The 288358-nt window shown below is 50.9% G+C and overlaps 2 protein-coding genes across 5 annotated transcripts in view; both read right to left on the bottom strand.

The window, feature by feature from the left end:
- Positions 1-130343: 130343 nt before the first annotated feature.
- DAPK2 (death associated protein kinase 2) lies at positions 130344-258596 on the bottom strand. Of its 4 annotated transcripts, XR_012788971.1 has the most exons (12): positions 258493-258596; positions 215175-215396; positions 200033-200171; positions 199246-199375; positions 189820-189868; positions 184237-184263; positions 182550-182702; positions 179746-179791; positions 158123-158212; positions 148880-148963; positions 130907-131395; positions 130344-130832 (listed from the first exon to the last, which is right to left on the bottom strand). XR_012788971.1 is itself a non-coding variant. In XM_075576092.1 (11 exons), exons 1-11 carry the CDS (start codon positions 258567-258569, stop codon positions 131312-131314), a joined length of 1101 nt encoding a protein of 366 aa, XP_075432207.1. In that variant the 5' UTR covers positions 258570-258596; the 3' UTR covers positions 130344-131311. The 4 variants fall into 4 exon arrangements, 3 of the variants coding, with proteins under 3 accessions (XP_075432207.1, XP_075432206.1, XP_075432205.1); XM_075576092.1 differs by having other exon boundaries at positions 130344-131395; XM_075576091.1 differs by lacking the exons at positions 130344-130832; positions 130907-131395; positions 148880-148963; positions 158123-158212 and adding exons at positions 176808-177603; positions 248917-249005 and having other exon boundaries at positions 258493-258590.
- A 24781-nt stretch (positions 258597-283377) lies between these two features.
- The window catches only part of TBC1D2B (TBC1 domain family member 2B), a 31948-nt gene continuing 26967 nt past the window's right edge, over positions 283378-288358 (bottom strand). Inside the window, exons 11-12 of the mRNA XM_075576166.1 lie at positions 287136-287257; positions 283378-285186 (exon numbers count right to left, since the gene is read on the bottom strand). Coding sequence (XP_075432281.1) covers positions 284994-285186; positions 287136-287257 — 315 coding nt within the window. The 3' untranslated portion in view covers positions 283378-284993. The remainder of the gene's footprint in view (positions 285187-287135; positions 287258-288358) is intronic.

Below are 288358 nucleotides of genomic sequence, written 5' to 3'. Positions count from 1 at the left end.
CATATGTAGACTGAAGACATGACAAACAGTATATGTAGACTGAAGACATGACAAAAAGCATATGTAGACTGAAGACATGACAAACAGTATATGTAGACTGAAGACATGACAAACAGTATATGTAGACTGAAGACATGACAAACAGCATATGTAGACTGAAGACATGACAAACAGTATATGTAGACTGAAGACATGACAAACAGCATATGTAGACTGAAGACATGACAAACAGTATATGTAGACTGAAGACATGACAAACAGCATATGTAGACTGAAGACATGACAAACAGCATATGTAGACTGAAGACATGACAAACAGTATATGTAGACTGAAGACATGACAAAAAGCATATGTAGACTGAAGACATGACAAACAGTATATGTAGACTGAAGACATGACAAACAGTATATGTAGACTGAAGACATGACAAACAGCATATGTAGACTGAAGACATGACAAACAGTATATGTAGACTGAAGACATGACAAACAGCATATGTAGACTGAAGACATGACAAACAGTACCGGTATATGTAGACTGTGTCTGAATTCTGTTTGAGTGTTTATCCATGAAAAGTATAGCAGACGAGGCCTATGTAAGGAGTACGATAGATAGAGAGTTGGGGTGCTCAAACCCGCAGCAACTACATCCAATAACAAAATAATGTCGCCCCTGGAGACACCAGTGGGAGTGGGCAGGCAAATGAAGACTTGTAAGTATCGCTTAAATGACAACAGTCAGACTTAACTTTAACAGTTTAAACCAAAAGCCCCACTCACGTCATCTCCAGGGTTTCTCTGCCGGCGTGCAAGCCAAGAAGGATCCAGAATCCAAATAAGTCCAGTAGAAAAAACGAATGGCGCGCAGCCAGGGAGTCAGGTGTGGAATAAAAAAAACTTTTCCTTTATTGCAGCATGGTAGGAGACAAATTCACCCCCTTGGGGGACACAGACAGGGACCTACTACGCGTTTCGGACCAACGGGTCCTTTATCAAGGAGTACTCCTGATCAGAGAACTGGATGAGCCATGGAGTCGATCGGAGACACGGCTGGCGGGATTTCTGCACGTGCTATCGCTCGAAGAGCACTGGGAAGCCGGGGAAGAAGACACTCAGGGCAAGGCTACTAAAGCCAGACCCTGCTCCTAGTTGAGGCTGTTTTCTTGCTCCAGTTGGTGCGTGGTACACTGTGATTGTGTATTTTGTGTGTTTGCTGGCTTGCCAGAATAAACTTTTGTTTATTCAATGATTGTGTCCTGTCCGGTGATGGTGATCCCGGTGGTTTCGGTGTTAAACGTTCTGGTCCCCCGTGACAGGGATAACTTTAGGGGATTTTGCAGTTAGGGTAGGGGGATAACATTAGGAGTTTAGTGGTTAGGGTGAGGGGATAACTTTAGTGATTTTAGTGGTTAGGGTAGGGGGATAACTTATGGGGGTTTCCGCGGTTACGGGAAGGGGTTTTAGACTAACAGACTAAGGTTTTTAGGCTAGGGAGTAGCGTTAGTATTAGGGGTTACGATTAGGGATTTTTTAGGGTAAGGGCTAAGGTTAGGGACTTACCTTGGCGGCAGTCAACAGCCACTACCGAATGTCCTATACCGTCCATTTCGGTATACGTTTCCCATATTCTCTGGCTAGAGATATCCGTAATCATTGGTTAGAACGCTTTAGTCAACATTACCTTACTTACGTGGTCATCTTCGCCAATCTAGGTAAGCCATCGGTTAGAAGCCTCCAATCCTCCATGCACCCAAACGGGTAACCTCAGGTGACGTAACCTACTCAAGTAATTTAGTGTTTCATTTCCAGAACCTCCTGATCTTCCCACAATACCAGTGGACCGTTGCGGCATCTCTGCCCCCGCCCTTCACGCAAACATGTCTACCATTTCGATGATACATTTATTTAGTGGTCTGGGCCTAAACATGGCGCGATTTATTTGTTTAAATGGCAATTTGCGCCAATTAGCATCTAGCGTGATTGTGTGACCCTCTTTCTATCCAAGCTTAAGAATGTCTAAATCTGGGAGGTCACTTTACAGGGGTATATAGGAGCATTGACGTAAAGCCCGGCTGCAAAGAGGACGATTAATTGGACTCCGAGTGATTACCACCTAGCGCAGGGGCGGCTAACTCCAGTCCTTAAGGGCCACCAACAGGTCAGCTTTAAAGGATATCCCTGCTTCAGCACAGGTGGCTCAATCAGTGGCTCCGTCAAAGACTGGGCCACTGATTGAGCCACCTGTGCTGAAGCTGGGACTGATTGAGCCACCTGTGCTGAAGCTGGGCCTGATTGAGCCACCTGTGCTGAAGCTGAGACTGATTGAGCCACCTGTGCTGAAGCTGGAGCTGATTTAACCACCTGTGTCGACGCAGGGATATTCCCAATACCTGGCCTGTTGGTGGCCCTCGAGGACTGGAGTTCTGTGGGAAGTAGCAGCGGTTGTCGATCGTGTTGGGGTTTAAGAAAAGCAAAACAAAAGGGGGGTAGATTAAGTTTTAAGTCGGTCAAATGTAGGAAAAAGATGGTGATCTGCTATGAGACAATCCTCCCCAGTGTGAATACCCCTCTGGGTCCAGAAGTCAAAAACTGCTTCTGCGTCAAAAATCGAGATTACCCATTATAGGAAGGTGTCTGAAAATGGCAGGTGGGAGTTTAAACATTTTCCTCCATTTTTTCCAGGCCCGAATTGGGTCCCTGAATAGAAGACTCTCCCCTTCAGCACGCGGGGGACCGGAGGACGCAGCGAATGGAAGAAAGTTGATGGCGCACGTCCTGATCAGCTGACTCTCAATTTCCAAACTCCGATTTTCCAAATATCCAGTCCTTGACATATCGCACTAGGCCAGGGCGACAAGATTAAATACTCCACCACATCCAGGAGGCTAACACCTCCTTCCTTCCTATTAGATTTTATTCTGGTGGCATGAGCTTTGTGTTTTCTATTATGCCAAAAAAAATATATGTAAAGTATCTATGTATTTTGGAGGTATCTTATTTCCGTATAGACAGAGGTAGTGTTTGTATTAAATAAAGAAGTCTGGGGAAATTAATCATTTTAATTAAAGCAACTCTTCCCGATAATGATGGTAATTTCATCCATTCAGATGATTCTCTCAATTTTAGCTATTATTGGAATATACAGTAGTTTGAATTTACACAAATTATGCAAAGGAAAATGAATACCTAGATATTTAAAATTGTCTTTAGCTATTTTAAAAGGAAGATCAACCCAGTAAGTGTTATATTGTTCTACATTTAACCATAAAATCTCAGATTATGTCAAGTTAATCTTGTATCCAGCAGGATTGGAAATCTGTCAGAGACTGCACGATGAGGGAACTTGTCTGTATGGGTAGTGGCAGAATAACAACAAATCATCTGTATATAAAACTAGTTTAAGTTCTCTATTTCCAACCCTCTGACCTTCATATCTCACGTAATCAAATAAGCTTTGGTTCTATAGTCAGATCAAAGAGCAATGGTGATAGTAGGCACCCCTGTCTAGTGCCCCTGTTCAGCGTGAAGGGTGTAGAGTAAACCCAGTTGGAAGGAACAGGCTGTAAATTTAGGATACATTACCTTAAGCCAGCGGTGCGCAAACTGGGGGGATTATTTAGGGGGGGCACGGGCTGCGTGCGGGTAAACCTGGGGGCGGGCAGAGCTGTGCACGGGCGGCCAAGCTCCGTGCTGAGGCTGCTTCTCTGCTCTGTGTCTTGCAGAGGGGGCGGGGCTTCTCTCTGCACACAGACAGACCCTCCTTCTCTTCCTGTCTGCTTCCCACACCAGTTTTCAGCAGCATGGGGGATCGGAGCATGAACCCCCCAGGTGAAAGTGTGTGACTTATGATTATGATTGTGTGTTGTGTCTGTGTTGGTTGTGATTGAGTGTGTGTGTTGTGATTGAGTGCGTGTGTTGTGTTGGTTGTGATTGAGTGTGTGTTGTGTGTGTGTGTTGTGATTGAGTGTGTGTGTGTGGATGTTGTGATTGAGTATGTGTGTGTGTTGTGTCTGTGTTGGTTGTGATCGAGTATGTGTGTTGTTGTGTGCTGTGTCTGTGTTGGTTGTGATTTAGTGGCTGTGTTGTGTCTGTGTTGGTTGTGATTGTGTGTGTGTTGTGATTGAGTGTGTATGTTGTCTGTGTTGATTGTGATTGTGTGTTGTGATTGATTGAGTGTGTGTTGTGATTGTGTGTGTGTTGTGATTGTGTTGGTTATGATTGGGTGTGTGTGTTGTGATTGAGTATGTGTGTTGTGATTGAGTATGTGTGTTGTGATTGAGTATGTGTGTGTGTGTGTTGTGATTGAATGTAGTGGTGCGCAAACTGAGGGTGCAAGGGGGCGCAAGAGTATTTAGAGGGGTGCAGGCGGCGTGCGGCGAAACCTGGGTGCGCGGGCCGGCCAAGAAGATGTGTGCGGGCGGCCGAACAGAATAGTGCAGGTGGCGGCCATGTGATGGTGTGTGCGCACGTGCGGGGGCTTCGGAGGTACGGGGGAGGAGCAGGCCCGAGCGCGGTGAAGTCAAACGCCCCTCCTTCTGGTGTCTGCCCTGTAATAGTGCTGTGTTCCTGCTCTCCTCCGCTGGCAGCCTGCTTCGCTGCGATCCTCTGCCAGTGAGAGGGACGCTGCCACTGTGTCACTCATACTATGAATGTACAGAAATAATGTAAAAAAACTGTGAAAACACAACATTGAAAACGGAAATAAATAAATAATACTGTAGGAAGGAGTTTGGATGACACTGGGGATAGCAAGCCAACGAGCAGGGAGGGGAAGGGGAAAAAAAAGGGGGGGGGGGAGAGAGGGAAGGGAGGTAGCAAAGAGGTGGATAAATGCCCCCCCATAAGTATTGCCTTTGTACACGTACGCTCTCCCAAGCTTGGCGCTTGGGGAGACAAACAAAATTGACTTTGAAGCGCGCTCAGCAGCAAATGCACACAGCACACAAAAATAGCCCCGATCCCCGCTTGCAAAATGATGCAGGACACTCTGCGCTCATGCTTGGAGAGTTGGTGATGTCACCGCTCTCAGCGGCAGCGTGGACGCAGCCTAATTTTGCAAGCGCGAGCTGTTGAAATAAGTATTTAGACATATTTGTATTTACATTGTATACCGTTTAATAAAGGTTTTTTTTTCATGTGCTTTTGATTACATCAGGCAGGGGGGGGCCGAGAAACTTCATGGATGAAAGGAGGGGCTCGGCATAAAAAGTTTGCTCACCCCTGCGCTTAAGCGACTACATCACATTTCTTCCCAACCCAAACCTAGACAATGCCTAAAACATATTAGGCCATGCAATCACATCAAAAGCTTTTTCCGCGCCCAAGCTTGGGATGCAGGTTGGGATATGAGCATTAGTTGCTGAAAATTGGCCACTGAGTCAAACACAGTATTGAATTGCAGTGAGAAGTTATGTATCAAAAGAGCAAAACAGAGCACTGCCAGGGAGCCAGGTGGTGTAAAAAAAAGGTCTATTTATTCAGCGTTACTTCACAAAACACATACCCCCCAGGGGGAGAAAGCAGTACCTCCTACGCGTTTATACTCCTTGATAAAGGACCCCCATGGTCCGAAATGCGTAGGAGGTACTGCTTTCTCCCCCTGGGGGGTATGTGTTTTGTGAAGTAACGCTGAATAAATAGACCTTTTTTTACACCACCTGGCTCCCTGGCAGTGCTCTGCTTTGCTCTTTTTCTACATAACTGGACTTTAATCGACGGATTTGCCCACCTGGATAAGGACTATGACGGATTCTGCTTTACAGTTGGAGTGGGTAAGAGTTCAATACTATTCATTTGTGATTATTATAGATGAGTACAATTTTGGCACTGTCGGTCTCCAATGAGGGGTCACTAGAGTATCTGATAGGTACAATAGTTGGTCCCCTTCAGGAGACTCATGTGTTTAATAGGTCTCTCACATATCGCATCTCTCTGTTAACCCACTCCACGTCTGAGTCCGCCCACCAGTCCTGTTTATTATTTAGTTTGATCTTTTGGAAATTTCCACTGACTTTGGAGCACCCATTCCTGCCCATATCTCCATGCAGTGAGAAGTTTCCTAATATTGGCGACAGAGAGTCTACCCACAACAAAACCCGTTGGATCTGGATGAACCACACCCGGAACCAGGAGATCCAATCTGTCCGCAAGAATGTCAGTGAAGATTTTGTAGTCTTAATTTAGTAAAGAGATCTGGCGATAAGAAGCTGGATCATCGGGTTACTTATCTTTCTTGAAAATCAGCTTGATACTAGATGATCCAAAGCCAGATGAGCACAGATTTTTGGTTAATATGAGATTATTTACTTTTACTAGGTATGGGGTCATTTCTGAGACCATATGTTTATAGTAATGTTTATAGTATTCGGCAGAATGTCTGACGTGTTTAATGGGTTAAAGGGTCAGTCCCACATAGGAGCAAAGTGACCTAATGACAGGGACGTGTTTAATGGGTTAAAGGGTCAGTCCCACATAGGAGCAAAGTGACCTAATGACAGGGACGTGTTTAATGGGTTAAAGGGTCAGTCCCACGTAGGGGCAAAGTGACCCAATGACAGGGACGTGTTTAATGGGTTAAAGGGTCAGTCCCACGTAGGGGCAAAGTGACCTAATGACAGGGACGTGTTTAATGGGTTAAAGGGACATTCTCACGTAGGGGAAAAGTGACCTAATGACAGGGACATGTTTAATGGGTTAAAGGGTCAGTCCCACATAGGGGCAAAGTGACCCAATGACAGGGACGTGTTTAATGGGTTAAAGGGTCAGTCTCACGTAGGAGCAAAGTGACCTAATGACAGGGACGTGTTTAATGGGTTAAAGGGTCGGTCCCACATAGGGGCAAAGTGAACTAATGACAGGTATGTGTTTAATGGGTTAAAGGGTCAGTCCCACATAGGGGCAAAGTGACCTAATGACAGGGACGTGTTTAATGGGTTAAAGGGTCAGTGCCACGTAGGAGCAAAGTGACCTAATGACAGGGACGTGTTTAATGGGTTAAAGGGACATTCTCACGTAGGGGCAGAGTGACCTAATCACAGGGACGTGTTTAATGGGTTAAAGGGTCAGTCCCACGTAGGGGCAGAGTGTAGGATCTGAGTACAGTTACTGTAGACTGTAAAAGGGATTTAGGAGTCCAGGCTATTTTGATGTTAATTTGATACCTCAAGAGGTGGTTTTGATCCTGCATCTCTGAGTGACAATGTTTTTTTTTTTGGAGGGAGGGGGGGGCTCTGCTGCTACAATATGTTGTCCCAATGTACATCTGTGATCAAGTGGAATGGGCTTAAATCCGCCGTAGCAAGGAGAAGACGGCTTGAGAGCAGATTGTGTCACCATGAAGTGAATGCCCCTGAGCTGGGAGTCAGAACAGCAGAGCCCTGGCTCAGGGACATTCACTTCACGATAACACAATCTGCTCTCAAGCCGTCTTCTCCGTGCTAGGGAGGATTTAACCCCATTCTACATGAATGGAGACGCACATTGAGACAACACTCATCTTATCTCCAACTGCCCTGCACACTACTCTGCTAATAGGTACAAGGAAAGAACAGCTCTTATCTGATTCAAGGGCTTTCTGATAACATCTCAACTCTTACTTATCCTTCATCGGTATGAGGGGATGGCAACTCCATGGATTTTTTTAAAAATAAAGGTTGGGAGGTTTAAAATGGCTGCCATTTCAAAGGAAGTGGTTTTCCTGGATTATTTATAAAAAATATCGTATTGGATTTTTATAGAGGTTAAAAAACATTGTTAATGCAAAGAGAATGGTTGCATTAGAGACGCCTGGAGCAATTTATAAAAATATTCAAATGATCATTATATTGTTTTTATCTCTGCGTGTTATTACATATCTCTCTGCGTGTTATTACATTTCTCTGCGTGTTATTATATCTCTGCGTGTTATTATATCGCTCTGCGTGTTATTATATCTCTCTGCGTGTTATTATATCTCTCTGCGTGTTATTATATCGCTCTGCGTGTTATTATATCTCTCTGCGTGTTATTATATCTCTCTGCGTGTTATTACATATCTCTGTGTGTTATTATATCTCTCTGCGTGTTATTATATCTCTCTGCGTGTTATTACATATCTCTGTGTGTTATTACATATCTCTACGTGTTATTACATATCTCTGCGTGTTATTACATATCTCTGCATGTTATTACATTTCTCTGCGTGTTATTACATATCTCTGCGTGTTATTACATATCTCTGCGTGTTATTACATATCTCTGCATGTTATTACATATCTCTGTGGGTTATTACATATCTCTGCGTGTTATTACATATCTCTGCATGTTATTACATTTCTCTGCGTGTTATTACATTTCTCTGCGTGTTATTACATATCTCTGCGTGTTATTACATATCTCTGCGTGTTATTACATATCTCTGCATCTTATTACATATCTCTGCGTGTTATTACATATCTCTGCGTGTTATTACATATCTCTGCGTGTTATTACATATCTCTGCATGTTATTACATATCTCTGCATGTTAGTACATATCTCTGCATGTTATTACATATCTCTGCATGTTATTACATATCTCTGCGTGTTATTACATATCTCTGCATGTTATTACATATCTCTGCATGTTATTACATATCTCTGCATGTTAGTACATATCTCTGCATGTTATTACATATCTCTGCATGTTAGTACATATCTCTGCATGTTATTACATATCTCTGCATGTTATTACATATCTCTGCGTGTTATTACATATCTCTGCATGTTAGTACATATCTCTGCATGTTATTACATATCTCTGTGTGTTATATCGCTCGGTTTGTTAATATATCTCTCTGCATGTTATTACATATCTCTGGGGGGGACATGTATATGTGCGGGGGGGACATGTATGTGTGCGGGGGGGAACATGTATGTGTGCGGGGGGGAACATGTATGTGTGGGGGGGACATGTATGTGTGTGGAGTGACATGTATGTGTGCGGGGGGACATGTATGTGTGCAGGGGGGGTAGATGGGACATGTATGTGTGTGGAGGGGTACATGTATGTGTGCAAGGGAGATATGTATGTGTGCGGGGGGACATGTATGTGTTCAGGGGGAACATGTATGTGTGCAGGGGGACATGTATGTGTGCGGGGGAACAGGACATGTATGTGTGCGGGGGGACGGGACATGTATGTGTGCGGGGGGACGGGACATGTATGTGTGTGGAGGGGTACATGTATGTGTGCAAGGGAGATATGTATGTGTGCGGGGGGACATGTATGTGTGCGGGGGGGAACATGTATGTGTGCAGGGGGACATGTATGTGTGCGGGGGGAAACAAGTATGTGTGCAGGGGGACATGTATGTGTGTAGGAGGGGGACATGTATGTGTGCGGGGGGGGAACATGTATGTGTGTGGGGGGGACATGTATGTGTGCGGGGGGACATGTATGTGTGCGGAGGGACATGTATGTGTGCGGGGGGACATGTATGTGTGCGGGGGAACAGGACATGTATGTGTGCGGGGGGACGGGACATGTATGTGTGCGGGGGGACGGGACATGTATGTGTGCGGGGGGGACATGTATGTGTGTGTGCGGGAGGGGGACATGTATGTGTGCGGGGGAGGGGGTGAGAGGATGAAGGGAGGGGGGTGAGAGAGGATGAAGGGAGGGGGCGGTGAGAGGATGAAGGAAGGGGGGGTGACAGAGGATGAAGGAAGGGGGGTGAGAGAGGATGAAGGAAGGGGGTGAGAGAGGATGAAGGGGGGAGGGGGTGAGAGGATGAAGGAAGGGGGGTGAGAGAGGATGAAGGGAGGGGGTATGAGAGAGGATGAAGGAAGGGGGTGAGAGAGGATGATGGGAGGGGGGGATGAGAGGATGAAGGAAGGGGGGTGAGAGAGGATGATGGGAGGGGGGCATGAGAGAGGATGAAGGGAGGGAGAGTGGTATAATAGCAGTATATAGTATATATGCAGTGCGATATAATAACAAGCAGAGAAATATAATATCACACTGTGTGTTATTATATGCATATTATTTTATCTGCATATTATTATATCTCTCTGCATGTTATATAACTCTGCGTGTTATTAAAGCGCTCTGCGTGTTATTATATCACTCATCGTGCGATTATATCTCTCAACATGTTATTATATCTCTGTGTGTTATTATATTGCTCTGCATGTTATTATATCTCTCTGCGTGTTATTATATCTCTCTGCGTGTTATTATATCTCTCTGCGTGTTATTATATCTCTCTGCGTGTTATTATATCGCTCTGCGGGTTATTATATCGCTCTGCATGTTATTATATCTCTCTGCGTGTTATTATATCTCTCTGTGTGTTATTATATCTCTGCGTGTTATTATATCTCTATGCGTGCTATTATATCTCTGCGTGTTATTATATCTCTCTGCGTGTTATTATATCTCTTTGCGTGTTATTATATCGTTCTGCGTGTTATTATATCGTTCTGCGTTTTATTATATCGCTCTGCGTGTTATTATATCTCTCTGCGTGTTATTATATATCTGCGTGTTATTATATCGCTCTGCGTGTTATTATATCTCTATTCGTGTTATTATATCACTCTGCGTGTTATTATATCTCTGCTTGTTATTATATCACTCTGCATGTTATTATATCACTCTGTGTGTTATTATATCTCTATGCGTGTTATTATATCTCTCTGCGTGTTATTATCTATCTCTGCATGTTATTATATCTCTCTGTGTGTTATTATATCTCTCTGCATGTTATTATATCTCTCTGCTTGTTATTATATCGCTCTGCGTGTTATTATATCACTCTGCGTGTTATTATATCTCTCTGCATGTTATTATATCACTCTGTGTTATTATATCTCTATGCGTGTTATTATATCTCTCTGCGTGTTATTATCTATCTCTGCATGTTATTATATCTCTCTGCGTGTTATTATATCTCTGCGTGTTATTATATCTCTCTGCGTGTTATTATATCGCTCTGCGTGTTATTATATCGCTCTGCGTGTTATTATATCGCTCTGCGTGTTATTATATCACTCTGCGTGTTATTATATCGCTCTGCGTGTTATTATATCACTCTGCGTGCTATTATTTCGCTCTGCGTGTTATTATATCGCTCTGTATGTTATTATATCTCTCTGTGTGTTATTATATCTCTCTGCATGTTATTATATCTCTCTGCATGTTATTATATCACTCTGTGTTATTATATCTCTATGCGTGTTATTATATATCTCTGCGTGTTATTATATCTCTCTGCGTGTTATTATATCTCTCTGCGTGTTATTATATCTCTGCGTGTTATTATATATCTCTGCTTGTTATTATATCTCTCTGCTTGTTATTATATCTCTCTGCGTGTTATTATATCTCTGCGTGTTATTATCTATCTCTGCATGTTATTATATCTCTCTGCGTGTTATTATATCTCTGCGTGTTATTATCTATCTCTGCATGTTATTATATCTCTCTGCGTGTTATTATATCACTCTGCGTGTTATTATATCGCTCTGCGTGTTATTATATCACTCTGCATGTTATTATATCACTCTGCGTGTTATTATATCTCTCTGTGTGTTATTATATCTCTGCATGTTATTATATCTCTCTGCGTGTTATTATATCACTCTGCGTGTTATTATATCGCTCTGCGTGTTATTATATCACTCTGCGTGTTATTAAATCGCTCTGCGTGTTATTATATCTCTCTGCGTGTTATTATTTCGCTCTGCGTGTTATTATTTCGCTCTGCGTGTTATTATATCACTCTGCGTGTTATTATATCACTCTGCGTGTTATTATATCTCTCTGCATGTTATTATATCACTCTGCGTGTTATTATTTCGCTCTGCATGTCATTACATCATGGAAGCTATTGCAGTACTGTATGCAACGTAGCCAGGTGGGTGAAGTGTTTATCCAAGAGTGTTTACTCTGCGGGGTCCATAGCGTATGGCCTGTGCAACGTGTTTCGGTCGCGTACGTCGCTGTGTACTGTCCAGGAGACAGACCCGCTAGGCAGAGGTGGAGAGTAGAGACCGGCCCGTACCTGGGATCAGAATCCTGATGAGTAGAATCATGAGGTCCAGGTCCGAGGTCAGGGCAGGAGAAGTTAGGATGGTCAAGGGGAGCAGACAGGTGCAGGCAATTGTTTCAGAAGCTGACATCCTGCCTCATGGCCATATTGGGAGATCATTATAGAATCCCCCCTTTTAGGACAGACTCCGAATGCCCAGGAGCGGTTTGGCAGGAAAACCCCTGTGGAATCTCTTGACCAAGGCCAGAGGGTGGACATAGGACTCCCTGACCCAGATCCTCCTCCGGACCGTACCCCTTCCATTCAATAAGGTACTGAAGGGACCCTCTCGAGACACGGGAGTCCAAAATCTTCTGGACTACATATTCGTGCTGACCATCCATGGAAATAGGATTGAGTGGGGGGAGAGTCCTGGAAAACCGATTCCGGATGGCCGGTTTGAGCAAGGATACGTGAAAGGGGGAGGGAACCTTGAGTGATGCAGGGAGCTCCGGCTGGAAGGATACCTCGTTCACTCTCCGGGAAATCCTGTAAGGACCGATAAAACGCGGTCCCAATTTCGCGGAGATCCAGACCTCATCCCCAACTTGGTATTCAGGTGACTGCCTCCTACGTTTGTCTGCGTTTCTCCTCTGTGTCTCTGCTGCCATACGAAGAGTCACTTGAATGCCTTTCCAAAGCTCCTGTAAGTCATCGGCCCTGGTACGCATTGCCGGAACCCTTACAGTGGGGGAGTCGCGGGGAAAGCTAGTCTGGTTATACCCTTAAGCCACAATTAACGGAGAGCACTTCAAGGACTCTTGGGACAAAGAGTTCCTGGTGAATTCTGCCAAGGGCAGCAGGTCCACCCAATCGTCCTCGTCACGGGAGACCAGTGCTTTTAACACTTTTTACCATTTGGGATCAATTCACTAGGCAAAACAAGGTAGTGCAATAAAATGAGGTTTAGTCGGGTGAAACCCGCAGACATACAAATGATACACAAAATACAGATAAATCACACTTAACTGGGGGTCTGGGGTGAATTTCTAGCCTCAACTAGGTACAGGGTGCCCACTTTGGGAAGGCTTACCCTGTCCGACTCACGTCCAGCAACACACGGTACTCTTTTCGGGAGAGCCGCAGTGCTTTCCCCACTTCATTCTCTGCTCAGAACATGGCCGCATCTTTAAAACGTGGTCTTGGCTAGGCAGGCTTCTCCGGCTAAAAGTGAAGCCAGTTGCTCTGCTATTCACAACAGAGCAACTTTGAGAAGCCCGCCAGCGCCTCAGCGACCCAAGCCTCAAGATCGTCTGGTTGTCTGATCGGCCAGTCCCCTTACTCGCTATTCTATGTTCAACATGGAGGAGAAGCTGGCGACCAATCAGAGAACGGATCGTAACTCCACCAGCCAATCAGAATGGGGGATCGTATGGCTGGTTACGTCAGAGGAGAGGGCGTGTCAAGCCGGCTCGAGAACGGGCGAGCGGAAAATATGAACTGACCAATGGGAACAGTGCCCACGAGCAGCAGCTTCCCCCAGCCAGCCCATTGCCTCCCGCTGGGCAGGCTCCACTAGGTCTGGCAAACCAAGTGTCTCCCCTGCGGGGAGTCCTTGTTCTCCGGACCTAGTACTCCGCCCTTCCCCGCTCACCAAATTGTTTCAACACCTCTCGACTTCCCTTCTCCTCTTTGATCCCCGATCTCCATGCAGACATCCAGGCTTCTACTTAGATTGCCAGGACTGTCTGTATAGAGATTAATACATACTTTATAAAACATATTAAATTCTTTATAAACCTATTAACCTTATGGGAACATCATACATGTGGGAGAAATGGGACTGGGATACTTGGGACCAAAAACCAGGATTCTGGGGGACACTGTGTAGCCCGGTGTAATTCACTTTGCATACCCGCAGAGCCTGCCTGCTCATCGGGTAGGTTTTAAAACACAGATTTTAAATGCATTTTCACCCAAATATCCCCCTTGGAACTCCCACGTTTATTGCATAACAGGAAAGGTTAAAACACAACAGGGCAGGTTTTAGGATATACACACAGTGTCCCACGGCTTGTGGTGCTTCTAAACTACCAGGGACCCACGGTTTTCAGGGGTAACCAGTCGGGCTTCACCTTTATTATGAAGACTGGCTACTCCTACCGTCCCAGTCCTGCTGCCTCGGAGACGTAGTGTGGCAGGACGGCCTGTAGCCGAGGTCAGGGAACAGTCCACACGTGTAGTTTCAGGATAAATGAAAACGTTCAGTGGCTTTATTTCTCCACAGTAACATAACATGCGGGTACACTGTCCCTTTAAGCAAATAAATCCTGCTCCACGTTGGGAGAAAACTGACTAACACAGCAGTCCTAGCTAGCAGGCTGACTGGCTAAACCATAACCAAACCTTCAGAGTCTTTTTAAGCAGTCATGCAAACAAATGAAAGAAATCTTACTTTGGCTGCAGTAAGTAGTGTGCTGTATCCTTCTGGCTAGCAGCACATCTATCCATGTGCTCTCATCTGAGACAGGCAGCTACTGCTGGTAACAAGATCCTTATCGACCTTGCTGGCTCTCAGGTGTCAGCTTACATCATGATTAGCTAGCTTCCACCTGAGTTAACCCTTATGAGTGCTGGATGAAGCACTCAGACATATGTTTCCCAGGCATAACTGATAGGGGTTGACTTCACCCTGTCACATACCTCCCCTGTTTGTGTGTGGCTAGTGTCCCACACGGCTGAAGCCCGACCCTCCACTCCTTCTCCTGACATGGTCTTTTCCAGGTCTATGCTGAATATCAAAAGAGAAGGGTTGGAGGGCCATATACCACCTGGTCAACCTTGGATTTGTGTCCTTCATGGTGTTTAACCACTTCAAGGGCGCATGGTCAGTGACCAGGGTGAAGTGTACTCCGGCGACATAATGTCTCAAGGCCTCAATTGCCCATTTTACAGCGAGGCATTCCTTCTCAATAACGGAATACCTCACTTCCCTTGGCAACAGCTTCCGGCTGATGAACAGTATGGGGTGTTCAATGCCATCAAATTGCTGGGACAGCACTGCTCCCAGTCCTACCTCTGAGGCATCCATCTGGATGATGAAGGGCTCTTTAAAATCTGGGCTCCGAAGAGCGGGGCCCTCTGACAGGCACTTTTTTAGCATGTCAAAGGCGTCTTGGCACTCCCAAGACCATTTAACTTGGGTCGCGGCACTCTTTTTTGTCAGATCTGTTAGGGGTGCAGATATTTCTGAAAAATTGGGGATAAACCGCCGGTAATACCCTGCTAACCCCAAAAGGGAGCGGACCTGTGTCTTTGTCTGTGGGGTGGGGACTTCCTTTATGGTGGCCACCTTGCTAGCTAGTGGCCTTACTATCCCTCCCCCAAAGGCATAGCCCAAGTAATTTGTAGTGGATTTACCCAGGGCACATTTTTTTGGATTTGCAGTGAGCCCTGCTTCTCTTAAGGACGTTAGGACTGCCCTTAACCTTTTTATATGAGACTGCCAGTGTCTGCTATAGATGACAATGTCATCAAAGTAGGCCGCGGCATATGCCCTATGGGGTCGTAGTACCTTGTCCATTAACCTTTGGAATGTGGCTGGAGCCCCATGTAACCCAAATGGCATAGTGATGAATTGGTATAAACCAAGAGGGGTGGCGAAGGCAGTTTTGCATTTGGATTCTTCCGCTAGAGGTATCTGCCAATATCCTTTCGTGAGATCTAGGGTAGAGATATACTCTGCTTTCCCAAGCGAGTCAAGCAATTCATCCACCCTAGGCATTGGATATGCATCAAATCTGGATACAGCATTTACCTTTCGCAGATCCACGCAAAACCTCACCTTCCCATCTGGTTTAGGGACCAACACGATAGGGCTACACCATTCGCTGTGGGACTCCTCGATCATGCCCAATTCCAACATGTCTATTATCTCCCTCTCTACCAGGTCTTTTCGGCCCTCTGGCAATCTATAGGGACGGGACCGTACTTTTATGCCAGGTTCTGTCTCAATCCTATGGGACACTAAATCAGTCTGCCCTGGCAGCTCCGAAAAAACATCTGGGAACTGGTCACATAATTCTAGTAGGTCTGACCTTTGTTCCGTTGTTAACTGCCCTCCCATGGGATGCAGGCAAAGATGATTGGTATGAGACTGCCGCGTCCCAAAATAAAGCAACCGCAGCTCACCAGGATAGGAAAGTATAAAAAATGTTTATTAGACTACATAAAAACGAAAAAAAAGGACAAACAGATACAAAAAAAAAACACCTCCTACGCGTTTCAGGCTACAGCAGCCCTTTCTCAAGGAGTATAGTTTGGTCTGTGAGGTAAGCTCCTTAATATAGCCCCTCCTGTGAACTGAACAGCAGCTGTGGATTGTAATATAATCAGACAGAATCACATTGGTTGTTATGACGATTGAAATGGCTTGCATGTTAAAAGACACACTTTGGTTCCTGAAATTACTTTTAAACCAATAAGATATATATAATATATAGAGTATATTGTATCTATATTATGTCTCTTCATGGTAGAAAGAGCATCAAGTAACAAGTTTTAGCCAAAGTAAAAAACTGCTTAGTAATACATTGCACAATACAACATATACCTAAAAATAAAAAGCAGTTAATTATTCTGTCTGATACAACAAATATGAACATAGGAACTGCTATAAGAGCAATAAAAAAGAACTTGATAATCATAATATAGTAAATATGTTAAGGAAAAAAGAAACACAAGGATTTTGGACACAAATCATATGTATCAACTGTACCATGAATATATTATTTCTCAGTATGAGAGGATGATATCAAAACATAGCAGATTCATCACAATTAAAGAATTTATCTTAAAGAAAATATTTCAGGTCCCACTCCGTATTAAGTCCCTTTGGGATCAATGTATCCAGTGTGAAAATCCAGTGGGCCTCTCTGCGATAGAGTGTATTAACTCTATCACCTCCTCTGTAGTGGATTTGTATATGTTCTATGCCAATACATTTGAAATTATTAAGAGACCCATTTTGGCATGTACTAAACTGTTTGGACACTGGGTGCAATTGATCTTGTTCAAAATTAGTCTCATATGTTCAAGAATTCTTATTTTGAACTTACGTGTAGTGAGACCTATATATTTCTTTTTACATCCACAGATCACCATATAAATCACATATTCGGAATTGCAATTTATGAAACAAGGGATTTTGTAAGATTTAGTATCATCTATGTTGTTAAAAATTTTGGACCGTAGAACATATTTGCAGATTTTACATTTTCCACAAGCAAAGCATCCTACTAAATTAGGAAAGAATTCCTTCTTGGTGCCTAATCTATCTTTCCTGATGACACTAGGAGAGACCATGTTGCCCAACGTTTGAGCTTTTTGAAACACAAACTTTGGTTTGATTGTGGTCATCCCTCTGAGTAGGGGATCTATCGTCAAGATAGACCAATGTTTGTTTACAATATATTTTATTGCATCTGCTTGTTTGCTAAATACGGTAATAAAATACGGTGTATCTACTGCAGAACCTCCGAGTTTACTTGTGTCATTTTTATTCATCTTTGATTTGTTCTTCTCCAGGGATCTGTATATGAGATCGTCTCGGTTTAGTTGTAATGCATTGTGATATGCTTCAGATACAGTATCTTTTTTGTACCCTCTGGATAGGAACCGATCTGTTAGTTCAATAGATCTCAACTGGAAGTCTTCCATGTTTGAACAATTCCTCCTAAGGCGTATGAATTGGCCATAGGGAATACCTTTGAAAAGACTCTGACTATGTCCACTGCTTGCATGTAGTAGAGTATTTTTTGCGTTCTCTTTACGGAAAATGTCCGTATGTACCTGTTGATCAAGACCTACATAAAGTCTCAAATCAAGAAAATGTATAGAGGTGGAGTGACATTGTGAAGTGAAAATCAAATTTAGTGTATTAGAGTTGATATATTCAATAAACAAATTTAATTCTTCTACTGTGCCGTTCCAAATAAGTAGGAGATCGTCAATATAGCGACGATAAAAGTGAATGTGGTGACGAAAGGGGTTCCTATCTCCAAACACGTGGGTTGCTTCCCACCAACCCATGAAAAGATTCGCATAGGATGGTGCGAAGCATGTGCCCATTGCAGTCCCACGCGTCTGGAGGTAGAAAGACCCTGAGAATAAAAAAATAATTGTGAGTGAGTAAAAAGTGAATAAAATCTAATAAAAAGGCTATGTGTAGTGGTGATAGTGATGTGTCTAATTCCAAGAAATGTCTAGTGGCTTGAAGGCCATGTGTATGTGCAATGATAGAATATAAAGAAGAAACATCCAGGGTGACCCAGAGAAAATCCGAGGACCAAGGGTAGTGTTGAAAAAGTGTGAGGAGGTGAGAAGTGTCCAATAGGTGAGAAGGAAGGGTGTGTACAATAGGCTGTAAATAGTAATCAATGTAAATAGATAAGTGTTCACCCAGTGCTCCTATACTCGAAACTATTGGACGTCCCGGTGGTGCATCAAGAGATTTGTGTACCTTAGGCAGGTGATGAAAAACAGGAATTATTGGATGCAAGCAATGTAGATAGTCACACTCCTTCTGAGATAAAATGTAAAGATCTTTACCTATTTCTATTAGGTCATTAAGTTCAATTTGGAACCTTTTCGTTGGGTCTATGGACAGGATCTGATAGGAGGCTTGATCATTTAATTGTCTAAATGCTTCTATTTGATAATATGCATAGTCCAGAACTACGACTGCGCCTCCCTTATCTGCATTTTTAACTACAATTCTGTCATTGTTTTTTAAGGAAGAGATCGCATGTCTCAGTTCTGGGTGCATATTCTCTCGGTTCAATGGTTGTTTGGTAAATTGTATACCTTTTGATAACAGAAGTAAGTCTCTTTGTACAGCTTGACTGAATAAATCTATTGCTGTGCCTCCCATTTTGTCTGGACAAAATTTTGATTTGTTATGTAGTCCCGAAGGTTTGCATCCCAAAAAATTAACACTAGGATCTATTAGTGGTTTGTGTTCATCTAATAGTTCCATCATATCGTTAAAAAAACAATGATCTCTAAATGTGAGTTGATTCTGCATGTCAAATATCTTCGCCTCTGTATCTCCTATGTCATCATTGTTGGTTAAAACTGCTTGTGTAGAATGATCTATATTAGTTTCCTTTAATTTGAAAAATCGTTTTAGGGAAAGTTTCCTCACAAATTTAAATAAATCTACTGTTGTATTAAATAGATCAAAATTCCTATCAGGAGCAAATGATAAACCAAGGTCTAAGACTCTTAATTCAGATGTTGTTAATGTATGATGTGACAAATTGGTAACATTAGTATCCTCAATATTTATTGGCGTCTCTTTTTCGAAGGATTTCCCCCTATATTTGGTTTTGGATTGGTGTCCTTTCTTTCTCCGTTTTTTGACAAGGTTTGGCGTTTAGAAATAAGATTAGGACTATACCCCGTGTGTCCAAACGTAGTATTTTCCTCAGTAGCGGACGCTAATGAATCATATTCTGAGAAAGATACCCCATGTGCATTTGATTCATTATCTGTGGTTTCTGCATCAGTTGTATCTCTGTTTTGTTGTCTCATTTTTTGGGCTTTCTTCAGAATAGATTTAGTGGGTTTATTATAACCTTGAGTTTTATTTTCGTTAGAGTGTTTTTTCTGAGCTTTTTGAGTTGGCTGTGTCTTTTGCCATAGATAGACTTGATTGCGTTCGTAATCAAGTCTATCTCGGTCATATTTTATTTGTTTTGCTTGCATCAGATTTTTCTCAAATTTGCTAATATTCACAGCCAGTTTCTCGTCAAGCTCATTAAATTCACTCATGTGGGTAAATTCTTGTAATTTATCTTGTAATTTTTGTACATCTTTTTTAGCCAGATTTTTCTCCTTCTGTCTGTGGGTGATAATCAAATCAATGAGTCTGAGAGAACAGTCATCCAATATTAGTCTCCACTGTCTCTCAAACTCATCATTCTCAAAACCAAAAGTAGGGGTCTTTTTCATTCTTAGCCCTCTAGGAATCCTCTTATTCATTAGGTAATTTTCAAGTGTAGTGATTTCCCACCAAACCCTTCGATCATGTGAGATTAATTTCTCCAATTGTTGAAAATAACAACCAATGTGATTCTGTCTGATTATATTACAATCCACAGCTGCTGTTCAGTTCACATGAGGGGCTATATTAAGGAGCTTACCTCACAGACCAAACTATACTCCTTGAGAAAGGGCTGCTGTAGCCTGAAATGCGTAGGAGGTGTTTTTTTTTTTGTGTATCTGTTTGTCCTTTTTTTTCGTTTTTAATTAGTCTAATAAACATTTTGTATACTTTCCTATCCTGGTGAGCTGCGGTTGCTTTATTTTGGGACGCGGCAGTCTCATACCAATCATCTTTGCCTGCATGCTGTTTTTCGGATTGGAGAGACGCGCCATATGGGATTTGTTGCTGCACGGAGCGAGGGGAGCGTTCCCGGACGGACCGGAAGTAGGTGTACACACCACCGGCACTCGGGAGCTCCAGCAACTTGAGTAAGAAGCAGACAGCAGCAGGTTGGAGAGATTCGTGGGGTCTGCACCAGGACCGGATCAGACGGACCTGTGGAGGTAACGGAGGCTACACTGAGGGATCCCAAAGAGAGGTAACATTACTTTCCTCCAACGGTGTATATATCCCATGTAGCGATTTCTAAAGGAACTCCCACTCCACATACTCCTTTCTCTGGTCCCATCTCCAATCAACTTATTCTACATCCCACGTTCTTCATTCAACCTCGTATGTTTATTATTATTTATACACAGTTTATTATTTTTAAGCTCTCCGTTTTAGAGCTTTGGGTAGCCCCTTTTTTTGATTTCTGCATTATCATTGCTACTTGTTTGCTCACGGAGAGAGAGCACCACTACAATTTATGCCACAATACGGACTTTGTAGTTCAGCAGCTCACCAGTGTGTTCTTCATTTTTTCCTTTTTTCTTTTGTGTGTGCATATTACACTGTTTTTAAAAGGATTTTTTTTCATTAAATATTTTTTGTTTTTGACCACATAGTATTACATATATTTTTCTGCCACGAAATCACTGACTTTCATTTACTGGCTGTTTCTGGACTGCAGATCTGTTGGATTGACTATCTGTTTGAACATAGACTGTAACAGGAACATTTGTTGATTGTTTAAAAAAAACTTTCCATCGCCCTACAAGATGGACTCAGAGATTGAAGTTGATACAGATAAAGAACTAATAGGACACATTTTGCATTTAATTGCTTTGACCTTACTGATAGATTAAAAAAGGCCAACTCTGTATTTGACAAAGACCATGATTTAGTATGTGAAGATGCACAAGATCTTAAAAAATATTTTCAACAATTGGAGAAATTAATCTCACATGATCGAAGGGTTTGGTGGGAAATCACTACACTTGAAAATTACCTAATGAATAAGAGGATTCCTAGAGGGCTAAGAATGAAAAAGACCCCTACTTTTGGTTTTGAGAATGATGAGTTTGAGAGACAGTGGAGACTAATATTGGATGACTGTTCTCTCAGACTCATTGATTTGATTATCACCCACAGACAGAAGGAGAAAAATCTGGCTAAAAAAGAAATACAAAAATTACAAGATAAATTACAAGAATTTACCCACATGAGTGAATTTAATGAGCTTGACGAGAAACTGGCTGTGAATATTAGCAAATTTGAGAAAAATCTGATGCAAGCAAAACAAATAAAATATGACCGAGATAGACTTGATTACGAACGCAATCAAGTCTATCTATGGCAAAAGACACAGCCAACTCAAAAAGCTCAGAAAAAACACTCTAACGAAAATAAAACTCAAGGTTATAATAAACCCACTAAATCTATTCTGAAGAAAGCCCAAAAAATGAGACAACAAAACAGAGATACAACTGATGCAGAAACCACAGATAATGAATCAAATGCACATGGGGTATCTTTCTCAGAATATGATTCATTAGCGTCCTCTACTGAGGAAAATACTACGTTTGGACACACGGGGTATAGTCCTAATCTTATTTCTAAACGCCAAACCTTGTCAAAAAACGGAGAAAGAAAGGACACCAATCCAAAACCAAATATAGGGGGAAATCCTTCGAAAAAGAGACGCCAATAAATATTGAGGATACTAATGTTACCAATTTGTCACATCATACATTAACAACATCTGAATTAAGAGTCTTAGACCTTGGTTTATCATTTGCTCCTGATAGGAATTTCGATCTATTTAATACAACAGTAGATTTATTTAAATTTGTGAGGAAACTTTCCCTAAAACGATTTTTCAAATTAAAGGAAACTAATATAGATCATTCTACACAAGCAGTTTTAACCAACAATGATGACATAGGAGATACAGAGGCGAAGATATTTGACATGCAGAATCAACTCACATTTAGAGATCATTGTTTTTTTAACGATATGATGGAACTATTAGATGAACACAAACCACTAATAGATCCTAGTGTTAATTTTTTGGGATGCAAACCTTCGGGACTACATAACAAATCAAAATTTTGTCCAGACAAAATGGGAGGCACAGCAATAGATTTATTCAGTCAAGCTGTACAAAGAGACTTACTTCTGTTATCAAAAGGTATACAATTTACCAAACAACCATTGAACCGAGAGAATATGCACCCAGAACTGAGACATGCGATCTCTTCCTTAAAAAAACAATGACAGAATTGTAGTTAAAAATGCAGATAAGGGAGGCGCAGTCGTAGTTCTGGACTATGCATATTATCAAATAGAAGCATTAAGACAATTAAATGATCAAGCCTCCTATCAGATCCTGTCCATAGACCCAACGAAAAGGTTCCAAATTGAACTTAATGACCTAATAGAAATAGGTAAAGATCTTTACATTTTATCTCAGAAGGAGTGTGACTATCTACATTGCTTGCATCCAATAATTCCTGTTTTTCATCACCTGCCTAAGGTACACAAATCTCTTGATGCACCACCGGGACGTCCAATAGTTTCGAGTATAGGAGCACTGGGTGAACACTTATCTATTTACATTGATTACTATTTACAGCCTATTGTACACACCCTTCCTTCTCACCTATTGGACACTTCTCACCTCCTCACACTTTTTCAACACTACCCTTGGTCCTCGGATTTTCTCTGGGTCACCCTGGATGTTTCTTCTTTATATTCTATCATTGCACATACACATGGCCTTCAAGCCACTAGACATTTCTTGGAATTAGACACATCACTATCACCACTACACATAGCCTTTTTATTAGATTGTATTCACTTTTTACTCACTCACAATTATTTTTTTATTCTCAGGGTCTTTCTACCTCCAGACGCGTGGGACTGCAATGGGCACATGCTTCGCACCATCCTATGCGAATCTTTTCATGGGTTGGTGGGAAGCAACCCACGTGTTTGGAGATAGGAACCCCTTTCGTCACCACATTCACTTTTATCGTCGCTATATTGACGATCTCCTACTTATTTGGAACGGCACAGTAGAAGAATTAAATTTGTTTATTGAATATATCAACTCTAATACACTAAATTTGATTTTCACTTCACAATGTCACTCCACCTCTATACATTTTCTTGATTTGAGACTTTATGTAGGTCTTGATCAACAGGTACATACGGACATTTTCCGTAAAGAGAACGCAAAAAATACTCTACTACATGCAAGCAGTGGACATAGTCAGAGTCTTTTCAAAGGTATTCCCTATGGCCAATTCATACGCCTTAGGAGGAATTGTTCAAACATGGAAGACTTCCAGTTGAGATCTATTGAACTAACAGATCGGTTCCTATCCAGAGGGTACAAAAAAGATACTGTATCTGAAGCATATCACAATGCATTACAACTAAACCGAGACGATCTCATATACAGATCCCTGGAGAAGAACAAATCAAAGATGAATAAAAATGACACAAGTAAACTCGGAGGTTCTGCAGTAGATACACCGTATTTTATTACCGTATTTAGCAAACAAGCAGATGCAATAAAATATATTGTAAACAAACATTGGTCTATCTTGACGATAGATCCCCTACTCAGAGGGATGACCACAATCAAACCAAAGTTTGTGTTTCAAAAAGCTCAAACGTTGGGCAACATGGTCTCTCCTAGTGTCATCAGGAAAGATAGATTAGGCACCAAGAAGGAATTCTTTCCTAATTTAGTAGGATGCTTTGCTTGTGGAAAATGTAAAATCTGCAAATATGTTCTACGGTCCAAAATTTTTAACAACATAGATGATACTAAATCTTACAAAATCCCTTGTTTCATAAATTGCAATTCCGAATATGTGATTTATATGGTGATCTGTGGATGTAAAAAGAAATATATAGGTCTCACTACACGTAAGTTCAAAATAAGAATTCTTGAACATATGAGACTTATTTTGAAACAAGATCAATTGCACCCAGTGTCCAAACACTTTAGTACATGCCAAAATGGGTCTCTTAATAATTTCAAATGTATTGGCATAGAACATATACAAATCCACTACAGAGGAGGTGATAGAGTTAATACACTCTATCGCAGAGAGGCCCACTGGATTTTCACACTGGATACATTGATCCCAAAGGGACTTAATACGGAGTGGGACCTGAAATATTTTCTTTAAGATAAATTCTTTAATTGTGATGAATCTGCTATGTTTTGATATCATCCTCTCATACTGAGAAATAATATATTCATGGTACAGTTGATACATATGATTTGTGTCCAATATCCTTGTGTTTCTTTTTTCCTTAACATATTTACTATATTATGATTATCAAGTTCTTTTTTATTGCTCTTATAGCAGTTCCTATGTTCATATTTGTTGAATCAGACAAAATAATTAACTGTTTTTTATTTTTAGGTATATGTTGTATTGTGCAATGTATTACTAAGCAGTTTTTTACTTTGGCTAAAACTTGTTACTTGATGCTCTTTCTACCATGAAGAGACATAATATAGATACAATATACTCTATATATTATATATATCTTATTGGTTTAAAAGTAATTTCAGGAACCAAAGTGTGTCTTTTAACATGCAAGCCATTTCAATCGTCATAACAACCAATGTGATTCTGTCTGATTATATTACAATCCACAGCTGCTGTTCAGTTCACAGGAGGGGCTATATTAAGGAGCTTACCTCACAGACCAAACTATACTCCTTGAGAAAGGGCTGCTGTAGCCTGAAACGCGTAGGAGGTGGTTTTTTTTTTTATCTGTTTGTCCTTTTTTTTCGTTTTTATGTAGTCTAATAAACATTTTTTATACTTTCCTATCCTGGTGAGCTGCGGTTGCTTTATTTTGGGACGCGGCAGTCTCATACCAATCATCTTTGCCTGCATCCCATGGGAGGGCAGTTAACAACGGAACAAAGGTCAGACCTACTAGAATTATGTGACCAGTTCCCAGATGTTTTTTCGGAGCTGCCAGGGCAGACTGATTTAGTGTCCCATAGGATTGAGACAGAACCTGGCGTAAAAGTACGGTCCCGTCCCTATAGATTGCCAGAGGGCCGAAAAGACCTGGTAGAGAGGGAGATAATAGACATGTTGGAATTGGGCGTGATCGAGGAGTCCCACAGCGAATGGTGTAGCCCTATCGTGTTGGTCCCTAAACCAGATGGGAAGGTGAGGTTTTGCGTGGATCTGCGAAAGGTAAATGCTGTATCCAGATTTGATGCATATCCAATGCCTAGGGTGGATGAATTGCTTGACTCGCTTGGGAAAGCAGAGTATATCTCCACCCTAGATCTCATGAAAGGATATTGGCAGATACCTCTAGCGGAAGAATCCAAATGCAAAACTGCCTTCGCCACCCCTCTTGGTTTATACCAATTCATCACTATGCCATTTGGGTTACATGGGGCTCCAGCCACATTCCAAAGGTTAATGGACAAGGTACTACGACCCCATAGGGCATATGCCGCGGCCTACTTGGATGACATTGTCATCTATAGCAGATACCGGCAGTCTCATATAAAAAGGTTAAGGGCAGTCCTAACGTCCTTAAGAGAAGCAGGGCTCACTGTAAATCCAAAAAAATGTGCCCTGGGTAAATCCACTACAAAGTACTTGGGCTATACTTTCCTATCCTGGTGAGCTGCGGTCGCTTTATTTTGGGACGCGGCAGTCTCATACCAATCATCTTTGCCTGCATGCTGTTTTTCGGATTGGAGAGACGCACTGTGACCTGGAGGACGCGCCATATGGGATTTGTTCCCGGACGGACCGGAAGTAGGTGTACACGCCACCGGCACTCGGGAGCTCCAGCAACTTGAATAAGAAGCAGACGGCAGCAGGTTGGAGAGATTCGTGGGGTCTGCACCAGGACCGGATCAGACGGACCTGTGGAGGTAACGGAGGCTACACTGAAGGATCCCAAAGAGAGGTAACATTACTTTCCTCCAACGGTGTATATATCCCATGTAGCGATTTCCAAAGGAACTCCCACTCCACATACTCCTTTCTCTGGTCCCATCTCCAATCAACTTATTCTACATCCCACGTTCTTCATTCAACCTCGTAACACAGACCACAGTTGTCCCATACACTATTGCCTATTATTTATTATTTTTAAGCTCTCCGTTTTAGAGCTTTGGGTAGCCCCTTTTTTTTTATTTCTGCCCTCCCATGGGAACCTGATGGTCATTGCACGTACTACCCTTTGGAAGCTGCGGACCCAAATCCGTCTCTCCTTCCCGCGGGTGGATGAACAGCGATCTCATCGTTTTCCAGGGTTTCAGGAGGTTCACGTGGTAGATTTGTTTACCCTTCCTGGACCCTGGTTGAGAGATCTCATAGTTCACCTCCCCGGTGCGGCGGAGAACTTGGAAAGGACCCTGCCACTTCGCAAGGAGTTTACTCTCTGATGTCGGTAGTAGTAGCATCACTTGGTCCCCAGGTTGGAAGACCCTCAAGCGAGCATTTTGGTTGTACTGCCTCTCTTGACGTTCTTGGGCAGATTTGAGGTTTTCCTTCGCGAACAGACCTATCATGTCTAGGCGGTTTCTAAGGTCTATGACATACTGAAGGGTATTCTTGGAGGGGGAGGGCTCCTCCTCCCAGGATTCCTTCAGTAGGTCGAGAATACCCTGAGGTTGGCGTCCATATAGGAGCTCAAACGGGGAGAAGCCTGTGGATGATTGGGGAATTTCTCGTACCGCAAACAACAGGAAAGGGAGAAGTTCATCCCAAGCTCGCTTTTCAGTGTCCACAAACTTCCTAAGCATGGTTTTTAAAGTACGGTTAAACCTCTCTACCAATCCATCAGTCTGAGGATGGTAGACTGAGGTCCGGATGGATTTTACCTCCAATAACTTTAGGATATCCTGCATTAACTTTGCCATGAAATTTGTTCCCTGGTCAGTTAACATTACTTGGGGAAGTCCTACCCTAGAGAACAGTTCTAACAGCCTGTGAGCAACCTGTTTAGCAGTGGCTGATCTCAGAGGGAAGGCCTCAGGATATCTGGTGGCATAATCTACCACAACGAGTATAAATTTATGTCCCTTCGCAGAGGGTTCTAAAGGTCCGACCAGATCTACCCCAATTCTCTCGAATGGGACGGCTACCAAGGGCAGAGGAACCAAGGGAGCCGGCTTCTGTCCTTTTTGGCTAGTTAACTGGCATTCAGGACATGTCTCACATAGTTTCATGATGTCACTATGTATGCCTGGCCAGTAAAACCGGGACGAGATGCGGTCCGTGGTTTTATCTCTGCCCAAATGACCACCCCATGGGAGAGTATGGGCTAGGGTGAACACCGTTTTAATCAACCCTTTAGGGACTAGCATCTGTCGAATGACCTCCCCTGTTTGTGTAACCTTATTCACACGATATAGAATGTCATTCAACAGTTCAAAATGTGGAAACACTTTTACACCCTGTTCATCCATTATCTTGTTGTTGACCTGTACCACCTTCTCATATTGTCTAGCCAGAGCTGGGTCCTCCCTGTGCCTCTGACGGAAGTCAGGAAGATCCAGGTCTGGCAAAATTCCCGTATCTATCTGTTCCCCACCCTGGTCATCCCCGGCCATGACCTGCAGTCCTTTGGGCTGACTAATGTTACCAAGAGTCCCAGCCTTTCTTAACCAGTCCTCTTTTTCCGCACGTCTCTGTTTACGTGTCTTTGGGACATGGTGTCTACGGGGAAAAATCTCTGGGGAAAAAGGGAACAAGTCTCCGGGCTTCTCCGGTACCAGAGAAGTAGGCTCCGTAGGAGTAGGGGCCAACAATGTTTTGAGGTAGGGCCAGTCTCGGCCAAGTAGAACAGGAGCAGGTAGCCAGGGAGCAACTCCCACTAGTAGGCTAGCCTCTTGATCCTGGATACGCAGTCGAACGTTCGCCGTAGGGTATCTCTTTGTATCCCCATGGATACACTCGATATTCCAAGGAGAGTCATAAGAAAGTCTATTGCTTGGAATTAGGCCCTCTAGGATCAGGGTTTTTCCAGAGCCCGAGTCCAGCATGGCGTTTACTTTTGTCCCCTCCAGAGATGCTGCGACTAACCACGGATTGTGGTCCCCTCGGAGACAAGCTGTGGCAGTGGTTCTGCCATATGAACAGTCCATCTCATCATCTCCTGAATCCGCAACCTCGGTCGTCAGCGGAAGCTCTCGACGGGGCTCGGTGTTTGGACCTCTCCGCTGTTGGATGGGGTCCTCCCTTCTGGTTGGTGGGGTTATCCTCTCCACCGGGTGGGTGACAGGAGTCCAGGTTCTCGGGGAATACTGTGGGTGGCGGCCTCCCTTGAGTGATCCAGTGGCCTCGGACCCAGGATGGACGTCTCTGCGGGAGTTTGTACCAGGAACCCTCCGAGATGGGAAAGGGTCTTCCGATCGGGTTGACTGGATCTCCCGAGCTGGCGGGTTGTAGACCCCTCGATTGTCGGCTCTCCTGCCTCTAGCATCACCGGAAGCAACTGGTGTTTGCACCAGCAGTTTTCAGCTATCCTGTTGGGTGTCGTCGCCCAGGAAGTTTTCCACCAAGCGGACCGCTGAGTCCAGGGAAAATGCAGCGTGTCTTTTTACCCAGTAGCGGGAGGAGGGGGGCAGTATCTGTATGAACTGCTCGAGCACAAACTGTTCAAGGATCTCTGCCTTGTCATGTTTTTCCGGTTGTATCCACCTGGTACATAAGTCTACTAAGCGGTGGGCTACGACCCGGGGTCTGTCTCTGTTTGTATATTTGACTGTCCGGAACCGCCGTCGGTAGGTCTCTGGAGTGAGGCCTAGGCGATCCAGAATAGCAGCCTTTAGTTGCTGATAGTCCATGGCCTCGTCTGCTGGAAGAGCCTGGTAGGCTGCCTGAGCTTCCCCTATGAGGAGTGGAGCCAGAGTCGTTACCCAGCGATCAACTGTCCAGCCGTGGGCCGTGGCTACCCTTTCAAAAGTGAGGAGAAATGCCTCTGGGTCTTCGTTTGGCTTCATTTTAGGCAGCATCACCGGTGGGTTATTTGGAATCCCTGGTCTGCCTGGGGCTGGGCCTTCGGCCAGCAATTGGAGTAGCTTTTCCTCTCGCCGGGCCTGTCGCTCATCTTGCTGGGCCTGTCGCTCATCTTGCTGGGTCTGTCGCTCAGATTGCTGGGCCTGTTGCTCAGCTTGTTTCTCTGCTAGCTGGAGCTATTGCTCAAGGAACTGAGAAAAAATTGTCTCCATTTTTTTTCCCGTCTGTGTGTGTGTGTGTGTGGCCCTTCAGATACAGGGCCCGTCCAACATCCCACTTCTGACACCACCTGTGGCAGGACGGCCTGTAGCCGAGGTCAGGGAACAGTCCACACGTGTAGTTTCAGGATAAATGGAAACGTTCAGTGGCTTTATTTCTCCACAGCAACATAACATGCGGGTACACTGTCCCTTTAAGCAAATAAATCCTGCTCCACGTTGGGAGAAAACTGACTAACACAGCAGTCCTAGCTAGCAGGCTGGCTGGCTAAACCATACCCAAACCGTAAGAGTCTTTTTAAGCAGTCATGCAAACAAATGAAAGAAATCTTACTTTGGCTGCAGTAAGTAGTGTGCTGTATCCTTCTGGCTAGCAGCACATCTATCCATGTGCTCTCATCTGAGACAGGCAGCTACTGCTGGTAACAAGATCCTTATCTACCTTGCTGGCTCTCAGGTGTCAGCTTACATCATGATTAGCTAGCTTCCACCTGAGTTAACCCTTATGAGTGCTGGATGAAGCACTCAGACATATGTTTCCCAGGCATAACTGATAGGGGTTGACTTCACCCTGTCACACTTAGCAACAGAGGAACTGTTCCAACGTTTGATTGGTCCTCTCCGTCTCACCATTGGACTGTGGGTGGTAGGCAGATGAAAAATAAAGGTCAATGTCCAACCGGTGACAAAAGGCCTTTCAGAATCTCACAATGAATTATGAACCCGTCGGAGACAATCTTGGTAGGCAAGCCATGCAGGCGGAATAGCTCTCTGATGCAAATGTCTGCCAGCTCAGGAGCAGAAGGAAGTTTCTTCAGAGGGATGAAATGTGCCTGTTTGGAGAAGTGGTCAACCGCGACCAGGATTACCGTCATGCCCAGGGAGGGGGGAAGCTCCACTATGAAATCCATGGACAAGTGTAACCAAGGGCGGGATGGGACAGGAAGGGGATGAAGTAACCCGCATGGGAGATAGTGCAGCACCTTGGTTCGTGTGCATACCGTGCCGGCTAAGACAAAGTCCTTGACGTCGTTCCTGATCTACAGCCACCAGAAGGTCCGCTCAAGAAACTCAGCAGTTTTCTTAATACTTGGGTGACCCACAAATCTGGATTTTTGACCTCATTGGAGAACTTGAAGAGGAGGGGGGGAACACGAAAAGCCAACGAGGAGGAACAGAGAGACCAGGGAGGAGCTCCGACTGGACTTTACGAATGTGGTCCATGACAGTGGGAGTGATTGCAGCGACAATCCTTGAATGGGGAATAATGGGGACCTCGTCAGTCTTCAGCAGCAAACTGGCGGGAAAGGGCATCAACTTTAACATTCTTGGATTCCGGTCTGAAAGAAAGAATGTAGTTGAAGCGGGTGAAAAAGAGAGCCCATCTTGTTTGGCGGGTGTTCATACTACGGGCCGCCCCGAGGCACTCCAGGTTATGGTGATCCGTTCATATGGTCACAGGTACTGAAGTTCCCTCGAAGAGATGTCTCCATTCCTCCAGTGCCATCTTTACTGCCAAGAGCTCCCAATTCCCGGCATCGTAATTACGCTCCGCTGCAAATAATTTCTTAGCGAAGAAGCAACAAGGATGCAGACGTGACTGGAAATCCATTCTCTGTGAAAGTACTGCACCGGCACCAATATCGGAAGCGTCGACCTCGAGGATGAAGGGACGGAGAGGGTCCGGGTGAACAAGAATAGGAGCTGTGGAAAAAAATCAATTAGAGAAAGGCAGCTTGTGCCTCCGGAGACAAAGAAACATGCTCTGCACCCTTTGTGTTCATGGCCATTATAGGTGCGACTATTTTTGAGAAATCTCGAATGAAACTACAGTAATAGTTCGCGAATCTGAAGAATCTCTGGATGGGTTTAAGTCCCTTGATCAGTGGCAATCTAGGATGGCAGAGACCTTAGCAGGATCCATCTGTAAGCCTTGAGCGGATATGATATATCCAAGGAGAGCAAGACTAGATTTCTCGAATTCACATTTTTCAAGCTTGGCGAACAGTTGATTCTCACAAAGGCGTTGAAGCACCATCTTTACCTGCTCACGATGTTGCTCCAAAGTTTTAGAAAAAATAAGGATGTCGTTGAGATAGGCAACAATACAAGAACCCAGCAAGTCTCTGAAGATCTCATTGACAAAAAATTGGAAAACTGCTTGGGCATTACATAACCCAAAAGGCATGACAAGATACTCATATTGGCCATCTCTAGTGTTAAACTCAGTCTTCCACTCATCCCCCTGCCTGATTCGGACCAAGTTATAGGCTCCTCTTAGATTGAGTATGGAGAAGATGTTTGCGCCACAAAGGTGACCGAGGAGTTCCGGAATCAGAGGGAGCGGTATCGATTTTTAATCATAATGTTTTAAGACCCCTGTAGTCAATACAGGGTTTTAAGGTCCCATCTTTTTTCTGGACGAAAAAGAAGCCTGCTCCTGCGGGGGAACTGGACTTTTGAATAGATCCGCGAGACAGATTCTCTTCAATATACGTCTTAATGGCTGCAGTCTCTGGTTCCGACAAAGGGTTCCCGGGGAGGAACCGTACCAAAGAGCAGATCGATGGGACAGTCAAAAGGATGATGAGGGGGTAGTTCCTCTGCCTGATATTTACTGAAGATTTCCTGAAAAGCCTGGTAGGCGGGAGGAAGATTTGCCACTGCCTCTGGTTTGGAGCAAAGAAGGTTCCCCAAGGAGTGTGGGATAACCAGACACTTGGACTCACAGGAGGGAGCCCATGCTGTCACCTGGCCCGATGACCAGTCGATCCGTGGGGTATGGACTCCTTAAGAATCCCAGAATAATGTCTGTGCCTGTGGAGTGAATCACGTCCAGCTGTATGGACTCGGGATGAAGTATGCCGATGGTAGCCGTGAGGCAAAGAGTATCCTGGAGGATTATCACAGGCCCCAGCGGTCTGCCATCCAGAGTCACGATAGTCATAGGGGAAGATTTATTTTTAAGAAGAATGCCGACACGAAGAACGAAAGCCTGGTCCATGAAGGATTCCAAGTAGCAGTAGATGTAGATAGAGCACAACCAACGAAATCCTGCTTCTAATATCCAGAAGAAGAAAAAATATCCAGGCAACTCCAAACGAAGAATAAGTGATCAAATTTATTGCAGGCTAGAAAACAATAAAAACGGACTTATAGCATAGCCCAGATTATTAGTTTGGGTATTAATACACCCGAACTCAATACCTAGTCGAGAATATCAATATCCTCCACAATCCCTTTACCTGTGCTCCCCTTTCTTTTTTGTGTTCCAATTACCACCAAGGATCCTGGATAGATCCTGTTGGGGTCTGAGTCATAGGAGGGCACCACGAACCTAAGGGGAAACCAAAAACCCCAGTAAGGTCAAAAATATCTATATACATTTGTTTTCCCCAACACTCTGTTTTTAGGTAGCGCCCGGGCACTTTTCCATTATATCTCTCTGCGTGTTATTATATCTCTCTGCGTGTTATTATATCTCTCTACGTGTTATTATATCTCTCTGCGTGCTATTATATCTCTCTGCGTGTTATTATATCTCTCTGCGTGTTATTATATCTCTGCGCGTTGTTATATCTCTCTGCATGTTATTATATCTCTGCGTGTTATTATATCGCTCTGCGTGTTATTATATCTCTCTGCGTGTAATTATATCGCTCTGTGCGTTATTATATATCTCTGCGTGTTATTATATCTCTCTGCATGCTATTATATCTCTCTGCGTGTAATTGTATCTCTCTGCGCGTTATTATATCTCTCTGCGCGTTATTATATCTCTCTGTGTGTTATTATATCTCTCTGCGCGTTATTATATCTCTCTGCGTGTTATTATATCTCTGCATGTTATTATATCTCTCTGCGTGTTATTATATCTCTCTGCGTGTTATATCTCTCTGCGTGTTATTATATCTCTCTGCGTGTTATTATATCTCTCTGCATGTTATTATATCTCTCTGCATGTTATTATATCTCTCTGCGTGTTATTATATCTCTCTGCATGTTATTATATCTCTCTGCATGTTATTATATCTCTCTGCGTGTTATTATATCTCGCTGCGTGTTATATATCTCTGCGTGTTATTATATCTCTCTGCGTGTTATTATATCTCTGCGTGTTATTATATCTCTGCGCGTTATTATATCTCTCTGTGTGTTATAATATCGCTCTGCGTGTTATTATCTCTCTGCGTGTTATTATATCTCTCTGCGTGTTATTATAACTCTCTGCGTATTATTATATCTCTGCATGTTATTATATCTCTGTGTGTTATTATATCTCTTTGCGTGTTATTATATCTCTCTGCATATTATATCTCTACGTGTTATTATATCTCTCTGCATGTTATTATATCTCTCTGCGTGTTATTATATATCTCTGCATGTTATTATATCTCTGTGTGTTATTATATCTCTTTGCGTGTTATTATATCTCTCTGCATATTATATCTCTACGTGTTATTATATCTCTCTGCATGTTATTATATCTCTCTGCGTGTTATTATATCACTCTGCATGTTATTATATCGCTCTGCGTGTTATATCTCTGTGTTATTATATCTCTCTGCGTGTTATTGTATCACTGCATGTTATTATATCTCTCTGCGTGTTATTATATCTCTCTGCGTGTTATTATATCTCTCTGCGTGTTATTATATAATTGCATGTTATTATATCTCTCTGCGTGTTATTATATCTCTCTGCGTGTTATTACATAATTGCATGTTATTATATCTCTCTGCGTGTTATTATATAATTGCATGTTATTATATCTCTCTGTGTGTTATTGTATCACTGCATGTTATTATATCGCTCTGCAATATGTTGCAGGTTCCTATGGCAGGGAAGAGTTAAGAGTTTTTCATTTTTAAAGAACTGTTATATTTCTAATAAACACCAGAGGGAGCCAAAGCACTGAAAGAAACAGCAATATCGTCCTATATCTAAAAAAGCTGTAATCCTATTAATGTGATATGTATCTTGCTTTTAATGGCATTTCTTATATGTAAAATGCTTTTTTGCACCAGCACTAATAATCCAAACTCACTACATACTGTAACTCCCCCATATAACCCCATATAACCGAGCCCTACAACTTCTCCTAGTATCCCATATTGTATTGTTTGTCTTTATTTATATAGCGCCATTAATGTACATAGCGCTTCACAGTAGTAATACACGTGGTAATCAAATAAATAACAGATAATATAAATAACAGATCATGGGAATAAGTGCTTCAGACATAAAAGTAACATTAAGGAAGAGGAGTCCCTGCTCCGAGGAGCTTACAATCTAATTGGTAGGTAAGGAGAACGTACAGAGACAGTAGGAGGGCATTCTGGGAAGTGCGTCTGCAGGGGGCCAAGCTTTATGTATCATATATCTAGTATTATCCACAGTGCTATTCATATGCTTCTTTAAGCAAGTGTGTCTTAAGGTGGGTCTTAAAGGTGGATAGAGAGGGTGCTAGTCGGGTATTGAGGAGAAGGGCATTCCAGAGGTGCGGGCAGTAAGTGAGAAAGGTTTAAGGTGGGAGAGGGCTTTAGATACAAAGGGGGTAGAAAGAAGACATCCTTGAGAGGAACGCAAGAGTCGGGATGGTGCATAGCGAGAAATTAGGGCTGAGATGTAAGGAGGGGCAGAAGAGTGTAAAGATTTAAAAGTGAGCAGGAGAATTGAGTGTGAGATGCGGGATTTGATAGGAAGGCAGAAGAGGGATTTCAGCAGGGGAGACGTGGAGACAGATTTAGGAAAGAGTAGAGTGATTCCGGCAGCAGCGTTTAGGATAGATTGTAGAGGAGACAGGTGAGAGGCAGGAAGGCCGGACAGCAGGAGGTTACAGTAATCGAGACGTGAGAGAATGAAGGCCTGAGTCAGAGTTTTAGCAGTCGAGCAACAGAGGAATGGGCGTATCTTTGTGATATTGCAGAGGAAAAAGCAACAGGTTCTAGAAACGTTTTGAATGTGAGAGGAGAATGTGAGAGAGGAATCAAGTGTAACCCCTAGGCAGCGTGCTTGGGCTACTGGGTGAATGATCGTAGTTCCAAAAGTGATGTGGAAGGAGGCAGTAGGGCCAGGTTTGGGAGGAAGTATGAGGAGCTCTGTTTTTACCATGTTGAGTTTAAGGCGTCGGAGGGCCATCCAGGATGATATCACAGAGAAACATTCAGAAACTTTGGTTTGTACAGCAAAGGTCGGGGGTTGAAAAGTAAATTTGTGTGTCGTCAACATAGAGGTGATATTTAAATCCAAGAGATGTTATTAGGTCACCTAGAGAGAGTGTGTACAGAAAAAAGAGAAGAGGTCCCAGGACAGAGCCCTGGGATACCCCTACAGAGAGATCGATAGAGGAGGTGTTAGCAGAAGAGACACTGAAAGTACGATGGGAGAGGTAAGAGGAGATCACGGATAGAGCTTGTTCCGAATACCAAGAGTATGGAGAATGTGAAGGAGAAGAGGGTGGTCCACGGTGTCAAACGCTGCAGAGAGGTCGAGCAATATGAGCAGAGTGTAATGACCTCTGTCTTTAGCAGCATGGAGGTCGTCAGTTATTTTAGTGAGGGCTGTTTCAGTGGAGTGAGCAGTGCGGAAGCCAGATTGTAGAGGGTCTAGGAGAGAATAGGTGTTGAGAAAATGGAGCAAGTGAGAGAATACAAGACGTTCAAGGAGTTTAGAGTCAAAAGGCGGGAGGGAGACAGGTCGATAGTTAGAAAGACAAGTAGGGCCAAGCTTGCTGTTTTTGAGTAATGGTATAACTATTGCTTGGTTGAAAGATGGAAAGGTACCAGAGTAGAGGGAGGAGTTAAAAATGTGTGTGAGCGTAGGGATTATAGGACCAAGAGGTTTTAGGAGATGGGAGGGAATGGGGTTGTAGAGGGAGAGGGGGATTGGCCCGGTATTAAAGGGGATGCACCCCATATGGCCACCCCCTGACCTCACCAGGAAGGCAAGGGGTTAACTGGACTGCGGTCCAGGAATGTGGTTTTTACCTTGCTGCAACATCCAAATGTGTATTCCCCTGTTATAATGTATTGTCACCATTTCAGTGTCTGCACCACACACACACACTGGGATCCGTTCGGGAGGAGAAGGGTTAATAGTTAGGAAGTGATTATAGCCCTTTGTTCTATGTTCCCGCCTTTTCAGGCTTCATTTTTGCAGTTTCCCATAGGTCGCCATTGCAGCTCCATTGAAACCTATGGCGAATCCGGTGGTTTGGGCTCGTTTCCATCGAAGACCAGCAGGTGGCGTCCGAGAGGAGGAGCGGCGGTTCCCCATTGTAAGTCAATGGAGCCATTGATTTCAATGGGGATTCCTCAACGCCGACCTCCAGGAACGGGTTGGCAGCCATCCAAACCGCAAACTGCAGAAGCGGATACAATGTCTGAAAAAGAGCTTTTATCACTACTAGTTCAAGGTCAACTACAATTGGCGTGGGAAACTTAGGTTCTAGGGCACCCAGAAATAAAATTCTTTTTGCCCCTAGATCCTAGGAACCCCCACACTCGACCACCACCGGGTCCGAGGATTAAGGACCCACGTAAAGGGTTGCGCTCACCAAGAGGATCGCGCCATTGACTCCAATGGCGCAGGGAAGAGCAGTGCGAGAAAACGGCTAAGTCCGAAAGCCTAAAAGGTGGAAGCCCATATCTCCGGTTCTGAGAAGACCAGAGGGCTGGGATTTGGGTCACATGTAGTCACTGTTCCGGCATGACTGCATGGTCATTTCCAGCCCTCTCCAACCAACCAGAGGAGTATGGGCCAATGTAAAGAATGGTGATTTTCCCCATAGACTTCAATGGCGTCGTTACTCCATTGAAAGACTATGGCGGAGGAGCCCTATAGACTTCAATGGCGGAGTTGCCCCATTGAAAGACTATAGCGGCAGAGCCCATTGACTTCAACAGTGGAGTTGCTCTATTGGAAGCCTATAGCGGCGGAGCCCGTTGATTTCAATGGAGAAGAGTGAAAAGCAGAGATTCATTTTTAGAGCGGAGAATCCTGCATTAAAGTAATAAGGGTTTTAAATTGTATTTGTGTATCTCCGGCTTGGAAGGTCGCAGCGAGCTGAAACTTGGCCACCATGGAGAGTCACCTCCGGCATGAGGGACTGGCATGTTTCAGCCCGCTCGGCCCAGCCGAACGGATTACTTTAATATATCTTAATATTAAAAACTGTATTAGATTTCGAAGCGGGGACAAAAGTCCGCAAAGGTTTCCGAATCTGGTTAATGTAAATGCTCAGGGGGGCGACCTATTGTCTACAACAGACCCCCTGATCAAAGGCTCAGCCACCCTAGCTGTATACATTAGGTCGGAGAAATGCAGGGCTTGAGTGGTCTGTAAGTGCTATAATTCACACCTACAGACAAAGGGTTTCCTGACCAGATCCAGGTCTGGTAGACATGTCGGCGCCCTGACTTTTGTGTGGGGTTAAAGAAATGAGACCCCCAGGGCCAGAAGTAAGCATGTGCCAACTAGCTGGGGGGCATGGGTTATCAATGTTCCCACGTTAGAGATTGGGTGCAGATAATTGTTCTCCAATGGCCTGCACTTAATGATAAGGTATAGGACTGGAATTACATATAAACTGGTATCAGCCCTATACCCTTGGTCTTCATTTTACCAACTACTTGATGCCTGATTGCTATTGAATTGCTAATCCTGTTTTCCTGATTACTTCATCATTCCAATCCCTAAGTAAGTGTATTTCTTGTCTGTTATTTGTACTATGCTGTGTGTTCACTTTCTTTAAGGAATAAATTCTCTTTATTATATCGAAGTCGTGTTCAGTTCAACCCAGTTATTTGGTGTATATTATATCCTATCACAAGTTACCGTGACAGGGGTCAAGAGAGCAAAAGGTAGAGGGAGAAGAGGAGATCAACAGTGACACATCCTCCTCTGAGACAGTTGAAAAAGAGAGTCAAGGAAGGCAGGAGCAGAGTTAGGAAGAGGTGTAGGATTGGAGGAAGAAACAGAGGGGATGTTCTGGCATATGGATTCCACCTTCTCCTTAAAATAGTCAGCAAAGTCCTGAGCTGAGATGGAGGAAGATTAGGCAGCTGAGGGTGGTTTGCGTAGAGAGTCAAAGACAGAGAACAGTCGGCGTGGGTTAGACATGTGCGTGTTGATTAGAGAAGAAAAGTAGGCTTGTTTAGCTTGCGAGAGGGAACAGTTGAAACAGGATAGCATAAATTTGTAGTGAAGGAAGTCTGCGAGAGTGTGAGATTTCCTTCAGAGGCGTTCAGAAGAACGAGTGGAGGAACGCAGCATGCGGGTGTGGGAATTTAGCCAGGGTCGAGGTTAGAAGGGCAAGGACGGCAGACTGAAAGCGGGGCATGAAGATCAAGAGAAAAGGATAAGGCAGAGTTGTAGTTCCTGACAAGGTTATCAGGGTCTGTAGCAGAGCTGAGAGAGGAGAAGGAGGAGCGTAAAGTGGTCTCAAAGTCTGGTAGGTTAATAGAGCGCAGGGGTAGATGGGGGTGGAGAAGGGAAAAAGCGAGATAGAGAGAATGAGATGAGATGATGGTCCGAGAGAGGAAAACGGGAAATGGAGAAATCAGAGAGAGGGAAGATTTTAGTGAAAACCAGGTCTAGGTAGTGGCCATCCTTGTGGGTGCTGGCTGCAGTCCACTGTTGAAGGCCAAAAGAATAGGTTAGAGAGAGTAAGTGGGAAGCCCATGGGAGAGAAGTGTCAATGTGGCAGTTGAAGTCCCCAAGGATAAGAACAGGGGAGTCTGAGGAGAGAAAGAAAGAGAGCCAGGATTCCAAGTGAGAGAGAATGGCAGAAGGGGGATGAGTTGAGGTAGGTGGGCAATAGATGACAGCCACGTGGACAGGGAGAGGAGAGAAGATCTGGACAGTGTGAGCCTCAAAAAGGAGGGAAAAGCAAGAGAGGGAGGAATAGGAATAGGAAGGGTTCGGTTCGGCAGAGAGAGGAGAGAAGGAGCTCCACGTCTCCCCCCCTGCCATCAGGGCGCGTAATGTGGGAGAAAGAAAGGCCACCATAAGAGAGGGCAGCTTCCAGAGCAGAGTCAGACTGAGTGAGCCAGGTCTCAGTTATAGCAAATAGGAGCAGAGAGTGAGAGAGAAAGAAGTCCTGTACAGAGAGGAACTTGTTAGAGAGGGAGCGAGCATTCCAAAGGGCACAGGAGAGAGGGAGAGAGGAGGGAGGGTGGCAGGGGATGGGGAGAGAGGAGGGAGGGTGGCAGGGGATGGGTATGAGGTTGGAGGGGTTGACACCAGAAGGAGTATAAGTTGCATTTGGCTGGCGAGGACGAGCGCATGTAGGAATAAGACAGGGACCAGGATTGGGAGAGATATCCCCAGACGCAAGGAGGAGAAGCATGGATAGAAAGAGGATGTGTGAGGATGATTTGTAGGGAGTGATTTAGTGCAGGGGGTATAGCTGTGTAGTGACAGAGGGCGCAGGTAAGAAAGGAGTTCATGTGAGCTGAGAAGTGGTGAAGGAAGGAGAGATGGAGATATATGAATAGAGTTGGAGACATAAGGAGGCTGGTGGAAGGAAGTGCATAATTTGAGAAGTGAGGTCACAGCAAATATAAATAGTAAAGGCGGCATCACAGCGATAGTAAAATGCTGAGATGTGCAGTCTGGGATAGATGATATCCTCCTTTCCAGCGTAGTTGAAATGCAGGAATCAGGGCCAGTAGGCGTTGTCAACTTCTTCACAACTTCCTTTTAAACTTCAGTTGTCCTGCTACTTACAATGTGCTACTTAGAACAGCTTTAGTCTGCCTGCAGCACATCTCCATCTGGGGTTATATGGGCCTAACAAGTCTCCTGACAATTAAATTCAGCCTGCTTAATTAGCACATGTGAGGCCATTCAAACAGATGTTTATCTTACACAGGGTGTTCCCTGCCTAGGTGTGAAAGCTTAATTTAATTAATGGTTGAATGAGACAGGATTCAAATATGGAGCAACATACTCACTGCGCCATGCCAGCAACATACTCACTGCGCCATGCCAACAACATACTCACTGCACCATGCCAGCAACATACTCACTGCGCCATGCCAACAACATACTCACTGCACCATGCCAGCAACATACTCACTGCGCCATGCCAACAACATACTCACTGCGCCATGCCAACAACATACTCACTGCGCCATGCCAACGACGTACTTACTGCACCATGCCAGAAACATACTCACTGCGCCATGCCAGAAACATACTCACTGCACCATGCCAGAAACATACTCACTGCACCATGCCAACAACATACTCACTGCACCATGCCAACAACATACTCACTGCACCATGCCAACAACATACTCACTGCACCATGCCAGCAACATACTCACTGCACCATGCCAGCAACATACTCACTGCACCATGCCAACAACATACTCACTGCGCCATGCCAACGATGTACTTACTGCACCATGCCAGCAACATACTCACTGCTCCATGCCAGCAACATACTCACTGCTCCATGCCAGCAACATACTCACTGCACCATGCCAGCAACATACTCACTGCACCATGCCAGCAACATACTCACTGCGCCATGCCAGCAACATACTCACTGCGCCATGCCAGCAACATACTCACTGCACCATGCCAGCAACATACTCACTGCTCCATGCCAGCAACATACTCACTGCACCATGCCAGCAACATACTCACTGCGCCATGCCAGCAACATACTCACTGCACCATGCCAGCAACATACTCACTGCACCATGCCAACAACATACTCACTGCGCCATGCCAACGATGTACTTACTGCACCATGCCAGCAACATACTCACTGCTCCATGCCAGCAACATACTCACTGCACCATGCCAGCAACATACTCACTGCACCATGCCAGCAACATACTCACTGCGCCATGCCAGCAACATACTCACTGCTCCATGCCAGCAACATACTCACTGCACCATGCCAGCAACATACTCACTGCGCCATGCCAACGACGTACTTACTGCACCATGCCAGCAACATACTCACTGCACCATGCCAGCAACATACTCACTGCTCCATGCCAGCAACATACTCACTGCGCCATGCCAGCAACATACTCACTGCACCATGCCAGCAACATACTCACTGCACCATGCCAGCGACATACTCACTGCTCCATGCCAGCAACATACTCACTGCACCATGCCAGCAACATACTCACTGCACCATGCCAACAACATACTCACTGCACCATGCCAGCAACATACTCACTGCTCCATGCCAGCAACATACTCACTGCACCATGCCAGCAACATACTCACTGCACCATGCCAGCAACATACTCACTGCACCATGCCAACAACATACTCACTGCGCCATGCCAGCAACATACTCACTGCACCATGCCAACAACATACTCACTGCGCCATGCCAACGACGTACTTACTGCACCATGCCAGCAACATACTCACTGCTCCATGCCAGCAACATACTCACTGCGCCATGCCAGCAACATACTCACTGCACCATGCCAGCGACATACTCACTGCACCATGCCAGCAACATACTCACTGCACCATGCCAGCAACATACTCACTGCGCCATGCCAGCAACATACTCACTGCACCATGCCAGCAACATACTCACTGCGCCATGCCAGCAACATACTCACTGCGCCATGCCAGCAACATACTCACTGCGCCATGCCAGCAACATACTCACTGCGCCATGCCAGCAACATACTCACTGCGCCATGCCAGCAACATACTCACTGCGCCATGCCAGCAACATACTCACTGCGCCATGCCAGCAACATACTCACTGCGCCATGCCAGCAACATACTCACTGCTCCATGCCAGCAACATACTCACTGCGCCATGCCAGCAACATACTCACTGCTCCATGCCAGCAACATACTCACTGCACCATGCCAGCAACATACTCACTGCACCATGCCAGCAACATACTCACTGCGCCATGCCAGCAACATACTCACTGCGCCATGCCAGCAACATACTCACTGCTCCATGCCAGCAACATACTCACTGCGCCATGCCAGCAACATACTCACTGCGCCATGCCAGCGACATACTCACTGCACCATGCCAACAACATACTCACTGCTCCATGCCAACAACATACTCACTGCACCATGCCAACAACATACTCACTGCTCCATGCCAACAACATACTCACTGCACCATGCCAGCAACATACTCACTGCACCATGCCAACAACATACTCACTGCGCCATGCCAGCAACATACTCACTGCTCCATGCCAGCAACATACTCACTGCGCCATGCCAGCAACATACTCACTGCACCATGCCAGCGACATACTCACTTATCCATGCCAGCAACATACTCACTGCACCATGCCAGCAACATACTCACTGCACCATGCCAGCAACATACTCACTGCACCATGCCAGCAACATACTCACTGCGTCATGCCAGCAACATACTCACTGCACCATGCCAGCAACATACTCACTGCTCCATGCCAGCAACATACTCACTGCACCATGCCAGCAACATACTCACTGCACCATGCCAACAACATACTCACTACACCATGCCAACAACATACTCACTGCACCATGCCAGCAACATACTCACTACACCATGCCAACAACATACTCACTGCACCATGCCAGCAACATACTCACTGCACCATGCCAGCAACATACTCACTGCGCCATGCCAGCAACATACTCACTGCGCCATGCCAGCAACATACTCACTGCGCCATGCCAGCAACATACTCACTGCACCATGCCAGCAACATACTCACTGCGCCATGCCAGCAACATACTCACTGCGCCATGCCAGCAACATACTCACTGCACCATGCCAGCAACATACTCACTACACCATGCCAGCAACATACTCACTACACCATGCCAACAACATACTCACTGCACCATGCCAGCAACATACTCACTGCACCATGCCAGCAACATACTCACTGCACCATGCCAGCAACATACTCACTGCACCATGCCAGCAACATACTCACTGCACCATGCCAGCAACATACTCACTGCACCATGCCAACAACATACTCACTGCACCATGCCAGCAACATACTCACTACACCATGCCAACAACATACTCACTGCACCATGCCAGCAACATACTCACTGCACCATGCCAGCAACATACTCACTGCGCCATGCCAGCAACATACTCACTGCGCCATGCCAGCAACATACTCACTGCGCCATGCCAGCAACATACTCACTGCGCCATGCCAGCAACATACTCACTGCACCATGCCAGCAACATACTCACTGCGCCATGCCAGCAACATACTCACTGCTCCATGCCAGCAACATACTCACTGCGCCATGCCAGCAACATACTCACTGCTCCATGCCAGCAACATACTCACTGCACCATGCCAGCAACATACTCACTGCACCATGCCAGCAACATACTCACTGCGCCATGCCAGCAACATACTCACTGCGCCATGCCAGCGACATACTCACTGCACCATGCCAACAACATACTCACTGCTCCATGCCAACAACATACTCACTGCACCATGCCAACAACATACTCACTGCTCCATGCCAACAACATACTCACTGCACCATGCCAGCAACATACTCACTGCACCATGCCAACAACATACTCACTGCGCCATGCCAGCAACATACTCACTGCTCCATGCCAGCAACATACTCACTGCGCCATGCCAGCAACATACTCACTGCACCATGCCAACGACATACTCACTGCACCATGCCAGCGACATACTCAATGCACCATGCCAGCAACATACTCACTGCACCATGCCAGCAACATACTCACTGCGCCATGCCAGCGACATACTCACTGCACCATGCCAGCGACATACTCACTGCACCATGCCAGCAACATACTCACTGCGCCATGCCAGCAACATACTCACTGCGCCATGCCAGCAACATACTCACTGCGCCATGCCAGCAACATACTCACTGCACCATGCCAGCAACATACTCACTGCGCCATGCCAGCAACATACTCACTGCACCATGCCAGCAACATACTCACTGCTCCATGCCAGCAACATACTCACTTATCCATGCCAGCAACATACTCACTGCACCATGCCAGCAACATACTCACTGCTCCATGCCAGCAACATACTCACTGCACCATGCCAGCAACATACTCACTGCGCCATGCCAACAACATACTCACTGCGCCATGCCAGCAACATACTCACTGCGCCATGCCAGCAACATACTCACTGCGCCATGCCAGCAACATACTCACTGCGCCATGCCAGCGACATACTCACTTATCCATGCCAGCAACATACTCACTGCGTCATGCCAGCAACATACTCACTGCACCATGTCAGCAACATACTCACTGCGCCATGCCAGCAACATACTCACTGCGCCATGCCAACAACATACTCACTGCACCATGCCAGCAACATACTCACTGCTCCATGCCAGCAACATACTCACTGCGCCATGCCAGCGACATACTCAATGCACCATGCCAGCAACATACTCACTGCACCATGCCAGCAACATACTCACTGCGCCATGCCAGCAACATACTCACTGCACCATGCCAGCAACATACTCACTGCGCCATGCCAACAACATACTCACTGCACCATGCCAGCAACATACTCACTGCTCCATGCCAGCAACATACTCACTGCACCATGCCAGCAACATACTCACTGCGCCATGCCAGCAACATACTCACTGCGCCATGCCAGCAACATACTCACTGCACCATGCCAGCAACATACTCACTTATCCATGCCAGCAACATACTCACTGCACCATGCCAGCAACATACTCACTGCGCCATGCCAGCAACATACTCACTGCACCATGCCAGCAACATACTCACTGCACCATGCCAGCAACATACTCACTGCGCCATGCCAGCAACATACTCACTGCACCATGCCAGCGACATACTCAATGCACCATGCCAGCGACATACTCACTGCACCATGCCAGCAACATACTCACTGCGCCATGCCAGCAACATACTCACTGCGCCATGCCAGCAACATACTCACTGCGCCATGCCAGCAACATACTCACTGCACCATGCCAGCAACATACTCACTTATCCATGCCAGCAACATACTCACTGCACCATGCCAGCAACATACTCACTGCGCCATGCCAGCAACATACTCACTGCACCATGCCAGCAACATACTCACTGCTCCATGCCAGCAACATACTCACTTATCCATGCCAGCAACATACTCACTGCACCATGCCAGCAACATACTCACTGCTCCATGCCAGCAACATACTCACTGCACCATGCCAGCAACATACTCACTGCGCCATGCCAACAACATACTCACTGCGCCATGCCAGCAACATACTCACTGCGCCATGCCAGCAACATACTCACTGCGCCATGCCAGCAACATACTCACTGCGCCATGCCAGCGACATACTCACTTATCCATGCCAGCAACATACTCACTGCGTCATGCCAGCAACATACTCACTGCACCATGTCAGCAACATACTCACTGCGCCATGCCAGCAACATACTCACTGCGCCATGCCAACAACATACTCACTGCACCATGCCAGCAACATACTCACTGCTCCATGCCAGCAACATACTCACTGCGCCATGCCAGCGACATACTCACTTATCCATGCCAGCAACATACTCACTGCGTCATGCCAACAACATACTCACTGCACCATGCCAGCAACATACTCACTGCACCATGCCAACAACATACTCACTGCACCATGCCAGCAACATACTCACTGCACCATGCCAGCAACATACTCACTGCGCCATGCCAGCAACATACTCACTGCACCATGCCAACAACATTCTCACTGCACCATGCCAGCAACATACTCACTGCACCATGCCAGCAACATACTCACTGCGCCATGCCAGCAACATACTCACTGCACCATGCCAACAACATACTCACTGCACCATGCCAGCAACATACTCACTGCACCATGCCAGCAACATACTCACTGCGCCATGCCAGCAACATACTCACTGCACCATGCCAGCAACATACTCACTGCACCATGCCAGCAACATACTCACTGCACCATGCCAACAACATACTCACTGCACCATGCCAGCAACATACTCACTGCACCATGCCAGCAACATACTCACTGCACCATGCCAGCAACATACTCACTGCACCATGCCAGCAACATACTCACTGCGCCATGCCAGCAACATACTCACTGCGCCATGCAAGCAACATACTCACTGCGCCATGCCAGCAACATACTCACTGCACCATGCCAGCAACATACTCACTGCGCCATGCCAGCAACATACTCACTGCGCCATGCCAGCAACATACTCACTGCTCCATGCCAGCAACATACTCACTGCGCCATGCCAGCAACATACTCACTGCGCCATGCCAGCGACATACTCACTGCACCATGCCAACAACATACTCACTGCTCCATGCCAACAACATACTCACTGCACCATGCCAACAACATACTCACTGCTCCATGCCAACAACATACTCACTGCACCATGCCAGCAACATACTCACTGCTCCATGCCAACAACATACTCACTGCACCATGCCAACAACATACTCACTGCTCCATGCCAACAACATACTCACTGCACCATGCCAACAACATACTCACTGCGCCATGCCAGCAACATACTCACTGCTCCATGCCAGCAACATACTCACTGCGCCATGCCAGCAACATACTCACTGCACCATGCCAGCAACATACTCACTGCTCCATGCCAGCAACATACTCACTTATCCATGCCAGCAACATACTCACTGCACCATGCCAGCAACATACTCACTGCGCCATGCCAGCAACATACTCACTGCACCATGCCAGCAACATACTCACTGCTCCATGCCAGCAACATACTCACTTATCCATGCCAGCAACATACTCACTGCACCATGCCAGCAACATACTCACTGCTCCATGCCAGCAACATACTCACTGCACCATGCCAGCAACATACTCACTGCGCCATGCCAACAACATACTCACTGCGCCATGCCAGCAACATACTCACTGCGCCATGCCAGCAACATACTCACTGCGCCATGCCAGCAACATACTCACTGCACCATGCCAGCAACATACTCACTTATCCATGCCAGCAACATACTCACTGCACCATGCCAGCAACATACTCACTGCGCCATGCCAGCAACATACTCACTGCACCATGCCAGCAACATACTCACTGCTCCATGCCAGCAACATACTCACTTATCCATGCCAGCAACATACTCACTGCACCATGCCAGCAACATACTCACTGCTCCATGCCAGCAACATACTCACTGCACCATGCCAGCAACATACTCACTGCGCCATGCCAACAACATACTCACTGCGCCATGCCAGCAACATACTCACTGCGCCATGCCAGCAACATACTCACTGCGCCATGCCAGCAACATACTCACTGCGCCATGCCAGCGACATACTCACTTATCCATGCCAGCAACATACTCACTGCGTCATGCCAGCAACATACTCACTGCACCATGTCAGCAACATACTCACTGCGCCATGCCAGCAACATACTCACTGCGCCATGCCAACAACATACTCACTGCACCATGCCAGCAACATACTCACTGCTCCATGCCAGCAACATACTCACTGCGCCATGCCAGCGACATACTCACTTATCCATGCCAGCAACATACTCACTGCGTCATGCCAACAACATACTCACTGCACCATGCCAGCAACATACTCACTGCACCATGCCAACAACATACTCACTGCACCATGCCAGCAACATACTCACTGCACCATGCCAGCAACATACTCACTGCGCCATGCCAGCAACATACTCATTGCACCATGCCAACAACATTCTCACTGCACCATGCCAGCAACATACTCACTGCACCATGCCAGCAACATACTCACTGCGCCATGCCAGCAACATACTCACTGCACCATGCCAACAACATACTCACTGCACCATGCCAGCAACATACTCACTGCACCATGCCAGCAACATACTCACTGCGCCATGCCAGCAACATACTCACTGCACCATGCCAGCAACATACTCACTGCACCATGCCAGCAACATACTCACTGCACCATGCCAACAACATACTCACTGCACCATGCCAGCAACATACTCACTGCACCATGCCAGCAACATACTCACTGCACCATGCCAGCAACATACTCACTGCACCATGCCAGCAACATACTCACTGCGCCATGCCAGCAACATACTCACTTATCCATGCCAGCAACATACTCACTGCACCATGCCAGCAACATACTCACTGCACCATGCCAGCAACATACTCACTGCACCATGCCAGCAACATACTCACTGCGTCATGCCAGCAACATACTCACTGCACCATGCCAGCAACATACTCACTGCTCCATGCCAGCAACATACTCACTGCACCATGCCAGCAACATACTCACTGCACCATGCCAACAACATACTCACTACACCATGCCAACAACATACTCACTGCACCATGCCAGCAACATACTCACTACACCATGCCAACAACATACTCACTGCACCATGCCAGCAACATACTCACTGCACCATGCCAACAACATACTCACTGCGCCATGCCAGCAACATACTCACTGCGCCATGCCAGCAACATACTCACTGCGCCATGCCAGCAACATACTCACTGCACCATGCCAGCAACATACTCACTGCACCATGCCAGCAACATACTCACTGCACCATGCCAGCAACATACTCACTACACCATGCCAACAACATACTCACTGCACCATGCCAGCAACATACTCACTACACCATGCCAACAACATACTCACTGCACCATGCCAGCAACATACTCACTGCACCATGCCAGCAACATACTCACTGCGCCATGCCAGCAACATACTCACTGCGCCATGCAAGCAACATACTCACTGCGCCATGCCAGCAACATACTCACTGCACCATGCCAGCAACATACTCACTGCGCCATGCCAGCAACATACTCACTGCGCCATGCCAGCAACATACTCACTGCTCCATGCCAGCAACATACTCACTGCGCCATGCCAGCAACATACTCACTGCGCCATGCCAGCGACATACTCACTGCACCATGCCAACAACATACTCACTGCTCCATGCCAACAACATACTCACTGCACCATGCCAACAACATACTCACTGCTCCATGCCAACAACATACTCACTGCACCATGCCAGCAACATACTCACTGCACCATGCCAACAACATACTCACTGCGCCATGCCAGCAACATACTCACTGCTCCATGCCAGCAACATACTCACTGCGCCATGCCAGCAACATACTCACTGCACCATGCCAGCGACATACTCACTGCACCATGCCAGCGACATACTCACTGCACCATGCCAACAACATACTCACTGCACCATGCCAGCGACATACTCAATGCACCATGCCAGCAACATACTCACTGCACCATGCCAGCAACATACTCACTGCGCCATGCCAGCGACATACTCACTGCACCATGCCAGCGACATACTCACTGCACCATGCCAGCAACATACTCACTGCACCATGCCAGCAACATACTCACTGCGCCATGCCAGCAACATACTCACTGCGCCATGCCAGCAACATACTCACTGCACCATGCCAGCAACATACTCACTGCTCCATGCCAGCAACATACTCACTTATCCATGCCAGCAACATACTCACTGCACCATGCCAGCAACATACTCACTGCGCCATGCCAGCAACATACTCACTGCACCATGCCAGCAACATACTCACTGCTCCATGCCAGCAACATACTCACTTATCCATGCCAGCAACATACTCACTGCACCATGCCAGCAACATATTCACTGCTCCATGCCAGCAACATACTCACTGCACCATGCCAGCAACATACTCACTGCGCCATGCCAACAACATACTCACTGCGCCATGCCAGCAACATACTCACTGCGCCATGCAAGCAACATACTCACTGCGCCATGCCAGCAACATACTCACTGCGCCATGCCAGCAACATACTCACTGCGTCATGCCAGCAACATACTCACTGCACCATGTCAGCAACATACTCACTGCGCCATGCCAGCAACATACTCACTGCGCCATGCCAACAACATACTCACTGCACCATGCCAGCAACATACTCACTGCTCCATGCCAGCAACATACTCACTGCGCCATGCCAGCGACATACTCACTTATCCATGCCAGCAACATACTCACTGCGTCATGCCAACAACATACTCACTGCACCATGCCAGCAACATACTCACTGCACCATGCCAACAACATACTCACTGCACCATGCCAGCAACATACTCACTGCACCATGCCAGCAACATACTCACTGCGCCATGCCAGCAACATACTCACTGCACCATGCCAACAACATACTCACTGCACCATGCCAGCAACATACTCACTGCACCATGCCAGCAACATACTCACTGCGCCATGCCAGCAACATACTCACTGCACCATGCCAACAACATACTCACTGCACCATGCCAGCAACATACTCACTGCACCATGCCAGCAACATACTCACTGCGCCATGCCAGCAACATACTCACTGCACCATGCCAGCAACATACTCACTGCACCATGCCAGCAACATACTCACTGCACCATGCCAACAACATACTCACTGCACCATGCCAGCAACATACTCACTGCACCATGCCAGCAACATACTCACTGCACCATGCCAGCAACATACTCACTGCACCATGCCAGCAACATACTCACTGCGCCATGCCAGCAACATACTCACTTATCCATGCCAGCAACATACTCACTGCACCATGCCAGCAACATACTCACTGCACCATGCCAGCAACATACTCACTGCACCATGCCAGCAACATACTCACTGCGTCATGCCAGCAACATACTCACTGCACCATGCCAGCAACATACTCACTGCACCATGCCAGCAACATACTCACTGCTCCATGCCAGCAACATACTCACTGCACCATGCCAGCAACATACTCACTGCACCATGCCAACAACATACTCACTACACCATGCCAACAACATACTCACTGCGCCATGCCAGCAACATACTCACTGCACCATGCCAGCAACATACTCACTGCACCATGCCAGCAACATACTCCCTGCACCATGCCAGCAACATACTCACTGCGCCATGCCAGCAACATACTCACTGCACCATGCCAACAACATACTCACTGCACCATGCCAGCAACATACTCACTACACCATGCCAACAACATACTCACTGCACCATGCCAGCAACATACTCACTGCACCATGCCAGCAACATACTCACTGCGCCATGCCAGCAACATACTCACTGCGCCATGCCAGCAACATACTCACTGCGCCATGCCAGCAACATACTCACTGCGCCATGCCAGCAACATACTCACTGCGCCATGCCAGCAACATACTCACTGCACCATGCCAGCAACATACTCACTGCACCATGCCAGCAACATACTCACTACACCATGCCAACAACATACTCACTGCACCATGCCAGCAACATACTCACTACACCATGCCAACAACATACTCACTGCACCATGCCAGCAACATACTCACTGCACCATGCCAGCAACATACTCACTGCGCCATGCCAGCAACATACTCACTGCGCCATGCAAGCAACATACTCACTGCGCCATGCCAGCAACATACTCACTGCACCATGCCAGCAACATACTCACTGCGCCATGCCAGCAACATACTCACTGCTCCATGCCAGCAACATACTCACTGCGCCATGCCAGCAACATACTCACTGCTCCATGCCAGCAACATACTCACTGCACCATGCCAGCAACATACTCACTGCGCCATGCCAGCAACATACTCACTGCGCCATGCCAGCAACATACTCACTGCGCCATGCCAGCAACATACTCACTGCGCCATGCCAGCGACATACTCACTGCGCCATGCCAGCGACATACTCACTGCACCATGCCAACAACATACTCACTGCTCCATGCCAACAACATACTCACTGCACCATGCCAACAACATACTCACTGCTCCATGCCAACAACATACTCACTGCACCATGCCAGCAACATACTCACTGCACCATGCCAACAACATACTCACTGCGCCATGCCAGCAACATACTCACTGCTCCATGCCAGCAACATACTCACTGCGCCATGCCAGCAACATACTCACTGCACCATGCCAGCGACATACTCACTGCACCATGCCAACAACATACTCACTGCACCATGCCAGCGACATACTCAATGCACCATGCCAGCAACATACTCACTGCACCATGCCAGCAACATACTCACTGCGCCATGCCAGCGACCTACTCACTGCACCATGCCAGCGACATACTCACTGCACCATGCCAGCAACATACTCACTGCACCATGCCAGCAACATACTCACTGCACCATGCCAGCAACATACTCACTGCACCATGCCAGCAACATACTCACTGCGTCATGCCAGCAACATACTCACTGCACCATGCCAGCAACATACTCACTACACCATGCCAACAACATACTCACTGCACCATGCCAGCAACATACTCACTGCACCATGCCAGCAACATACTCACTGCGCCATGCCAGCAACATACTCACTGCGCCATGCCAGCAACATACTCACTGCGCCATGCCAGCAACATACTCACTGCACCATGCCAGCAACATACTCACTGCGCCATGCCAGCAACATACTCACTGCGCCATGCCAGCAACATACTCACTGCACCATGCCAGCAACATACTCACTACACCATGCCAGCAACATACTCACTACACCATGCCAACAACATACTCACTGCACCATGCCAGCAACATACTCACTGCACCATGCCAGCAACATACTCACTGCACCATGCCAGCAACATACTCACTGCACCATGCCAGCAACATACTCACTGCACCATGCCAGCAACATACTCACTGCACCATGCCAACAACATACTCACTGCACCATGCCAGCAACATACTCACTACACCATGCCAACAACATACTCACTGCACCATGCCAGCAACATACTCACTGCACCATGCCAGCAACATACTCACTGCGCCATGCCAGCAACATACTCACTGCGCCATGCCAGCAACATACTCACTGCGCCATGCCAGCAACATACTCACTGCACCATGCCAGCAACATACTCACTGCGCCATGCCAGCAACATACTCACTGCTCCATGCCAGCAACATACTCACTGCGCCATGCCAGCAACATACTCACTGCTCCATGCCAGCAACATACTCACTGCACCATGCCAGCAACATACTCACTGCACCATGCCAGCAACATACTCACTGCGCCATGCCAGCAACATACTCACTGCGCCATGCCAGCAACATACTCACTGCTCCATGCCAGCAACATACTCACTGCGCCATGCCAGCAACATACTCACTGCGCCATGCCAGCGACATACTCACTGCACCATGCCAACGACATACTTACTGCTCCATGCCAACAACATACTCACTGCACCATGCCAACAACATACTCACTGCTCCATGCCAACAACATACTCACTGCACCATGCCAGCAACATACTCACTGCACCATGCCAACAACATACTCACTGCGCCATGCCAGCAACATACTCACTGCTCCATGCCAGCAACATACTCACTGCGCCATGCCAGCAACATACTCACTGCACCATGCCAGCGACATACTCACTGCACCATGCCAACAACATACTCACTGCACCATGCCAGCGACATACTCAATGCACCATGCCAGCAACATACTCACTGCACCATGCCAGCAACATACTCACTGCGCCATGCCAGCGACATACTCACTGCACCATGCCAGCGACATACTCACTGCACCATGCCAGCAACATACTCACTGCGCCATGCCAGCAACATACTCACTGCGCCATGCCAGCAACATACTCACTGCGCCATGCCAGCAACATACTCACTGCACCATGCCAGCAACATACTCACTTATCCATGCCAGCAACATACTCACTGCACCATGCCAGCAACATACTCACTGCGCCATGCCAGCAACATACTCACTGCACCATGCCAGCAACATACTCACTGCTCCATGCCAGCAACATACTCACTTATCCATGCCAGCAACATACTCACTGCACCATGCCAGCAACATACTCACTGCTCCATGCCAGCAACATACTCACTGCACCATGCCAGCAACATACTCACTGCGCCATGCCAACAACATACTCACTGCGCCATGCCAGCAACATACTCACTGCACCATGCCAGCAACATACTCACTGCGCCATGCCAGCAACATACTCACTGCGCCATGCCAGCAACATACTCACTGCGCCATGCCAGCAACATACTCACTGCTCCATGCCAGCAACATACTCACTTATCCATGCCAGCAACATACTCACTGCACCATGCCAGCAACATACTCACTGCACCATGCCAGCAACATACTCACTGCACCATGCCAGCAACATACTCACTGCGCCATGCCAGCAACATACTCACTGCACCATGCCAGCAACATACTCACTGCACCATGCCAGCAACATACTCACTGCACCATGCCAACAACATACTCACTGCACCATGCCAGCAACATACTCACTGCACCATGCCAGCAACATACTCACTGCACCATGCCAGCAACATACTCACTGCACCATGCCAGCAACATACTCACTGCGCCATGCCAGCAACATACTCACTTATCCATGCCAGCAACATACTCACTGCACCATGCCAGCAACATACTCACTGCACCATGCCAGCAACATACTCACTGCACCATGCCAGCAACATACTCACTGCGTCATGCCAGCAACATACTCACTGCACCATGCCAGCAACATACTCACTGCTCCATGCCAGCAACATACTCACTGCACCATGCCAGCAACATACTCACTGCACCATGCCAACAACATACTCACTGCACCATGCCAACAACATACTCACTACACCATGCCAACAACATACTCACTGCACCATGCCAGCAACATACTCACTGCACCATGCCAGCAACATACTCACTGCTCCATGCCAGCAACATACTCACTTATCCATGCCAGCAACATACTCACTGCACCATGCCAGCAACATACTCACTGCACCATGCCAGCAACATACTCACTGCACCATGCCAGCAACATACTCACTGCGCCATGCCAGCAACATACTCACTGCACCATGCCAGCAACATACTCACTGCACCATGCCAGCAACATACTCACTGCACCATGCCAACAACATACTTACTGCACCATGCCAGCAACATACTCACTGCACCATGCCAGCAACATACTCACTGCACCATGCCAGCAACATACTCACTGCACCATGCCAGCAACATACTCACTGCGCCATGCCAGCAACATACTCACTTATCCATGCCAGCAACATACTCACTGCACCATGCCAGCAACATACTCACTGCACCATGCCAGCAACATACTCACTGCACCATGCCAGCAACATACTCACTGCGTCATGCCAGCAACATACTCACTGCACCATGCCAGCAACATACTCACTGCTCCATGCCAGCAACATACTCACTGCACCATGCCAGCAACATACTCACTGCACCATGCCAACAACATACTCACTGCACCATGCCAACAACATACTCACTACACCATGCCAACAACATACTCACTGCACCATGCCAGCAACATACTCACTACACCATGCCAACAACATACTCACTGCACCATGCCAGCAACATACTCACTGCACCATGCCAACAACATACTCACTGCGCCATGCCAGCAACATACTCACTGCGCCATGCCAGCAACATACTCACTGCGCCATGCCAGCAACATACTCACTGCACCATGCCAGCAACATACTCACTGCGCCATGCCAGCAACATACTCACTGCACCATGCCAGCAACATACTCACTGCACCATGCCAGCAACATACTCACTACACCATGCCAACAACATACTCACTGCACCATGCCAGCAACATACTCACTACACCATGCCAACAACATACTCACTGCACCATGCCAGCAACATACTCACTACACCATGCCAACAACATACTCACTGCACCATGCCAGCAACATACTCACTGCACCATGCCAGCAACATACTCACTGCGCCATGCCAGCAACATACTCACTGCGCCATGCAAGCAACATACTCACTGCGCCATGCCAGCAACATACTCACTGCACCATGCCAGCAACATACTCACTGCGCCATGCCAGCAACATACTCACTGCGCCATGCCAGCAACATACTCACTGCTCCATGCCAGCAACATACTCACTGCGCCATGCCAGCAACATACTCACTGCGCCATGCCAGCGACATACTCACTGCACCATGCCAACAACATACTCACTGCTCCATGCCAACAACATACTCACTGCACCATGCCAACAACATACTCACTGCTCCATGCCAACAACATACTCACTGCACCATGCCAGCAACATACTCACTGCACCATGCCAACAACATACTCACTGCGCCATGCCAGCAACATACTCACTGCTCCATGCCAGCAACATACTCACTGCGCCATGCCAGCAACATACTCACTGCACCATGCCAGCGACATACTCACTGCACCATGCCAACAACATACTCACTGCACCATGCCAGCAACATACTCACTGCACCATGCCAGCAACATACTCACTGCACCATGCCAGCAACATACTCACTGCGCCATGCCAGCAACATACTCACTTATCCATGCCAGCAACATACTCACTGCACCATGCCAGCAACATACTCACTGCACCATGCCAGCAACATACTCACTGCACCATGCCAGCAACATACTCACTGCGTCATGCCAGCAACATACTCACTGCACCATGCCAGCAACATACTCACTGCACCATGCCAGCAACATACTCACTGCTCCATGCCAGCAACATACTCACTGCACCATGCCAGCAACATACTCACTGCACCATGCCAACAACATACTCACTACACCATGCCAACAACATACTCACTGCACCATGCCAGCAACATAATCACTACACCATGCCAACAACATACTCACTGCACCATGCCAGCAACATACTCACTGCACCATGCCAGCAACATACTCACTGCGCCATGCCAGCAACATACTCACTGCGCCATGCCAGCAACATACTCACTGCGCCATGCCAGCAACATACTCACTGCACCATGCCAGCAACATACTCACTGCGCCATGCCAGCAACATACTCACTGCACCATGCCAGCAACATACTCACTGCACCATGCCAGCAACATACTCACTACACCATGCCAACAACATACTCACTGCACCATGCCAGCAACATACTCACTACACCATGCCAACAACATACTCACTGCACCATGCCAGCAACATACTCACTGCACCATGCCAGCAACATACTCACTGCGCCATGCCAGCAACATACTCACTGCGCCATGCAAGCAACATACTCACTGCGCCATGCCAGCAACATACTCACTGCACCATGCCAGCAACATACTCACTGCGCCATGCCAGCAACATACTCACTGCTCCATGCCAGCAACATACTCACTGCGCCATGCCAGCAACATACTCACTGCTCCATGCCAGCAACATACTCACTGCACCATGCCAGCAACATACTCACTGCGCCATGCCAGCAACATACTCACTGCGCCATGCCAGCAACATACTCACTGCGCCATGCCAGCAACATACTCACTGCGCCATGCCAGCGACATACTCACTGCGCCATGCCAGCGACATACTCACTGCACCATGCCAACAACATACTCACTGCTCCATGCCAACAACATACTCACTGCACCATGCCAACAACATACTCACTGCTCCATTCCAACAACATACTCACTGCACCATGCCAGCAACATACTCACTGCACCATGCCAACAACATACTCACTGCGCCATGCCAGCAACATACTCACTGCTCCATGCCAGCAACATACTCACTGCGCCATGCCAGCAACATACTCACTGCACCATGCCAGCGACATACTCACTGCACCATGCCAACAACATACTCACTGCACCATGCCAGCGACATACTCAATGCACCATGCCAGCAACATACTCACTGCACCATGCCAGCAACATACTCACTGCGCCATGCCAGCGACATACTCACTGCACCATGCCAGCGACATACTCACTGCACCATGCCAGCAACATACTCACTGCACCATGCCAGCAACATACTCACTGCGCCATGCCAGCAACATACTCACTGCGCCATGCCAGCAACATACTCACTGCACCATGCCAGCAACATACTCACTGCTCCATGCCAGCAACATACTCACTTATCCATGCCAGCAACATACTCACTGCACCATGCCAGCAACATACTCACTGCACCATGCCAGCAACATACTCACTGCACCATGCCAGCAACATACTCACTGCTCCATGCCAGCAACATACTCACTTATCCATGCCAGCAACATACTCACTGCACCATGCCAGCAACATACTCACTGCGCCATGCCAGCAACATACTCACTGCACCATGCCAGCAACATACTCACTGCTCCATGCCAGCAACATACTCACTTATCCATGCCAGCAACATACTCACTGCACCATGCCAGCAACATACTCACTGCTCCATGCCAGCAACATACTCACTTATCCATGCCAGCAACATACTCACTGCACCATGCCAGCAACATACTCACTGCGCCATGCCAACAACATACTCACTGCGCCATGCCAGCAACATACTCACTGCGCCATGCCAGCAACATACTCACTGCGCCATGCCAGCAACATACTCACTGCTCCATGCCAGCAACATACTCACTGCACCATGCCAGCGACATACTCACTGCTCCATGCCAGCAACATACTCACTGCACCATGCCAGCAACATACTCACTGCACCATGCCAACAACATACTCACTGCTCCATGCCAGCGACATACTCACTGCGCCATGCCAGCAACATACTCACTGCACCATGCCAGCAACATACTCACTGCGCCATGCCAGCAACATACTCACTGCGCCATGCCAGCAACATACTCACTGCGCCATGCCAGCAACATACTCACTGCTCCATGCCAGCAACATACTCACTGCGCCATGCCAGCAACATACTCACTGCACCATGCCAGCAACATACTCACTGCGCCATGCCAGCAACATACTCACTGCGCCATGCCAGCAACATACTCACTGCTCCATGCCAGCAACATACTCACTGCGCCATGCCAGCAACATACTCACTGCACCATGCCAGCAACATACTCACTGCACCATGCCAGCAACATACTCACTGCGCCATGCCAGCAACATACTCACTGCGCCATGCCAGCAACATACTCACTGCACCATGCCAACAACATACTCACTGCTCCATGCCAGCAACATACTCACTGCTCCATGCCAGCAACATACTCACTGCGCCATGCCAGCAACATACTCACTGCAACATACTCACTGCGCCATGCCAGCAACATACTCACTGCGCCATGCCAGCAACATACTCACTGCTCCATGCCAACAACATACTCACTGCTCCATGCCAACAACATACTCACTGCGCCATGCCAGCAACATACTCACTGCGCCATGCCAGCAACATACTCACTGCACCATGCCAACAACATACTCACTGCGCCATGCCAGCAACATACTCACTGCGTCATGCCAGCAACATACTCACTGCGCCATGCCAGCAACATACTCACTGCACCATGCCAACAACATACTCACTGCGCCATGCCAGCGACATACTCACTGCGCCATGCCAGCAACATACTCACTGCATCATGCCAGCAACATACTCACTGCACCATGCCAACAACATACTCACTGCACCATGCCAGCAACATACTCACTACACCATGCCAGCAACATACTCACTGCACCATGCCAGCAACATACTCACTGCTCCATGCCAGCAACATACTCACTGCGCCATGCCAGCAACATACTCACTGCGTCATGCCAGCAACATACTCACTGCACCATGCCAGCAACATACTCACTGCTCCATGCCAGCAACATACTCACTGCTCCATGCCAGCAACATACTCACTGCTCCATGCCAGCAACATACTCACTGCACCATGCCAGCAACATACTCACTGCTCCATGCCAGCAACATACTCACTGCGCCATGCCAGCAACATACTCACTGCGCGATGCCAGCAACATACTCACTGCTCCATGCCAGCAACATACTCACTGCGCCATGCCAGCAACATACTCACTGCGCCATGCCAGCGACATACTCACTGCACCATGCCAGCAACATACTCACTGCACCATGCCAGCAACATACTCACTGCTCCATGCCAACAACATACTCACTGCTCCATGCCAGCAACATACTCACTGCACCATGCCAGCAACATACTCACTGCACCATGCCAGCAACATACTCACTGCGCCATGCCAGCAACATACTCACTGCACCATGCCAGCAACATACTCACTGCTCCATGCCAGCAACATACTCACTGCGTCATGCCAACAACATACTCACTGCTCCATGCCAACAACACTCACTGCACCATGCCAGCAACATACTCACTGCACCATGCCAGCAACATACTCACTGCGCCATGCCAGCAACATACTCACTGCGCCATGCCAGCAACATACTCACTGCACCATGCCAGCAACATACTCACTGCTCCATGCCAGCAACATACTCACTGCGTCATGCCAACAACATACTCACTGCGCCATGCCAGCAACATACTCACTGCTCCATGCCAACAACATACTCACTGCTCCATGCCAGCAACATACTCACTGCGCCATGCCAACAACATACTCACTGCTCCATGCCAGCAACATACTCACTGCACCATGCCAACAACATACTCACTGCTCCATGCCAGCAACATACTCACTGCGCCATGCCAGCAACATACTCACTGCGCCATGCCAGCGACATACTCACTGCGCCATGCCAGCAACATACTCACTGCTCCATGCCAGCAACATACTCACTGCACCATGCCAGCAACATACTCACTGCACCATGCCAGCAACATACTCACTGCGCCATGCCAGCAACATACTCACTGCACCATGCCAGCAACATACTCACTGCACCATGCCAGCAACATACTCACTGCGCCATGCCAGCAACATACTCACTGCGCCATGCCAGCAACATAATCACTGCGCCATGCCAGCAACATACTCACTGCGCCATGCCAGCAACATACTCACTGCACCATGCCAGCAACATACTCACTGCGCCATGCCAGCAACATACTCACTGCGCCATGCCAGCAACATACTCACTGCACCATGCCAGCAACATACTCACTGCACCATGCCAGCAACATACTCACTGCTCCATGCCAGCAACATACTCACTGCTCCATGCCAGCAACATACTCACTGCTCCATGCCAGCAACATACTCACTGCACCATGCCAGCAACATACTCACTGCACCATGCCAGCAACATACTCACTGCACCATGCCAGCAACATACTCACTGCGCCATGCCAGCAACATACTCACTGCGCCATGCCAGCAACATACTCACTGCGCCATGCCAGCAACATACTCACTGCGCCATGCCAGCAACATACTCACTGCGCCATGCCAGCAACATACTCACTGCTCCATGCCAGCAACATACTCACTGCGCCATGCCAGCAACATACTCACTGCTCCATGCCAGCAACATACTCACTGCACCATGCCAGCAACATACTCACTGCACCATGCCAGCAACATACTCACTGCGCCATGCCAGCAACATACTCACTGCGCCATGCCAGCAACATACTCACTGCTCCATGCCAGCAACATACTCACTGCGCCATGCCAGCAACATACTCACTGCGCCATGCCAGCGACATACTCACTGCACCATGCCAACAACATACTCACTGCTCCATGCCAACAACATACTCACTGCACCATGCCAACAACATACTCACTGCTCCATGCCAACAACATACTCACTGCACCATGCCAACAACATACTCACTGCGCCATGCCAGCAACATACTCACTGCTCCATGCCAGCAACATACTCACTGCGCCATGCCAGCAACATACTCACTGCACCATGCCAGCGACATACTCACTGCACCATGCCAACAACATACTCACTGCACCATGCCAGCGACATACTCAATGCACCATGCCAGCAACATACTCACTGCACCATGCCAGCAACATACTCACTGCGCCATGCCAGCGACATACTCACTGCACCATGCCAGCGACATACTCACTGCACCATGCCAGCAACATACTCACTGCACCATGCCAGCAACATACTCACTGCGCCATGCCAGCAACATACTCACTGCGCCATGCCAGCAACATACTCACTGCACCATGCCAGCAACATACTCACTGCTCCATGCCAGCAACATACTCACTTATCCATGCCAGCAACATACTCACTGCACCATGCCAGCAACATACTCACTGCGCCATGCCAGCAACATACTCACTGCACCATGCCAGCAACATACTCACTGCTCCATGCCAGCAACATACTCACTTATCCATGCCAGCAACATACTCACTGCACCATGCCAGCAACATACTCACTGCTCCATGCCAGCAACATACTCACTGCACCATGCCAGCAACATACTCACTGCGCCATGCCAACAACATACTCACTGCGCCATGCCAGCAACATACTCACTGCGCCATGCCAGCAACATACTCACTGCGCCATGCCAGCAACATACTCACTGCGCCATGCCAGCGACATACTCACTTATCCATGCCAGCAACATACTCACTGCGTCATGCCAGCAACATACTCACTGCACCATGTCAGCAACATACTCACTGCGCCATGCCAGCAACATACTCACTGCGCCATGCCAACAACATACTCACTGCACCATGCCAGCAACATACTCACTGCTCCATGCCAGCAACATACTCACTGCGCCATGCCAGCGACATACTCACTTATCCATGCCAGCAACATACTCACTGCGTCATGCCAACAACATACTCACTGCACCATGCCAGCAACATACTCACTGCACCATGCCAACAACATACTCACTGCACCATGCCAGCAACATACTCACTGCACCATGCCAGCAACATACTCACTGCGCCATGCCAGCAACATACTCACTGCACCATGCCAACAACATACTCACTGCACCATGCCAGCAACATACTCACTGCACCATGCCAGCAACATACTCACTGCGCCATGCCAGCAACATACTCACTGCACCATGCCAACAACATACTCACTGCACCATGCCAGCAACATACTCACTGCACCATGCCAGCAACATACTCACTGCGCCATGCCAGCAACATACTCACTGCACCATGCCAGCAACATACTCACTGCACCATGCCAGCAACATACTCACTGCACCATGCCAGCAACATACTCACTGCACCATGCCAGCAACATACTCACTGCACCATGCCAGCAACATACTCACTGCACCATGCCAGCAACATACTCACTGCACCATGCCAGCAACATACTCACTGCGCCATGCCAGCAACATACTCACTTATCCATGCCAGCAACATACTCACTGCACCATGCCAGCAACATACTCACTGCACCATGCCAGCAACATACTCACTGCACCATGCCAGCAACATACTCACTGCGTCATGCCAGCAACATACTCACTGCACCATGCCAGCAACATACTCACTGCACCATGCCAGCAACATACTCACTGCTCCATGCCAGCAACATACTCACTGCACCATGCCAGCAACATACTCACTGCACCATGCCAACAACATACTCACTACACCATGCCAACAACATACTCACTGCACCATGCCAGCAACATACTCACTACACCATGCCAACAACATACTCACTGCACCATGCCAGCAACATACTCACTGCACCATGCCAGCAACATACTCACTGCGCCATGCCAGCAACATACTCACTGCGCCATGCCAGCAACATACTCACTGCGCCATGCCAGCAACATACTCACTGCACCATGCCAGCAACATACTCACTGCGCCATGCCAGCAACATACTCACTGCACCATGCCAGCAACATACTCACTGCACCATGCCAGCAACATACTCACTACACCATGCCAACAACATACTCACTGCACCATGCCAGCAACATACTCACTACACCATGCCAACAACATACTCACTGCACCATGCCAGCAACATACTCACTGCACCATGCCAGCAACATACTCACTGCGCCATGCCAGCAACATACTCACTGCGCCATGCAAGCAACATACTCACTGCGCCATGCCAGCAACATACTCACTGCACCATGCCAGCAACATACTCACTGCGCCATGCCAGCAACATACTCACTGCGCCATGCCAGCAACATACTCACTGCTCCATGCCAGCAACATACTCACTGCGCCATGCCAGCAACATACTCACTGCGCCATGCCAGCGACATACTCACTGCACCATGCCAACAACATACTCACTGCTCCATGCCAACAACATACTCACTGCACCATGCCAACAACATACTCACTGCTCCATGCCAACAACATACTCACTGCACCATGCCAGCAACATACTCACTGCACCATGCCAACAACATACTCACTGCGCCATGCCAGCAACATACTCACTGCTCCATGCCAGCAACATACTCACTGCGCCATGCCAGCAACATACTCACTGCACCATGCCAGCAACATACTCACTGCTCCATGCCAGCAACATACTCACTTATCCATGCCAGCAACATACTCACTGCACCATGCCAGCAACATACTCACTGCGCCATGCCAGCAACATACTCACTGCACCATGCCAGCAACATACTCACTGCTCCATGCCAGCAACATACTCACTTATCCATGCCAGCAACATACTCACTGCACCATGCCAGCAACATACTCACTGCTCCATGCCAGCAACATACTCACTGCACCATGCCAGCAACATACTCACTGCGCCATGCCAACAACATACTCACTGCGCCATGCCAGCAACATACTCACTGCGCCATGCCAGCAACATACTCACTGCGCCATGCCAGCAACATACTCACTGCGCCATGCCAGCGACATACTCACTTATCCATGCCAGCAACATACTCACTGCGTCATGCCAGCAACATACTCACTGCACCATGTCAGCAACATACTCACTGCGCCATGCCAGCAACATACTCACTGCGCCATGCCAACAACATACTCACTGCGCCATGCCAGCGACATACTCACTTATCCATGCCAGCAACATACTCACTGCGTCATGCCAACAACATACTCACTGCACCATGCCAGCAACATACTCACTGCACCATGCCAACAACATACTCACTGCACCATGCCAACAACATACTCACTACACCATGCCAACAACATACTCACTGCACCATGCCAGCAACATACTCACTACACCATGCCAACAACATACTCACTGCACCATGCCAGCAACATACTCACTGCACCATGCCAGCAACATACTCACTGCGCCATGCCAGCAACATACTCACTGCGCCATGCCAGCAACATACTCACTGCGCCATGCCAGCAACATACTCACTGCACCATGCCAGCAACATACTCACTGCGCCATGCCAGCAACATACTCACTGCACCATGCCAGCAACATACTCACTGCACCATGCCAGCAACATACTCACTACACCATGCCAACAACATACTCACTGCACCATGCCAGCAACATACTCACTACACCATGCCAACAACATACTCACTGCACCATGCCAGCAACATACTCACTGCACCATGCCAGCAACATACTCACTGCGCCATGCCAGCAACATACTCACTGCGCCATGCAAGCAACATACTCACTGCGCCATGCCAGCAACATACTCACTGCACCATGCCAGCAACATACTCACTGCGCCATGCCAGCAACATACTCACTGCTCCATGCCAGCAACATACTCACTGCGCCATGCCAGCAACATACTCACTGCTCCATGCCAGCAACATACTCACTGCACCATGCCAGCAACATACTCACTGCGCCATGCCAGCAACATACTCACTGCGCCATGCCAGCAACATACTCACTGCGCCATGCCAGCAACATACTCACTGCGCCATGCCAGCGACATACTCACTGCGCCATGCCAGCGACATACTCACTGCACCATGCCAACAACATACTCACTGCTCCATGCCAACAACATACTCACTGCACCATGCCAACAACATACTCACTGCTCCATGCCAACAACATACTCACTGCACCATGCCAGCAACATACTCACTGCACCATGCCAACAACATACTCACTGCGCCATGCCAGCAACATACTCACTGCTCCATGCCAGCAACATACTCACTGCGCCATGCCAGCAACATACTCACTGCACCATGCCAGCGACATACTCACTGCACCATGCCAACAACATACTCACTGCACCATGCCAGCGACATACTCAATGCACCATGCCAGCAACATACTCACTGCACCATGCCAGCAACATACTCACTGCGCCATGCCAGCGACATACTCACTGCACCATGCCAGCGACATACTCACTGCACCATGCCAGCGACATACTCACTGCACCATGCCAGCAACATACTCACTGCGCCATGCCAGCAACATACTCACTGCGCCATGCCAGCAACATACTCACTGCACCATGCCAGCAACATACTCACTGCTCCATGCCAGCAACATACTCACTTATCCATGCCAGCAACATACTCACTGCACCATGCCAGCAACATACTCACTGCACCATGCCAGCAACATACTCACTGCTCCATGCCAGCAACATACTCACTTATCCATGCCAGCAACATACTCACTGCACCATGCCAGCAACATACTCACTGCGCCATGCCAGCAACATACTCACTGCACCATGCCAGCAACATACTCACTGCTCCATGCCAGCAACATACTCACTTATCCATGCCAGCAACATACTCACTGCACCATGCCAGCAACATACTCACTGCACCATGCCAGCAACATACTCACTACACCATGCCAACAACATACTCACTGCACCATGCCAGCAACATACTCACTACACCATGCCAACAACATACTCACTGCACCATGCCAGCAACATACTCACTGCACCATGCCAGCAACATACTCACTGCGCCATGCCAGCAACATACTCACTGCGCCATGCAAGCAACATACTCACTGCGCCATGCCAGCAACATACTCACTGCACCATGCCAGCAACATACTCACTGCGCCATGCCAGCAACATACTCACTGCGCCATGCCAGCAACATACTCACTGCTCCATGCCAGCAACATACTCACTGCGCCATGCCAGCAACATACTCACTGCGCCATGCCAGCGACATACTCACTGCACCATGCCAACAACATACTCACTGCTCCATGCCAACAACATACTCACTGCACCATGCCAACAACATACTCACTGCTCCATGCCAACAACATACTCACTGCACCATGCCAGCAACATACTCACTGCACCATGCCAACAACATACTCACTGCGCCATGCCAGCAACATACTCACTGCTCCATGCCAGCAACATACTCACTGCGCCATGCCAGCAACATACTCACTGCACCATGCCAGCGACATACTCACTGCACCATGCCAACAACATACTCACTGCACCATGCCAGCGACATACTCAATGCACCATGCCAGCAACATACTCACTGCACCATGCCAGCAACATACTCACTGCGCCATGCCAGCGACATACTCACTGCACCATGCCAGCGACATACTCACTGCACCATGCCAGCAACATACTCACTGCACCATGCCAGCAACATACTCACTGCGCCATGCCAGCAACATACTCACTGCGCCATGCCAGCAACATACTCACTGCACCATGCCAGCAACATACTCACTGCTCCATGCCAGCAACATACTCACTTATCCATGCCAGCAACATACTCACTGCACCATGCCAGCAACATACTCACTGCGCCATGCCAGCAACATACTCACTGCACCATGCCAGCAACATACTCACTGCTCCATGCCAGCAACATACTCACTGCGTCATGCCAGCAACATACTCACTGCACCATGCCAGCAACATACTCACTTATCCATGCCAGCAACATACTCACTGCACCATGCCAGCAACATACTCACTGCGCCATGCCAGCAACATACTCACTGCACCATGCCAGCAACATACTCACTGCTCCATGCCAGCAACATACTCACTGCTCCATGCCAGCAACATACTCACTTATCCATGCCAGCAACATACTCACTGCACCATGCCAGCAACATACTCACTGCTCCATGCCAGCAACATACTCACTGCACCATGCCAGCAACATACTCACTGCGCCATGCCAACAACATACTCACTGCGCCATGCCAGCAACATACTCACTGCGCCATGCCAGCAACATACTCACTGCGCCATGCCAGCAACATACTCACTGCGCCATGCCAGCGACATACTCACTTATCCATGCCAGCAACATACTCACTGCGTCATGCCAGCAACATACTCACTGCACCATGTCAGCAACATACTCACTGCGCCATGCCAGCAACATACTCACTGCGCCATGCCAACAACATACTCACTGCGCCATGCCAGCGACATACTCACTTATCCATGCCAGCAACATACTCACTGCGTCATGCCAACAACATACTCACTGCACCATGCCAGCAACATACTCACTGCACCATGCCAACAACATACTCACTGCACCATGCCAACAACATACTCACTACACCATGCCAACAACATACTCACTGCACCATGCCAGCAACATACTCACTACACCATGCCAACAACATACTCACTGCACCATGCCAGCAACATACTCACTGCACCATGCCAGCAACATACTCACTGCGCCATGCCAGCAACATACTCACTGCGCCATGCCAGCAACATACTCACTGCGCCATGCCAGCAACATACTCACTGCACCATGCCAGCAACATACTCACTGCGCCATGCCAGCAACATACTCACTGCACCATGCCAGCAACATACTCACTGCACCATGCCAGCAACATACTCACTACACCATGCCAACAACATACTCACTGCACCATGCCAGCAACATACTCACTACACCATGCCAACAACATACTCACTGCACCATGCCAGCAACATACTCACTGCACCATGCCAGCAACATACTCACTGCGCCATGCCAGCAACATACTCACTGCGCCATGCAAGCAACATACTCACTGCGCCATGCCAGCAACATACTCACTGCACCATGCCAGCAACATACTCACTGCGCCATGCCAGCAACATACTCACTGCTCCATGCCAGCAACATACTCACTGCGCCATGCCAGCAACATACTCACTGCTCCATGCCAGCAACATACTCACTGCACCATGCCAGCAACATACTCACTGCGCCATGCCAGCAACATACTTACTGCGCCATGCCAGCAACATACTCACTGCGCCATGCCAGCAACATACTCACTGCGCCATGCCAGCGACATACTCACTGCGCCATGCCAGCGACATACTCACTGCACCATGCCAGCAACATACTCACTGCGCCATGCCAGCAACATACTCACTGCGCCATGCCAGCAACATACTCACTGCACCATGCCAGCAACATACTCACTGCTCCATGCCAGCAACATACTCACTTATCCATGCCAGCAACATACTCACTGCACCATGCCAGCAACATACTCACTGCACCATGCCAGCAACATACTCACTGCTCCATGCCAGCAACATACTCACTTATCCATGCCAGCAACATACTCACTGCACCATGCCAGCAACATACTCACTGCGCCATGCCAGCAACATACTCACTGCACCATGCCAGCAACATACTCACTGCTCCATGCCAGCAACATACTCACTTATCCATGCCAGCAACATACTCACTGCACCATGCCAGCAACATACTCACTGCACCATGCCAGCAACATACTCACTACACCATGCCAACAACATACTCACTGCACCATGCCAGCAACATACTCACTACACCATGCCAACAACATACTCACTGCACCATGCCAGCAACATACTCACTGCACCATGCCAGCAACATACTCACTGCGCCATGCCAGCAACATACTCACTGCGCCATGCAAGCAACATACTCACTGCGCCATGCCAGCAACATACTCACTGCACCATGCCAGCAACATACTCACTGCGCCATGCCAGCAACATACTCACTGCGCCATGCCAGCAACATACTCACTGCTCCATGCCAGCAACATACTCACTGCGCCATGCCAGCAACATACTCACTGCGCCATGCCAGCGACATACTCACTGCTCCATGCCAACAACATACTCACTGCACCATGCCAACAACATACTCACTGCTCCATGCCAACAACATACTCACTGCACCATGCCAACAACATACTCACTGCTCCATGCCAACAACATACTCACTGCACCATGCCAGCAACATACTCACTGCACCATGCCAACAACATACTCACTGCGCCATGCCAGCAACATACTCACTGCTCCATGCCAGCAACTAACTCACTGCGCCATGCCAGCAACATACTCACTGCACCATGCCAGCGACATACTCACTGCACCATGCCAACAACATACTCACTGCACCATGCCAGCGACATACTCAATGCACCATGCCAGCAACATACTCACTGCACCATGCCAGCAACATACTCACTGCGCCATGCCAGCGACATACTCACTGCACCATGCCAGCGACATACTCACTGCACCATGCCAGCAACATACTCACTGCACCATGCCAGCAACATACTCACTGCGCCATGCCAGCAACATACTCACTGCGCCATGCCAGCAACATACTCACTGCACCATGCCAGCAACATACTCACTGCTCCATGCCAGCAACATACTCACTTATCCATGCCAGCAACATACTCACTGCACCATGCCAGCAACATACTCACTGCGCCATGCCAGCAACATACTCACTGCACCATGCCAGCAACATACTCACTGCTCCATGCCAGCAACATACTCACTTATCCATGCCAGCAACATACTCACTGCACCATGCCAGCAACATACTCACTGCTCCATGCCAGCAACATACTCACTGCACCATGCCAGCAACATACTCACTGCGCCATGCCAACAACATACTCACTGCGCCATGCCAGCAACATACTCACTGCGCCATGCCAGCAACATACTCACTGCGCCATGCCAGCAACATACTCACTGCGCCATGCCAGCGACATACTCACTTATCCATGCCAGCAACATACTCACTGCGTCATGCCAGCAACATACTCACTGCACCATGTCAGCAACATACTCACTGCGCCATGCCAGCAACATACTCACTGCGCCATGCCAACAACATACTCACTGCGCCATGCCAGCGACATACTCACTTATCCATGCCAGCAACATACTCACTGCGTCATGCCAACAACATACTCACTGCACCATGCCAGCAACATACTCACTGCACCATGCCAACAACATACTCACTGCACCATGCCAACAACATACTCACTACACCATGCCAACAACATACTCACTGCACCATGCCAGCAACATACTCACTACACCATGCCAACAACATACTCACTGCACCATGCCAGCAACATACTCACTGCACCATGCCAGCAACATACTCACTGCGCCATGCCAGCAACATACTCACTGCGCCATGCCAGCAACATACTCACTGCGCCATGCCAGCAACATACTCACTGCACCATGCCAGCAACATACTCACTGCGCCATGCCAGCAACATACTCACTGCACCATGCCAGCAACATACTCACTGCACCATGCCAGCAACATACTCACTACACCATGCCAACAACATACTCACTGCACCATGCCAGCAACATACTCACTACACCATGCCAACAACATACTCACTGCACCATGCCAGCAACATACTCACTGCACCATGCCAGCAACATACTCACTGCGCCATGCCAGCAACATACTCACTGCGCCATGCAAGCAACATACTCACTGCGCCATGCCAGCAACATACTCACTGCACCATGCCAGCAACATACTCACTGCGCCATGCCAGCAACATACTCACTGCTCCATGCCAGCAACATACTCACTGCGCCATGCCAGCAACATACTCACTGCTCCATGCCAGCAACATACTCACTGCACCATGCCAGCAACATACTCACTGCGCCATGCCAGCAACATACTCACTGCGCCATGCCAGCAACATACTCACTGCGCCATGCCAGCAACATACTCACTGCGCCATGCCAGCGACATACTCACTGCGCCATGCCAGCGACATACTCACTGCACCATGCCAACAACATACTCACTGCTCCATGCCAACAACATACTCACTGCACCATGCCAGCGACATACTCACTGCACCATGCCAACAACATACTCACTGCTCCATGCCAACAACATACTCACTGCACCATGCCAACAACATACTCACTGCTCCATGCCAACAACATACTCACTGCACCATGCCAGCAACATACTCACTGCACCATGCCAACAACATACTCACTGCGCCATGCCAGCAACATACTCACTGCTCCATGCCAGCAACATACTCACTGCGCCATGCCAGCAACATACTCACTGCACCATGCCAGCGACATACTCACTGCACCATGCCAACAACATACTCACTGCACCATGCCAGCGACATACTCAATGCACCATGCCAGCAACATACTCACTGCACCATGCCAGCAACATACTCACTGCGCCATGCCAGCGACATACTCACTGCACCATGCCAGCGACATACTCACTGCACCATGCCAGCGACATACTCACTGCACCATGCCAGCAACATACTCACTGCGCCATGCCAGCAACATACTCACTGCGCCATGCCAGCAACATACTCACTGCACCATGCCAGCAACATACTCACTGCTCCATGCCAGCAACATACTCACTTATCCATGCCAGCAACATACTCACTGCACCATGCCAGCAACATACTCACTGCACCATGCCAGCAACATACTCACTGCTCCATGCCAGCAACATACTCACTTATCCATGCCAGCAACATACTCACTGCACCATGCCAGCAACATACTCACTGCGCCATGCCAGCAACATACTCACTGCACCATGCCAGCAACATACTCACTGCTCCATGCCAGCAACATACTCACTTATCCATGCCAGCAACATACTCACTGCACCATGCCAGCAACATACTCACTGCACCATGCCAGCAACATACTCACTGCGCCATGCCAACAACATACTCACTGCGCCATGCCAGCAACATACTCACTGCGCCATGCCAGCAACATACTCACTGCGCCATGCCAGCAACATACTCACTGCTCCATGCCAGCAACATACTCACTGCACCATGCCAGCGACATACTCACTGCTCCATGCCAGCAACATACTCACTGCACCATGCCAGCAACATACTCACTGCACCATGCCAACAACATACTCACTGCTCCATGCCAGCGTCATACTCACTGCGCCATGCCAGCAACATACTCACTGCACCATGCCAGCAACATACTCACTGCGCCATGCCAGCAACATACTCACTGCGCCATGCCAGCAACATACTCACTGCGCCATGCCAGCAACATACTCACTGCGCCATGCCAGCAACATACTCACTGCTCCATGCCAGCAACATACTCACTGCGCCATGCCAGCAACATACTCACTGCACCATGCCAGCAACATACTCACTGCGCCATGCCAGCAACATACTCACTGCGCCATGCCAGCAACATACTCACTGCTCCATGCCAGCAACATACTCACTGCACCATGCCAGCAACATACTCACTGCACCATGCCAGCAACATACTCACTGCACCATGCCAGCAACATACTCACTGCGCCATGCCAGCAACATACTCACTGCGCCATGCCAGCAACATACTCACTGCACCATGCCAACAACATACTCACTGCTCCATGCCAGCAACATACTCACTGCTCCATGCCAGCAACATACTCACTGCGCCATGCCAGCAACATACTCACTGCAACATACTCACTGCGCCATGCCAGCAACATACTCACTGCGCCATGCCAGCAACATACTCACTGCTCCATGCCAACAACATACTCACTGCTCCATGCCAACAACATACTCACTGCGCCATGCCAGCAACATACTGACTGCGCCATGCCAGCAACATACTCACTGCACCATGCCAACAACATACTCACTGCGCCATGCCAGCAACATACTCACTGCGTCATGCCAGCAACATACTCACTGCGCCATGCCAGCAACATACTCACTGCACCATGCCAACAACATACTCACTGCGCCATGCCAGCGACATACTCACTGCGCCATGCCAGCAACATACTCACTGCATCATGCCAGCAACATACTCACTGCACCATGCCAACAACATACTCACTGCACCATGCCAGCAACATACTCACTACACCATGCCAGCAACATACTCACTGCACCATGCCAGCAACATACTCACTGCTCCATGCCAGCAACATACTCACTGCGCCATGCCAGCAACATACTCACTGCGTCATGCCAGCAACATACTCACTGCACCATGCCAGCAACATACTCACTGCTCCATGCCAGCAACATACTCACTGCTCCATGCCAGCAACATACTCACTGCTCCATGCCAGCAACATACTCACTGCACCATGCCAGCAACATACTCACTGCTCCATGCCAGCAACATACTCACTGCGCCATGCCAGCAACATACTCACTGCGCGATGCCAGCAACATACTCACTGCTCCATGCCAGCAACATACTCACTGCGCCATGCCAGCAACATACTCACTGCGCCATGCCAGCAACATACTCACTGCGCCATGCCAGCAACATACTCACTGCTCCATGCCAGCAACATACTCACTGCGCCATGCCAGCAACATACTCACTGCGCCATGCCAGCGACATACTCACTGCACCATGCCAGCAACATACTCACTGCACCATGCCAGCAACATACTCACTGCTCCATGCCAACAACATACTCACTGCTCCATGCCAGCAACATACTCACTGCACCATGCCAGCAACATACTCACTGCACCATGCCAACAACATACTCACTGCTCCATGCCAGCAACATACTCACTGCTCCATGCCAGCAACATACTCACTGCGCCATGCCAGCAACATACTCACTGCGCCATGCCAGCAACATACTCACTGCACCATGCCAGCAACATACTCACTGCTCCATGCCAGCAACATACTCACTGCACCATGCCAGCAACATACTCACTGCGCCATGCCAGCAACATACTCACTGCGCCATGCCAGCAACATACTCACTGCACCATGCCAGCAACATACTCACTGCTCCATGCCAGCAACATACTCACTGCGCCATGCCAGCAACATACTCACTGCGCCATGCCAGCAACATACTCACTGCACCATGCCAGCAACATACTCACTGCTCCATGCCAGCAACATACTCACTGCGTCATGCCAACAACATACTCACTGCGCCATGCCAGCAACATACTCACTGCTCCATGCCAACAACATACTCACTGCTCCATGCCAGCAACATACTCACTGCGCCATGCCAACAACATACTCACTGCTCCATGCCAACAACATACTCACTGCGCCATGCCAGCAACATACTCACTGCACCATGCCAACAACATACTCACTGCTCCATGCCAGCAACATACTCACTGCGCCATGCCAGCAACATACTCACTGCGCCATGCCAGCAACATACTCACTGCACCATGCCAGCAACATACTCACTGCGCCATGCCAGCAACATACTCACTGCACCATGCCAGCAACATACTCACTGCACCATGCCAGCAACATACTCACTGCGCCATGCCAGCAACATACTCACTGCGCCATGCCAGCAACATACTCACTGCGCCATGCCAGCAACATACTCACTGCACCATGCCAGCAACATACTCACTGCGCCATGCCAGCAACATACTCACTGCTCCATGCCAGCAACATACTCACTGCTCCATGCCAGCAACATACTCACTGCTCCATGCCAGCAACATACTCACTGCACCATGCCAGCAACATACTCACTGCACCATGCCAGCAACATACTCACTGCTCCATGCCAGCAACATACTCACTGCACCATGCCAGCAACATACTCACTGCACCATGCCAGCAACATACTCACTGCACCATGCCAGCAACATACTCACTGCGCCATGCCAGCAACATACTCACTGCGCCATGCCAGCAACATACTCACTGCTCCATGCCAACAACATACTCACTGCTCCATGCCAACAACATACTCACTGCGCCATGCCAGCAACATACTCACTGCGCCATGCCAGCAACATACTCACTGCACCATGCCAACAACATACTCACTGCACCATGCCAGCAACATACTCACTGCGTCATGCCAGCAACATACTCACTGCACCATGCCAACAACATACTCACTGCACCATGCCAGCAACATACTCACTGCGCCATGCCAGCGACATACTCACTGCGCCATGCCAGCAACATACTCACTGCGTCATGCCAACAACATACTCACTGCACCATGCCAGCAACATACTCACTACACCATGCCAGCAACATACTCACTGCGTCATGCCAGCAACATACTCACTGCACCATGCCAGCAACATACTCACTGCACCATGCCAGCAACATACTCACTGCTCCATGCCAGCAACATACTCACTGCACCATGCCAGCAACATACTCACTGCGCCATGCCAGCAACATACTCACTGCGTCATGCCAACAACATACTCACTGCGCCATGCCAGCAACATACTCACTGCGCCATGCCAGCGACATACTCACTGCGCCATGCCAGCAACATACTCACTGCTCCATGCCAGCAACATACTCACTGCGCCATGCCAGCAACATACTCACTGCGCCATGCCAGCAACATACTCACTGCACCATGCCAGCAACATACTCACTGCGCCATGCCAGCAACATACTCACTGCACCATGCCAGCAACATACTCACTGCTCCATGCCAGCAACATACTCACTTATCCATGCCAACAACATACTCACTGCTCCATGCCAACAACATACTCACTGCACCATGCCAGCAACATACTCACTGCTCCATGCCAACAACATACTCACTGCTCCATGCCAGCAACATACTCACTTATCCATGCCAACAACATACTCACTGCACCATGCCAACAACATACTCACTGCACCATGCCAGCAACATACTCACTGCTCCATGCCAAAAACATACTCACTGCTCCATGCCAGCAACATACTCACTGCTCCATGCCAACAACATACTCACTGCACCATGCCAACAACACTCACTACACCATGCCAACAACATACTCACTGCGCCATGCCAGCAACATACTCACTGCGCCATGCCAGCAACATACTCACTGCACCATGCCAGCAACATACTCACTGCTCCATGCCAGCAACATACTCACTGCGTCATGCCAACAACATACTCACTGCGCCATGCCAGCAACATACTCACTGCGTCATGCCAGCAACATACTCACTGCGCCATGCCAGCAACATACTCACTGCACCATGCCAACAACATACTCGCTGCTCCATGCCAGCAACATACTCACTGCGCCATGCCAGCAACATACTCACTGCGCCATGCCAGCAACATACTCACTGCGTCATGCCAGCAACATACTCACTGCGTCATGCCAGCGACATACTCACTGCGTCATGCCAGCAACATACTCACTGCGCCATGCCAGCAACATACTCACTGCACCATGCCAGCAACATACTCACTGCACCATGCCAGCAACATACTCACTGCGCCATGCCAGCAACATACTCACTGCACCATGCCAGCAACATACTCACTGCACCATGCCAGCAACATACTCACTGCACCATGCCAACAACATACTCACTGCACCATGCCAGCAACATACTCACTGCGCCATGCCAGCAACATACTCACTGCGCCATGCCAGCAACATACTCACTGCACCATGCCAGCAACATACTCACTGCGCCATGCCAGCAACATACTCACTTATCCATGCCAGCAACATACTCACTTATCCATGCCAGCAACATACTCACTGCACCATGCCAGCAACATACTCACTGCACCATGCCAGCAACATACTCACTGCGCCATGCCAGCAACATACTCACTTATCCATGCCAGCAACATAGTCACTGCACCATGCCAGCAACATACTCACTGCGCCATGCCAGCAACATACTCACTGCGCCATGCCAGCAACATACTCACTGCGCCATGCCAACAACATACTCACTTATCCATGCCAGCAACATACTCACTGCTCCATGCCAGCAACATACTCACTGCACCATGCCAGCAACATACTCACTGCGCCATGCCAGCAACATACTCACTGCACCATGCCAACAACATACTCACTGCGCCATGCCAGCAACATACTCACTGCGCCATGCCAGCAACATACTCACTGCGCCATGCCAGCAATATACTCACTGCACCATGCCAGCAACATACTCACTTATCCATGCCAGCAACATACTCACTGCACCATGCCAACAACATACTCACTGCGCCATGCCAGCAACATACTCACTTATCCATGCCAGCAACATACTCACTGCACCATGCCAGCAACATACTCACTGCACCATGCCAGCAACATACTCACTGCTCCATGCCAGCAACATACTCACTGCGCCATGCCAACAACATACTCACTGCACCATGCCAGCAACATACTCACTGCGCCATGCCAGCAACATACTCACTGCTCCATGCCAGCAACATACTCACTGCTCCATGCCAGCAACATACTCACTGCACCATGCCAGCAACATACTCACTGCGCCATGCCAGCAACATACTCACTGCACCATGCCAGCAACATACTCACTGCAACATACTCACTGCACCATGCCAGCAACATACTCACTGCGCCATGCCAGCAACATACTCACTGCACCATGCCAACAACATACTCACTGCTCCATGCCAGCAACATACTCACTGCGCCATGCCAGCAACATACTCACTGCACCATGCCAACAACATACTCACTGCTCCATGCCAGCAACATACTCACTGCGCCATGCCAGCAACATACTCACTGCACCATGCCAGCAACATACTCACTGCGCCATGCCAACAACATACTCACTGCGCCATGCCAGCGACATACTCACTGCACCATGCCAGCAACATACTCACTGCGCCATGCCAGCAACATACTCACTTATCCATGCCAGCAACATACTCACTTATCCATGCCAGCAACATACTCACTGCTCCATGCCAGCAACATAGTCACTGCACCATGCCAGCAACATACTCACTACACCATGCCAGCAACATACTCACTGCGCCATGCCAGCAACATACTCACTGCTCCATGCCAGCAACATACTCACTGCGCCATGCCAGCAACATACTCACTGCGCCATGCCAGCAACATACTCACTGCTCCATGCCAGCAACATACTCACTGCACCATGCCAGCAACATACTCACTGCTCCATGCCAGCAACATACTCACTGCACCATGCCAGCAACATACTCACTGCACCATGCCAGCGACATACTCACTGCGCCATGCCAACGACATACTCACTGCACCATGCCAGCAACATACTCACTGCTCCATGCCAGCAACATACTCACTGCTCCATGCCAGCAACATACTCACTGCTCCATGCCAGCAACATACTCACTGCACCATGCCAGCAACATACTCACTGCTCCATGCCAGCAACATACTCACTGCGCCATGCCAGCAACATACTCACTGCGCGATGCCAGCAACATACTCACTGCTCCATGCCAGCAACATACTCACTGCGCCATGCCAGCAACATACTCACTGCACCATGCCAGCAACATACTCACTGCACCATGCCAGCAACATACTCACTGCGCCATGCCAGCAACATACTCACTGCGCCATGCCAGCAACATACTCACTGCTCCATGCCAGCAACATACTCACTGCGCCATGCCAGCAACATACTCACTGCGCCATGCCAGCGACATACTCACTGCACCATGCCAGCAACATACTCACTGCACCATGCCAGCAACATACTCACTGCGCCATGCCAACAACACTCACTGCACCATGCCAGCAACATACTCACTGCACCATGCCAGCAACATACTCACTGCACCATGCCAGCAACATACTCACTGCACCATGCCAACAACACTCACTGCACCATGCCAGCAACATACTCACTGCACCATGCCAGCAACATACTCACTGCGCCATGCCAGCAACATACTCACTGCGCCATGCCAGCAACATACTCACTGCACCATGCCAGCAACATACTCACTGCTCCATGCCAGCAACATACTCACTGCGTCATGCCAACAACATACTCACTGCGCCATGCCAGCAACATACTCACTGCTCCATGCCAACAACATACTCACTGCTCCATGCCAGCAACATACTCACTGCGCCATGCCAACAACATACTCACTGCTCCATGCCAGCAACATACTCACTGCACCATGCCAACAACATACTCACTGCTCCATGCCAGCAACATACTCACTGCGCCATGCCAGCAACATACTCACTGCGCCATGCCAGCAACATACTCACTGCACCATGCCAGCAACATACTCACTGCGCCATGCCAGCAACATACTCACTGCACCATGCCAGCAACATACTCACTGCACCATGCCAGCAACATACTCACTGCGCCATGCCAGCAACATACTCACTGCGCCATGCCAGCAACATACTCACTGCGCCATGCCAGCAACATACTCACTGCACCATGCCAGCAACATACTCACTGCGCCATGCCAGCAACATACTCACTGCGCCATGCCAGCAACATACTCACTGCGCCATGCCAGCAACATACTCACTGCACCATGCCAGCAACATACTCACTGCACCATGCCAGCAACATACTCACTGCGCCATGCCAGCAACATACTCACTGCTCCATGCCAGCAACATACTCACTGCACCATGCCAGCAACATACTCACTGCACCATGCCAGCAACATACTCACTGCACCATGCCAGCAACATACTCACTGCGCCATGCCAGCAACATACTCACTGCGCCATGCCAGCAACATACTCACTGCTCCATGCCAGCAACATACTCACTGCTCCATGCCAGCAACATACTCACTGCTCCATGCCAGCAACATACTCACTGCACCATGCCAGCAACATACTCACTGCACCATGCCAGCAACATACTCACTGCTCCATGCCAGCAACATACTCACTGCACCATGCCAGCAACATACTCACTGCACCATGCCAGCAACATACTCACTGCACCATGCCAGCAACATACTCACTGCGCCATGCCAGCAACATACTCACTGCGCCATGCCAGCAACATACTCACTGCTCCATGCCAACAACATACTCACTGCTCCATGCCAACAACATACTCACTGCGCCATGCCAGCAACATACTCACTGCGCCATGCCAGCAACATACTCACTGCACCATGCCAACAACATACTCACTGCACCATGCCAGCAACATACTCACTGCGTCATGCCAGCAACATACTCACTGCACCATGCCAACAACATACTCACTGCACCATGCCAGCAACATACTCACTGCGCCATGCCAGCGACATACTCACTGCGCCATGCCAGCAACATACTCACTGCGTCATGCCAACAACATACTCACTGCACCATGCCAGCAACATACTCACTACACCATGCCAGCAACATACTCACTGCGTCATGCCAGCAACATACTCACTGCACCATGCCAGCAACATACTCACTGCACCATGCCAGCAACATACTCACTGCTCCATGCCAGCAACATACTCACTGCACCATGCCAGCAACATACTCACTGCGCCATGCCAGCAACATACTCACTGCGTCATGCCAACAACATACTCACTGCGCCATGCCAGCAACATACTCACTGCGCCATGCCAGCGACATACTCACTGCGCCATGCCAGCAACATACTCACTGCTCCATGCCAGCAACATACTCACTGCGCCATGCCAGCAACATACTCACTGCGCCATGCCAGCAACATACTCACTGCACCATGCCAGCAACATACTCACTGCGCCATGCCAGCAACATACTCACTGCACCATGCCAGCAACATACTCACTGCTCCATGCCAGCAACATACTCACTTATCCATGCCAACAACATACTCACTGCTCCATGCCAACAACATACTCACTGCACCATGCCAGCAACATACTCACTGCTCCATGCCAACAACATACTCACTGCTCCATGCCAGCAACATACTCACTTATCCATGCCAACAACATACTCACTGCACCATGCCAACAACATACTCACTGCACCATGCCAGCAACATACTCACTGCTCCATGCCAACAACATACTCACTGCTCCATGCCAGCAACATACTCACTGCTCCATGCCAACAACATACTCACTGCACCATGCCAACAACACTCACTGCACCATGCCAACAACATACTCACTGCGCCATGCCAGCAACATACTCACTGCGCCATGCCAGCAACATACTCACTGCACCATGCCAGCAACATACTCACTGCTCCATGCCAGCAACATACTCACTGCGTCATGCCAACAACATACTCACTGCGCCATGCCAGCAACATACTCACTGCGTCATGCCAGCAACATACTCACTGCGCCATGCCAGCAACATACTCACTGCACCATGCCAACAACATACTCGCTGCTCCATGCCAGCAACATACTCACTGCGCCATGCCAGCAACATACTCACTGCGCCATGCCAGCAACATACTCACTGCGTCATGCCAGCGACATACTCACTGCGTCATGCCAGCAACATACTCACTGCGCCATGCCAGCAACATACTCACTGCGCCATGCCAGCAACATACTCACTGCACCATGCCAGCAACATACTCACTGCACCATGCCAGCAACATACTCACTGCGCCATGCCAGCAACATACTCACTGCACCATGCCAGCAACATACTCACTGCACCATGCCAGCAACATACTCACTGCACCATGCCAACAACATACTCACTGCACCATGCCAGCAACATACTCACTGCGCCATGCCAGCAACATACTCACTTATCCATGCCAGCAACATACTCACTGCACCATGCCAGCAACATACTCACTGCGCCATGCCAGCAACATACTCACTTATCCATGCCAGCAACATACTCACTTATCCATGCCAGCAACATACTCACTGCACCATGCCAGCAACATACTCACTGCACCATGCCAGCAACATACTCACTGCGCCATGCCAGCAACATACTCACTTATCCATGCCAGCAACATAGTCACTGCACCATGCCAGCAACATACTCACTGCGCCATGCCAGCAACATACTCACTGCGCCATGCCAGCAACATACTCACTGCGCCATGCCAACAACATACTCACTTATCCATGCCAGCAACATACTCACTGCTCCATGCCAGCAACATACTCACTGCACCATGCCAGCAACATACTCACTGCGCCATGCCAGCAACATACTCACTGCACCATGCCAACAACATACTCACTGCGCCATGCCAGCAACATACTCACTGCGCCATGCCAGCAACATACTCACTGCGCCATGCCAGCAACATACTCACTGCACCATGCCAGCAACATACTCACTTATCCATGCCAGCAACATACTCACTGCACCATGCCAACAACATACTCACTGCGCCATGCCAGCAACATACTCACTTATCCATGCCAGCAACATACTCACTGCACCATGCCAGCAACATACTCACTGCACCATGCCAGCAACATACTCACTGCTCCATGCCAGCAACATACTCACTGCGCCATGCCAACAACATACTCACTGCACCATGCCAGCAACATACTCACTGCGCCATGCCAGCAACATACTCACTGCTCCATGCCAGCAACATACTCACTGCTCCATGCCAGCAACATACTCACTGCACCATGCCAGCAACATACTCACTGCGCCATGCCAGCAACATACTCACTGCACCATGCCAGCAACATACTCACTGCAACATACTCACTGCACCATGCCAGCAACATACTCACTGCGCCATGCCAGCAACATACTCACTGCACCATGCCAACAACATACTCACTGCTCCATGCCAGCAACATACTCACTGCGCCATGCCAGCAACATACTCACTGCTCCATGCCAGCAACATACTCACTGCGCCATGCCAGCAACATACTCACTGCGCCATGCCAGCAACATACTCACTGCACCATGCCAGCAACATACTCACTGCGCCATGCCAGCAACATACTCACTGCACCATGCCAGCAACATACTCACTGCGCCATGCCAGCAACATACTCACTTATCCATGCCAGCAACATACTCACTGCACCATGCCAGCAACATACTCACTGCTCCATGCCAGCAACATACTCACTGCGCCATGCCAGCAACATACTCACTGCGCCATGCCAGCAACATACTCACTGCACCATGCCAGCAACATACTCACTGCGCCATGCCAACAACATACTCACTGCGCCATGCCAGCAACATACTCACTGCTCCATGCCAGCAACATACTCACTGCGCCATGCCAACAACATACTCACTGCGCCATGCCAGCAACATACTCACTGCGCCATGCCAGCAACATACTCACTGCGCCATGCCAGCAACATACTCACTGCACCATGCCAGCGACATACTCACTGCACCATGCCAGCAACATACTCACTGCTCCATGCCAGCAACATAGTCACTGCACCATGCCAGCAACATACTCACTGCACCATGCCAGCAACATACTCACTGCACCATGCCAGCAACATACTCACTGCTCCATGCCAGCAACATACTCACTGCGCCATGCCAGCAACATACTCACTGCGCCATGCCAGCAACATACTCACTGCGCCATGCCAGCAACATACTCACTGCACCATGCCAGCAACATACTCACTTATCCATGCCAGCAACATACTCACTGCTCCATGCCAGCAACATACTCACTGCGCCATGCCAGCAACATACTCACTGCACCATGCCAGCAACATACTCACTTATCCATGCCAGCAACATACTCACTGCTCCATGCCAGCAACATACTCACTGCGCCATGCCAGCAACATACTCACTGCGCCATGCCAGCGACATACTCACTGCTCCATGCCAACGACATACTCACTGCGCCATGCCAGCAACATACTCACTGCGCCATGCCAGCAACATACTCACTGCGCCATGCCAGCAACATACTCACTGCGCCATGCCAACAACATACTCACTGCGCCATGCCAGCGACATACTCACTGCTCCATGCCAGCAACATACTCACTGCGCCATGCCAACAACATACTCACTGCGCCATGCCAGCGACATACTCACTGCACCATGCCAGCGACATACTCACTGCACCATGCCAGCAACATACTCACTTATCCATGCCAGCAACATACTCACTTATCCATGCCAGCAACATACTCACTTATCCATGCCAGCGACATACTCACTGCTCCATGCCAGCAACATACTCACTGCGCCATGCCAGCAACATACTCACTGCGCCATGCCAACAACATACTCACTGCACCATGCCAGCAACATACTCACTGCTCCATGCCAGCAACATAGTCACTGCACCATGCCAGCAACATAGTCACTGCACCATGCCAGCAACATACTCACTGCGCCATGCCAACAACATACTCACTGCGCCATGCCAGCGACATACTCACTGCACCATGCCAGCAACATACTCACTGCGCCATGCCAGCAACATACTCACTTATCCATGCCAGCAACATACTCACTTATCCATGCCAGCAACATACTCACTGCTCCATGCCAGCAACATAGTCACTGCACCATGCCAGCAACATACTCACTGCTCCATGCCAGCAACATACTCACTGCGCCATGCCAGCAACATACTCACTGCGCCATGCCAGCAACATACTCACTGCTCCATGCCAGCAACATACTCACTGCACCATGCCAGCAACATACTCACTGCACCATGCCAACAACATACTCACTGCACCATGCCAACAACATACTCACTGCAACATGCCAGCAACATACTCACTGCACCATGCCAGCGACATACTCACTGCGCCATGCCAACAACATACTCACTGCACCATGCCAGCAACATACTCACTGCTCCATGCCAGCAACATACTCACTGCGCCATGCCAGCAACATACTCACTGCACCATGCCAGCAACATACTCACTGCGCCATGCCAGCAACATAGTCACTGCACCATGCCAGCAACATACTCACTGCACCATGCCAGCAACATAGTCACTGCACCATGCCAGCAACATACTCACTGCGCCATGCCAGCAACATACTCACTGCGCCATGCCAGCAACATACTCACTGCACCATGCCAGCAACATAGTCACTGCACCATGCCAGCAACATACTCACTGCGCCATGCCAACAACATACTCACTGCGCCATGCCAGCGACATACTCACTGCACCATGCCAACAACATACTCACTTATCCATGCCAGCAACATACTCACTGCACCATGCCAGCAACATACTCACTGCTCCATGCCAGCAACATACTCACTGCACCATGCCAGCAACATACTCACTGCACCATGCCAGCAACATACTCACTGCACCATGCCAGCAACATACTCACTGCGCCATGCCAGCAACATACTCACTGCGCCATGCCAGCAACATACTCACTGCTCCATGCCAGCAACATACTCACTGCACCATGTCAGCAACATACTCACTGCACCATGCCAGCAACATACTCACTGCTCCATGCCAGCAACATACTCACTGCTCCATGCCAGCAACATACTCACTGCGCCATGCCAGCAACATACTCACTGCACCATGCCAGCAACATACTCACTGCGCCATGCCAGCAACATACTCACTGCGCCATGCCAGCAACATACTCACTGCACCATGCCAGCAACATACTCACTGCACCATGCCAGCAACATACTCACTGCGCCATGCCAGCAACATACTCACTGCACCATGCCAGCAACATACTCACTGCACCATGCCAACAACATACTCACTGCTCCATGCCAGCAACATACTCACTGCACCATGCCAGCAACATACTCACTGCTCCATGCCAGCAACATACTCACTGCACCATGCCAGCAACATACTCACTGCGCCATGCCAGCAACATACTCACTGCGCCATGCCAGCAACATACTCACTGCTCCATGCCAGCAACATACTCACTGCTCCATGCCAGCAACATACTCACTGCTCCATGCCAGCAACATACTCACTGCTCCATGCCAGCAACATACTCACTGCACCATGCCAGCAACATACTCACTGCGCCATGCCAGCAACATACTCACTGCTCCATGCCAGCAACATACTCACTGCTCCATGCCAGCAACATACTCACTGCACCATGCCAGCAACATACTCACTGCGCCATGCCAGCAACATACTCACTGCAACATACTCACTGCACCATGCTAGCAACATACTCACTGCGCCATGCCAACAACATACTCACTGCTCCATGCCAGCAACATACTCACTGCGCCATGCCAGCAACATACTCACTGCGCCATGCCAGCAACATACTCACTGCTCCATGCCAGCAACATACTCACTGCGTCATGCCAGCAACATACTCACTGCGCCATGCCAGCAACATACTCACTGCGCCATGCCAGCGACATACTCACTGCGCCATGCCAGCAACATACTCACTGCTCCATGCCAGCAACATACTCACTGCGCCATGCCAGCAACATACTCACTGCACCATGCCAACAACATACTCACTGCGCCATGCCAACAACATACTCACTGCGCCATGCCAGCAACATACTCACTGCACCATGCCAGCAACATACTCACTGCTCCATGCCAGCAACATACTCACTGCTCCATGCCAGCAACATACTCACTGCGCCATGCCAGCAACATACTCACTGCGCCATGCCAGCAACATACTCACTGCACCATGCCAGCAACATACTCACTGCGCCATGCCAGCAACATACTCACTTATCCATGCCAGCAACATACTCACTGCTCCATGCCAGCAACATACTCACTGCTCCATGCCAGCAACATACTCACTGCGCCATGCCAGCAACATACTCACTGCGCCATGCCAACAACATACTCACTTATCCATGCCAGCAACATACTCACTGCTCCATGCCAGCAACATACTCACTGCGCCATGCCAGCAACATACTCACTGCGCCATGCCAACAACATACTCACTTATCCATGCCAGCAACATACTCACTGCTCCATGCCAGCAACATAGTCACTTATCCATGCCAGCAACATACTCACTGCACCATGCCAGCAACATACTCACTGCGCCATGCCAGCAACATACTCACTGCACCATGCCAGCAACATACTCACTGCGCCATGCCAGCAACATACTCACTGCAACATACTCACTGCGCCATGCCAGCAACATACTCACTGCACCATGCCAGCAACATACTCACTTATCCATGCCAGCAACATACTCACTGCGCCATGCCAACAACATACTCACTGCACCATGCCAGCAACATACTCACTGCAACATACTCACTGCACCATGCCAGCAACATACTCACTGCGCCGTGCCAGCAACATACTCACTGCACCATGCCAGCAACATACTCACTGCGCCATGCCAGCAACATACTCACTGCACCATGCCAGCAACATACTCACTTATCCATGCCAACAACATACTCACTGCTCCATGCCAGCAACATACTCACTGCACCATGCCAGCAACATACTCACTGCACCATGCCAGCAACATACTCACTGCTCCATGCCAGCAACATACTCACTGCGCCATGCCAGCAACATACTCACTGCGCCATGCCAGCAACATACTCACTGCGCCATGCCAGCAACATACTCACTGCTCCATGCCAGCAACATACTCACTGCACCATGCCAACAACATACTCACTTATCCATGCCAGCAACATACTCACTGCACCATGCCAGCAACATACTCACTGCGCCATGCCAGCAACATACTCACTGCTCCATGCCAACAACATACTCACTTATCCATGCCAGCAACATACTCACTGCTCCATGCCAGCAACATACTCACTGCGCCATGCCAGCAACATACTCACTTATCCATGCCAGCAACATACTCACTGCACCATGCCAGCAACATACTCACTGCACCATGCCAGCAACATACTCACTGCACCATGCCAACAACATACTCACTGCACCATGCCAGCAACATACTCACTGCACCATGCCAACAACATACTCACTGCTCCATGCCAGCAACATACTCACTGCGCCATGCCAACAACATACTCACTGCGCCATGACAGCAACATACTCACTGCACCATGCCAGCAACATACTCACTGCGCCATGCCAGCAACATACTCACTGCGCCATGCCAGCAACATACTCACTGCGCCATGCCAGCAACATACTCACTGCGCCATGCCAGCAACATACTCACTGCACCATGCCAGCAACATACTCACTGCGCCATGCCAGCAACATACTCACTGCGCCATGCCAGCAACATACTCACTGCGCCATGCCAGCAACATACTCACTGCGCCATGCCAGCAACATACTCACTGCGCCATGCCAGCAACATACTCACTGCGCCATGCCAGCAACATACTCACTGCGCCATGCCAGCAACATACTCACTGCGCCATGCCAGCAACATACTCACTGCGCCATGCCAGCAACATACTCACTGCTCCATGCCAGCAACATACTCACTGCACCATGCCAGCAACATACTCACTGCACCATGCCAGCAACATACTCACTGCACCATGCCAGCAACATACTCACTGCGCCATGCCAGCAACATACTCACTTATCCATGCCAGCAACATACTCACTGCGCCATGCCAGCAACATACTCACTGCACCATGCCAGCAACATACTCACTGCGCCATGCCAGCAACATACTCACTTATCCATGCCAGCAACATACTCACTGCGCCATGCCAGCAACATACTCACTGCACCATGCCAGCAACATACTCACTGCAACATACTCACTGCACCATGCCAGCAACATACTCACTGCGCCATGCCAACAACATACTCACTGCTCCATGCCAGCAACATACTCACTGCTCCATGCCAGCAACATACTCACTGCTCCATGCCAGCAACATACTCACTGCGCCATGCCAGCAACATACTCACTGCACCATGCCAGCAACATACTCACTGCTCCATGCCAGCAACATACTCACTGCACCATGCCAGCAACATACTCACTGCTCCATGCCAGCAACATACTCACTGCACCATGCCAGCAACATACTCACTGCACCATGCCAGCAACATACTCACTGCACCATGCCAGCAACATACTCACTGCGCCATGCCAACAACATACTAACTACACCATGCCAGCAACATACTCACTGCTCCATGCCAGCAACATACTCACTGCACCATGCCAGCAACATACTCACTGCGCCATGCCAACAACATACTCGCTGCGCCATGCCAGCAACATACTCACTGCACCATGCCAGCAACATACTCACTGCACCATGCCAGCAACATACTCACTGCGCCATGCCAGCAACATACTCACTGCGCCATGCCAGCAACATACTCACTGCTCCATGCCAGCAACATACTCACTGCTCCATGCCAGCAACATACTCACTGCACCATGCCAGCAACATACTCACTGCGCCATGCCAGCAACATACTCACTGCGCCATGCCAGCAACATACTCACTGCGCCATGCCAGCAACATACTCACTGCGCCATGCCAGCAACATACTCACTGCGCCATGCCAGCAACATACTCACTGCGCCATGCCAGCAACATACTCACTGCTCCATGCCAGCAACATACTCACTGCGCCATGCCAGCAACATACTCACTGCGCCATGCCAACAACATACTCACTGCTCCATGCCAGCAACATACTCACTGCTCCATGCCAGCAACATACTCACTGCTCCATGCCAGCAACATACTTTCTGTGCCATGCCAACAACATACTCACTGCTCCATGCCAGCAACATACTCACTGCTCCATGCCAGCAACATACTCACTGCGCCATGCCAGCAACATACTCACTGCGCCATGCCAGCAACATACTCACTGCGCCATGCCAGCAACATACTCACTGCACCATGCCAGCAACATACTCACTGCTCCATGCCAGCAACATACTCACTGCGCCATGCCAGCAACATACTCACTGCGCCATGCCAACAACATACTCACTGCTCCATGCCAGCAACATACTCACTGCGCCATGCCAACAACATACTCACTGCTCCATGCCAGCAACATACTCACTGCTCCATGCCAGCAACATACTCACTGCGCCATGCCAGCAACATACTCACTGCACCATGCCAGCAACATACTCACTGCACCATGCCAACAACATACTCACTGCAACATGCCAACAACATACTCACTGCGCCATGCCAGCAACATACTCACTGCTCCATGCCAGCAACATACTCACTGCACCATGCCAGCAACATACTCACTGCTCCATGCCAGCAACATACTCACTGCAACATACTCACTGCGCCATGCCAGCAACATACTCACTGCACCATGCCAGCAACATACTCACTGCGCCATGCCAGCAACATACTCACTGCACCATGCCAGCAACATACTCACTGCACCATGCCAGCAACATACTCACTGCGCCATGCCAGCAACATACTCACTGCAACATACTCACTGCGCCATGCCAGCAACATACTCACTGCACCATGCCAGCAACATACTCACTGCACCATGCCAGCAACATACTCACTGCGCCATGCCAGCAACATACTCACTGCGCCATGCCAGCAACATACTCACTGCACCATGCCAGCAACATACTCACTGCACCATGCCAGCAACATACTCACTGCACCATGCCAGCAACATACTCACTGCACCATGCCAGCAACATACTCACTGCGCCATGCCAGCAACATACTCACTGCACCATGCCAGCAACATACTCACTGCACCATGCCAGCAACATACTCACTGCGCCATGCCAACAACATACTCACTGCGCCATGCCAGCAACATACTCACTGCGCCATGCCAGCAACATACTCACTGCGCCATGCCAGCAACATACTCACTGCGTCATGCCAGCAACATACTCACTGCGCCATGCCAACAACATACTCACTTATCCATGCCAGCAACATACTCACTGCGCCATGCCAGCAACATACTCACTGCACCATGCCAGCAACATACTCACTGCACCATGCCAGCAACATACTCACTGCACCATGCCAGCAACATACTCACTGCACCATGCCAGCAACATACTCACTGCGCCATGCCAGCAACATACTCACTGCTCCATGCCAGCAACATACTCACTGCTCCATGCCAGCAACATACTCACTGCGCCATGCCAGCAACATACTCACTGCGCCATGCCAGCAACATACTCACTGCGCCATGCCAGCAACATACTCACTGCACCATGCCAGCAACATACTCACTGCTCCATGCCAGCAACATATTCACTGCGTCATGCCAGCAACATACTCACTGCGCCATGCCAACAACATACTCACTTATCCATGCCAGCAACATACTCACTGCGCCATGCCAGCAACATACTCACTGCGCCATGCCAGCAACATACTCACTGCGCCATGCCAACAACATACTCACTTATCCATGCCAGCAACATACTCACTGCTCCATGCCAGCAACATACTCACTGCACCATGCCAGCAACATACTCACTGCACCATGCCAGCAACATACTCACTGCACAATGCCAGCAACATACTCACTGCACCATGCCAACAACATACTCACTGCAACATGCCAGCAACATACTCACTGCTCCATGCCAGCAACATACTCACTGCACCATGCCAGCAACATACTCACTGCACCATGCCAGCAACATACTCACTGCACAATGCCAGCAACATACTCACTGCACCATGCCAGCAACATACTCACTGCGCCATGCCAACAACATACTCACTGCGCCATGCTAGCAACATACTCACTGCACAATGCCAGCAACATACTCACTGCACCATGCCAGCAACATACTCACTGCGCCATGCCAACAACATACTCACTGCAACATGCCAGCAACATACTCACTGCTCCATGCCAGCAACATACTCACTGCACCATGCCAGCAACATACTCACTGCACCATGCCAGCAACATACTCACTGCACAATGCCAGCAACATACTCACTGCACCATGCCAGCAACATACTCACTGCGCCATGCCAACAACATACTCACTGCGCCATGCTAGCAACATACTCACTGCACAATGCCAGCAACATACTCACTGCACCATGCCAGCAACATACTCACTGCGCCATGCCAGCAACATACTCACTGCGCCATGCCAGCAACATACTCACTGCTCCATGCCAGCAACATACTCACTGCACCATGCCAGCAACATACTCACTGCTCCATGCCAGCAACATACTCACTTATCCATGCCAGCAACATACTCACTGCGCCATGCCAGCAACATACTCACTGCGCCATGCCAGCAACATACTCACTGCACCATGCCAACAACATACTCACTGCGCCATGCCAGCAACATACTCACTGCACCATGCCAGCAACATACTCACTGCGCCATGCCAGCAACATACTCACTGCACCATGCCAACAACATACTCACTGCACCATGCCAGCAACATACTCACTGCGCCATGCCAGCAACATACTCACTGCACCATGCCAGCAACATACTCACTGCTCCATGCCAGCAACATACTCACTGCACCATGCCAGCAACATACTCACTGCACCATGCCAGCAACATACTCACTGCGCCATGCCAGCAACATACTCACTGCGCCATGCCAGCAACATACTCACTGCGCCATGCCAGCAACATACTCACTGCGCCATGCCAGCAACATACTCACTGCTCCATGCCAGCAACATACTCACTGCACCATGCCAACAACATACTCACTGCACCATGCCAGCAACATACTCACTGCGCCATGCCAGCAACATACTCACTGCTCCATGCCAGCAACATACTCACTGCGCCATGCCAGCAACATACTCACTGCTCCATGCCAACAACATACTCACTGCGCCATGCCAGCAACATACTCACTGCACAATGCCAGCAACATACTCACTGCACCATGCCAGCAACATACTCACTGCGCCATGCCAGCAACATACTCACTGCTCCATGCCAGCAACATACTCACTTATCCATGCCAGCAACATACTCACTGCGCCATGCCAGCAACATACTCACTGCGCCATGCCAGCAACATACTCACTGCTCCATGCCAGCAACATACTCACTGCACCATGCCAGCAACATACTCACTGCGCCATGCCAGCAACATACTCACTGCACCATGCCAGCAACATACTCACTGCTCCATGCCAGCAACATACTCACTGCTCCATGCCAACAACATACTCACTTATCCATGCCAGCAACATACTCACTGCGCCATGCCAGCAACATACTCACTGCACCATGCCAGCAACATACTCACTTATCCATGCCAGCAACATACTCACTGCGCCATGCCAGCAACATACTCACTGCGCCATGCCAGCAACATACTCACTGCACCATGCCAGCAACATACTCACTTATCCATGCCAGCAACATACTCACTGCGCCATGCCAGCAACATACTCACTGCTCCATGCCAGCAACATACTCACTGCGCCATGCCAGCAACATACTCACTGCGCCATGCCAACAACATACTCACTGCGCCATGCCAGCAACATACTCACTGCACAATGCCAGCAACATACTCACTGCACCATGCCAGCAACATACTCACTGCTCCATGCCAGCGACATACTCACTGCGTCATGCCAGCAACATACTCACTGCACCATGCCAGCTACATACTCACTGCGCTATGCCAACAACATACTCACTGCACCATGCCAGCAACATACTCACTGCGCCATGCCAGCAACATACTCACTGCTCCATGCCAGCAACATACTCACTGCACCATGCCAGCAACATACTCACTGCGCCATGCCAGCAACATTCTCACTGCGCCATGCCAGCAACATACTCACTGCGCCATGCCAGCAACATACTCACTGCTCCATGCCAGCAACATACTCACTGCGCCATGCCAGCAACATACTCACTGCGCCATGCCAGCAACATACTCACTGCGCCATGCCAGCAACATACTCACTGCTCCATGCCAGCGACATACTCACTGCTCCATGCCAGCAACATACTCACTGCGCCATGCCAGCAACATACTCACTTATCCATGCCAGCAACATACTCACTGCGCCATGCCAACAACATACTCACTGCGCCATGCCAACAACATACTCACTGCACCATGCCAGCAACATACTCACTGCGCCATGCCAGCAACATACTCACTTATCCATGCCAGCAACATACTCACTGCGCCATGCCAACAACATACTCACTGCGCCATGCCAGCAACATACTCACTTATCCATGCCAGCAACATACTCACTGCGTCATGCCAGCAACATACTCACTGCACCATGCCAGCAACATACTCACTGCGCCATGCCAGCAACATACTCACTGCGCCATGCCAGCAACATACTCACTGCACAATGCCAGCAACATACTCACTGCACCATGCCAGCAACATACTCACTGCGCCATGCCAACAACATACTCACTGCACCATGCCAGCAACATACTCACTGCGCCATGCCAGCAACATACTCACTGCACAATGCCAGCAACATACTCACTGCACCATGCCAGCAACATACTCACTGCACCATGCCAACAACATACTCACTGCACCATGCCAGCAACATACTCACTGCGCCATGCCAGCAACATACTCACTGCACCATGCCAGCAACATACTCACTGCACCATGCCAGCAACATACTCACTGCGCCATGCCAGCAACATACTCACTGCACAATGCCAGCAACATACTCACTGCACCATGCCAGCAACATACTCACTGCGCCATGCCAACAACATACTCACTGCACCATGCCAGCAACATACTCACTGCGCCATGCCAGCAACATACTCACTGCACCATGCCAGCAACATACTCACTGCACCATGCCAGCAACATACTCACTGCGCCATGCCAGCAACATACTCACTGCGCCATGCCAGCAACATACTCACTGCTCCATGCCAGCAACATACTCACTGCTCCATGCCAGCAACATACTCACTGCTCCATGCCAGCAACATACTCACTGCGCCATGCCAGCAACATACTCACTGCGCCATGCCAGCAACATACTCACTGCACCATGCCAGCAACATACTCACTGCGCCATGCCAGCAACATACTCACTGCTCCATGCCAGCAACATACTCACTGCTCCATGCCAGCAACATACTCACTGCGCCATGCCAGCAACATACTCACTGCACCATGCCAGCAACATACTCACTGCGCCATGCCAGCAACATACTCACTGCTCCATGCCAGCAACATACTCACTGCTCCATGCCAGCAACATACTCACTGCGCCATGCCAGCAACATACTCACTGCGTCATGCCAGCAACATACTCACTGCGCCATGCCAGCAACATACTCACTGCACCATGCCAGCAACATACTCACTGCTCCATGCCAGCAACATACTCACTGCGCCATGCCAGCAACATACTCACTGCTCCATGCCAGCAACATACTCACTGCGCCATGCCAGCAACATACTCACTGCTCCATGCCAGCAACATACTCACTGCGCCATGCCAGCAACATACTCACTGCACCATGCCAGCAACATACTCACTGCACCATGCCAGCAACATACTCACTGCGCCATGCCAGCAACATACTCACTGCAACATACTCACTGCGCCATGCCAGCAACATACTCACTGCACCATGCCAGCAACATACTCACTGCACCATGCCAGCAACATACTCACTGCGCCATGCCAGCAACATACTCACTGCGCCATGCCAGCAACATACTCACTGCACCATGCCAGCAACATACTCACTGCACCATGCCAGCAACATACTCACTGCACCATGCCAGCAACATACTCACATCACCATGCCAGCAACATACTCACTGCGCCATGCCAGCAACATACTCACTGCACCATGCCAGCAACATACTCACTGCACCATGCCAGCAACATACTCACTGCGCCATGCCAGCAACATACTCACTGCGCCATGCCAGCAACATACTCACTGCACCATGCCAGCAACATACTCACTGCACCATGCCAGCAACATACTCACTGCACCATGCCAGCAACATACTCACATCACCATGCCAGCAACATACTCACTGCGCCATGCCAGCAACATACTCACTGCACCATGCCAGCAACATACTCACTGCACCATGCCAGCAACATACTCACTGCGCCATGCCAACAACATACTCACTGCGCCATGCCAGCAACATACTCACTGCGCCATGCCAGCAACATACTCACTGCGCCATGCCAGCAACATACTCACTGCACCATGCCAGCAACATACTCACTGCACCATGCCAGCAACATACTCACTGCGCCATGCCAGCAACATACTCACTGCGCCATGCCAGCAACATACTCACTGCTCCATGCCAGCAACATACTCACTGCACCATGCCAGCAACATACTCACTGCGCCATGCCAGCAACATACTCACTGCGCCATGCCAGCAACATACTCACTGCACCATGCCAGCAACATACTCACTGCGCCATGCCAGCAACATACTCACTGCGCCATGCCAGCAACATACTCACTGCGCCATGCCAGCGACATACTCACTGCGCCATGCCAGCGACATACTCACTGCTCCATGCCAGCAACATACTCACTGCACCATGCCAGCAACATACTCACTACACCATGCCAGCAACATACTCACTGCACCATGCCAGCAACATACTCACTGCGCCATGCCAGCAACATACTCACTGCGCCATGCCAGCAACATACTCACTGCGCCATGCCAGCAACATACTCACTGCACCATGCCAGCAACATACTCACTGCGCCATGCCAGCAACATACTCACTGCTCCATGCCAGCAACATACTCACTGCGCCATGCCAGCAACATACTCACTGCGCCATGCCAGCAACATACTCACTGCACCATGTCAGCAACATACTCACTGCACCATGCCAGCAACATACTCACTGCTCCATGCCAGCAACATACTCACTGCACCATGCCAGCAACATACTCACTGCACCATGCCAGCAACATACTCACTGCACCATGCCAGCAACATACTCACTGCACCATGCCAGCAACATACTCACTGCGCCATGCCAGCAACATACTCACTGCTCCATGCCAGCAACATACTCACTGCGCCATGCCAGCAACATACTCACTGCGCCATGCCAGCAACATACTCACTGCGCCATGCCAGCAACATACTCACTGCGCCATGCCAGCAACATACTCACTGCACCATGCCAGCAACATACTCACTGCTCCATGCCAGCAACATACTCACTGCGTCATGCCAGCAACATACTCACTGCGCCATGCCAACAACATACTCACTTATCCATGCCAGCAACATACTCACTGCGCCATGCCAGCAACATACTCACTGCGCCATGCCAGCAACATACTCACTGCGCCATGCCAACAACATACTCACTTATCCATGCCAGCAACATACTCACTGCTCCATGCCAGCAACATACTCACTGCACCATGCCAGCAACATACTCACTGCACCATGCCAGCAACATACTCACTGCACAATGCCAGCAACATACTCACTGCACCATGCCAACAACATACTCACTGCAACATGCCAGCAACATACTCACTGCTCCATGCCAGCAACATACTCACTGCACCATGCCAGCAACATACTCACTGCACCATGCCAGCAACATACTCACTGCACAATGCCAGCAACATACTCACTGCACCATGCCAGCAACATACTCACTGCGCCATGCCAACAACATACTCACTGCGCCATGCTAGCAACATACTCACTGCACAATGCCAGCAACATACTCACTGCACCATGCCAGCAACATACTCACTGCGCCATGCCAACAACATACTCACTGCAACATGCCAGCAACATACTCACTGCTCCATGCCAGCAACATACTCACTGCACCATGCCAGCAACATACTCACTGCACCATGCCAGCAACATACTCACTGCACAATGCCAGCAACATACTCACTGCACCATGCCAGCAACATACTCACTGCGCCATGCCAACAACATACTCACTGCGCCATGCTAGCAACATACTCACTGCACAATGCCAGCAACATACTCACTGCACCATGCCAGCAACATACTCACTGCGCCATGCCAGCAACATACTCACTGCGCCATGCCAGCAACATACTCACTGCTCCATGCCAGCAACATACTCACTGCACCATGCCAGCAACATACTCACTGCTCCATGCCAGCAACATACTCACTTATCCATGCCAGCAACATACTCACTGCGCCATGCCAGCAACATACTCACTGCGCCATGCCAGCAACATACTCACTGCACCATGCCAACAACATACTCACTGCGCCATGCCAGCAACATACTCACTGCACCATGCCAGCAACATACTCACTGCGCCATGCCAGCAACATACTCACTGCACCATGCCAACAACATACTCACTGCACCATGCCAGCAACATACTCACTGCGCCATGCCAGCAACATACTCACTGCACCATGCCAGCAACATACTCACTGCTCCATGCCAGCAACATACTCACTGCGCCATGCCAGCAACATACTCACTGCGCCATGCCAGCAACATACTCACTGCGCCATGCCAGCAACATACTCACTGCGCCATGCCAGCAACATACTCACTGCTCCATGCCAGCAACATACTCACTGCACCATGCCAACAACATACTCACTGCACCATGCCAGCAACATACTCACTGCGCCATGCCAGCAACATACTCACTTATCCATGCCAGCAACATACTCACTGCGCCATGCCAGCAACATACTCACTGCGCCATGCCAGCAACATACTCACTGCGCCATGCCAGCAACATACTCACTGCGCCATGCCAGCAACATACTCACTGCGCCATGCCAGCAACATACTCACTGCGCCATGCCAGCAACATACTCACTGCGCCATGCCAGCAACATACTCACTGCACCATGCCAGCAACATACTCACTGCGCCATGCCAGCAACATACTCACTGCGCCATGCCAGCAACATACTCACTGCGCCATGCCAGCAACATACTCACTGCACCATGCCAGCAACATACTCACTGCACCATGCCAGCAACATACTCACTTATCCATGCCAGCAACATACTCACTGCGTCATGCCAGCAACATACTCACTGCACCATGCCAGCAACATACTCACTTATCCATGCCAGCAACATACTCACTGCGTCATGCCAGCAACATACTCACTGCACCATGCCAGCAACATACTCACTGCGCCATGCCAGCAACATACTCACTGCGCCATGCCAGCAACATACTCACTTATCCATGCCAGCAACATACTCACTGCGTCATGCCAGCAACATACTCACTGCGCCATGCCAGCAACATACTCACTGCACAATGCCAGCAACATACTCACTGCACCATGCCAGCAACATACTCACTGCGCCATGCCAACAACATACTCACTGCACCATGCCAGCAACATACTCACTGCGCCATGCCAGCAACATACTCACTGCACAATGCCAGCAACATACTCACTGCACCATGCCAGCAACATACTCACTGCACCATGCCAGCAACATACTCACTGCGCCATGCCAGCAACATACTCACTGCACAATGCCAGCAACATACTCACTGCACCATGCCAGCAACATACTCACTGCGCCATGCCAACAACATACTCACTGCACCATGCCAGCAACATACTCACTGCGCCATGCCAGCAACATACTCACTGCACCATGCCAGCAACATACTCACTGCACCATGCCAGCAACATACTCACTGCGCCATGCCAGCAACATACTCACTGCGCCATGCCAGCAACATACTCACTGCTCCATGCCAGCAACATACTCACTGCTCCATGCCAGCAACATACTCACTGCTCCATGCCAGCAACATACTCACTGCGCCATGCCAGCAACATACTCACTGCGCCATGCCAGCAACATACTCACTGCACCATGCCAGCAACATACTCACTGCGCCATGCCAGCAACATACTCACTGCTCCATGCCAGCAACATACTCACTGCTCCATGCCAGCAACATACTCACTGCGCCATGCCAGCAACATACTCACTGCACCATGCCAGCAACATACTCACTGCGCCATGCCAGCAACATACTCACTGCTCCATGCCAGCAACATACTCACTGCTCCATGCCAGCAACATACTCACTGCGCCATGCCAGCAACATACTCACTGCGTCATGCCAGCAACATACTCACTGCTCCATGCCAGCAACATACTCACTGCGTCATGCCAGCAACATACTCACTGCTCCATGCCAGCAACATACTCACTGCGCCATGCCAGCAACATACTCACTGCACCATGCCAGCAACATACTCACTGCGCCATGCCAGCAACATACTCAGTGCGCCATGCCAGCAACATACTCACTGCGCCATGCCAGCAACATACTCACTGCGCCATGCCAGCAACATACTCACTGCGCCATGCCAGCAACATACTCACTGCACCATGCCAGCGACATACTCACTGCACCATGCCAGCAACATACTCACTGCTCCATGCCAACAACATACTCACTGCACCATGCCAGCAACATACTCACTGCTCCATGCCAACAACATACTCACTGCTCCATGCCAGCAACATACTCACTGCGCCATGCCAGCAACATACTCACTGCACCATGCCAGCAACATACTCACTGCGCCATGCCAGCAACATACTCACTGCTCCATGCCAGCAACATACTCACTGCACCATGCCAGCAACATACTCACTGCGCCATGCCAGCAACATACTCACTGCACCATGCCAGCAACATACTAACTACACCATGCCAGCGACATACTCACTGCGCCATGCCAGCAACATACTCACTGCTCCATGCCAGCAACATACTCACTGCGCCATGCCAGCAACATACTCACTGCACCATGCCAGCAACATACTCACTGCACCATGCCAGCAACATACTCACTGCGCCATGCCAGCAACATACTCACTGCGCCATGCCAGCGACATACTCACTGCTCCATGCCAGCGACATACTCACTGCGCCATGCCAGCAACATACTCACTGCGCCATGCCAGCAACATACTCACTGCTCCATGCCAGCAACATACTCACTGCGCCATGCCAGCAACATACTCACTGCTCCATGCCAGCAACATACTCACTGCGCCATGCCAGCAACATACTCACTGCTCCATGCCAGCAACATACTCACTGCGCCATGCCAGCAACATACTCACTGCTCCATGCCAGCAACATACTCACTGCGCCATGCCAGCAACATACTCACTGCACCATGCCAGCAACATACTCACTGCGCCATGCCAGCAACATACTCACTGCACCATGCCAGCAACATACTCACTGCGCCATGCCAGCAACATACTCACTGCACCATGCCAGCAACATACTCACTGCACCATGCCAGCAACATACTCACTTATCCATGCCAGCAACATACTCACTGCTCCATGCCAGCAACATACTCACTGCGCCATGCCAGCAACATACTCACTGCGCCATGCCAGCAACATACTCACTGCGCCATGCCAGCAACATACTCACTTATCCATGCCAGCAACATACTCACTGCGCCATGCCAGCAACATACTCACTGCACCATGCCAGCAACATACTCACTGCACCATGCCAGCAACATACTAACTACACCATGCCAGCAACATACTCACTGCACCATGCCAGCAACATACTCACTGCACCATGCCAGCAACATACTCACTGCACCATGCCAGCAACATACTCACTGCGCCATGCCAGCAACATACTCACTGCACCATGCCAGCAACATACTCACTGCACCATGCCAACAACATACTCACTGCACCATGCCAGCAACATACTCACTGCACCATGCCAACAACATACTCACTGCACCATGCCAGCAACATACTCACTGCAACATGCCAGCAACATACTCACTGCACCATGCCAGCAACATACTCACTGCGCCATGCCAGCAACATACTCACTGCACCATGCCAGCAACATACTCACTGCTCCATGCCAGCAACATACTCACTGCTCCATGCCAGCAACATACTCACTGCGTCATGCCAGCAACATACTCACTGCTCCATGCCAGCAACATACTCACTGCACCATGCCAGCAACATACTCACTGCTCCATGCCAGCAACATACTCACTGCTCCATGCCAGCAACATACTCACTGCGCCATGCCAGCAACATACTCACTGCTCCTTGCCAGCAACATACTCACTGCGCCATGCCAGCAACATACTCACTGCACCATGCCAACAACATACTCACTGCACCATGCCAGCAACATACTCACTGCACCATGCCAGCAACATACTCACTGCGCCATGCCAGCAACATACTCACTGCACCATGCCAGCGACATACTCACTGCACCATGCCAGCAACATACTCACTGCTCCATGCCAACAACATACTCACTGCACCATGCCAGCAACATACTCACTGCTCCATGCCAACAACATACTCACTGCTCCATGCCAGCAACATACTCACTGCGCCATGCCAGCAACATACTCACTGCACCATGCCAGCAACATACTCACTGCGCCATGCCAGCAACATACTCACTGCTCCATGCCAGCAACATACTCACTGCACCATGCCAGCAACATACTCACTGCGCCATGCCAGCAACATACTCACTGCACCATGCCAGCAACATACTAACTACACCATGCCAGCGACATACTCACTGCGCCATGCCAGCAACATACTCACTGCTCCATGCCAGCAACATACTCACTGCGCCATGCCAGCAACATACTCACTGCACCATGCCAGCAACATACTCACTGCACCATGCCAGCAACATACTCACTGCGCCATGCCAGCAACATACTCACTGCACCATGCCAGCGACATACTCACTGCTCCATGCCAGCAACATACTCACTGCGCCATGCCAGCAACATACTCACTGCGCCATGCCAGCAACATACTCACTGCTCCATGCCAGCAACATACTCACTGCGCCATGCCAGCAACATACTCACTGCTCCATGCCAGCAACATACTCACTGCGCCATGCCAGCAACATACTCACTGCTCCATGCCAGCAACATACTCACTGCGCCATGCCAGCAACATACTCACTGCTCCATGCCAGCAACATACTCACTGCGCCATGCCAGCAACATACTCACTGCACCATGCCAGCAACATACTCACTGCGCCATGCCAGCAACATACTCACTGCACCATGCCAGCAACATACTCACTGCGCCATGCCAGCAACATACTCACTGCACCATGCCAGCAACATACTCACTGCACCATGCCAGCAACATACTCACTTATCCATGCCAGCAACATACTCACTGCTCCATGCCAGCAACATACTCACTGCGCCATGCCAGCAACATACTCACTGCACCATGCCAGCAACATACTCACTGCGCCATGCCAGCAACATACTCACTTATCCATGCCAGCAACATACTCACTGCGCCATGCCAGCAACATACCCACTGCACCATGCCAGCAACATACTCACTGCACCATGCCAGCAACATACTAACTACACCATGCCAGCAACATACTCACTGCACCATGCCAGCAACATACTCACTGCACCATGCCAGCAACATACTCACTGCACCATGCCAGCAACATACTCACTGCGCCATGCCAGCAACATACTCACTGCACCATGCCAGCAACATACTCACTGCACCATGCCAACAACATACTCACTGCACCATGCCAGCAACATACTCACTGCACCATGCCAACAACATACTCACTGCACCATGCCAGCAACATACTCACTGCAACATGCCAGCAACATACTCACTGCACCATGCCAGCAACATACTCACTGCGCCATGCCAGCAACATACTCACTGCACCATGCCAGCAACATACTCACTGCTCCATGCCAGCAACATACTCACTGCTCCATGCCAGCAACATACTCACTGCGTCATGCCAGCAACATACTCACTGCTCCATGCCAGCAACATACTCACTGCACCATGCCAGCAACATACTCACTGCTCCATGCCAGCAACATACTCACTGCTCCATGCCAGCAACATACTCACTGCGCCATGCCAGCAACATACTCACTGCTCCTTGCCAGCAACATACTCACTGCGCCATGCCAGCAACATACTCACTGCACCATGCCAACAACATACTCACTGCACCATGCCAGCAACATACTCACTGCACCATGCCAGCAACATACTCACTGCGCCATGCCAGCAACATACTCACTGCACCATGCCAGCAACATACTCACTGCTCCATGCCAGCAACATACTCACTGCTCCATGCCAGCAACATACTCACTGCGTCATGCCAGCAACATACTCACTGCTCCATGCCAGCAACATACTCACTGCACCATGCCAGCAACATACTCACTGCACCATGCCAACAACATACTAACTACACCATGCCAGCAACATACTCACTGCTCCATGCCAGCAACATACTCACTGCTCCATGCCAGCAACATACTCACTGCTCCATGCCAGCAACATACTCACTGCACCATGCCAGCAACATACTCACTGCACCATGCCAACAACATACTAACTACACCATGCCAGCAACATACTCACTGCACCATGCCAGCAACATACTCACTGCTCCATGCCAGCAACATACTCACTGCTCCATGCCAGCGACATACTCACTGCGCCATGCCAGCAACATACTCACTGCTCCATGCCAACAACATACTCACTGCGCCATGCCAGCAACATACTCACTGCTCCATGCCAGCAACATACTCACTGCTCCATGCCAACAACATACTCACTGCGCCATGCCAGCAACATACTCACTGCTCCATGCCAGCAACATACTCACTGCACCATGCCAGCAACATACTCACTGCTCCATGCCAGCAACATACTCACTGCACCATGCCAGCAACATACTCACTGCACCATGCCAGCAACATACTCACTGCTCCATGCCAGCAACATACTCACTGCTCCATGCCAGCAACATACTCACTGCGCCATGCCAGCAACATACTCACTGCTCCATGCCAGCAACATACTAACTACACCATGCCAGCAACATACTCACTGCTCCATGCCAGCAACATACTCACTGCGCCATGCCAGCAACATACTCACTGCTCCATGCCAGCAACATACTCACTGCTCCATGCCAGCAACATACTCACTGCTCCATGCCAGCAACATACTCACTGCTCCATGCCAGCAACATACTCACTGCGCCATGCCAGCAACATACTCACTGCTCCATGCCAGCAACATACTCACTGCACCATGCCAACAACATACTAACTACACCATGCCAGCAACATACTCACTGCGTCATGCCAACAACATACTCACTGCGCCATGCCAACAACATACTCACTGCGCCATGCCAGCAACATACTCACTGCACCATGCCAACAACATACTCACTGCGCCATGCCAACAACATACTCACTGCACCATGCCAGCAACATACTCACTGCACCATGCCAGCAACATACTCACTGCTCCATGCCAGCAACATACTCACTGCGCCATGCCAGCAACATACTCACTGCGCCATGCCAGCAACATACTCACTGCTCCATGCCAACAACATACTCACTGCACCATGCCAGCAACATATTCACTGCTCCATGCCAACAACATACTCACTGCTCCATGCCAACAACATACTCACTGCACCATGCCAGCAACATACTCACTGCACCATGCCAGCAACATACTCACTGCTCCATGCCAGCAACATACTCACTGCACCATGCCAGCAACATACTCACTGCACCATGCCAGCAACATACTCACTGCACCATGCCAACAACATACTAACTACACCATGCCAGCAACATACTCACTGCTCCATGCCAGCAACATACTCACTGCGCCATGCCAACAACATACTCACTGCTCCATGCCAGCAACATACTCACTGCGTCATGCCAGCGACATACTCACTGCACCATGTCAGCAACATACTCACTGCACCATGCCAGCAACATACTCACTGCACCATGCCAGCAACATACTCACTGCGTCATGCCAGCAACATACTCACTGCTCCATGCCAGCAACATACTCACTGCGTCATGCCAGCAACATACTCATTGGTCCATGCCAGCAACATACTCACTGCGTCATGCCAGCAACATACTCACTGCTCCATGCCAGCAACATACTCACTGCGTCATGCCAGCAACATACTCACTGCTCCATGCCAGCAACATACTCACTGCGCCATGCCAGCAACATACTCACTGCACCATGCCAGCAACATACTCACTGCGCCATGCCAGCAACATACTCACTGCGCCATGCCAGCAACATACTCACTGCGCCATGCCAGCAACATACTCACTGCGCCATGCCAGCGACATACTCACTGCACCATGCCAACAACATACTCACTGCGCCATGCCAGCAACATACTCACTGCGCCATGCCAGCAACATACTCACTGCGCCATGCCAGCAACATACTCACTGCGCCATGCCAGCAACATACTCACTGCGCCATGCCAGCAACATACTCACTGCGCCATGCCAGCAACATACTCACTGCGCCATGCCAGCAACATACTCACTGCACCATGCCAGCAACATACTCACTGCACCATGCCAGCAACATACTCACTGCGCCATGCCAGCAACATACTCACTGCACCATGCCAGCGACATACTCACTGCTCCATGCCAGCAACATACTCACTGCGCCATGCCAGCAACATACTCACTGCTCCATGCCAGCAACATACTCACTGCGCCATGCCAGCAACATACTCACTGCTCCATGCCAGCAACATACTCACTGCGCCATGCCAGCAACATACTCACTGCTCCATGCCAGCAACATACTCACTGCGCCATGCCAGCAACATACTCACTGCACCATGCCAGCAACATACTCACTGCGCCATGCCAGCAACATACTCACTGCTCCATGCCAGCAACATACTCACTGCACCATGCCAGCAACATACTCACTGCACCATGCCAGCAACATACTCACTGCTCCATGCCAGCAACATACTCACTGCACCATGCCAGCAACATACTCACTGCGCCATGCCAGCAACATACTCACTGCTCCATGCCAGCAACATACTCACTGCACCATGCCAGCAACATACTCACTGCGCCATGCCAGCAACATACTCACTGCTCCATGCCAGCAACATACTCACTGCACCATGCCAGCAACATACTCACTGCTCCATACCAGCAACATACTCACTGCACCATGCCAGCAACATACTCACTGCACCATGCCAGCAACATACTCACTGCTCCATGCCAGCGATATACTCACTGCGCCATGCCAGCAACATACTCACTGCTCCATGCCAGCGATATACTCACTGCGCCATGCCAGCAACATACTCACTGCGCCATGCCAACAACATACTCACTGCGCCATGCCAACAACATACTCACTGCGCCATGCCAGCGACATACTCACTGCACCATGCCAGCGACATACTCACTGCGCCATGCCAGCAACATACTCACTGCACCATGCCAGCGATATACTCACTGCTCCATGCCAGCAACATACTCACTGCACCATGCCAGCAACATACTCACTGCGCCATGCCAGCAACATACTCACTGCTCCATGCCAGCAACATACTCACTGCACCATGCCAGCAACATACTCACTGCGCCATGCCAGCGATATACTCACTGCGCCATGCCAGCAACATACTCACTGCGCCATGCCAACAACATACTCACTGCGCCATGCCAGCGACATACTCACTGCACCATGCCAGCAACATACTCACTGCGCCATGCCAGCAACATACTCACTGCACCATGCCAACAACATACTCACTGCACCATGCCAGCGATATACTCACTGCTCCATGCCAGCAACATACTCACTGCACCATGCCAGCAACATACTCACTGCGCCATGCCAGCAACATACTCACTGCACCATGCCAGCAACATACTCACTGCACCATGCCAGCAACATACTCACTGCGCCATGCCAGCAACATACTCACTGCACCATGCCAGCGATATACTCACTGCTCCATGCCAGCAACATACTCACTGCACCATGCCAACAACATACTCACTGCACCATGCCAGCAACATACTCACTGCACCATGCCAGCGACATACTCACTGCGCCATGCCAGCAACATACTCACTGCTCCATGCCAGCAACATACTCACTGCGCCATGCCAGCAACATACTCACTGCTCCATGCCAGCAACATACTCACTGCGCCATGCCAGCAACATACTCACTGCTCCATGCCAGCAACATACTCACTGCGCCATGCCAGCAACATACTCACTGCACCATGCCAGCAACATACTCACTGCGCCATGCCAGCAACATACTCACTGCTCCATGCCAGCAACATACTCACTGCACCATGCCAGCAACATACTCACTGCACCATGCCAGCAACATACTCACTGCTCCATGCCAGCAACATACTCACTGCACCATGCCAGCAACATACTCACTGCGCCATGCCAGCAACATACTCACTGCTCCATGCCAGCAACATACTCACTGCACCATGCCAGCAACATACTCACTGCGCCATGCCAGCAACATACTCACTGCTCCATGCCAGCAACATACTCACTGCACCATGCCAGCAACATACTCACTGCTCCATACCAGCAACATACTCACTGCACCATGCCAGCAACATACTCACTGCACCATGCCAGCAACATACTCACTGCTCCATGCCAGCGATATACTCACTGCGCCATGCCAGCAACATACTCACTGCTCCATGCCAGCGATATACTCACTGCGCCATGCCAGCAACATACTCACTGCGCCATGCCAACAACATACTCACTGCGCCATGCCAACAACATACTCACTGCGCCATGCCAGCGACATACTCACTGCACCATGCCAGCGACATACTCACTGCGCCATGCCAGCAACATACTCACTGCACCATGCCAGCGATATACTCACTGCTCCATGCCAGCAACATACTCACTGCACCATGCCAGCAACATACTCACTGCGCCATGCCAGCAACATACTCACTGCTCCATGCCAGCAACATACTCACTGCACCATGCCAGCAACATACTCACTGCGCCATGCCAGCGATATACTCACTGCACCATGCCAGCAACATACTCACTGCACCATGCCAGCAACATACTCACTGCGCCATGCCAACAACATACTCACTGCGCCATGCCAGCGACATACTCACTGCACCATGCCAGCAACATACTCACTGCGCCATGCCAGCAACATACTCACTGCACCATGCCAACAACATACTCACTGCACCATGCCAGCGATATACTCACTGCTCCATGCCAGCAACATACTCACTGCACCATGCCAGCAACATACTCACTGCGCCATGCCAGCAACATACTCACTGCACCATGCCAGCAACATACTCACTGCACCATGCCAGCAACATACTCACTGCGCCATGCCAGCAACATACTCACTGCACCATGCCAGCGATATACTCACTGCTCCATGCCAGCAACATACTCACTGCACCATGCCAACAACATACTCACTGCTCCATGCCAACAACATACTCACTGCACCATGCCAACAACATACTCACTGCGCCATGCCAGCAACATACTCACTGCACCATGCCAACGATATACTCACTGCACCATGCCAGCAACATACTCACTGCACCATGCCAACAACATACTCACTGCTCCATGCCAACAACATACTCACTGCACCATGCCAACAACATACTCACTGCGCCATGCCAGCAACATACTCACTGCACCATGCCAACAACATACTCACTGCACCATGCCAGCAACATACTCACTGCACCATGCCAGCGACATACTCACTGCGCCATGCCAGCAACATACTCACTGCTCCATGCCAGCAACATACTCACTGCACCATGCCAGCAACATACTCACTGCTCCATGCCAGCAACATACTCACTGCTCCATGCCAGCAACATACTCACTGCACCATGCCAGCAACATACTCACTGCACCATGCCAGCGACATACTCACTGCGCCATGCCAGCAACATACTCACTGCTCCATGCCAGCAACATACTCACTGCTCCATGCCAACAACATACTCACTGCACCATGCCAACAACATACTCACTGCGCCATGCCAGCAACATACTCACTGCGCCATGCCAGCAACATACTCACTGCGCCATGCCAGCAACATACTCACTGCTCCATGCCAGCAACATACTCACTGCACCATGCCAGCAACATACTCACTGCACCATGCCAGCAACATACTCACTGCACCATGCCAGCAACATACTCACTGCACCATGCCAGCGACATACTCACTGCGCCATGCCAGCGACATACTCACTGCTCCATGCCAGCAACATACTCACTGCTCCATGCCAACAACATACTCACTGCACCATGCCAACAACATACTCACTGCGCCATGCCAGCAACATACTCACTGCGCCATGCCAGCAACATACTCACTGCACCATGCCAACGATATACTCACTGCACCATGCCAGCAACATACTCACTGCACCATGCCAACGATATACTCACTGCACCATGCCATCAACATACTCACTGCGCCATGCCAACGATATACTCACTGCACCATGCCAACAACATACTCACTGCGCCATGCCAGCAACATACTCACTGCGCCATGCCAACGATATACTCACTGCGCCATGCCAATAACATACTCACTGCTCCATGCCAGCAACATACTCACTGCGCCATGCCAACAACATTCTCACTGCGCCCTGCCAGCAACATACTCACTGCTCCATGCCAGCAACATACTCACTGCTCCATGCCAACAACATACTCACTGCGCCATGCCAACAACATACTCACTGCGCCATGCCAGCAACATACTCACTGCACCATGCCAACAACATACTCACTGCGCCATGCCAGCAACATACTCACTGCACCATGCCAGCAACATACTCACTGCGCCATGCCAACAACATACTCACTGCGCCATGCCAGCAACATACTCACTGCACCATGCCAACGATATACTCACTGCACCATGCCATCAACATACTCACTGCGCCATGCCAACGATATACTCACTGCACCATGCCAACAACATACTCACTGCGCCATGCCAGCAACATACTCACTGCGCCATGCCAACGATATACTCACTGCGCCATGCCAATAACATACTCACTGCTCCATGCCAGCAACATACTCACTGCGCCATGCCAACAACATTCTCACTGCGCCCTGCCAGCAACATACTCACTGCTCCATGCCAGCAACATACTCACTGCTCCATGCCAACAACATACTCACTGCGCCATGCCAGCAACATACTCACTGCGCCATGCCAGCAACATACTCACTGCTCCATGCCAGCAACATACTCACTGCACCATGCCAGCGACATACTCACTGCGCCATGCCAGCAACATACTCACTGCACCATGCCAGCAACATACTCACTGCGCCATGCCAGCAACATACTCACTGCTCCATGCCAGCAACATACTCACTGCTCCATGCCAACAACATACTCACTGCGCCATGCCAACAACATACTCACTGCTCCATGCCAGCAACATACTCACTGCACCATGCCAACAACATACTCACTGCTCCATGCCAGCAACATACTCACTGCTCCATGCCAGCAACATACTCACTGCACCATGCCAGCAACATACTCACTGCTCCATGCCAGCAACATACTCACTGCACCATGCCAGCAACATACTCACTGCACCATGCCAGCAACATACTCACTGCACCATGCCAGCAACATACTCACTGCACCATGCCAACAACATACTAACTACACCATGCCAGCAACATACTCACTGCTCCATGCCAGCAACATACTCACTGCGCCATGCCAACAACATACTCACTGCTCCATGCCAGCAACATACTCACTGCTCCATGCCAGCAACATACTCACTGCTCCATGCCAGCAACATACTCACTGCGCCATGCCAGCAACATACTCACTGCGCCATGCCAGCAACATACTCACTGCGCCATGCCAGCAACATACTCACTGCGCCATGCCAGCAACATACTCACTGCGCCATGCCAGCAACATACTCACTGCGCCATGCCAGCAACATACTCACTGCACCATGCCAGCAACATACTCACTGCTCCATGCCAACAACATACTCACTGCACCATGCCAGCAACATACTCACTGCTCCATGCCAACAACATACTCACTGCTCCATGCCAGCAACATACTCACTGCGCCATGCCAGCAACATACTCACTGCTCCATGCCAGCAACATACTCACTGCGCCATGCCAGCAACATACTCACTGCACCATGCCAGCAACATACTCACTGCACCATGCCAGCAACATACTCACTGCGCCATGCCAGCAACATACTCACTGCACCATGCCAGCGACATACTCACTGCTCCATGCCAGCAACATACTCACTGCGCCATGCCAGCAACATACTCACTGCGCCATGCCAGCAACATACTCACTGCTCCATGCCAGCAACATACTCACTGCGCCATGCCAGCAACATACTCACTGCTCCATGCCAGCAACATACTCACTGCGCCATGCCAGCAACATACTCACTGCTCCATGCCAGCAACATACTCACTGCGCCATGCCAGCAACATACTCACTGCTCCATGCCAGCAACATACTCACTGCGCCATGCCAGCAACATACTCACTGCACCATGCCAGCAACATACTCACTGCGCCATGCCAGCAACATACTCACTGCACCATGCCAGCAACATACTCACTGCGCCATGCCAGCAACATACTCACTGCACCATGCCAGCAACATACTCACTGCACCATGCCAGCAACATACTCACTTATCCATGCCAGCAACATACTCACTGCTCCATGCCAGCAACATACTCACTGCGCCATGCCAGCAACATACTCACTGCACCATGCCAGCAACATACTCACTGCGCCATGCCAGCAACATACTCACTTATCCATGCCAGCAACATACTCACTGCGCCATGCCAGCAACATACTCACTGCACCATGCCAGCAACATACTCACTGCACCATGCCAGCAACATACTAACTACACCATGCCAGCAACATACTCACTGCACCATGCCAGCAACATACTCACTGCACCATGCCAGCAACATACTCACTGCACCATGCCAGCAACATACTCACTGCGCCATGCCAGCAACATACTCACTGCACCATGCCAGCAACATACTCACTGCACCATGCCAACAACATACTCACTGCACCATGCCAGCAACATACTCACTGCACCATGCCAACAACATACTCACTGCACCATGCCAGCAACATACTCACTGCAACATGCCAGCAACATACTCACTGCACCATGCCAGCAACATACTCACTGCGCCATGCCAGCAACATACTCACTGCACCATGCCAGCAACATACTCACTGCTCCATGCCAGCAACATACTCACTGCTCCATGCCAGCAACATACTCACTGCGTCATGCCAGCAACATACTCACTGCTCCATGCCAGCAACATACTCACTGCACCATGCCAGCAACATACTCACTGCTCCATGCCAGCAACATACTCACTGCTCCATGCCAGCAACATACTCACTGCGCCATGCCAGCAACATACTCACTGCTCCTTGCCAGCAACATACTCACTGCGCCATGCCAGCAACATACTCACTGCACCATGCCAACAACATACTCACTGCACCATGCCAGCAACATACTCACTGCACCATGCCAGCAACATACTCACTGCGCCATGCCAGCAACATACTCACTGCACCATGCCAGCAACATACTCACTGCTCCATGCCAGCAACATACTCACTGCTCCATGCCAGCAACATACTCACTGCGTCATGCCAGCAACATACTCACTGCTCCATGCCAGCAACATACTCACTGCACCATGCCAGCAACATACTCACTGCACCATGCCAACAACATACTAACTACACCATGCCAGCAACATACTCACTGCTCCATGCCAGCAACATACTCACTGCTCCATGCCAGCAACATACTCACTGCGCCATGCCAGCAACATACTCACTGCTCCATGCCAGCAACATACTCACTGCACCATGCCAGCAACATACTCACTGCACCATGCCAACAACATACTAACTACACCATGCCAGCAACATACTCACTGCACCATGCCAGCAACATACTCACTGCTCCATGCCAGCAACATACTCACTGCTCCATGCCAGCGACATACTCACTGCGCCATGCCAGCAACATACTCACTGCTCCATGCCAACAACATACTCACTGCGCCATGCCAGCAACATACTCACTGCTCCATGCCAGCAACATACTCACTGCTCCATGCCAACAACATACTCACTGCGCCATGCCAGCAACATACTCACTGCTCTATGCCAGCAACATACTCACTGCACCATGCCAGCAACATACTCACTGCTCCATGCCAGCAACATACTCACTGCACCATGCCAGCAACATACTCACTGCACCATGCCAGCAACATACTCACTGCTCCATGCCAGCAACATACTCACTGCTCCATGCCAGCAACATACTCACTGCGCCATGCCAGCAACATACTCACTGCTCCATGCCAGCAACATACTAACTACACCATGCCAGCAACATACTCACTGCTCCATGCCAGCAACATACTCACTGCGCCATGCCAGCAACATACTCACTGCTCCATGCCAGCAACATACTCACTGCTCCATGCCAGCAACATACTCACTGCTCCATGCCAGCAACATACTCACTGCTCCATGCCAGCAACATACTCACTGCGCCATGCCAGCAACATACTCACTGCTCCATGCCAGCAACATACTCACTGCACCATGCCAACAACATACTAACTACACCATGCCAGCAACATACTCACTGCGTCATGCCAACAACATACTCACTGCGCCATGCCAACAACATACTCACTGCGCCATGCCAGCAACATACTCACTGCACCATGCCAACAACATACTCACTGCGCCATGCCAACAACATACTCACTGCACCATGCCAGCAACATACTCACTGCACCATGCCAGCAACATACTCACTGCTCCATGCCAGCAACATACTCACTGCGCCATGCCAGCAACATACTCACTGCGCCATGCCAGCAACATACTCACTGCTCCATGCCAACAACATACTCACTGCACCATGCCAGCAACATATTCACTGCTCCATGCCAACAACATACTCACTGCTCCATGCCAACAACATACTCACTGCACCATGCCAGCAACATACTCACTGCACCATGCCAGCAACATACTCACTGCTCCATGCCAGCAACATACTCACTGCACCATGCCAGCAACATACTCACTGCACCATGCCAGCAACATACTCACTGCACCATGCCAACAACATACTAACTACACCATGCCAGCAACATACTCACTGCTCCATGCCAGCAACATACTCACTGCGCCATGCCAACAACATACTCAATGCTCCATGCCAGCAACATACTCACTGCGTCATGCCAGCGACATACTCACTGCACCATGTCAGCAACATACTCACTGCACCATGCCAGCAACATACTCACTGCGTCATGCCAGCAACATACTCACTGCTCCATGCCAGCAACATACTCACTGCGTCATGCCAGCAACATACTCACTGGTCCATGCCAGCAACATACTCACTGCGTCATGCCAGCAACATACTCACTGCTCCATGCCAGCAACATACTCACTGCGTCATGCCAGCAACATACTCACTGCTCCATGCCAGCAACATACTCACTGCGCCATGCCAGCAACATACTCACTGCACCATGCCAGCAACATACTCACTGCGCCATGCCAGCAACATACTCACTGCGCCATGCCAGCAACATACTCACTGCGCCATGCCAGCAACATACTCACTGCGCCATGCCAGCAACATACTCACTGCGCCATGCCAGCAACATACTCACTGCACCATGCCAGCGACATACTCACTGCACCATGCCAGCGACATACTCACTGCTCCATGCCAACAACATACTCACTGCACCATGCCAGCAACATACTCACTGCTCCATGCCAACAACATACTCACTGCTCCATGCCAGCAACATACTCACTGCGCCATGCCAGCAACACACTCACTGCACCATGCCAGCAACACACTCACTGCGCCATGCCAGCAACATACTCACTGCTCCATGCCAGCAACATACTCACTGCACCATGCCAGCAACATACTCACTGCGCCATGCCAGCAACATACTCACTGCACCATGCCAGCAACATACTAACTACACCATGCCAGCGACATACTCACTGCGCCATGCCAGCAACATACTCACTGCTCCATGCCAGCAACATACTCACTGCACCATGCCAGCAACATACTCACTGCTCCATGCCAGCGACATACTCACTGCACCATGCCAACAACATACTCACTGCGCCATGCCAGCAACATACTCACTGCGCCATGCCAGCAACATACTCACTGCGCCATGCCAGCAACATACTCACTGCGCCATGCCAGCAACATACTCACTGCGCCATGCCAGCAACATACTCACTGCGCCATGCCAGCAACATACTCACTGCGCCATGCCAGCAACATACTCACTGCACCATGCCAGCAACATACTCACTGCACCATGCCAGCAACATACTCACTGCGCCATGCCAGCAACATACTCACTGCACCATGCCAGCGACATACTCACTGCTCCATGCCAGCAACATACTCACTGCGCCATGCCAGCAACATACTCACTGCTCCATGCCAGCAACATACTCACTGCGCCATGCCAGCAACATACTCACTGCTCCATGCCAGCAACATACTCACTGCGCCATGCCAGCAACATACTCACTGCTCCATGCCAGCAACATACTCACTGCGCCATGCCAGCAACATACTCACTGCACCATGCCAGCAACATACTCACTGCGCCATGCCAGCAACATACTCACTGCTCCATGCCAGCAACATACTCACTGCACCATGCCAGCAACATACTCACTGCACCATGCCAGCAACATACTCACTGCTCCATGCCAGCAACATACTCACTGCACCATGCCAGCAACATACTCACTGCGCCATGCCAGCAACATACTCACTGCTCCATGCCAGCAACATACTCACTGCACCATGCCAGCAACATACTCACTGCGCCATGCCAGCAACATACTCACTGCTCCATGCCAGCAACATACTCACTGCACCATGCCAGCAACATACTCACTGCTCCATACCAGCAACATACTCACTGCACCATGCCAGCAACATACTCACTGCACCATGCCAGCAACATACTCACTGCTCCATGCCAGCGATATACTCACTGCGCCATGCCAGCAACATACTCACTGCTCCATGCCAGCGATATACTCACTGCGCCATGCCAGCAACATACTCACTGCGCCATGCCAACAACATACTCACTGCGCCATGCCAACAACATACTCACTGCGCCATGCCAGCGACATACTCACTGCACCATGCCAGCGACATACTCACTGCGCCATGCCAGCAACATACTCACTGCACCATGCCAGCGATATACTCACTGCTCCATGCCAGCAACATACTCACTGCACCATGCCAGCGATATACTCACTGCTCCATGCCAACAACATACTCACTGCGCCATGCCAGCGACATACTCACTGCACCATGCCAGCAACATACTCACTGCGCCATGCCAGCAACATACTCACTGCACCATGCCAACAACATACTCACTGCACCATGCCAGCGATATACTCACTGCTCCATGCCAGCAACATACTCACTGCACCATGCCAGCAACATACTCACTGCGCCATGCCAGCAACATACTCACTGCACCATGCCAGCAACATACTCACTGCACCATGCCAGCAACATACTCACTGCGCCATGCCAGCAACATACTCACTGCACCATGCCAGCGATATACTCACTGCACCATGCCAGCAACATACTCACTGCACCATGCCAACAACATACTCACTGCTCCATGCCAACAACATACTCACTGCACCATGCCAACAACATACTCACTGCGCCATGCCAGCAACATACTCACTGCACCATGCCAACGATATACTCACTGCACCATGCCAGCAACATACTCACTGCACCATGCCAACAACATACTCACTGCTCCATGCCAACAACATACTCACTGCACCATGCCAACAACATACTCACTGCGCCATGCCAGCAACATACTCACTGCACCATGCCAACAACATACTCACTGCACCATGCCAGCAACATACTCACTGCACCATGCCAGCGACATACTCACTGCGCCATGCCAGCAACATACTCACTGCTCCATGCCAGCAACATACTCACTGCACCATGCCAGCAACATACTCACTGCTCCATGCCAGCAACATACTCACTGCTCCATGCCAGCAACATACTCACTGCACCATGCCAGCAACATACTCACTGCACCATGCCAGCGACATACTCACTGCGCCATGCCAGCAACATACTCACTGCTCCATGCCAGCAACATACTCACTGCTCCATGCCAACAACATACTCACTGCACCATGCCAACAACATACTCACTGCGCCATGCCAGCAACATACTCACTGCGCCATGCCAGCAACATACTCACTGCGCCATGCCAGCAACATACTCACTGCTCCATGCCAGCAACATACTCACTGCACCATGCCAGCAACATACTCACTGCACCATGCCAGCAACATACTCACTGCACCATGCCAGCAACATACTCACTGCACCATGCCAGCGACATACTCACTGCGCCATGCCAGCGACATACTCACTGCTCCATGCCAGCAACATACTCACTGCTCCATGCCAACAACATACTCACTGCACCATGCCAACAACATACTCACTGCGCCATGCCAGCAACATACTCACTGCGCCATGCCAGCAACATACTCACTGCACCATGCCAACGATATACTCACTGCACCATGCCAGCAACATACTCACTGCACCATGCCAACGATATACTCACTGCACCATGCCAACAACATACTCACTGCGCCATGCCAGCAACATACTCACTGCGCCATGCCATCAACATACTCACTGCGCCATGCCAACGATATACTCACTGCACCATGCCAACAACATACTCACTGCGCCATGCCAGCAACATACTCACTGCGCCATGCCAACGATATACTCACTGCGCCATGCCAACGATATACTCACTGCACCATGCCAACAACATACTCACTGCACCATGCCAGCAACATACTCACTGCTCCATGCCAGCAACATACTCACTGCTCCATGCCAACAACATACTCACTGCGCCATGCCAGCAACATACTCACTGCGCCATGCCAGCAACATACTCACTGCTCCATGCCAGCAACATACTCACTGCACCATGCCAGCGACATACTCACTGCGCCATGCCAGCAACATACTCACTGCACCATGCCAGCAACATACTCACTGCGCCATGCCAGCAACATACTCACTGCTCCATGCCAGCAACATACTCACTGCTCCATGCCAACAACATACTCACTGCGCCATGCCAACAACATACTCACTGCTCCATGCCAGCAACATACTCACTGCACCATGCCAACAACATACTCACTGCTCCATGCCAGCAACATACTCACTGCTCCATGCCAGCAACATACTCACTGCACCATGCCAGCAACATACTCACTGCTCCATGCCAGCAACATACTCACTGCACCATGCCAGCAACATACTCACTGCACCATGCCAGCAACATACTCACTGCACCATGCCAGCAACATACTCACTGCACCATGCCAACAACATACTAACTACACCATGCCAGCAACATACTCACTGCTCCATGCCAGCAACATACTCACTGCGCCATGCCAACAACATACTCACTGCTCCATGCCAGCAACATACTCACTGCTCCATGCCAGCAACATACTCACTGCTCCATGCCAGCAACATACTCACTGCGCCATGCCAGCAACATACTCACTGCGCCATGCCAGCAACATACTCACTGCGCCATGCCAGCAACATACTCACTGCTCCATGCCAGCAACATACTCACTGCGCCATGCCAGCAACATACTCACTGCTCCATGCCAGCAACATACTCACTGCTCCATGCCAGCAACATACTCACTGCTCCATGCCAGCAACATACTCACTGCGCCATGCCAGCAACATACTCACTGCGTCATGCCAGCGACATACTCACTGCGTCATGCCAGCAACATACTCACTGCACCATGCCAGCAACATACTCACTGCGCCATGCCAGCAACATACTCACTGCTCCATGCCAGCAACATACTCACTGCGCCATGCCAGCAACATACTCACTGCGTCATGCCAGCGACATACTCACTGCGTCATGCCAGCAACATACTCACTGCACCATGCCAGCAACATACTCACTGCGCCATGCCAGCAACATACTCACTGCACCATGCCAGCAACATACTCACTGCACCATGCCAGCAACATACTCACTGCGCCATGCCAGCAACATACTCACTGCACCATGCCAGCAACATACTCACTGCTCCATGCCAGCAACATACTCACTGCTCCATGCCAGCAACATACTCACTGCTCCATGCCAGCAACATACTCACTGCTCCATGCCAGCAACATACTCACTGCGCCATGCCAGCAACATACTCACTGCGTCATGCCAGCAACATACTCACTGCGCCATGCCAGCAACATACTCACTGCGCCATGCCAACAACATACTCACTGCACCATGCCAGCAACATACTCACTGCGCCATGCCAGCAACATACTCACTGCACCATGCCAGCAACATACTCACTGCTCCATGCCAGCAACATACTCACTGCACCATGCCAGCAACATACTCACTGCTCCATGCCAGCAACATACTCACTGCACCATGCCAGCAACATACTCACTGCTCCATGCCAGCAACATACTGACTGCTCCATGCCAGCAACATACTCACTGCACCATGCCAGCAACATACTCACTGCTCCATGCCAGCAACATACTCACTGCGCCATGCCAGCAACATACTCACTGCGCCATGCCAACAACATACTAACTACACCATGCCAGCAACATACTCACTGCGCCATGCCAGCAACATACTCACTGCGCCATGCCAACAACATACTAACTACACCATGCCAGCAACATACTCACTGCACCATGCCAACAACATACTCACTGCACCATGCCAGCAACATACTCACTGCACCATGCCAGCAACATACTCACTGCGCCATGCCAACAACATACTCACTGCTCCATGCCAGCAACATACTCACTGCACCATGCCAGCAACATACTCACTGCGCCATGCCAGCAACATACTCACTGCTCCATGCCAGCGACATACTCACTGCTCCATGCCAGCAACATACTCACTGCTCCATGCCAGCAACATACTCACTGCGCCATGCCAGCAACAAACTCACTGCGCCATGCCAGCAACATACTCACTGCTCCATGCCAGCAACATACTCACTGCGCCATGCCAGCAACATACTCACTGCTCCATGCCAGCGACATACTCACTGCTCCATGCCAGCAACATACTCACTGCGCCATGCCAGCAACATACTCACTGCTCCATGCCAACAACATACTCACTGCGCCATGCCAGCAACATACTCACTGCACCATGCCAGCAACATACTCACTGCGCCATGCCAGCAACATACTCACTGCTCCATGCCAGCAACATACTCACTGCGCCATGCCAGCAACATACTCACTGCTCCATGCCAGCAACATACTCACTGCTCCATGCCAGCAACATACTCACTGCTCCATGCCAGCAACATACTCACTGCGCCATGCCAGCAACATACTCACTGCGTCATGCCAGCGACATACTCACTGCGTCATGCCAGCAACATACTCACTGCACCATGCCAGCAACATACTCACTGCTCCATGCCAGCAACATACTCACTGCGCCATGCCAGCAACATACTCACTGCGTCATGCCAGCGACATACTCACTGCGTCATGCCAGCAACATACTCACTGCACCATGCCAGCAACATACTCACTGCGCCATGCCAGCAACATACTCACTGCACCATGCCAGCAACATACTCACTGCACCATGCCAGCAACATACTCACTGCGCCATGCCAGCAACATACTCACTGCGCCATGCCAGCAACATACTCACTGCTCCATGCCAGCAACATACTCACTGCTCCATGCCAGCAACATACTCACTGCTCCATGCCAGCAACATACTCACTGCTCCATGCCAGCAACATACTCACTGCGCCATGCCAGCAACATACTCACTGCGTCATGCCAGCAACATACTCACTGCGCCATGCCAGCAACATACTCACTGCTCCATGCCAGCAACATACTCACTGCTCCATGCCAGCAACATACTCACTGCGTCATGCCAGCAACATACTCACTGCGTCATGCCAGCAACATACTCACTGCGCCATGCCAGCAACATACTCACTGCGCCATGCCAGCAACATACTCACTGCACCATGCCAGCAACATACTCACTGCACCATGCCAACAACATACTCACTGCACCATGCCAACAACATACTCACTGCACCATGCCAGCAACATACTCACTGCACCATGCCAACAACATACTCACTGCACCATGCCAACAACATACTCACTGCACCATGCCAGCAACATACTCACTGCACCATGCCAACAACATACTCACTGCACCATGCCAGCAACATACTCACTGCTCCATGCCAGCAACATACTCACTGCGCCATGCCAGCAACATACTCACTGCGCCATGCCAGCGACATACTCACTGCTCCATGCCAGCAACATACTCACTGCGCCATGCCAGCAACATACTCACTGCGCCATGCCAGCGACATACTCACTGCTCCATGCCAGCAACATACTCACTGCGCCATGCCAGCAACATACTCACTGCGCCATGCCAGCAACATACTCACTGCACCATGCCAACAACATACTCACTGCACCATGCCAACAACATACTCACTGCACCATGCCAGCAACATACTCACTGCTCCATGCCAGCAACATACTCACTGCACCATGCCAGCAACATACTCACTGCGCCATGCCAGCAACATACTCACTGCGCCATGCCAGCAACATACTCACTGCACCATGCCAGCAACATACTCACTGCACCATGCCAGCAACATACTCACTGCGCCATGCCAGCAACATACTCACTGCTCCATGCCAGCAACATACTCACTGCGCCATGCCAGCAACATACTCACTGCTCCATGCCAGCAACATACTCACTGCGCCATGCCAGCAACATACTCACTGCGCCATGCCAGCAACATACTCACTGCGCCATGCCAGCAACATACTCACTGCGCCATGCCAGCAACATACTCACTGCACCATGCCAGCAACATACTCACTGCGCCATGCCAGCAACATACTCACTGCGCCATGCCAGCAACATACTCACTGCACCATGCCAACAACATACTCACTGCACCATGCCAGCAACATACTCACTGCGCCATGCCAACAACATACTCACTGCACCATGCCAGCAACATACTCACTGCTCCATGCCAGCAACATACTCACTGCGCCATGCCAGCAACATACTCACTGCTCCATGCCAGCAACATACTCACTGCGCCATGCCAGCAACATACTCACTGCGCCATGCCAGCAACATACTCACTGCGCCATGCCAGCAACATACTCACTGCGCCATGCCAGCAACATACTCACTGCGCCATGCCAGCAACATACTCACTGCGCCATGCCAGCGACATACTCACTGCACCATGTCAGCAACATACTCACTGCACCATGCCAGCAACATACTCACTGCGCCATGCCAACAACATACTCACTGCACCATGCCAGCAACATACTCACTGCACCATGCCAGCAACTTACTCACTGCACCATGCCAGCAACATACTCACTGCGCCATGCCAGCAACATACTCACTGCTCCATGCCAGCAACATACTCACTGCGCCATGCCAGCGACATACTCACTGCACCATGCCAGCAACATACTCACTGCTCCATGCCAGCAACATACTCACTGCTCCATGCCAGCAACATACTCACTGCGCCATGCCAGCGACATACTCACTGCTCCATGCCAGCAACATACTCACTGCTCCATGCCAGCAACATACTCACTGCGCCATGCCAGCGACATACTCACTGCACCATGCCAGCAACATACTCACTGCGCCATGCCAGCGACATACTCACTGCACCATGCCAACAACATACTCACTGCGCCATGCCAGCAACATACTCACTGCGCCATGCCAGCAACATACTCACTGCTCCATGCCAACAACATACTCACTGCACCATGCCAACAACATACTCACTGCGCCATGCCAGCAACATACTCACTGCGCCATGCCAGCAACATACTCACTGCACCATGCCAACGATGTACTTACTGCGCCGTCAACTCAGCAGCTTAAAACACTGGCAGAGTATTGATACTAATTACTCAGGATAAAATATAGATAGAGTATTGATCAGGGATATTGATATGATTACTCGGCATAAAACATACAGATGTAGCACGCGCTATTACTGGAATAACACGGTAAATATCTAACACGGCAAGGAGATGACGCACGCATTACCACGGTTTTCGCTGGCGCCCCGGGTAAACCATGCAGCAATAACGCATCAAATCACGTTAACGGGAGTAATAACGCCCGCTCCCGCTGTACACAGTATTGATCCGGGATATTGATCTGAGTGATCGGAATATTACAGTATAAAATACATTTACAGTAGAAGTATCGCTCGAGGTATGAAACATTTCACTGGATGGATTAAAACGCCTTATCCCGGCGCCCCTGGCAGTAACGCGCGTCCCATCGCGTCACTGCGGACCTGGCAGTTGGCAGAGAAACGATGATATCTTTTTTACTATGTGAACGCATCTAATGTCTCCATTACAAGGTGTTGAAGTATTAATAGGGGCCCCCGAGGACGCCCTGCTAATTATTTAGCAGAGACGCGAACACCTTTATTTTAATAGGTTTGGACGCAGAGCAGGCGGCGCAGTCAGCAGAAGAAAGCATAACATGCCCCCATTATTTCATGCCAAAGATCTGTCATATCCCAAATAAAAAGCCTGCGTTGTGAGCACATTCCCGGGCGTCTGCAGCCTTGCCCTTCCCCATTATCTCTTAGCACACAGTGCATCCACTGCAGCCAGGGATTCTGGGTAATGAAAAGGAGCGCGCAGTGTCACTTCCATTAAAAAGCTATATCAAACAGGTTTTTATTTTATTTTTTAAATAAATCAGTTATGTTGTATTACTTACTCTTAATGCCATTTTTAATGAGTTTTAATACACTGAGCATCCTTTGATTTCTATAGCAGGTTTATCCCACCTCCCCAGCAGTGCAAGATCTTTGCAACACTTTCCTGCTTGTGATCATTTGTTGCCAATGTTCCCAGCAGTTTGAGCTGCAAACTGTAACAATAGACAATGTTACCGTAGTAATATAAGAATACATTGTAGCGGCTGAGTTACCCTGACTGAAGGAATGATTAAAACCAAAAGGCGGCCATTTAGTGAACCCGGGGAAACAGCATCTTTCCTGATTGATCACGGGAGACCGAATCGATCGGAAGCTTAGGTCATTCGTTTTTAATAAGGGTAATCAAAGGCGGCGTAGATTAAAAGAAAAAGATTATTTTTTATTTTTAAAATGCCGCTTGTATTGCGTTTTTAACATGGAGCGCTGGAGGCTTAGGCCTGCCGTAGTACCTAGCCAGGAGGGTTAAAGATGCAGTCCCCTTGCGTGTATATTTCTATTCCTTTCTCACTTTCTGTTGCTGGTTCTAGTTTTTTTCCCCCTTGTTCGTTGATTTTAAAATGGTAGGTTACAAAGCGAGCCCAAAACGGAAATTAAAATGGCCACTAAGCCCCGCCCACTCTGTCATATTACTGGACTTCAAACAGACGCTCAGAATAAGACCCAGATACGCAAATAACAACTTTATTTCATACAGCGTTTTTCTCTCAACGGGAATCAAAGTGCGTCACAATTACAGTATAGCGCGCAGTACGCAGCACATAGGACTGTGACCGGCTGACCCGCAGAGCTTACAATCTATGTTTTTGGTGCCCAAGGCAGAGGGAGATAAAGTGACTCGCCCAAGTTCACAAGGAGCCGACACCGGGAATCGAATCAGGTTCCCGTAAAGAGCATAGCGCTAACTATAGCAGACATTAGTGATAATGACATGCAAGGCGTTATCATAACATCCCATATCCACTAAAGCCCGTTATGGGAACGTTATTTAAGTTATACCTAAACTTGGCAGTACTCCTATCCTGATTTCCTGCTTGTACGTGGTCCGGACGTGGACAGCGCCACGGTTAGGCATCATTCCTATAACATAGCCACCATTTCCCTCCTCTCTTAACTGTTCAGCAAAAGCCCCATTCCGGGGTCTGGATCAGAGTAACGCCAAGGACTGATATAACGTCACATTATTGGAAGATAACACTACATTATGTTACAATAAGGTAACGTTAAACCTATGTGAATGAGACGAAGTGCGGGTGTTGTTTTTGCATATAATTGGCTTTGAGGGTAGGTGCAATAGATTCTGTGCTGTCTGGCGGTGTGGTGTAAGTTAGAATAAGCTGGACACGTTGCCATGGGAACACTCTACTGCAGGCTTTGGGCCTGGTCAAAGAAAACTTCCAATCAAATCAACAGCAGCTAGCAATAAATAAATAAAAAGCTTGGTTAATGTGTTTTGAAGGACGTGACCCTGAAGTGACATCCTTTCCTCTCCAGATTACCAAAGCGACTGTGAGCTGTGTACAGTATGACCTCGCCATGTGACATGCTACATCTGTCTTTATAAGCGTGTTTAGCAGACACTGCCCATGTAGAGACAATGATCACGGCTCCTCTGTACGCCCCGACGATGCCGGACAGGTGTATGGGAAGTGCTTGTCCCTAACCCCGAACCTACTGAGTCACACTGTGTAGAAAGTCTTTGTAGATAAATGCCTCCCCTATTAGATCACTAACCCTAACCCGCTCTGCTCTTCCCTCCCACAAGGAAAGTATGGCACTGGTCCACTCACTGTAACAGACGGATAATGGTGGAACCCCCTGTCCAGGAAGTTGTTCCGGACTAATAGGAGTGTGGTTAAAGGAAAACGTCCTTATGAGCTGATCTCCTTTTCATGGAGAGCAAACACCAGGGGTTCTCAAACGGTGGTCCCATAACAACAGTTATGGACCGAAAACTGTAATATTTGGGGTTCCTGGACCAGAAATGGCATTCAAATGGACATCTTTCTACTTCTGTCGGTGAGAGTTGACTGAAGTCTACAGACACGCCAGCTCTGATTTCCTGCGAGCCTCAGACTTCAAGAGTCTATAAATCAGCACTTTTTCATTATATTGACATTTTTTCTCTCCAGAATACCCAAATCTCACCGGCGTGTCCTTTGAGGATGACATCTCTGAGTCTATGTGAGACTCACAAAATCGGGTACTTGTGACCCATGTCCCTTACGGGTGTACAAATAATGCATTTATTCCAGAGCTCTTCACCTTAATGTAAAGAAAGATGGGTGTCGTCAAGACTAAACTATGGCCACTGGTGTAGTGGAACCCAATGACATTTGTGGTGACCCCTAATAGCTCTTTTACCGTCAGAGGTGGTTTGGAATATGGTGTTAAAGTCTTCTTCCGACAAGCTTGTGTATTCCTGTTATTATTAAAATGACCCTGACTTCCTCCCTTTCCTCCTGGTTGCAGTTTGAGATCTTCCATCCTTTTCAGTTTTTGGGGAAATCCTTTTTTCCTTTATACGGTAACTCCACCCCGATAACTGCCCTCTGTCCTCCGCCCTTCCCCAGGCTTCAATCCTAAATGTACTAAGCTTTTAAGTATGTTTAATCATGAAACAACTATTAAAAATGTTAGCCAAGGTGCTGTGGGCTGCCATGAATTTCATGCAGTGGGCGAGTTGAATGCAGAGGATTCCTTGATGGGACAGTTCTAAACGGCATTTGTGATAGAACAAGTGTCCCCAACATGTCATGGCCTGGGGAAGTTCCTCTGACACACTTACAGGCGGCGACTTTCTTTGCACACGCTGGATCCCAGACATTGTATCCGTGGCTGTTCAGCCAGACACGTACTTCAACCAATGTTTAGTCCAGACAATTGAAGAGGATTATAGCACACACCCGCATTTGTTCTCAGAGGCCTGTTCTTAGTAGAAAGCTCTGCACATGTGAGGAAGAGACCCGTGAGGTGTGGGAAGCTCTGCACATGTGAGGAAGAGACCTGTGAGGTGTGGGAAGCTCTGCACATGTGAGGAAGAGACCTGTGAGGTGTGGGAAGCTCTGTACATATGAAGAAGAGACCTGTGAGGCGTGGGAAGCTCTGTACATGTGAAGAAGAGACCTGTGAGGCGTGGGAAGCTCTGCACATGTGAAGAAGGGACCTGTGAGGTTTGGAAAGCTCTGTACACGTGAAGAAGAGACCTGTAAGGCTCTGTAAACACAGTTACACCTATGGAGAACTCTCTTGGTGATCCATTTCAAGGCATCCCAAACTTGAGAACTTTGTGTGTCTCAGGGGCTCAAATCCAAATGAAGTGTTAATACAGTAAGGTGGAATAAAAAGAATAATTATAAACTAAAGTATATTTAAAGTGAACGGGCAATACGATAATATGTAAACGCAGACCGGTTCCAAACCCACATGGGATCCATGATCCAGAATAAAGGTGCTGCAGGTGAACTGACAGTGGCTCCTGCAGTGGAAAGAAGTTGGTGGCGCTTGAGCACTGGAATTTTTTTATGGATTGCAGACTTCAATAAATATAATTTTTAAGTGACCCAGAGACATCAGTTTTTTTGGGCACCAGAGTGAATGCAGTGCACAGCCACGGCCTCCTCGGCGGGACAAATTCTACCTATAGAGGATTTTTGAGCTGTTCTTCAATATTATATTTTCTCACATTTTTGGTGATGGTATATATAATTCACACATTTGCTGATTAAGATATATTTACTAATTGTTCACTTGGTTCACTCCTTAATCTATTTGTAATATTTACACTTGTGTGCACGAGCACTTACATTTGGTGTTTAAATTAGTCACAATTAAATAGTATTCACTTAAACTGATTAGAGCGCCCGATTACACACCCTCAGAAGTTACAGGTCTGCCCGATGCTGGCCCTTGAAGTGGGAGGTGCTACATATCAGATATTGGGCGGCCCCCTCTCCATGTTACTGGACATATTCACCGTAACACAAACATTTCTTTCTGTAGATCTCCAGTTTAGAAGTAAAACTTACGTTGCCTTCGGCATTATTCCTATTGGGACCTTAACCTCTTAGTTACACGTTGGGGCTTGCCACGTGTTGCAAAGAGAAATAACACAATTGTGTGTAATGCAGCAGTGAAAGTATATAGTGGTACTGTGCCACACACAATACCTCTCATTTTTATTTACAAACGTAAACGGGACATCCCTGCTTCAGCACAGGTGGCTCAGTCGAAGCTGGGCCTGATTAATCCACCTGTGCTGAAGCAGGGATATCCTTACCTGTTGGTGGCGCTTGAGCACTGGAATTGCCCCCCACCCCTCTGCATTACATAATCACTGCCATTAATTCAGTTTGGTCCTAAGTGGGGCCGATCCCTTAAATTACTTGGGGCGGAAGCTTTGAAGACGCTCAATGTAAACAATTATCGGAGATATATATATTAAAAAGAGTCCTTAAAAGTGTGTGGCATGGTCTGCCAGGGGAACTATAGGGTTAAAAGGGGATGAAGTCAATTCCCATACAGAATCAAATCTTAAAAGCATCATTTCCGTCAGTACTTCCGCCACCCGCCGGCATTTGAACGCACGGCACCATTCCATGCCGGTGCTTCCAGCAATTGTTTGACCTTCACAGAAGATGCGTTGACCTTCACCCGTGGAACTCGTGCCCAGCACGGAGAAGACTCAGGAGGTGCTGCTGCTCCGCCTTCTGGGTCGGACCGGCTTTCTCTTCGCGATATCTTCCTCGGTGTCGCTTTCACAGTTCCGCTAGAATGAAACAAATCGGGCGTCACAAACCTCATTGTCCCGGACAATCCCCTGGGAAGCAGAAAGATCTGCACGTGGGGGTTTTTCCCCACACCCATTGAGAACGCGATTTCCACACAGATTGGATTCAGTAATGATTGGTTTTAACCCATGATAAGGCGACGTTTTGAAGTTGAAAAGTACATACTCGCCTTATAAATCAGGCCCCGCCCACTTTGTCAGCCAATCAGCAGTGGGACGTATGAGGTAGGCGGGTGAAACGGAGGAAGCTTCGCCCTGGGGGCCTGAAGCAGCCATGTTTCTGTGGCAGGAAACGCAAACCGAGAGAGACCGAGACAGAGACAGAGACAGACAGACACAAAGAGAGCGCGAGACAGAGAGATAGACAGAGAGACACACTGTGTGTGTGTATAAAAAAAATTCTCTCCAGCTACTACTGAAATTAGGGGGTTGCCTTATATTCAAGGCCGCCCTATAATCGGGCAAATACGGTACAATCCGAGTTTGACAACTGGCTCTGTCATAAAAAAAGCCATCTACCATTGTCCAATTTTTGACTGCACACAGAAAACAGTTCTAACCGTTTCCTCCGCATTCTCTGCAATTACAACTATTTCTATTTTACATTTTCACCTTCTTTTTGGAACCACACTTTATTGCACTTTTCCCTTTGGTTTACCTATACAAATGCTTAGTGTTGTGTATTCGATAATAATAATAATAATAGCATGTTCTTGTATAGCGCTGCTACTTTTACGTGGCGCTTTACAGAGACATTTTGCAGGCACAGGCCCCTGCCCCGTGGAGCTGACAATCTATGTTTTTGGTGGCTGAGGCACAGGGAGATAAAGTGACTTGCCCAAGGTCACAAAGAGCCGACACAAGAATTGAACCAGATTCCCCTGCTTCACACTCAGTGCCAGTCTGTGACTTTACTCACTGAGCCACTCCCTCTCCTGCTTCACACTCAGTGCCAGTCAGTGTCTTTACTCACTGAGCCGCTCCTTCTCCTGCTTCACACTCAGTGCCAGTCAGTGTCTTTACTCACTGAGCCGCTCCCTCTCCTGCTTCACACTCAGTGCCAGTCAGTGTCTTTACTCACTGAGCCGCTCCCTCCCCTGCTTCACACTCAGTGCCAGTCAGTGTCTTTACTCACTGAGCCGCTCCTTCTCCTGCTTCACACTCAGTGCCAGTCAGTGTCTTTACTCACTGAGCCGCTCCCTCTCCTGCTTCACACTCAGTGCCAGTCAGTGTCTTTACTCACTGAGCCGCTCCCTCCCCTGCTTCACACTCAGTGCCAGTCAGTGTCTTTACTCACTGAGCCGCTCCCTCTCCTGCTTCACACTCAGTGCCAGTCAGTGTCTTTACTCACTGAGCCGCTCCTTCTCCTGCTTCACACTCAGTGCCAGTCAGTGTCTTTACTCACTGAGCCGCTCCCTCTCCTGCTTCACACTCAGTGCCAGTCAGTGTCTTTACTCACTGAGCCGCTCCCTCTCCTGCTTCACACTCAGTGTCAGTCAGTGTCTTTACTCACTGAGCAATCCTCCCAGATGTACAACCGTGTTTGAAGGGACAACTTTCATTGTTGAGAATACATCAATCGTAAAACACCAAACATATACTGTACACGGCCTCTCCCCTGCCACCTCTGGCTTCCAACACCGACGATATTGACTTTCCTTATTGATGTTTGATTAAACCCAATGGACTATATTGAAGACAATACGTCTGTTGTCTTTATAAGCGTGTTTAGCAGACACTGCCCATGTAGAGACAATGATCACGGCTCCTCTGTACGTCCCGACGATGTCAGACAGGTGTATGGGAAGTGCTTGTCCCTAACCCCGAACCTACTGAGTCACACTGTGTAGAAACGCTTTGTAGATACACGCCTCCCCTATTAGATCACTAACCCGCTGTGCTCTTCCCTCCCACAAGGAAAGAACGGCACTGGTCCACTCACTGTAACAGGCGGATAAGGGTTAGACCCCCGGCCCAGGAGACTGAAGACGCTGTGTGAGCATTTGGGAAACGGGCAGAAGACAATTTGCACTTAAAATTGGTTCCGAATTGTAGAACTGAAACGTCAAAACGTTCACTTTATAATCCTGGGTGGAGCCATTTCGCATGGATTGGTGATGCCAATTTGGCCGCCTTAAGGACACCCCGATGTTGAGAAAGTTCTCAGAGCTACAGGACTGTTCTGGAAATCTCTGCTTAATCCTCTGCTCAATTACCAAGACATTAAAAAAAAAGGGGGATGGTGGGTAAAAAAAAGTGACAAAAAACGTCCACCGTACAGCAAACAAAAATACCACGTGTGAGCACAGTCACATGACTCAGACAGCCCTGCCCTTCCCCATTATCTCTTAGCATACAATGCTTCCACTGCAGCCAGGGATTCTGGGTAACGACATGCAAATGAGCACAGTGTGTCAATTCTTATTCACTGTAACAATGACCCCTATAAGCTTCTGCCTGCCGCATTACACAGCTTTCCAGCACAGCCTGGGTTACAGAAGTGCAGAGCCAGTAACCCACTCACAGACAGCCTGGGTTACAGAAGTGCAGAGCCAGTAACCCACTCACAGACAGCCTGGGTTACAGAAGCGCAGAGCCAGTAACCCACTCACAGACAGCCTGGGTTACAGAAGCGCAGAGCCAGTAACCCACTCACAGACAGCCTGGGTTACAGAAGCGCAGAGCCAGTAACCCACTCACAGACAGCCTGGGTTACAGAAGCGCAGAGCCAGTAACCCACTCACAGACAGCCTGGGTTACAGAAGCGCAGAGCCAGTAACCCACTCACAGACAGCCTGGGTTACAGAAGCGCAGAGCCAGTAACCCACTCACAGACAGCCTGGGTTACAGAAGCGCACAGCCAGTAACCCACTCACAGACAGCCTGGGTTACAGAAGCGCAGAGCCAGTAACCCACTCACAGACAGCCTGGGTTACAGAAGCGCAGAGCCAGTAACCCACTCACAGACAGCCTGGGTTACAGAAGCGCAGAGCCAGTAACCCACTCACAGACAGCCTGGGTTACAGAAGCGCAGAGCCAGTAACCCACTCACAGACAGCCTGGGTTACAGAAGCGCAGAGCCAGTAACCCACTCACAGACAGCCTGGGTTACAGAAGCGCAGAGCCAGTAACCCACTCACAGACAGCCTGGGTTACAGAAGCGCAGAGCCAGTAACCCACTCACAGACAGCCTGGGTTACAGAAGCGCAGAGCCAGTAACCCACTCACAGACAGCCTGGGTTACAGAAGCGCAGAGCCAGTAACCCACTCACAGACAGCCTGGGTTACAGAAGCGCAGAGCCAGTAACCCACTCACAGACAGCCTGGGTTACAGAAGCGCAGAGCCAGTAACCCACTCACAGACAGCCTGGGTTACAGAAGCGCAGAGCCAGTAACCCACTCACAGACAGCCTGGGTTACAGAAGCGCAGAGCCAGTAACCCACTCACAGACAGCCTGGGTTACAGAAGCGCAGAGCCAGTAACCCACTCACAGACAGCCTGGGTTACAGAAGCGCAGAGCCAGTAACCCACTCACAGACAGCCTGGGTTACAGAAGCGCAGAGCCAGTAACCCACTCACAAACAGCCTGGGTTACAGAAGCGCAGAGCCAGTAACCCACTCACAGACAGCCTGGGTTACAGAAGCGCAGAGCCAGTAACCCACTCGCAGACAGCCTGGGTTACAGAAGCGCAGAGCCAGTAACCCACTCGCAGACAGCCTGGGTTACAGAAGCGCAGAGCCAGTAACCCACTCGCAGACAGCCTGGGTTACAGAAGCGCAGAGCCAGTAACCCACTCGCAGACAGCCTGGGCTACAGAAGCGCAGAGCCAGTAACCCACTCACAGACAGCCGGGGTTACAGAAGCGCAGAGCCAGTAACCCACTCACAGACAGCCGGGGTTACAGAAGCGCAGAGCCAGTAACCCACTCACAGACAGCCCTTTCGGGTCACATCCGTACGAGGTTGGCTGCTGGCTAAGCAATGGGAGGCTGGTATCTGGGTATAACCAGTTAAAGAGAAGCCCTGAAAATACTGCACGTATAATTTCCCCCGTTTTTACTCATCGTTGCGCTGCTTTGAAGTTCACTTTCGTGCCCAGAATACACAGAAGCTGCGGAGCATATGATGAAAGGCGCAGTAAGCGAGCAGACGTTACGTGGGCGGCCCCCTCAATCAGCCGCTTGATCTCGGTGAATGAGGAGGGTCTTTATCTGGTGAACGTCCCGTTAATTAGATAATTGTCGAGGGAAAAACAAGCACACACGCGTGTCTGGTTTATAATTCATGGCGTGTCTCACGTAGACATGAACCCACCACATCCATTAGGCGAGGCCAAAGCCTTAATAACGAGAGACATGGGGGTGCTATGCACAAAGCAGGGATAAGTGGGGTTTCTGGGAGCTATGCACAAAGCAGTGATAAGTGGGGTTTCTGGGGGTTATGCACAAAGCAGTGATAAGTGGGGTTTCTGGGGGCTATGCACAAAGCAGGGATAAGTGGGGTTTCTGGGAGCTATGCACTAAGCAGGGATACGTGGGGTTTCTGGGGGTTATGCACAAAGCAGGGATAAGTGGGGTTTCTGGGTGCTATGCACAAAGCAGTGATAAGTGGGGTTTCTGGGTGCTATGCACAAAGCAGTGATAAGTGGGGTTTCTGGGAGCTATGCACAAAGCAGTGATAAGTGGGGTTTCTGGGGGTTATGCACTAAGAAGTGATAAGTGGGGTTTCTGGGGGTTATGCACTAAGCAGCGATAAGTGGGGTTTCTGGGTGCTATGCACAAAGCAGGGATACGTGGGGTTTCTGGGTGCTATGCACTAAGCAGGGATACGTGGGGTTTCTGGGAGCTATGCACAAAGCAGGGATACGTGGGGTTTCTGGGGGTTATGCACAAAGCAGGGATAAGTGGGGTTTCTGGGTGCTATGCACTAAGCAGTGATAAGTGGGGTTTCTGGGGGTTATGCACAAAGCAGGGATAAGTGGGGTTTCTGGGGGTTATGCACTAAGCAGTGATAAGTGGGGTTTCTGGGAGCTATGCACAAAGCAGTGATAAGTGGGGTTTCTGGGGGTTATGCACTAAGCAGTGATAAGTGGGGTTTCTGGGGGTTATGCACTAAGCAGTGATAAGTGGGGTTTCTGGGGGTTATGCACAAAGCAGGGATACGTGGGGTTTTTGGGGGTTATGCACAAAGCAGGGATAAGTGGGGTTTCTGGGTGCTATGCACTAAGCAGTGATAAGTGGGGTTTCTGGGGGTTATGCACAAAGCAGGGATACGTGGGGTTTTTGGGGGTTATGCACAAAGCAGGGATAAGTGGGGTTTCTGGGTGCTATGCACTAAGCAGTGATAAGTGGGGTTTCTGGGGGTTATGCACAAAGCAGGGATAAGTGGGGTTTCTGGGGGTTATGCACTAAGCAGTGATAAGTGGGGTTTCTGGGAGCTATGCACAAAGCAGGGATACGTGGGGTTTCTGGGGGTTATGCACAAAGCAAAGATAAGTGGGGTTTCTGGGTGCTATGCACAAAGCAGGGATACGTGAGGTTTCTGGGGGTTATGCACAAAGCAGGGATAAGTGGGGTTTCTGGGTGCTATGCACTAAGCAGTGATAAGTGGGGTTTCTGGGGGTTATGCACAAAGCAGGGATAAGTGGGGTTTCTGGGGGTTATGCACTAAGCAGTGATAAGTGGGGTTTCTGGGAGCTATGCACAAAGCAGGGATACGTGGGGTTTCTGGGGGTTATGCACAAAGCAAAGATAAGTGGGGTTTCTGGGTGCTATGCACAAAGCAGGGATACGTGAGGTTTCTGGGGGTTATGCACAAAGCAGGGATAAGTGGGGTTTCTGGGAGCTATGCACAAAGCAGTGATAAGTGGGGTTTCTGGGTGCTATGCACTAAGCAGTGATAAGTGGGGTTTCTGGGGGTTATGCACAAAGCAGGGATAAGTGGGGTTTCTGGGGGTTATGCACTAAGCAGTGATAAGTGGGGTTTCTGGGGGTTATGCACAAAGCAGGGATAAGTGGGGTTTCTGGGGGTTATGCACAAAGCAGTGATAAGTGGGGTTTCTGGGAGCTATGCACAAAGCAGCGATAAGTGGGGTTTCTGGGAGCTATGCACAAAGCAGTGATAAGTGGGGTTTCTGGGAGCTATGCACTAAGCAGGGATAAGTGGGGTTTCTGGGGGCTATGTACAAAGCAGTGATAAGTGGGGTTTCTGGGAGCTATGCACTAAGCAGGGATAAGTGGGGTTTCTGGGGGCTATGCACAAAGCAGTGATAAGTGGGGTTTCTGGGAGCTATGCACAAAGCAGTGATAAGTGGGGTTTCTGGGGGCTATGCACTAAGCAGGGATAAGTGGGGTTTCTGGGTGCTATGCACAAAGCAGGGATACGTGGGGTTTCTGGGGGTTATGCACAAAGCAGGGATAAGTGGGGTTTCTGGGTGCTATGCACAAAGCAGGGATACGTGAGGTTTCTGGGGGTTATGCACAAAGCAGTGATAAGTGGGGTTTCTGGGGGTTATGCACAAAGCAGGGATACGTGAGGTTTCTGGGGGTTATGCACAAAGCAGGGATAAGTGGGGTTTCTGGGAGCTATGCACAAAGCAGTGATAAGTGGGGTTTCTGGGAGCTATGCACAAAGCAGTGATAAGTGGGGTTTCTGGGAGCTATGCACTAAGCAGGGATACGTGGGGTTTCTGGGGGTTATGCACAAAGCAGTGATAAGTGGGGTTTCTGGGAGCTATGCACAAAGCAGTGATAAGTGGGGTTTCTGGGAGCTATGCACAAAGCAGTGATAAGTGGGGTTTCTGGGAGCTATGCACAAAGCAGTGATAAGTGGGGTTTCTGGGGGTTATGCACAAAGCAGTGATAAGTGGGGTTTCTGGGGGTTATGCACAAAGCAGTGATAAGTGGGGTTTCTGGGGGTTATGCACAAAGCAGTGATAAGTGGGGTTTCTGGGGGTTATGCACAAAGCAGTGATAAGTGGGGTTTCTGGGGGCTATGCACTAAGCAGGGATAAGTGGGGTTTCTGGGTGCTATGCACAAAGCAGGGATACGTGGGGTTTCTGGGGGTTATGCACAAAGCAGGGATAAGTGGGGTTTCTGGGTGCTATGCACAAAGCAGTGATAAGTGGGGTTTCTGGGAGCTATGCACAAAGCAGTGATAAGTGGGGTTTCTGGGAGCTATGCACTAAGCAGGGATAAGTGGGGTTTCTGGGGGCTATGCACAAAGCAGTGATAAGTGGGGTTTCTGGGAGCTATGCACAAAGCAGTGATAAGTGGGGTTTCTGGGTGCTATGCACAAAGCAGTGATAAGTGGGGTTTCTGGGGGCTATGCACTAAGCAGGGATAAGTGGGGTTTCTGGGTGCTATGCACAAAGCAGGGATACGTGGGGTTTCTGGGGGTTATGCACAAAGCAGGGATAAGTGGGGTTTCTGGGTGCTATGCACAAAGCAGGGATACGTGAGGTTTCTGGGGGTTATGCACAAAGCAGGGATAAGTGGGGTTTCTGGGAGCTATGCACAAAGCAGTGATAAGTGGGGTTTCTGGGAGCTATGCACAAAGCAGTGATAAGTGGGGTTTCTGGGAGCTATGCACTAAGCAGGGATAAGTGGGGGTTCTGGGGGCTATGCACAAAGCAGTGATAAGTGGGGTTTCTGGGAGCTATGCACTAAGCAGGGATAAGTGGGGTTTCTGGGGGCTATGCACAAAGCAGTGATAAGTGGGGTTTCTGGGAGCTATGCACAAAGCAGTGATAGGTGGGGTTTCTGGGTGCTATGCACAAAGCAGTGATAAGTGGGGTTTCTGGGGGCTATGCACTAAGCAGGGATAAGTGGGGTTTCTGGGTGCTATGCACTAAGCAGGGATAAGTGGGGTTTCTGGGTGCTATGCACAAAGCAGTGATAAGTGGGGTTTCTGGGTGCTATGCACAAAGCAGTGATAAGTGGGGTTTCTGGGTGCTATGCACAAAGCAGTGATAAGTGGGGTTTCTGGGTGCTATGCACAAAGCAGGGATAAGTGGGGTTTCTGGGAGCTATGCACTAAGCAGTGATAAGTGGGGTTTCTGGGAGCTATGCACTAAGCAGCGATAAGTGGGGTTTCTGGGAGCTATGCACTAAGCAGCGATAAGTGGGGTTTCTGGGGGCTATGCACTAAGCAGTGATAAGTGGGGTTTCTGGGTGCTATGCACAAAGCAGTGATAAGTGGGGTTTCTGGGTGCTATGCACAAAGCAGTGATAAGTGGGGTTTCTGGGAGCTATGCACTAAGCAGGGATAAGTGGGGTTTCTTGGTGCTATGCACAAAGCAGTGATAAGTGGGGTTTCTGGGAGCTATGCACTAAGCAGTGATAAGTGGGGTTTCTGGGTGCTATGCACAAAGCAGTGATAAGTGGGGTTTCTGGGAGCTATGCACTAAGCAGTGATACGTGGGGTTTCTGGGTGCTATGCACTAAGCAGTGATAAGTGGGGTTTCTGGGTGCTATGCACAAAGCAGTGATAGGTGGGGTTTCAGGGGGCTATGCACAAAGCAGTGATAAGTGGGGTTTCTGGGGGCTATGCACAAAGCAGTGATAAGTGGGGTTTCTGGGGGCTATGCACTAAGCAGGGATAAGTGGGGTTTCTGGGTGCTATGCACAAAGCAGTGATAAGTGGGGTTTCTTGGTGCTATGCACTAAGCAGGGATAAGTGGGGTTTCTGGGTGCTATGCACTGAGCAGTGATAAGTGGGGTTTCTGGGTGCTATGCACAAAGCAGTGATAAGAGGGGTTTCTGGGGGTTATACACAAAGCAGTGATAAGTGGGGTTTCTGGGTGCTATGCACAAAGCAGTGATAAGTGGGGTTTCTGGGTGCTATGCACTAAGCAGGGATAAGTGGGGTTTCTGGGGGCTATGCACAAAGCAGGGATAAGTGGGGTTTCTGGGTGCTATGCACAAAGCAGTGATACGTGGGGTTTCTGGGGGTTATGCACTAAGCAGTGATAAGTGGGGTTTCTGGGTGCTATGCACTAAGCAGGGATAAGTGGGGTTTCTGGGTGCTATGCACAAAGCAGTGATAAGTGGGGTTTCTGGGTGCTATGCACAAAGCAGGGATAAGTGGGGTTTCTGGGAGCTATGCACTGAGCAGTGATAAGTGGGGTTTCTGGGTGCTATGCACAAAGCAGGGATAAGTGGGGTTTCTGGGGGTTATACACAAAGCAGTGATAAGTGGGGTTTCTGGGTGCTATGCACAAAGCAGTGATAAGTGGGGTTTCTGGGTGCTATGCACTAAGCAGGGATAAGTGGGGTTTCTGGGTGCTATGCACTGAGCAGTGATAAGTGGGGTTTCTGGGTGCTATGCACAAAGCAGTGATAAGTGGGGTTTCTGGGTGCTATGCACAAAGCAGTGATAAGTGGGGTTTCTGGGTGCTATGCACAAAGCAGTGATACGTGGGGTTTCTGGGGGTTATGCACTAAGCAGTGATAAGTGGGGTTTCTGGGTGCTATGCACTAAGCAGGGATAAGTGGGGTTTCTGGGTGCTATGCACAAAGCAGTGATAAGTGGGGTTTCTGGGTGCTATGCACAAAGCAGGGATAAGTGGGGTTTCTGGGAGCTATGCACTGAGCAGTGATAAGTGGGGTTTCTGGGTGCTATGCACAAAGCAGGGATAAGTGGGGTTTCTGGGGGCTATGCACTAAGCAGGGATAAGTGGGGTTTCTGGGAGCTATGCACTGAGCAGTGATAAGTGGGGTTTCTGGGTGCTATGCACAAAGCAGGGATAAGTGGGGTTTCTGGGTGCTATGCACAAAGCAGGGATAAGTGGGGTTTCTGGGAGCTATGCACTGAGCAGTGATAAGTGGGGTTTCTGGGTGCTATGCACAAAGCAGGGATAAGTGGGGTTTCTGGGGGCTATGCACTAAGCAGGGATAAGTGGGGTTTCTGGGTGCTATGCACAAAGCAGGGATACGTGGGGTTTCTGGGGGCTATGCACTAAGCAGGGATAAGTGGGGTTTCTGGGTGCTATGCACAAAGCAGTGATAAGTGCTTTTAAGTGATATAAATGCCTTTATAGCGTGATACTACCTGCTGTGAGATTCACAAAACAGTGATAACACCGCAGTATTGTGCTATAATGGCTTTTTATCCCACTTAAAAGCACTTATCACTGCTTTGTGAATCTCATAGCAGACAGTATCACGCTATAAAGGCATTTATCTCACTTAAAAGACTTAGCACTGCTTTGTGAATCCCACAGCAGGCAATATCACTCTATAATGATTTTTATCTCACTTAAAAGCACTTATCACTGCTTAGTGCATAACCCCCTAAGTGTCAGCATCTCGTTAAGCGCAAACGGCCACATCCAGAGCTCAACAACATAACGAGAAGTTTTTGTCCGGAAAGGGCATTGCGCCAACTATAGTGCTAATTATAAGGCTAAGTATTGTGCTAATTATAGTGCTAAGTATTGTGCTAACTATAGTGCTAACTTTTGTGCTAATTATAGTGCTAACTATTATGCTAACAATTGTGCTAATGAGATGCAAAAACAACCCCACTCACGTGGTCCGTTAAAGTAAACGTCGGAATTTAACGAGATGATATTCGAAGCCGCGCTCCAGGTTGCATTTAAAAAAAATTTAATTATAGGTTTGAAGCGGGGGTCTCCGGTGCTGAACTGCGGGGACCCCCTGCTTCCTGAGATACCGACCTCCATAGGGGGCACCGGTATCTGTGCAGGCAGCAGCTCCGATGGGGCTGTGGGCTAACCTAATGGGGGCTTAAAATGCCCTGCATCTTGGGGACCAATAGGAAGCCACGAGGTCATCCCTTGTGGCTTCCTATTGGTCCCCGTGCGATGCGGGATATGGATATATAAAATGAAGACTCTAGTCCCAGGGGTCTTAATGAAGCGATCGATGTCTGGTCTCTTTATTAACCTGCACGCCTTGGGCGGTGATGCATCTTCATTCTTATCTTGTTGACCATCTTAACATTTGAATAAAAATAATTTTAGTATTTTAATATTTTAAAAAAAATGAAGTTTTTTTTTAAAGAAAATGATTATTATTGTCTTCAGTCAAATATCACTTGATATGGAGGTTATTTGATCTTATTTGAACTAAAATATTTTCTTTCTCTAACTGGGACAATTTAATATAAATTGCGTGTTCCTCTATTAATATTAGTGACTTCTTGTAGAAGTCATACACTGTCTGATTTAAGTTTATCTCTAAACCATCCGAAAAGTTTTTTCATAATTTTTTTTTCATCATTCATGATTTCATCTTTCTAAGTATATATTCGATATCTAGCTCACTTTTTTCATTGTATTGTTGTTAGTTATTACACATATAAATGTCTTTTACTAACATTTAGAGGTGTGTGAGAGAGACAGGCAGACACAGACAGAACTGAAAGCCCTGGGAGATGAGACTGTGTCAGCGATGTGAGCTAGGAGTGGTGTGTGAGAGACACAGGCAGACACAGACAGAACTGGAAGCCCCGGGAGATGAGACTGTGCCAGTGATGTGAGCTAGGAGAGGTGTGTGAGAGACACAGGCAGACACAGACAGAACTGCAAGCCCTGGGAGATGAGGCTGTGCCAGCGATTTGAGCTAGGAGAGGTGTGTGAGAGAAACAGGCAGACACAGACAGAACTGGAAGCCCCGGGAGATGAGACTGTGCCAGTGATGAGAGCTAGGAGAGGTGTGTAAGAAACAGGCAGACACAGACAGAACTGGAAGCCTCGGGAGATGAGACTGTGCCAGCGATGTGAGCTAGGAGAGGTGTGAGAGAGACACAGGCAGACACAGACAGAACTGGAAGCCCCGGGAGATGACTGTGCCAGCGATGTGAGCTAGGAGAGGTGTGTGAGAGACACAGACAGAACTGGAAGCTCGGGAGATGAGACTGTGCCAGCGATGTGAGCTAGGAGAGGTGTGTGAGAGACACAGGCAGACAGACCTGGAAGCCCCGGGAGGTGAGTCTGTGCCAGCGATGTGAGCTAGGAGAGGTGTGTGAGAGACACAGACAGAACTGGAAGCCCCAGGAGATGAGACTGTGCCAGCGATGTGAGCTAGGAGAGGTGTGTGAGAGAAACAGGCAGACACAGACAGGACTGGATGCCACGGGAGCTGAGACTGTGCCAGCGATGTGAGCTAGGAGAGGTGTGTGAGAGACACAGGCAGACACAGACAGGACAGGAAACATCGGGAGATGAAACTATGCCAGCGATGTGAGCTAGGAGAGGTGTGAGAGACACAGACAGAACTGGAAGCCCCGGGAGATGAGACTCTGCCAGCGATGTGAGCTAGGAGAGGTGTGTGAGAGACACAGGCAGACACAGACAGAACTGGAAGCCCCGGGAGATGAGACTGTGCCAGCGATGTGAGCTACGAGAGGTGTGAGAGACACAGGCAGACACAGACAGGACTGGGAGCCCCGGGAAGTGAGACTGTGCCAGAGATGTGAGGTAGGAGAGGTGTGTGAGAGACACAGACAGAACTGGAAGCCCCGGGAGATGAGACTGTGCCAGCGATGTGAGCTAGGAGAGGTGTGTGTGAGAGACATAGACAGAACTGGAAGCCCCGGGAGATGAGACTGTGCCAGCGATGTGAGCTAGGAGAGGTGTGTGTGAGAGACACAGACAGAACTGGAAGCCCCGGGAGATGAGACTGTGCCAGGGATGAGAGCTAGGAGAGGTGTGTAAGAAACAACCATACACAGACAGAACTGGAAGCCCTGGGAAATGAGACTGTGCCAGCGATGTGAGCTAGGAGAGGTGTGTGAGAGACACAGGCAGACATAGACAGGACTGGAAGCCTCAGGAGATGAGACTATGCCAGTGATGTGAGCTAGGAGAGGTGTGAGAGACACAGGCAGAACTGGAAGCCCCGGGAGATGACACTGTGCCAGCGATGTGAGCTAGGAGAGGTGTGTGAGAGACACAGGCAGAACTGGAAGCCCCGGGAGATGAGACTGTGTCTGTGATGTGAGCTAGGAGAGGTGTGTGAGAGACACAGGCAGACACACACAGAACTGGAAGCCCCGGGAGATGAGACTGTGCCAGCGATGTGAGATAGGAGAGGTGTGTGAGAGACACAGGCAGAAACAGACAGAACTGGAAGCCCCGGGAGGTGAGACTGTGCCAGCGATGTGAGCTAGGAGGTGTGTGTGAGAGAGACAGTCAGACACAGACAGAACTGGAAGCCCCGGGAGATGAGACTGTGCCAGCGATGTGAGCTAGGAGAGGTGTGTGAGACACAGGCAGACACACACAGAACTGGAAGCCCCGGGAGATGAGACTGTGCCAGAGATGTGAGCTAGGAGAGGTAGAAGATGAAACACACTTCCTGCTGTGTTGCACACAATACTCTGAAGTGAGGAGTGCCCACCTAGAGAAACTCACAGCTCTTATCCAGAACTTTAATAATATAGAGGAGAACCAAAAAATAGCGATCCTCGTGTAGAAGATGAAACAACAGCAGGACTGGCTGCACACTATATCAGTACCTGGCACAGGCTGAGAGACGCCCACTAACCCCACATCCCTGTGTGAAACTGTTACCCATGTACAGTGTAACTATTATACCTACCCCCTGTTATACATGTACTGTGTAATCATTATACCCTACCCCCTGTTATTCATGTACTGTGTAATCATTATACCTACCCCGTTATTCATGTACTGTGTAATCATTATACCTACCCCCTGTTATTCATGTGTACTGTGTAATCATTATACCCTACCCCCCGTTATTCATGTACTGTGTAATCATTATACCCTACCCCGTTATTCATGTACTGTGTAATCATTATACCCTGCCCCCCGTTATTCATGTACTCTGTAACCATTATACCTACCCCCGTTATACATGTACCATGTAATCATTATACCCTACCCCCCGTTATACATGTACCATGTAATCATTATACCCTACCCTGTTATTCATGTACTGTGTAATCATTATACCCTACCCCCTGTTATTCATGTACTGTGTAATCATTATACCTACCCCGTTATTCATGTACTGTGTAATCATTATACCTACCCCCCGTTATTCATGTACTCTGTAACCATTATACCTACCCCCTGTTATACATGTACTGTGTAATCATTATACCCTACCCCCTGTTATTCATGTACTGTGTAATCATTATACCCTACCCCCTGTTATTCATGTACTGTGTAATCATTATACCCTACCCCCTGTTATTCATGTACTGTGTAACCATTATACCTACCCCCTGTTATTCATGTACTGTGTAATCATTATACCCTACCCCCCGTTATTCATGTACTGTGTAATCATTATACCCTACCCCGTTATTCATGTACTGTGTAATCATTATACCCTGCCCCCCGTTATTCATGTACTCTGTAACCATTATACCTACCCCCGTTATACATGTACCATGTAATCATTATACCCTACCCCCCGTTATACATGTACCATGTAATCATTATACCCTACCCCCTGTTATTCATGTACTGTGTAATCATTATACCTACCCCCTGTTATTCATGTACTGTGTAATTATTATACCTACCCCCTGTTATTCATGTACTGTGTAACTATTATACCCTACCCCCTGCTATTCATGTACTGTGTAATCATTATACCCTACCCCCTGTTATTCATGTACTGTGTAATCATTATACCTACCCCCTGTTATTCATGTATGTGTAATCATTATACCCTACCCCCCGTTATTCATGTACTGTGTAATCATTATACCCTACCCCCCGTTATTCATGTACTGTGTAATCATTATACCCTTCCCCCTGTTATTCATGTACTGTGTAATCATTATACCCTACCCCGTTATTCATGTACTGTGTAATCATTATACCCTGCCCCCCGTTATTCATGTACTCTGTAACCATTATACCTACCCCCGTTATACATGTACCATGTAATCATTATACCCTACCCCCCGTTATACATGTACCATGTAATCATTATACCCTACCCTGTTATTCATGTACTGTGTAATCATTATACCCTACCCCCTGTTATTCATGTACTGTGTAATCATTATACCTACCCCCTGTTATTCATGTACCATGTAATTATTATACCTACCCCCTGTTATTCATGTACTGTGTAATCAATATACCCTACCCCGTTATTCATGTACTGTGTAATCATTATACCCTACCCCCTGTTATTCATGTACTGTGTAATCATTATACCCTACCCCGTTATTCATGTACTGTGTAATCATTATACCCTGCCCCCCGTTATTCATGTACTCTGTAACCATTATACCTACCCCCGTTATACATGTACCATGTAATCATTATACCCTACCCCCCGTTATACATGTACCATGTAATCATTATACCCTACCCTGTTATTCATGTACTGTGTAATCATTATACCCTACCCCCTGTTATTCATGTACTGTGTAATCATTATACCTACCCCCTGTTATTCATGTACCGTGTAATTATTATACCTACCCCCTGTTATTCATGTACTGTGTAATCAATATACCCTACCCCGTTATTCATGTACTGTGTAATCATTATACCCTACCCCCTGTTATTCATGTACTGTGTAACTATTATACCCTACCCCCTGCTATTCATGTACTGTGTAATCATTATACCCTACCCCCTGTTATTCATGTACTGTGTAATCATTATACCCTACCCCCTGTTATTCATGTACTCTGTAACCATTATACCCTACCCCCTGTTATTCATGTACTGTGCAATCATGATACCTTACCCCCTGCTATTCATGTACTGTGTAATCATTATACCCTACCCCCTGCTATTCATGTACTGTGTAACCATTATACCTACCCCCTGTTATTCATGTACTGTGTAATCATTATACCCTACCCCCCGTTATACATGTACTGTGTAATCATTATACCCTACCCCCTGTTATTCATGTACTGTGTAATCATTATACCCTACCCCCTGTTATACATGTACTGTGTAATCATTATACCCTACCCCGTGTTATTCATGTACTGTGTAACTATTATACCCTACCCCCTGTTATTCATGTACTGTGTAACCATTATATCTACCCCCTGTTATACATGTACTGTGTAATTGTTATACCCTACCCCGTTATTCATGTACTGTGTAATCATTATACCCTACCTCGTTATTCATGTACTGTGTAATCATTATACCCTCCCCGTTATTCATGTACTGTGTAATCATTATACCCTACCCCCTGTTATTCATATAATGTGTAATCATTATACCTACCCCCTGTTATTCATGTACCGTGTAATCATTATACCCTACCCCCTGTTATACATGTACTGTGTAACCATTATACCCTACCCCCTGTTATTCATGTACTGTGTTATCATTATACCCTACCCCCTGTTATACATGTACTGTGTAATCATTATACCCTACCCCCTGTTATACATGTACCGTGTAATCATTATACCCTACCCCTGTTATTCATGTACCGTGTAATCATTATACCCTACCCCCTGTTATACATGTACTGTGTAATCATTATACCCTACCCCCTGTTATTCATGTACTGTGTAATCATTATACCCTAACCCCTGTTATTCATGTACTGTGTAATCATTATACCCTTCCCCCTATTATTCATGTACTGTGTAATCATTATACCCTACCCCGTGTTATTCATGTACTGTGTAACCATTATACCCTACCCCCTATTATTCATGTGTACTGTGTAATCATTATACCCTACCCCCTGTTATACATGTACTGTGTAATCATTATATCCTACCCCGTTATTCATGTACTGTGTAATCATTATATCCTACCCCCTGTTATACATGTACTGTGTAATCATTATACCTACCCCCTGTTATTCATGTACTCTGTAACCATTATACCTACCCCCTGTTATACATGTACTGTGTAATCATTATACCTACCCCCTGTTATTCATGTACTCTGTAACCATTATACCCTACCCCCTGTTATTCATGTACTGTGTAATCATTACACCCTGCCCCCTATTATTCATGTACTGTGTAATCATTACACCCTACCCCCTAGTACTCATGTACTGAGTAACTATTATACCCCACACCCTATAATTCATGCTTTGGCAATACGGAAATGTTCTTACGTCATGCCAATAAAGCTGATTTCATTTGATTTGAGAGAAACAAAGGGGAGGGAGAGAGACAAAGGGGTGGGAGAGAGAAAGAGAAGGGAATGAGAAAGGAGGGTAGGAGAAAGGTGGGGGTGAGGAAAGGTGGGGGTGGTGGCAGGTGTGAGAGAGAGAGAGGACAGAGAGAGAAAGGTGAGGGTGAGAGAAAAGGAGGGAGAGATAAGGGGGCAAGAGAGGTAGAGTGAGTGGGAGGGAGGAGAGAGTTCTATAAATTGGGGGGGGGGGGAGTTGGTGGAACTTGCCCCGACGCAGAGACACCTGGTTGCGCCTCTGCACGAGCTCCTTTGCGAAATCTAGGTTCACAGGTTCGGTTCCCTTCATACGTAAATAAACATAAAGCATTTTATCGTTATTACCAAGGTTTGTTCCTGGGAGTTGTAAACTTTCTTTTTGATGGAGCGACTCAGGTGGTTGCAGAGAGTTACGACACTGTACGAGAGCTGTGAAAACAAACAAACAAACAATATTACATAGAATGGACAAACCAGGGACGCCCACCAACGCTCCACTTCTACTGCTCCACTGCACATATCCCCACACTGACTTCCCATATCCTCTACCTCACTCACCGCTCCACTTCTACTGCTGCACTGCGCATATCCCCACACTGGCTTCCCATATCCTCTACCTCACTCACCGCTCCACTTCTACTGCTCCACTACACATATCCCCACACTGGCTTCCCATATCCTCTACCTCACTAACCTCTCCACTGCGCATATCCCAAACTGGCTTCCTATAGCCTCTACCTCACTCACCGCTCCACTTCTACTGCTCCACTGCACATATCCCCACACTGACTTCCCATATCCTCTACCTCACTCACCGCTCCACTTCTACTGCTCCACTGCGCATATCTCCACACTGGCTTCCCATATCCTCTACCTCACTCACCGCTCCACTTCTACTGCTCCACTGCGCATATCCCCACACTGGCTTCCCATATCCTCTACCTCACTCACCGCTCCACTTCTACTGCTCCACTGCACATATCCCCACACTGGCTTCCCATATCCTCTACCTCACTCACCGCTCCACTTCTACTGCTCCACTGCGCATATCCCCACACTGGCTTCTTCCCATATCCTCTACCTCACTCACCGCTCCACTTCTACTGCTCCACTGCGCATATCCCCACACTGGCTTCCCATATCCTCTACCTCACTCACCGCTCCATTTCTACTGCCCCACTGCACATATCCCCACACTGGCTTCCCATAGCCTCTACCTCACTCACATCTCCACTTCTACTGTTCCACTGCGCATATCCTCACACTGGCTTCCCATATCCTCTACCTCACTCACCGCTCCACTTCTACTGCTGCACTGCGCATACCCCCACACTGGCTTCCCATATCCTCTACCTCACTCACCTCTCCACTTCTACTGCTGCACTGCGCATATCCCCACACTGGCTTCTTCCCATATCCTCTACCTCACTCACCGCTCCACTTCTACTGCTCCACTGCGCATATCCCCACACTGGCTTCCCATATCCTCTACCTCACTCACCGCTCCACTTCTACTGCTCCACTGCGCATATCCCCACACTGGCTTCCCATATCCTCTACCTCACTCACCGCTCCACTTCTACTGCTCCACTGCACATATCCCCACACTGGCTTCCCATATCCTCTATCTCACTCACCTCTCCACTTCTACTGCTCCACTGCGCATATCCCCACACAGGCTTCCCATATTCTCTACCTCACTCACCGCCCCACTGCGCATATCCCCACACTGGCTTCCCATATCCTCTACCTCACTCACCGCTCCACTTCTACTGCTCCACTGCACATATCCCCACACTGGCTTCCCATATCCTCTACCTCCCTCACCGCTCCACTTCTACTGCTCCACTGCGCATATCTCCACACTGGCTTCCCATATCCTCTACCTCACTCACCGCTCCACTTCTACTGCTCCACTGCGCATATCCCCACACTGGCTTCCCATATCCTCTACCTCACTCACCGCTCCACTTCTACTGCTCCACTGCGCATATCCCCACACTGACTTCCCATATCCTCTACCTCACTCACCACTCCACTTCTACTGCTCCACTGCACATATCCCCACACTGGCTTCCCATATCCTCTACCTCACTCACCGCTCCACTTCTACTGCCCCACTACACATATCCCCACATTGGCTTCCCATATCCTCAACCTCACTCACTGCTCCACTTCTACTGCTCCATTGTGCATATCCCCACACTGGCTTCCCATATCCTCTATCTCACTCACCTCTCCACTTCTACTGCTCCACTGCGCATATCCCTACACTGGCTTCCTATATCCTCTTCCTCACTCACCGCTCCACTTCTACTGCTCCACTGCGCATATCCCCACACTGGCTTCCCATATCCTCTACCTCACTCACCGCTCCACTTCTACTGCTCCACTGCGCATATCCCTACACTGGCTTCCTATATCCTCTTCCTCACTCACCGCTCCACTTCTACTGCTGCACTGCGCATATCCCCACACTGGCTACCCATATCCTCTACCTCACTCACCGCTCCACTTCTACTGCTCCACTGCGCATATCCCCACACTGGCTTCCCATATCCTCTATCTCACTCACCTCTCCACTTCTACTGCTGCACTGCGCATATCACCACACTAGCTTCCCATATCCTCTACCTCACTCACCGCTCCACTTCTACTGCTGCACTGCGCATGTCCCCACACTGGCTTCCCATATCCTCTACCTCACTCACCGCTCCACTTCTACTGCTCCACTGCGCAAATCCCCACACTGGCTTCCCATATCCTCTACCTCACTCACCGCTCCACTTCTACTGCTCCACTGCACATATCCCCACACTGGCTTCCCATATCCTCTACCTCACTCACCGCTCTATTTCTACTGCTTCACTGCACATATCCCCACACTGGCTTCCCATATCCTCTACCTCCCTCACCGCTCCACTTCTACTGCTCCACTGCACATATCTCCACACTGGCTTCCCATATCCTCTACCTCACTCACCGCCCCACTGCGCATATCCCCACACTGGCTTCCCATATCCTCTACCTCCCTCACCGCTCCACTTCTACTGCTCCACTGCACATATCCCCTCACTGGCTTCCCATATCCTCTACCTCACTCACCGCTCCACTTCTACTGCTGCACTGCACATATCCTTACACTGACTTCCCATATCCTCTACCTCACTCAGCACTCCACTTCTACTGCTCCACTGCACATATCCCCACACTGGCTTCCCATATCCTCTACCTCACTCACCGCTCCACTTCTACTGCTCCACTGCACATATCCCCACACTGGCTTCCTATATCCTCTTCCTCACTCACCGCTCCACTTCTACTTCTGCACTGCGAATATCCCCACACTGGCTTCCCATATCCTCTACCTCACTCACCTCTCCACTTCTACTGCTGCACTGCGCATATCCCCACACTGGCTTCCCATAGCCTCTATCTCACTCACCGCTCCACTTCTACTGCTCCACTGCGCATATCCCCACACTGGCTTCCCATATCATCTACCTCCCTCACCGCTCCACTTCTACTGCTCCACTGCGTATATCCCCACACTGGCTTCCCATATCCTCTACCTCACTCACCGCTCCACTTCTACTGCTCCACTGCACATATCCCCACACTGGCTTCCCATCGCCTCTACCTCACTCACCGCTTCACTTCTACTGCTCCACTGCGCATATCCCCACACTGGCTTCCCATATCCTCTACCTCACTCACCGCTCCACTTCTACTGCTCCACTGCGCATATCCCTACACTGGCTTCCCATATCCTCTACCTCACTCACCGCTCCACTTCTACTGCTCCACTGCGCATATCCCTACACTGGCTTCCCATATCCTCTACCTCCCTCACCGCTCCACTTCTACTGCTCCACTGCGCATATCCCTACACTGGCTTCCCATATCCTCTACCTCACTCACCGCTCCACTTCTACTGCTTCACTGCGCATATCCCCACACTGGCTTCCCATATCCTCTACCTCACTCACCGCTCCACTTCTACTGCTCCACTGCGCATATCCCCACACTGGCTTCTTCCCATATCCTCTACCTCACTCACCGCTCCACTTCTACTGCTCCACTGCGCATATCCCCACACTGGCTTCCCATATCCTCTACCTCACTCACCGCTCCATTTCTACTGCCCCACTGCACATATCCCCACACTGGCTTCCCATAGCCTCTACCTCACTCACATCTCCACTTCTACTGTTCCACTGCGCATATCCTCACACTGGCTTCCCATATCCTCTACCTCACTCACCGCTCCACTTCTACTGCTGCACTGCGCATACCCCCACACTGGCTTCCCATATCCTCTACCTCACTCACCTCTCCACTTCTACTGCTGCACTGCGCATATCCCCACACTGGCTTCCCATATCCTCTATCTCACTCACCTCTCCACTTCTACTGCTCCACTGCGCATATCCCCACACAGGCTTCCCATATTCTCTACCTCACTCACCGCCCCACTGCGCATATCCCCACACTGGCTTCCCATATCCTCTACCTCACTCACCGCTCCACTTCTACTGCTCCACTGCACATATCCCCACACTGGCTTCCCATATCCTCTACCTCCCTCACCGCTCCACTTCTACTGCTCCACTGCGCATATCTCCACACTGGCTTCCCATATCCTCTACCTCACTCACCGCTCCACTTCTACTGCTCCACTGCGCATATCCCCACACTGGCTTCCCATATCCTCTACCTCACTCACCGCTCCACTTCTACTGCTCCACTGCGCATATCCCCACACTGGCTTCCCATATCCTCTACCTCACTCACCGCTCCACTTCTACTGCTCCACTGCGCATATCCCCACACTGGCTTCCCATATCCTCTATCTCACTCACCTCTCCACTTCTACTGCTCCACTGCGCATATCCCCACACAGGCTTCCCATATTCTCTACCTCACTCACCGCCCCACTGCGCATATCCCCACACTGGCTTCCCATATCCTCTACCTCACTCACCGCTCCACTTCTACTGCTCCACTGCACATATCCCCACACTGGCTTCCCATATCCTCTACCTCCCTCACCGCTCCACTTCTACTGCTCCACTGCGCATATCTCCACACTGGCTTCCCATATCCTCTACCTCACTCACCGCTCCACTTCTACTGCTCCACTGCGCATATCCCCACACTGGCTTCCCATATCCTCTACCTCACTCACCGCTCCACTTCTACTGCTCCACTGCGCATATCCCCACACTGGCTTCCCATATCCTCTACCTCACTCACCGCTCCACTTCTACTGCTCCACTGCACATATCCCCACACTGGCTTCCCATATCCTCTACCTCACTCACCGCTCCACTTCTACTGCCCCACTACACATATCCCCACATTGGCTTCCCATATCCTCAACCTCACTCACTGCTCCACTTCTACTGCTCCATTGTGCATATCCCCACACTGGCTTCCCATATCCTCTATCTCACTCACCTCTCCACTTCTACTGCTCCACTGCGCATATCCCTACACTGGCTTCCTATATCCTCTTCCTCACTCACCGCTCCACTTCTACTGCTGCACTGCGCATATCCCCACACTGGCTTCCCATATCCTCTACCTCACTCACCGCTCCACTTCTACTGCTCCACTGCGCATATCCCTACACTGGCTTCCTATATCCTCTTCCTCACTCACCGCTCCACTTCTACTGCTGCACTGCGCATATCCCCACACTGGCTACCCATATCCTCTACCTCACTCACCGCTCCACTTCTACTGCTCCACTGCGCATATCCCCACACTGGCTTCCCATATCCTCTATCTCACTCACCTCTCCACTTCTACTGCTGCACTGCGCATATCACCACACTAGCTTCCCATATCCTCTACCTCACTCACCGCTCCACTTCTACTGCTGCACTGCGCATGTCCCCACACTGGCTTCCCATATCCTCTACCTCACTCACCGCTCCACTTCTACTGCTCCACTGCGCAAATCCCCACACTGGCTTCCCATATCCTCTACCTCACTCACCGCTCCACTTCTACTGCTCCACTGCGCATATCCCCACACTGGCTTCCCATATCCTCTACCTCACTCACCGCTCCACTTCTACTGCTCCACTGCACATATCCCCACACTGGCTTCCCATATCCTCTACCTCACTCACCGCTCCACTTCTACTGCCCCACTACACATATCCCCACATTGGCTTCCCATATCCTCAACCTCACTCACTGCTCCACTTCTACTGCTCCATTGTGCATATCCCCACACTGGCTTCCCATATCCTCTATCTCACTCACCTCTCCACTTCTACTGCTCCACTGCGCATATCCCTACACTGGCTTCCTATATCCTCTTCCTCACTCACCGCTCCACTTCTACTGCTGCACTGCGCATATCCCCACACTGGCTTCCCATATCCTCTACCTCACTCACCGCTCCACTTCTACTGCTCCACTGCGCATATCCCTACACTGGCTTCCTATATCCTCTTCCTCACTCACCGCTCCACTTCTACTGCTGCACTGCGCATATCCCCACACTGGCTACCCATATCCTCTACCTCACTCACCGCTCCACTTCTACTGCTCCACTGCGCATATCCCCACACTGGCTTCCCATATCCTCTATCTCACTCACCTCTCCACTTCTACTGCTGCACTGCGCATATCACCACACTAGCTTCCCATATCCTCTACCTCACTCACCGCTCCACTTCTACTGCTGCACTGCGCATGTCCCCACACTGGCTTCCCATATCCTCTACCTCACTCACCGCTCCACTTCTACTGCTCCACTGCGCAAATCCCCACACTGGCTTCCCATATCCTCTACCTCACTCACCGCTCCACTTCTACTGCTCCACTGCACATATCCCCACACTGGCTTCCCATATCCTCTACCTCACTCACCGCTCTATTTCTACTGCTTCACTGCACATATCCCCACACTGGCTTCCCATATCCTCTACCTCCCTCACCGCTCCACTTCTACTGCTCCACTGCACATATCTCCACACTGGCTTCCCATATCCTCTACCTCACTCACCGCCCCACTGCGCATATCCCCACACTGGCTTCCCATATCCTCTACCTCCCTCACCGCTCCACTTCTACTGCTCCACTGCACATATCCCCTCACTGGCTTCCCATATCCTCTACCTCACTCACCGCTCCACTTCTACTGCTGCACTGCACATATCCTTACACTGACTTCCCATATCCTCTACCTCACTCAGCACTCCACTTCTACTGCTCCACTGCACATATCCCCACACTGGCTTCCCATATCCTCTACCTCACTCACCGCTCCACTTCTACTGCTCCACTGCGCATATCCCTACACTGGCTTCCTATATCCTCTTCCTCACTCACCGCTCCACTTCTACTTCTGCACTGCGAATATCCCCACACTGGCTTCCCATATCCTCTACCTCACTCACCTCTCCACTTCTACTGCTGCACTGCGCATATCCCCACACTGGCTTCCCATAGCCTCTATCTCACTCACCGCTCCACTTCTACTGCTCCACTGCGCATATCCCCACACTGGCTTCCCATATCATCTACCTCCCTCACCGCTCCACTTCTACTGCTCCACTGCGTATATCCCCACACTGGCTTCCCATATCCTCTACCTCACTCACCGCTCCACTTCTACTGCTCCACTGCACATATCCCCACACTGGCTTCCCATCGCCTCTACCTCACTCACCGCTTCACTTCTACTGCTCCACTGCGCATATCCCCACACTGGCTTCCCATATCCTCTACCTCACTCACCGCTCCACTTCTACTGCTCCACTGCGCATATCCCTACACTGGCTTCCCATATCCTCTACCTCACTCACCGCTCCACTTCTACTGCTCCACTGCGCATATCCCTACACTGGCTTCCCATATCCTCTACCTCCCTCACCGCTCCACTTCTACTGCTCCACTGCGCATATCCCTACACTGGCTTCCCATATCCTCTACCTCACTCACCGCTCCACTTCTACTGCTTCACTGCGCATATCCCCACACTGGCTTCCCATATCCTCTACCTCACTCACCGCTCCACTTCTACTGCTGCACTGCGCATATCCCCACACTGGCTTCCCATATCCTCTACCTCACTCACCGCTCCACTTCTACTGCTTCACTGCACATATCCCCACACTGGCTTCCCATATCCTCTACCTCACTCACCGCTCCACTTCTACTGCTCCACTGCACATATCCCCACACTGGCTTCCCATATCCTCTACCTCACTCACCGCTCCACTTCTACTGCTTCACTGCGCATATCCCCACACTGGCTTCCCATATCCTCTACCTCACTCACCGCTCCACTTCTACTGCTCCACTGCACATATCCCCACACTGGCTTCCCATATCCTCAACCTCACTCACCGCTCCACTTCTACTGCTCCACTGCACATATCCCCACACTGGCTTCCCATATCCTCTACCTCACTCACCGCTCCACTTCTACTGCTCCACTGCGCATATCCCCACACTGGCTTCCCATCGCCTCTACCTCACTCACCGCTCCACTTCTACTGCTCCACTGCGCATATCCCTACACTGGCTTCCCATATCCTCTACCTCACTCACCGCTCCACTTCTACTGCTCCACTGCGCATATCCCTACACTGGCTTCCCATCGCCTCTACCTCACTCACCGCTCCACTTCTGCCGAAGTGTAGGGCGGCTATAAGTGGGACTCGCTGCCGAAGTGTAGGGCGGCTATAAGTGGGACTCGCTGCCGAAGTGTAGGGCGGCTATAAGTGGGACTCGCTGCCGAAGTGTAGGGCGGCTATAAGTGGGACTCGCTGCCGAAGTGTAGGGCGGCTATAAGTGGGACTCGCTGCCGAAGTGTAGGGCGGCTATAAGTGGGACTCGCTGCCGAAGTGTAGGGCGGCTATAAGTGGGACTCGCTGCCGAAGTGTAGGGCGGCTATAAGTGGCACTCGCTGCCGAAGTGTAGGGCGGCTGTAAGTGGCACTCGCTGCCGAAGTGTAGGGCGGCTATAAGTGGGACTCGCTGCCGAAGTGTAGGGCGGCTATAAGTGGGACTCGCTGCCGAAGTGTAGGGCGGCTATAAGTGGGACTCGCTGCCGAAGTGTAGGGCGGCTGTAAGTGGGACTCGCTGCCGAAGTGTAGGGCGGCTATAAGTGGGACTCGCTGCCGAAGTGTAGGGCGGCTGTAAGTGGGACTCGCTGCCGAAGTGTAGGGCGGCTATAAGTGGGACTCGCTGCCGAAGTGTAGGGCGGCTATAAGTGGGACTCGCTGCCGAAGTGTAGGGCGGCTGTAAGTGGGACTCGCTGCCGAAGTGTAGGGCGGCTATAAGTGGGACTCGCTGCCGAAGTGTAGGGCGGCTATAAGTGGGACTCGCTGCCGAAGTGTAGGGGGGGCTATAAGTGGGACTCGCTGCCGAAGTGTAGGGCGGCTGTAAGTGGGACTCGCTGCCGAAGTGTAGGGCGGCTGTAAGTGGGACTCGCTGCCGAAGTGTAGGGCGGCTGTAAGTGGGACTCGCTGCCGAAGTGTAGGGCGGCTATAAGTGGGACTCGCTGCCGAAGTGTAGGGCGGCTATAAGTGGGACTGAGCCTATAGACGATGCATGGTATTACCTTCCAGCGCCTCCGGGCGTACTGCCTCTTGAAATTCTCCAAGTTTATAACAGACTTTTTTCTCACCAGGACATGACGCTGATCTGTTGGCTGAAAGATAGGGAGGAGTTATAGGAGCGGTTAGGGGAGGAGTTATAGGAGCGGTTAGGGGAGGAGTTATAGGAGCGGTTAGGGGAGGAGTTATAGGAGCGGTTAGGGGAGGAGTTATAGGGGGCGGTTATAGGAGCAGTTAGGGGAAGAGTTATAGGAGCAGTTATAGGAGAAGTTAGGGGAGGAGTTATAGGAGTAGTTAGGGGAGGAGTTATAGGAGTAGTTAGGGGAGGAGTTATAGGGAGCGGTTAGGGGAAGAGTTATAGGCAGCGGTTATAGGAGTAGTTAGGGGAGGAGTTATAGGGAACAGTTATAGGAGTAGTTAGGGGAGGAGTTATAGGGAGCGGTTATGGGAGTAGTTAGGGGAGGAGTTATAGGAGTAGTTAGGGGAGGAGTTATAGGGAGCGGTTAGGGGAGGAGTTATAGAGAGCGGTTATAGGAGTAGTTAGGGGAGGAGTTATAGGGAGCGGTTATAGGAGCAGTTAGGGGAGGAGTTATAGGGAGCAGTTATAGGAGTAGTTAGGGGAGGAGTTATAGGGAGCGGTTATATGAGTAGTTAGGGGAGGAGTTATAGAGCGGTTATAGGAGTAGTTAGGGGAGGAGTTATAGGAGCAGTTAGGGGAGGAGTTATAGGAGCAGTTAGGGGAGGAGTTATAGGAGTAGTTAGGGGAGGAGTTATAGGGAGAGGTTATAGAAGCAAAATGTGCTTGTACAGTAGGTCCCTTTCGCACACAATGGGTGAAAAAAAATAATCCATCACTGAAAAAAGTATACTAGATCTTGTTAAAAATGAGTGTGATTTTTATCCTTTCAGAGCTTGAGGGATTAACTGGGCATTGCAGCTTTAAACCCCTAAATATACTCAGAACGGGATTTGATAACTGTCCCCGTCCTTAACCTTCAGTGACGTTCAAACACAGACGCAACCGGATGAACATAATGAACCTAAAATACAGGGAGACAAGTTCCCCCAAACATGTAACTGAGAGCAGGAATACCAGGGAGAGACCTTCCCCCAAACATGTACCCGGGAGCAGGAATACCGGGGAGAGACCTTCCCCCAAACATGTACCCAGGAGCAGGAATACCGGGGAGAGACCTTCCCCCAAACATGTACCCAGGAGCAGGAATACCGGGGAGAGACCTTCCCCAAACATGTACCCAGGAGCAGGATTACCGGGGAGAGACCTTCCCCCAAACATGTACCCTGGAGCAGGAATACCGGGGAGAGACCTTCCCCCAAACACGTACCCGGGAGCAGGAATACCGGGGAGAGACCTTCCCCCAAACATGTACCCGGGAGCAGGAATACCGGGGAGAGACCTTCCCCCAAACATGTACCCAGGAGCAGGAATACCGGGGAGAGACCTTCCCCCAAACATGTACCCAGGAGCAGGAATACCGGGGAGAGACCTTCCCCCAAACATGTACCCAGGAGCAGGAATACCGGGGAGAGACCTTCCCCCAAACATGTACCAGGAGCAGGAATACAGAGGAGAGACCTTCCCCCAAACATGTACCAGGAGCAGGAATACCGGGGAGAGACCTTCCCCCAAACATGTACCCGCGAGCAGGATTACCAGGGAGAGACCTTCCCCCAAACATGTACCCGCGAGCAGGAATACAGAGGAGAGACCTTCCCCCCAACATGTACCCAGGAGCAGGAATACCGGGGAGAGACCTTCCCCCAAACATGTACCCAGGAGCAGGAATACCGGGGAGAGACCTTCCCCCAAACATGTACCCGGGAGCAGGAATACCGGGGAGAGACCTTCCCCCAAACATGTACCCGGGAGCAGGAATACCAGGGAGAGACCTTCACCCAAACATGTACCCGAGAGCAGGACTACCGGGGAGAGACCTTCCCCCAAACATGTACCCAGGAGCAGGAATACCGGGGAGAGACCTTCCCACAAACATGTACCCGGGAGCAGGAATACCAGGGAGAGACCTTCCTCCAAACATGTACCCAGGAGCAGGATTACTGGGGAGAGACCTTCCCCCAAACATGTACCCAGGAGCAGGAATACCGGGGAGAGACCTTCCCCCAAACATGTACCCAGGAGCAGGAATACCGGGGAGAGACCTTCCCCCAAACATGTAGCCAGGAGCAGGAATACCGGGGAGAGACCTTCCTCAAAAACATGTACCCAGGAGCAGGAATACCAGGGAGAGACCTTCCCCCAAACATGTACCCAGGAGCAAGAATACCGGGGAGAGACCTTCCCCCAAACATGTACCCGGGAGCAGGAATACCGGGGAGAGACCTTCCCCCAAATATGTACACAGGAGCAGGAATACCGGGGAGAGACCTTCCCCCAAACATGTACCCAGGAGCAGGATTAGCGGGGAGAGACCTTCCCCCAAACATGTACCCAGGAGCAGGAATACCGGGGAGAGACCTTCCCCCAAACATGTACCCAGGAGCAGGAATACCGGGGAGAGACCTTCCCCCAAACATGTACACAGGAGCAGGAATACTGGGGAGAGACCTTCCCCCAAACATGTACACAGGAGCAGGAATACCGGGGAGAGACCTTCCCCCAAACATGTACCCAGGAGCAGGAATACCGGGGAGAGACCTTCCACCAAACGTACCCAGGAGCAGGAATACCGGGGCGAGACCTTCCCCCAAACATGCACCCGGGAGCAGGATTACCGGGAAGAGACCTTCCCCCAAATATGTACCCGGTAGCAAGATTACCATTGTTAGTAACCCAGCCGTCTCTAATAGCGCGTCTGAGATCAGATGCATTGTAAGGAACCCCAACCCTCTCTAATAGCGTGTCTGAGATCAGATGCATTGTAAGGAACCCCAACCCTCTCTAATAGCGTGTCTGAGATCAGATGCATTGTAAGGAACCCCAACCCTCTCTAATAGCACGTCTCAGATCAGCAAATTCTTCTGTATTTGGTACATTTTCAAATGACCTCAAGATTGCAGGGAACCCCTTATGGACACGCGGGGAACCACAGGGTTCCTAGGACCCCCCGTTCACAAACACTGCCCTAGTGATTGTATGTATCATACCCCTAACACCTTGATGTGCGTGTTTCTTCTTCACATGTTAATTTCAACTCCGGGGACCCCCTTCTTCTGGATATACTTACGTACAGTACCTCTGAACGGGGCGCCGTTATCTTGCTGCTTTTTAAAGCTCCCGCGTCACCTGGGCCTATAGGAAGCTGCACCGGATGACGTCAAGGCTTCCTATTGGCCCGCAGGGCGTGGGAGCTTGGAAACGCCGCCATTACTTGAACCCCAGCTACCCAGCCACTGCGGCTACCGGCGCCCCCTACAGAGGCAAGTATTTCTGGAAGCAGGGAGTCCCCGGAACTGAAATGAACGGGGTTCAGGTGCAGACACCCCTTGCTTCAATCCCATGTAAAAAATAAAAAATTAGTGGCTTTACTGTTAGGCTGAGGCCAGGGTGAACTGAAGCGCGCGCTCGTGCTTAGCGCGATCAGAGTGGTAATTCTGAATGCGCTTGTCCAGGGTGCGCGTGCGCACGGGCCCGTGAGCTTGCTGAGATAGTCAGATTTGATTTTGCTGCTCGCTGACGTGTCACGTCAGCGGTTCGCCCAATGAGGGCGAACCAGCTCCATGATGTCACGGCTGCAGCCCCCGTCACAACTAACAGGACACAAATCGCCGGAGGAAAATGAGCGCCTGGCCGCAGCTTTACTGTGGCGTTCTTGAGAAAGGAAAAATGTCAAAACCAAATAGAATGAGACTTTTTGCTGCATTATAGAGTGTCCGCCTACTTGTTCCATGCATAATACCCAGGGTGCACTGCACCCAACCTTTGGCCATTATTTCATCTCTTCAGACAGACAGACAGACAGACGCTTGCAGAAGTATTCACCCTCTACCAATAATGTCACAAGTTGAATTAAAAATAATGTATGCGCATTTTTTTCAAACAAACTATTTTTATTGAAAGCTACAACGCTGTAAACTGGGATAAACTGAACATGGTTACAGTATATGAGAAGGAGGTTACATGTCAGCAAAGGAAATGTACACAATGAAATGTACTGGCTGCATAAGTAGGCAGCCCCTTAAGTCAGTAGTTGGTAGAAGCCCCATTTGCAGCAATTACAGCTATGAGTCTTTTTGGATCGGTCTCTACTAGCGTTACACAGTAGGATGGGGACATTTGTGTATATATTATATAAAGAGAACAAAAGAAGCGCTTTATGCTGTTTAAAGATATTGAATAGAAAGATGCGGTCCTTGTGAGTGTATGTGCAAACATCGTTTAGAAGAGATCTCTTTGGATCCCCAGACGCCCACTCGTGGAGTTACTGTGCCGGAATGCAGTGTTCCCGGAACGAGAAGTATTGCAAGTGGTTGTTACCCAACAAGTTAAGGACCGGGTACAATGTTCTCTGTCCAATACCGAAGATCTCGGCGTGCTCAACAGCAAATGTGCCCTCCGCCCAGCTCGCCAATCACCAACATCTGTCAGTGTGAAAACGTCACTCGTTACCCAGCGCGTTTCGCCACAAGCACGTGACTTCTTCAGGGAACTTACCTACTCTGATCCAGCGCAGGTTTAAATACCACCAAGTTGCCAGGCAACTATTACCAGGCACCAATAAATACTCACAATACACAAATGACTACAGTTTCACCATCCAGGATGAAGAGGTCACGAACATTATGGGCCTAAACCAGGGGTAGCCAACTCCAGTCCTCAAGGTCCAGCACGAGATCAGGATTTCAGGATAGCCCCGCTTCAGCACAAGTGGCTCAGTCAGAATGAAGCAGGGATATCCTGATAACCCGAGCTGTGCAGCGTGCCTGTATACGGTGGCTGGATATGGTAGCCAGTAATCCGACAACCCGCCCTCGGCAATCTATAAGGGAGACCCAACCAGACTGTCACCACACGCAAAATGCACTCAAAATGCAGCAAGGGGCAAAAAATCAGGGGACAAGCATAAATATACCACAGTGGTAGATTTATGCTTGATTGCCGAGTGCGGGTTGCCTGATTACTGGCTGCCATATCCAGCCACCGTATACGGGCACGCTGCTTTGCGCGAACCCAGAAGTGGCTGTGAGGGACTGCAGACCGTGTGACGTGAGGTTTCAGCTGTTCCCAGCGCGCGGGATCACAAACCTCTGCCTGCTGACGACCGCCGAGCCAGACACCCACGGAGCGAGGCAACAAGGAGATAAATCTGCATCAGATGCTCTGGACAGCAGACTTTTAAATGTGTAAGTTACTACAGTATTTGCATTTGTCTGTTTTGTTCAATACAGTATACACCTTTCACCATCGTTGCGCCGTGTGCTTTCTTTTCTTTGTAATTGGTCCTCCTGTGGATTTTTCCTCCCGTGGACACCTGTGGAGGAGGGGAATACCTCCACGCACGAGTGCTGCAAGAGGGTGGGAGCTGACCATTGTCATCGTCCTCTTTGGAAGCAAGAGCGTGGATCAAAGACTCTACAATTTATTAAGACCAAATAGAGGTAACGTGCCCAGGTTGAATATCCAAAAGGATTCTCTAATACAGAGGGACTTGAACCTATACCCCCCCAAGTTTAGTGATGGGAGGAACAAGTCCCATAACCTTAAGCCACCCAGGAGATCCCTTTTGTGGCAAGAATGCCTGGGAACCCTACGTATGTGAAGAAATTCCATTGACTATACTTCGTCTACGTTCAAGGAACCTCGTGTTTGCTCCATCCAATGTATTGGTAACCACAGGTGCAATATAACAGATATACAACAAGTCGGAAGACAATTAACATGACCTTTCACTGGAAAACACTTTCCTCTTGAAAAAGAGACAAAGGAATGTGGGGGTACAATATATTTACACATCAGACCTCTACTGCTATTGCACTTAAAGTTGCCAGAGGGACCTTGTTCTGTTCTATATGCCGCTTCAACCCTTTAAGTTTGCTTGGTGTTAGCATGACGGGAGAGGCCTCCACCCATGTCCCTTTCTTTCATCCAATGTTGACCCTTCCCTTCAACCCCAAATAGAATTCTGACACCAATCATGGGGGAAATGGTCACAGCGTTATTGGAATTACAACATCACCAAATAATGCCGGGTCAGATTACCCAACCACCGGGGTCCCTGACTCTGGAAACCACCATAAACCGCCACTTAAACCCACTAGCCGCGCTGGCGAAGTAGGACCGACCAAGGCCACGAGAAGGACAGAAACAAACCCGCCGCTTTCCCACCATATAAACCAACAAGTTCACGCGGTAATCAGCCCAGGTGCAATCTGATCAAACCAACCACCGCTGCCCGCTGTGACAAACAATATATCCTTTGTACTCCACTACTACTTGCTTTTTTTTGCATCACCCCCAGATAAATCATCCCCACCAAATCCGGGCCGGAACTTCCCAGCTTCTGGATCAGTAAGTGGTACCCTCCCATCCCCCTTCCCTGTCTTCTTTAATTTAACCCTATCCTCTTAAAGGGACCTCCCCCTGCCCCCCTTTTTTTTAATTGTCCTGGGGGTCCTATTTGTAATGTTTATAGCTTTTTAAACACAAACAGATGGTGTTAGTTGACAACCCAGGTACTGTATACATTCCACCGTTTCCTTAAAACGTTAATGATCTTAACCGCGGACTGGTTATGTCCAGTTACACATGTTGGATTAGTATTTGCTACCGCACCATCCACATTTAATTCATAGGGGCCAATTCTAGTAGCTCCGAAGTGTGACAAACATGATGGTGATGGTGGTGAGTCTCTTCAGTTGTATATGTCCCCTCAAAGCTACCTCCAAATAAATTAGGACGAGGTGCCTGTGCTGAAAACAGAGCACACCTGAATTAATGGCTATGCAAAGAATATTTAAAGGCGTCACATCTCTTAAAATATTTGAAGGGGATACTGGGTGTCAGACCCAACAGGACCAGAACCCACAACCTCGACTACTCAATGCAGCAGCTCTAGCATTGAGCTAAATGAGTTGTTCCTCTCACCGCCTCGAAAAGCAAGTACAATCCGGGGGCGAATTGCATGTTAAACCATTCGACTTAAAGCTGCAGTTCAAGCAATATCCTACATGTGTGTTTTTTTAAATAAATCAGTTCTGTAGTATGAGAAAATACTTGTAGTATTTAAAAAAAAAGTTTTTTAAAGACATTTTTAATGTATTCTAATGTCGCATGCATTTTTGTTTCTATAGAAACCATTTACAAAGTCACACCCCCTTCCTCTTCTGAGACAGGCTCTGGCTTTTGAGCCCTGCCTTTTTTGATCTTCCACACACAACTTTGCATCATGGGTACTGTTTTGCAGCAATAACAGCTGAATTAAATAACCCTGAGCAAAGCGATCGATTACAGGAGAACGGATGGATCTGCAACCTAGCTAATCACTTGTCAGTGTGCAGATCGTATTGATGCGCATATTGAATGGATTTTTTTTATTGTTAAACGCCAGCCGGAACTGCAGCTTTTAATGATGCGATATGCAATTGAGAATACGTTGGGTTTTTTTCCTCACACATTTCTTTCCGCGGCTTCTTGGCAATGACAACTTCGGAGCTACTATAATACGTCCCTTAACCGTTTTGAAGGATTCATTAATTCATTTAGTATCAGACACTTACTACGAAACACATCTATTGAAATTTGAGCTTGGTTATCAAAACTTGCCTCTGAGAAACAGTTTCTTCTAACCGGTTAAACCGGCTCAGTGGAATATTCCTGAGCCACTTTTTATGGTGATTGCTATCCGCAGGTAGACAGCCATTGACCGACATTTCTTTAAAATGCCCATCAGTCTGAATGGTTGAATCACCACCGGGCAAAAGTACACGGTCAAGAAAAAGAACACCAGAAGAATGTATGGAATATGTCAACTTAAGTCCAAGATCATTAGAGACGAAACGCGTTGGGTTACGTTGAGTGACGTACTCACACTGACGGTTTTTGTGAGTGGCGAGCAGAATGGCTCGGATCTCTCATTATGCCCCTGCTTGTCTCCTGCGCTCTACCCATAACTGTCTCCTCTCCATCCCTTTCACCTCTACTGCTCTCTCGCCTTAAACCCTTTCCCCTGACTGCCCCTTTCTGTGGGACTCTCTCACACTCAGCAAACACCCAGCACCTCCTCTCCCCACCTTTAAGGCAAACCTTATAATTCACCTCTTAAATGAAGCATCCCAATAGCTTAGACACCTGGCTACTGTCCCACAGTCACTCCTACCAACGCCTGCCATCTACTGCACTTATTCCCTCACCCCCTGTCTCTGCAAGTCTCCCAACGCACCACTTAGATTGTAAGCTCTGCAGGGCAGGGATTTCCCTCCCTATTGTCTGACTTTGCTGCGCTTATTATAACTCCCAGTACACTGTGGGTGTATAAAGATATACATACACGCAACATTGTAGCTAGCTCCTAACTCATTGGGTAATTAATGCATTCTCCCGTTCCGGAAACACTGCATTCCACCGCAGGAAATCTCTTCCAAGTGATCCGTGCCTGTGTATATTTGGGAGACTGCATCTTTAAAGTAAATATTTGTATACAGTATCACGTGCTACTTTTGTTCTCTGGCTACAGTTTCTCATACGATGCGGTTCATGTGCTCTGAAGGTGTGAGGGGCTCGTGCAGGAATTCGTTTGCAAGATTCTTTTAAAGCAGCAATAGCACATTCTCCCTCCTTTGTACATGTAAAGCGCGTGACAATGTGTTATTGTACATTCTTACCTACACGCGGGCAAGAGTGCGCTGCTCCTGTTATACATCTGTCAAAACCCTGATTGTGTGCCTAACGAAATGGCCGCCTTCCGATTCTGTGCTGCAGTCCGTGAAATGCTGCAGCTGATATGTAACATAATGTTACTAAGCGTCGCACATTACTGTTACAGCTTGCAGAGTAATACACAGACTGCTATATGGAACACAGCAACAGATCTGTTTGTGATACGTGGTTGCCAAAGGGCAGAACTCAAAAAGGGGTGTCAGAGCCTGTTTCAAAAGAGGAAGGGGATATGACTTTGTAAGTGGTTGCTGTAGCTACCAAAGGATGATCAGTACATTAAAAAAAAAAATTCAAAATGGCATCAGGAGTTTAAAAAAAAATGCAGACAGTATTATGTAATTCTACAGAACTGATTTATTTACAACAAACACCTAGGAATTCCCCAGTTTTGCTGCTGTAAGGAAGGACTTGTTACGCTTTGGATCATTCACCAGCTCTTCACATCGGCATACTATATTTTCATATAGACGACAGGCCTTTCCATTGTGCAGTTATATTTGTTAAGATCACATATATTTGGACAGACCGTGTCACTAATATTTTAGTGTCTCTAGCACAAATCATTTCACTCATTTTGTAAGTTTATTATAGTTTACAAACAGGTTTATTAGCGCTATTGTTTTGGTAATGTAATACACACACGGAGTACATAACACCCGCCTGTATACCCAGCTATCTCACACTACAGTAAGTGCATTTCCAACACGCTAGGCCGCACCTCACTGGGTCACTCTGTCCTATTGTATTTAGGAGCCGCTCACCCGTGTCGGAGGCTGCAGTGCTAACTGAGGCACCTACAGGTCTCTGCTGCTCAGACAGAAGGGAGCAGTCACTGCCGTGTATAACCCCTTCCATGCCAGCAGGGCCTGCAACGCACTGCGAAGGGATACCCCAGCCAAGCCCGGTATAACCTAGCTAAATAACGCAGCCAAGTGATATAACGCAGCGATATAACGCAGCCAAGCGATATATCAGAGGCCAGTCCGGGAGGGAAGGGGCTTAAAATACGTGTGTGTATGTATGTATATATATATATATATAAATAATATATCCCCCAAGTGTGTTGCAAGTGTGTTTGTGTTTCTAAAACATCAGCAGGTTGGTAAGACAAATTTAACATAAGTCCTTGCTGCTTTTGAGCACTATCTATACACAGTTGGATGGATCGCCCACTTACCACTATGCAGCTTTAAACACTGTCTGTGCAATTAGCCCAGGTGAGCTGCAATTAGCCCAGGTGAGCTGCAATTAGCCCAGGTGAGCTGCAATTAGCCCAGGTGAGCTGTAATTAGCCCAGGTGAGCTGTAATTAGCCCAGGTGAGCTGCAATTAGCCCAGGTGAGCTGCAATTAGCCCAGGTGAGCTGTAATTAGCCCAGGTGAGCTGTAATTAGCCCAGGTGAGCTGTAATTAGCCCAGGTGAGCTGCAATGAGCCCAGGTGAGCTGTAATTAGCCCAGGTGAGCTGCAATGAGCCCAGATGAGCTGTAATTAGCCCAGGTGAGCTGTAATGAGCTCCCTTGTGGAATTTCTGCAGATAAGTGGAGATCCGGGTCTGGACACCTTAAGCCGCAGTGTAAGGCTGAGTACCCGGTGGCCGCGGCTGTGCGCACTATGGCGTGCGTGCCACAACAAAGCATAACCCTCTATGGAGCAGGCCCCAGTCGGTGTGTGTGTGGCCGCGCAAAGCGCGATGACGCGACCGCTGGAAGGGAAAACAAGAATCTTGTCTTTCTGTGCAGTGACGCCATCACATGGTTGACTAGCAAACAATGGTTGTGCAGATAGGGTAGACCAATGGGAGTCAAGTATTGGCCGTCATGGCCGTGCCCCCCCCCCACCCCTGTGCATATCATGGCTACCCCTAGACCGCAGCTTTTACTGGTGCACGTGCCGCGAGGCACACCGTCGCTCATGCAGCCGCGCCCACCGGGGGCTCAGTATAAGGCTGCTGAAGCTCAGGCCCACCCTGCTCTCCGGATACACAGCCCCAGGGACCCTGAACATGACTTTCAAGTCTCACAACACTTGCACAGCTGAAATCTTTGCCTGGGGCTTACACCTTCCTCAGTTAGAAGAAATACTGTTTACCAGGCTAGGTCTTGTACACTTCCCTTCAATCACTGTAACACACACACACACACGTTCTCCCTTTCCTCTCCCTTCCCACCACTCCCCTTCTTTCTCCCCCACTTTCCTTTAATACCTTATAGTTTCCCCAATTTATTTATAATATTATTTATATACAGTTGTGTGAAAAAGAAAGTACACCCTATTTGAATTCCATGGTTTTACATATCAGGACATAATAACAATCATCTGTTCCTTAGCAGGTCTTAAAATTAGGTAAATACAACCTCAGATGAACAACAACACATGACATATTACACTGTGTGTGTGTGTGTGTGTGTGTGTGTGTGTGTGTGTGTGTGTGTGTGTGTGTGTGTGTGTGTGTGTACACATGACATATTACACCGTGTCATGATTTATTTAACAAAAATAAAGCCAATATGGAGAAGCAATGTGTGAAAAACTAAGTATACCCTTACTGCTTCCATAGGAATTAAGATGCTAAGTAGCAGACAGGTTTTGCTAATCAAATGCCCTTGATTAATTGATCATCAGCAAGTGTGACCACCTCTATAAAAGCCGAAGTTTTAGCAGTTTGCTGGTCTGGAGTATTAAGGTTTGTGTTAACACAATGCCAAGGAGGAAAGACAACAGCAATGATCTTAGAGAAGCAATTGCTGCTGCCCATCAATCTGGGAAAGGTTATAAGGCCATTTCCAAACAATTTAAAGTCCGTCATTCTACAGTGAGAAAGATTATTCAAAAGAGGAAAACATTCAAGACAATTGCCAATCTTCCCAGGAGTGGACGTCCCAGAAAATTCCCCCCAAGGTCAGAGCGTGCAATGCTCAGAGAAATTACAAAAAAAACAAGAGTTACATCTCAGACTCTTCAGGCCTCAGTTAGCATGTTAAATGTTAAGGTTCATGACAGTACAATTAGAAAAAGACTGAACAAGTATGATTTGTTTGGAAGGGATGCCAGGAGAAAGCCTCTTCTCTCTAAAAAGAACATGGCGGCATGGTTTAGGTTTGCAAAGTTGCATCTGAACAAACCACAAGACTTCTGGAACAATGTCCTTTGGACAGACGAGACCAAAGTGGAGATGTTTGGCCCTAAAGCACAGCGATACGTTTGGCGAAAACCAAACACAGCATATTAGCACAAACACCTCATACCAACTGTCAAGCACGGTGGTGGAGGGGTGATGAGTTGGGCTTGTTTTGCAGCCACAGGACCTGGGAACCTTGCAGTCATTGAGTCGACCATGAACTCCTCTGTATACCAAAGTATTCTAGAGTCAAATGTGAGGCCCTCTGTCCGACAGCAAAAGCTTCGCCGAAATTGGGTCATGCAACAGGACAATGATCCCAAGCACACCAGCAAGTCTACAACAGAATGGCTGAAAAAGAAAAGAATCAAGGTGTTGCAATGGCCCAGTAAAAGTCCAGACCTCAACCCGATTGAAATGCTGTGGCTGGACCTTAAGAGAGCTGTGCATAAACAAATGCCCACAAACCTCAATGAACTGAAGCAACGTTGTAAAGAAGAGTGGGCCACAATTCCTCCACAACGAAGTGAGAGACTGATAAAGTCATATAGAAAACGATTACAGTACTTCAAGTTATTGCTGCTAAAGGTGGTTCTACAAGCTATTGAATCATAAGGTGTACTTAGTTTTTCACACATGGCGTCTCCATTTTGGCTTTATTTTTGTTAAATAAATCATGACACGGTGTAATATGTCATGTGTTGTTGTTCATCTGAGGTTGTATTTGCCTAATTGTAAGACCTGCTAAGGAACAGATGATTGTTATTATGTCCTGATATGTAAAACCATAGAATTCAAAGAGGATGTACTTTCTTTTTCACACAACTGTATATAAAGCTATGGGTCAAACTTACTAAAAACCTACCTTATTAGATAGCATGCCACGTATGGTGGCTCTAGGATTAAGTGCGTGGATTTGTATAGCCGGTCAAACAAACAAACTTTCTTTCTGAATTATACACACACACACACACTATACATACACATGTATGTGTGTGTGTGTGTGTGTGTGTGTGTGTATATATATATATATATATATATATATATATATATATATATATACACATACATACACACACACTGTGTACATATATATATATGTTAATTGAGAGAAAAAGGTAGATCCCGCATCCACAGGACAGCACAATGTGAGTAACCAAATAACTGACGGATATATATATATATATATATATATATATATATATATATATATATATATATATATATATATATATATATATATATATATATATATCTGCACTAGTAGGTGCGTCAGTGGTGCTACAGGGCAGAGAATTATATGAAAGAAGAAAGAGAAAAAGAAGCCCAAGGAGTAGCACTCTGGTATACTGTAAGCAATATCAAAAGTTTATTTAATTAGATGTCACAAAAGGAGAAAAAAATAGCACAGAAATGTAAAAGAACATGGCATGGATCCCCTGTACGTAAACCCCAGACAATAAGCTGACTAAAAGCCAACCATGACACATGAGCGCATTGTTGAAGGCCAGGGATTGATGACAAATATCCCTAGCGTTAATGCATAACCCCAAAGAACTGTGCTGAAATACCAATAGACACAGTTCCCTAAGGGGAAAAAAACATACAAAGCTACTCTATGACAGGCTCTGAGTTGTGGAAATAAATCCCTGTGACGGGGAGGACGGGGTTAATACCTGATTTGCTATGCATTACTATGGTTGCCCTGTCCCAGACGTTTTTGTTCCCCCTTTACAAGCCATTCCCTGGCTGCCATGTTAAAAGACAAAATGCATTTCTCGCCATACCCTCTAACCGACACATGATGGCAGTATAGAAACCGGCATTTCAATGAGCTGTAGGTATTTTTATGACAGAGCCTCAAAAGGGGTGTCACGGATTTAGAGTCTCCCTGTCTAAAAGGGTGTCAGTTATGAAAAGACCCAGATACCCATAAGTTATACACAGCCGGCATTCTGAGGTATCACAGATGCCAGTCTATTGACATTTATTGGTTAAAAATCAGACGGAGCGGCACCAAGTTATGGGTGTAGCCCAGGTATGCTAAGTGGCATGGGTGTCAACCTGACCCATGCACCCTGCCCACCGGACAGCCCTTTTGACCGGTCTTATGAACTGTGGGTAACTTGGCTACTCGTGGTTTTTTTTGTTCCCACGAGGGGATTGGATCCACATGTTAAAGATAGCTTTGGGCAGTCTATAACTGTGGCTTCCCAGGTATCCCCAGTGTGATTCCTGAATTTTAATCCATGATGTAAAGATGCAAGACTTTGTTCCACTCCAGCAGCAACCAGTCCAGGAGTGAAGGGGTTAATAACAACATAACCACAGGACTTTTAAAACCAAGGTTGCATTTCTGGCGCTTGCAAGCAAAGGACAATTTCTTTCGTTCCAAGGACAATCTATTTTGTTCCCTTATCCCAGTGAATGTTGTTTTCAGTGTATTCTGCAGATGTCGTGTGTTTGTCTATTAAGGAAATAAATCACAATTTATTTTGCAACTTGTTCTGTTCAATCAAGTACCCAGAAATATAAATGTGTTGATAAAAGTTGGTGTCATCGTGACAATCCCCTATACATATCCAAAATTTGTGGGGATTGGAACCCAGCTAAATTCCCTGCAAGGATATGGAGTATGCCCAAACGTGTGGGACTGATGAAATAAGTGTAACAGTGAAACACTAAGATCAACTTCAATAGCAGTATGTTCAATCAAGTACCCAGAAATATAAATGTGTTGATAAAAGTTGGTGTCATCGTGACAGGCTTTTAAAAAACTGGTGGCAGCGGTGGGATACTGATTGAACCTATATTGCAGTTTCCTGCAGGGCTCTGTAATATAGTGAGGACCTTGTAGCTTGTGAGCTCCTCAGACAAGTAGCAACTGACATACACTTCTAAAGAGCACGAGAGACTTCACTGTTCCCTTCACCCATACCCCGAAGGCACCATGGCCGATCGCTCAGGAAGGTTCAGGTCGTGGACCAGAGAGAAAGTCGTGAAGAGATGTGCGGGGTATGGCTTACCGAGAGATGGGCGGTCGAAGGCACAACTGGAGGAGGATTTGGAGCATCATGAGGACCGCATGGTTCTACCAGAGGGGCAAGTCCCCGTAGCTGTTGTGTTGGCAGACGTTATTCAGCCCGGAGTGCAGGAGGTCCCTCCAGCTCTGGGGCTGCAAGGACACGAGGAGAGTGCTAGTGACATCCCGGTCGTGGGTAGCTTGGCGCCAGGGGTTGCGGACGAGGTAGCATCTGCGGCTTCCGAGCGTGCCGTCCCTGGGCTCACTGCACTTCTGGCTACATGGGGAACGGGTGTTAGTACTGCGGAGTGGGTACAGCTCCTGACAGCAGTGCTCGGAAGAACCCACAACTCCTACCTTGAAAACGGGGAACAAGGTCTTTCCCGGGCGGATCATCACAGCTTCAGCAAGTTCGTGGATGGCACAGATGACCTCGATTCGTTCCTGAATGACTTCGAGATGCAGTGTTCCCGGTTCCGAATTCCAAGGAGGGACTGGGTGGTCAGACTGCGACCACTGTTATCTGGCAAAGCCAAACGGACTGTGATGGGTATTCCACGCTTGGATGCCGATGACTACGGTCATGTGAAAAGTAAGCTGCTAACCCAGTATGCCCTGACCCCAGAATCTTACAGGGGCAAGTTCCGGACGGGGGTAGTACTCCCCGGAGAGTCATACAGCACCTATGCCGGTAGGATGGCTTTGCACGGGACTCAGTGGGTGGAGGGGAATGGGGTCACAAAATTCCATACCCTGCTGGACTTATTCTTTCAAGAGCAGCTGCTGCAGCAGCTTCCCACAGATGTGAGGGGATGGGTCTATGACCATAAACCTCAGACCTATGAGGATGCAGCAAAAATGGCAGATGAGTATGTGGCCAGCTGAGTTGCAATGAAGGACCCTGTAGAACCCAAAGGAGCGGGCCATGCGGCCTAGGGGGCTAAGACTACCCCTCCGTGGACACACCAGCCTGCGGCAGCAAACAGCGCACCCAAGGCTGCAGAGTTCAAGCATGAGAGGCGGTGTTATTCCTGCAATAAAGTTGGACAGATTGTCCAGACCGGGACCGGTCCAAGGGACCCCATCAGGGGCAACGCTCACCAGCTGCGAGGCCGGTCGCCCGTGTGCGACTGTCACACACAGAGGAGCCAAGTACAGCCATGGAACCAGCCCACAGAGGGATGCCCAGCGGAGAGACTGCACTTGCCACCTCGGGACCAGCAGCGGAGAGCGGGGGACATCAGGTTGCTCCAGTAGGGATGCAGCCCAACGATGTCCGGCAGAAGCATCTGCGGAAGTTGACCATCGGAGACTGGCAGGCGGACGGCTTGCTAGTCACCAGTGCCACCGTGACTCTGGTTCGCCCTGATATGGTGCGCCAGAGGATTTGCTCCCGGGCACCGGGATGCAAGTGATCATGCCAGACGGAGGACCGCGGTCACTCCAGGTTGCCCGGGTCTTTTTGGACTCGGGTGCCGGACGTGGGATGAGGGAGGTGGGGGTTTTGCCTGGGTTAGAAGCCGAGGTCTTGCTGGGTAACGATCTAGGACACGTTACCTGTGTTTTTACCACTGAGCTGGCGCCTGTTGCAGCGATCACCAGGAGCCAGTCAGCAAGGATCGCAGCAGAACCAGCCCCTCTCCCCCTGCATTTGGGACCTACAGTTCCCGGGGTCTCTACAGAGACCAGACAGGTAAGCCAGACTCAGTCACTTTCTGACACTGACTTACTGTTCCCTGTACCTGTTCCCTGTCCCCCTGACTCAGATGTGACTGGGGGGGTGGCCAGAGTTAGGTGCCCAGTTTAGGGATGCGGTGCGATCTGATCCCAGCTTGGAGGGCATGAGACTGCGGGCGTCCGAGTCTAAGCCAAGCAAGGGGTCTGATTACTTCTTGTGGCACCGCGGGCTCCTATATAGAGAGCAAGGGACCACTGGGTTAGATGAGGTATGGACGGGGAAGAGACAGCTAGTGGTACCCCGGGAGTATAGGCAGCAGTTGTTGCGGGTAGCCCACTCCATTCCACTAGCGGGGCATCAGGGGGTCGCTAGGACGCGAGCCCGGCTGTTGCAGCGTTACTACTGGCCGGGGGCATCCAGTGAGGCAGCAGAGTTCTGCCGATCCTGTGACGTCTGCCAGCGAGTAGGTGACCGGTCTTATGAACTGTGGGTAACTTGGCTATTCGTGGTTTTTTTTGTTCCCACGAGGGGATTGGATCCACATGTTAAAGATAGCTTTGGGCAGTCTATAACTGTGGCTCTCCAGGTATCCCCAGTGTGATTCCTGAATTTTAATCCATGATGTAAAGATGCAAGACTTTGTTCCAGCCCAGCAACAACCAGTCCAGGAGTGAAGGGGTTAATAACAACATAACCCCAGGACTTTTAAAACCAAGGTTGCATTTCTGGGGCTTGCAAGCAAAGGACAATTTCTTTCGTTCCAAGGACAATTTATTTTGTTCCCTTATCCTAGTAAGTGTTGTTTTCAGTGTATTCTGCAGATGTCGTGTGTTTGTCTATTAAGGAAATAAATCACAATTTATTTTGCAACTTGTTCTGTTCAATCAAGTACCCAGAAATATAAATGTGTTGATAAAAGTTGGTGTCATCGTGACAATCCCCTATACATATCCAAAATTTGTGGGGATTGGAACCCAGCTAAATTCCCTGCAAGGATATGGAGTATGCCCAAACGTGTGGGACTGATGAAATAAGTGTAACAGTGAAACACTAAGATCAACTTCAATAGCAGTATGTGAAGCTCACAGTCCTATGCAAGAGACAAACATGTTGAAAGCTGGGTCCAAGTTCCAATGCTAAGCCTGGGTAATAATGGCCGCATACACAGAGCCATTACTCAGGAGGTATGTATCAGGCTCTAATTAACAGCTGCACACTGTCTGGTTGGCGTGAAAATCCCCCCTTTTATAGTGCAACTTTTCCTGCCCACCCTACCACTCTCAGTTGAAGGCTCTGTGCCGAAACGCGTAAGAGTGGGTGCAGTGGGCAGGATCCCCTGGTTTCTCCCCTTCTTGGGACACGTAACTATTCCATATTGACCCTGCTGCTGCTATACTTGCTTTGTACACGTGCTTTCAGGACTGTGTTTTGTGTTGATACATGCTTAGCATTGGAACTTGGACCCAGCTTTCAACATGTTTGTCTCTTGCATAGGACTGTGAGCTTCACATACAGCTATTGAAGTTGATCTTAGTGTTTCACTGTTACACTTATTTCATCAGTCCCACACATTTGGGGATACTACATATCCTTGCAGGGAATTTAGCTGGGTTCCAATCCCCACAAATTTTGGATATGTATAGGGGATTTATTTCCACAACTCAGAGCCTGTCATAGAGTAGCTGAGGGAACTGTGTCTATTGGTATTTCAGCACAGTTCTTTGGGGTTATGCATTAACGCTAGGGATATTTGTCATCAATCCCTGGCCTTCAACAATGCGCTCATGTGTCATGGTTGGCTTTTAGTCAGCTTATTGTCTGGGGTTTACGTACAGGGGATCCAAGCCATGTTCTTTTACATTTCTGTGCTATTTTTTATTCCTTTTGTGACATCTAATTAAATAAACTTTTGATATTGCTTACAGTATACCAGAGTGCTACTCCTTGGGCTTCTTTTTTTCTTTTATATATATATATATATATATATATATATATATATATATATATATATATATATATATCTTTTAGCTATACTGTACATTTTGTCATATTCTTTTTTGAGGGCTCTGCAGAACGGTCTTTCAATATGTTTATCCATACTTAGGACTGCTTAATGTCCCAGCATGATTCATTTGAGGGGTGGAGAACTGGCCTTTTCATAGGTTTGATTTATATCCTAGAGTCTGTGATTCTGAGGTTTAGCCCCTCTAGTAGGTCTTCACTGCACGGTCTATTCAGAAGGTCCATGAACGATTCACTCAGGTCCCTGTTGAACACAGATGCAAAGTTTCCACCGAAGAACCCCCCGTTTTCCCTGTGGAATCCATCCATCAAGTCTTGGACCCACTTCAGGTCTTCAGCCATCTCCCCACTCAGGGTTTCATACCGGGACACCAACTCTGAGTATTTCCCAGAGAGGCTCCCGACGTTGGTTCTCACCGAGCGGATGTCATGGTGAAGGTTCCTCTTTATGGACTCCACCTTCCGACACTCGTAGCGGAGCTGGGACAGCTCGTGTCTGACATTCTCATTCTCCTCCTTGTACCAGGTCTCCTTGTCATTGTAGATGGAGATTAGAGCCTCTACAGCCTCTTGCAGCGAGTCATAGTTGACGGCCAGAGCGCTGAAACTGCTCTCCGCGGACGAGAGGTCTTCCACCACCTGGGCGAAGCGCTCAAAGTTGACGTAGGTGTTGTTGGGCGGCATGCTGGAGTGAGACTTCATGGTATATTCCTTCAGCCGCTTGGCCTTCAACTGACGCATGGCCGTTCTCTTGGTGTCGTGAACTTTGGTCTCTTCTTTGGACTGGAGGGTCTTCGGGCAGGAAAGGGGGAATGTTAATGAACAGAGAAAGACACTAACGACGTCTGAACACGTGGTTGCACAAACTCATGCCAGGGAGAGGTCAACAGAGTGGGATAACAACCCAAAGGCCACTGCATGCATCCTTTTCAGGGGATTAAATATCACTTATTGAGCACAGCACACACTATGTTAAAGAGGAATTCAAATCCACCATATTAATAATCGTTATGGACAACCAAACCAGCGCTGCACACAGTTGTCACTCTGTACATAGAATATGGCACCTAGAATCATTTGCGACATTTGTTGGTGTCCTTATTAAAGTCCTTACACGGGGCGCGTGTTTGCTTATTCCGTGTATGTCGTGTGCGTCATCTTCATACATATGAAGCATTAACGATTCTTTGCGTCTACTTGTGTTTGAGTCTGGACGCATTAATGGCGGGCAAAAGTGGTGCGTGCTTCAAGTTTAATGTAACATTATTTACCTAGGTGCGCCACCGACATCCAAACTCTGCCTCTAACTCCACCCCCGGCGTCATTTCTTTCCTTGCACGCGCAGTGCAACACGTACAAGTCGGTTTTATGCATTAGCGCACAGAGACGCGCGAGTTTGTCATTCTTCTGTGCGTCTGTGTTACTACCAAAGCAGTTTTATGAACGGTTTATACGTAGACACCATGTTGTTATAAAGGTTTTTGTATTTCAGTACAAAGCTGATCCTGAACGGACGGGAAATATCTGGGCCTGTCTGTGTCGCTCATTACTACTTGAATTCAACCTCAGAACTCTTTGCAAAGGAACAAACAACAACAACAACAAAAACAACAACAACAACAAAAAGAACAAGCGTCATTTTCATCACGTCCGCACAGAGTCTAGGCTTCTAGTGACAGGTTTGGGGTGTACGAGTGGGAAGGTTTCTCAATGAGTAGAATCAAAAGGAAACTGTCTATATATCCATCTGCCTTTCTATGTATCCATCTGTGTCCAACTATCCATCCATCCATCCATCCATCCATCCATCCGTGTCTATATATCCATCTGCCTTTCTATGTATCCATCTGTGTGTCCATCTATCTATCCATCCATCTATCAATCAATCCCTCCATCTGTGTCTATATATCTATATCTATATCTGTGTCTATATAATCAATCTATCTGTGTCTATCGATCTATCTATATCTATATATATCGATCATCTATCTGTGTCTATATATCCATCTGCCTTTCTATGTATCCATCTGTGTCCAACTATCTATCCATCCATCTATCAATCAATCCCGCCATCTGTGTCTATATATCTATATCTATATATATATATCTGTGTCTATATAATCAATCATCTATCTGTGTCTATCGATCTATCTATATCTATATATATCGATCATCTATCTGTGTCTATAAATTGATCATCTATCTGTGTCTATATATCTATCCGTGTCTATATATCTATATATCTGTGTCTATGTATCGATCTGTGTCTATATTTATATCGATCTGTGTCTATCGATCATCTATCTGTGGATATATATCGATCATCTATATGTGTCTATCTATCATCTGTCTATCAATCATCTATCTGTGTCTATCGATCATCTATATTTGTCTCTCTATCGATCATCTATGTGTCTATACATCCATCATCTGTGTCTATCGATCTCCGTGTCTATATATCAATCATCTATATAACGATCATCTATCTGTGTCTATATATCAATCATCTATCTGTATCTATATATCGATCATATATCTGTGTCTATATATCGATCATCTATCTGTATCTATATATCGATCATCTGTGTCTATATATCAATCATCTATATGTGCCTATCATCTGTGTCTATATATTGATCATCTATATGTGTCTATTGATCATCTATTTGTGTCAATCTATTGATCATTTATCTGTGTCTATCAATTATTTATCTGTGTCTATCTATTGATCATCTGTGTCTAGATATCGATCATCTATCTGTGCCTGTCTGTGTCGGTATCTATATACCAATCTTATCTTTGTATCTATCTATGAATATGAAACAAAACCGTGCCTGTTGCCCTGAAATTTCAGCTGCAGAATTATACATACATATATACATCTGTCCCGTGCACAGCTACTATACTCATGCAACACAGATTATGAAACCTTACCGTGATCCAGGGGTGGGTGAGCGCTTTCTGGATACAGAGACGTTTCCTGAAACCGACAACAGATAAAAATAATGTTGTTTCTTTCTGCTTCATATACAGACATATAGTGTTACAGAGACAGTCCCTTCTAAGGACCAAAATCAACAAAGGACAGCGCCATGTTTAATAAGTTCCATGTAGGCGACTGAATAAAAAAAGTAGTCTCAAATTATTATTTTTTAAATATTTTAATGTCTCCAGCGGAAGCAAAATGGGTCCGAGGTTTTTTTTTTTACCATCTTTACCTAATCTCTTCCATGATAAGACTGTTTGTAAATGGGTAGGCCACGCTTCCCCCCCCCCCCCTTTTTTTGCGTGTAAGCTGCCACCAGCAACCAAAAGGTAGAAGATAAAATGAACATTACAAATCAAAAACGTTATAAAAATAGAAACATTCATTTTGACGGGAAACACATATTAAAAAGTGACTGTATCTAGGGTTCCCAGGCGTCTTCTCCGAAAATACTGGACACAATGGTGATAGGTGTGACGTGCTTGAGACACACACCTCTCTCCACTCCAGGCTGTCTCCTCCTCTCCTTGGCCCCACCCCCAGGCATCTGGCACCTCCTCCTGATTGGCTGCATTACCCAGCAGCAGCCAATCAGGATGGAGCAAGCTGCCCAGCCCCTTTGCAACAGCCCTGCTCTCTCCCTGCTCAGGGAAATCCTGCGGCCCTGAGCAAGTCCAGTATTTCCTCACATTTGTTACTGGACAGAGTGTCCAAATACAGGACATTTCGGTTCAACACTGGACACCTGGCAACTCTAACTACATTGTAAAAATTGGCATCTACATACAAGTATGTTTATCGTGTTACCTGTGTCCTAAAGGCATGAAAATAGGTGTTATTTACAGAAGGTGAGGCTCCTACTTTCTCCCAAAGATAACATTCGGTTGACAACGCCAGCATGTGCAGACACGGTGTGTTCCTCGCACTGCTTTGCCCTCTGATGATAGATCGTGTTTTTGTCCAACCTCCAAACGTTCCCCGTGTAATGAAAATAACTTTCAACAAAGCGTATGTTCAAAAAGAAATAAAGGATGGGTTAGAGCTGAAGTCTGACGTCGGACCCCCTCTTCCCCCCGTGGATTGTAGAATGTATGGAACATTCTAAGGAGCTGTTGGCTCACAGTATCGAACAGCCAATCGGAATGTGGTCTGGGACATTTTGCTGTCGGCGGGACATTTCCGCCGGTAAGGTAACCTTCTTACCCTAACCCCTTGACCCCTTTCCCTAAAATCCTTAACCCCTAATGCCAACGCTAATCTTTACTCTAGATAATGTAACCCCTTACCCTGAACCCTTACTCAAACCTGACCCTAAAACATTAACCCCATTACTCTAAAAAGCTTAACCCATTACCCTAACCTTACCCTAAAATCTCTAACCTTAACCCCTAATGCTAACGCTAATCTTTACCATTAAAACCTTAACCCCTTACCCTAAAATCCCTAATCCTTACCCCAAACCTTACCACTTACCCTAAAACATTAACCCCTTACCCATAAACATGAACAGTTACCCTAAAAAGCTTAACCCATTACCCCAACCCCCTAACTTTACCCTTAAATCCCTAACTTTAACCCCTAGTGCTGACGCTAATCTTTACCCTAAAAACCTTAACCAGTTACCCTAAAATCCAGAACCCCTTGCCCTAAAACATTAACCCCTTACCATAAAATCTCAACCCCGTACCCTAAAAAGCACAACCATAACCGATTACTCTGACCCCCTAATCTAACTCTAGGAATGAAACAGCCGGAGGGTTGCTGTCCTTGGCAGTGGGTCCATTCCTATCAGAATGCCCTGTGGTAGAAAGCTTCATGAGTGTGGCCCCTGATAGGCTGCCAGTGCCCATGTAAAGGAGTTAACTCCCTTTGCAAGGATCAGGAGACTGCACTGGTGTTAGGTTTCCTGCCTGAGGTGTGTGGAATTAACTGATTAAACAGGGTTAAAAAGGCAGGTAGTGAGCACCCGTCAGTCCCTGTTGGAGTCTCTGTTAGACTTCCGGTTCCAGGCCTGCATGAGAGGAGGGTCACAGAGGATGGCCTGTGACCCAGCTGGGATTCACACCCAGCCACAACGGAGCTCCAGCCCGCAGGGATCCAGGCTTCTTGTTCACCAGACGGATTTGCCTGGGAACAGTGGGAAACCCAAAGCCCCGCACCGCAGAGAAGCCTGCACAGATATAGGGCAAGAGACTTCCTGGGAGCAGCAGGACTGCAACACCTGCATCTGAACTGAACTTGGAGAAACCAGAGACGCCGGACCAGCATACTAAGATAAAACTTTCATATACATTATTCGCTGATAGTATGTTATGTGTTTTGGACTGGGAACTGGCCTATCCAGCCAGTCAAGATAGTTAGGGCCTGTACTGTTTATTTAGTCTCCAAAGTGGAATAGGCTTTCTTTTTAATGCTTTGTGTTTTGCCTTAAAAGGACAGTGTGCCCAATATTTTGCTGTTTGTGGAGAAATAAGCCACTCAACATTTTGGTTCACCCTAAAATGCATGTGTGGAAGCTTAACTGACCTCGCCTACAGGCCACTCCGTCGCAGCCCCCCATCTACTAGATCCCCTGGTGTCCTTCACAACCAGGCTCCTGATTGGCTGCCGGTGTCCCTATTTAACAGCTCACCTGGTGTCCTTCACGAACAGGCTACTGATTGGCTGCCGGCATCCCCCATGTAACTGTCACCTGGTGTCCTTCACGAGCAGTCCCCTGATTTGCTGCTGGCACCCCCATGTAGTGGCTCACCTGGTGTCCTTCACGAGCAGGCCCCTGATGAAGTCTTTGGCCAGTTCGCTCGTGTGGCTGAAGAACTCGTCGTCGAACTCGTAGCTGACGGCCGTAATGTTGGCGAGAGTCTCTTGCTTGCTCTCGCCAAGGAAGGGAGACGCTCCGCTGAGCCTGGGACAGGAGCAGAAGCGGTCAGGGAATCTCTCAGTGTATAGCAATCACACACGTACTGATCCATACATGACCCACTGGGGCCTTTCTTTGTTCGTAATAACTACTAAATGGAATATACTGTATATAAAAGCCAGTGGGTGTTATATGTTGGTTTGGGTCTGGCGTGAGCTCATCAGTGCCATAATAATGCACATACAGAATAAAAAAAGGCAGTGGGTATTGGAGAGAATGTGGGGGAGAGAAAGAGAGAGGAGGGGGAGAGAGAGAAAGTGGGGGGGAGGGGGAGAGAGAGAAGGTGGGGGGGAGAGAAGGTGAGGGGAGAGAGAGAAGGTGGGGGGAGAGAGAAAGAAGGTGGGGGGAGAGAGAGAGAGAGAAGGTGGGGGGAGAGAGAGAGAAGATGGAGGGTGAGAGAGAAGGTGGGGAAGAAAAAGAGAGAATGTAGGGAGAGAGGGGATAGAGGGAGAGAGGGGGTGGAGGGAGGGAATGGAGGGAGATGGAGGGAGAAGGAGGGGGAGAGAGAAGGTGGGGGAGAGAAGGTGGGGAAGAGTTAGAAAGGGTAGAGAGAGAAGGGGTAGAGAGAGAGAAGGAGAAGAGAGAGAAGGAGGCCATAGAGGGAGAAGGTGGGGGAGAGAAGGCAGGCGGAGAGAAAAGGTGGGGAGAGAGAGAGAGAGAAGGTGGGGGGAGAGAGAGAGAAGGTGGGGAGAGAGAGAGAATGTGGGGGGAGAGAGAGAGAAGTTGAGGAGAGAGAGAAAGAGAAGGTGGGGAGAGAGGGAGAAGTTTGGAGAGAGAGAGACAATGTGAGAGAGATAAGGTGAGGGAGGGAGAGAGAAGGAGAGGGGATTGAGAAAGAAGGAGTGGAGGGGGAGGGGGAGGGGGAGGGGGATATATTTAGATGCGGGAATACATTTAAAATAGTAAAGATAAATTCAAAATCTAAATTGGAATCAACCATTCACCCACATAAACCCCAGATTAATAAATAAATCCTAACTCCAGGATATATATACACACACACACAGACACACACACACTGAGACACACAGACACACCCAGAAACACAGACACAGACACCCAGACACACACACCCAGACACAGACACACCCAGACACAGACACACCGAGACACCCAGACACAGACACACCCAGACACACCCACCCAGACACAGACACACCCAGACACACAGACACACCCAGACACAGACACACACAGACACACCCACCCAGACACAGACACACAGACAGACACACCCAGACACACACAGACACACCGACACACCCAGACACAGACACACAGACACACAGACACACCCACCCAGACACAGACACACAGACAGACACAGACACACCCAGACACAGACATACCCACCCAGACACAGACACACCCAGACACACCGACACAGACACCCAGACACAGACACACCCAGAAACACAGACACACCCAGAAACACAGACACAGACACCCAGACACAGACACACCCAGACACACCCACACACCAAACAAATCCTGGAATATACAGTGGAATAATACTTACAATATGTAGGTGATTACTCCGATACTCCTAGGAGAGAGAGAGACGTTATTATCATCCTAATTTTAAGTGTTTTTTTAGCCACTTATTTATGAGGGTGGAACCCCTATTTACAGCTCGGGGACCCCTCTGTTCCCGAGATGCCGGTGATGTTACCCCCCCCCCCCCGATTACAATCCTGTATAGATAAGGGGGATTGCTCCCTTAAAGCGCCTTCTCTTTGGGTTGACGTGTTGCTATGGATGGAGAGCGTTGTATAAAGATGTGTTATATACAGTAACCCTCCTTATTCCCACACCCAGTGTTGGGGGGGGGGGGGCAGTAACGTACCCTCCTTATTCCCACACCCAGTGTTGGGGGGGGGCAGTAACGTACCCTCCTTATTCCCACGCCCAGTGTTGGGGGGCAGTAACGTACCCTCCTTATTCCCACGCCCAGTGTTGGGGGGGGCACTAACGTACCCTCCTTATTCCCACGCCCAGTGTTGGGGGGGCAGTAACGTACCCTCCTTATTCCCACACCCAGTGTTGGGGGGCAGTAACGTACCCTCCTTATTCCCACACCCAGTGTTGGGGGACAGTAACGTACCCTCCTTATTCCCACACCCAATGTTGGGGGCAGTAACGTACCCTCCTTATTACCACGCCCAGTGTTGGGGGGGGCAGTAAGGTACCCTCCTTATTTCCACACCCAGTGTTGGGGGGCAGTAACGTACCCTCCTTATTCCCACGCCCAGTGTTGGGGGGCAGTAACGTACCCTCCTTATTCCCACGCCCAGTGTTGGGGGGCAGTAACGTACCCTCCTTATTCCCACACCCAGTGTTGGGGGGCAGTAATGTACCCTCCTTATTCCCACGCCCAGTGTTGGGGGGGCAGTAACGTACCCTCCTTATTCCCACGCCCAGTGTTGGGGGGGGGAGCAGTAACGTACCCTCCTTATTCCCACGCCCAGTGTTGGGGGGCAGTAACGTACCCTCCTTATTCCCACATCCAGTGTTGGGGGGCAGTAACGTACCCTCCTTATTCCCACGCCCAGTGTTGGGGGGCAGTAACGTACCCTCCTTATTCCCACGCCCAGTGTTGGGGGGCAGTAACGTACCCTCCTTATTCCCACACCCAGTGCTGGGGAGTGTGACGCGAGGGGGTAACCAGGCTATACAATAAAGGTTAAACCTCTGGTTACCCCTGAAACTGTGGGGTCCCTGGTAGATACATAAGCCCCATAAGCCAGACCAGGGGTAATAAATGTTGAAAATAAAGTGACCCCTGCCTTTTTCTGTTTTCATGTTCCCATTGCCCTAGAACTGCGAGTTTTCTTGTGTGTCAGTTTTAAGGGGGATATTTGGGTAGAAATGCAATAATTTTGCTTGCTGGAATTCGGGGGCCAAAGTTACCGGTAGTCCTTTCATTCTCCCCGGCGAGCAGGCATGATTTGCCGGTACACGGGCTGTACAAACCAAAGTTTCTGAATGTCTCTCTGCTATATCATCCTGGATGGCCCTCCGACGCCTTAAACTCAACATGGCTAAAACAGAGCTCCTCATACTTCCTCCCAAACATGGCCCTACTACTTCCTTCCACATTACTGTTGGAACTACAATCATTCACCCAGTAGCCCAAGCACGCTGCCTAGGGGTCACACTCGACTCCTCTCTCACATTCGCCCCTCACATACAAAACATTTCTAAAACTTGTCGCTTTTTCCTCCGCAATATAACTAAGATACGCCCTTTCCTCTGTTGTTCGACTGCTAAAACTCTGACTCAGGCCCTCATTCTCTCCCGTCTTGATTACTGTAACCTCCTGCTGTCTGGCCTTCCTGCCTCTCACCTGTCTCCCCTACAATCTATCCTAAACGCTGCTGCCAGAATCACTCTACTCTTTCCTAGATCTGTCTCAGCATCTCCCCTCATGAAATCCCTCTCCTGGCTTCCGATCAAATCCCGCATCTCACACTCCATTCTTCTCCTCACTTTTAAAGCTTTACATTCTTCTGCCCCTCCTTACATCTCAGCCCTAATTTCTCGCTATGCACCATCCCGACTCTTGCGTTCTGCTCAAGGATGTCTACTTTCTACCCCCTTTGTATCTAAAGCCCTCTCCCGCCTTAAACCTTTTTCACTGACTGCCCCACACCTCTGGAATGCCCTTCCCCTCAGTACCCGACTAGCACCCACTCTATCCACCTTTAAGACCCACCTTAAGACACACTTGCTTAAAGAAGCATATGAATAGCACTGTGGATATTCTGAACACAGGATACATAAAGATTGGCCCCCTGCAGACGCACTTACCAGAACTCCCTCCTACTGTCTCTGTACGTTCTCCCTACCTACCAATTAGAATGTAAGCTCCTCGGGGCAGGGACTCCTCTTCCGAAATGTTACTTTTATGTCTAAAGCACTTATTCCCATGATCTGTTATTTATATTATCTGTTATTTATTTGATTACCACGTGTATTACTACTGTGAAGCGCTATGTACACTAATGGCGCTATATAAATAAAGACATACAATACAATTACACCGGGGCAGCCCAGGGTCCCCCCGACTCCTGGATTTCGAGCCCAAATATCCCAAATCCATTTCCCGTGTAAGGTTCCCCAAAGTGTATACTTTATTAAAGTGCACGTATAATGTTTTAGATATTGGTTATAAGACTCTATGCCGTCAGCTAGGGCAGTGGTGCGCTAGATTTTCAAGGGGGATGCGGTGGTTATAAAGGTCCCACGCTCTCCAGCAAGGCAATTAAATTAAATGCCAGGGGACCGCGCAAGGCCTCTATAAGACACTTACCTTCCCATCCACTGACGAGTCGTCATGGTAACTCGGCATCAAATTACGCCGTGGAGGTCACGTGACGTCACGTTACCATGGCAATGTGGCGTCACATGACCCCGCACGTCATTTGTCACTGGGGCCGAGCAGGGGGTGTGGCGTGAGGCGGCGAGAAAAGCAGGCACCCCTGAGCTAGGGCATAAGCACAGACGCCGGCATGTCTGTATAGAGTCCCTAGTTCAATGAGGAGACGGGACGTTGAGAGGTGTCGGGGTGCCAAGTGGGCAGGGCGGAGTACTGGGTCCAGAGAACAGAGACCCCATGTGGGGAGGACCCTCAGGTCGGCCAGACTCAGTGGAGCCTGCCCAGTAGGTGGCAATGGATTGACTGGGGGAAGCAGCAGAATGTCGGCGCGTTTCCCATTGGTCAATTCGTATTTCCCGCCCACGGGGCATCCTGAGCCAGCTTGACACGCCCCCTCCTCTGACATCAGCCAAAGGACGAGACCCTTTTCCTATTGGCTGGCGGGGAGCAATTCCCACTCTCTGATTGGTCGCTCCTCCTACCTCCATGCTAAGGATAGCTTAGCGGAGTATATGTAAGGAGATGGCCGAGTCAGAGAACCAGACCATCCAGTGACTTATGTCAATGAAGCTAGGGCGGGCTCTTCAAAGTTGCTCTGTTCGAAATAACAGAGCGACCGGCTTGGTTTTGAAGCTAGGAAAGTCTGCCTCGCAGAGACTAAGTCAGGCGCCAGGTCCAAGTTCTCATTTTAGAACATAGCGGTCGCGGACAGGACTTCTTGCCGAAATCACTTCCAGGACTCTCGGGAGTTTCTGCTGGATCTCGGTCCGGGACAAGGTTCCCGATCAGGGTAAGCTCTAGCAAGCGGGCACCCTGCACCTAGGAAAGGCTAGATCTCAATCCCCAGACCCCAGTATTTGTGTATATTTCTATATTTTGTGTTTCCAAGGTTTTATCCAAATAAGCCCCATTTTATTTCACTGCCTGGTTTTGCCTATTGAATGATCCCAAAAATATAAATGTGTTAAAAGACCTGGTCTACCGTGACAGGGGGCAGTAACGTACCCTCCTTATACCCTCCTTGAGAAAGCGCCACTGACGGCGTGAAACGCGTGGGAGGAGGAGCTAGGTTCTCCATGTGGATGTTCCACATTTTTTATGTAGTCTAAATAAAGTTTTTTATTCAATTTTTGGCTGGTGAGTTCCATCGTTTGTTCAGGTCTGGAGGTCACCCCGATCCCCTTTCACCCCGCTTCTATCCCAGGATTGGACAAGACGCCGACAGAAACGCCGTGCCTCACTGCAAATACGTGGCCACGAGAATAAGGGACATGGTGACTGATCGCGAGTAAACAGTACACTCCACGCCATACACAAGCTTCCTATTGGATTTATGTGCCTACATTTCAGCTGTTATGTATCTGTGATACTGCTGACGCACTTCCCCCTGGGGGCTACCCCAATATCCCTCATACAGTGCCCATTTCTATCACCCTAGCAACAAATCAATACATTTCTACTGTTTGCCATATATGCAGCGCGGCTCCTTGAGCTAGCAACCGGCTTATTTTCTACGGTAGTAACGTACCCTCCTTATTCCGACACTCAGTATTTGGGGCAGTAACGTACCCTCATTCCCACGCCCAGTGTTGGGGGGTAGTAACGTACCCTCCTTATTCCGACGCTCAGTATTGGGGGAGCAGTAACATACCCTCATTCCCACGCCCAGTGTTGGGGGGGAGGGGGGCAGTAACATACCTTCCTTATTCCCACGCCCAGTGTTGGGGGGCAGTAATGTACCCTCCTTATTCCCACGCCCAGTGTTGGGGGGCAGTAACATACCTTCCATATTCCCACGCCCAGTGTTGGGGGGCAGTAACATACCTTCCATATTCCCACGCTCAGTGTTGGGGGGCAGTAATGTACCCTCCTTATTCCCAAGACCAGTGTTGGGGGGCAGTAATGTACCCTCCTTATTCCCAAGACCAGTGTTGGGGGGTAGTAACGTACCCTCCTTATTCCGACGCTCAGTATTGGGGGAGTAGTAACATACCCTCATTCCCACGCCCAGTGTTGGGGGGGGGCGTAACATACCTTCCTTATTCCCACGCCCAGTGTTGGGGGGCAGTAACATACCTTCCTTATTCCCACGCCCAGTGTTGGGGGGCAGTAACATACCTTCCTTATTCCCACGCCCAGTGTTTGGGGGCAGTAACATACCTTCCTTATTCCCACGCCCAGTGTTGGGGGGCAGTAACGTACCCTCCTTATTCCCACGCCCAGTGTTGGGGGGCAGTAACGTACCCTCCTTATTCCCACACCCAGTGTTGGGGGGCAGTAACGTACCCTCCTTATTCCCACGCCCAGTGTTGGGGGGGGCAGTAATGTACCCCCCTTGGTTCCACGCCCAGTATTGAGGGGCAGTAACATACCCCGCTTGGTTCCATGCCCAGTATTGAGGGGCAGTAACGTACCCCCCCTGGTTCCACACCCAGTATTGAGGGGCAGTAACGTACCCCCCTTGGTTCCACGCCCAGTATTGAGGGGCAGTAACGTACCCCCCCTGGTTCCACAACCAGTATTGAGGAGCAGTAACGTACCCCCCTTGGTTCCACGCCCAGTATTGAGGGGCAGTAACGTACCCCCCCTGGTTCCACGCCCAGTATTGAGGGGCAGTAACGTACTCCCCCTGGTTCCACGCCCAGTATTGAGGGGCAGTAACGTACCCCCCCTGGTTCCACGCCCAGTATTGAGGGGCAGTAACATGGCGGGATTGTTACTCACCACATATCCGCAGCTAGACCCAGCGGTTCATAGTTCACGATTTCCGGAGCTGCAAGGTGTATATAATATACGGTTAGAGTGGAAAGGGGCCGAGGCGTGCGCCATGTATCTGTGTGTCTATCTGTCCTATATATCTGTGTGTCCATCTGTCCTGTATATCTGTGTGTCTATCTGTCCTATATATCTGTGTGTCTATCTGTGTATGTATCTGTCCTGTATATCTGTGTGTCTATATGTCCTATATATCTGTGTGTCTATCTGTGTATGTATCTGTCCTGTATATCTGTGTGTCTATCTGTCCTATATATCTGTGTGTCTATCTGTCCTATATATCTGTGTGTCTATCTGTCCTATATATCTGTGTGTCTATCTGTCCTATATATCTGTGTGTCTATCTGTCCTATATATCTGTGTGTCTATCTGTCCTATATATCTGTGTATGTATCTGTCCTATATATCTGTGTGTCTATCTGTCCTATATATCTGTGTGTCTATCTGTCCTATATATCTGTGTATGTATCTGTCCTATATATCTGTGTGTCTATCTGTCCTATATATCTGTGTGTCTATCTGTCCTATATATCTGTGTGTCTATCTGTCCTATATATCTGTGTATGTATCTGTGTGTCTATCTGTCCTATATATCTGTGTGTCTATCTGTCCTATATATCTGTGTGTCTATCTGTCCTATATATCTGTGTGTCTATCTGTCCTATATATCTGTGTGTCTATCTGTCCTATATATCTGTGTGTCTATCTGTCCTATATATGTGTGTCTATCTGTCCTATATATCTGTGTGTCTATCTGTCCTATATATCTGTGTGTCTATTTGTGAATGTATCTGTCCTGTATATCTGTGTATGTATCTGTCCTATATATCTGTGTGTCTATCTGTCCTATATATCTGTGTGTCTATCTGTCCTATATATCTGTGTGTCTATCTGTCCTATATATCTGTCCTATATATCTGTGTGTCTATCTGTCCTATATATCTGTCCTATATATCTGTGTGTCTATCTGTGCATGTATCTGTCCTATATATCTGTGTATGTATCTGTCCTATATATCTGTGTACAGTATGTATCTGTCCTATATATCTGTGTGTCTATCTGTCCTATATATCTGTGTGTCTATCTGTCCTATATATCTGTGTGTCTATCTGTCCTATATATCTGTGTGTCTATCTGTCCTATATATCTGTGTGTCTATCTGTCCTGTATATCTGTGTGTCTATCTGTGTATGTATCTGTCCTATATATCTCTGTATGTATATCTGTCCTATATATCTGTGTGTCTATCTGTGCATGTATCTGTCCTGTATATCTGTGTGTCTATCTGTGTATGTATCTGTCCTATATATCTCTGTATGTATATCTGTCCTATATATCTGTGTGTCTATCTGTGCATGTATCTGTCCTGTATATCTGTGTGTCTATCTGTGTATGTATCTGTCCTATATATCTCTGTATGTATATCTGTCCTATATATCTGTGTGTCTATCTGTTCATGTATCTGTCCTGTATATCTGTGTGTCTATCTGTGTATGTATCTGTCCTATATATCTCTGTATGTATATCTGTCCTATATATCTGTGTGTCTATCTGTGCATGTATCTGTCCTGTATATCTGTGTGTCTATCTGTGTATGTATCTGTCCTATATATCTCTGTATGTATATCTGTCCTATATATCTGTGTGTCTATCTGTGCATGTATCTGTCCTATATATCTGTGTGTCTATCTGTGCATGTATCTGTCCTATATATCTGTGTGTATCTGTGTATGTATCTGTCCTATATATCTGTGTATGTATCCGTCCTATATATCTGTGTATGTATCCGTCCTATATATCTGTGTGTCTATCTGTGTATGTATCTGTCCTGTATATCTGTGTATGTATCTGTCCTATATATCTGTGTGTCTATCTGTGCATGTATCTGTCCTATATATCTGTGTGTCTATCTGTGTATGTATCTGTCCTATATACCTGTGTGTATCTGTGTATGTATCTTTTCCTATATATCTGTGTATGTATCCGTCCTATATATCTGTGTGTCTATCTGTGTATGTATCTATCCTATATATCTGTGTGTCTATCTGTGTATGTATCTGTGTATGTATCTGTCCTATATATCTGTGTCTATCTGTGTATGTATCTGTCCTATATATCTGTGTATGTATCTGTCCTATATATCTGTGTGTCTATCTGTGTATGTATCTATCCTATATATCTGTGTATGTATCCATCCTATATATCTGTGTGTCTATCTGTGTATGTATCTGTCCTGTATATCTGTGTATGTATCTGTCCTATATATCTGTGTGTCTATCTGTGCATGTATCTGTCCTATATATCTGTGTGTCTATCTGTGTATGTATCTGTCCTATATATCTGTGTGTATCTGTGTATGTATCTTTTCCTATATATCTGTGTATGTATCCGTCCTATATATCTGTGTGTCTATCTGTGTATGTATCTATCCTATATATCTGTGTGTCTATCTGTGTATGTATCTGTGTATGTATCTGTCCTATATATCTGTGTCTATCTGTGTATGTATCTGTCCTATATATCTGTGTGTCTATCTGTGTATGTATCTATCCTATATATCTGTGTATGTATCTGTCCTATATATCTGTGTATGTATCTGTCCTATATATCTGTGTCTATCTGTGTATGTATCTGTCCTATATATCTGTGTATGTATCTGTCCTATATATCTGTGTCTATCTGTGTATGTATCTGTCCTATATATCTGTGTCTATCTGTGTATGTATCTGTCCTATATATCTGTGTATGTATCTGTCCTATATATCTGTGTGTCTATCTGTGTATGTATCTGTCCTATATATCTGTGTGTCTATCTGTGTATGTATCTGTCCTATAAATGTGTGTGTCTATCTGTGTATGTATCTGTCCTATATATCTGTGTGTCTATCTATGTATGTATCTGTCCTATATATCTGTGTGTCTATCTGTCCTATAAATGTGTGTGTCTATCTGTGTATGTATCTGTCCTATATATCTGTGTGTCTATCTATGTATGTATCTGTCCTATATATCTGTGTGTCTATCTGTGTATGTATCTGTCCTAATTATCTGTGTGTATCTGTGTATGTATCTGTCCTATATATCTGTGTATGTATCTGTCCTATATATCTGTGTCTATCTGTGTATGTATCTGTCCTATATATCTGTGTCTATCTGTGTATGTATCTGTCCTATATATCTGTGTACAGTATGTATCCGTCCTATATATCTGTGTATGTATCTGTCCTATATATCTGTGTCTATCTGTGTATGTATCTGTCCTATATATCTGTGTCTATCTGTGTATGTATCTGTCCTATATATCTGTGTATGTATCTGTCCTATATATCTGTGTGTCTATCTGTGTATGTATCTGTCCTATATATCTGTGTGTCTATCTGTGTATGTATCTGTCCTATATATCTGTGTATGTATCTGTCCTATATATCTGTGTGTCTATCTGTGTATGTATCTGTCCTATATATCTGTGTCTATCTGTGTATGTATCTGTCCTATATATCTGTGTATGTATCCGTCCTATATATCTGTGTGTCTATCTGTGTATGTATCTGTGTATGTATCCGTCCTATATATCTGTGTATCTATCTATCCATCTATCCACCCACCTGTGTCTCTGTGTATCTATTCTTATCTATCTATCCATCCGTATCCATCAATCTATCTGTATCTACGGTATCTATCTATGTATCTACCTGTGCATCTCACTACCTGTGCTTCTATGTATCTACCTGTGCATCTCGCTACCTGTGCATCTCGCTAGCTGTGCTTCTATGTATCTACCTGTGCATCTCGCTACCTGTGCATCTCGCTACCTGTGCTTCTATGTATCTACCTGTGCATCTCGCTACCTGTGCATCTATGTATCTACCTGTGCATCTCGCTACCTGTGCATCTATGTACCTACCTGTGCATCTCACTACCTGTGCTTCTATGTACCTACCTGTGCATCTCGCTACCTGTGCATCTATGTACCTACCTGTGCATCTCACTACCTGTGCTTCTATGTACCTACCTGTGCATCTCGCTACCTGTGCTTCTATGTATCTACCTGTGCATCTCACTACCTGTGCTTCTATGTATCTACCTGTGCATCTCGCTACCTGTGCATCTCGCTACCTGTGCTTCTATGTATCTACCTGTGCATCTCACTACCTGTGCTTCTATGTATCTACCTGTGCATCTCACTACCTGTGCTTCTATGTATCTACCTGTGCATCTCGCTACCTGTGCTTCTATGTATCTACCTGTGCATCTCACTACCTGTGCTTCTATGTATCTACCTGTGCATCTCACTACCTGTGCTTCTATGTATCTACCTGTGCATCTCGCTACCTGTGCATCTATGTATCTACCTGTGCATCTCGCTACCTGTGCATCTATGTATCTACCTGTGCTTCTATGTATCTACCTGTGCATCTCGCTACCTGTGCATCTATGTATCTACCTGTGCTTCTATGTATCTACCTGTGCATCTATGTATCTACCTGTGCATCTTGCTACCTGTGCTTCTATGTATCTACCTGTGCATCTATGTATCTACCTGTGCTTCTATGTATCTACCTGTGCATCTCGCTACCTGTGCATCTATGTATCTACCTGTGCTTCTATGTATCTACCTGTGCATCTATGTATCTACCTGTGCATCTCGCTACCTGTGCTTCTATGTATCTACCTGTGCATCTATGTATCTACCTGTGCATCTATGTATCTACCTGTGCATCTCGCTACCTGTGCATCTATGTATCTACCTGTGCATCTATGTATCTACCTGTGCATCTCGCTACCTGTGCATCTATGTATCTACCTGTGCTTCTATGTATCTACCTGTGCATCTCGCTACCTGTGCATCTATGTATCTACCTGTGCTTCTATGTATCTACCTGTGCATCTCGCTACCTGTGCATCTATGTATCTACCTGTGCATCTCGCTACCTGTGCATCTATGTATCTACCTGTGCATCTCGCTACCTGTGCATCTCGCTACCTGTGCATCTATGTATCTACCTGTGCATCTCGCTACCTGTGCATCTCGCTACCTGTGCATCTATGTATCTACCTGTGCATCTCGCTACCTGTGCATCTCGCTACCTGTGCTTCTATGTATCTACCTGTGCATCTATGTATCTACCTGTGCATCTATGTATCTACCTGTGCATCTATGTATCTACCTGTGCATCTATGTATCTACCTGTGCATCTCGCTACCTGTGCATCTCGCTACCTGTGCTTCTATCCTGTACTTCTATGTATCTGTATATCTTATATGTATACTGTACACACCAATAGGTATATACTGTATGAGCAGTAACATTAAACTTACTTTAATCAGAATTAGGCTGCGCTTACAGTGCCCGGCGACACGACGTCGCTCGAAAACAAATACATTGACTCCGCTTATAGTAAGCGCGACGGAGCGGCTAAAAATTTGGTAGCCGGGTCTATATGATTTTTTAGAGACAGTCGCCACATGTGACTGTCTCTAAACCAATCAGAGACCGCGGCTTGGCCCCGTCACAGTCACTGAAAATCCAATTACAACTTTCGCTGGTGGCGACGGGTGACGTCATCGGTCGCGTCGCCAGCACTATAAGCGCGGCCTTAGGGAAAAGAAAAAATATGCGGGGGAATAAAATGCATCTCACAAGAATGAGTCCCTTTATTTAGGTTTTTTCATTGTTTTTCTGTGCAAAACAGTGTCATTTTCACATACACAATAAACAATACATACATACATACATACATACATACACGTACACTACCCCCCAAATACATGCACACACACTACCCCCAAAATACATACACACACACTACCCCCCCAAATACATACATACACGTACACTACCCCCCAAATACATGCACACACACACTACCCCCCAAAATACATACACACACACTACCCCCCCAAATACATACATACACGTACACTACCCCCCAAATACATGCACACACACTACCCCCCAAAATACATACACACACACTACTCCCCAAATACATGCACACACACTACCCCCCAAATACATACACGTACACTACCCCCCAAATACATGCACACACACTACCCCCCAAATACATACACACACACTACCCCCCCAAATACATACATACACGTACACTACCCCCCAAATACATGCACACACACTACCCCCCAAAATACATACACACACACTACTCCCCAAATACATGCACACACACTACCCCCCAAATACATACACGTACACTACCCCCCAAATACATGCACACACACTACCCCCCAAATACATGCACACACACTACCCCCCCAAATACATGCACACACACACTACCCCCCCAAATACATGCACACACACTACCCCCCAAATACATACACGTACACTACCCCCCAAATACATGCACACACACTACCCCCCAAATACATGCACACACACTACCCCCCCAAATACATGCACACACACACTACCCCCCCAAATACATGCACACACACTACCCCCCAAATACATGCACACACACACTACCCCCCCAAATACATGCACACACACACTACCCCCCCAAATACATGCACACACACACTACCCCCCCAAATACATGCACACACACACTACCCCCCCAAATACATGCACACACACACTACCCCCCCAAATACATGCACACACACACTACCCCCCCAAATACATGCACACACACACTACCCCCCCAAATACATGCACACACACTACCCCCCCAAATACATGCACACACACACTACCCCCCCAAATACATGCACACACACACAACCCCCCCAAATACATGCACACACACACTACCCCCCCAAATACATGCACACACACTACCCCCCAAATACATGCACACACACACACTACCCCCCCAAATACATGCACACACACTACAAACCCCCCAAATACATGCACACACACACTACACCCCCAAATACATGCACACACACTACAAAACCCCCAAATACATGCACACACACACTACACCCCCAAATACATGCACACACACACTACACCCCCAAACACATGCACACACACTACACCCCTCAAATACATCAAACACAAAAATAGGAGCGCATGGAAAGAAGTAAAAAGCCCTGAAGTGTCATTTGACACGAAACGCGTAGGTAACGTCATACGCAGCGACGTCTGTGACGACTGACTTCCGGGCTGCAACCTAGAGACACCACGAGGACGCCGACAGGAGGAATTTGAGTTCAAGGTCTGTTTATTACTTTCCATCTAGTCTTGGACTCTTCCTCTATTAACAACTGAGGATTTTACTCTGATCGCGGGGTTCTGGTCAACAGAGCCCGGCCCTCTGTGTGTGTCACGGACCATTAGATCTACGTGATCAAACTCTATATGTAGTGTTATATGTCCTTTATTTTTAACATATAAAGATTTCATGTACTAATTTCGGCTTTTTGCTTCTTTCCATGCGCTCTTATTTTTGTGTTTGATGTACTGAGTATGCCCCGCTGATCACGGGAGATCAGGAGCTGCAGGGAAGACCAGAAAATCGAGGGAGAGATTTAGAGGGACAGCGCGCACATTCACTTTTTAAAAACCCCCAAATACATGCACCCACACTACCCCCCAAATACATGCACACACTACCCCCAAATACATGCACACACACTACCCCCCTAAACACATGCACACACACTAACCCCCAAATACATGCACACACACTATGCCCCCCAAATACATGCACACACTACTACCCCCCAAATACATGCTCACACACTACTACCCCCCAAATACATGCACACACACTACTCCCCAAATACACACACACACACTACCCCCCCCAAATACATGCACACACACTATACCCCCCAAATACATGCGCACACACTACTCCCCAAATACACACACACACACTACCCCCCCAAATACATGCACACACACTATACCCCCCAAATACATGCGCACACACTACTCCCCACAAATACATGCACACACACTACTCCACAAATACACACACACACACACACACTACCCCCCCCCAAATACATGCACACACACTATACCCCCCAAATACATGCGCACACACTACGCCCCCCCCCCCAAATACACACACTATCCCCCCCGCCCCCCATACACACACACATTCCCTCTCTCCTCACTGTCCTGGGTTGCTGCCCCTCTCCTCACTGTGCTGCTTTTGGCTGCAGGGAGGGAGGGGGGGGGGGGCAGGCCGGCACTGGTCGTGCCTCTTGTTGCCACCCGGCATCTCTCCAGCGGCTGGCCCTCCTCCTGCACAGTCCCGTGTCGGGCCTCTCTGACGTCGGCGCACTCTGCTGGCGCGCACCAGCTTGAGAGAGGCCCGTGCGGGACAGTGCAGGAGGCGGGCAAGCCGCTGAGGAGATGCTGGGTGGCAACAAGAGGCCCGACCAGCGCCGGCCCAACCAGCGCCGGCCGTCCCGCAGCCAAGAGCAGCACAGTGAGGAGAGCCGCAGGTAGGTGCTGAGAGAGCCGCAGGTAGGTGCTGAGAGAGCCGCAGGTAGGTGCTGAGAGAGCCGCAGGTAGGTGCTGAGAGAGCCGCAGGTAGGTGCTGAGAGAGCCGCAGGTAGGTGCTGAGAGAACCGCAGGTAGGCGCTGAGAGAGCCGCAGGTAGGCGCTGAGAGAGCAGCAGGTAGGTGCTGAGAGAGCCGCAGGTAGGTGCTGAGAGAGCCGCAGGTAGGTGCTGAGAGAGCAGCAGGTAGGCGCTGAGAGAGCCGCAGGTAGGCGCTGAGAGAGCCGCAGGTAGGCGCTGAGAGAGCCGCAGGTAGGCGCTGAGAGAGCCGCAGGTAGGCGCTGAGAGAGCAGCAGGTAGGCGCTGAGAGAGCCGCAGGTAGGCGCTGAGAGAGCCGCAGGTAGGCGCTGAGAGAGCCGCAGGTAGGCGCTGAGAGAGCAGCAGGTAGGCGCTGAGAGAGCCGCAGGTAGGCGCTGAGAGAGCCGCAGGTAGGCGCTGAGAGAGCCGCAGGTAGGCGCTGAGAGAGCCGCAGGTAGGCGCTGAGAGAGCCGCAGGTAGGCGCTGAGAGAGCCGCAGGTAGGCGCTGAGAGAGCCGCAGGTAGGCGCTGAGAGAGCCGCAGGTAGGCGCTGAGAGAGCCGCAGGTAGGCGCTGAGAGAGCCGCAGGTAGGCGCTGAGAGAGCCGCAGGTAGGCGCTGAGAGAGCAGCAGGTAGGTGCTGAGAGAGCCGCAGGTAGGCGCTTAGAGAGCCGCAGGTAGGTACTGAGAGAGCCGCAGGTAGGCACTGAGAGAGCCGCAGGTAGGTGCTGAGAGAACCGCAGGTAGGTGCTGAGAGAGCCGCAGGTAGGTGCTGAGAGAGCCGCAGGTAGGCGCTGAGAGAGCCGCAGGTAGCCTACCCCTGTAACTAGTGTAACTTCAGTTATTACGACAGCAAAGAATCCCTCCCCACCTACAAACTCAGGGGTCCCGAAAATATTCTTAAACTCCACCCCGTCTTCAATGGTGTGGGCCAGCCCGAAATCAATCAGCTTAATATGTGGCACAGAGAGCGTTTTATCCAGCAGCATAATGTTTTCTGGCTGAGAAATAAGCAACAATCAGGTTTTATGTTATTAGTATCTAATATTTTAGAATATAGTGTTACGGTATGTTATACAACAAAGAATCACTTTGCTCCTACGTGGGACTGACCCTTTAACCCATTAAACACGTCCCTGTCATTAGGTCACTTTGCCCCTACGTGGGACTGTCCCTTTAACCCATTAAACATGTCCCTGTCATTAGGTCATTTTGCCCCTACGTGGGACTGACCCTTTAACCCATTAAACACGTCCCTGTCATTAGGTCACTTTGCTCCTACGTGGGACTGACCCTTTAACCCATGAAACACGTCCCTGTCATTAGGTCGCTTTGCCCCTACGTGGGACTGACCCTTTAACCCATTAAACACGTCCCTGTCATTAGGTCACTTTGCTCCTACGTGGGACTGACCCTTTAACCCATGAAACATGTCCCTGTCATTAGGTCACTTTGTCCCTACGTGGGACGGACCCTTTAACCCATTAAACACGTCCCTGTCATTAGGTCACTTTGCCCCTACGTGGGACGGACCCTTTAAACCATTAAACACGTCCCTGTCATTAGGTCACTTTGCCCCTACATGGGACGGACCCTTTAACCCATTAAACACGTCCCTGTCATTACCTCCCTCACCTTTTCTTATTACTGTACCTCACCTTTAAATCGAAGTGTGCAATTTTGCGAGCGTGCAGGTAATTAACCCCTTCTAGGATCTGCTTAATGAATCGCGTAGCTTCTTCCTCGCTTAACGATTCCTTCTGCGCCAAGAAGTCGAACAATTCGCCCCCGGAAACTCTGCGTCAGAAAGCAAAACACACGGAGTCTGTGACACTGTGCCACGTCACCCTGGCCAGAGATCGGACAGCACTCACCCACGTAACACGCTGTATCAGGTCACTGACCCTTTAACCCATTAAACACGTCGCTGTCATTAGGTCACTTTGCCCCTACGTGGGACTGGCCCTTTAACCCATTAAACACGTCCCTGTCATTAGGTCACTTTGCCCCTACGTGGGACTGTCCCTTTAACCCATTAAACACATCCCTGTCATTAGGTCACTTTGCCCCTACGTGGGACTGTCCCTTTAACCCATTAAACACGTCCCTGTCATTAGGTCACAACACATCCCTGTCATTAGGTCACTTTGCCCCTATGTGGGACTGACCCTTTAACCCATTAAACACGTCCCTGTCATTAGGTCACTTTGCTCCTACGTGGGACTGACCCTTTAACCCATTAAACACATCCCTGTCATTAGGTCACTTTGCCCCTACATGGGACTGACCCTTTAACCCATTAAACACGTCCCTGTCATTACAGATGCCTCTCTCTGTGTGACTCCCCTTGCAGCTCTTACAGGAGCAATTCATGGTTTTATTATTATTATTTATAACATAGGATTGAAGACGGGGTCTCCGGAGCTGAACCCCATTCATTCCAGCTCTGGGGACCCCCTGCCTCTTGAGATACTGACCTCCGTAGTGGGTGCCGGTATCTCTCTGCAGGTTAAAGCTCCAGTGTCACGTGATCCAATAGAAAGTCGGGCGGAATGACATCATGGCTTCCTATTGGTCCATTATGGAGTGGCTACTGGTCCCCCCTATGGAGGTCTTCATTTCCGGAAGCAGGGGGTGCCCAGAACTCAAATTAATGGGGTTCAGATCCGGAGACCCCCTTCTTCAACTCTATGTTAAAAAAATAAATGAAAATATGTACCCCCAACAAAACAACCCCCCTCTCCAGACTAATGCCCAATATCCCTATTAGCTAAATGTGGCTAGTAGCGATTTGGCGAATGAACAAGAAAAAAATAAAAGCATGTTTGGAAGAAAAAAAATAGCAGAACTTTAACCAAACAGTGAAAATCTATGTAAACAATATACTGTGCTATAATATAAACAAAGAATACATGTACAATATACTGTGCTATAATATAAAAGAATACATGTACAATATTAAAATTAATGACATTCCCCATCTCATTAACTTAGCGGCTCGCCTCTAAGGTAATGACGTGGTCAACCCCTCCTGCCACTCGCCCCCCTCTGTGAGGCCTAACCACCCTCCCCGGGGCAACTACCGGCATCACCCACCCCCTTTCCACCAACAAGTGTTCCCCACTCAACAGTAATGGGCTATAGTCCGATTAACCGGATCTGGCTACTAGCGCTATTTCCCATTGTCCTGGAACTAGATTCCATATTCCTCTGTCTCTCCTTTAGTTTATGGGATCCATTTCTCCCTTCTTTAGTTGCTTGTCAGTTTCCCCTGTCCCAGCAGCAACTATGCATGTAATATGCAACATTATTGCCACATGTTGTTTACACAGCCTGTGCTGGTTGCCTGCAGCTCATATTCTCCTAGCTGAGAGTGGGTTATTCCAACCCCCCTGTCCTTGCTGACAGTTAGTATAGTCCCACTTCCCATATAGTGTGACCCTTGCCCCTCACTTCCTTTTCACCCGGGACTCTGAGTGAGTAACTGCCTGCTATCACCCCAGCAAGGCCTTTCTGTTTTACACTGTCTCACCATTGATACACTGCACAGCAGACAGAGAAGCCCTCTCTACCAACATTACATCTACAAGCACCTATCTCCCTGTGATTTCCCTCAATAAAATCAAGAAAGAGAAAAGGACTTGTTTGTGCTTTGGAAGAGGTAAGACATGAGTTAAGCTAACTGGAGTTATTCATACACCATGCGTGACCCTGGCTTCAGGATACCCATCGAGAAGCATTACACAAACACATGTTCACAAAATATACATCACAATAAAATAACACAAACTCTACCCTCTTAAACCATTGATTGTCACTGTACTGTGGCTACGTAAGCCCTCTATGGGGGTCTAGATTTCCAATGTAGCTATCAATGAACACTCTAAATAAATAAAGGCATTACTTAACTGTGGCGATAATGGGGGTAATCAGTGCATTAATAAAGGCAGTGTGCTCGGCTGGTTACCCCTATTTCGTCTTGGGGATGAAGGGGTTAATTTTTCATGCACTGTACATGTCTTATTTTCCCCTCTGTTCCTTGTTGTCCCCATTTTGCAGGATTGTATGTGCTTGCAGTATAGTACACCCCAAGCACACATATATAAAAAATATAAGTGTGAGATATGAGGAAAATGTATTTTCAATAAAGTGTATTTTTGCTACAGGTTTTAAACAGAGACAAGCATGATGAGGTTTTTTTTTTTCTCCTGTCATTAAAATGCACACAAGAAACAAAGGTTTTGACACCTATGAGCTGGGTCACTTGCCTATGCAAGCTTCAAAGGTAGCAGGCATTGTCCACAGCTGTAAGTCTCTCTGTAAGTTGCATATCAAAAGACCCAGAGTCAGGGGGGTGTGAATTGGCCAGATGGATGCTAAATAGGAAATCCTGTTGACCATTTGTGCTAGCTCACACCCGAGTTTCCCCCTTCCAACCTGAGAGGGGCCAGGTAAGGAGGGGAGTGCACCTATGCTAAGTAGCCAAGGTAGCATTGTCGCACATGCCATGTGTGAACAGGAAATCCCTAGTGCCCACTCTCCAAACTGTGGGCAAGTAGGTGATTGGCGAATGATTACTTTCCCACGAGGGGGATTGGGTGGGTATGTTGGCAATAGGCTTCCAAACCCTATATACATCCCACCCAGGTTATTCCCATTGTCTTTCGTTTTTCATTCTACCATGTGAGCGGATTTCCAACACGTTTCTAATAGCGGAGAAGAGAAGCATCACATTCCTGGAACGCAAAGAGTCTTATTACATCGGAACCAAGGACAAAACTCTGCGTTAGGACACTGTGATGGCTGGGGGTTATCTGATTAACCCCAACGGACCAGAAAAGACTTTGCACATTCACAGAAGGATAGGGCAGGCAATTTGTGCCCTTGCAAAAGGACTACATTTTAAAAGACAATCTTCTGGTGCTTTGCACCTTTCTGGACATTATCCCCTGTTCCTATACCAGTAAGTGTAATTATTAAGTGTATTCTGCAAGTTGTCGTGTGTTTGCCTATCAAGGGAATAAATCTCAGTTTATTTTGCTCAACTTGTTCTGCTCAATTGGGATCCACAAAATATAAATGTGTTAATAAGTGCGTCCACCATGACATTAACCCTGCCGGGAATCAGGCCAACCTCCTACTCCTCCGGGGCCCTGGAGAGGGTGGTTAGACCCCCCAGGGGGGGAGACAGGTTAGTTTGGGGGTACAACGACCCCCTTCATTACCTTAGCAGTTAGCCACTGAGGTAATGAAGAGGGGCAGGTAGTTTATTTAAATATTGTATATGTATTATTTTTTATATAATAGCACAGTATAATGTTTGTTTAATGTCCTGATTGTTTTTTTTTTTAAACGTTTTACTATTAGCCACATTTGGCTAATACGCATATTGGGCATTAGTCTAGAGGGGGGGGGGGGAATGCTTTGTTTGGGGTACATAATTCAAAATACAGTAGATATTTTTTGTAACATAGGTTTGACGCACAGGTCACTTTGCTCCTACGTGGGATTGATCCTTTAACCCAGTGATTCCCAACCAGGCTCCTTGAAGCAGTCTCAGGGGTTCCTCCTATGGGCCACCCCCCCCCCCCCCAGGGGTGGGGTTTTTTGTAGGGTGGATTGTGAGAGAGTGGGGTAATTGACGGAAGGTAGGGGCGAGTGAGAGAAGAGAGGGGGGCAGGAGGGAGTGAGTGAGGAAAAGAGTGAGTGAGACGCAAGGGATAAATACATGCGAGGCGGGAGGGGGGAGAGTTGGTGAGATGGATGGGAGAGAAATACATGGGTAGAGGGTGGGAAATAGAGGTGGCTCGTGAGGTGTGAAATTTTGTGACTGACCCCTGTCGAACCTAATATGGGTTCCCCGAGATTTGTCTAAATACTTCAAGGGTTCCTCCAAACAAAAAAGGTTGGAAATCACTGCTTTAACCCATTAAATACGTCCCTGTCATTAAGTCACTTTGCCCCTACGTGGGACTGACCATTTAACCCATTAAACACGTCCCTGTAACACAGACACAGTGCCTGCTGAGCGTGTAACACAGACACAGTGCCTGCTGAGCGTGTAACACAGACACAGTGCCTGCTGAGCGTGTAACACAGACACAGTGCCTGCTGAGCGTGTAACACAGACACAGTGCCTGCTGAGCGTGTAACACAGACACAGTGCCTGCTGAGCGTGTAACACAGACACAGTGCCTGCTGAGCGTGTAACACAGACACAGTGCCTGCTGAGCGTGTAACACAGACACAGTGCCTGCTGAGCGTGTAACACAGACACAGTGCCTGCTGAGCGTGTAACACAGACACAGTGCCTGCTGAGCGTGTAACACAGACACAGTGCCTGCTGAGCGTGTAACACAGACACAGTGCCTGCTGAGCGTGTAACACAGACACAGTGCCTGCTGAGCGTGTAACACAGACACAGTGCCTGCTGAGCGTGTAACACAGACACAGTGCCTGCTGAGCGTGTAACACAGACACAGTGCCTGCTGAGCGTGTAACACAGACACAGTGCCTGCTGAGCGTGTAACACAGACACAGTGCCTGCTGAGCGTGTAACAGACACAGTGCCTGCTGAGCGTGTAACACAGACACAGTGCCTGCTGAGCGTGTAACACAGACACAGTGCCTGCTGAGCGTGTAACACAGACACAGTGCCTGCTGAGCGTGTAACACAGACACAGTGCCTGCTGAGCGTGTAACACAGACACAGTGCCTGCTGAGCGTGTAACACAGACACAGTGCCTGCTGAGCGTGTAACACAGACACAGTGCCTGCTGAGCGTGTAACACAGACACAGTGCCTGCTGAGCGTGTAACACAGACCACAGTGCCTGCTGAGCGTGTAACACAGACACAGTGCCTGCTGAGCGTGTAACACAGACACAGTGCCTGCTGAGCGTGTAACACAGACACAGTGCCTGCTGAGCGCTGGAGGAAGTGTACGACATGCAATTTCCTTATGGTCAACCACATACATTTCAACGATCGCACATCGCTAAACCCCCGAACGCAATGTCATTCTGCCCTATATGATGCGAGCACGTAGGTGCATAGGTGCCCTCTCCAGCAGCCAAAGAGTTAAACATCCTTAATTAGTTGCCCCAGTGTTTTGGGGTTCAATGATCCGGAGGTGACCCATTCCAAGTGAGGACCTCGCATTGTCACCATGCCACGGTCAGAATATATTGATAAATGATATGTGCTGCGGATAATTACAGAGAAAAAGGTCATGTCCAGGAGGGGGGGGGGGAGAGGTCATATCCAGGAGGGGCTGGAGGTGTGGGTGGGGGCAGGTGCGGGGGGCGTTAGAAGAGGTATGTCAATCGTACTAGGGGGGTGCTTAGGGCAGATGCATTAACATTAGTAAACAGAAGAAAAAGATTCCCTATTAAGAGCACTCAGCCCCATCTAATATATATGTCAAAATAAAAATACTTTATTTGTTACATAAACTGAAAGAAAGCTATACACATACACATTAAAACCTGAGGGCGTTACAATTGGAAGAATACCCCTTATTATAAAGTGCATCTCACCATGAATATGGTATCTCACAGTGCTTCACACATACAGGTGGATATCACACCGAACCTATCGCCAAGTTACCTGCTCTATCGTAATAGCAGGGCAAATGGTAAGGGTTAATCTATGCTTATTACAGCCTACGTATCCATATAGCTCTCGGTACTCAGCTCCTGTATAATTCAGGATCCCCCGATCCCCCTGTGTAGGAATGCTTAGTGAGAAGGACATGTTGCTGCAGCCACGGTGCTAGTTATTAAGCCCAATGATGTTAGCACAGAACAGCCTGTACTGCAGTGCTACCAGCAGCTGTTTAGAGAGTGGCACTGTGGATGTATATAATCCTCACGCCGTGGATGTCGTTCTGTAATAATTAGATCACTCCAGACCCAGAACCGCCCGCGCGGGTGTTATCTCCTGGCGGCCACGCCGAGAGATTTCAAATGACCCCCTGGAAACTGGCTAACGCTAGTGGCTGCCTCCTGAGGCCCACTTCCCAGTTTAACTGGATTACTACAGCAGCGGGGTAACTCCCCCGAGAGCTGACCCTAGCCTCCCCTTCGCGTCCGTCGGTTGCCATGTCATGAAGGCCCGACGTACGTTTCGTTCCCGTGGGAACTTCTTCCGGGGGTGGGCGCTGCTATGTTCCCTACGTCCTTTTTAAACCCTCCTGGTTGTCATGGTTACTCGCAGCCAATCCCTGCTAGCTGTACTGTCCATGAGATCGAGTGGGGCTGGGGACGTTCTTAGCTTATTGCCCTAGTAAAATAATTAAGGTGTTAAAAGTTTTAAAACCAATGGTTGTGAACGGTATTAATGACTCTAATTTCAGAACAGACAGGGAAAACGTGTAAACATCCAACGAGAATTGTATATGCCTTGCAGCCCTAAAGGCGAGTATCGTGTGCAAAGAATCTATACATGTGGAGTATTCATGACAGCTAATGCCGACGTCATATTCATATGTAGCAGGCTTCCCCCTAGCCCCCTTACCACCGCGGTAGCCATTAAAGGATCGCGCGTGCGCAGTAAGGATAGCGCACGCGGTCCCAATGCTACAGAGGTCCTGAGTGGACTACAATTCCCAGCAGCCTCTGGGGATTGCCCTTTCACTCACATCACGTGCAGCCAGCCAGCAAATAGGGTTTGCAGCTTCTCCTGTTGGAGAAAGATACAATGTTGCAGAGACCACGCTAGTCAGTTGGAGCTGGGAGCAGGAAGTGTGAGGAAGTGTGTAAGGAGCAAGTGGCTCTTACACTAGGCCAGGTTACCCCCAGGCCCCAGGTAGGTCCCACTCCCCACTAGGTTAGTGGGTAAGTTCTTTGGGAAGACCCCTTAGGTAGGGACCCTGCCCTTAGGTGAGTGTAAGTCTTGTCAGTGACATAGCTGTCGTGCTGTGTGCTCTGACTAGAAGATACAGTGTGGCCTTAAGTGCAGCCACAGCAGTTAGATTTGGCTGTGTCAGGAAAAGGCCCCTCATAGGAAGAAGGGGGGTTGCTTTCTAGTTGTTCACAGTGTGAGTATATCACCAGTGCCAGTTGCATGTGGTGAGCTGCCAGAGTCTGGGATCAGACAGAAGCTACAGGGAGAGTTCTTCTGCGTGCAGGGGCTAGGGTAGAGGTATACCCCAGGGCCAAGTTAGTCCCCTGTGACACCAGAGGAAGCTGTATGGTATAGGGTCAGCCTTAGGACAGGGACTCCACCATATTTAGAGAGCAAGAGGATTTCTGTCTGACAGTACCTGACTGTCAGTACAGCGTGTTCAGAGACTGTGTTAAAGGATCATTCCGGCTGGAGATTCCTTTCCTGTGAAGTCAGCGTGTGCATCCATTCCTGCAGAGAGCAGCGCAGCACGCCGTGGGATCACTGTGCGGTGTTGCTGAGTTCCAAGGATTTTCCTGACCAGGACTGGTCAGGGAGGTAGTATAATAAGTGCACCACCGGGCCCCAACACAGGGAAGCGCTATCCCTCACACTCACACTTTCTTTATTGTTGTGGACACTCAAGAGACTGAGGGGAATGTGATGATGGACATGTGGGTGAGGGGATGGTATGCATTCAGAGTGATGCACTGTTATTCATATATTGTTTGATGTTATGCAAAGAGAGTGTTATTGGAGTTACAGTTCATGTTCAGTAAATACTGTTTATTCACACGGTGTGTATTTACTGTATGTGGGTTCTGGTGAGGGCACACTCCCACCCCGTTGGGATCCCTCATCAGTGGAGGCGCTGCACCGAGTGTAAGTACATACCCCAGGTTCCCCGTGGCGGAAGCTCAGCTCTCCTGGTTGCCAAACAGGTACAGCACCACACTGATAAGTAGTCAGATACACCTACCCACCCCAATCTCACTTAGGGTGGAGGTAAGAGGGCTACACATACATGAAAAGTAAGTATCCCTCATATATGATAAGGGAGTATGGGGGGGGGGGAGAGGTGTAGAGAGAGGGGGAGGGGGGGAAAGTTACTTTATTTCCATCCTGTTAAAAATGAATATGTTTCCCTTTTCTCCGGGAACACAGAATCCCAGCCCCTCCGCTCCCCCTGTGTATCTGTCTGGCGAACGGCGGCTTCCTAATCCCTCTACAGACAGCGGACAGCACATGGACAGGAATTCAGCGCTAGGGCTGGGGACTGACAAACAGTCTGATCACCAAAAGACAAAGATCGTTAAAAAAAAAACAAAGGAAAAGGAGAAATCTGAATAAAATGATTTAAAAAATACAAATACTTGGCCAGTTTATTTTTCAAAGACAGTGACACCCTCAGATCCATTGATGGCACTGTCACGGGGTCACTTTGTTGCTAGGAGGGACTGACGCTTTAACAGGAATCTTTAGACCGTTCCCATGTAAAAAAATCTACAATAATTAAATATTTGGCCACAGCTCTTTGCCAAAAGTAGTGATACTCCATACTCCCAGTGGCGCGCAGCAACCCCATATAAGGGCGCAGAGTGGGAGATGAGCTCGCTGATAGAAATCCCATACTACAGGAAGGAAGTTATTAGATGATTTAATTTCCCCCTATAATATGGCCGGTCCGAGGTTTCCCGTTCCTACAAGTAATGTTTGGTTTGCTGTGACCTCACTTGTTTACAAATTATGCACTTCTTTCAACCAGCCTCATGTCTCCAACTCTATTCATAATTCTCCATCTCTCCTTTCTTTCCCACTTCTCAGCTCACATGAACTCCTTTCTTACCTGCGCCCTCTGTCACTACACAGCTATATCCCCTGCACTAAATCACTCCCTACAAATCATCCTCACACATTCTCTTTCTATCCATGCTTCTCCTCCTTGCGTCTGGGGATATCTCTCCCAATCCTGGTCCCTGCCTTATTCCTACATGCTCTCGTCCTCGTCTGACAAATGCAACTTCTACTCCTTCTGGTGTCAACCCCTCCAACCTCCTACCCATCCCCTGCCACCCTCCCTCCTCTCTCCCTTTCTCCTGTGCCCTTTGGAATGCTCGCTCCCTTTCTAACAAGTTCCTCTCTGTGCAGGACTTCTTTCTCTCTCACTCTGCTCCTATTTGCTATAACTGAGACCTGGCTCACTCAGTCTGACTCTGCTCTGGAAGCTGCCCTCTCTTATGGTGTGTCATGATCGGGGTATGAGGGGTTAATGGGATCTGTGTATATGTTGATCTGCATCCCCCTGCTTCAGCAGAATTGCCCCAGGTCTGAGCTGTATTATTTGTTTTACTCTGTGCCCAGGACATACTTTAAAACGAGAGGTAACTCTCAATGTATTACTTCCTGGTAAAATATTTTATAAATAAATAAATAGTATTCCCCCAGCAGTCTGTTATATTCCTGTATGTGTAGAAATCATGTCGGGAGGGAAAGGGTTAACCATATTGTGTATATGTTGATCTGCATCCCCCTGCTTCAGTAGAATGAATTGCTATGTTATGTATTAACATGGAGAGAGGGTTAACTGTGTATTTGTCATAATGTAAACCCCATAGAACCATATCTCTGTATGTGTTTGTGCTACAAGGCTGAAATTTGGATATGCTTTCCTAGGCAACGAACACAGGTTGCATACATATTGTTAATCTGATTTAAAATATGGGAGAAATAGTTATGTTATCACTGTTTTTACTATAAATTTGGATATAAGTTTGGAGGCTTGCCAAATGGCCCCTTTGATATGTAATTGTACAATCAAAGGAGGCCACTTGAAAGGCTTCATTGCATATGCAGCCAGGTCCCACAACTAGGTGATAACCATTTCACCTGTCAAAAGTGACACCCTACATGAAAGACCCCTGCCCAATAAGCATTTTTGCTAGACAGGATGGCAACGAAGGCATCATGTCATAGTTTTTTTATAAATGGGCTGGCCAAGTAGCCACAGGGGAGGGTTGTATTAATGAGGGGCTGGGTAAACCCAGCTTTTTGCGTTACCTGGCAACCTGTGATTGGGTCAAGATTTGTCTTCACCAATAACTGAACAGCATGGTAGGAATGGGGTCTGCGTCTATATAGTTGCTTGCACCCCTTATTCCTGGGTTGGTTGCTTGTTGCTGTCGTTTTGTCGTGCTTGTTGTGACCTATAACAACTAAGGAGCTGCTATTCGGCTGAATATCTCCTTGTCCAACCTCAGTAAGTGTAAATATTTCTGTAATGTTATTTGCTTGATGTATTGTCTGTTCTGCTCATAGGAAATAAACTCATTCAGTTTACTATATCCTAGTCTTGTTCAATCTGGCCCGGTTATTGTATATATGTGCTGTTCTCTCGTGACATGGTGGCATTTCCTTCTCCCACACTCCGTGCACTGATGGCAGGGGTGGAGGCGTGGGGCTCCTGCTCTCCTCTCTCTGCCATTACCAAACCCTTCCTATTCCTCCCTCTCTTGTTTTTCCCTCCTTTGAGGCTCACACTGTCCAGATCTTCTCGCCTCTCCCTGTCCACGTGGCAGTCATCTATCGCCCACCTACCTCTACTCATCCCCCTTCTGTCTTTCTCTCTCACTTTGAATTCTGTCTCTCTTTCTTTCTCTCCTCAGACTCTCCTGTTCTTCTCCTTGGGGACTTCAACTGCCACATTGATGACCCCTCTCTCCCCTGGGCTGCCCGCTTTCTCTCTCTCTAACCTCCTCTTTTGGCCTTCAACAGTGGACTGCAGCCAGCACCCACAAGGACGTCCACTATCTAGATCTGGTTTTCACTAAAAACTTTTCTCTCTGATTTGTCCATTTCCCCCTTTCCTCTCTCTGACCATCACCTCATCTCATTTTCTCTCTCTCTCGCTTCTCCCCCTCTCCATCTCCATCACGTTTCTGCAGAAACCTACACTCTATTAACCTACCAGCCTTTGAGTCCACTTTACGCTCCTCCCTCTCCTCTCTCAGTTCTGCTACAGACCCTGACAAACTGGTCAGGATCTACAACTCTGCCTTTGTAAGGGTCTGGGAGTCACGCCGCCCTCGGCGTGCTCCCCACTCACCTGCAGCTCTGCCGGGTCCTCCCGCGGCACGCAGGCAGCCTCTCTCCAGAACGCCGATCGCAGCTCCACGTGGGCGCGCGCACGCCAATGCTCTTCTTCTACTGTTGGGCCGATGGGTATGCCCGGTCACGCGCCCGCAAGCGCAGCTACACGGAGGCGCGGCCACACGGAGCCGCACCAACCCCTTAAAGGCACAGCACCTCAAGCTATTGCTGCAATCAAATGCAGTCTTACTACTGGGCTTTATGGCTCCTCCCCTGGGACTCATGCTGGACCTATCCCTGCCGTAGCCAGGCCCTTCCACACCCCCCCACCTTGCTGCGCTGCTATTGGACCCTCTCTCCTATATATACCCTACAGTGTCACTGACTCGTTGGCTGAGCATAGAACCAGTTGTTCTCATCACTCTCTGCCTCCCTAGTCCTGTCTTGTTTTGCAGTCTTCCTCGTGTACCGAACCGGCCTCCGCTACGACTACCCGCATCTCTGGCATCCCGAACTCGGCATACGGCAACACGACTCTCCGCACCTCTGGCATCCCGAACCCGGCAAACGGTAAACGATTACGTCCTTCTCTCTAAACCCGGACTTGGCAAACAGCACCCTCTACCATCCATACCTCTCCTGCCCCGATCCGGACTCCCAGACCACTCTACTCTCAAGACGTGCCCTCGTGGCTGTGGGTGGCGTTATATCCTATCCCACCTCAGCACCACGGTCCCATCTCGTTTGTGGTGAGCACGTCCTGACAGCCTTATCCTCCTCTCTTGATCTACATGCCCAACTTTCTCTCTGCCGTCCTCGCCCTTCTAACCCCAGACCCTGGCTAAATTCCTACACGCGCATGCTGCGTTCCTCCACTCGTTCTTCTGAACGCCTCTGGAGGAAATCTCACACTATGACAGACTTCCTTCCCTACAAATTAATGCTATCCTGTTTCAGCTCTGCCCTCTCTCAGGCTAAACAAGCCTACTTTTCTTCACTAATCAACACACACAAGTCTAACCCACGCCGACTCTTCTCTGTCTTTGACTCTCTACTCAAACCACCCTCAGCTGCCTGTTCTTCTTCCTCCATCTCACCTCAAGACTTTGCTGACTATTTTAAGGAAAAGGTGGAATCCATACATCAGAACATCCCCTCTGTTTCCTTCTCCCACCCTACACCGCTTCCTAACTCTCCTCCTGCCTTCCTTGACTGTTTTTCCGCTGTCTCAGAGGAGGATGCGTCACTGCTGATCTCCTCCTCTCCCTCTACCACTTGCCTTCTTGACCCCATTCCCTCCCATCTCCTAAAACCTCTTGCTCCTACTATAATCCCTACGCTCTGACACATTCTTAACTCCTCACTCTACTCTGGAACCTTTCCCTCCTCCTCCTGAAACATGCAACAGTCATACCATTACCCGAAAACAGCAAGCTTCACCCTACCTGTCTTTCTAACTATCGACCTGTCTCCCTCCTGCCTTTTGCCTCTAAACTCCTTGAACGTCTTGTTCCATTTTCTCAACACCCATTCTCTCCTAGACCCTCTACAATCTGGCTTCCGCACTGCTCACTCGACTGAAACAGCCCTCACTAAAATAACTGACGACCTCCATGCTGCCAAAGACAGAGGTCACTCTGCTCATATTACTCGACCTCTCTGCAGCATTTGACACCGTGGACCACCCTCTCCTCCTTCACATTCTCCATACTCTTGGTATTCGGAACAAAGCTCTATCCTGGATCTCCTCTTCTCCCATCGTATTTTAAGTGTCTCTTTTGCTAACACCTCCTCCTCTATCGATCTCTCTGTGGGGGTACCACACTCTGTCCTGGGACCTCTTATCTTTTCTCTGCACACACTTTCTATAGGTGACCTAATCACATCTCTTGGGTTTAAATATCACCTCTATGCTGACGACACACAAATTTACTTTTCAACCCTTGACCTTACACCTGCTATACAGACTAAAGTTTCTGAATGTCTCTCTGCGATATCATCCAGGATAGCCATCCGCCGACTTAAACTTAACATGGCAAAAACAGCTCCTCATACTTCCTCCCAAACCTGGCCCTACCTACTATTACTTCCTGGTAAAATATTTTATAAATAAATAAAATAAATAAATAAATACTACCTCCTTCCACGCTGCCTAGGGGTCACACTTGACTCCTCTCTCACATTCTCCTCACATTCAAAACGTTTCTAGAACCTGACGCCTTTTCCTCTGCAATATTACAAAGATACGCCGTTTCCTCTGTTCGACTGCAAAAACTCTGACACAGACCCTCATTCTCTCCCGTCTCGATTACTGCAACCTCCGTCCGACCTTCCCGCCTCTCACCTGTCTCCCCTACAATCTATCCTAAACGCTGCTGCCAGATATCGCTCTACTCTTTCCTAAATCGGTCTCCGCATCTCCCCTCATGAAATCCCTCTCCTGGCTTCCTATCAAATCCCGCATCTCACACTCAATTCTCCTCCTCACTTTTAAAGCTTTACACTCTTCTGCCCCTCCTTACATCTCAGCCCTAATTTCTCGCTATGCACCACCCCGACTCTTGCGTTCTTCTCAAGGATGACTTCTTTCTACCCCTTTGTATCTAAAGCCCTCTCCCGCCTTAAACCTTTCTCACTGACTGCCCCACACCTCTGGAATACCCTTCCCCTCAGTACTCGACTAGCACCCTCTCTATCCACCTTTAAGGCCCACCTGCTTAAAGAAGCATATGAGGCTGATACTATACACGATACATAAAGCTTGGCCCCTGCAGACGCACTTACCAGAACGCACTCAGACTGTCTCTGTATGTTTTTCCTACCAACAAATTAGATTGTAAGCTCCTCGGAGCAGGGACTCTTCTTCCTAAATGTTAATTATATGTTTAAAGCACTTACTCCCATGACCTGTTATCTGTATTATTTGTTATTTATATGATTGCCACGTGTATTATTACTGCTGAGAAGCGCTATGTACATTAATGGCGCTATATAAATAAAGACATACATACATAATGTGCCTGATACCAAACATTCACACTATCTACTGTTACACGTTTCCTACCCCCATACTCACAATCCAGAACATGTGGGACTGACCCTTTAACCCATTAAACACGTCCCTGTCATTAGGTCACTTTGCCCCTACGTGGGACTGACCCTTTAACCCATTAAACACGTCCCTGTCATTAGGTCACTTTGTCCCTACGTGGGACTGTCCCTTTAACCCATTAAACACGTCCCTGTCATTAGGTCACTTTGCCCCTACGTGGGACTGACCCTTTAACCCATTAAACACGTCCCTGTCATTAGGTCACTTTGCCCCTACGTGGGACTGTCCCTTTAACCCATTAAACACGTCCCTGTCATTAGGTCACTTTGTCCCTACGTGGGACTGACCCTTTAACCCATTAAACACGTCCCTGTCATTAGGTCACTTTGCCCCTACGTGGGACTGTCCCTTTAACCCATTAAACACGTCCCTGTCATTAGGTCACTTTGCCCCTACGTGGGACTGTCCCTTTAACCCATTACACACGTCCCTGTCATTAGGTCACTTTGCCCCTACGTGGGACTGACCCTTTAACCCATTAAACACGTCCCTGTCATTAGGTCACTTTGCCCCTACGTGGGACGGACCCTTTAACCCATTAAACACGTCCCTGTCATTAGGTCACTTTGCCCCTACGTGGGACTGACCCTTTAACCCATTAAACACGTCCCTGTCATTAGGTCACTTTGCCCCTACGTGGGACTGTCCCTTTAACCCATTAAACACGTCCCTGTCATTAGCGGGCGCGGTTAACCCTTGGCGCTCCCCTGCACTCACAGCTCCAGGATGAGCACCACGTCGGTCCTGTTTTCGTACACGTCGTGCAGGGTGATGATGTTGGGGTGCTGGATGTCCTGGAGGATGGTGACCTCGCGCTCGATCCCTTCGCGGGTCACCCCCCGCCGGCTGCCGCGGCTCAGACGTTTCTTGATGAACTTTGCAGCGTAATTCACCCCGGGCGTGATCTCCCGACATCGCTTTACTATGGCAAACTGACCACTGGGGGGAGAGGAGACGCACGTGGGGGTGTGTGTGATGGGAGGTGTGTGTGTGTGTGTATGTGTGATGGGAGGTGTGTGTGACTGGAGGTGCGCGCGTGTGTGTGACGGGAGGTGCGCGCGTGTGTGTGACGGGAGGTGCGCGCGTGTGTGTGACGGGAAGTGCGCGCGTGTGTGTGACGGGAAGTGTGTGTGACGGGAGGTGCGCGCGTGTGTGTGACGGGAAGTGTGTGTGACGGGAGGTGCGCGCGTGTGTGTGACGGGAGGTGCGCGCGTGTGTGTGACGGGAAGTGTGTGTGACGGGAAGTGCGCGCGTGTGTGTGACGGGAAGTGTGTGTGACGGGAAGTGCGCGCGTGTGTGTGACGGGAAGTGTGTGTGACGGGAGGTGCGCGCGTGTGTGTGACGGGAAGTGTGTGTGACGGGAAGTGCGCGCGTGTGTGTGACGGGAGGTGCGCGCGTGTGTGTGACGGGAAGTGCGCGCGTGTGTGTGACGGGAAGTGCGCGCGTGTGTGTGACGGGAGGTGCGCGTGTGTGTGTGACGGGAGGTGCGCGCGTGTGTGTGACGGGAAGTGCGCGCGTGTGTGTGACGGGAGGTGCGCGCGTGTGTGTGACGGGAAGTGTGTGTGACGGGAAGTGCGCGCGTGTGTGTGACGGGAAGTGTGTGTGACGGGAAGTGCGCGCGTGTGTGTGACGGGAAGTGTGTGTGACGGGAGGTGCGCGCGTGTGTGTGACGGGAAGTGTGTGTGACGGGAAGTGCGCGCGTGTGTGTGACGGGAGGTGCGCGCGTGTGTGTGACGGGAAGTGCGCGCGTGTGTGTGACGGGAAGTGCGCGCGTGTGTGTGACGGGAGGTGCGCGTGTGTGTGTGACGGGAGGTGCGCGCGTGTGTGTGACGGGAGGTGCGCGCGTGTGTGTGACGGGAAGTGCGCGCGTGTGTGTGACGGGAAGTGCGCGCGTGTGTGTGACGGGAGGTGCGCGCGTGTGTGTGACGGGAAGTGCGCGCGTGTGTGTGACGGGAGGTGCGCGCGTGTGTGTGACGGGAGGTGCGCGCGTGTGTGTGACGGGAAGTGCGCGCGTGTGTGTGACGGGAGGTGCGCGCGTGTGTGTGACGGGAAGTGCGCGCGTGTGTGTGACGGGAAGTGCGCGCGTGTGTGTGACGGGAGGTGCGCGCGTGTGTGTGACGGGAAGTGCGCGCGTGTGTGTGACGGGAAGTGCGCGCGTGTGTGTGACGGGAAGTGTGTGTGACGGGAGGTGCGCGCGTGTGTGTGACGGGAAGTGTGTGTGACGGGAGGTGCGCGCGTGTGTGTGACGGGAGGTGCGCGCGTGTGTGTGACGGGAGGTGCGCGCGTGTGTGTGACGGGAAGTGCGCGCGTGTGTGTGACGGGAGGTGCGCGCGTGTGTGTGACGGGAAGTGCGCGCGTGTGTGTGACGGGAAGTGCGCGCGTGTGTGTGACGGGAGGTGCGCGCGTGTGTGTGACGGGAGGTGCGCGCGTGTGTGTGACGGGAGGTGCGCGCGTGTGTGTGACGGGAGGTGCGCGCGTGTGTGTGACGGGAGGTGCGCGCGTGTGTGTGACGGGAGGTGCGCGCGTGTGTGTGTGACGGGAAGTGCGCGCGTGTGTGTGACGGGAAGTGTGTGTGACGGGAGGTGCGCGCGTGTGTGTGACGGGAAGTGTGTGTGACGGGAGGTGCGCGCGTGTGTGTGACGGGAGGTGCGCGCGTGTGTGTGACGGGAGGTGCGCGCGTGTGTGTGACGGGAAGTGCGCGCGTGTGTGTGACGGGAAGTGTGTGTGACGGGAAGTGCGCGCGTGTGTGTGACGGGAGGTGCGCGCGTGTGTGTGACGGGAAGTGCGCGCGTGTGTGTGACGGGAGGTGCGCGCGTGTGTGTGACGGGAAGTGTGTGTGACGGGAAGTGCGCGCGTGTGTGTGACGGGAAGTGTGTGTGACGGGAAGTGTGTGTGACGGGAAGTGCGCGCGTGTGTGTGACGGGAAGTGTGTGTGACGGGAAGTGCGCGCGTGTGTGTGACGGGAGGTGCGCGCGTGTGTGTGACGGGAAGTGCGCGCGTGTGTGTGACGGGAAGTGCGCGCGTGTGTGTGACGGGAGGTGCGCGTGTGTGTGTGACGGGAGGTGCGCGCGTGTGTGTGACGGGAGGTGCGCGCGTGTGTGTGACGGGAAGTGCGCGCGTGTGTGTGACGGGAAGTGCGCGCGTGTGTGTGACGGGAGGTGCGCGCGTGTGTGTGACGGGAAGTGCGCGCGTGTGTGTGACGGGAGGTGCGCGCGTGTGTGTGACGGGAGGTGCGCGCGTGTGTGTGACGGGAAGTGCGCGCGTGTGTGTGACGGGAGGTGCGCGCGTGTGTGACGGGAAGTGCGCGCGTGTGTGTGACGGGAAGTGCGCGCGTGTGTGTGACGGGAGGTGCGCGCGTGTGTGTGACGGGAAGTGCGCGCGTGTGTGTGACGGGAAGTGCGCGCGTGTGTGTGACGGGAAGTGTGTGTGACGGGAGGTGCGCGCGTGTGTGTGACGGGAAGTGTGTGTGACGGGAGGTGCGCGCGTGTGTGTGACGGGAGGTGCGCGCGTGTGTGTGACGGGAGGTGCGCGCGTGTGTGTGACGGGAAGTGCGCGCGTGTGTGTGACGGGAGGTGCGCGCGTGTGTGTGACGGGAAGTGCGCGCGTGTGTGTGACGGGAAGTGCGCGCGTGTGTGTGACGGGAGGTGCGCGCGTGTGTGTGACGGGAGGTGCGCGCGTGTGTGTGACGGGAGGTGCGCGCGTGTGTGTGACGGGAGGTGCGCGCGTGTGTGTGACGGGAGGTGCGCGCGTGTGTGTGTGACGGGAAGTGCGCGCGTGTGTGTGACGGGAAGTGTGTGTGACGGGAGGTGCGCGCGTGTGTGTGACGGGAAGTGTGTGTGACGGGAGGTGCGCGCGTGTGTGTGACGGGAGGTGCGCGCGTGTGTGTGACGGGAGGTGCGCGCGTGTGTGTGACGGGAAGTGCGCGCGTGTGTGTGACGGGAAGTGTGTGTGACGGGAAGTGCGCGCGTGTGTGTGACGGGAGGTGCGCGCGTGTGTGTGACGGGAAGTGCGCGCGTGTGTGTGACGGGAGGTGCGCGCGTGTGTGTGACGGGAAGTGTGTGTGACGGGAAGAGCGCGCGTGTGTGTGACGGGAAGTGTGTGTGACGGGAAGTGCGCGCGTGTGTGTGACGGGAGGTGCGCGCGTGTGTGTGACGGGAAGTGTGTGTGACGGGAGGTGCGCGCGTGTGTGTGACGGGAAGTGTGTGTGACGGGAAGTGCGCGCGTGTGTGTGACGGGAGGTGCGCGCGTGTGTGACGGGAGGTGCGCGCGTGTGTGTGACGGGAGGTGCGCGCGTGTGTGTGACGGGAAGTGCGCGCGTGTGTGTGACGGGAGGTGCGCGCGTGTGTGTGTGACGGGAAGTGCGCGCGTGTGTGTGACGGGAAGTGTGTGTGACGGGAGGTGCGCGCGTGTGTGTGACGGGAAGTGTGTGTGACGGGAGGTGCGCGCGTGTGTGTGACGGGAGGTGCGCGCGTGTGTGTGACGGGAGGTGCGCGCGTGTGTGTGACGGGAAGTGCGCGCGTGTGTGTGACGGGAAGTGTGTGTGACGGGAAGTGCGCGCGTGTGTGTGACGGGAGGTGCGCGCGTGTGTGTGACGGGAGGTGCGCGCGTGTGTGTGACGGGAAGTGTGTGTGACGGGAGGTGCGCGCGTGTGTGTGACGGGAGGTGCGCGCGTGTGTGTGACGGGAGGTGCGCGCGTGTGTGTGACGGGAAGTGCGCGCGTGTGTGTGACGGGAAGTGTGTGTGACGGGAAGTGCGCGCGTGTGTGTGACGGGAGGTGCGCGCGTGTGTGTGACGGGAGGTGCGCGCGTGTGTGTGTGACGGGAAGTGCGCGCGTGTGTGTGACGGGAAGTGTGTGTGACGGGAGGTGCGCGCGTGTGTGTGACGGGAAGTGTGTGTGACGGGAAGTGCGCGCGTGTGTGTGACGGGAAGTGTGTGTGACGGGAAGTGCGCGCGTGTGTGTGACGGGAAGTGCGCGCGTGTGTGTGACGGGAGGTGCGCGCGTGTGTGTGTGACGGGAAGTGCGCGCGTGTGTGTGACGGGAAGTGTGTGTGACGGGAGGTGCGCGCGTGTGTGTGACGGGAAGTGTGTGTGACGGGAGGTGCGCGCGTGTGTGTGACGGGAGGTGCGCGCGTGTGTGTGACGGGAGGTGCGCGCGTGTGTGTGACGGGAAGTGCGCGCGTGTGTGTGACGGGAAGTGTGTGTGACGGGAAGTGCGCGCGTGTGTGTGACGGGAGGTGCGCGCGTGTGTGTGACGGGAAGTGCGCGCGTGTGTGTGACGGGAGGTGCGCGCGTGTGTGTGACGGGAGGTGTGTGTGACGGGAAGTGCGCGCGTGTGTGTGACGGGAAGTGTGTGTGACGGGAAGTGCGCGCGTGTGTGTGACGGGAGGTGCGCGCGTGTGTGTGACGGGAAGTGTGTGTGACGGGAGGTGCGCGCGTGTGTGTGACGGGAAGTGTGTGTGACGGGAAGTGCGCGCGTGTGTGTGACGGGAGGTGCGCGCGTGTGTGTGACGGGAGGTGCGCGCGTGTGTGTGACGGGAGGTGCGCGCGTGTGTGTGACGGGAAGTGCGCGCGTGTGTGTGACGGGAAGTGCGCGCGTGTGTGTGACGGGAGGTGCGCGCGTGTGTGTGACGGGAGGTGCGCGCGTGTGTGTGACGGGAAGTGCGCGCGTGTGTGTGACGGGAGGTGCGCGCGTGTGTGTGACGGGAAGTGCGCGCGTGTGTGTGACGGGAAGTGCGCGCGTGTGTGTGACGGGAGGTGCGCGCGTGTGTGTGACGGGAAGTGCGCGCGTGTGTGTGACGGGAAGTGCGCGCGTGTGTGTGACGGCAAGTGCGCGCGTGTGTGTGACGGGAAGTGCGCGCGTGTGTGTGACAAGAAGTGCGCACGTGTGTGTGACGGGAGGTGCGCGCGTGTGTGTGACGGGAGGTGCGCGCGTGTGTGTGACGGGAAGTGCGCGTGTGTGTGTGATGGGAAGTGTGCGCGTGTGTGTGACGGGAGGTGCGCGCGTGTGTGTGACGGGAGGTGCGCGCGTGTGTGTGACGGGAGGTGCGCGCGTGTGTGTGACGGGAAGTGCGCGCGTGTGTGTGACGGGAAGTGCGCGCGTGTGTGTGACGGGAAGTGCGCGCGTGTGTGTGACGGGAGGTGCGCGCGTGTGTGTGACGGGAGGTGCGCGCGTGTGTGTGACGGGAAGTGCGCGCGTGTGTGTGACGGGAAGTGCGCACGTGTGTGTGACGGGAGGTGCGCGCGTGTGTGTGACGGGAGGTGCGCGCGTGTGTGTGACGGGAAGTGCGCGCGTGTGTGTGACGGGAAGTGCGCGCGTGTGTGTGACGGGAAGTGCGCGCGTGTGTGACGGGAGGTGCGCGCGTGTGTGTGACGGGAAGTGCGCGCGTGTGTGTGACGGGAAGTGCGCGCGTGTGTGTGACGGGAGGTGCGTGTGTGATGGGAAGTGCGCGCGTGTGTGTGACGGGAAGTGTGCGCGTGTGTGTGACGGGAGGTGCGCGCGTGTGTGTGACGGGAAGTGCGCGCGTGTGTGTGACGGGAGGTGCGCGCGTGTGTGTGACGGGAGGTGCGCGCGTGTGTGTGACGGGAAGTGCGCGCGTGTGTGTGACGGGAAGTTCGCGCGTGTGTGTGACGGGAAGTGCGCGCGTGTGTGTGACGGGAAGTGCGCGCGTGTGTGTGACGGGAAGTGCGCGCGTGTGTGTGACGGGAAGTGCGCGCGTGTGTGTGACGGGAAGTGCGCGCGTGTGTGTGACGGGAGGTGCGCGCGTGTGTGTGACGGGAGGTGTGTGTGTGTGACGGGAGGTGCGCGCGTGTGTGTGACGGGAAGTGTGCGCGTGTGTGTGACGGGAGGTGTGTGTGTGTGACGGGAGGTGTGTGTGTGTGACGGGAGGTGTGTGTGTGTGACGGGAGGTGTGCGCGTGTGTGTGACGGGAGGTGTGTGTGTGTGACGGGAAGTGCGCGCGTGTGTGTGACGGGAAGTGCGCGCGTGTGTGTGACGGGAGGTGTGTGTGTGTGACGGGAGGTGCGCGCGTGTGTGTGACGGGAGGTGTGTGTGTGTGACGGGAAGTGTGCGCGTGTGTGTGACGGGAAGTGCGCGCGTGTGTGTGACGGGAAGTGCGCGCGTGTGTGTGACGGGAGGTGTGTGTGTGTGACGGGAGGTGTGTGTGTGTGACGGGAGGTGTGTGTGTGTGACGGGAGGTGCGCGCGTGTGTGTGACGGGAGGTGTGTGTGTGTGTGACGGGAGGTGCGCGCGTGTGTGTGACGGGAAGTGCGCGCGTGTGTGTGACGGGAGGTGTGTGTGTGTGACGGGAGGTGCGCGCGTGTGTGTGACGGGAGGTGTGTGTGTGTGACGGGAGGTGCGCGCGTGTGTGTGACGGGAAGTGCGCGCGTGTGTGTGACGGGAGGTGTGTGTGTGTGACGGGAGGTGCGCGCGTGTGTGTGACGGGAAGTGTGCGCGTGTGTGTGACGGGAGGTGTGTGTGTGTGACGGGAAGTGTGCGCGTGTGTGTGACGGGAGGTGTGTGTGACGGGAGGTGTGTGTGACGGGAGGTGCGCGTGTGTGTGACGGGAGGTGTGTGTGACGGGAGGTGTGTGTGACGGGAGGTGTGCGTGTGCGTGACGGGAGGTGTGTGTGACGGGAGGTGTGTGTGACGGGAGGTGTGTGTGACGGGAGGTGTGTGTGACGGGAGGTGTGTGTGACGGGAGGTGTGCGTGTGCGTGACGGGAGGTGTGTGTGACGGGAAGTGCGCGCGTGTGTGTGACGGGAAGTGCGCGCGTGTGTGTGACGGGAAGTGCGCGCGTGTGTGACGGGAAGTGCGCGCGTGTGTGTGACGGGAAGTGCGCGCGTGTGTGACGGGAGGTGTGTGTGACGGGAGGTGCGCGTGTGCGTGACGGGAGGTGTGTGTGACGGGAGGTGTGTGTGACGGGAAGTGCGCGCGTGTGAGACGGGAGGTGTGTGTGACGGGAATTGCGCGCGTGTGAGACGGGAGGCATGTGTATGTGTGATGGGAGGCGTGTGTGTGACGGGAGGTGCGCGCGTGTGTGTGACGGGAGGTGTGTGTGTGTGTGTGTGTGTGTGTGTGACGGGAGGCAGGCGTGTGTGTGTATATATCTGTGTGTACATATTTGCATACACACATCTATCACACACACGACCACGTTTACTAAGCAGTGCTATTCCATAAGACACCTTACAGCCCCTTCCCTTTAAATGGAGCTTCATGGGATAGCACCGTTTAAGAAACATGGCCCACACTCTATCCCAGCAGGGCCGTCCCCCCAGCGCTGGGCCCACACTCTCTCCCAGCGCTGGGCCCACACTCTCTCCCAGCGCTGGGCCCACACTCTCTCCCAGCGCTGGGCCCACACTCTCTCCCAGCGCTGGGCCCACACTCTCTCCCAGCGCTGGGCCCACACTCTCTCCCAGTGCTGGGCCCACACTCTCTCCCAGTGCTGGGCCCACACTCTCTCCCAGTACTGGGCCCACACTCTCTCCCAGCGGGGCCCACACGCTCTCCCAGCGCTGGGCCCACACTCTCTCCCAGCGCTGGGCCGTCCCCCCAGCGCTCGGCCCTGACAGAAATAGACTTTGCACGGGAGGAAGTAACAGGATAAGCTTGTTGTGTTAATGTTTGTTTCACCCTTCAGCTTCCTCTTCCCCCTCCTCCCACCTCTGCTTATCTGCACCTGATAATGCCTGTCCCCCTCTCCTCTCTCTGTCCTAGTGTGTCCCTCTCCTCTCTCTGCCCCCCTCTCCTCTCTCTGCCCCCCTCCTCTCTCTGTCCTAGTGTGTCCCTCTCCTCTCTCTGCCCCCCTCTCCTCTCTCTGTCTCAGCGTGCCCCCCTCTCCTCTCTCTGTCCTAGTGTCTCCATCTCCTCTCTCTGCCCCCCTCTACTCTCTCTGTCCCAGCGTGTCCCCCTCTACTCTCTCTGTCCCAGCGTGTCCCCCCCTCTCTCTCTCTGTCCCGCTGCCTCTCACTCTCTCTCTGTCCCGCTGCCTCTCGCTCTCTCTCTGTCCCGCTGCCGCTCTCTCTGTCCCGCTGCCGCTCTCTCTGTCCCGCTGCCGCTCTCTCTCTGTCCCGCTGCCGCTCTCTCTGTCCCGCTGCCGCTCTCTCTGTCCCGCTGCCGCTCTCTCTGTCCCGCTGCCGCTCTCTCTCTGTCCCGCTGCCGCTCTCTCTCTGTCCCGCTGCCGCTCTCTCTGTCCCGCTGCCTCTCTCTCTCTGTCCCGCTGCTTCTCTCTCTGTCCCGCTGCCTCTCTCTCTCTCTGTCCCGATGCCGCTCTCTCTGTCCCGCTGCCTCTCTCTCTCTGTCCCACTGCCGCTCTCTCTCTCTCTCTGTCCCGCTGCCTCTCTCTCTCTGTCCCACTGCCGCTCTCTCTCTCTCTCTGTCCCGCTGCCGCTCTCTCTCTCTCTGTCCCGCTGCTTCTCTCTCTCTCGCTGCTTCTCTCTCTCTCTGTCCCGCTGCCGCTCTCTCTCTGTCCCGCTGCCGCTCTCTCTCTGTCCCGCTGCCGCTCTCTCTCTGTCCCGCTGCCGCTCTCTCTCTGTCCCGCTGCCGCTCTCTCTCTGTCCCGCTGCCGCTCTCTCTCTGTCCCGCTGCCGCTCTCTCTCTGTCCCGCTGCCGCTCTCTCTCTGTCCCGCTGCCGCTCTCTCTCTTCCCTTCTCTGTCCCGCTGCCTCTCTGGGTTAAAGTTTAGTCCTACTATCTCAGCCGTAGCCCCAATTCACCTTATCCATGGCCATCGTAACCCCTGCGCGCTTCGCAGACACCGCCGGCCTGGCAATGCTGAGCGGCTACTTTGTCAGTGCCTGGCAGTGAGAGGGTTAAGTGGTGCCCGGGAGAGGGAATTCGTATCACAGAGTAACCCATATATATCCCCGTCCTAAAAGGGTCAGTGCGCGTCTTAATATAGCAGCAGCGCTGTAATGTGCGGTATGCGGCAGGGCCCGGCCCAATTCTCTGCCTCAGCGCCTCTCAACTATTACATACTATATACACACACAGACACACACAGACACACAGACACACACAGACACACACAGACACACAGACAGACAGACAGACACACACACACAGACAGACACACACAGACAGACACACAGACAGACACACAGACAGACAGACACACAGACAGACAGACACACAGACAGACACACAGACACACAGACACACAGACACACAGACACACAGACACACAGACACAGACAGACACACAGACACAGACACACAGACACACAGACAGACAGACAGACAGACACACACACAGACACACAGACAGACACACAGACAGAGACAAACAGACAGACACAGACACAAACAGGCAGACACAAACAGACAGACAGAGACAGACACAAACACAAACAGACAGACAGACGACAGAGACAAACAGACAGAGACAGAGACAAACAGACAGAGACAGAGACAAACAGACAGAGACAGACACAAACAGACAGACGACAGAGACAAACAGACACAAACAGACAGACACAGACACAAACAGACAGACAGAGACAGACACAAACACAAACAGACAGACAGAGACAGACACAAACAGACAGACGACAGAGACAAACAGACAGAGACAGAGACAAACAGACAGAGACAGACACAAACAGAAAGACGACAGAGACAAACAGACAGAGACAGACACAAACAGACAGATACAGACAGACACAGACAGACACAGACACAAACAGACAGACACAGACAGACACAGACACAAACAGACAGACAGAGACAGATACAAACACAAACAGACAGACGACAGAGACAAACAGACAGACAGACGACAGAGACAAACAGACAGACACAGACACAAACAGACAGACAGAGACAGACACAAACACAAACAGACAGAGAGACAGACACAAACACAAACAGACAGACAGAGACAGACACAAACAGACAGACAGAGACAGACACAAACACAAACAGACAGACAGAGACAGACACAAACACAAACAGACAGACACAGACACAAACACAAACACAAACACAAACAGACAGACACACCGACACAAACACAGACAGACACACCGACACAAACACAAACAGACAGACACACCGACAGACAGAGATACACCGACAGACAGAGATACAACGACAGACAGAGACACACCGACAGACAGAGATACACCGACAGACAGAGATACACCGACAGACAGAGATACAACGACAGACAGAGATACAACGACAGACAGAGATACAACGCCAGGCAGAGATACACCGACAGACAGAGATACACCGACAGACAGAGATACACCGACAGACAGAGATACACCGACAGACAGAGATACACAGACAGACAGAGATACACACACAGACAGAGATACACACACAGAGATACACAGATAGATACACAGACAGACAGACAGGGATACACACACAGACAGATACACAGATACACACACAGACAGACATACACAGACAGACAGAGATACACACACAGACAGATACACAGATACACACACAGACAGACATACACAGACAGACAGAGATACACAGACAGACACACAGACAGACAGAGATACACAGACAGGGATACACACACAGAGATACACACACAGAGATACACACACAGACACACAGACAGACAGACAGATACACAGACAGACAGAGATACACAGACAGGGATACACACACAGAGATACACAGATAGATACACAGACAGACAGACAGGGATACACACACAGACAGATACACAGATACACACACAGACAGATACACACACAGACAGACAGAGATACACAGACAGACATACACAGACAGACAGAGATACACACACAGACAGATACACAGATACACACACAGACAGACATACACAGACAGACAGAGATACACACACAGACAGATACACAGATACACACACAGACAGACATACACAGACAGACAGAGATACACAGACAGACACACAGACAGACAGAGATACACAGACAGGGATACACACACAGAGATACACACACAGAGATACACACACAGACACACAGACAGACAGACAGATACACAGACAGACAGAGATACACAGACAGACATACACAGACAGACAGAGATACACACACAGACAGATACACAGATACACACACAGACAGACATACACAGACAGACAGAGATACACACACAGACAGATACACAGATACACACACAGACAGACATACACAGACAGACAGAGATACACAGACAGACACACAGACAGACAGAGATACACAGACAGGGATACACACAGAGAGATACACACACAGACACACAGACAGACAGACAGATACACAGACAGACAGAGATACACAGACAGGGATACACACACAGAGATACACACAGAGATACACAGACAGGGATACACACACAGAGATACACAGATAGATACACAGACAGACAGACAGGGATACACACACAGACAGATACACAGATACACACACAGACAGATACACACACAGACAGACAGAGATACACATACAGACATACACAGACAGACAGAGATACACACACAGACAGATACACAGATACACACACAGACAGACATACACAGACAGACAGAGATACACACACAGACAGATACACAGATACACACACAGACAGACATACACAGACAGACAGAGATACACAGACAGACACACAGACAGACAGAGATACACAGACAGGGATACACACACAGAGATACACACACAGAGATACACACACAGACACACAGACAGACAGACAGATAGATACACAGACAGACAGAGATACACAGACAGGGATACACACACAGAGATACACACAGAGATACACAGACAGGGATACACAGACAGAGATACACACACAGAGATACACAGACAGGGATACACACAGAGATACACACACAGAGATACACACACAGACACACAGACAGACAGACAGATACACAGACAGACAGAGATACACAGACAGGGATACACACACAGAGATACACAGACAGGGATACACACAGAGATACACACACAGAGATACACACACAGAGATACACACACAGACGGATCTGTTGAAAATCTACCCAGGAGAACCTCGGCAAAAAGCAGCAACCCTGCGAGCGCCGTTCGAGGACAAGTGGACTTCTGCCTGTGAGAAGGCCTTTGTGGAGCTTAAGAAAAGCCTAACCGAAGCTCCTGTCTTGGCCTATGGAGATCCAGGACAACCGTACGCCCTGCACGAGGACGCCAGCTTCAACGGGCTGGGAGAAGTATTACACCAGAAATACAATGCAGGCCTCCGGCCTGTAGCCTATGTCAGCCGCAGTCTGACGCCCAGTGAACAGAACTATCCAGTCCACAAACTGGAATTTCTAGAGCTCAAGTGGGCTGTAGCAGATAAACTACATTATTATCTATACGGGGTCTCCTTCGAAGTGAGAACCAACAACAACCCGTTGACATACATCCTGACCTCCACCAAGTTGGATGCCACCCGTCACAGGTGGTTGGCTGCTCTCAAAGGATCAGTTCACCCTGAAATACAAGCCAGGGCCCTTGAATGTCGGAGCCGATGCCCTGTCCAGAAGGCCTGGACTGAGCTCAACATCGGACAGTGGAAGGAGATTCCTGGCCCTGGGATTTGGATAATGTGCTCCACAGCGGCGATAGTGGAGGGTAGAGTCGCCATTCCCGAACTCAGAGTGGTGGACTCCTTGGGATGTCAGTCGAAGGCACTTCCTTCAGCATACGGTCACCCCGAAGGCATGTCCATAACCAAAGACACCATACTGAGCTGGTAAGAGCTAGTTGTCCACCAGATGCGAGACCCAGTGGCTAAAGTCATACGCAGGGCTATCCAAGAAAATAACCCCTCCTTAGTGAAGCGTGCTCCCGCCGAAACGGTCGCTATTCTCATGAGGGAATGGGACAAGTTTCAAACAGACCGTGGCCTCCTCTACTAAGTCGTCCCCTATCACAACCACCCCGATAAGAGACAACTAGTCCTACTCAGAAGGTTGCAGTACCAGGTCCTACGATCCCTACACGATGATCACGGACACCTGTGAGTGGACAAAATGTTCGGGCTTATAAGAGATCGGTTCTTCTGGCCCATGACACGGGAATCGGTGGAGCACCATTGCCGGAAGTGTCTGCGGTGCATACAGTGGTAAACTCTGCCTACACGCGCAGCGCCCAAGAGCCACCTAAAGAGATCTGGTCCCATGGACCTAGTCTGTATGGATTTTCTCTGCAGAGGCCGACTAAGGGTATCGGGAACGTTCTCGTAGTAACAAATCATTACACTGGATACACTCAAGCGTTTCCTACCAAGAATCGGAAAGCTCTCACAGTAGCCAAAGTACTGTGGGAGAAGTACTTTATACATTATGGGTTACCTAATCGGATGCACTCCGATCAAGGGAGAGACTTCGAGAGCAAGTTAATCAAAGAACTCTTAAAGCTGCTCAATATCAAGAAGTTTCGTATGACTCCCTACTACCCTGAAGGAGATGCCCCTCAGGAAAGGTTCAACCGAACTCTACTAGATATGCTGGGCACTCTGAAGGACTCCGAGGAGGCCGGATCCAGCAAGCACGTGGAGCATATGGTACACGCCTATAATTGCACCAGGCACGAGTCTACGGGTTATCCACCCTATTTTCTGATGTTCGGTCGAGAGGCCAGACTACCAGTGGATATCCGGCTAAGGGTGTCTATCGACGGGGTACCAAACATGACCCACTACAAGTATGTACAGCAGCTGAGAGACAGCCTCCCGAGAGCGTATCGATGGGGGAAGAAGCCACCGCCAAATTAAACCAGAATAACAAGCGGACGTACGATTGTAAAGTACGGTATTGGGAGCTTCAGCCTGGAGACACGGTTCTTCTTCGGAACCCGGGAATACTGGGGAGGCACAAGTTAGCTGGCGGATGGCGAGAGGCACCCTTCAAGGTGGAGTTGCAGATGCCTGGCCTCTCCGTCTATCGCATTAAGGATTCAGTGGGGCGGATAAAAGTCTGGCACCTGAATCATTTGTTACCAATCCCGCAAGACCTGATCCGTCTCCCATACTGCTCTCCACTGAACAGGAAGATCCCAGTGGGATTCCGGAAGCTTCAGTGGAAGAAAACCAGGATCCAATGGAAGGTACTTCTGCAAATACCCATGGAGACTGGTGGGCCGCACCCGAAGAAGAATCGGATACTGGCCCTGTCAGTCAGGCGCCCAATCCAGTGGCCTCAACAAGACGGTCTCTGGACCCAAAAAGTCCTATCTTCACCCCAAAGGGTGTTAATGACATTCACTCTATGAGAGCGCCAGGGAAGAAGAAGTTAATTGGAGCCAAAGACCGAGACGCCCTCCCATGATGGTGGCTTACGATTCGTTAGGGGCACCCCACTATGAATCTCAGGAGTCGTCTCGGTGCCAGCTAGCCTCCAGTATGGTGATTCTGACTGAAGTGTTGAATGCCATTTAATTATGTGCCGGTTATGCTGTGTTTTATTAAATAAGTTGAGAAATGTATTTTCATTATATAAAAGCCTGTATATATGTTGTTCTCAAGCAGGGACGTTGAATTCTCCACCAGGAGGAGGATGTAGCAGAGTCCCCTTACCCTGCCTCCGGTGCGGGGAAACTAGAGCGTGCATGTGCAGTATCAGTAGGAGCAGCGGCCATCTTGGAAGTGCGGAACCACAACTCCCAGAAGCCTCGGGACTAAGTTGCGGTGGCCATCTTGAATGGCTCCGCATGTATGGTATGGGAAACTACAAGTCCCAGAATACCTGCGGAATGGAGCCGGAGGCATTCAGGAGGCTGCGCCAGAAAGGAGGGCGCTCAAGGAGGAGGAGGATATCCTCTGGGACAAGGAGCCAGTGTGCTCAGTGGTGTGGGAGCCAGGACAGGAGTAGGTAGTGTCCAGGAAGCAAGTGGCTTCCTGGGCTAGGCCCAGATACTGCCCCTTAGGCCCCAGATAGGCCCTTAGCCAACCCAGAACAGTATTGTAGGGAAGTCCCCAGATAGGGACCCTCCCATTAATCTGTAGCAGCTACCTTACACTTGTGTGGGATTATTGGTGCCACGGCACCCTCAGTACTTTGGGGGACCCGCTCAGGGTGTGGGCTACGGCCTTGTACTGTTATATTGTGTTGGTGCGATGTACTGTTATATCGAGTTATAGTAAATACGACTTATAAGATACATTGGTTGTGTATTCTTGCTATTGCATTGGTTCCAATAAGGAGCAAATCCAGCCTACGCTGGGATCCTCATAGGTGGAGGCGCTGCACTAATAGAGAGAGAGCTCACCCCAGGCTCCAAGAAGCGGAGGCTCAGGCCTCCTGTGAGTGTACAGGTAGCAGCAGCACGCGTAATCGCCCACGGTTTCCCATAGGCATAGGGAAGGAGGGTTACACATATATATATATATATCCCTTTCACTATGCCTAAGGGAAGCTACGAGTGCTGCTGATACCTGTACGATCACAGGAGACCTGAGCCTCCGCTTCTGGGAGCCTGGAGTGAGCTCTCTCTCTATTAGTGCAGCGCCTCCACCTATGAGGATCCCAGCGTAGGCGGGGTAACCCCTCACAGGACCAATCACAGTAACAAATAATACACACACAGTGTAAATAACCAATGTTTACTTAACACACACATCAATAACAATAATAACAGTAACTTTCAAGGTACACTCAATACCCCAACACGTGGGGGGTTCCCCCAAAGTACTGAGGATGTGATCTATCCTACCCCCAGAGGATCCTGGGACTTGAAGTCCCGCAGCTGCATGTGCGGAGCTACCCAAGATGGCCGCCTGACTGCGCATGTGTTGCCTCGCCGTACTGCGCATGCGCCAAGCACAAGGTGGCTGACCCCGCACACCCGATCCAGTGCAGAGCTCCGGCGGCACAAACTAGCAGATCCCCCTCACCGGAGGTAAGGAGGGGGACCCTGCCACACACACGCGCGCACACCACACACGCACACACACACACACACACACACACACACACAGTCTCTCTTCCCCACATTCCTGCACATCTGCGCTCGGTAACCCCGGTTATATATTAAGTAATCCCCCTCTCCCGGCACGGGGTCTGACTTTAGAAAAGGTCGCCTGTGATGCAGTCCCCCGGCACCGTCCCACGGGGGTGCGAAGGGGGGAGACATTACAAATGTCAAAGAAATCTAACAAAGCCATATAACGATCTGGCTATTTGTATATGTGCGGGTGGGGGTGCGTGTCGGGGTTATGTGCGGGGTGGGGGTGCGTGTCGGGGTTATGTGCGGGGTGGGGGTGCATGTCAGGGTTATGTGCGGGGTGGGGGTGCGTGTCGGGGTTATGTGCGGGTGGGGGTGCGTGTCGGGGTTATGTGCGGGGTGGGGGGGGGGTGTCGGGGTTATGTGCGGGGGTGGGGGTGTGTCGGGGTTATGTGCGGGTGGGGGTGCGTGTCGGGGTTATGTGCGGGGTGGGGGTGCGTGTCGGGGTTATGTGCGGGGTGGGAGTGCGTGTCGGGGTTATGTGCGGGGTGTGGGGGTGTCGGGTTATGTGCGGGGTGTGGGGGTGTCGGGTTATGTGCGGTGTGGGGGTGTCGGGTTATGTGCGGGGTGGGGTGTCGGGTTATGTGCGGGGTGGGGGTGCGTGTCGGGGTTATGTGCGGGGGTGGGGGTGTCGGGGTTATGTGCGGGGTGGGGGTGCGTGTCGGGGTTATGTGCAGGGTGGGGGGTGCGTGTCGGGGTTATGTGCGGAGGTGGGGGTGTCGGGGTTATGTGCGGGGTGGGGGGTGTCGGGGTTATGTGCGGGGAGGGGGTGCGTGTCGGGGTTATGTGCGGGGTGGGGGTGCGTGTCGGGGTTATGTGTGGGGGTGGGGGGTGCGTGTCGGGGTTATGTGCGGGGTGGGGTGTGTCGGGGTTATGTGCGTGTCGGGTTATGTGCGGGGTGGGGGGTGTCGGGGTTATGTGCGGGGTGGGGGGGGTGTCGGGGATATGTGCGGGGTGGGGGGGGGTGTCGGGGTTATGTGCGGGGTGGGGGGTGTCGGGGTTATGTGCGGGGTGGGGGGGGTGTCGGGGTTATGTGCGGGGGTGGGGGGGGTGTCGGGGTCATGTGCGGGGGTGGGGGGGTGTCGGGGTTATGTGCGGGGTGGGGGGGGTGTCGGGGTTATGTGCGGGGGTGGGGGGGTGTCGGGGTTATGTGCGGGGTGGGGGTGCGTGTCGGGTTATGTGCGGGGTGGGGGTGCGTGTCGGGTTATGTGCGGGGTGGGGGGTGTCGGGGTTATGTGCGGGGGTGGGGGTGCGTGTCGGGGTTATGTGCGGGGTGGGGGGTGTCGGGGTTATGTGCGGGGTGGGGGGGGGGGTGTCGGGGTTATGTGCAGGGGTGGGGGGTGTCGGGGTTATGTGCGGGTGGGGGGGTGTCGGGGTTATGTGCAGGGTGGGGGGTGTCGGGGTTATGTGCGAGGTGGGGGTGCGTGTCGGGGTTATGTGCGGGGTGGGGGTGCGTGTCGGGGTTATATGCGGGGTGGGGGGGGGGTGTCGGGGTTATGTGCGGGGTGGGGGTGCGTGTCGGGGTTATGTGCGGGGTGGGGGTGCGTGTCGGGGTTATGTGCGGGGTGGGGGTGCGTGTCGGGGTTATATGCGGGGTGGGGGGGGGTGTCGGGGTTATGTGCGGGGTGGGGGTGCGTGTCGGGGTTATGTGCGGGGTGGGGGGGTGCGTGTCGGGGTTATGTGCGGGGTGGGGGTGCGTGTCGGGGTTATGTGCGGGGTGGGGGTGCGTGTCGGGGTTATGTGCGGGGTGGGGGGGTGCGTGTCGGGGTTATGTGCGGGGTGGGGGTGCGTGTCGGGGTTATGTGCGGGGTGGGGGGGGTGTCGGGGTTATGTGCGGGGTGGGGGTGCGTGTCGGGGTTATGGGTGGGGGGGTGCATGTCGGGGTTATGTGCGGGGTGGGGGGGTGTCGGGGTTATGTGCGGGGGTGGGGGGGTGTCGGGGTTATGTGCGGGGTGGGGGGGTGTCGGGGTTATGTGCGGGGGTGGGGGGGTGTCAGGGTTATGTGCGGGGTGGGGGGGTGTCGGGGTTATGTGCGGGGTGGGGGGGTGTCGGGTTATGTGCGGGGGTGGGGGGGTGTCGGGGTTATGTGCGGGGTGGGGGGGTGTGTCGGGGTTATGTGCGGGGTGGGGGGGTGTCGGGGTTATGTGCGGGGTGGGGGGGTGTGTCGGGGTTATGTGCGGGGTGGGGGGGTGTCGGGGTTATGTGCGGGGTGGGGGGGTGTCGGGGTGTCGGGGTTATGTGCGGGGTGGGGGGGTGTCGGGTTATGTGCGGGGGTGGGGGGGGTGTCGGGGTTATGTGCGGGGTGGGGGGTGCGTGTCGGGGTTATGTGCGGGGTGGGGGGTGCGTGTCGGGGTTATGTGCGGGGTGGGGGGGGTGTCGGGGTTATGTGCGGGGTGGGGGTGCATGTCGGGGTTATGTGCGGGGTGGGGGGGTGTCGGGGTTATGTGCGGGGTGGGGGGGTGTCGGGGTTATGTGCGGGGTGGGGGTGTGTCGGGTTATGTGCGGGGGTGGGGGGGGGGTGTCGGGGTTATGTGCGGGGTGGGGGTGTGTCGGGTTATGTGCGGGGGTGGGGGGGGGGGTGTCGGGGTTATGTGCGGGGTGGGGGGGTGTCGGGGTTATGTGCGGGGTGGGGGGGTGTCGGGGTTATGTGCGGGGTGGGGGTGTGTCGGGTTATGTGCGGGGGTGGGGGTGTCGGGGTTATGTGCGAGGTGGGAGGGTGTCGGGGTTATGTGCGGGGTGGGGGGGTGTCGGGGTTATGTGCAGGGTGGGGGGTGTCGGGGTTATGTGCGGGGTGGGGGTGCGTGTCGGGGTTATGTGCGGGGTGGGGGGGTGTCGGGGTTATGTGCGGGGTGGGGGGGTGTCGGGGTTATGTGCGGGGTGGGGGGGTGTCGGGGTTATGTGCGGGGTGGGGGTGCATGTCAGGGTTATGTGCGGGGTGGGGGGGTGTCGGGGTTATGTGCGAGGTGGGAGGGTGTCGGGGTTATGTGCAGGGTGGGGGGGTGTCGGGGTTATGTGCGGGGTGGGGGTGCGTGTCGGGGTTATGTGCGGGGTGGGGGGGTGTCGGGTTATGTGCGGGGTGGGGGTGCGTGTCGGGGTTATGTGCGGGGTGGGAGGGTGTCGGGGTTATGTGCGGGGTGGGGGAGCGTGTCGGGGTTATGTGCAGGGTGGGGGGGTGTCGGGGTTATGTGCGGGGTGGGGGGGTGTCGGGGTTATGTGCGGGGTGGGGGGGTGTCGGGGTTATGTGCGGGGTGGGGGTGCGTGTCGGGGTTATGTGCGGGGTGGGGGTGCGTGTCGGGGTTATGTGCGGGGTGGGGGGGTGTCGGGGTTATGTGCGGGGTGGGGGTGCGTGTCGGGGTTATGTGCGAGGTGGGGGTGCGTGTCGGGGTTATGTGCGGGGAGGGGGTGCGTGTCGGGGTTATGTGCGGGGTGGGGGTGCGTGTCGGGGTTATGTGCGGGGTGGGGGTGCGTGTCGGGGTTATGTGCGGGGTGGGGGTGCGTGTCGGGGTTATGTGCGGGGTGGGGGTGCGTGTCGGGGTTATGTGCGGGGTGGGGGGAGTGTCGGGGTTATGTGCGGGGTGGGGGGGTGCGTGTCGGGGTTATGTGCGGGGTGGGGGTGCGTGTCGGGGTTATGTGCGGGGTGGGGGGGGGGGGGGGTGTCGGGGTTATGTGCGGGGTGGGGGGTGCGTGTCGGGGTTATGTGCGGGGGTGGGGGTGCATGTCGGGGTTATGTGCGGGGGTGGGGGTGCGTGTCGGGGTTATGTGCGGGGGTGGGGGTGCGTGTCGGGGTTATGTGCGGGGTGGGGGGGTGTCGGGGTTATGTGCGGGGTGGGGGGGTGTCGGGGTTATGTGCAGGGTGGGGGGTGTCGGGGTTATGTGCGAGGTGGGGGTGTGTGTCGGGGTTATGTGCGGGGGTGGGGGTGCATGTCGGGGTTATGTGCGGGGGTGGGGGGGTGTCGGGGTTATGTGCAGGGTGGGGGTGTGTGTCGGGGTTATGTGCGGGGGTGGGGGTGCGTGTCGGGGTTATGTGCGGGGGTGGGGGGTGTCGGGGTTATGTGCGGGGTGGGGGGTGTCGGGGTTATATGCGGGGTGGGGGGTGTCGGGGTTATGTGCGGGTGGGGGTGCGTGTCGGGGTTATGTGCGGGGTGGGGGGGGTGTCGGGGTTATGTGCGGGGTGGGGGTGCGTGTCGGGGTTATGTGCGGGGTGGGGTTGCGTGTCGGGGTTATGTGCGGGGTGGGGGGGGGTGTCGGGGTTATGTGCGGGGTGGGGGTGCGTGTCGGGGTTATGTGCGGGGTGGGGGGGTGCGTGTCGGGGTTATGTGCGGGGTGGGGGTGCATACGGGGTTATGTGCGGGGGTGGGGGTGCGTGTCGGGGTTATGTGCGGGGTGGGGGGGTGTCGGGGTTATGTGCGGGGTGGGGGGGTGTCGGGGTTATGTGCAGGGTGGGGGGTGTCGGGGTTATGTGCGAGGTGGGGGTGCGTGTCGGGGTTATGTGCGGGGGTGGGGGTGCGTGTCGGGGTTATGTGCGGGGGTGGGGGTGCGTGTCGGGGTTATGTGCGGGGGTGGGGGGGGTGTCGGGGTTATGTGCAGGGTGGGGGTGCGTGTCGGGGTTATGTGCGGGGGTGGGGGTGCGTGTCGGGGTTATGTGCGGGGGTGGGGGGTGTCGGGGTTATATGCGGGGTGGGGGGTGTCGGGGTTATGTGCGGGTGGGGGTGCGTGTCGGGGTTATGTGCGGGGTGGGGGGGTGTCGGGGTTATGTGCGGGGTGGGGGGGTGTCGGGGTTATGTGCAGGGTGGGGGGTGTCGGGGTTATGTGCGAGGTGGGGGTGCGTGTCGGGGTTATGTGCGGGGGTGGGGGTGCGTGTCGGGGTTATGTGCGGGGGTGGGGGTGCGTGTCGGGGTTATGTGCGGGGGTGGGGGGGTGTCGGGGTTATGTGCAGGGTGGGGGTGCGTGTCGGGGTTATGTGCGGGGGTGGGGGGTGTCGGGGTTATGTGCGGGGTGGGGGGTGTCGGGGTTATATGCGGGGTGGGGGGTGTCGGGGTTATGTGCGGGTGGGGGTGCGTGTCGGGGTTATGTGCGGGGTGGGGGGGGGGTCGGGTTATGTGCGGGGTGGGGGTGCGTGTCGGGGTTATGTGCGGGGTGGGGGTGCGTGTCTGGGTTATGTGCGGGGTGGGGGGGGTGTCGGGGTTATGTGCGGGGTGGGGGTGCGTGTCGGGGTTATGTGCGGGGTGGGGGGGGTGCGTGTCGGGGTTATGTGCGGGGTGGGGGTGCGTGTCGGGGTTATGTGCGGGGTGGGGGTGCGTGTCGGGGTTATGTGCGGGGTGGGGGGGGGTGCGTGTCGGGGTTATGTGCGGGGTGGGGGTGCGTGTCGGGGTTATGTGCGGGGTGGGGGGGGGTGTCGGGGTTATGTGCGGGGTGGGGGTGCGTGTCGGGGTTATGTGCGGGGTGGGGGGGTGCATGTCGGGGTTATGTGCGGGGTGGGGGGGTGTCGGGGTTATGTGCGGGGTGGGGGTGCGTGTCGGGGTTATGTGCGGGGTGGGGGGGGTGTCGGGGTTATGTGCGGGGTGGGGGTGCGTGTCGGGGTTATGTGCGGGGTGGGGGGGGTGTCGGGGTTATGTGCGGGGTGGGGGTGCGTGTCGGGGTTATGTGCGGGGTGGGGGGGTGTCGGGGTTATGTGCGGGGTGGGGGGGTGTGTCGGGGTTATGTGCGGGGTGGGGGGGTGTCGGGGTTATGTGCGGGGTGGGGGTGTGTGTCGGGGTTATGTGCGGGGTGGGGGGGTGTCGGGGTTATGTGCGGGGTGGGGGGGTGTCGGGGTTATGTGCGGGGTGGGGGGTGCGTGTCGGGGTTATGTGCGGGGTGGGGGGGGTGTCGGGGTTATGTGCGGGGTGGGGGTGCATGTCGGGGTTATGTGCGGGGTGGGGGGGTGTCGGGGTTATGTGCGGGGTGGGGGGGTGTCGGGGTTATGTGCGGGGTGGGGGTGTGTCGGGTTATGTGCGGGGGTGGGGGGGTGTGTCGGGGTTATGTGCAGGGTGGGGGGGTGCGTGTCGGGGTTATGTGCGGGGGTGGGGGGGGTGTCGGGGTTATGTGCGGGGTGGGGGGGGTGTCGGGGTTATGTGCGGGGTGGGGGTGCATGTCGGGGTTATGTGCGGGGTGGGGGGGTGTCGGGGTTATGTGCGGGGTGGGGGGGTGTCGGGGTTATGTGCGGGGTGGGGGTGCGTGTCGGGGTTATGTGCGGGGTGGGGGGGTGTCGGGGTTATGTGCGGGGTGGGGGGGTGTCGGGGTTATGTGCGGGGTGGGGGGTGTCAGGGTTATGTGCGGGGTGGGGGGTGTCAGGGTTATGTGAGGGGGTGTCGGGGTTATGTGCGGGGTGGGGGTGCGTGTCGGGGTTATGTGCGGGGTGGGGGTGCGTGTCGGGGTTATGTGCGGGGGTGGGGGGGGTGTCGGGGTTATGTGCGGGGTGGGGGGTGCGTGTCGGGGTTATGTGCGGGGTGGGGGGGTGTCGGGGTTATGTGCAGGGTGGGGGGTGTCGGGGTTATGTGCGGGGTGGGGGTGCGTGTCGGGGTTATGTGCGGGGTGGGGGGTGTCGGGGTTATGTGCGGGGTGGGGGGGTGTCGGGGTTATGTGCGGGGTGGGGGGGTGTCGGGGTTATGTGCGGGGTGGGGGGGGTGTCGGGGTTATGTGCGAGGTGGGAGGGTGTCTGGGTTATGTGCAGGGTGGGGGGGTGTCGGGGTTATGTGCGGGGTGGGGGGTGCGTGTCGGGGTTATGTGCGGGGTGGGGGGGTGTCGGGTTATGTGCGGGGTGGGGGTGCGTGTCGGGGTTATGTGCGGGGTGGGAGGGTGTCGGGGTTATGTGCGGGGTGGGGGAGCGTGTCGGGGTTATGTGCAGGGTGGGGGGGTGTCGGGGTTATGTGCGGGGGTGGGGGGGTGTCGGGGTTATGTGCGGGGTGGGGGGGTGTCGGGGTTATGTGCGGGGGTGGGGGGGTGTCGGGGTTATGTGCGGGGTGGGGGGGTGTCGGGGTTATGTGCGGGGTGGGGGGGTGTCGGGTTATGTGCGGGGGTGGGAGGGTGTCGGGGTTATGTGCGAGGTGGGGGGGTGTCGGGGTTATGTGCGGGGTGGGGGTGCGTGTCGGGGTTATGTGCGGGATGGGAGGGTGTCGGGGTTATGTGCGGGGTGGGGGAGCGTGTCGGGGTTATGTGCAGGGTGGGGGGGTGTCGGGGTTATGTGCAGGGTGGGGGGGTGTCGGGGTTATGTGCGGGGGTGGGGGGGTGTCGGGGTTATGTGCGGGGTGGGGGGGTGTCGGGGTTATGTGCGGGGGTGGGGGGGTGTCGGGGTTATGTGCGGGGTGGGGGGGTGTCGGGGTTATGTGCGGGGTGGGGGTGCGTGTCGGGGTTGTGCGCGGGGTGGGGGGGTGTCGGGGTTATGTGCGGGGTGGGGGGGTGTCGGGGTTATGTGCGGGGTGGGGGGGTGTCGGGGTTATGTGCGGGGTGGGGGTGCATGTCGGGGTTATGTGCAGGGTGGGGGGGGTGTCGGGGTTATGTGCGAGGTGGGAGGGTGTCGGGGTTATGTGCAGGGTGGGGGGGTGTCGGGGTTATGTGCGGGGTGGGGGTGCGTGTCGGGGTTATGTGCGGGGTGGGGGGGTGTCGGGTTATGTGCGGGGTGGGGGTGCGTGTCGGGGTTATGTGCGGGGTGGGAGGGTGTCGGGGTTATGTGCGGGGTGGGGGAGCGTGTCGGGGTTATGTGCAGGGTGGGGGGTGTCGGGGTTATGTGCGGGGGTGGGGGGGTGTCGGGGTTATGTGCGGGGTGGGGGGGTGTCGGGGTTATGTGCGGGGGTGGGGGGGTGTCGGGGTTATGTGCGGGGTGGGGGGGTGTCGGGGTTATGTGCGGGGTGGGGGGGTGTCGGGTTATGTGCGGGGGTGGGAGGGTGTCGGGGTTATGTGCGAGGTGGGAGGGTGTCGGGGTTATGTGCGGGGTGGGGGTGCGTGTCGGGGTTATGTGCGGGGTGGGAGGGTGTCGGGGTTATGTGCGGGGTGGGGGAGCGTGTCGGGGTTATGTGCAGGGTGGGGGGGTGTCGGGGTTATGTGCGGGGGTGGGGGGGGTGTCGGGGTTATGTGCGGGGTGGGGGGGTGTCGGGGTTATGTGCGGGGGTAGGGGGGTGTCGGGGTTATGTGCGGGGTGGGGGGGTGTCGGGGTTATGTGCGGGGTGGGGGGGTGTCGGGTTATGTGCGGGGGTGGGGGGTGTCGGGTTATGTGCGGGGTGGGGGGGTGCGTGTCGGGGTTATGTGCGGGGTGGGAGGGTGTCGGGGTTATGTGCGGGGTGGGGGAGCGTGTCGGGGTTATGTGCAGGGTGGGGGGGTGTCGGGGTTATGTGCGGGGGTGGGGGGGTGTCGGGGTTATGTGCGGGGTGGGGGGGTGTCGGGGTTATGTGCGGGGGTAGGGGGGTGTCGGGGTTATGTGCGGGGTGGGGGGGGTGTCGGGGTTATGTGCGGGGTGGGGGGGTGTCGGGTTATGTGCGGGGGTGGGGGGTGTCGGGTTATGTGCGGGGTGGGGGGTGCGTGTCGGGGTTATGTGCGGGGTGGGAGTGCGTGTCGGGGTTATGTGCGGGGTGGGGGTGCGTGTCGGGGTTATGTGCGGGGTGGGGGTGCGTGTCGGGGTTATGTGCGGGGGTGGGGGGGTGTCGGGGTTATGTGCGGTGTGGGGGTGCGTGTCGGGGTTATGTGCGGGGTGGGGGTGCGTGTCAGGGTTATGTGCGGGGTGGGGGTGCGTGTCAGGGTTATGTGCGGGGTGGGGGTGCGTGTCGGGGTTATGTGCGGGGTGGGGGTGCGTGTCGGGGTTATGTGCGGGGGTGGGGGGGTGTCGGGGTTATGTGCGGGGTGGGGGTGCGTGTCGGGGTTATGTGCGGGGTGGGGGGGTGTCGGGGTTATGTGCGGGGTGCGTGTCGGGGTTATGTGCGGGGTGGGGGTGCGTGTCGGGGTTATGTGCGGGGTGGGGGGGTGTCGGGGTTATGTGCGGGGTGGGGGGGGTGTCGGGGTTATGTGCAGGGTGGGGGGGTGCGTGTCGGGGTTATGTGCGAGGTGGGAGGGTGTCAGGGTTATGTGCGGGGTGGGGGGTGTCGGGGTTATGTGCAGGGTGGGGGGTGTCGGGGTTATGTGCGGGGTGGGGGTGCGTGTCGGGGTTATATGCGGGGTGGGGGGTGTCGGGGTTATGTGCGGGGTGGGGGAGCGTGTCGGGGATATGTGCAGGGTGGGGGGGTGTCGGGGTTATGTGCGGGGGTGGGGGGGTGTCGGGGTTATGTGCGGGGTGTCGGGGTTATGTGCGGGGGTGTCGGGGTTATGTGCGGGGTGGGGGGGTGTCGGGGTTATGTGCGGGGTGGGGGGGTGTCGGGTTATGTGCGGGGGTGGGGGGGTGTCGGGGTTATGTGCGGGGTGGGGGGGTGCGTGTCGGGGGTTATGTGCGGGGTGGGAGTGCGTGTCGGGGTTATGTGCGGGGTGGGGGTGCGTGTCGGGGTTATGTGCGGGGTGGGGGTGCGTGTCGGGGTTATGTGCGGGGGTGGGGGGGTGTCGGGGTTATGTGCGGGGTGGGGGTGCGTGTCGGGGTTATGTGCGGGGTGGGGGTGCGTGTCGGGGTTATGTGCGGGGTGGGGGTGCGTGTCGGGGTTATGTGCGGGGTGGGGGTGCGTGTCGGGGTTATGTGCGGGGTGGGGGTGCGTGTCGGGGTTATGTGCGGGGTGGGGGTGCGTGTCGGGGTTATGTGCGGGGTGGGGGGTGTCGGGTTATGTGCGGGGTGGGGGTGCGTGTCGGGGTTATGTGCGGGGTGGGAGGGTGTCGGGGTTATGTGCGGGGTGGGGGAGCGTGTCGGGGTTATGTGCAGGGTGGGGTGGTGTCGGGGTTATGTGCGGGGGTGGGGGGGTGTCGGGGTTATGTGCGGGGTGGGGGGGTGTCGGGGTTATGTGCGGGGGTGGGGGGTGTCGGGGTTATGTGCGGGGTGGGGGGGTGTCGGGGTTATGTGCGGGGTGGGGGGGGTGTCGGGTTATGTGCGGGGGTGGGAGGGTGTCGGGGTTATGTGCGAGGTGGGAGGGTGTCGGGGTTATGTGCGGGGTGGGGGTGCGTGTCGGGGTTATGTGCGGGGTGGGAGGGTGTCGGGGTTATGTGCGGGGTGGGGGAGCGTGTCGGGGTTATGTGCAGGGTGGGGGGGTGTCGGGGTTATGTGCGGGGTGGGGGGGTGTCGGGGTTATGTGCGGGGGTAGGGGGGTGTCGGGGTTATGTGCGGGGTGGGGGGGTGTCGGGGTTATGTGCGGGGTGGGGGGGGTGTCGGGTTATGTGCGGGGGTGGGGGGTGTCGGGTTATGTGCGGGGTGGGGGGTGCGTGTCGGGGTTATGTGCGGGGTGGGAGTGCGTGTCGGGGTTATGTGCGGGGTGGGGGTGCGTGTCGGGGTTATGTGCGGGGTGGGGGTGCGTGTCGGGGTTATGTGCGGGGGTGGGGGGGTGTCGGGGTTATGTGCGGTGTGGGGGTGCGTGTCGGGGTTATGTGCGGGGTGGGGGTGCGTGTCGGGGTTATGTGCGGGGTGGGGGTGCGTGTCAGGGTTATGTGCGGGGTGGGGGTGCGTGTCGGGGTTATGTGCGGGGTGGGGGTGCGTGTCGGGGTTATGTGCGGGGGTGGGGGGCTGTCGGGGTTATGTGCGGGGTGGGGGTGCGTGTCGGGGTTATGTGCGGGGGTGGGGGGGTGTCGGGGTTATGTGCGGGGTGGGGGGTGCGTGTCGGGGTTATGTGCGGGGTGGGGGTGCGTGTCGGGGTTATGTGCAGGGTGGGGGGGTGTCGGGGTTATGTGCGGGGTGGGGGGGTGTCGGGGTTATGTGCAGGGTGGGGGGGTGCGTGTCGGGGTTATGTGCGAGGTGGGAGGGTGTCGGGGTTATGTGCGGGGTGGGGGGTGTCGGGGTTATGTGCAGGGTGGGGGGTGTCGGGGTTATGTGCGGGGTGGGGGTGCGTGTCGGGGTTATATGCGGGGTGGGGGGTGTCGGGGTTATGTGCGGGGTGGGGGAGCGTGTCGGGGATATGTGCAGGGTGGGGGGGTGTCGGGGTTATGTGCGGGGGTGGGGGGGTGTCGGGGTTATGTGCGGGGTGTCGGGGTTATGTGCGGGGGTGTCGGGGTTATGTGCGGGGTGGGGGGGTGTCGGGGTTATGTGCGGGGTGGGGGGGTGTCGGGTTATGTGCGGGGGTGGGGGGGTGTCGGGGTTATGTGCGGGGTGGGGGGTGCGTGTCGGGGTTATGTGCGGGGTGGGAGTGCGTGTCGGGGTTATGTGCGGGGTGGGGGTGCGTGTCGGGGTTATGTGCGGGGTGGGGGTGCGTGTCGGGGTTATGTGCGGGGGTGGGGGGGTGTCGGGGTTATGTGCGGGGTGGGGGTGCGTGTCGGGGTTATGTGCGGGGTGGGGGTGCGTGTCGGGGTTATGTGCGGGGTGGGGGTGCGTGTCGGGGTTATGTGCGGGGTGGGGGTGCGTGTCGGGGTTATGTGCGGGGTGGGGGTGCGTGTCGGGGTTATGTGCGGGGTGGGGGTGCGTGTCGGGGTTATGTGCGGGGGTGGGGGGGTGTCGGGGTTATGTGCGGGGTGGGGGTGCGTGTCGGGGTTATGTGCGGGGGGTGGGGGGGTGTCGGGGTTATGTGCGGGGTGGGGGGGTGCGTGTCGGGGTTATGTGCGGGGTGGGGGTGCGTGTCGGGGTTATGTGCAGGGTGGGGGGGTGTCGGGGTTATGTGCGGGGTGGGGGGGGTGTCGGGGTTATGTGCAGGGTGGGGGGGGTGCGTGTCGGGGTTATGTGCGAGGTGGGAGGGTGTCGGGGTTATGTGCGGGGTGGGGGGTGTCGGGGTTATGTGCAGGGTGGGGGGTGCCGGGGTGATGTGCGGGGTGGGGGTGCGTGTCGGGGTTATATGCGGGGTGGGGGGTGTCGGGGTTATGTGCGGGGTGGGGGTGCGTGTCGGGGTTATGTGCGGGGTGGGGGCGTGTCGGGGTTATGTGCGGGGTGGGGGGGTGTCGGGGTTATGTGCGGGGTGGGGGGGTGTCGGGGTTATGTGCGGGGTGGGGGGGTGTCGGGGTTATGTGCGGGGTTGGGGGGTGTCGGGGTTATGTGCGGGGTGGGGGGGTGTCGGGGTTATGTGCGAGGTGGGAGGGTGTCGGGGGTTATGTGCAGGGTGGGGGGGTGTCGGGGTTATGTGCGAGGTGGGGGGTGTCGGGGTTATGTGCGGGGTGGGGGGTGTCGGGGTTATGTGCGGGTGGGGGTGCGTGTCGGGGTTATGTGCGGGGTGGGGGGGTGTCGGGGTTATGTGCGAGGTGGGAGGGTGTCGGGGTTATGTGCAGGGTGGGGGTGCGTGTCGGGGTTATGTGCGGGGTGGGGGGTGTCGGGGTTATGTGCGGGGTGGGGGGTGTCGGGGTTATGTGCGGGTGGGGGTGCGTGTCGGGGTTATGTGCGGGGTGGGGGGGTGTCGGGGTTATGTGCAGGGTGGGGGGGTGTCGGGGTTATGTGCGGGGTGGGGGTGCGTGTCGGGGTTATGTGCGGGGTGGGGGGGGTGTCGGGTTATGTGCGGGGTGGGGGTGCGTGTCGGGGTTATGTGCGGGGTGGGAGGGTGTCGGGGTTATGTGCGGGGTGGGGGTGCGTGTCGGGGTTATGTGTGGGGTGGGAGGGTGTCGGGGTTATGTGCGGGGTGGGGGAGCGTGTCGGGGTTATGTGCAGGGTGGGGGGGTGTCGGGGTTATGTGCGGGGGTGGGGGGGTGTCGGGGTTATGTGCGGGGTGGGGGGGTGTCGGGGTTATGTGCGGGGGTGGGGGGGTGTCGGGGTTATGTGCGGGGTGGGGGGGTGTCGGGGTTATGTGCGGGGTGGGGGGGTGTCGGGTTATGTGCGGGGGTGGGGGGGTGTCGGGTTATGTGCGGGGTGGGGGGTGCGTGTCGGGGTTATGTGCGGGGTGGGAGTGCGTGTCGGGGTTATGTGCGGGGTGGGGGTGCGTGTCGGGGTTATGTGCGGGGTGGGGGTGCGTGTCGGGGTTATGTGCGGGGGTGGGGGGGTGTCGGGGTTATGTGCGGGGTGGGGGTGCGTGTCGGGGTTATGTGCGGGGTGGGGGTGCGTGTCGGGGTTATGTGCGGGGTGGGGGTGCGTGTCGGGGTTATGTGCGGGGTGGGGGTGCGTGTCGGGGTTATGTGCGGGGTGGGGGTGCGTGTCGGGGTTATGTGCGGGGTGGGGGTGCGTGTCGGGGTTATGTGCGGGGTGGGGGTGCGTGTCGGGGTTATGTGCGGGGGTGGGGGGGTGTCGGGGTTATGTGCGGGGTGGGGGTGCGTGTCGGGGTTATGTGCGGGGGTGGGGGGGTGTCGGGGTTATGTGCGGGGTGGGGGGTGCGTGTCGGGGTTATGTGCGGGGTGGGGTGCGTGTCGGGGTTATGTGCAGGGTGGGGGGGGTGTCGGGGTTATGTGCGGGGTTGGGGGGTGTCGGGGTTATGTGCAGGGTGGGGGGGTGCGTGTCGGGGTTATGTGCGAGGTGGGAGGGTGTCGGGGTTAAGTGCGGGGTGGGGGGTGTCGGGGTTATGTGCGGGGTGGGGGGTGTCGGGGTTATGTGCGGGGTGGGGGTGCGTGTCGGGGTTATATGCGGGGTGGGGGGTGTCGGGGTTATGTGCGGGGTGGGGGAGCGTGTCGGGGTTATGTGCAGGGTGGGGGGGTGTCGGGGTTATGTGCGGGGGTGGGGGGGTGTCGGGGTTATGTGCGGGGTGGGGGGGTGTCGGGGTTATGTGCGGGGGTGGGGGGGTGTCGGGGTTATGTGCGGGGTGGGGGGGTGTCGGGGTTATGTGCGGGGTGGGGGGGTGTCGGGTTATGTGCGGGGGTGGGGGGGTGTCGGGGTTATGTGCGGGGTGGGGGGTGCGTGTCGGGGTTATGTGCGGGGTGGGAGTGCGTGTCGGGGTTATGTGCGGGGTGGGGGTGCGTGTCGGGGTTATGTGCGGGGTGGGGGTGCGTGTCGGGGTTATGTGCGGGGGTGGGGGGGTGTCGGGGTTATGTGCGGGGGTGGGGGTGCGTGTCGGGGTTATGTGCGGGGTGGGGGTGCGTGTCGGGGTTATGTGCGGGGTGGGGGTGCGTGTCGGGGTTATGTGCGGGGTGGGGGTGGGTGCGTGTCGGGGTTATGTGCGGGGTGGGGGTGCGTGTCGGGGTTATGTGCGGGGTGGGGGTGCGTGTCGGGGTTATGTGCGGGGGTGGGGGGGTGTCGGGGTTATGTGCGGGGTGGGGGTGCGTGTCGGGGTTATGTGCGGGGGGTGGGGGGGTGTCGGGGTTATGTGCGGGGTGGGGGGTGCGTGTCGGGGTTATGTGCGGGGTGGGGGTGCGTGTCGGGGTTATGTGCAGGGTGGGGGGGTGTCGGGGTTATGTGCGGGGTGGGGGGGTGTCGGAGTTATGTGCAGGGTGGGGGGGTGCGTGTCGGGGTTATGTGCGAGGTGGGAGGGTGTAGGGGTTATGTGCGGGGTGGGGGGTGTCGGGGTTATGTGCAGGGTGGGGGGTGTCGGGGTTATGTGCGGGGTGGGGGTGCGTGTCGGGGTTATATGCGGGGTGGGGGGTGTCGGGGTTATGTGCGGGGTGCGGGTGCGTGTCGGGGTTATGTGCGGGGTGGGGGCGTGTCGGGGTTATGTGCGGGGTGGGTGTCGGGGTTATGTGCGAGGTGGGAGAGTGTCGGGGTTATGTGCAGGGTGGGGGGGTGTCGGGGTTATGTGCGAGGTGGGGGGTGTCGGGGTTATGTGCGGGGTGGGGGGTGTCGGGGTTATGTGCGGGTGGGGGTGCGTGTCGGGGTTATGTGCGGGGTGGGGGGGTGTCGGGGTTATGTGCGAGGTGGGAGGGTGTCGGGGTTATGTGCAGGGTGGGGGTGCGTGTCGGGGTTATGTGCGGGGTGGGGGGGGTCGGGGTTATGTGCGGGGTGGGGGGTGTCGGGGTGCGTGTCGGGGTTATGTGCGGGGTGGGGGGGTGTCGGGGTTATGTGCGAGGTGGGGGTGCGTGTCGGGGTTATGTGCGGGGTGGGGGTGCGTGTCGGGGTTATGTGCGGGGGTGGGGGGGTGTCGGGGTTATGTGCGGGGTGGGGGTGCGTGTCGGGGTTATGTGCGGGGGTGGGGGGTGTGTCGGGGTTATGTGCGAGGTGGGGGTGCGTGTCGGGGTTATGTGCGGGGTGGGGGTGCGTGTCGGGGTTATGTGCGGGAAAGGGGAGGGGGTGTCGGGGTTATGTGCGGGGTGGGGGTGCGTGTCGGGGTTATGTGCGGGGTGGGGGTGCGTGTCGGGGTTATGTGCGGGGGTGGGGGGGGTGTCGGGGTTATGTGCGTGTCGGGGTTATGTGCGGGGGTGGGGGTGCGTGTCGGGGTTATGTGCGGGGGTGGGGGGTGTCGGGTTATGTGCGGGTGGGGGTGCGTGTCGGGGTTATGTGCGGGGGTGGGGGGTGTCGGGTTATGTGCGGGGTGGGGGTGCGTGTCGGGGTTATGTGCGGGGTGGGGGTGCGTGTCAGGGTTATGTGCGGGGTGGGGGTGCGTGTCGGGGTTATGTGCGGGGGTGGGGGGGGTGTCGGGGTTATGTGCAGGGTGGGAGGGTGTCGGGGTTATGTGCGAGGTGGGAGGGTGTCGGGGTTATGTGCGGGGTGGGGGGGTGTCGGGGTTATGTGCGGGGTGGGGGGGTGTCGGGGTTATGTGCAGGGTGGGGGGGGTGTCGGGGTTATGTGCGGGGTGGGGGGTGTCGGGGTTATGTGCGGGGTGGGGGTGCGTGTCGGGGTTATGTGCGGGGTGGGGGTGCGTGTCGGGGTTATGTGCGGGGTGGGGGGGGGGGGTGTCGGGGTTATGTGCGGGGTGGGGGGGTGTGTCGGGGTTATGTGCGGGGTGGGGGTGCGTGTCGGGGTTATGTGCGGGGTGGGGGTGCGTGTCGGGGTTATGTGCGGGGTGGGGGTGCGTGTCGGGGTGGGGGTGCGTGTCGGGGTTATGTGCGGGGTGGGGGGGGGTCGGGGTTATGTGCAGGGTGGGGGGGTGTCGGGGTTATGTGTGGGGTGGGGGTGCGTGTCGGGGTTATGTGCGGGGTGGGGGTGCGTGTCGGGGTTATGTGCGGGGTGGGGGGGTGCCGGGTTATGTGTGGGGTGGGGGTGCGTGTCGGGGTTATGTGCGGGGTGGGGGTGTGTGTCGGGGTTATGTGCGGGGTGGGGGTGCGTGTCGGGGTTATGTGCGGGGTGGGGGGTGTCGGGGTTATGTGCGGGGTGGGGGTGCGTGTCGGGGTTATGTGCGGGGTTGGGGGGTGGCGGGGTAATGTGCGGGGTGGGGGGGGTGTCGGGGTTATGTGCGGGGTGGGGGTGCGTGTCGGGGTTATGTGCGGGTGGGGGTGCGTGTCGGGGTTATGTGCGGGGTGGGGGGTGTCGGGGTTATGTGCGGGTGGGGGTGCGTGTCGGGGTTATGTGCGGGGTGGGGGTGCGTGTCGGGGTTATGTGCGGGGTGGGGGGGTGTCGGGGTTATGTGCGGGGTGAAGGGGTCGGGGTTATGTGCGGGGTGGGGGTGCGTGTCGGGGTTATGTGCGGGGTGGGAGTGCGTGTCGGGGTTATGTGCGGGGTGGGGGTGCGTGTCGGGGTTATGTGCGGGGTGGGGGTGCGTGTCGGGGTTATGTGCGGGGGTGGGGGGGTGTCGGGGTTATGTGCGGGGGTGGGGGTGCGTGTCGGGGTTATGTGCGGGGTGGGGTGCGTGTCGGGGTTATGTGCGGGGTGAGGGTGCGTGTCGGGGTTATGTGCGGGGTGGGGTTATGTGCGGGGGTGGGGGGTGTCGGGGTTATGTGCGGGGTGGGGGTGTGTGTCGGGGTTATGTGCGGGGTGGGGGTGTGTGTCGGGGTTATGTGCGGGGTGGGGGTGCGTGTCGGGGTTATGTGCGTGTCGGGGTTATGTGCGGGGTGGGGGTGCGTGTCGGGGTTATGTGCGGGGTGAGGGTGCGTGTCGGGGTTATGTGCGGGGGTGGGGGGGGTGTCGGGGTTATGTGCGGTGTGGGGGTGCGTGTCGGGGTTATGTGCGGGGTAGGGGTGTCGGGGTTATGTGCGGGTGGGGGTGCGTGTCGGGGTTATGTGCGGTGCGTGTCGGGGTTATGTGCGGGGTGGGGTTATGTGCGGGGGGTGGGGGGTGTCGGGGTTATGTGCGGGGTGGGGGTGCGTGTCGGGGTTATGTGCGGGTGGGGGTGCGTGTCGGGGTTATGTGCGGGGTGGGGGTGCGTGTCGGGGTTATGTGCGGGGTGGGGGGGTGTCGGGGTTATTGTGCGGGTGAGGGTGCGTGTCGGGGTTATGTGCGGGGTGGGGGTGCGTGTCGGGGTTATGTGCGGGTGGGGGTGCGTGTCGGGGTTATGTGCGGGTGGGGGTGCGTGTCGGGTATGTGCGGGTGGGGGGTGTCGGGGTTATGTGCGGGGTGGGGGGGTGTCGGGGTTATGTGCGGGGTGGGGGGGTGTCGGGGTTATGTGCGGGTGAGGGTGCGTGTCGGGGTTATCTGCGGGTTATCGTACCTCCCCAGCTCGTCCCCGATCTCGTAGAAATCCTCCACCTTCTGCTGTTTGAACACAGCCATGCTGGGACAGGATCGCAGCCGAGACACCTGCGACAGGGCGAGAAATCACGCCCCCACTGTAATGTTCCCCTATACAGACCCCCAAAGGCAGACAGGGGATATATCCCACATATTCAGGCTTTTACCTCGCTCTTCTATATAGGTATAAATGTCATTTATATATAGCGCCAACATGACAATACAAGGGGAAATAAACTGCAAACAATGGCGATAAGTGTGACAGGTAGAGAGACCCTCCCCTGCAGAGCTTACAATCTAAGTGTATAGATATTCCTGGACAGAATTGGGGGGGTTTGGGTTGCCTCGGGGGGGTGTAGGTTATTCCTGTCCTGCAGTTGTGTAATCAGAGCGTGCATTGCTGAGATGTTTGCAGACATGTCGCAGCGCGCGGCTCATATCTCACGGGGGCCGGATTGTGTGAGGTGGAACCATTCCCAAAATTACCTCCCCCTCCCCTCCCCCCCGGGCTGCACACATCCTGTGAGCCATGTATCCCATTACTGACACAGACCCCAAATACCCCCCCCCCCCCAACTTCTAACAGGCTGCAGATGTGAGGATCGGCCGCCATTTTTATCCCCAGAATCCTCTTGCATCAAAAACAAACGCATACAAAATAAAACAAAATAAAATGTGTGACTATGTGTGACTCTGTGTAAAGCTCCCCCCCCCCCCCCCCCGCTCCCCTTCCCCCCCCTCCTAAAGGTTTACTAGGTTGCTGTAAGGGCTTAACACCAGGATATTATATGCTGGGCCCCTTCCTGTGTTGGGATAGGGATTCTGACATCACTGGAGTATTTAGGATAGAAGGAATTCTGACATCACTGGAGTATTTAGGATAGAAGGAAGGTTCTGGAAGGTCAGCCCACGTGTTATATACAGTATATAACCCCCTCTTTTCTCTCATAGATATATATATATACAGTATACACTTAGAACAGTAAAAAAAAGAAAGCCCTTCCAATGGGACAAATTATATATATATATATATATATACACAGTGGTTGACAAATCACCAAAAAATCTACTCACCACACAAAAAAAATCTACTCGCCACCTAGTACCAAACGTGTGCTGCTTGGGCCAATATTTACTCGCCCGGGGGTTAAATCCACTCGCCCGGGCGAGCAAATGTATAGGTTTGTCGAACACTGTATATATATATATAGATATATATATATATATATAAATATATATATATATCTATATATATATATACATACTGTATATATATATATGTTCTAAGAATGATGTAATTTAGAGAAATATAACTTTCATTTAAAACAACATATTTGCCCAGCTGGGGGGCTCTGTATATGGGGAATTATAAGGCTCTGTGTACTGTATATGGGGAATTATAAGCCGCTGTGTATATGGGTAAATAAGGCTCTGTGTATATGGGTAGCTGTATAATGCTCTCTATATATGACGTATCTTTACGAGGCTCTGTGTAATACCAGCTCATGTTGTAATCATTTGTTTAATCTGCCAATTCCTTTGATAAGAGCCTCTCCCTCCCTATAACACGGAGCAAAGGTCAATATCCCCGTCTTACTTACATATTGTACAATTCCTCCGCTTCCGTCCAACAAATATTTCCGTACACGCTCCGCACACCCGCACATCACCTCACACAGCCCACATCACCCCGCACATCACCTCACACACCCCACCTCACCCCGCACATCACCTCACACACCCCACCCACCCCGCACATCACCTCACACACCCCACCTCACCCCGCACATCACCTCACACACCCCACCTCACCCCGCACATCACCTCACACACCCCACCTCACCCCGCACATCACCTCACACACCCCACCTCACCCGCGCATCACCTCACACACCCCACCTCACCTCGCACATCACCTCACACACCCCACCTCACCCCGCACATCACCTCACACACCCCACCTCACCCCGCACATCACCTCACACACCCCACCCCACCTCACCTCGCACATCACCTCACACACCCCACCCCACCTCACCTCGCACATCACCTCACACACCCCACCCCACCCCACCTCACCCCGCACATCACCTCACACACCCCACCCCACCTCACCTCGCACATCACCTCACACACCCCACCCCACCTCACCTCACCCCGCACATCACCTCACACACCCCACCCCACCTCACCCCGCACATCACCTCACACACCCCACCCCACCTCACCCCGCACATCACCTCACACACCCCACCCCACCTCACCTCACCCCGCACATCACCTCACACACCCCACCTCACCCCGCACATCACCTCACACACCCCACCTCACCTCGCACATCACCTCACACACCCCACCCCACCTCACCTCACCCCGCACATCACCTCACACACCCCACCTCACCCCGCACATCACCTCACACACCCCACCCCACCTCACCCCGCACATCACCTGACACACCCCACCTCACCTCACCCCGCACATCACCTCACACACCCCACCCCACCCCACCCCACCCCACCTCACCCCGCACATCACCTCACACACCCCACCCCACCTCACCCCGCACATCACCTCACACACCCCACCCCACCTCACCTCACCCCGCACATCACCTCACCCACCCCACCCCACCTCACCCCGCACATCACCTCACACACCCCACCTCACCCCGCACATCACCTCACACACCCCACCCCACCTCACCCCGCACATCACCTCACACACCCCACCTCACCCCGCACATCACCTCACACACCCCACCTCACCTCACCCTGCACATCACCTCACACACCCCACCCCACCTCACCCCGCACATCACCTCACACCCCACCTCACCCCGCACATCACCTCACACACCCCACCCCACCTCACCCCGCACATCACCTCACACACCCCACCTCACCCCGCACATCACCTCACACACCCCACCTCACCTCACCCGCACATCACCTCACACACCCCACCTCACCTCACCCGTACATCACCTCACACACCCCACCTCACCCCGCACATCACCTCACACACCCCACCTCACCCCGCACATCACCTCACACACCCCACCCCACCTCACCCCGCACATCACCTCACACACCCCACCCCACCTCACCTCACCCCGCACATCACCTCACACACCCCACCCCACCTCACCCCGGCACATCACCTCACACACCCCACCCCACCTCACCTCACCCCGCACATCACCTCACACACCCCACCTCACCCCGCACATCACCTCACACACCCCACCCCACCTCACCCCGCACATCACCTCACACACCCCACCCCACCTCACCTCACCCCGCACATCACCTCACACACCCCACCCCACCTCACCCCGCACATCACCTCACACACCCCACCTCACCCCGCACATCACCTCACACACCCCACCCCGCACATCACCTCACACACCCCACCCCACCTAACCCCGCACATCACCTCACACACCCCACCCCACCTCACCCCGCACATCACCTCACACACCCCACCTCACCCCGCACATCACCTCACACACCCCACCCCACCTCACCCCGCACATCACCTCACACACCCCACCCCACCTCACCTCACCCCGCACATCACCTCACCCCACCTCACCCCGCACATCACCTCACACACCCCACCCCACCTCACCTCACCCCGCACATCACCTCACACACCCCACCTCACCTCACCCCGCACATCACCTCACACACCCCACCCCACCTCACCTCACCCTGCACATCACCTCACACACCTCACCCCGCACATCACCTCACACACCCCACCCCACCTCACCCCGCACATCATCTCACACACCCCACCTCACCCCGCACATCACCTCACACACCCCACCCCGCACATCACCTCACACACCCCACCCCACCTCACCCGGCACATCACCTCACACACCCCACCCCACCTCACCTCACCCCGCACATCACCTCACACACCCCACCCCACCTCACCTCACCCCGCACATCACCTCACACACCCCACCCCACCTCATCTCACCCCGCACATCACCTCACACACCCCACCCCACCTCACCCCGCACATCACCTCACACACACCACCCCACCTCACCTCACCCGCACATCACCTCACACACCCCACCCCACCTCACCCGCACATCACCTCACACACACCACCCCACCTCACCTCACCCGCACATCACCTCACACACCCCACCGCACCTCACCCCGCACACCCCACCCCACCTCGCACATCACCTCACACACCCCACCCCACCCCGCACATCACCTCACTCACCCCACCCCACCTCACCCCGCACATCACCTCACACACCCCACCCCACCCCGCACATCACCTCACACACCCCACCCGCACATCACCTCACACACCCCACCCCACCTCACCTCACCCCACCCCACCTCACCCCGCACATCACCTCACACACCCCACCCCACCCCGCACATCACCTCACACACCCCACCCGCACATCACCTCACACACCCCACCCCACCTCACCCCACCCCACCTCACCCCGCACATCACCTCACACACCCCACCCCACCTCACCCCGCACATCACCTCACACACCCCACCCCACCTCACCCGCACATCACCTCACACACCCCACCCCACCTCACCCCGCACATCACCTCACACACCCCACCTCACCCCGCACATCACCTCACACACCCCACACCACCTCACCTCACCCCGCACATCACCTCACACACCCCACCCCGCACATCACCTCACACACCCCACCCCACCTCACCCGCACATCACCTCACACACCTCACCCCGCACATCACCTCACACACCCCACCTCACCCGCACATCACCTCACACACCCCACCTCACCTCACCCCGCACATCACCTCACACACCCCACCCCACCCCACCTCACCCCGCACATCACCTCACCTCAGCCGCACATTACCTCACACACCCCACCGAACCTCACCCAGCACATCTCCTTACACCCTCTGCACATCCCCTTACACACCCCGCATATCCACTTACACACATCACCTTGCACACCCCACCTCACCCCGCACATCACCTCACACCCCACCCCACCTCACCCCGCACATCACCTCACACACCCCACCTCACCCGCACATCACATCACACACCCCACCTAACCTCACCTCACCCCGCACATCACCTCACACCCCACCTCACCCGCACATCACCTCACATCACCTCACACACCCCACCTCACCCGCACATCACCTCACCTCACACACCACCTCACACACCCCACCCCACCTCACCCAGCACATCTCCTTACACCCTCTACACATCCCCTTACACACCCCGCATATCCACTTACACACATCACCTTGCACACCCTGCACGTCCCCTTGCACACCCCACACACATCACTTCACACACCCCGCACATCCCCTTACACACCTCGCACACATCACCTTACACACCCCGCACACCATCACCTTACACACCCCGCACACCATCACCTTACACAACCCGCACATCATCCCCTTACACACCCCACACCACCTTACACGCCCCGCACATCACCTTACACGCCTCGCGCACATCACCTTACACGCCTCGCACACATCACCTAACACACCATCCCCTTACACGCCCTGCACACATCATCACCTTACACACCATTCCCTTACACACCCCGCACACACCCGCATATCCCCTTACACACCCTGCACAACCCACATCACCTTACACACCCTGCACATCCCCTTACACACCCTGCACATCCCCTTACACAACCCACACACCATCACCTTACACGCCCCGCACACATCACCTTACACACCATCCCCTTACACACCCCACCTAACACACCCCGCACGTCCCCTTACACGCCCCACACCCCGACATTTTCACTGCCCTCCCACATTGTACCGCGCTGCGGCGTGTGCAGGCGCCATGCTAGTTATAGATACTAATAAAAATGTATTTGCAATGAAAATAATATTAATAAATCAAATAATTAACAGTGTCGAACATAAAAAGAATGAAAATGCATCAAAAGAATGCTAAAAAACCCACTACAAAGGCAGTGCCAGCCGCACATGCAGCCCGCGTGTTATACACAGTATATCTACAGCCCGCGTGTTATACACAGTATATATATATATATATATATACATATATACAGCCTGCGTGTTATATACAGTATATATACACCCCCAGGCATTCACTGCCCTGAAAACAGAGATTAGAGTGGATCATGTGGAGAACGACTTTATTTACTGTGTGTATCCCTGAGACACGCCAGTCCGTGCGGGCATGTGCAGAGCCGTGCGGGCATGTGCAGAGCCGTGCGGGCATGTGCAGAACCGTGCGGGCATGTGCAGAGCCGTGCGGGCATGTGCAGAGCCGTGCGGGCATGTGCAGAACCGTGCGGGCATGTGCAGAGCCGTGCGGGCATGTGCAGAGCCGTGCGGGCATGTGCAGAGCCGTGCGGGCATGTGCAGAACCGTGCGGGCATGTGCAGAGCCGTGCGGGCATGTGCAGAGCCGTGCGGGCATGTGCAGAGCCGTGCGGGCATGTGCAGAGCCGTGCGGGCATGTGCAGAGCCGTGCGGGCATGTGCAGAACCGTGCGGGCATGTGCAGAACCGTGCGGGCATGTGCAGAGCCGTGCGGGCATGTGCAGAACCGTGCGGGCATGTGCAGAGCCGTGCGGGCATGTGCAGAGCCGTGCGGGCATGTGCAGATCCGTGCGGGCATGTGCAAGTATTAGCCACATTGCTATTCATACGCTTCCTTAAGCAGGTGTGTTTTGAGGTGTGTCTTAAGGTGGACAGAGAGGGTGCTAGTCGGGTACTGAGGGGGAGGGCATTCCAGAGGTGTGGGGCAGTCAGTGAGAAGGGTTTAAGGCGGGAGAGGGCTTTAGATACAAAGGGGGTAGAAAGAAGACATCCTTGAGCGGAATGCAAGTCATGTGCAGAGCGGTGCGGGTATCTGCAGAGCAGTGCGGGCCCGAGTGGTTATACGCAGAGCGGTGCGGGTCCGTGTGGGTATACGCAGAGCAGTGCGGGTCCGTGTGGGTATCTGCAGAGCGGTGCAGGTCCGTGTGGTTATACGCAGAGCGGTGCAGGTCCGTGTGGTCATACGCAGAGCGGTGCGGGTCCGTGTGGTTATACGCAGAGCGGTGCGGGTCCGTGTGGTCATACGCAGAGCGGTGCGGGTCCGTGTGGGTATACGCAGAGCGGTGCGGGTCCGTGTGGTCATACGCAGAGCGGTGGGGGTCCGTGTGGTCATACGCAGAGCGGTGCGGGTCCGTGTGGGTATACGCAGAGCGGTGCGGGTCCGTGTGGTTATACGCAGAGCGGTGCGGGTCCGTGTGGTTATACGCAGAGCGGTGCGGGTCCGTGTGGTTATACGCAGAGCGGTGCGGGTCCGTGTGGTTATACCCAAGACCGGTGCGGGTCCGTGTGGTTATACGCAGAGCGGTGCGGGTCCGTGTGGGTATACGCAGAGCGGTGCGGGTCCGTGTGGTTATACGCAGAGCGGTGCGGGTCCGTGTGGTTATACACAGAGCGGTGCGGGTCCGTGTGGTTATACGCAGAGCGGTGCGGGTCCGTGTGGTTATACGCAGAGCCGTGCGGGTCCGTGTGGTTATACACAGAGCGGTGCGGGTCCGAGTGGTTATACGCAGAGCGGTGCGGGTCCGTGTGGTTAGACGCAGAGCGGTGCGGGTCTGTGTGGTTATACGCAGAGCGGTGCGGGTCCGTGTGGTTATACGCAGAGCAGTGCGGGTCCGTGTGGTTATACACAGAGCGGTGCGGGTCTGTGTGGTTATACACAGAGCGGTGCGGGTCCGTGTGGTTATACGCAGAGCGGTGCGGGTCTGTGTGGTTATACGCAGAGCGGTGCGGGTCCGTGTGGTTATACGCAGAGCGGTGCGGGTCCGTGTGGTTATACGCAGAGCGGTGCGGGTCCGTGTGGTTATACGCAGAGCGGTGCGGGTCCGTGTGGTTATACACAGAGCGGTGCGGGTCCGTGTGGTTATACGCAGAGCGGTGCGGGTCCGTGTGGTTATACGCAGAGCGGTGCGGGTCCGTGTGGTTATACACAGAGCGGTGCGGGTCCGAGTGGTTATACGCAGAGCGGTGCGGGTCCGTGTGGTTAGACGCAGAGCGGTGCGGGTCTGTGTGGTTATACGCAGAGCGGTGCGGGTCCGTGTGGTTATACGCAGAGCGGTGCGGGTCCGTGTGGTTATACGCAGAGCGGTGCGGGTCCGTGTGGTTATACGCAGAGCAGTGCGGGTCCGTGTGGTTATACACAGAGCGGTGCGGGTCCGTGTGGTTATACACAGAGCGGTGCGGGTCCGTGTGGTTATACGCAGAGCGGTGCGGGTCCGTGTGGTTATACGCAGAGCGGTGCGGGTCCGTGTGGGTATACGCAGAGCGGTGCGGGTCCGTGTGGGTATACGCAGAGCGGTGCGGGTCCGTGTGGGTATACGCAGAGCGGTGCGGGTCCGTGTGGTTATACGCAGAGCATTGCAGGTCCGTGTGGTTATACGCAGAGCGGTGCGGGTCTGTGTGGTTATACGCAGAGCGGTGCGGGTCCGTGTGGGTATACGCAGAGCGGTGCGGGTCCATGTGGGTATACGCAGAGCGGTGCGGGTCCGTGTGGGTATACGCAGAGCGGTGCGGGTCCGTGTGGTTATACGCAGAGCATTGCAGGTCCGTGTGGTTATACACAGAGCGGTGCGGGTCCGTGTGGTTATACACAGAGCGGTGCGGGTCCGTGTGGTTATACACAGAGCGGTGCGGGTCCGTGTGGTTATACGCAGAGCGGTGCGGGTCCGTGTGGTTATACGCAGAGCGGTGCGGGTCCGTGTGATTATACGCAGAGCGGTGCGGGTCTGTGTGGTTATACGCAGAGCGGTGCGGGTCTGTGTGGTTATACGCAGAGCGGTGCGGGTCTGTGTGGTTATACGCAGAGCGGTGCGGGTCTGTGTGGTTATACGCAGAGCGGTGCGGGTCTGTGTGATGTGCTGAATATTCCTATTGTGATAAATACCCGTATCCTCTTGGTCATCAGTTACCATATAGACTTATATAGGACCCAGTACAGTTCAGTTAACCCCCTTCTTACACATCGGTTACCCTATATAATTATATATAGAACCCACTCTTACACATCGGTTACCCTATATAATTATATATAGAACCCACTCTTACACATCTGTTACCCTATATAATTATATATAGAACCCACTCTTACACATCGGTTACCCTATATAATTATATATAGAACCCACTCTTACACATCTGTTATCCAATATAATTAGATATAAAAAAAACTCTTACAAATCTGTAACCCTATAAGATGACCCACTTAACACTGAGCCTATTAAATGTGAAAGACACCACTGTATGGGTTACTAATAAGGTTACTAATAGGGTCGTCGTCCCCCCCCCCCCCCCCATTTCCTGGCGGAGAGACTTGCTCTGCAAAGCGCTGCATTCCCCTACAGCACCTTTATAGGGTTAAACAGTAGTTAGGATCATTGTTTTAATAGGAACTGCATTCAAAAAGTACAGTAACAATAAGACACTGTGTGACCATGTCCCCGTGTGTAACCCGTGTGTAACTCACCTGCAGGAGCCGCCTGTGGGGTCTGGGAAGGGTTGTGGGGTCTGGGAAGGGTTGTGGGGTTTGCAGCCTGTTCTCATGCTCCTTCCCCTATAACTCAGAGGGACTTCTGCAAGCGGCAGCTCTGCCTGGGAAGCGCCCCCTGCAGGGTTAACAACATGGCGCAAGCTCCACCCTGTGGCCATTACTGGGTACTGCTCCTCAATTGACATGGCAAGGAATAACGGAGCAGGAGCTCCACCCTTTGGCCGCTCTGAGTACTGCTTCTCATGGGATATTTAAGTAATAATCCCCTCAGAACAGGGCATTACAACAGGGCATTACTGGCTAGTAATGCCCTGTTCTCAGGTGATTATTACTATTATAGGCTAAATGTAGGCTTTTTTTAAATAAATAATAGACACTTTTGTATAGTTATATAGATTTTTTTTATTGAAATAAAATGGTAAATACATTAAAGCACCTCTATATACGCTTACACTGCAGCTATCTATATCCACACACTGCCACCCCCTCTGTACACACACACACACACACACACACTGCAGCTACTGTACACACACAAACTCTGCAGAGAGAGAGAGAGCGCTGCAGCTGCAAACAAACTGCAGACAACCACCTACTTTGCAGCTACACAAACACTCTCTCTCCTCAACTTAAAATGAAACTGTGTTCACGGCGGGAGGGGGAGGAGTCACTGCCTGCTGCTGCTAGCTGGCCAATCCCCTGCCCTGTCTGAGAGCTGTTCCTGACTCCTGACCAATCCCCTGCCCTGTCTCAGAGCTGTTCCTGACTCCTGACCAATCCCCTGCCCTGTCTCAGAGCTGTTCTGACAAAAGGAAAAAGCTGATTGGCTGGAAATAAACACATTGTAAATAAACACATTGCAAGCTGCAAAAATTCCGGGCATTACTGAATGAATAATGCCCGGAATTGTAACCAATCAAAGAGCAGGGTTTTCAATAATGGCCGGAATTTTACTGCTTTAGCCTATAATAGTCAATAACGATGCAGGAGCTCCATCCTGTGGCCACCGCGAGTACTACTCCTGTGTTATGGGGAATGAAGAAGCGGGAGCACCACCCTGTGGCTGCCCAGAGTACTGCTCCTGAGAAAAAAATGAGAGAAGAGATAGGTGCTGGCTGAGGGAACCCCCTTTTCCATTAGAATAAATATAATGCAGATCCCAGCACTCCCGTATAAAAGAGAAATAGAACAGGTTTTTTTAATGAAAAAAAGCATATTTTACTGGATAATTTGCACGTTAAAAATGACATTAAATAAGAGCAGTAAAGAAAGGTACGTTACAAGCAAAATAAACACCAGGTATTACTTCTCCCCTCCTCACTTGTTGGTCTGTCAGATGGTTGTATTATTTATACATTGGCGCCCAAATCAAATACCGGTTTTAACCGATAAGGCGAGTTTTTTTCCCAATAACGTTAAGTTGAAAAGTACATACTCGCCTTATCGGGCCCCGCCCACTTTGTGAGCCAATCAGCAGTGGGACGTCTGAGGTAGGAGGGTGAAATGGGGGAAGCTCCGCCTTGGGGGCCTGAAGCAGCCATGTTGCTTGTGGCAGGAAACGCAAACCGAGCGAGAGACAGACAGACAGAGAGACACAGAGAGAGAGACACACACACACACAGACAGAGAGACACACACACACACACACACACACACAGAGAGACACAGACAGAGAGACACACACACACAGAGACAGAGAGACACAGACAGAGAGACACACACACACACAGAGACAGAGAGACACAGACAGAGAGACACAGAGAGAGATAGACAGACACAGAGACACAGAGAGAGACACACACACACAGACAGAGAGACACACACAGAGACACACACACACACAGAGAGACACAGACAGAGAGACACAGAGAGAGAACCAAACAGAGACAATGTTTTTTTCTTTCCAGCTAGTACTGAAATTAGGGGGTCTCCTTATATTTAGGGTCACCCTATAATTGGGTATATCCGATACATGACAACAATTCAGGGGGAACCTAGAAAAATGGGAGAAACTGGGAGGGAAGAACACCAAAAAAATCAATTAACAAGGGGAGGGGTGGGGCAACGGTTCAGGGATAAAGCCCCTTCTTGAAGCTACTTGATGGGAGTGAAAGACGGGACCTATGTATGCAGTGTTCGACAAACCTATACATTTGCACGCCCCGGGCGAGTGGATTTAACATTGTGGCGAGCTCCTATTGGCCCAAGCAGCACACGTGTGGTACTAGGTGGCGAGTAGATTTTTTGGTGATTTGTCGACCACTGTATGTATTGTGACAAACGGCTTACTCCGGGGCTCCGCCGTCTGTCCGGGACTGTTAGAACACGGTCTTTTAGGGTAGGTTTAAATGATGAGACGTCACGTACTGTTCCTTTAAACAGGCTATGCCTGGTTTATTCAGTCCCAGGCACTGAGACTGCCACAGTTTAAACAGAAAACAAAGCCAAACAAAAAGCTGCTCGTCTGAGCGATAACTTAAACTTAGATGTCCCTGACTCAGAGTTGGAAGTGGCTTGTCCACTTCCACCAACAAAATAAGTACCTTTGCAGTCTTTAGACAAACTAACAGAATGAATGAAGCGATTTGGGAAAGAGGCTTTCTCACCCCTCTGCAGTTCAGCAGCCTTCCAGGCTCTTGGGCGGGGGCTCAGAGGAAACAGGAAACAGGTCTTATATACCTGAACTCTAATCAGCATGACAGGTGACAGAAAACAGGCAGCAGACAAACTGTGGAATGGAGTGCCTGTACCACGAGGCTGCCCTGTTCAGCTTAGACAGGACAGAAACTGTTCAGTATCCTGGGAGCCCTGTATATGGAGTTTATTACCAACCCCTGGTTTCTGTCACATATCCTCCCCCCCAGCTCAGACCTCGAGGGGTGAGCGACCATGGATATTAGGGAGTGCATCCTTGACAACCCGTCGGCATTGCCATGTTTGTGCCCCGACCTGTGTTCCACAGAAAATTTAAAGGGCTGTAGGCTTAGGAACCACCTGGTCACCCTAGCGTTCTTCTCCCTATTTTGACACATCCAGGTAAGGGGTGCATGATCTGTGACCAATCGGAACTTTCTCCCCAACAGATAATACTTGAGTGTCTCTACAGCCCACTTTATTGCGAGACACTCTTTCTCGACTATGGAGTAATTTTTCTCCTGGGGATTTAGTTTCCTACTTAAATAAAGGATGGGGTGCTCCTCCCCTTGAGACTCCTGGGAGAGTACCGCCCCCAGCCCTACCTCAGATGCGTCGGTTTGGACTACGAATTCTTTGGAGAAGTCAGGTGTGACCAACACTGGTTGGGCACAGAGAGCTTCTTTCAGGCTTCTAAAGGCCTGTTCGGCTTCGGGGGACCACTTTACCATTAGCGGTCCTCTTGCTTTTGTGAGGTCGGTTAGTGGGGTTGCCTTAGTTGCAAAATTGGGAATAAACCTCCTATAGTAGCCAATTAACCCCAAAAAGGTCCTTACTTGTTTTTTTGTGACTGGCCTTGGCCAATTTTGTATCGCCTCTACTTTGAGTGTTTGTGGTTTTAGTAACCCTCTACCAATAGAATACCCCAGATACTTGGCCTCCTCCAGACCAATAGTGCATTTAGCGGGGTTAGCAGTTAGTCCAGCAGACCGAACTGCGTCGAGCACAGCTTGGACCTTTGGAAGGTGGGACTGCCAATCTTCACTATGGATTACCACATCATCCAGGTAGGCGGCAGCGTACCGAACATGTGGTTTTAAAATTTTATCCATCATTCTTTGGAATGTGGCGGGAGCTCCATGTAAGCCAAAAGGCAGCACCCTATACTGAAAGAGGCCGTCTGGGGTTGAGAAGGCTGTTTTTTCTTTTGCCCTTTCTGTGAGGGGAACCTGCCAGTACCCTTTTGTTAGGTCTAGGGTTGTGAGATATCGGGCTTTGCCCAGTCTCTCTACAAGTTCATCCACCCTGGGCATAGGATAAGTATCAAATTTTGACACCGCGTTTAGTTTCCGGTAGTCATTACAAAACCTTGTTGTACCGTCTGGCTTTGGGACTAAAACTATAGGGCTGTTCCACCCACTTTGGGATTCCTCAATTACGCCTAGTTTTAGCATTTTTTTAACCTCTAAACTTATAGCCTCTCTCTTGGCCTCTGGGATTCGGTACGGTTTAAGGTTAACTCGGACCCCCGGTTCAGAGACTATGTCATGTTTAATTACGTTAGTTTTACCTGGCTGTGTAGAGAAGATTTCTTTGTTCCTTCTCACTAAACTTTGGACCTCTCGTTTCTGATGCACGGACAGTGTTTCAGCTATGCTAACCTCTGGGTCAGTTTCTTGATTCTCTGACGGACCTGGGGGTACTAGGGTTAACAAGACCTCTCTATCTTTCCAGGGCTTGAGTAGGTTTATATGGTAAATTTGCTCAGGTTTCCTCCTACCTGGCTGCCTTACCCTATAATTTACTTCTCCCACTCTTTCCAAGACCTCATATGGCCCATGCCATTTAGCAAGGAATTTACTCTCCACGGTGGGAACCAGAACTAGTACCCTATCACCTGGAAAAAAAATTCTGACCCTAGCACCCTTATTATATGTATTCCTTTGTGCTTCTTGAGCTTTCTCCATGTGTTCCCTCACTATGGGTAGGACTGCAGCAATGCGGTCCTGCATCTGGGCAACATGCTCTATTACACTTCTGTAAGGGGTAACCTCGTGTTCCCAAGTCTCTTTGGCTATATCCAGTAAGCCCCTTGGATGTCGGCCATACAATAGTTCAAACGGGGAGAAGCCTGTGGATGACTGGGGAACTTCCCTAATGGCAAATAACAGGTATGGTAACAAACAGTCCCAGTTTTTCCCATCCTTATCGACCGCCCGGCGTAACATGCTCTTTAAGGTTTTATTGAACCTTTCCACTAAACCATCTGTTTGTGGATGATAGACTGAGGTTCTGAGATGCTTGATTTTTAGGAGTTTACATAGCTCTTTTGTTACTTGGGACATAAATGGTGTTCCCTGGTCAGATAAGATCTCTTTAGGAATTCCGACCCGGGAAAACAGAAGTACTAACTCTTTTGCTATGTTTTTAGCAGAGGTGCTACGTAGGGGAACTGCCTCCGGATATCGGGTAGCATAATCTAATATTACCAATATATGCTGATGTCCCCTAGCAGACTTTATTAGGGGTCCTACTAGATCCATAGCAATCCGGTCAAATGGTACCTCTATTATGGGAAGGGGTACCAATGGGCTGCGGTATGCTTTGAACGGGGCGGTGATCTGACATTCTGGGCATGAGGAACAATAGTTTGTAATTTCTGCCAGAACCCCAGGCCAATAAAAGCTTCGGAGAACCTTTTCTTTTGTCTTTTCCACCCCTAGGTGTCCCCCCAATGGATGACTATGTGCGAGGTGTAATACTACGTTACGGAATGTCCGTGGTACCAACAATTGTTTAGTTGTAACTGATTTTCTTTTATCAACCCGATATACTAGGTCGTTCTCTACCTCGAAGTAGGGGTAAGCAAGTGACCTATCTGGTTGGCCATGAGTACTATTCTGGTCCCGTATATTTCCCCTTGCTACCGCTAATGTGGGGTCCTCCCACTGGGCCTTCTTAAAACTCCCAGGACTGACCTCTAGGTCAGCGAGGGTCTTATCCTGTACTGGGGTGGTAAGTGCCTGATCAACATCTTGATTTGGGGTATTCCCTACCAAAGTAGTGATGGGGAAGGGAATTTCACAGCACTCCTCCTTTTCCCCCTTCTTATTTGGGCCCTCGTCAACCTCCATTTCTGAAAAAGGGAAAGGATTTGTTTCTTCTAACACTTCGTTATGGTCTGCTATTGAACTCTGGGCGCTATTCTGAGCTGGGGACCACATTTTTAGAAAATGGGGAAAGTCGGTCCCTATTAACACATCATGTGCCAGTTTGGGTACAACACCCACCTTGAAATCTAAAGAACCAAATTCTGTTTCAAAAAAAACATCAACAGTGGAATATTCATGATTATCCCCATGTATACAACAAATTGCCACTCTTTGTGAACTGTTTACCTGTTTCTTCTTAATGGGCAATAGGTATTCGGACACTAGTGTGACCATACTCCCAGAGTCAAGAAGTGCCCGAACCCTCTTACCATTAACCTTTACAAATGCCCACAGATGGTTATTCAAGGGGTCCTCTGGGCTAGGGCCCATACATTGGGACAACAGCGAATAAGGTTCCACGCTGTTGCATTGCATGGGCTCATCATTTAGTGGGCAGATTTTTGCTGTGTGGCCCCTCTCATGACAATTTACACATTTAGGTACATAGTCTGTGTCCCACTTAGAGCCTTTTCCCGGCTCCCCATGTTGGCTATTGCCCTTAGTGTGCGAACCACTGTTGCTGGAGCGGCGTGAAGGTGGTCGCCGCTCTTCAGCGCCCCTTAACCCCGGTACCCTTTTACCGTCTCTGGAAGAGTCCTGGAACCTCGGATAGTGGGGTTGCTCCACGACTGTGGGTTGCGGGTGCTCTTCTGCTGCACTGTACCTTTCTACAAGGGCCACAAGCTCATCCGCATTGTGGGGGTCACTCCGACTGACCCAACGGCGTAAGGCAGAGGGAAGTTTCCTCAAGAACTGGTCCATGACCAACCGTTCCACGATGTGGCTTGCTGAGTTGATCTCGGGTTGTAGCCACTTCCGGGCGAGGTGGATGAGGTCATACATCTGGCTTCGGGTGGCTTTATCCATCGTGAAGGACCATGCGTGAAACCTTTGGGCACGAACAGCCGTGGTTACGCCGAGGCGGGCGAGGATCTCGAACTTCAATTTTGCATAGACGTTAGCTTCGGCTGGCTCTAGATCAAAGTAAGCCTTCTGGGGTTCGCCGCTTAGGAAGGGTGCGATTAGACCAGCCCACTCAGCTTCTGGCCATCCCTCTCTCTGTGCCGTGCGTTCAAACGTGAGAAGATAGGCTTCCACATCATCCGAGGGTCCCATCTTCTGAAGGTAGTGGCTTGCCCTGGTCATTTTCGGAACTGGGGCTGCCTCTGCCAGTGGAAGGTTACTGATAGTCCCCCTCAGGATCTCGAGTTCCTGCTGTAAGCCCTGAGCGAACCGCTTTTGCTCCTCTCTCAGCAGGCGGTTTGTCTCTTGCTGGTTTGCATTAGTCTCTTGCTGGGCTATTAACAGCTGTCGCTGGGTTTCACTCGCCTGTTGCTGGGCTTCATTCGCGTCTTTCTGGACAGCGACATTGCGTACCAGCGCACTCCCCACGTCTTCCATCTTGTTTGGAGAGAGAGAAAAAAAAAACCTTCTTTTTTTTTTTTTTTTTTTTTTAAAGTTCTTTAACCCCCAGACCTTTCAGTGTTCTGCCCGCATTCTCCACCATATGTGACAAACGGCTTACTCCGGGGCTCCGCCGTCTGTCCGGGACTGTTAGAACACGGTCTTTTAGGGTAGGTTAAATGATGAGACGTCACGTACTGTTCCTTTAAACAGGCTATGCCTGGTTTATTCAGTCCCAGGCACTGAGACTGCCACAGTTTAAACAGAAAACAAAGCCAAACAAAAAGCTGCTCGTCTGAGCGATAACTTAAACTTAGATGTCCCTGACTCAGAGTTGGAAGTGGCTTGTCCACTTCCACCAACAAAATAAGTACCTTTGCAGTCTTTAGACAAACTAACAGAATGAATGAAGCGATTTGGGAAAGAGGCTTTCTCACCCCTCTGCAGTTCAGCAGCCTTCCAGGCTCTTGGGCGGGGGCTCAGAGGAAACAGGAAACAGGTCTTATATACCTGAACTCTAATCAGCATGACAGGTGACAGAAAACAGGCAGCAGACAAACTGTGGAATGGAGTGCCTGTACCACGAGGCTGCCCTGTTCAGCTTAGACAGGACAGAAACTGTTCAGTATCCTGGGAGCCCTGTATATGGAGTTTATTACCAACCCCTGGTTTCTGTCACAGTATGTATACCTTTATTTCTATAGTAGGACTAGGAGAAGTGAGAATCTTCACCTAACTGGTGCTACAGGTGTAACAACACGGAGTCACAATGTCAATCGCTGTTCCGAGGCAATGTATGCCATAAACGCAGTAACCGGCAGTGCACAATGTATGTATATAGCGACATAAAGTCCCGCTCACAGTGTATGTATATAGCGACATAAAGTCCCGCTCACAGTGTATGTATATAGCGACATAAAGTCCCGCTCACAGTGTATGTATATAGCGACATAAAGTCCCGCTCACAGTGTATGTATATAGCAACATAAAGTCCCGCTCACAGTGTATGTATATAGCAACATAAAGTCCCGCTCACAGTGTATGTATATAGCAACATAAAGTCCCGCTCACAGTGTATGTATATAGCAACATAAAGTCCCGCTCACAGTGTATGTATATAGCAACATAAAGTCCCGCTCACAGTGTATGTATATAGCAACATAAAGTCCCGCTCACAGTGTATGTATATAGCAACATAAAGTCCCGCTCACAGTGTATGTATATAGCAACATAAAGTCCCGCTCACAGTGTATGTATATAGCAATATAAAGTCCCGCTCACAGTGTATGTATATAGCAACATAAAGTCCCGCTCACAGTGTATGTATATAGCAACATAAAGTCCCGCTCACAGTGTATGTATATAGCAACATAAAGTCCCGCTCACAGTGTATGTATATAGCAACATAAAGTCCCGCTCACAGTGTATGTATATAGCAACATACTGTAAAGTCCCGCTCACAGTGTATGTATATAGCAACATAAAGTCCCGCTCACAGTGTATGTATATAGCAACATAAAGTCCCGCTCACAGTGTATGTATATAGCAACATAAAGTCCCGCTCACAGTGTACAGTATGTATATAGCAACATAAAGTCCCGCTCACAGTGTATGTATATAGCGACATAAAGTCCCGCTCACAGTGTATGTATATAGCAACATAAAGCCTGTTCACAGTGTATGTATATAGCAACATAAAGTCCCGCTCACAGTGTATGTATATAGCGACATAAAGTCCCGCTCACAGTGTATGTATATAGCGACATAAAGACCCGCTCACAGTGTATGTATATAGCGACATAAAGCCTGCTCACAGTGTATGTATATAGCGACATAAAGTCCCGCTCACAGTGTATGTATATAGCAACATAAAGCCTGCTCACAGTGTATGTATATAGCAACATAAAGTCCTGCTCACAATGTATGTATATAGCAACATAAAGTCCCGCTCACAGTGTATGTATATAGCAACATAAAGTCCCGCTCACAGTGTATGTATATAGCAACATAAAGTCCTGCTCACAATGTATGTATATAGCAACATAAAGTCCCGCTCACAGTGTATGTATATAGCAACATAAAGTCCCGCTCACAGTGTATGTATATAGCGACATAAAGTCCCGCTCACAGTGTATGTATATAGCGACATAAAGCCTGCTCACAGTGTATGTATATAGCGACATAAAGTCCCGCTCACAGTGTATGTATATAGCAACATAAAGCCTGCTCACAGTGTATGTATATAGCAACATAAAGTCCTGCTCACAATGTATGTATATAGCAACATAAAGTCCCGCTCACAGTGTATGTATATAGCAACATAAAGTCCCGCTCACAGTGTATGTATATAGCAACATAAAGTCCTGCTCACAATGTATGTATATAGCAACATAAAGTCCCGCTTACAGTGTATGTATATAGCAACATAAAGTCCCGCTCACAGTGTATGTATATAGCAACATAAAGTCCCGCTCACAGTGTATGTATATAGCAACATAAAGTCCCGCTCACAGTGTATGTATATAGCAACATAAAGTCCCGCTCACAGTGTATGTATATAGCAGCATAAAGTCCCGCTCACAGTGTATGTATATAGCAACATAAAGTCCCGCTCACAGTGTATGTATATAGCAACATAAAGTCCCGCTCACAGTGTATGTATATAGCAACATAAAGTCCCGCTCACAGTGTATGTATATAGCAACATAAAGTCCCGCTCACAGTGTATGTATATAGCAACATAAAGTCCCGCTCACAGTGTATGTATATAGCAACATAAAGTCCCGCTCACAGTGTATGTATATAGCAACATAAAGTCCCGCTCACAGTGTATGTATATAGCAACATAAAGACCCGCTCACAGTGTATGTATATAGCAACATAAAGTCCCGCTCACAGTGTATGTATATAGCAACATAAAGTCCCGCTCACAGTGTATGTATATAGCAACATAAAGTCCCGCTCACAGTGTATGTATATAGCAACATAAAGTCCCGCTCACAGTGTATGTATATAGCAACATAAAGTCCCGCTCACAGTGTATGTATATAGCAACATAAAGACCCGCTCACAGTGTATGTATATAGCAACATAAAGTCCCGCTCACAGTGTATGTATATAGCAACATAAAGTCCCGCTCACAGTGTATGTATATAGCAACATAAAGTCCCGCTCACAGTGTATGTATATAGCAACATAAAGACCCGCTCACAGTGTATGTATATAGCAACATAAAGTCCCGCTCACAGTGTATGTATATAGCAACATAAAGTCCCGCTCACAGTGTATGTATATAGCAACATAAAGTCCCGCTCACAGTGTATGTATATAGCAACATAAAGTCCCGCTCACAGTGTATGTATATAGCAACATAAAGTTCCGCTCACAGTGTATGCATATAGCAACATAAAGTCCCGCTCACAGTGTATGTATATAGCAACATAAAGTCCCGCTCACAGTGTATGCATATAGCAACATAAAGTCCCGCTCACAGTGTATGTATATAGCAACATAAAGTCCCGCTCACAGTGTATGTATATAGCAACATAAAGTCCCGCTCACAGTGTATGTATATAGCAACATAAAGTCCCGCTCACAGTGTATGTATATAGCAACATAAAGTCCCGCTCACAGTGTATGTATATAGCAACATAAAGTCCCGCTCACAGTGTATGTATATAGCAGCATAAAGTCCCGCTCACAGTGTATGTATATAGCAACATAAAGTCCCGCTCACAGTGTATGTATATAGCAACATAAAGTCCCGCTCACAGTGTATGTATATAGCAACATAAAGTCCCGCTCACAGTGTATGTATATAACAACATAAAGTCCCGCTCACAGTATATGTATATAGCAACATAAAGTCCCGCTCACAGTGTATGTATATAGCAACATAAAGTCCCGCTCACAGTGTATGTATATAGCAACATAAAGTCCCGCTCACAGTGTATGTATATAGCAACATAAAGTCCCGCTCACAGTGTATGCATATAGCAACATAAAGTCCCGCTCACAGTGTATGTATATAGCAACATAAAGTCCCGCTCACAGTGTATGTATATAGCAACATAAAGTCCCGCTCACAGTTGCTGTATATTGCAACATAAAGTCCCGCTCACAGTGTATGTATATAGCAACATAAAGTCCCGCTCACAGTGTATGTATATAGCAACATAAAGTCCCGCTCACAGTGTATGTATATAGCAACATAAAGTCCCGCTCACAGTGTATGTATATAGCAACATAAAGTCCCGCTCACAATGTATGTATATAGCAACATAAAGTCCCGCTCACAGTGTATGTATATAGCAACATAAAGTCCCGCTCACAGTGTATGTATATAGCAACATAAAGTCCCGCTCACAGTGTATGTATATAGCAACATAAAGTCCCGCTCACAGTGTATGTATATAGCAACATAAAGTCCCGCTCACAGTGTATGTATATAGCAACATAAAGTCCCGCTCACAGTGTATGTATATAGCAGCATAAAGTCCCGCTCACAGTGTATGTATATAGCAACATAAAGTCCCGCTCACAGTGTATGTATATAGCAACATAAAGTCCCGCTCACAGTGTATGTATATAGCAACATAAAGTCCCGCTCACAGTGTATGTATATAACAACATAAAGTCCCGCTCACAGTATATGTATATAGCAACATAAAGTCCCGCTCACAGTGTATGTATATAGCAACATAAAGTCCCGCTCACAGTGTATGTATATAGCAACATAAAGTCCCGCTCACAGTGTATGTATATAGCAACATAAAGTCCCGCTCACAGTGTATGCATATAGCAACATAAAGTCCCGCTCACAGTGTATGTATATAGCAACATAAAGTCCCGCTCACAGTGTATGTATATAGCAACATAAAGTCCCGCTCACAGTGTATGTATATTGCAACATAAAGTCCCGCTCACAGTGTATGTATATAGCAACATAAAGTCCCGCTCACAGTGTATGTATATAGCAACATAAAGTCCCGCTCACAGTGTATGTATATAGCAACATAAAGTCCCGCTCACAGTGTATGTATATAGCAACATAAAGTCCCGCTCACAATGTATGTATAAAGCAACATAAAGTCCCGCTCACAATGTATGTATATAGCAACATAAAGTCCCGCTCACAGTGTATGTATATAGCAACATAAAATCCCGCTCACAATGTATGTATATAGCAACATAAAGTCCCGCTCACACTGTATTGTGCACTCGTTGTCGGATGAATGAGAGTAAGCAATAAGCACTCACGGTAATGGCGTCTCTGGAGTCTCGGCGTGGCGTGCTTCAGTCCGGAATTAGATTAGGGAGAAGGTAGGGTAAAGACTGATCACTGCAAACAAAATAGGGCTGGAGGCTGGAATCCAAAACAAAAAATAATTTATTGATTGCGCATATCAGCAACAGGTAAAAGGTCCTCTGACGCGTTTCTCACCCAAAGGCTGCTTTATCACATTTATCATATTTATCACTTTTATCATATTTATCACTTTTGCTTTATCACATTTATCATAATTATCACTTTTGCTTTATCACATTTATCATATTTATCACTTTTGCTTTATCACATTTATCATATTTATCACATTTGCTTTATCACATTTATCACATTTGCTTTATCACATTTATCATATTTATCACTTTATTTATTTATTTGATAAAGCAGCCTTTGGGTGAGAAACGCGTCGGAGGACCTTTTACCTGTTGCTGACATGCGCAATCAATAAATTATTTTTTGTTTTGGATTCAAGCCTCCAGCCCTATTTTGTTTGCAGTGATCAGTCTTTACCCTACCTTTTCTTTATTTCTATAGTGCCACCCGGGGACATAGCGCTGTACAATACCCATGACAGAATATTATAACACATAGTGGGAATAAGCGCTGAAACAATAGGAAAAACAAAAAGTATGTACAGTATGTGAGTTTAAGCCGCACTCCACTAGAGGGTATCATAGAGACAAAGAAACCTAGTATACAAGCACTCCGTCACAACTAAATGTATAATGAATGTGTTAAAATACTTTATTATTAACCAATGAATAAAAAAAGGGGGTTTAAAATAAAATGTAAATCAAACAGCACGTGACTGTGTCATTTGTAGCATAACTCTGGGTAGTTAGGTTGATTTTACATATGGAGACCCTTGATTGATATTCAGGATCTTGTGCTATTATTATAGCTGCCTATAGATATAGGAATGGGGCTGTAGTGGGACCACTGTATAGATAAAGTCTTTTCCCAGTATAGATGTATCAGAGCGTATAATTGGTAAGCGCGCTGTAATCTTAGACTGTTTCTGGTATATGTGTTAATGATCCTTGGCATGGGTAGCGAAGATAGGTCTGATCTATGTGACTACCTATAATAAATGGTCATTTCTGGACCAGAGAGTAACCTTCTTTATTACTGCTTGGCAAGATGTAAGGTTGTGAGGATAACACTAGAGAGAAACACTTTTAAACGTTTCTCCCCTTGCACCAATTTACCCTACAGAGGATGACATGGTGGGCACAATAAGATGACTCGTGTAACCCTCACAGGGTAATCATACATATAGTGCCAAGCTGATGTACTAATATATACTCTGGCCCGGCTGTAAGGCTAATACAGGGGATAGTGGTACATCCCCAGAGATGATGTACAACTGGTCTCCAATAAAGGAGATACCTGGTATATAGTGTGAACCCTCATAGCACTTGCACAGGGAGTGTTTGTGGCAAACAAGTGCAGTATAGACGTTGTGAGGTTCGCATCCAAAAATAATTCTGGCATAGGTGGGGCACTAGAGAGAGCCCCCGCAGAATGTTATATTATACACAACGCACAGTGAGCACATCGCGATTAACACTTATAGTACATAGGCAGGATAACGGTCATAGTAAGGTCGGCTTTGCGACTGAAGGTGCTGCTAACCTAGACCCTGGTAAGGCAAGGGCTGAGACCCGGCTGCTTCCTGCAGCGGAGAGGTGGGTGTCGTGCGTGGGGTACATGTAAACCCGCAGTCCACGAACACCCCCCCCCCCCTTTATAACAAAGCGCTTTAGTAATAATAGATGTCAGCCTTGGTATAAAGAAACGTGCAGCGGCTGGTCAGACGCGACCTCTGTGCTGCACATATACTGCGGCTCTCGTCAGAGTTTAGATAAAGCGCAGAATGGTCTCAGCAGAGGAGGACTTGTTAAAAGCCGGTGTATAAGAGCGGATACAACTGGCTTCCCATGTCAGCGGGAAATGCCGCGCGGCGGGTAACTTAAGATCCGTCACCCACGTGGACCCCTAAACCAGGATATGCGGGTAAGTATATTGTATTCACCTAAAGGTTTAGGAGATGCACAGCAAAAATATATACTGTGAGCCTGAGCGGTAGTTCGGAGTAATTGATTGTCCAATTAGGGCAACCACAGGTAATTCAGATACCCAATCCTGGCTCAATTGATATGGGTACCCATTTAATATCAAAAAGGCTGCCGATAATGCTTCTTGAGTTGCCGGTTGGGGCAGCTAATGGACGCAAATCATAAGTGGGACACAGGTGCCGTAAGTGGGACACAGGTCAATGTAAATCCGGACCCCCCCGCACCCCCACTCAGCAGGAAAAAGGGATGAGGTTACCTGAACACGGGAGAGCCCATAAATGCAGGACTGACAACGCATAGTCCCCTATATCAGCGCTGATATGTTCAAGGGCATGCCTAACTAGACAGTGGGCTTGAAATACAGCCCCATGGAGCAGGAGGATCCTGCCGTATAGAGTATCGCCCGCAGAATCACTGTGTCAAATACACGGAGGGAGCTGAAATAATGGCAGCAGTAACAGTGTCGCTAGAGTGCTACTTTCAAAATGAAAAGCCTCCCGCGTGTGTGAGAGAGTGTGGCCGACGCGCGTTTCACGTATGAACGCTTCTTCAGGGCACGTACCCATATCAATTGAGCCAGGAGTGGGTATATGAAAAAGGGGGGGGGTATTCGTGGACTGCGGGTTTACATGTACCCCACGCACGACACCCACCTCTCCGCTGCAGGAAGCAGCCGGGTCTCAGCCCTTGCCTTATCAGGGTCCAGGTTAGCAGCACCTTCAGTCGCAAAGCTGACCTTACTATGACCGTTATCGTGCCTATGTACTATAAGTGTTAATCGCGCTGTGCTCACTGTGCATTGTGTATAATATTTGTCAAATGATTTGAATAGGCGTCACAGATACCATAGATGAATAAAATAAACCGAATAATTAAACAATATATGTAAAACACAAAAATGTAACCTGAAAAAATACTTCTCAACCTTTCCTGGAAATATGCGAGGATTTCCAACAGATGCAGTCTTGTTTTGTTTATGCTCCTGAGGAAGCTGTATGAGTAAGCAGCGAAACGCGTAGAGCCTTCTTTGTGCTGCAGCCACCTAGAGAGGAAGACGCCGGACGCCAGAGTTCCTTCACAGCCCCTCTCCTAGCGCGTCGCTATCCCGATACCAGCGGATGCGGTCATCCGCGAGCAGGAAGTGACGTCAGACGCCACTGTCAGCCGGCGAGGCAGGAGATTCAAAAGGAGTGTGGGAACATTTGCAGGCACAGACCGTCGAAAGATACTTTTATGTGTACAATCCGTTTGTACTTTTGTGAGTACATCTACCATTTCTTTATATGACATAAACGACCTAAGTTACAATCTACACCATTGGGCTGTTTTTGTCTCTTGCATGTATGATGTGAGCACTACTTCTGCTGATTCAATTCTACTGCAAGATAATCTACTGGGGCCATTAATACCAAAAGAGAAGTAACCCATCTTCACACTTTCTGCAATTTGTCAGAACACTGCATGATTATTTCTACTTTGTTGTAAGTAGAAAATCCTTAAGAGCCAAGATTTTCATCTAGCCCGCATTGTATTAATATACTGCACAATCATTGTTTTTTTATATTTTCTTTATTCACATGTAATGTTCCTGATTTGATCGCTCCCTTCCCACCCCAAAAACAAGACTGCATTGTGTATAATATAACATTCTGCGGGGGCTCTCGCTAGTGCCCCACCTATGCCAGAATTATTTTTGGATGCGAACCTCACAACGTCTATACTGCACTTGTTTGCCATAAACACTCCCTGTGCACGTGCTATGAGGGTTCACACTATATACCAGGTATCTCCTTTATTGGAGACCAGTTGTACATCATCTCTGGGGATGTACCACTATCCCCTGTATTAGCCTTACAGCCGGGCCAGAGTTTATATTAGTACATCAGGTTGGCACTATATGTATGATTACCCTGTGAGGGTTACACGAGTCATCTTATTGTGCCCACCATATCATCCTCTGTAGGGTAAATTGGTGCAAGGGGAGAAACGTTTAAAAGTGTTTCTCTCTAGTGTTATCCTCATAACCCTACATCTTGCAAAGCAGTAATAAAGGACACTAATGTCTGCTCACGTGTAGCTTGTACTGTGGAGATTTGCATTTTCCTGGGATTGAGGATTTACATGCGGATTAATACATTTACGCCTGCTTAGGGGACCTCTGGTGTAAGGTTTACATATGTGTGTGCTTTACTCAGAGATATTACTCCTGGTAGTTGACAGCACACCCGGGTTAGGTGACTTTAGTATACAGCATGTACAGTATTATTTGACTTCTGTCTTCTTGCTGATTTTTTGAGGGATGTTTAGGTGGAGGGATATTATATTATAGGGATATTATATTAAAGGTGTAACGGGTTTTCCCCCACCCAATCTCGCATTGGCCCGTGTGGTCTAACCAGTCCCCATTACATGTTCGTGTCTGGTGGTGCACCTGTAGGCAACAGGGCTCCTGAGTCTCCCGCTTGATGGTATTAGGGGATGTCATCCAGACAGGCAGCTGAGGTAGTGTGCATGAGTCCTACCTATATCCAGTGCAGCGCCTCCACCCCATCAGGATCTGTGCTTCCGCAGGGAGATGGTCCTGGTGAGGAACTCCTTCTCGGTGGTGACTGCCACTGTTGAGTAATCTCACACTCACACAGTGGGGTTTTCATTAACAAGGTCATCTTTATTGTAGTTTGGGATGTAGCAGACTGCCCCATGCAGCTGCCGGCTCTAGCCGCACATCTCTTCATGCTGTCCCTTTGCCAGGTACGCCCTCCCGTATTGAAGTGGGATTCCCTCTTCTCTTTGAGAGATCACCCCTGTGCCAGGTCCCTGGACACAGAGTGGCTTAGACAGACTTGATTGGTCAACCTGGACCGCTAGTTACGGCACTAGGGTCACAAAAGTGTTCCTACAATCCCTTATGCAGGAGCATACACTCTACCAACTACTTCTCAACACTAACTGACAGTGTTGTGCCCTATATACTTCAGGGGACAGGCGCATCTCTGATGTCACTGTCCAGGGACTCAGAGCATACAGCCACTCCCCTCCATACATTGCGCACCTCACCAAGGTGTGAGGGAAAACCTCCATAACTACTGCTGGCATACCTGTACTTATCAGGACTTACTGCCAACAGAGAGGAAAGTAGTATACCATTATTATGCATGGCTATATACTCCCCCTGGTGAATCCCCACCGTCCCGGCTGGGGCCTAAATTTGGTGTACCTTGCGCTAGGAAACACTGCAAAAGAACACACAAATAACATGTCCAACATTATCACAGTTTCATAATAATGCAAGAACATTTCACTCACTGACCAGCAGGGAGCGCTAAAGAAAAAGGCAGACCACTCTATTCCGGGACCTAATAGTAGTGTCGAGGGTCTAGTTTCTTCACCTCCCGTCCCGCTGCATCGGTGACTGTCACACTATACTCTCGAGGCAGACCTCGCTCATTACAGTACACCGCTTTGTGCATGTAAATACTGCGCCCGATTTTCCAAACCCTCATCAGTTGGGAAACTCTCTGCTCAGCCTGAACTCCCTTAATGGCCCCTCCCTTATTGACAATGTAGTACTCTATGTCAGTACGGAGCCACCTCTCTCGATTATCCTCTATCTCTCTCATCAGAGGTTCGGGGACATAAGGGTACTCAAGCCCATGAGACCGCTTATACTTCGCTGTAATGGCTCGCTCCGCTCGACAGGCCTGGGTCAATTTAGTTTGCCCAGCCCTACCCGGCAACACCCATGACAGGGGCTCATCTGCCTCCACTGGATCCTCTAATCCTTCAGAACCTTTGGGTCTAATAAACCCCCCTTTAATTCGGTTCCACCTCACTCTCAACTCTTGGAGGTACACCTCATCACTGAACTCCCCGGGAGCCCACCAATGGTCAACTATCCCATCCCTTTCTAAAATGAAACGGGTGCGATCTATCCATGCGACATAACCCTCATATAGGGGCGCCCACCATCTAGTTTCCCGTACCTCCTCTGGGTTGGATTCTAGCGGCTCTTCCTCTTCAGGCCCACCCGAAGATACCCCCGAAGTAGCCTCAGATGGCGTAACCTTTCCCCAATGCTGTGATTTGTTCCCACCCGTAATGCTTAACATACTAGGACAATCACTGGGTACCGACCCCTGTCGGGAAATCCTCCCTCCACCCTCCGATCCATCATCCGAAGTTCCCCAGTCCAGGCTTTCAGTCCGATCCTCGGCCAGACCCCGGGAATCCCCTGACATCCCTATACTAGAAGTGGACCCAAATGAACAAGTGACCGGGACAGGGGATTTAACTAGGGCCTTGGGGCTAACTCTGGGAGTGGACGGGGTTGGTGGACGGGGCCGGACTGTAGGCATTGGCAGGGTTACGACCTGCTCTCCGGCAATACCTGACTCGATTCCGCCACAAAGTCCCTTCGTTTCTCCGGTAGCGGGGCTTCTCGCTCTCCGGCTCGAGCGCCCATTCCGTCTGACAGTAGGGGATCGACTTCCGCTGCTCGACCGCAGAGGCACGATCATCTCCCACTCGATACCGCTCTGGTCATCCGGAACTTCCTCTGGGCACGCACGTGTTTCGACGCCATCTTGGGTTGGGTCCCCAATCGAGACCTCTTCCTCCACGAGGACATCCGGCAATGCCCGTCTGCTACGCGGTCCAGTCTGGCCCTGGAACCGCTCTTCTTTCACCTCCACCTCCTGGGTCTGCGACGAGCACTGTGCTGGCCTACTACTTCGCAGTGTCGGGGTGGATCGACCTCCTTCCGACCCGCTAGTCACCACGGCAGTGGGACTCCGGCGATCGGGTTGTTGCGGTACTGGAGACACTCTACTCCGTGTCTCCACCCCACGGGGAATAGCATCTCGCCAAGGGGTACCAATTGTATGGTGCCCTGACAATAAGTCTTGCGCATCAGAAAATCTTGCACACTCCTCGTCCGAGGACTCCAACTTACAGTTCGGGCGGGGCATTCCAGTAGGGGACCGCCGATGGGCTCCTTTTCGGTCACCCCTCCGATGGCTGGTTTTCTCCGTCTTGAGAACCAGACCCGAGTCCTGCTCCGTGGGACATGCACTCGCACTCCATAGTGCACCCGGAAACTCTGCTGCCGACATCGGGACAGTATCTTTCACTCCCACGGCTTGTACTGGCACAAACGTCGTCATGGGCCACTGCAGTCCACAGTGAGGGCATCGAGCCACGCTGCCCACAGCTCCGCCTGGCAGTCTGCACTGCAGGCAAAGACATACCACTGTCTCCACACCATCTACACGGATAATCAGGAAGCCTCCTGGAGCCGAATAGGGATGTGTAGAGATCAGGGGATTCTGTTCCTCTTTCTCAGAACTTTCAGCCATAGTCACCAACGGAGGCACTCGTCTTAGAGGTCTGTATCGATCAATGGCTCTTCGCAACTGGAGGGCAGGGGCTGGTTGAGCAACCCCTCCTCCTACTTTCTCCATCGGCATCCGGCGGAACTGCAAACCACTCCCCCTGGTTGAAACTAGGGGGATGTCTCGTAGACTTGTAGGCTGACCCAGCACAGGTGCAGAGTGAGTCATAGTCCATGAGGGCGCGGCTCCAGCTTTCGCGCCCATCTCCCCAACAGGGTGGGGTTTTCTCGTTGGCGCCAATCCTGGCCAACAATTAGCAAACGCAAAGTTGCAAGACTTTCTGCAGCTGGCCCACGCGGTGTCCCGGGAACCGCCATCTTGGTTTTGGTTCGTATTGTCTTTCTTCATATTTGAGGTAGCGTCTGGCTGTTTGTTTATTGGTGTATAACAAAGTCCATTTCGTTCCTCCCATCTCGCAACACTGTCGTCCTCACTAGTCTCGAGGGCACTTTCCCGAGAACATAGACAGGACAAACACGGCGCAGCCACGGCTTTCACGCCATTCCACAACAAGCTCACAAAAGTCTCTCCCGTAGCTTGTTCTTCTTCCACGCACAGGTCATATGCGTGTCCTTCCTCGGTCCGCCATCCTGGACCCTCTGCTCTTTGCAGATCCTCCATTCTGACGGTTGTTTCTCGATCACTGTATACTGGATTATTGTACATGGAGCTCCGCTCTGCGAGGCAGCTACCACATCAGTACAATAAACATGCCTTGTGCACCACCTTGTGTACCTAACTTAGATCTGACTTGTGTTTGCACTACCTCAGGCTAGGCTCACTCTTTCTGTGTCTACTGTAACTCCTTCCTCCCAGTCTGTGCTCCCTTCGGTAAGTGATCTGGAATGGACTAGAGTACTCTGTTCTTCCATGCAGTACTTGGGCGTCTACCTACTGTTGGCTAGCCTAGTGCAGATCCTCTCCAGAATTCCTGACCTCGTTAACAGGCTATCCCTTCAGGCATCCTACCCCTAGCGCTACCTCAAGGTGACTCAGACAGCTATAGCCCCTCTCCAGACCCACTAACTCCTCTCAGGTTCCCAGGTCGTCCCTGCGGTTCCATCCCAACACAGCACAAAGTGGCAGCATACACTTTCCCTGTTTCCTAGCGTGTGCCTAGCAAAAGCCTGTCCTGTTAACAGGCATCTCAGCAGCGCCTCCAAATGTAACGGGTTTCCCCCCACCCAATCTCGCATTGGCCCGTGTGGTCTAACCAGTCCCCATTACATGTTCGTGTCTGGTGGTGCACCTGTAGGCAACAGGGCTCCTGAGTCTCCCGCTTGATGGTATTAGGGGATGTCATCCAGACAGGCAGCTGAGGTAGTGTGCATGAGTCCTACCTATATCCAGTGCAGCGCCTCCACCCCATCAGGATCTGTGCTTCCGCAGGGAGATGGTCCTGGTGAGGAACTCCTTCTCGGTGGTGACTGCCACTGTTGAGTAATCTCACACTCACACAGTGGGGTTTTCATTAACAAGGTCATCTTTATTGTAGATTGGGATGTGGCAGACTGCCCCATGCAGCTGCCGGCTCTAGCCGCACATCTCTCCGTGATGTCCCTTTGCCAGGTACGCCCTCCCGTATTGAAGTGAGATTCCCTCTTCTCTTTGAGAGATCACCCCTGTGCCAGGTCCCTGGACACAGTGTGGCTTAGACAGACTTGATTGGTCAACCTGGACCGCTAGTTACAGCACCAGGGTCACAAAAGTGTTCCTACAATCCCTTATGCAGGAGCATACACTCTACCAACTACTTCTCAACACTAACTGAGTGTTGTGCCCTATATACTTCAGGGGACAGGCGCATCTCTGATGTCACTGTCCAGGGACTCAGAGCATGCAGCCACTCCCCTCCATACATAGGGCACCTCACCAGGGTGTGAGGGAAAACCTCAATAACTACTGCAGGCATACCTGTACTTATCAGGACTTACTGCCAACAGAGAGGAAAGTAGTATACCATTATTATGCATGGCTATATAGGGATATTATATTATAGGGATATTATAAAGGGAAGTACCAGACTATTTTAGTTTGTGGGAACGGGCCTAAGGAAGGGGAATCTTTGTCCCCGAAACGGTCGTTGCCCCCCTATAATATATCACCTTTACCTTACCGTATGTTATACGCCACCCGTGTTTTTCTCTTTTTTGCCCACTGCTTTTTCTTTCCCCTATGGGTGTTGTTCCCCACGTTTTCCCCACCCCCATCCCTCTCCAGACCTTTGACTTTTTGGGTAGCCCTCTATTTTCATGTCAGGCTCCCTCCCAGCCTACAATGGGGTTGGCTCATGTTATACATTTATTGTTTCAATACATTACTGTTAGTTTTCTATTGATGTCTTCGACTTATTTTTTCATTTTTTTGAGTCCTGGGAACCATCATATCTAAATAGGAAAAACACTCCCCCGAAGAGCTTACACTCTAAGTACAAGCTGTCACTCCACCACATACGGGAACGGGCTTGAAGAAGGGGCTTGTCCCCATAACTCTCTCCCATGTAATTATTTTTCTGTATTACCCCTCTTTTCCCCTCTCTAGTTCCTATTTGTTTTTCTAGGATCCGTCAAATTCTTGTGCTGTAAAGCAGGGGGGGGAGGAAATAAACTCCAGTCCTCAACAGCCCGTCAACAGGTCAGGATTTCCCTGCTTCAGCACAGGTGGCTCAATCAGTGGCCCAGTCTTTGACTGAGCCACTTATGCTGAAGCAGGGATATCCTGAAAAGCGGACCTGTTGGTAGCCATTGAGGACTGGTGTGGCGAACCCCTGATGTAATGGCTGCCAATGTATACATATTACAGCCCGCCTGTTCCTTCTGCCCCCACGTCGGTAGTATTATCGGGGGCTGGTTGTGCCCGTCACGCCCCTTTCTTCACTTCTCTTTTTGTGAATGTTGTAGTTTTTATTGTACAAAGCATCTAGTAAAATATGCTCTTTTTCCATTTAAAAAGATCTGTTTACAGCTCTCTCTGTCCTAATTCACTTTTATCCAGGAGTAGGGTTGCCAGATAAGGTTCTCCCCAAAAAACTGGTGAAAGGTGCCACGCACTTGAGACACACCTCTCCGTGCCGTTTCCTTCTCTCCTCGGCCCCACCCCCAGGCTCCTGACACAACCTCCTGATTGGCTGCATTACCCAGAAGCAACTGGATAGTGTGTATATCTTTTTTTTTTTTTTTAACCCACCATAGCTTAACTAAGTGTGGTGAAACCTATCCCTGCTTCATTTGTGCAAAGCCAGTATAACCAACCCCACACTGAGGAGACCCATTAGGGTCAAAACAGCTCTCTGTGAGTGGGTTTACTGACTATGCATCTTAACCCAGGCTGTGCTCAAAGCTGTGACCATGCAGCAAGCTTAAGCCTATAGGGAACCATGTTGAATAGTTTTGAAGCAAAGGTGGCAGTGTGCTCATTTACATGTAATTTCCCAGAATCCCTTGCTGCAGTGGAAGTGCTGTGTGCTGGGTGATAATGGGGAACGGCGGGGTTGCAGGCCTGCCTAAGACATGCAAGTGAGCACACAGTAATATTTCCATTTGCTATATGCTTTACTGTGGAGGGTTTTTGTCACTTTTTTTTACCCACCATAACTTTACTATATTATGTGTATGTATGTAAGTATACATTCATACTGTACATATACACACATATATATATATATACACACACACACACAGGGAGGGGGGTGCGGGGGAGTGTTTGTGTCCTTCCTACTGAAAATGAGAGCACATACAGTATTTCCCCATACTGTACATTATTTTATTACAGATCAAGAAATAAACGGAAATACTGAAAACTGCGGCAGTGAGAATCGCGCAACCGGCGCCTGAAAGTCCCGTGTCCCTGCGCCGGACGCCCACTTTACATTCCACCCGCCGCAGGGAAACCGCCGAATCTTTTCCAGGGTCCGACAGAGCTGTCCATTCCGGCCGCGGGATAAAGAAAAACCGCCGACGGCGCCATTTACAGCGGCCCAGATTAACCCCTTCACCGCCAACAGCCCACCACGGCATGATTCCGCAATAAGGCGCGGAACCGCCCGGCCGCGGCAGGGTTAACCCCCGATCCGTACCTACGCGTGTATATATAAAAATAGTTTACGTCACGTTATTTACAGCGTGAAAATAACTTGCAGCGCCAATACAAAATAAACTGGCCTGTGCGTATAAAATGAATGAAAACAGCACACAGAGATATCCCCCTCCCGGGTCTCAGCACAGAGATATCCCCCCCTCCCGGGTCTCAGCACAGAGATATCCCCCCCTCCCGGGTCTCAGCACAGAGATATCCCCCCCTCCCGGGTCTCAGCACAGAGATATCCCCCCCTCCCGGGTCTCAGCACACAGAGATATCCCCCCCTCCCGGGTCTCAGCACACAGAGATATCCCCCCCCTCCCGGGTCTCAGCACAAAGATATCCCCCCCTCCCGGGTCTCAGCACAGAGATATCCCCCCCTCCCGGGTCTCACACAGAGATATCCCCCCCTCCCGGGTCTCAGCACACAGAGATATCCCACCCTCCCGAGTCTCAGCACACAGAGATATCCCACCCTCCCGAGTCTCAGCACATAGAGATATCCCCCCCTCCCGAGTCTCAGCACACAGAGATATCCCCCCCTCCCGGGTCTCAGCACACAGAGATATCCCCCCCTCCCGGGTCTCAGCACACAGAGATATCCCACCCTCCCGAGTCTCAGCACACAGAGATATCCCACCCTCCCGAGTCTCAGCACACAGAGATATCCCCCCCTCCCGGGTCTCAGCACACAGAGATATCCCCCCCTCCCGGGTCTCAGCACAGAGATATCCCCCCCTCCCGGGTCTCAGCACAGAGATATCCCCCTCTCCCGGGTCTCAGCACACAGAGATATCCCCCCCCCTCCCAGGTCTCCAGGCTTACACACTGACTTTAATACAGGATTTAATAATACTTCTAGGTGTCGGATTTGGGAAATGAAGGCGTCGGTCGCCGAAGGCCCCGCCCGAGGTGACCGAGGTATTCATGAAAACGGCTCGCCGAAGCGAAGCCGATGAATCGCCGCGAGTATGTTTGCGAGGCGCCATTCTGAATGCGAGGCCATCGATCCGGCGCCCGATGACGCCATCTCCAGCGCAGACTCGCGTCCTGCACTTTCAAAGCGAAAAAGACACACGCCCCGGAGAGGGGAGACGCGGGGATCACGCGGGAGTCGTTCAAAGAGGTTTAACCCTTCAGTCACAGGAGAAGCCAGCAACGCTCTGTTTAACCGTTTCATGGCTCCAGACAGCAAAAGAATGAAGTGTTTGTTTGTTATAAAATACTGCTCCCCCTACCCAGGAGTATACATAGCAGAGGCGGTAACAAAATACAGGTGTGCACAGTGTAACCAGCGTGTCCTACAGGTAACAGACAGCAAGACTTCGCAGAACGAAAATATGGCAGCAAGTCTTAGATAAAAAAATAAATGAGTGTGTGTGTATATATGTATGTAAACTTGCTTTGCTAGTCCCATGCTGCGTTTAAAAGCTGTGTGAACGGCAATACATCAGCTTAAATGGGCTCCATGTAAATGGATATTCCAGGCTAAAGGTGACACATTGTGTGCTCATTTACATGTAATTTCCCAGAATCCCTTGCTGCAGTGGGAGCACTGTATGCGAGGTGATAATGGTTGATAGGCAGGGTTACAGATCTGTCTAAGACATGTGAATGTGCTCACAAGTGAGATATATATATATATATGCTAAAGCAAATGTATGAATGTTTAAGTGCTCAGACAAACTATTCTAGATATTTGTCTTTAAAGTGCTCACTAAATATGAAATAAAGTCAATAAAAAAATGTTTAAAAAAAAAAGTGACCAGATGTGATAGCATCAGCTCTAGAAAGAACACATCGTTGAACTCCCACCCCCCCCCCCCCCCTGGTTTCTGGATGTGATGTCAGAGAACGTCCTGGTGACATCATTTGTTCTAGAACACTTTCCAAGCTCAGGCGGAAAGGTTTTCTTTCTGGATAGGAGGTCGTGGAACACAACACGACCGCATCGTCTCCAGAAACTCCACAGCCTGAACGCCGAGTGTGCGCTCCCTTTTCTGGAGTGGACCTGATGCAGACTCCGGTACTAGAACAAACCCATCCGGAACCGTGGCCGCCCATTTCATTTCTGGAGTTGACGTCTCGAGACAGGTCGTGCGACGACTTCAGCTCCAGAACACGTCAAGTGTGCAAATACGTATCGTCAAGCGCTCAACAAAGTCGTAAATGCGAGGCCCAAGAATAACAGCGGACACCTTATAACGTAGGTTACCACTGAAGTCCGATGTTCTACATAGGTGAGAGAGTTTGACAGGACCTCAGGAGGAGACACCAGCTTGTCGTTTCAGAAATACGACCAGCGTTATTCCCAAAGTCTCCCCGGGGCTCTCCTCGCCCGGGAGCGCGGGGCTGGCGGAGGGTCCCTGTGTAAACGGCGACGCTGCTCCGCGTCTCAGTTGTCCTCATCGTCGCTGATGAGATCGCGCCGCTCCAGGTTGGTTTCGCGCTCCCGGATAAAGTCTTCGCGGATGGCCTCCAGCTCGGACAGCTCCAGCCGGACCTTCTCCAGGTGGTACGTCCGGCGGTTGCGGATCTGACGCAGGGGGAAAGGATTCATGTCCACAAAGGCGATGTTGATGAGTTTCCTGAGACAGGGGAGAAGATACTTTTTAGGTTAACCCCTTTTCTGCCAGAGGGGCGAGCAACGCTTTGCAAAGACATTCTACCAGGGAATATAGATACAGGTATGTATATTTATACACACGCGCACACATCGTGCGCCATACAGGAGGGTGGGGGGTCGGGGGGGGGGACGGGCAGTGTATCTAGCGCACTTTGTTTGTTCGGTTTGCGGGCGGTCTTCGGGGGTATTTATTACACCTCGGTCACCTGCATCTTTTGTCTTGAAAAAACGCTTGTGTAGAAGGTGAAACGCTGATGAAATAAATCACTATTTTGCATTTTTTTTCAAGTCCTGTGATATATATCGCCACACACACATTATATATACATATTAATACACACATATTATAAATACATATTAATACACACACTAAACTCCGCTGTAAAATATTAAACCCAAGCTACTATCTCCTTTGGACACTAAAATTAGATGGTAAGCTCTGTGGGGCAGATACAACATGCTATATACCCTGCATCTGTTCTATACAAGAAAAAGAAATATAAATATATATAAAATTCAATATGGTCATTAAATACATAATTTAATGACATGTAATTAAAATCCTAAACTTAAAAAACAGAATAAGCCTGCCCCGTGGTGCACAGGAAAGGGTTAACATAAGGAAGTGCTCTCCCGGCCCCGTCTCTTCCTGCCCCGTGGTGCACAGGAAAGGGTTAACATAAGGAAGTGCTCTCCCGGCCCCGTCTCTTCCTGCCCCGTGGTGCACAGGAAAGGGTTAACATAAGGAAGTGCTCTCCCGGGCCCCGCCCCTTCCTGCTGAGGCTGCATTGTGTTCTGTGACCGTGTCAGAGATGCCCTGTGCTGTGTGACCTCAATACAATAACAGTGTGTGTCACTGCCACTGATACACCCCCCCGTGTGTGTGTGTCACTGCCACTGATACACCCCCCCGTGTGTGTGTGTCACTGCCACTGATACACCCCCCCGTGTGTGTCACTGCCACTGATACACCCCCCCGTGTGTGTGTCACTGCCACTGATACACCCCCCCGTGTGTGTGTGTCACTGCCACTGATACACCCCCCCGTGTGTGTCACTGCCACTGATACACCCCCCCGTGTGTGTGTCACTGCCACTGATACACCCCCCCCGTGTGTGTGTGTCACTGCCACTGATACACCCCCCGTGTGTGTGTCACTGCCACTGATACACCCCCCGTGTGTGTCACTGCCACTGATACACCCCCCCGTGTGTGTGTGTGTCACTGCCACTGATACACCCCCCCCCCCCCCCCTGTGTGTGTGTGTCACTGCCACTGATACACCCCCCCCGTGTGTGTCACTGCCACTGATACACCCCCCCGTGTGTGAGTCACTGTCACTGATACACCCCCGTGTGTGTGTCACTGCCACTGATACACCCCTGTGTGTGTCACTGCCACGGATAACAACCCCCCAGTGTGTGTGTCACTGCCATGGATACCCCCCTGTGTGCGATCCAGCTAAAGACAGTCAGGGGGGGGCAAAGTGACCTAATGACAGGGACGTGTTTAATGGGTTAAAGGGTCAGTCCCACGTAGGGGCAAAGTGTCCTAATGACAGGGACGTGTTTAATGGGTTAAAGGGTCAGTCCCACGTAGGGGCAAAGTGACCTAATGACAGGGACGTGTTTAATGGGTTAAAGGGTCAGTCCCACGTAGGGGCAAAGTGACCTAATGACAGGGACGTGTTTAATGGGTTAAAGGGACAGTCCCACGTAGGGACAAAGTGACCTAATGACAGGGACGTGTTTAATGGGTTAAAGGGACAGTCCCACGTAGGGGCAAAGTGACCTAATGACAGGGACGTGTTTAATGGGTTAAAGGGTCAGTCCCACGTAGTCCTATTACTTTTCCTCTCTCTGGCCGCAGACGGATTAACCCTTTGATGCCGGTCTCTAGCACGGGACTCACCTGGCATCGAGGATGGTACGGGTGAAGTATCGCAAGTACTTATATATGGACATCGAGTCTTGCAGCTTCAATATCTCCTCCTCTTTGTATTTAAATAATCCCAGAGCAAAGCGGAAAATCACCTAAAATGTAAAAGGTTTGGAGAAAAAACAGTTACAACCAAAATATCCTATTTTAAGTCTTTATTTTTTAAATAAAACATTAGTGTTTGTTCTTTTTTCTGAAAGCAGATTGAAGTTTTAAGCATTAATAAAAAGAAGAACAGGAAGTCCCGGTGCTGTCACTGTGATTCCACTATTGGTACAGGAATTTCCAGGTGTGACAGTCAGAAAGATACGATGTCACTGACCCAGCAGCAGAGATACCTCTAACACTGGGGACACGTCGCTGATAAAGAAACTCCCTCTGACATGGGAACTTTATATTAATATCCCCGTCTATTCAACACCCGTCCTGCTGTCACCGGCAGAGCCAGGAATGTCCTCACAGGAGGTGACAGCCGGACAGCAGAGAGACGCAGGACACAGAACATGGCGGCACACACAGAGGGACCCGCGACGCCCATCACAGGAGGTGACAGCCGGACAGCAGAGAGACGCAGGACACTGAACATGGCGGCACACAGAAACCTGCGACGTCCATCACAGGAGGTGACAGCCGGACAGCAGAGACACAGGACACAGAACATGGCGGCACACACAGGGACCCGCGTCATCCATCACAGGAGGTGACAGCCGGACAGCAGAGAGACGCGGGGCAATGAACATGGTGGCACACACAGGGACCCGCGTCATCCATCACAGGAGGTGACCGCCGGACAGCAGAGACACGCAGGACACAGAACATGGCGGCACACAGAGGGACCTGTGACGTCCATCACAGGAGGTGACCGCCGGACAGCAGAGAGACGCAGGACACATCACTGATAAAACGTACTCTATATACTCCAAGACTCGCCCCATCACTCTCCAACCTGTTGCATGTCCAAGACATATAGCCCTGTGTACACTGCCCGTACTATATACAAGAACATGTGCCATGTTACTACCCGTTCTATTGTTAAAAAAAGGAGCGCTGTATGGGATAAACGGCCGTAGTGGTGACCTTGAGACGACCTAAACCAGAGAGACTTGGGACCCTCGCATATTAGCGGGCGCCATTTAAGGCTATGAGACGGCCCCCCAAATCTGAGAGCATTGGCAGTGTCTCCTTTATCGTAACGT

Source organism: Ascaphus truei, chromosome 18 (genome assembly GCF_040206685.1).
Source record: "Ascaphus truei isolate aAscTru1 chromosome 18, aAscTru1.hap1, whole genome shotgun sequence".
Taxonomy (NCBI): Eukaryota; Metazoa; Chordata; class Amphibia; order Anura; family Ascaphidae; genus Ascaphus; species Ascaphus truei.
The sequence above is the reverse complement of the archived record's forward strand: the minus strand, read 5'-3'. Positions and strand labels throughout refer to the sequence as shown.

Coding starts and splice junctions, on each gene's coding strand:
- DAPK2 (XM_075576090.1), bottom strand. CDS start 258,569: ATGAGAACAGGCTGCAAACCCCACAACCCTTCCCAGACCCCACAACCC. Junction 182,703..184,236: donor GGAGTAATCACCTACATATT/GTAAGTATTATT, acceptor CTCCTGTCCCAG/GCTCAGCGGAGCGTCTCCCT. Junction 177,604..179,745: donor TCACCCACCCCTGGATCACG/GTAAGGTTTCAT, acceptor TCCTGCCCGAAG/ACCCTCCAGTCCAAAGAAGA.